Genomic DNA, 288,358 nt, shown 5'->3' on the forward strand with positions numbered 1-288,358 from the left:
GGGGATAAAAGAGGAATTTACAGAATTATTGAAGGTCTTAAGACAGCACACTGAGAGGCAGGTGGACAGTATGCATTGGGTAAAGTTTTAGGGAAGTATCTGGGGTTACCTTGGGCCAAACATGCCTAATGCCTCTCCCACAAATTATTTCCTTCACTGCTTTTTCTCCCTGCTATGTGCTCATGTTAAAGTAAAGACAGTTAGATGTTTTCTCAATTGCATCCTTTCCAGTGTGAAAAGAGGAAAATGCAGACCTGAGTGTGTGTATGTGAACGTATGTGCTTCTATGTGTAAAAGTTTTAAAATTTATTTCTAGTAAATCTTTTATTGGTATATCATAGTTGTAATATTTTTGTTGTACATGTGATATTTTGATACACGTATGCAATGTGGAATAATCAAATCAGGGTAACTGAGATATCCATCACCTCAAATATTCATCTTTTCTTTGTACTGGGGTCATTACAGTTCTTCTCTTCTAGCTATTTTGAAATCCACAATAAATTATTGTTAAGTATAATTTCCCTACTATACTATTAAATACTATATTTTATTACTTCTATCTAACTGTGTTTTTGTACCCATTAACCAACATCTGTTCATTTCCCTCCCTTTTCTTCCCATCCTCTAGTAATCACCACTCTACTCTCTGTCCACATGAGATCTACTCTTTTAGTTCCCACGTATGACTGAGAACACGCAATATTGTTCTTTCTGTGCTTGGCTTATTTCACTTAACATAATGACCTCCTATTCTATCCATGTTGCTGCGAATGAGAGTATTTTTTTCTTTTTTATGGCTGAGTGACATTCCATGGCATATAATGCCACTTTTTTTCCACCCATTCTGTTGCTGGGCACATAGGTTGGTCCCATACCTTGGCTATTGTGAATACTGCTGCAATAAATACGGGAGTAGAGATATCTCTTTGATATACCTATATTTTTAGGTATAAACCTACCAGTGGGATTGTTGGATCATATGGTAGTTCTCTTTTTAGATTTTTGCGGAACCTCCATACTGTTTTCCATAACTGCTGTACTAACTTATATTCCCACCAACAGTGTGCAAGCATTTCCGTTTCTCTGGATCCTTGTCCACATTTTTTACTTTTTTGTCTTTTTTATAATGGTCATTCTAATTGAGATGACGTGATATCTCATTGTGGTTTTGACTTGCATTTCCTAAGTGATTAGTGATGCTGAGCATTTTTTCATATACCTGTTGGTCATTTGTATGTCTTCTTTTAAGAATGTCTATTTGGATCTTTTGCTCATTTTTTAATAGAATTCTTTGGCTTTTTGCTATTGAGTTGTTTGATTTCATTATATATTCTAGTTATAAATCTCTTGTGGAAGGGATAGTTTGCACATATTTTCTCCTACTCTGTAAATTATCTCTTCACTTTTTAAATTGTTTCCTTTGCTGTGCAAAACCTTTTTAGTTTCATGTAATCCTGCTTGTCTATTTTTGCTTTGGTTGCCTGTGCTTTCTAGGTCTTACCAAAAAATCTTTACCCAGACCAATGTCGTCTAGTATTTCCTCAATGTTTTCTATTAATATTTTCATAGTTTCATGTCTTACATTTAAGTCCTTAATCAGTAGCATTTCTATACACAAACAGTGATCAATTTGAAAAAGAAATCAAGAAAGCAATCCCATTTACAATGGCTACAATAGATAAATAAATTAAATACCTAGGAATCAATTTAACCAAATAAAACTTGATATTTGTATATGGTGAAATATGAGGAAATAATTTCATTCTTCTGCATATAGATATCCAGTTTTCCCAGCATCATTCATTAGACTGTCCTTTCCCTAGTATATGTTCTTAACACCTTCATTTAAAATGAGTACATGAATGTATTTCTAGGTTCTATATTCTGTTCCATTGGTCTATGTTTTTGTTTTTATGCCAATATCACACAGTTTTGTTTACCATAGGTTTACACTGTATTTTGAAATTTGGTATGTGATGCCTCCAGCTTTTTTCTTCATTATCAGGATGGTTTAGCTTTGGGGCCTTTTGTGGTTCCATGTGAATCTTAGGATTGTTTTACTATTTCTGTAAAAAATGTCATGGTATTTTGATAGGCTTTGCATTGAACATGTAAATTACTTTGGGTAATATAGGCATTCTAACAATATTAATTTTTTCAATCCATGAGCATGGGATAGCCTTCCATTGTTTTGTGTCCTCTTCAATTTCTTTCATCAGAGGTTTATAATTCTCCTTGGAGAGACTTTTCATTTCTTTGGTTAAATTGAATCCTAGGTATTTTATGTATTTATTTCTGTAGCCATTGTAAATGGGATTGCTTCCTTGATTTCTTATTCAGATTGATTACTGTTAGTGTATAGAAATGCTACTAATTTTTTATGTTGATTTTGCATTCTGCAACTTTACTGAATTTATTTTTCAGTTCTAAGAGGTTTTTGGTGGGGTCTTCAGTTTTTTTCAAAGGTAATGTTGTCTGCAAAGAAGGATAATTTGACTTTTTCCTTTCCAATATGGATGCCCTTTATTTATTTCTCTTGCCCAATTGCTCTGCTCAGGACTTCCAGTATTATGCTGTATAAAGGCAGGGAAAGTGGCCCTCTTTGTGTTGTTTCAGATCTTAGTGGAAAAGATTTTAATTTTTCCACATTCAGTATGATATTAGCTATGGGTTTGTTACATATGGCCTTTACCATCTTGAGGTATGTAACTTCTATACCCAGTTTGTCATGTGTGTTTTTTTAATCATGAAGGAATGTTAAATTTTATTGCATATTTTTTCAGCATCTATTAAAATGATCATGTGGTTTTTGTCCTGTTTCTGTTGATGTGATGTATCACATTTATGGATATGCATATGTTGAAATCCTTGCATCCCTGGGATGAATCCCCACTTGTCCATGGTGAATGATCTTTTTAATGTGTTGTTGAATTCTGTTTACTAGAATTTTGTTGAGGATTTTTTGCAACATATCAGGGATATTGGCCTTTAGTTTCCTCCTGTTATGTGTCTTTGCCTGGTTTTTGTCACAGGGCTGTGCCAGCCTTGTAGAATGAGTTTGGAAGTATTTACCTTCATTCAATTTTTTGAAATAGTTTGAGTAGAATTGGTATTATTTGTTCATTAAATGTTTGGTAGAATTCAGCAGTGAATCCACCAGGTCCAGCACTATCCACCAGGTCCAGCACTTTTCTTTAACAACAGAGTTTTTATTACTGCTTGTTAGTCATTAATGGTCTGTTCAGGTTTTCTATTTCCTCATGGTTCATTCTTGGTAGGTTGTATGTGTCCTGAAAAGTATTCATTTCTTCTAGGTATTCCAACTTGATGGTGTATAGTTATTTGTAATAATCTGTAAGTATCCTTTGTATTTCTGTGGTGTGAGCCGTAATGTTTCCTTTTTTTTTTTTGAGATGGAGTCTCACTCTGTCACCCAGGCTGGAGTGCAGTAGCTCCATCTCGGCCCACTGCAACCTCTGCCTCCCGGGTTCAAGTGATTCTCCTGCCTCAACCTCCTGAATAGCGATGATTACAGGTGTATGCCTCCACACCCAGCTAATTTTTGTATTTTTTTAGTAGAGGCGGAGTTTCACCATGTTGGCCAGGCTGGTCTCAAACTCCTGACCACAAGTGGTCGGCTCTCCTCGGCCTCCCAAAGTGCTGGGATTACAGGCGTAAGCCACCGTGCCCGGTCAATGTTTTCTTTTTTTATATCTGATTTTATTTATTTAGGTCATCTCTTTTTTCCTTAGTTTGTCTAGTTAAAGGTTTGTCAATTTTGTTTATCATTTCAAAAAACCAAACATTTTGTTGATCTTTTGTGTTTTTTAGTCTCTTTTTTGTTTGATTCTACTCTGATCTTTATTATTTCTTTCCTTCTACTCATTTTGCATTTGATTTGTTCTCGCTTTTCTAGTTCCTTGAAGTGTGTTGTTAGGTTATTTGGAGTCTTTTTATTCTTTAATGTAGGCATTTGTTGCTATAAACATCTCTCTTAGTACCATTTTTGCTGTATCCCAGAGGTTTTGGTATGTTTTGTTGTCATTTTCATTTGTTTCAAGAAATTTTTTTTGTTCTGTTTTTAATTTCTTCATTAACAATTGGTCATTCAGGAAAATATTGTTTAATTATTATGTATTTGTAAAATTTCCAAATTTCCTCTTCTTGATTTCTAGTTTTATTCCCTTATGGACAGAAAAGATACTTGATAGAGCAGTGACATTTTTTAATTTGTTGAGACTTGTTTGTGATTAAGTGATTTTTCTCTAGCAGTATGTTTTAATTTGTTGCTGTTTCTTTTTAGTGTATCTATATCAGTTTTTGTTTTGGGTTACCATATGACTTTCAAAATCATCCTATAGTTATACCAAATATTTAAAACTGATACCAAGTTAGCTTTGATTGCCATAAAAGAAAAGAAATCAATAAAAAAATTAAAACCTCAATTCTGTATAAATTAACTCCCTTCTCCAACATTTTTATTTTTTGATGTCACAATTTACATTTTCATAAAATTAGTGTTCGATTATACTCACATAACCTATTATCTGGAATCTCTTTCTCAGTAATATGACTGACCTCTTAGATCAGCCAGTCATCCATGGCTCCCATTTCAAACCTGGGCCCTTACCCATCCCACTGGTATTACAAATTTGTAGCATATTGGAATCAACTGCTATGGAATCAACTGGAATGCTGCAAAAATTAATCAGTGTGTCCAAGTGTGGGAACCAGGCATCAGTATTTTAAAAGGTTTCCTGTTGTCTTCGGTTATGCAAACTTTCTTCCCTTACGTTGCTTCCTCTAGGTTTCCTTCTTCCCATGATGGCAACGAAGAGGACCCCATTCCCTATGGGTTCATTGTGTTCTCAGTTATGCTCTTCTGATCTCATAGCACTTATTCCCCTGTTACTTATCAGCTTCTTACACTAGACAGTGAGCTCCTGTGAGCTGACTGTGGGATAGCTGCTCAACACATGTTAATTAAAAGAAATTGCACTTGATCATGAGATATTTGCAGCTTCTGGGGCTGATGGGTAGGAAGATGGTGGAACCATAGAACCTGGCTACAGAGTGAAAAGTGTACTAAGTGCTCTTATTGGTAGAACTAAAAAAAGGCAAAGCCTGTATGATTAATAATTCTGTGATACATAGGGATGAGGTTAGGTATGCCACAGGAGGACCCATCCTAGGATGATTCACCTCTTTGAAGAGAGGAACTGAAGTAGTTGCTGTGGGTAAAAGAGGAAGTCACAGAGAATTGTGAGTTGGAGAAAAGGTGATCAAGAGGAAAGTGGAGGGTCTGTATTAGGCAAAAGTCCAGGGCAATAGGGCTTTAAAGTTGCTTGTGGTGTAACCTGAGGTAATCATTCCTATTTCTTTCTCACCACCAAATCACTTTTTAAGTTCTTTTTCATACTCTTTAGTTCCATTATTAAACCAAAGAAGGTAGCTATTCCAGTTCTTGCATGCTTTCTACCGAAGAGAAAAGGGGAAATATTCAGATCTGCCTGTATGTAAATATATGTAGGACTTCAAATGCCTTTTCCAGTAGTTTGTTAACCGTCTTCCCTGCATATCTTCCCTGCATTCACAATAAGACTGCTGTGTTTCCACATGATTTAGGAATGACACAGCTTGTACTTCTCCTGCTTGGAGAAAACTAACTTTATAGTAAAGTCCAATCACCTATACCCTGGAATCTCTTCCTTAAAATGACACCTGATCATTCTCAGATCAGCCAGTTTTTCCTGGCCCCCACTGCAACCTGCATCCTTACCCCAGCCCAGTGGTTCTCCAACATAGCGGCACATTGGAATCTCCTGGCGATCTCTAAGAACTCCACCTGCTATGCCGCACGCTGAGGCAATGAAGTCATTATGACTGGCGGTTGAACCAGCCCTCTGCATTTGTAAAGATTCCCAATGGCTTCTAGTGTGCTAAAAAAAAAATACAGGAAACATCACCTAGCTATTCCCCAAAGACCCTACAGGGAGATTTTTAGGAGTAATTCAATTGCATCTGTTGCTTATTTATCCCTGCATATTACATAATATTATAACTTTTTATACTGTATACTCCAATTGTTATGGTTTGGATCTATGTCCCCCACCAAATCTCAAGTCGAATTGTAACCCCCAGTGTTGGAGGTGGGGCCTGGTGGGAGGTGACTGGATCATGGGGGTGAATTTCTCATGAATGGTTTAGTACTATCCCCTCTTGGTACTGTCCTTGTGATAGTGAGTGAGTTTTCATGAGATCTGGTGTTTTAAATGTGTGTAGTCCCCCCTCCCTCTCTTTCTTGCTTCTTCTCTAGCCATGTGAAGTTCTGCTCCTGCTTCACCTTCTGCCATGAGTGGAAGTTTCTTGAGGACTTCCCAGAAGTTGAGCAGATGCCAGCATCATGCTTCCTGTACAGCCTGCAGAACCATGAGTCAATTAAAACTCTTTCCTTTATAAATTACCCAGTCTCAGATACTTCCTTATAGTAATGTGAGAATTGACTAATACACCAATCATAGTAACACAGGATGAAATATGAAAGAGGAGTAAAGGAGAACAAGAGCCAAGAGTCACCACTGGATTTGGGCACTGGGGACCATTGTGGCATCTGACAGGACCAGAGTGTCAGAGGGAAGCTTATCTACAGTGGGATCCACAGGTAATGAGATGTGGAGAACTTCAGAGAGATACTTTGAAGTGTGGTAGGAAAATGATTGGTGTTTGTTTATGAAAATAATATTGGAAAACCAGAGAAAAGGAAAGGCCGAAAAGGTTAGTGATTGGCATGTGTGTTAGTATAATTTCTTGAGTTATCCTAGCTTGGTCTCATTGTGTCTTACAATTCTGTCACATCTGCATTTGCCTAGCTCATTTTGAGCAGACTCTCTGGGTCTTGGTGGTTTTTGCCTGTCTAGTCCATCTTTGAAGGGCTGTACACAGGAGTTACTTAAAGCTGCACTTGGAATTGTTTGTAAATGCCTGATGACAAGCGAAAGGTTATGCAAGTGTCCCTGACAAGACCTGAGTCAAAGAGAAAGAAATAGAGGCAGGGAGAGACAGAAAATGAGACTGAAGGGAGAGAATATGATAATTTCTTTATACTTTGCTGAGGTAGAAAGCCTGGTTTTGCTGTGCAGTGTTCAGTACCCATGGCCTAAAGAGGCAAAGACGTTAGAATAAATGACAATGTTGTGCCCAAGGGAAGAGATATCTTTGTTGACATTCTTTCTGTCCCCAGAGATAGAAGCAGGCACAGAGCTGAGAGGACCATGCAGGATTGCATTGAGTGTTGCAGTGGTAGCAGCTGAGAGCAGTGCAGCCTGAGGAGCTTTGTGCTTTGGTGCTAAGATCCTGGGTTTAGTGCACGCTTTCGTGGGTATCTCCATTAGAACAATTTCTGATGCTGAATTCCGTAGCAAGTGACAGAAATTGGATTTCTATTGATTGGTTAAAGCAGAAGAAGTTGTTATTTTCTGCACACCAGAACCTGTGCTTGCAAATTCATACCTGTTACAGAAAAACAGTCTTTCAGGAATAAGAAACGCATGGGCCATAACATACCTGGGCAGGTAGAGGAGTGGCCTTCTGGTGGTAATTCTCATATAAAAAATAGGAAAAGATATGCTAAGAGTAGGGGTATGTACTGATGAAGATGGAGGTAACTGAGTCAGTGGATGGTAGTGACAGCCCTCAGTATTATCAGTTAAGTATGAGATGAAGACTAGAAGGAAGAGGGGGACCTTGGAGTGAATGGAATTCTGGAATTGCCAGTGAGCAATGTGTGGCAGATAACTAAGTCTAAATGCAAGAGTTTCAATCAGCAACAAAGATCCCTCAATGAAAGCATAACTCTTGAAACACATTGGATTTCTTCCTGAAGAGTTACATTCTGTTGATCTCTGCCCTCTCAATGGGAAGAAGCTGTGCAGGAGGACCGAGGGGTAGACACGATAAACCTCAGAGGCTTGGTTATGATTAACCATGTATGGAAATTCTGAGATATAGGAACTTTTGTGCTCATCTTCCATAATTATCTTCACAGACATTCATTCAATCAAAGAGATTAACTTGTAATTGTATTTTCTCTGTAAAGGCTGGCTAAAAACTATGTGTATAGAGGTTAAAGAAACTGACTAAATTTAAAGAAGATCTCATGAAGCTTTACCACTCTAAGAAATGCTCACATCATTTCATGATTTATTTTGCTTACATAAATGTTCTGTAAATTTTTAAATGGTAAACTTGAATACACTTCCTTACTCAACTAGTTCTTTCTAAGAGAAAAAAACTGAGTTATCCGTTCAGTTATCCATACAATCATATACTTATGTCATTTAAAAAATATTTATTGAATCTCTTAGAACCTTTAAAAGAAAGCCTTACTAGATAAACAATTCAGTTATTTGGGCACAAAAATCCCAATATATTTATCAATTCAGACAGTGTTCAAATAATATTTATCTGAGACCAAAAAAACTCTCATTTCCACTGAAGTAAAAAATTACAATGTTTGTGGTTTTGTGTTCATATAGTATATGTTGACAAGGTTAATTAAAGAAATTTATCACTGTTATATGTGCCTGGTGTCATTTGTGTATAAAACAAATTATTATTTTATTGGTTAAAGTGAAAATCTTTTATAATAATTATAAAGTTAATAAGATTCAAAGCAATTCATATAATTATGCCATCAATTAAAAAGAGAAAGAAACTTTTTTTTAGCAGGGAAAAATGGTTAATTTTTGAAAGAACATACCATTGTGGAGAGACTATGTTAATACAGAGCAAGTGAAACATGTAAGCACTAATAATGATCTCTCATGTTCTAATAATCAGTGGTGATTGAGTTGAACATCACTGAATTTGTGCTATCTCTAGTGGTCCCTCTGTGAACTCCTCTCGTGACTCTCTAAATGCTTGCACTGTGACACTTTTAACTTTTCTCTGACACTGTGTTTACTGATATTATAACTTCCGGTTGCATTATTCTCTGGGTAGCAGTAGGGAAATTTCTTTTATTATCATGATTTTTAACAATAGAAAGATTCAGATATTTAAATCTATGTCTACAGAAATCTGTACATCTCTATCTATAGGTGTATACCAAACATTAGCATTGATTATTCATGTGTACCTTCTTTTTTTCTTACTACATTTATCTGTATTTTTCAGTCTTTAAATGAGCACTTTACTTATTTACTAAGAAAGAGTGAAGTTTAAATACAAATTATAGTACAGTTGCTTAACCTTCGTTTGCATTAGAAAAGTGTTTTGACTCTGTTGTATTCCTCACTTATTTTTATAATAAAATAAAACAAACTCTGACCAACAATGTAGGAAAAGGAAATAACTTTGAAATCATTATGTACCATATAAAATGAAAGTTTGTTTATTGAGCACAATAACTGTAGATGGGGTCGTTCAGTGACTTAATGTAGGACGTGCATATGGCTTACAAGAAGCAGTTCTGGATTCACTTGCTTCCTATGTGAAACTTGTACCATTTATATCAAATGTAAAACAATAGTTGGGAATCCACCTTGGCTTTTCAGAATTTTATAGGACCCATTAAACTGAGTAGAATAACCTCTATCTTTTCACAGAGATTATTTTATTACAATTATTCCGTTTGAGCTTTATCTTGAATCCTGGGGTCTTAGCACCAAAGCATCAAAGCTCTCAGGGCCCATAGTGCTCAACGGTTCCTACTGCAACACACTGAGGGCTGGTCTGCACGGTCCTCTCATTTGCGGCTTGTCTCTCTTCCTGGTTGCAGGGGAATTTTGCCAAAAGTTGCCATCTATTCTCTAGGGTACTACACATCTCCTACCCTGGAGTCTTCAACTCTCAATGGCACCACCACTGAGCAGTATATAGCAGAAACCAAGACCTGAACTAGATATAGATAGATAGATGATAGATAGATAGATAGATAGATAGATAGATAGATAGATAGATATAGATGATATAGATAGAAAAATCTCGATATAGATAGAAAAATCTATCCCTTTATCTGTATCTCTCTCTTCTTCTCTTTATCTTATATCTTGTTAGAGATACTTGCATAACCTTTTGGCTGATCAAGTATTTGCAAATGATGGGAAGAGTAGCTTTAAGAAGATTCCCTCTGACTGCTCTCTGTTAGTTTGCCCATTTGTGCTAATGACTGGTGTATGTATAAAGGTTGTAACTTTATCAATTCTTGAGAGATGTATAGGCAACAAAAGCAGTTGAAATACTCTTAATATATTGCAACAGGGTCACTGGGATGTGGCTATGCATTGGTTTTTTGCCTTTCAGCGTACTGGAGACAACTGGGGATCTTTCAAAATAATGATGTCTGACTCTGACACCAGGACATAATGATGTGATTATTTCAGCATACAACAAAGGCATTGGGATTTCATTAAAAGCTTCCAGGGGAACCTAATGTGCTGTAACACTGGAGAATCCCCTGGGCAGGATTAGTGCTTAGTGTGGGAGGGTGGAAAACGGACCACTGAGGAAGAGTGTCCAGATACACAGGATGGCCTTTACTATTTTGTTTCTAATACATAATTGTGGATCAAAAATCCGGTGAGTCATTCAACAAACTGTGTTATATCCATATCATGGAATAGTAGTCAGTGATTTAAAAAAGTAACCAATTAATTAACCAACTAATACACACAACTTGGGAGAATCAACACAGAATTTGGCTGAGTGAAAAAAGCCAGTCCTCAAAGGTTACATATTTTATGATTGCTTTACAAACTAGTATTCAAATAAAACATTTTAGAATTAGAGAACAATTTTTCCAGGGTTAAGGCTAGAGGGTGGAGCATGGGAATGAAGTGAGTGTGACTATGAAGATTCTTGTGGTATTAGGATGGTTTTATATCTTGGTTGTATCAATGTCAATATCCCAGTTGTTATATTGTAGTAAGTTATCATTATCAAAAACCAAGTAAAGCATAGATATGATTATTTTGCATTATTTCAGACCTTCACATGTGTGATTCTACCTTATCTTAAAATTCAAAAATTAATTTCAAAACTTCCTCAAAGTCCTAAGAGGCATTGGGATTAGGTGTTGGTTAATTGTTGTTGGCAGCCACATAATATAGTAGGAATTCATAGGATATATGAGGTAGTTGGAGAGATATTAATTGTGACATAAAAAAGAGAAGCATATTCACTCTTTAGAATATATAATTCAAGTGCTACTAAACCATGCCTAAGACTGTCACAAGAAACTGATACATGTAAGCTTAATTTATTTCACATACAAAACCCCACAGTTACCATAACTCTCAATGATGAAGAACTGAAAGCTTATCCTCTCAGATCAGAAACAGGGCAAAAGTGTTCACTTTAACCACTTCTATTCACATAGTATTGGAAGTCTTAGCCAGACAAACTGATTAACCAATTAATCAGATAAGAAAAACATGGAGAAAATGCAAGAAAATTAGAGAGAAAAAGTAAAATATTGTCTGCCTTCAGATGATACAAACTTATATGTAAAAAGAACAAAGGCTTTGAAAACAAGTATTAGAACTAATAAATAATTTCTGTAAAGAAGCAAGATTAAAACTCAGCATGCAAAAATTGATTGCCAATGAACATCCAGAAACAAAATTAAGAAAACAATTTTATTTTTAATAGCATTAAAAACAATAAAATACTTAGGAATATACTTAAGGAGAACCTACAAGGTATTGCTGGAACATACTAAAGAAGACATAAATAGCAGAAAACACATATATTCACAGATTTTCTCGAATTAAATGACTTAATATTGTTAAGATGTCAATACTACCCAAAGCAATTTACAAAATCAATGTTATCCACATCAAAATCCCAGGGATGTTTTTCAGTAAAAATAGGAAAACCCTTCCTAATATTAATATGCAATCTCAAGAGACTCCTAAAGAATCAAAACCGTCTTGATAAAAAAAGAACAAAGTTGGAGTACTCACCCTTTCTGTTTTCAAAACTTTCTACAAAGATCCAGTAGTCAAAAGAATGAGCTATTGTCATGAGGACAATTATATAGACCAACAGAATAGAACAGAGAGAATAGAAATTAGTCACTGCTATTTAGTAAAATGATTTTTGAGAAGGATGTCAAGACCATTCCATGGGGAAAGAACAGTTTTTCAACAAGTGGTGCTGGGAAAACTGGATATATACACACAAAAGAAGGACTTGATCCTTACCTCACACCATATATAACGTTTAACTTAAACTGTATCAAAGACAAAATGTAAGAGCTAAAAATAAACTTCTTAGAAGAATCCATAAAGGAAAATCTTCTCCACATTGGATTTGTCAATGATTTCATGAATATGACACCAAAAGAGCAGGAAATAAAACATACATATTTGACAGTGTCAAAATTTAAAACTTTTGTGTCAAAGGATACTACCAAAGAGTAAAATGAATATTTAGAAAATGGTGGAAAATAATCATAAATTATTTCCTGGAGAAAGGTTGAATATCCTGAACATACAAAATAGAAAATAATTTTTAGAAAGGAATAATATGAGGAGACACCTAGAAATTCATTTTTATGTAATCAATTATGTTGTAGAACAGCATTGCACATAGAGTATTCTCCAAAGTTCATCAATCTGTATAAAGAAATGTGAAACACCAGTTTTGAGAAGCCTCTCCCAAGCACCTTGTCTTAGTGAAAACACAGCTAAAATCACTTATTCTGATCATTGTGTAGTCCTAGCAGGTATTGTTTGAAGAGTTATACAGTATCAGCATTTGATGCATGATGACTGGGACTTCCTCCAATATGAGGAACATAGATCATGTTTTTTATTGAGAAGAAAGAGGATTTATTAATTTATTTCCAAAATACCATAATGTCCATCAATCCCTCAGGCTTACTTGAATAGAACAGATCTGGTCTGACTAGGTTTTCTTTCCAAACAATGCATATAAACAAGTGGTACTATTTGCATTTAAGATTTACTAATACTTTGAGAGTTATCTAATAAGCCCATTGCCCCAAAACTGTGTTGACTTGTTTTTAAGTTTAAAAAATAAAATTTCTGTTCATGAATTACCACACACACAGTATGTAGTAAATCAATCATGAAGAGATAGATTTTTGTGCATGAAAATGTGTATCACTAATAATTAGAGTATCAAATTAAAATATTTAGATAACCAAAACAATTCACCAATCACCCAAGAGAGTTCAAAGAAATAAATTGGTAGAAACAGTCCAATTTTCCCCCACTTTAAGAAGACCTCCATAGGTGCTCTCCCAAGACTTAACAGTCAAGCGTCTATGATCTCTGTGTTTTCTCAGCCTTGACAGGATTTCTAGAGGACAGATAAAAGTATGGATCTTTGAAATTCCCTGTAAGTTGAAATCTTAAAGTTTATCCACAGTGAGATGCCATCTCAACCAGTCAAAATGATGATTATTAAAAAGTCAAAATACAACACATGCTGGTGAGGCTGCAGGGAAAAGGGAATGCTTATTCATTGTTGGTAGGAATGTTAATTAGTTCAGCCACTGTGAAAGCAGTTCAGAGATTTCTCAACAAAATTAAAACAGACCTACCATTCAACCCAGCAATCCCATTACTGGGTATATACCCAAAGGGAAAGAAATCCTTCTGCCAAAGAGACACATGCACTTTTATGCTCATTGCAGCATTATTTATAATAGCAAAGACATGGAATCAACCTAGATGCCCCTCTGTGATCAATTGGATAAAGAAACTGTGGCAAATATACACTACGGAATGCTATACAGCCACAAAAAAGAACAAAAATGTCCTTGGCAGCAACTTGGATGCAGCTGGAGGCCATTATCCAAAGTGAGTTAACGCAGGAACAGAAAACCAAATACCACACATTCTCACTTATAAGTGGGAGCTAAACATTAAGTATACATGGACATAACGATGGGAACAATAGCCTCTGGGGACTACAAGAGGAGGTAGAGAAGTAGGGAGGCATGGGCTGAAAAACTACCTTTTGGGTACTATGCTCACTACCTCAGTGATGGGATCATCCATACCCCAAACCTCAGCATCACACAATATGCCTGTGTAACAAACATGCACATGTACCCTCTGAATCCAAAATAAAAGTGGAAAAAAAAGATTTCAGGTTTATACAATTGTGAATGGGAAATTGCCTTGGAAACCTTAAATATTATTATATACAAGCTTAAAGTGATGTTATTGAAATTTTAATAATGTTCACAGGACTTGGTTTAAATATCATCAGTTTTCTTTCTTTTGTGAGCAATTGCTCCATCCACTCATCACAATACTGAGGATGAATAAACAAGGCACTATAGAAATCAATCTAATTATAATCTCTAACTACTTTGAAGAAGAAATAAAGACAAATGTGGGGGAAGTTAGGAAGAATAGTAAATGTTATACAGCAAGTGTTAATGGAGACGGTCTCTATCTGATGAGCTTACATTTCATTTTTATTTTGCCTGAATTTTCCATAATGACCAGGACATGCCTTTAAATAAGCAAATGACATTTAAAATTACAAATATTTTAGTAAACATAACAATACTCATGGAGGAGGCAAGAAAAAAGAAGTAGAAAATTTAAATTAAAATTGAGCAAAGAGTAGAACTTGGGAGCAGGGAGATGACAAGGGATATGAGGAGTGGAGGTAGGGTGGGTGAATAAGAGCTGAGGGAGAAAGTTCTTTGTGGGTAGGTGGAAAAGTGGTAGAACTTGGACCATTGACTCAAAAGGTGAGTAATAGCTCTAGGAAGACATATAGAAAGTAGTCTGAAGCCCAGGTTGGCACATAAGCACGAGCTGTTAGGCAACAGCAGTGACACTCCCTAAAGAAAGACTGAAATGCCCAGAACAGGACAGACCAGCTCCAGCATACTCAACTGTTCTGGTCCTGTCTGCCAGTATTCTGGCTACTGCAAAGTCAGCTTCAAAGAGAACCCCACGAAATGGGTGAGTGATGAAAAGGTGAAGTTAAGTGGCACTGAATTCCAAGAGACCACAATGTACAAGGATCTCCAGGACAGAATCTCCAGCATCCAGGAGGAGCTTCTGCAGGTATCTGGACCACTCACAGGCAAATGGCCCCCCAATCCCTGGCCATCCCACACTTCCTATTGGTTGCATTAGGGCAACCGATCAACTGGAACAGCAGCCTGCAAGGCCTGGCTCCACAGCTCTGTAGCTGCTCTTGCCCAGTCCTTAATCCACAGAGGTTGATACCTGAAGTTTGGGCTTTTCCTTTGTAATGTACTTTTATTGAAAGAGTCTCAGTGGGACAGCTGGGAGGAGGTAGAACCTGGGTGGGGGGTGTAGGAAGGTGCCGGGGGTGAGGAGGACAGGCACCTGGATAGCAAATTTCGAATTGAGAGAAAAGTGGGCAAACAGAGAGGTGGTGCACTGGTTATCAAGCTGCTTTACATGCCAGACAGGCACAGGGACTCTGAGACCTGTTAGGGTCCTCAAATGGGAGACAGGAAGGGCCTTAGATTTAATGACTCTTCTTTTGTCCAAAAGCTAGACTGTGGCCTAAGCAATTAAAAGCGTCCAATCTCTCTCTTTGTTTTAATGGTTTTAAATGCACTCCAAGAGAGCCTTGCCTCGCATATTTTTTAATTGGGTCTTATAGGGTGTTGAGGGACAAGAGTTGTAAGAGAAAGATGCCTGGATCATTAGAGGAGAAATTGGAGAAGACCAGAGACAAGGGAATCTACCCCTTCAGACCACTATAGCTGAAGATCTGATTAATGTTTTCAACATTTGAAGCTGCAATGGATTTTAAAAGTGAAATTTCAGAGTTGAGCATAGTTCAATACCAGAATGGTATTTAAACTTTACCAAGTCACAGGGTAGTCATAAAGATAAATTGCAAGTTAAGTTAGAATTAGCAAGGGCAGCTTTCAAAAGCTATAGAGGCCACTCTAGTCAGTCTAATAGGTCGCATTAAATTCTGAAAAGCCAAGGTAAATTACTAATTATTGTTTTACATTTGATGTAGAGGAAACAGGTTTTGAATAGGCAATGTGTGAATCCAAAATTACATCTTGTAAGTGCATTGGTGGTATCGTGGTGCACATGGCTGCCTTCCAAAATTACATCTTGTAGACTATATGCATAACCTATATTAAATCACTAAATGACCCCATTTAAAGTCATCATGTACAGCAAACACTTGCTTCCTTTTTATAGGATTCACAGCGTGATTTCAGAGTTATTTACTTTTCCTACATTGTTGGTCAGAGTTTGTTTATTTTATTATAAAATAGGGAAAAATAAAACTGAGTTTAGGAAAATTACTAATGCAAACCAAGGAAGAGTAGATTGTAGTATAATTTGTGTTTAATTTTCACTTTTTCTGAATAAATTAGTGAAAATGCTCATTAAAAATCTTTGAAAACTGTAGATGAATTTAACAAGAAAAATGGAAAGCACACAGAGAAAATCAATGTTAAATATCTGGCATTGGGGTGGATGTAGATATAGATGTACAGTTATATGTGAATAGAGACTTAAATATGTGAGTCTTTCTATTGGAAAATTTGTGATTATGAAAGAAATTTCCTTAGTGTTATCTAGTCCATAACGCAGTTGGAAGTTATCAGTCAAAATAGCGTTAGAGAAAGTCAAAAGTGCCATGACGCAAGCGTCTTGATTGTTACGGAAAGAGTCCACAGACAGGAGAGTGAAGTTAGCAGATCCTTAATAATACTGTAGTACTTCAAGGTGCCCAACTCTAAGTAAGCTAAATTGTTTAGATGTTAGGATACTTGCTGATTCTCTTTGGTGTTTAATTACATTGAGGCAATGGTTACAATGCGATCCAGGCAAAATTCTGTAATTTTTCTAATCCTCTTTGACATGAATGTTTTTCCTCACCTTTCACCCCTCCTTTTTGACTTCACAGAGATGATGTCATCCACCACTAATAAAGATGCAGGGACCTTAGATATGATGTTGGGATTCATTCCTAATTTGTCACAGGAGCTGAAGGCAATTCTGTCTGAGGGGTAGCTGTCACTGAGAAAGGTACTACTTTCCTGACAAAAGAGAAGTGAAGCTGATGATGCCAGTAAACTATGCTGTGAAGAATGTTGTGACAAAGGGACTTTTCTGAAAGTATGCACAAAGTAAAGTAATTGTGAACTTCTTACCTAACCTCCTATGTATTCTCCATGAAACATTCACTGATGTCCAATTCAGTGACCACTGATTGTTAGAATGTGAGAAATCATTATTAATGCTTACATGTTTCACTTGCTCTGTAACACTATAGTCTTTTCACTATTGTACTTCTATGAAATTGATCTTTTTTCTGCTGAAAAAGTCTCTTTTTCTTTTTTATTAATAGTATATGTAAATCAATTGCTTTTGAATCTCATTGACCACATAATGATTATAAAAGCTTTATTACTTTAACCAACATAATAACTTTTTATACACAACTGACACCAACCACATATAACAGTTATACATTTATTTAATCAATTTTGTCAACGTATACTACATGAACACAAAACCACAAACACTGCAATATTTTACTTCATTGGAAGTGGGAGGGTTTGGGGCTTAGTGAAATATTATTTGAAAACAATCTGAACTGACAATAAATATATTCAGATTTTTGTGCCCAAATGAACTCAACTGTTTCTCTAGTAAGGTTTTTTATGCTTTTAAATAAATATAGCATCATAGAGATAACTGAATAAATAACTCATTTTTTTGTCTTAGAAAGAACTAGCGAGGAAATGGATTCAAGTCTACCATTTTAGAATTTACAGAACATTTACGTAAGTAAAACAAACCATGAAATAATATGAGCATTTCTTAGAGTTGGTAAAGCATCATGGTATCATTTTTAAATTTAGTCAGTTTCTTCAACCTCTGTATCCATACATATTAGCTAGCCTTTACAGAGAAAATGCACTTTAGAAAAAATTTACTTTAGAAAAAGTAAATTGCTTCAATCAAATGTCTGTAAACAGAATTATAAGAGACTAACATAGAAGTTCCTATATTCCAAAGTTCCATACATGGTCAATCATAACCAAGGCTCAAAGGTTTATCATGTCCTCTCTTAGTCCCTCCTGGAGAGCTTCTTCTCATTGAGAGAGCAGAGAACGACAGAATGTAACTGTTTGGGGAGAAAGCCAACATGTTTTAAGAGTTGTGCTTTCATGGTGGAACCTTTGTTGCTCACTGTAACTCTTGCATTCAGACTTACTTATCTGCAGTACACAGCTCACTGTCCATTCCAGAACACATTTTCTCCAAGTTCATCCTTAACTGATAACACTGAGGGCTGTCACTATTATCTACTATCTACTGAAGTAGTTGCCTCAGTCTGCACCAGTACATACTCCTACTACTAGCCTATCTTTCTCTCCATTTTTCCCTCTACTTTCCCAGATGTGTCATGACCCCAACCTTTCTTATTCCCAAAGACTGTTTTTGTGCAACAGGTATCAATTTTAAGGCACAGTCTCTCACGTGCAGAAAATATCCACCTTTCTTCTTTACCAAATCAATAGCAATCCCAATTCTGTTACTTAGTAGAGAATTCAACATCAGACATTGTTCTAATGGGGACACCCATGAAGGTGTGCGCTGAACCCAGGGTGTTAGCGCCAAAGCACTAAGACCCTTGGGCTGCACTGTCCTCAATGGCTACCACTGCAACACTCAGTGCAATCCCACATGGGCCTCTCACCTGTGTACTTGTGTCCCTCACTGGGGACAGAAAGAATGCTGACAAGGATCGTATCTCTTCCCTTGGATAGGGAAGTTTCAACCTCAGGGTAGTTTAAGGAAATAATCATATTATCTCCCTTCTGTTTCTTTTTCTGTGTCTGTCTCTGTATTTCACTCTCTCTCTGGCTCAAGTCCTATCAGGGTTACTTGTAGAACTTTTTATATGTCTTTGGGCATTTATAAACAATTGGAAGTGCAGCTTTAGGCATCTCCTTTCTAGCATAGCCCTTCAAAAGTAAGCTAGACAGGCAAAAACCAAGGCCCAGGCAGCCTGCTTGAACTGGGGGGAATGGAAATGTGAGACGGAATAATACAGTATCATGCCAAGCCAGGATAACATCTCAAGAAATTATCCTAACACACACACTGATCACTAACCTTTTCAGCCTTTCCTTCTCCCTGGCATTAGTCCAGATGTGAGGGAAAAATGATAATAGATGAAGTTTCATAATTTTACTAGTATATGTAATTTAAAATCTCTTAACCAAGAAATGTTCAAAGCTTTGCTTCCTGGAGGACATTTGGAAGATATAAATTTCCCTTTATTCTTAGTTTTAATATTCTTTATAAATCAGTGTGACAACTGAAGTAAAAGGACAGACTCCTAGAATAGCTCTAAGGCCCTACTGTGAGATTCCCAGGGTGGATGTAACCAAGAACCTAAACTGGTTTAAAACAAAAGAATTTTTTTTTTCTCATGGTTCTGAATGCTGCAAGCTAAAATCCAGGTGTTGGCAGTGCCAATGTTGTTCTGAAAGCTTTGGGGAGCATCCTCTTTTCTTCTTCCTAACTTCACATGGATTGCTGCTGCTTTTTGGCATTCCTTGGTTGTAGCTGCAGCTCTTCAATGTTGTCCCTCTTGACACATGGTGCTCTCTGTTCCTTTGTCTTCACATTATCTTTGTGTAAGGATATCCATCCTGCTGAATATAGGGCCCAGCTCCAGAGGGACCTCATTCTAACTAACTACATCTGCAGCCACGCAAGGGTCTATAAAGGTCCCATTCTGAAATACAGGTATTTATGGTTTCAGTGGATCACTTCGGGGACACAATTCAATGCATAACAGAGCCTGGAGAAATCCAGACAGGACAGTCAGGGTGGTGAAGAATACGCTCATTTACCTCTCTTCCCTCCCTTGATACACAGAAATAAAAATAAACCACTCTTCTGAGAAGACACAGGGCAAAATTTTCTCCTGGGACTACAAAATGGTACAGCCACCCCAGAAAATGTTTTGGTGACTTTTTAAGAAAAACTAAACATGCAACCATGCAACCATCTTACAAACCAGAGATTATATTCTTGAACATTTTCCCAGAAATTTAAAATTAATATTTACGTAAATTCTGCAAATGAATGTTTATATAGGCTGATTTGTAATCGCCAAACACTGCAACTAAACAAAATGTTCTTTATGCATGTTAGTTACACAAACTGTGGTATATCCACACCATTGAATAAGATTCAACAATAAAAACAGCCAACTAGTGACAAGTGCATCAAGCCGCATGACTATCCAGAGATCAGGCTGAGTTTTTTCAGTAACTCCAGAAAGTTACACGCTTATGATTTCATTTCTAAAACATTCACAAAATGATAAAATTTAAAACTGGAAAATCTTTTTTTTCAAAATTTAAGGAGTGGGTTAGGGCGCAGGTTGGAAGTTGGTAGGACTTTGAGGAATCCTTATGGTGGTGGAACAGATTTATATCATGACTATTCAACTGTCAATATCCTCATTTTGATACGTGCTGTAGTTTCATAGCTGTTACCTTTTGGCAAAACTGGAAAGCGTCTAGTAATTATTTATTACATTGGCATGTGTGAATCTGTAATTATCACAAAATTTAAAATTTAATTTGTTAAAAACCAGAAACTTCAGTTTTAGAAGTTGTTAGGGATTGGATGTAAATTGTTTCCTGTTGTCAAGTCAGGCAAAACAGTGAGGAATTCACGGAAAATATGAAGTTGTTAGTAAGAAATTGGTCATGAAATTTAAAAAGTGGCAGATATGATCATAAATCAAAATGAGTTTCTCTAAGAACCTCTGACTGGATGAAGTGGAGACTGGAAGATGGTACAGATAGAAGGCTATGAGGAAGGGAATTCAGAAAAGAGCTTCAGAACCTCAGAGACCATCAGCTACCTGGGATAAAGCCAGCGAGAGTGCTGTCTGAAATACTGATCGCAATCCAAAAGGATGAGGACAATGCCCAGTAAAGTTAAGGCTAGAACAAGACAAACATGCTGCCCCAGAAGTAAAAGGCAGCTTCCCAGATCGAGCCTGTCCCTGGCCCATGTCCCTCATCCCTTCCTCTGCAAAGTTATAATTCAAGATGATATTTGGGTGGGGACACAGAGCCAAACCATATCAGCAGTAATAAGTAGGTACACCTTAAGTAGGTAGAAAAAGAACAAGCCAGAAGAAGGAAGAAAAAAAAAATGAAGATTACAATGGAACTAAATAAAACAGAAGATAGGCAAATTCCTTGAACCCAAGAGCAGCCAAGATGGCGGAACAGAAACAGCTTCACTCTGCAGCTCTTACCTAGAAGGATGAAAATGGAGAGTGAATTCTGCATTGTCAATTGAGGTACCAAAATTCTCTCACTGGGACTGGCTAGGTAGTTGGTGCGACCCACGGAGAGTGAGAAAAAGCAGGGTAGAGAGAGGGCCCACCTGGGAGCTGCATGGGGCAAAGGGAACTCCCTCCCCCAGCCATCTGGGGCAGTGATGGATTGTGCTACCCTACCCTGAAAACCACACATTTGCCATGGATCAATGCAACCTGCAGATCAGGAGGTCCCCTTGTGAGTCCATGCCACGAGGGACTTGGATCACAAGCACAAAGCTGTACAGACTCATGATGGTGGCTGGGGTGGGTGGCCACTAGAGCAGGCACTGAGACACAGGAATATTTGCATACTTCAGCTTTGGAAACTCCCGCGATGCAGGAGATCCATCCACTCCCATGGGAAGGGAGCTGAAGCCAGGGAGCCAAGAGGTCTTGCTCCCACGGAACCCCACAAGCTAAAACCTACTGGCTTAGAATCCTCTCTGGCCAGCACGGCAGGCTACAGACTGCCTAAAAAGACTGAGTTCGTGGGGGTGAGGGGGTGCTGCCATCACTATGGCTGCAGTCCACAGTTTTCCCATGCCACTGGTGCCAACGAGACTCAGCAGTCTGAATTGGGAGCAATTCCCCAGAGTGCAGCACAGCAGCTGGGTCAGTTTGTAGCCAGACTGCTTCTTTAAGCAGGATCCTGATCCCCTCCTCCTCACCAGGCAGGGGCCCCCGCTATGGGAATCTCAGCATCCCCAGCCAGGGGTTCATGGACGGAACTCTGATATCCCTGAGAGGAGCCCCTGGGAGGAGAAGTGGCTGTGGTATTGTGGATCAGCCATCTTAGTCTTTTCTGCCTGCTGGCTCTGAAGAGTAAGGGCAGCCCAGACAAGGGGGATTCCCACCAGTGCAGCACATCCACCCTGCCAAGGGGCAGCTAGATTGCTTATTTAAGTGGGTCCCTAATCCTGGTCATCTTTTGAAAGAACCAACTTTAGTTTTGTTAAACTTTTCTATTGTTTTGCTAGCCTCTATTTTTAAAATTTTTTGTTGGACTTTCGTTATTTCCTTCTTTCTGCTAAGCTTGGGCTTACTCTGTTCTTCTAGTTCCTTGAAATACAATGTTAAGTTGTTTATTTGAGATCTTTTTTGACATAGGTGCTTATTACTATAAACTTCTCTCTCAGCACTGTGTTTGCTGCATACCATAAATTTTGGTATGTTGTGTTTCCATTTTGGAGTTTTTGAGATGGAGTCTCACTCTGTCACACAGGCTGGAGTGCAGTGATGCCCTCTCAGCTCACTGCAACCTCCGCTTCCCAGGTTCAAGCCATTCTCCTGCCTCAGCCTCCTGAGCAGCAGGGATTACAGGTGCCTGCCACCACACCTGACTAATTTTTCGTATTTTTAGTAGAGACAGGGTTTCACCATGTTGGCCAGGCTGGTCTTGAGCTCTTGGCCTCAAGTGATCCACTCACCTCAGCCTCACAAAGTGCTGGGATTACAGGCATGAGCCACTGAGCCCAGCCTGTCTCAAGATATTTTTTAAATTCCCTTTACATTTCTTCTTTGATCCACTGGTAGTTAGGAACATGTTCTTTAATTTCCACATATTTGTGAGTTTTCAAAAGTTCCTCCTTTTATTGATTTCTACTTTCATTCCATTGTGGCCAGAAAAGATATTTGATATTATTTTATTCTTCTAAATTTATTAGGACTTGCTTTGTAGCATAACATATGATCTATTCTGGTGAATGTTCTCTGTGCATTTTAGAAGAATGCATATTCTGTTGCTGTTGGATGGAATGTCCCATAAATATCTGTTAGCTCCACTTGTTCCAAAGTATAGTTCAAGTCTTTGGATGAGTCGCTTGTGGGCAGTATATAGTTGAGTCTTTTTTTTTTTTTATCCATTCAGCCCTGTTTTTTGATCAAAGAACATAATCCATTTACATTCAAAGTAGTTATTGATGGGTTAGAATTTACTACTGCATTTTGTTAATTGTTTAGTGGTTATTTTGTAGATCCTTTGTTCTTTTCTTTTTCTCTTGTTCTCTTTGTCATTAGATGATATCCTGTAGTGGTATGCTTGATTTCTTCTTTTTTATCTTTTATATATCTACTATAGGTTTTGCCTTGTGGTTACCACAAGGCTTACATTCATCTCAGTATGATTAATATTTTCCGTTCTCAAAAACTTTACCTGATAAAGTTCTGACTAGGACTCATGGCCCACTATAGTTTGGACATGAGTTATTTTTTAAGGAAGGTGATTAAATTTTACTAATCTATATTATATCAACCATTTAAAAAATCCAATTGGCAGTTAATTTCACAGCATTCATGGATGCCACTGGGAAGCAGGGAAAAGATAGGGAAACGGAAAATTAAGAAAAAGACATAGAGTCAGAAGACAGAAAAGAAAGGGAGAAAAAAATAAAATTGTATAGGGAAATGGTGAGATCACTGATAAGCTTGCACCTGTGGCTTCAGCATCCGGAACCTTATTCCTGAGACAGCCACCGAATGCCCTCTTGTGGCCGAGAGTACATCCTTCCACGCCAACACACTAATAACACAGAACTTCATTTAAAATGATAAAGCTACCTATGCCGATTGCGCTTCGCTTCCCTGCCCCTTCCCTCCTAACTGAGCAAAATTATCTCACCTAAATGAGCATTTCATGCTGCATGCTGTTATTCTTACAAGGCAAATCCTCTAGGGGTCCCTGTCACAAGTTAATTTGGTAATAGACAATCCTCTACATTATCTAACCGGAAGAACCAGATTTCCATCCCAGGTACCTCAAGACAGCATCCCTACTTCTTTTTTCTGGAGATTGAGGCTAAGGCCCATGCCTCCCTGTGAACCAGTAGGATTTTTCTGAAGAAGCTTTGAACCTGACTAAACGCACATGGCCATATGCAACACTTAAACGTTTCACCACATATTTCATTGCCAGCTAAATGCCAGATCCCGGGGTACAATGGAAAGCAAGAACAGACGCAGGCCCTTGCCTTCATGAAGCGGGGGTCTCAGGAAAGAGGTTACACGCCCACAGATGGAAACAGGTCGATTAACACCGTGAAAGAGATGACAGGGGGTTTCTGTGAGGGAGACGAAGCTTCATTAACAACCTGGCAAACAAGAACGAGAAACGCATTCCAGGTGGAGGGAGCAACACTTTTTAACCTACGTCATCAGGTAACAGGGGTCCTATGTTCTCACGCTTGGTGAGGAATCTCCCATTGAGGAAGAAAAGAAAAATGAATCAAACTAGGGGGTGGCGGGGTAGTGAGGGGATTTTTGGCTTTCATTTTAGGAGCCAGGGCCTGCTACCTTCCACCACCTGAGACCCCTGAGCTGGCGGGAAAGCCTTGACGCAGCCGGCGCGCGCCTTCCCTTGAAGTTCTGGCGACGCCCCCACGCGCTCGGAATTCCATAGTGTTTGTGCGCGCCGCTCGGCCTGGCGCAGGCGCAGACAGGGAGCAGGGTCCGGCCGACCGCCATTGCACAACGCGGAGGACTAGCCTGGGGTCACAGGGATGCCGCGGCTCCTCCGCTTGTGCCTGCTGTGGCTTGGACTCCTGCTGGTTCGGTTTTCTCGTGAACTGAGCGACATCAGCAGTGCCAGGAAGCTGTGCGGCAGGTACTTGGTGAAAGAAATAGAAAAACTCTGCGGCCATGTCAACTGGAGCCAGTTCCGTTTCGAGGAGGAAACCCCTTTCTCACGGTTGATTGCACAGGCCTCGGAGAAGGTCGAAGCCTACAGCCCATACCAGTTCGAAAGCCCGCAAACCGCTTTCCCGGCCCGGGGAAGAGGCACAAACCCAGGTAAAAATCGAAACCGAAGGCGTGTTTGTTCACCTCTGTATATTTCTTATTCCTGCATTTGCTCTGCCAGAAGGTGAGCTTCCCCAGGAAGTGGAATTTGTGCCTAGTACACAGCTCTTTAAAAAATTGTAAAAGACAGTGTATTGAAAATATACAAAACTTCAATGAAGCGCTTTTTTTTTTTTAACTTGGAGGAAATAAATGTACACTTGTAAGTCTACATATTTATGTAAGAATGTTGTTCCTTTCTGGAGTGCCAGTCATCTGGCAAACTCCTTTTTGTCCTTCAAAGCCCAACTTAAGTATCATTTTCCCTGTGAAGTCATCATTGACCTTTTCGTAGCCAATGGCTCCATTGTCCTTTGTACCACAGTCTAGCACATAGTTGTATTTGACTGTCGTCATTGGCTACAGAATCAGCCCAACCTTGTAGAAGATAAAAATGCAGAGTACCTTGTTCAAAAAAGCAGGAAAGGGCCATGAAAATAAAGGTAGTAAAATATAAAACTGTTTTCCTTACTTGTCCATATCCCCTGGTCACGTACCAGGAGATAGGCCTGGTCCGTTCTCCTATCAGGCTTCATTTAAGAGTTTACGTACTTGTATTTCATTCACTTAAAGTTTCAGAGGTAAATTTATTCAGAACAACAAAGGAACATTTAAACCAAATGCAAGGCCTGTGTGACTACATAGGTTTCAGTCCCATAAAGTCAGCCCTATATACCATACTGTATTATAGGGACTATTTCATGCATATTTTTGTCCGAAACGCCTAGCAGATGGCCTAGCACATCGCATGTGTTTAATATGCGCTGAATTTATACTTGATGCTTTCAAGCAGTCTGCAGGAAGGATATTCTTGTTTCAGATTCATTGGTATATCTTACTATGTTTTTACATTTTGTGACTAAGACATTTTAGTTCCAGTATGATTTGTCATTTTAAAAGAAATTGCACTTTGTTTATAGTGTATCCATAGGAAGAAGATTACTGCCTTTTACAGTAATTCAGTTGATTTGATTTGGACAAATCTTGTAAAAGTGAAGATTTCTGAAATTAAGGAAATGAGTAAACTATCATGCCAAAAAGAGACCCTAATGTAGAGGACTGAAAAAAGTCAAACAATGCACATTGTAGGCACTCATTAGCTTTTTTGGAATGAATGAATAGAATTTATAAAGTCACTGTTGCTGAAAGAATAAAAACTTTTAAAGACAGAAACCATGAGACTGATTCATGATCATTTTCAAACCGACCCATCAAACTAACCCACATACAAACCTCACCTTGTCCTTCTGTTACAATGAAGGAAGTGTCTCTCCCCAGTCTTCTACTTCTACTTTAGTTCAGTGACTCTCACGCTTTAATGTGCATATGAATCATTTGGGAATCCTGTTAATTTACAGACTCTGAGTTAGTAGGCCTGGGGTGGGGCCTGAGATTTTTCGTTTTTAACTAGCTCCCAGGTGCTGCTAGTTGGTGGCCCACACTTTTGAGTAACAAGGTCCAGTTTACTGTCTGTCTCTCTCTTTTTTTTTTTTTTTAAAAACTCCTCTTTCTTATTCTTTTCTCCCAGGAGTGCAAGGAGAGCCTTCCCTTTCTGCTTTATGTTGGGTGGGCATTTCTCTCACATCAAATACTGTGCTTTCACTACCTATGCTATAATACTGTAGTCAAAATTTTATTTTTAGACCTCCAAGCTTGAGGCTGTTATTTAAAGAGAGGTTTGAATGCCTTTTCTCAACAAAGTGCTCTAAAGACAGTTTTCTTAATAAAAATGTTCAACCTTAAAACTCAGCTTGTTAATGATCCCTTTGTTTTAAGTATTATTTACACTCCCCTGGAAGAATAAATGTCATTAATAATGAGCAGGAAGCTGCAATGAAACAAGACTTGTAGAAAATAAAAATGCATTTGAAAATTGTTATACCCACAAAACCTGCTACTATGGAAACTATGTAAAAGACAGTTTGCTGAAGTGGAAATACTATGTAACAGTAAAACCACAGTTGTATTGAAATATGTAGAGGAAGGAAAAATGGGTTAGGTTATCAACATGAATTGTATTATAATTTTTAAAATTATTAATCTATAAGGGAAGATGACATTTATTCTGTCCTGTTAATTTCTAGGAAATAATTTAGAAGTTGCAGAGATGTATATGTTTCTAATATAGAATACATAATTATGACATCATTTTTATATATGAATATGGCTGGAAAGTTGATTACTTTTTATTTCACTTTTACCAGCAGGACAAGTTGTTGTGTTAGATCAAGTCAGTTGTCTGAAATTTTAATATCCTGATGATCTACTTGAGTCTGACACAGAAAAATATAATTTGCTACGCGGCTATTAAATGCTTTTTTTCAAAGCTACTTATACATATCTTGAATCTGTAATTGTGTGCTTCTTGTTAATGGACCCTGAAGGTGGAGGCAGTATCTCCAAGACCTACCCCGTAATGTGGCACCATGAAGTTGACATCATATTTCTAAATTACAACTGAGTATTGTGCTTCCGAGATATTAGTGCCAGGTGAAATCATTAATGTTTCAAAATCAGCTTTTCATAATCTGTAACCCCTATTCCAGTTAGATTAATCATATTCCCATATTCTTAGTCTTCATGTCACATATTCTTGTTTTTTTTGTTTCTTTATGTTTCAGATATCATCACAACTAGTCTGTAAAGGGCCCTTCTCTTTATATATTAGTTCAACAAAATTTGAGTACCTATCATGTGTTAGGCACTCTTCTTGGTGATTGGGATGTTAGAGTAAACGGTGAAGGCTCCTACCCTCATGAAACCTACAGAATAGTAAAGATAGACAATTAACATAAGTAAATTATAATTTACAGAAGGTGATTATCCTCACTTAGCCCCTTTCTCCACTCCCATTCTCCTCCTCTCCTTGGCAATTGTTGTAATGTGTTTATTATATATTTTTTGTTTTTATAAGTTTTTGCAAATTATGCATTCTTTCCTGTTCATATGTTTTTAAGATATATCTAAAAGGCATTTAAGATCTATATCTTATTGTTGCTATGTGAACATTTAGTCCATTGCTTCTAACGACTGCATAATACTCATGTGCATTCCTCACATTTTACTGATTTATTCAGTTTTGAACACCTAACCTATATAGCCTTGAACTCCCTACCACTACAGATAACACTGCCATGAACATCATTGTATGTGTCCCCTTATGAACCTAGAAGTGTTTCTGGGATACACATCTAGAGTGGAATTGCTGTGTCATGAAGTATGTGTATGTTTAATTTGCCTGAGGAGTATCAGATTGCTCTTCAGAATGACTACACCAATGTATAGTTGCACCACCAATCCTGTGTCCTCATATCTATGTCAACAATTAGCATTTTACAGTTATTAACTTTTACCAGTGTAATAGATGTAAAATGACACTATATTTCTATTTTAACTTGCTCTGGGTCTGAACATCTTTTCATATACATGTTAACCTTTTGGATTTTCTCTTAAAATTTCCTGTTTATATATTTTGCCCAATTCTTGTTGGAATTGTTATCATTTTCCAATTGGTTTATAGGAGTTAATCAAATCTAGATACAGTAACAACTAGTTGTTGGTTTTAGATGTCACAAATATGTTCTCCCATTTTGACATCTGTCTATTGCTGTTGCTTGACAGAAAGCCTTAACTTTTATATAATTAGGCAGTAAGTGTTTTGCCTTATGTATTAGAGGTCCTTTTCTGTCCTTCTGTTAACTTTTCAGTTTTACTTTTCACATTAAGTCCTTAATTATTAGGCTAATTTTTAGTTCTGGTCTCGGTAGGAATATTACCTCACTTTCTCAATAAGTCTTTTTTTCTCTACATAGGGAGCTGGTTTTCTGAACACTTTCTACTAATCAATTATTTTTCTCACTAACTTGTGGGATAACCATTACTGATAAGTTTGAGCTTTCTATTTTATTTAATTGGTCATTTATTTGGCCTTTTATCGTTACTATTTTTGATACTGTGACTCTATAGGATGTCATTTATCTGGCAGGACAAGTCTTCAATGTTTATTTTTTCCCTTAGGACTGACTAACGTAAATCTTCAACCTTTATTCTTTCATATATATTTAAAAGTATGCTTATTGAATTTCTTTTTTAAAAATCCACATGGAATTTTATTTGGGATGCGTGGAATATTATCAGGGGAACCCGCCCCCAATATTTCAATGTAGGTTCTATTTTCCATAAGTGTCCGCCAGCTGAGAAATAAAGAGTACAAAGAAAGGAATTTTACAGCTCGGCCGCCGGGGGTGACAGCACATATCGGTAGGACTCTAATGCCGGCCTGAGCCTCAAACCAGCAAGTTTTTTGTTAAGAGTTTCAAAAGGGGAGGGGGTGTAAGAACAGGGAGTAGATCACATGCTTCAAAGTGCAAAGAGCAGAACTGCTAATAAGGGTCTAACAAAGATGACATGCTTCTGAGGGAACAGGACAAATGGCAAAAGCAGAACTACTGATAAGGGTCCAATAAAGATCACAAGGGAAAGGGCAAAAGCAGAACTACTGATAAAGGTTTATGTTCAGTGGTGCATGTATTGTCTTGATAAACATCTTAAATAAAAGAAAACAGGGTTCGAGAGCAGAGAACCAGTCTGACCACAAATTTACCAGGGTGGAGTTTTTCCCCACCCTAGTAAGCCTGAGGGTACTGCAGGAGACCAGGGCGTATATCAGTCCTTATGTCAACGACATAAGACAGACATTCCCGAAGCGGCTGTTTATAGACCTCCCTCCAGTAGTACATTCATTTCCCAGGGTATTAGTACTAATATTCCTTGCTAGGAAAAAGAATTTAGTGATATATTCCCTACTTGCACATCCATTTATAGCCTCTCTGCAAGAAGAAAAGTATGGCTCTTTTTGCCCAACCCCGCAGGCAGTCAGACCTTATAGTTGTCTCCCCTTGTTCCCTAAAAATTGCTGTTATTCTGTTCTTTTTCAAGGTGCACTGATTTCATATTGTTCAAACACACGTTTTACAATCAATTTGTACAGTTAACACAATTATCACAGTGGTCCTGAGGTGACATACATCCTCAGCTTACGAAGATAACAGGATTAAGAGAGTAAAGACAGGCATAAGAAATTATAAAAGTATTATTTGGGAACTGATAAATGTCCATATTAAAATGAAGTCTTCACAATTTATGTTCCTCTGCCATGGCTCCAGCCAGTCCCTCCGTTCAGGGTCCCTGACTTCCCACAACAGAATATATACACTAATTTGAAGAGAATTGACTTCTTTTTTTTGCTTCACCTTTTAAGTTCAGGAGTACATGTGCAGGATGTGCATGTTTGTTACATAGGTAAATGTGTGTCATGGTGGTTTGCTGCACAGATCATCCTGTCATCTAGGTATTAAGCCCAGCATCCATTAGCTATTCCTCCTGATACTCTCCCTTCCCCCAGGGCCCCTGTCAGGCAGGCCCCAGTGTGTGTTTTCCCCTGCATGTGTCCATGTGTTCTCATCATCCAGTTCACACTTACAAGTGAGAACATGTGGTGTTTGGTTTCTGTTCCTGCATTAGTTTGCTGAGAATGATGGTTTCCAACTCCATCCATGTCCCTGCAAAGGACATTATCTCATTCTTTTTTATAGCTGCATAGTATTCCATGGTGTATGTGTACCAAGTTTTCTATATCCAGTTTATCATTGGTGGGCATTTAGGTTGATTCCATGTCTTTGCTATTGTGAATAGTGCTGCAATGAACATATGCTTGCATGTATCTTTATAAAAGAATGATTTACATTCCTTTGGGTATATACCCAGTAATGGATTGCTGGGTCAAATGGTATTTCTGCCTCTAGGTCTTTGAGAAATCACAACACTGTCTTCCACAATGGTTGAACCCTACCAACAGTGTAAAAGTGTTCCTTTTTCTCCACAACCTTGCCAGCATCTGTTGTTTTTTAACTTTAATAATAGCCATTCTGACTGGCATGAGATGGTATCTCATTGTAATCTTGATTTGCATTTCTCTAATGATCAGTGATGTTGAGCTATTTTTTGTTTGTTGGCCACATATATGTCTTCTTTTGAGAACTCTCTGTTCATGTCCTTTGCCCACTTTTTAATGGGGTTGTTTTTTTCTTGTAAATTTGTTTAAGTTACTTATAGATGCTGGATATTAGAGCTTTGTCAGATGGATAGATTGCAGAAATTTTCTCCCATTCTGTAGGTTGTCTGTTCACTCTCATGATTTTTTTTTTTTTTTTGCTGTGCAGAAGCCCTTTAGTTTAATTAAATCCCGTTTGTCAATTTTTGATTTTGTTGCAATTGCTTTTGGTGTTTTTGTTTTGAAATCTTTGCCTGTGCCTGTGTCTTGAATGCTATTGCCTAGATTTTCTTCTAAGGTTTTTATGGTTTTGGGTTTTACATAAGTCTTTAATCCATCTTGAGTTAATTTTTGTGTAGAGTGTAAGGAAGGGGTCCAGTTTCAATTTTGAGCCTACAGCTAGCCAATTCTTCCAGCACCATTTAATAAATAGAGAATTCTTCCCTCATTGCTTGTTTTTGTCAGGTTTGTCCAAGATCGTATGGTTGTAGGTGTGTGGTGTGTGGTTTTATTTGAGTTCTCTATTCTGTTCCATTGGTCTATGTATCTGTTCTTGTACCAGTACCAAGCTGTTGTGGTTACTGTAGCCTTGTAGTATAGTTTGAAGTTGGGTAGTGTGATGTAGAAAACCACAGAGATGGTGGCTGCCCCTCCCCACAGGAACTTTGTTCCAGAGTGAGATCAGAGCTCTGTCTGTATAACTCTGGCTGGAGTGGCTGAAGCCTCCACATGGAGGTCCTGCCCAGTGAAGAGTAATGGATCAGTGTCCTGCTTAAAGAAGCAGTCTGGCCACAATCTGCCAAAGCAGCTGTACTGCCTTCTGGGGAACCCTTTCTCATGCCAACCAGCAAGCTGGAACAGCTGAGTAAAGGGAACCGTGGAGATGGCGGCAGCCCCTCCTCCCCAGGAGCTCAGTCCTAGGGAGAGATCACAGCTCTGTCCCTGTAACCCTGGCTGGAGTGGCTGAAGCCCCTACAAGGAGGTCTCACCCAGGGAGGAGGAATGGATTGGGGTCCCACTTAAAGCAGCAGTCTGAGCGTGGTGGCTCATGCCTGGAATCCTGGCACTTTGGGAGGTCAAGGCGGGTGGATCACTTGACATCAGGAGTTCGAGACCAGCTTGGGCAACATGGCAAACCCTGTCTCTACTAAAAATACAAAAATTAGCTAGGCATGGTGGCATGTGCCTGTAATCCCAGCTACTCGGGAGGCTGAGGCAGGAGAATCGCTTGAACCTGGGAGGTGGAGGTTACAGTGAGCCAAGATCACGCCACTGTACTCCAGCCTGGGTGACAGAGCGAGACTCCATCTCAAAAAAGAAAAAGAAGAAAAAAAAAGAAGCAGTCTGGCCACAGTCTGGCATAGCAGCTGTGCTGTGTTGTGGGGTACCTTCCTCCTCCGGACTGTTGGGATTCTCCAAAGCTGGGAGGCTGGAACAGCTGAGTTGACCTTTCCCAGAGATGGCGGCTGCCCCTCCTCCCAGGAACTCTGTCCCATTTCAGGTGGACTCCAGCTTTTGCCTTGGCTGGCTGGAATTCCAAATCAGGTCTTAATTTGTGAGGTGCTGTGGAAGTGGGACGTGCAGAACAACTGCTTGGCTCCCTGGATTCAGCCCCCTTCCTTGGGATATGCACTGTCATATCTTCTGCCTTGCCAGGATCCCAGGGCCAGAGTCTGTAAAACTCCTGGGCCTCATTGTGTGCCTGAGCGTTTGCTCTGCTGAGACTCCACACAGCTCTGTGTATCGAACCCAAGGCCCTAGTGGCATGGGCTCACAGTGGGATCTCCTGATCTGCAAAGATCTGGGATCAAAGATGGGATTTCCTGATCTGGGTTTCAGAGATCTCTGGGAGAAACGTGATTTCCCGAGCGGGGTGGCACAATCACTCACCACTTTCCTTGGCTGAGGGTGAGTTTCCTTTGGCTCCCTGCTGTTGCTTGGTAGGCCATTCATTGCTCCACCCTGAATTTCTTCTTTCTCTCTGGATGAAGTTGTTTGCCTAGTCAGTCCCAATGTGAGAACCTGGATATTTCAGTTGAAGGTGCTGAATTCACTCTTTTATTCCTCTCCCTGAGCGCCGTGGATCACAGCGGCATCTAATTGGCCATCTTGTGCACCCAACTCCCCCCGACCCCATTGACCTCTTTATTACATAAAGTCATCCTAATCAAAGTCATGAAATTACTTATATTCTATTCTTATGATTTTAAAGTTTTCTTTATGGAAACTTTTACAGTATCATTGGTTAATTTCATGCTTAATACTTTTTTTTCTTTAGCTATTATAAATACCTGTGAATTATATTTACTAGTTAGTGACTTGGCTAGAGAAATGCAACTTACTTTTATAGGTTGATCTTTATCCAGCAACCATGCTGAACTATCTTCATAGTTCTAATAGTTTGTTGATTCTATAGGTTTTTTATCCCTTGAAAATGATAGTTATATCACTTTCTTGCTAAACTTATACCATTTTTTTTTTTTGCTTTGATTTCTTGTTTTGTTCCCAGGCTTAAAGGGCACGCATTTAAATATCTCCATTAGGTATGATGTTTGTAGGTTTATGCTATATAATCTTCATTAAGGTAAGGAAGCTTGCTAAGAGATTTTTTTTTAATCATCGTAAATAGGGCTGAACTTTATTAAGGTCTTCTTTTCGCATACTTTTGCTTAGTCTTATGATTTTTTCTTTTATTAAGCAAATACTCATTGGGTACCTACTAAGCATCCAGGCACAATTTTAGAATCTTGGGAATATGTCAGTGGACAAAACAGACAAAGATCAAAGGCTTTATGGAGCTTTATTAAGTAATAAATGTAATAAGTAAATATTAGAAAGTAGTAAGAGCTACAGAAAAATGAAAAATAAAACAGGATAAGGGAGATAAACAGAGCAAGGAGTTGAAAGATGGAGTATAGTATTAAACAGTGTGGTAAGGGTAGACCAATTATTGAAAAGGTGAGATTTAAAAAGAAGTGGTAAGGGAATTATCCAAGTGGATATCTGGAGAAAGGGCATTTATGCAGAGGAAATAGTGGAGCAGAGGCCCTTCTGCCTGATGTATACAGGGAATAGCAAAGAGGCCAAATGTGGTTGGAGCAGAGAAAATGAGGAAAGTAGTAGAAGATAAGGTAGGAGAGGTAATAGGCAGACATGATAAAATAGGGTATTTTAGGCCAGTAATCCCCAACCTTTTTGGTACCAGGGACCAGTTTCATGGAAGACAGTTTTTCCTTGGACCCGGGAGGGGAATGATTTTCAGATGATCCAAGCGCATTACATTTATTGTGAACTTTATTTCTATTACTATTACATGGTAATGTTTAATGAAATAATTATACAATTTACCATAATGTAGAATCAGTGGGAGCCCTGAGCTTGTTTTCCTGAAACCAGATGGTCCCATCTGGGGGTGATGGGAGACAGTGATAGATAATCAGGCATTAGATTCTCATAAGGAGCGTGCAACCTAGATCCCTGGCATGCGCAGTTCACAATAGGGTTCACACTCCTATAAGAATCTAATGCTGTCCCTGATCTGACAGGAGGTAGAGCTCAGGTGATAATGCGAGCAATGGGGAGCAGCTGTAAATATAGATGAAGCTTTGCTCGCTCGCCTGCCCACTGCTTACCTCCTGCCATGTGGCCTGGTTCCTAACAGGCCATAGACCAGTTAAGTCCCCAGTGGTTGGGGACCCCCTGTTTTAGATCATTTTGAAGACTTTGTTTTGGGGTGATGCAAGGAGTCATTAAGATTTTTGAGCAGAGAAGTGACATAATTGACATTTTAAATGGATCACTCTGGCTACTGTGTTGAGAATAGACTGTAGAAAGGCAAGAGTAGAAACAGAGAGACCTGTTAGGGAGGGTCTTAGATGAGGATGATAGAAGTGAAGATAGTGAAAACTGTTAAATTCTAGTTATACATGGGCCATATTTGATGTGAGATATGAGGAAGAGAAATCAAGAATGACTCCATGGCCAGACGCGGTGGCTCATGCCTGTAATCCCAGCACTTTGGGAGGCCGAGGCAGGTGGATCATGAGGTCAGGAGAGCGAGACCATCCTGGCTAACATGTTGAAACCCCATCTCTACTAAAAAATACAAAAAATTTGCTGGGCGTGGTGGTGGGCACCTGTAGTCCCAGCTACTTGGGAGGCTGAGGCAGGAGAATGGTGTGAACCCGGGAGGCAGAGCTTGCAGTGAGCCAAGATAACGCCACGGCACTCCAGCCTGGGCGACAGAGCGAGACTCTGTCTCAAAAAAAAAAAAAAAAGAATGACTCCAAAACTTTGTTAATTCTAAAGTTTTGTATGTGGAACACCTAGAAGGATGGGATTGTCATAAATGAGATAGGAAAGGCCTCAAAGTGGAACAGGTTTGGAAGACAGTATCAGTAGTTCAGTTTTGGACATGTTGAATTTTGTGGAGTTTTAAACAATGTTGAGTTTGAAACATTAATGTGGACTTGTTGAGTAGGAAGTAAGGTATATAAATCTGGAGTTTGAAAGAGTCATCTTGTTTGCAGATAGAAGTTCAGAAGTCGTAGGTAGATACATAATTTTTTGAGCTGTAAGACTAGAGGAGATCACCAGAAGAGTAAGTGTACATAGAAAATAGTACTAAGAACTGAGTCCTCAGAAACACCAACAATAATAAGTTGGGGAGTGAGAACTTGTAAAGGAAACAGAAAAGGGACAACTACTTAGGTTGGAAGAAAAGAGAGTGTGATATCGTGGAAACCAAATGATGAAAGTATGTCAGGAAGAGGTGTATTTCATAAATCAATTAAGATGTGAATGGCTGTTGAATTTAGCAATATGTTTGTGACCTTCATAAGAGAAGTTTCGGTAGAGTGATGAAATGAAAGTCTGATTAGAGTGGGTTTAAGACAGTAAGAGAAGAGGAACAAATTAGTAAATATAGAAAACTATCAAGGAGTTTTGTTACAGAAAAGAGAAAATAAATACGATGGTAGCTGGCATGGTAAGTGGGGCCAAGAGAAATGTGTTTGGGTTTGTGTGTGTGTTTTTATAAGTGGGAGAAATAAGTTTTCTGGTAAGAGTGATTCAATAGAAGTTAAAAACTGATGAAGAATGCGGAAAAGGATTGCTGGAGTAGTGTCCTAGGGTAGGCAAGAGGAGAGATGTAATACGTAAGTGCAGAAATTGGCTTTAGAGTGTATAGTTCATCTGTAGAAATAGGTAGAAAGGGAGAGTATATGGGTGTACCTGTTAAGAGATGAATTTAAAAATTTGGCAAGGAGTTGATGCAAGTTCTTTTTCAGATTGCGTCAATTTTCTCCTGAAGTAGAAAGCAAATCCAGCTGTGATTGAGGATGGGCGTCTATTAACATGGTAAACTACGTTGATAGGTTTTGTGATCTTGACCTGTCCTCGTGTTTCTGGGATGAACCCTTTCATTCTTTTTTTTTTTTTTTTTTTTTTTTTTTTTTTAAATTCAGCAGTACATGAGCGAGATGTGCAAGTTCATTACCTAGGTAAACGTGTGCCATGGTGGTTTGCTGTGCCTATCAACCCATCACCTAGGCATTAAGCCCAGCATGCATTAGCTATTTTTCCTGATGCTGGCCCTCCCCCAACCCCACCCTCTGACAGGCCCCATTGTGTGTTTTTCGCTTCCCCATGTTCACGTGATCTCATTGTTCAGCTCCCACTTATAAGGGAGAACTTGCTGTGTTTGGTTTTCTCTTCCAGCCTTAGTTTGCTGAGGATAATGGCTTCCAGCTCCATCCATTTCCCTGCAAAGGACATGATCTCATTCCTTTTTATGGCTACATAGTATTCCATGGTGTATATGTACCACATTTTCTATATCCAGTCTCTTATTGATGGGCATTTGGGTTGAATTCATGTCTTTGCTATTGTGAATAGTGCTGCAATGAACATATGCATCTTCGTAATAGAATGATTTATATTCCTTTGGGTACATACCCAATAATGGTATTGCTGGGTCAAATGGTATTTCTGGTTCTAGATCTTAGAGGAATCACCACACTGTCTTCCACAATGGTTGAACTAATTTACATTCCCACCAACAGTGGGAATTAGTTCCTATTTCTCTGCAGCCTCAAAAGCATCTGTTGTTTCTTGACTTTGTAATAATTGCTATTCTGACTGTCGTGAGATAGTATCTCATTGTAATTTTGATTTGCATTTCTCTAATGATCAGTGATGTTGAGCTTTTTTTTCAAATGTCTGTTGGCTACATGAATGCCTTCTTTTAAGAAATGTCTTTTCATGTCCTTTGCCCACTCTTTTTTTTTTTTTCTTTTGAGGTGGAGTCTTGCTTTGTCACCCAGGCTAGAGTACAATGGCATGATCTCGGCTCACTGCAGCCTCTGCCTCCTGGGTTCAAGCAATTCTCCTGCCTCAGCCTCTCGAGTACCTGGGACTACAGGCACACGCCACCACGCCCAGCTAATTTTTGTACTTTTAGAAGAGACAGGGTTTCACTACATTGGCCAGACTGGTCTCGAATTCCTGACCTCAGGTATCTGCCCACCTCGGCCTCCCAAAGTGCTGGGATTACAGGCGTGAGCCACTGCACCTGGCCTGGCCACTCTTTAAGCGGGTTGTTTGTTTTTTCTTGTAAATTTGTTTAAGTTCCTTGTAGATTCTGGATATTAGACGTTTGTTAAATGGATAGATTGCAAAAATTTTCTCCCACTCTGTAGGTTGTCTGTTCACTCTGATGGTAGTTTCTTTTGCTGTGCAGAAGTTCTTTAGTTTAATTAGATCTTATTTGTCAATTTGGGCTTTTGTTGCAATTGCTTTTGGTGATTTTGTCCTGAAATCTTTGCCCCTACCTATGTTGTGAATGGCATTGCCTAGATCTTCTTCTAGGGTTTTTATAGTTTTGGTTTTACAGTTAAGTCTTTAATTCAGCTTGAGTTAATTTTTCTATAAGATGTAGGGAAGTGGTCCAGTTCTCTCAACACCATTTATTAAATAGGGGATCCTTTGCCCATTGCTATTTTTTGTCACGTTTGTCCAAGATCAGATGGTCATAGATGTGCGGTCTTATTTCTGAGTTCTGGACAGAAATTCTATTGGTTTATGTGTCTGTTTTTGTAACAGTACCATGCTGTTTTGGTTACTGTACCCTTGTAGTATAGTTTGAAGTCCAGTAGCGTGATGCCTCCCTTCAGCTTTGTTCTTTTTGCTTAGGATTGTCTTGGCTATTTGAGCTCTTTTGGTTCCATACGACTTTTTAAATAGTTTCTTCTAGTTCTGTGAAGAGTGTCGATGGTAGTTTGATGGGAATAGCATTGAATCTATAAATTACTTTGGGCAGGATGGCCATTTTCACGATATTGATTCTTCCTATCCATGAACATGGAATTTTTTTTTGTTTGTGTTCTCTCTTATTTCCTTGAGCAGTGGTTTGTAGTTCTCCTTGAAGAGGTCCTTCATGTTCCTCGCTAACTGTATTCATAGGTATATTCTCTTTGTAGCAATTGGGAATAGGAGTTCATTCATAATTCAGCTCTCTGCTTCCTTGTTCTTGGTATACAGGATTGCGTGTGACCTTTGCACGTTGATTTTGTATCTTGAGACTTTGCTGAATTTGCTTATCAGCTTAAGAAGCTTTTGAGCAGAGATGATGGTGCGTTCTAGATGGGGTGTCTATGTTTGCATGTCATCTGCAAACAAAGACAGTTTGGCTTCCTCTCTTGCTATTTGAATACCTTTTATTTCTTTCTCTTGCCTGATTGCCTTGGCCAGGACTTCAGATACTATGTTGAAGAGGAGTGATGAGAGGGCATCCTTAACTTGGGCCAGTTTTCAAGGGAATACATCCAGCTTTACCCATTCAGTATGATATTTGGCCGTGGGTTTGTCATAAATGGCTATTATTTTGAGGTATGCTCCATCAACACCTGATTTATTGAGAGTTTTTAACATGAAGGGATGTTGAATTTTATGGAAGATCTTTTCTGCATCTATTGAAATAATCTTGTGGTTTTTGTCTTTAGATATGTTTATGTGATTAATTACATTTATTGATTTTGTGTATTTTGAACCACCCTTGCACCCTGGAGATGAAGCCAACTTGATCGTGGCAGATAAGCTTTTTGATGTGCTGCTGTATTTGGTTTGCCAGTATTTTATTGAGGATTTTTACATTGGTGTACTTCAGGAATATTGGCCTGAAGTTTTTTTGTTGTTGTATCTCTGTCAGGTTTTGGTATCAGGATGATGCTGGCCTCATAGAACGAGTTAGGGAGGAGTTCCTCCTTTTTGATTGTTTGGAATAGTTTCAGAAGAAAGAATATCAGCTCCTCTTTGTACTTTTGGTAGAATTCAGCTGTGAATCCATCTGGTCCTGGGCTTTTTTTGGTTGGTAGACTATTTATTACTGCCTCAATTTCAGAACTTGTTATTAGTCTATTCAGGGATTCAACTTCTTCCTGGTTTAGTCTTGCGGGGGTGTATGTGTTCAGGAATTTATCCATTGTGTCTAGATTTTCCGGTTTATTGGTATAGAGGTGTTTATAGTATTATCTGATGGTTGTTTGTATTTCTGTGGGGTCAGTGGTGATATCCCCTTTATCATTTTTATTGTGTCTATTTGATTCTTCTTTCATTTCTTTATTAGCCTACCTAGTGGTCTATTTTATTAGTTTTTCCAAAAAAAAAAAAAAGCCCCTGGATTCATTGATTGTTTGAAGGGTTTTTTGTGTCTCTGGTCTCCTTCAGTTCTGCTCTAAGCTTGGTTATTTCTTCTCTAGTTTTGGGGTTTGTTTGCTCTTGGTTCTCTAGTTCTTCTGGTTGTGACGTTAGGGTGTTGATTTGAGATCTACCTTTTTAATATGGGCATTTAGCGCTATAAAGTTTCCTGTTAAGACTGCTTTAGCTATGTCCCAGAGATTCTGATACGTTGTTTCTTTGTTCTCATTGATTTCAAAGAACTTCTTGATTTCTGCCTTAATTTTATCATTTACCCAGGAGTCACTCAGGAACAGGTTGTTGAATTTCCATGTACTTGTGTGGTTTTGAGTGAGTTTCTTAATCTTGAGTTCTAGTTTGATTGTGCTGTGGTCTTAGAGACTGTTTGTTATGATTTCAGTTCTTTTGCATTTGCTGAGGAGTGTTTTACTTCCAATTATGTGATGTGCCATGTGGCGCCAAGAAGAATCTGTATCTGTTGTTTGGGGTTGGAGAGTTCTGTAGATATCTATCAGGTCCATTTGATCCAGAGTTGAATTCAGGTCCTAAATATCTTTGTTAATTTTCTGTCTCAACTATCAGTCTCATGTTGACCGTGGAGTGTTAAAGTCTCCCACTATTATTGTGTGGGAGTCTTAAGTCTCTTCGTAGGTCTCTAAGAACTTGTTTTATGAATCTGGGTGCTCCTGTATTGGGTGCATATATATTTAGGATAGTTAGCTCTTCTTATTGAATTGACCTGTTTACCATTATGTAATGCTCTTGTCTTTTTTATCTTCATTGGTTTAAAGTCTGTTTTGTCAGAAACTGGGATTGCAACCCTTGCTGTTTTCTGTTTTCCATTTGCTTGGTAAATTTTCCTCCATACTTTATTTTGAGTCTATGTGTGTCTTTGCATGTGAGATGAGTCTCTTGAATTCAGCACACCAATGGATCATGACTGTTTATCCAGCTTGCCCTTTGTGTCTTTTAATTGGGGAAGTTAGCCCATTTACATTTAAGGTTAATATTGTTATGTGTGAATTTGATCCTGTCATCATGATGCTGGCTGGTTATTTTGCAGACTTGTTTATGTAGTTGCTTCATAGTGTCACTGGTCTGTGTACTTTGGTGTGTTTTTGTAGTGGCTGATAATGGTTTTTCCTTTCCATATTTACTGCTTCCTTCAGGAGCTCTTGCAAGGCAGGTCTGGTGGTGATGAATTCCCTCAGAATTTGCTTGTTTGGAAAATACTTTATTTCTTCTTTGCTTATAAAGCTTAGTTTGGCCAGATACAGTATTCTAGGTTAGAAATTATTTAAGAATATCTGCTGGGTGCAGTGGCTCATGCCTGTAATCCCAGCACTTTGGGAGGCCAAGGCAGGTGGATCACCTGAGGTCAGGAGTTTGAGATCAGCCTGGCCAACATGGCAAAACCCTGTCTTTACTAAAAATACAAAATTAGCCGGGCATGGTGGCGCATGCCTGTAATCCCAGGGACTTGGGAAGGGTGAGGAAGGAGAACCACTTGAACCCTGGAGGACGAGGTTGCAGTGAGCCGAGATGATGCCATTGTACTCCAGCCTGGGTGACAAGAGTGAAACTCCATCTCAAAAAAAAAAAAATCAAATAAATATTGGCCCCCCGTCTCTTCTGGCTTGTAGGGTTTCCACTGAGAGGCCTGCTGTTAGTGTGATGGGCTTCCCTTTATAGGTGACTCGACCTTTCTCTGGCTGCACTTAACATTTTTTCCTTCATTTTGACCTTGGAGAACTGATGATTATATGTCATTGGACTGATCTTCTCATGAAGTATCTTATTGGGGTTCTCTGGATTTCCTGAATTTGAATTTTGGCCTGTCTTGCTAGTTTGGGGAAATTCTCCTGGATGATATACGGTAGTGTGTTTTCCAGCTTGTTTCTGTTCTCCCCGTCTTGTTCAGGTGCCCCTATTAGTCATAGGTTCAGTCTTTTAAGATAATCCCATAGTTCTCGGAGGTTTTATTCATTCATTTTCATTCTTTTTTCTCTAATCTTGTCTGCCTGCCTTATTTCAGCAAGATAGTCTTCAAGCTCTGATATTTTTTCTTCCACTTGGTCTATTCAGCTACAAACTTCAAACTTGTGTTTGCATCGTGAAGTTCACGTGTTGTGTTTTTCAGCTCCATCAGGTTACTTGTCTTCCTCTCTAAACTGGTTATTCTTGTTAACAGCTCCTGTAATGTTTTATTATGGTTCTTAGCTTCTTTGCAACAAGTTCGAACATACTCCTTTAGCTCAGGGATGTTTGTTATTATCCATGTTTTGAAGCTTACTTCTGTCAGTTTATCTATCTCTGACTCAGCCCGGTTCTGTGCCCTTTATGGAGTCATGTTACGATCATTTGGAGAAGAGGCACTCTTGGTTTTTGAGTTCCCAACGTTTTTGCACTGATTATTTCTCATCTTCATGGGTTTATCAACCTTTGATCTTTGAGGCCAATGACCTTTGGATGGGGTTTTTGTGAGGTCTTTCTTGTTTATGTTGTTGTTGTTGCTCCCTGTTTGTTTTTATTTTAGCAGTAGGGCCACTCTTCCATAGGGTTGCTGCAGTTTGCTGGGAGTCCGTTCCAGACTTTATTCACCTTGGTTTCTTCCGCCCCAGGAGGTATCACTGTGGAGGCTGCAGACCAGCAAAGATGGCAGGCTCCTCCTTCCTCTGAGAACTTTGTCCCAGAGGGGCGCTAACCTGATGCCAGCAGAACACTCCTGTTGGGAGGTCTCACCCAGTTTGGAGGAATAGGATCAGGGACCCACTTAAATAAGCAGTCTGGCTGCCCCTTGGTAGAGCAGGTGTGTTGTGCTGGGAGAAATCTCCCTCTCCAGAGCCAGTAGGCAGGAAAGACTAAAATGGCTGATCCACGATAGCGCAGCCAACCCTCCTCCTAGAGCCTCTTCTCAGGGATATCAGAGTTCTATCCATAAACCCTCCACTGGGGATGTGAAAATTCCCACAGGGAGGCCCTGCTCCGTGAGGGGGAATGGATTGGAGTCCCACCTAAAGAAGCAGTCTGGCCACAAACTGTCCCAGCCGCTGTGCTGTGCTGTAGGGGAATTGCTCCCCATCCAAACTGCACTGGCATCATGGTAGGGGAAAACGGTGGACTGAAGACACAGTAATGGCAGCTGCCTCTTCCCCCCAGGAACTCGTGGTCTCAGTGCCTGCTCAAGTGCCACCCACCTCAGCAGCCACCATCAGTCTGCATAGCTTAATGCTTGGAACCCAAGGCCCTGGTGGCATGGGCTCATGAGGGGACCTCCTGATCCCCAGGTTGCAAGGATTCATGGTAAAAGCATGGTTTTCAGGGAGGGGTAGCACAATCCCTCACTGCCTCCCTTGGCTGGGGAAGGGAGCTCTCTTTGCCCTGTGTGGCTGGCTCCCAGGTGGGCCCTAGCTCCCCTATGCTTTTCCTTGCTCTCTCTCAGTCACGCCAACCTCCTAGTCAGTCCCAATGAGAGAACATTGGTAACTCAATTGAAGATGCAGAATCCACTTGCCATTTTTGTCCTTTTCGGTGGGAGCTGCAGAGCAAAGGTGTTTCTATTCAGCCATCTTGGCTGCTCCCCCGAACCGTTTCTTAATGTATTTGTAAAACATGTTTATGGATTCAGTTAACTAATATTTAGGAGTTTGAAATCAACATTTGAAAGTCAAATGAGTTTTTAAATATTTTAAAATCTCATATTGTTCTTACCTAGTTTTGGAATAAAGATTATGCCAGCTTCATAAAATGTGCTGGGCAGCTTTTGCTCGTTTTCTGGAACAACTTGTATATTATTAGAATTTACTGTTTTTTAAAAATAAGTGGAACCACCCATATCTGTGTTTTTTTGAAGGTGATAACTCTGACTACCCTTTTCATTTCTTTGAATATTGTTGGTACACTTAGGTTTTCTGTGTCATTGTGTACCAGTTAAGGCATCTTGTATTTTTCTAGGAATTCATCCATTTAATCTTTATTTTTAAATGTATAAGCATTCATAATATTTGTTTTAAAACTTGGCTGTATTTACTTATTTCTTTTTTTCTGCTGTATTTTGTTCATTTCCATCTTTTTTGTTCCTGATTAGTCTGGATAGAGTTCTATCTTATTCTTTTAAACAAGCAACTTTTTAATTAAATAAAAAGTTATTAAAGAGTGCTCTAATAGGCCTCTAACTGCAAAGGACATAGATTCACCTAAATAACCTCAAGATAAAAGGGGATAGTAGTTATTATAAAAACAAACAAGGTATAGAAGTGGACCTAGAAAGACTTCGTGAAGCCTAAGAAATCATATTACCTCTTAAAAAAACAAAACAAAAACAAAAACAAAAAACTTCTGCCTTCCTCTCTCTCTGTGAATCTTTTCCCTGTATTTATGTTCCTTTATGACTTTAGCTTGTCGTGACAAACCTCATAGAATCCTTTTAGCTTTGGTTCTCACTAACTCATCTTTTTCTTGTTACTTCTTAGTTCTAGTTTCAAACTGAGGAAATCTGATTGGGTCGATTCATGTTTTTCACATGATGTGGATTGCTAGCCATTGTGACAGATTGGTTTCTTTTGGGTCAGGTGCCAACTTCCAGTTTGTTCCACTGTGGCTAGAGGGTGGAGTCACATGGTTCAGAACATGGCCGCCTAAGAGCTGGCTCTACAGTAGAGACTATTGGCAAATATATCCTCCTAGAAGGTACTGTAGATGAGCAAGGGCCATAATGGAAGTACAATAAGTCTTCAAATAATTACCTTCTGGAGTTATTTTGGTTTCCAGTATCCAGTATTGCTAAGTGAATTAAGAGCAGCATAACAGTGACAATCAGTTCATTGTACCTAGAGCATATTACCACTTCTCTTTTTCTTTATATTTTAATAAAGAACAAAATGGTTTCTACTGCTCAGTTGTAAGATGTGCATAAGAAGACAAATTATCAAATTTGAAAATGGGCAAAGGATTTGAAGAGACATTTCTTAAAAGAGGATATATAATAAGCATATGAAAAGATGCTTAACATCATTAGCCATGAGGTAAATGCGAATCAAAAATATAGTGAGCTACCACTGTGCATCCATGGTGATAATGATAATCAAAAAATGGAAAATGTCAAGTTTTGATGGGGATGTGGAAAAATTGGAACTCTACTGTACCGATGCTGGGATTGAAAAATTGTACAGCCACTGTGGAAAAGTTTGGCAGTTCCTCAAAACATCAAACAAATTTATATCATGCCGTGTTCCATCCCTAGGTTACACCCCAAAGAATTCAAAACATATGTTCACACAAAAACTTGTGTGTGAATGCTCATAGCAGCACTATTCTTTTTTTTGTTTTTTGAGATGGAGTCTTGCTCTGTCACCTAGACCGGAGTGCAGTGGCGCTATCTCGGCTCACTGCAACTTCTTCCTCCTGTGTTCAAGTGATTCTCATGCCTCCGCATCCCAAGTAGCTGGTATTACAGGCGTGCACCACCATGCCTGGCTAATTTTTTGTGTGTTTTTAGTATAGACAGGGTTTCGCCATGTTGGCGAAGCTGGTATTGAACTCCTGACCTCAAGTGATCCGCCCGCCTTGGCCTCCCAGAGTGCTGGGATTACAGGCATGAGCCACTATGCTGGGCCATCAGCACTATTCATAATGACCAAAAAGTGGAAACCACTCAAATGTCCATCAATTGATAAATGGATAAACAAAATGTGGAATATCCACGCATTGGAAAACTATTCAGCCGTAAAAAGATACATGCTACAATGTAGGTGAACCTTGAAAACATCATGCTAAGTGAAAGAAACCAGACACAAAAGGTCATGTATTGTATGCTTTCATTTATATGAAATATACGGAATAGGCAAATCCATAGAAACAGAAAGTAGATTGGTGATTGCTAGGGGATAGTGGGAGAGGGAAATGGAAATGACTGCTAATGGGCATAGGTTTCTTTTTGGATACAGATGTTCTGGAGTTAGATTTATAGTTTCACAACCCTGCGAATATACTAAGACCCACTGAATTGTATTCTTTAAAATGACTAATTTTATAGCATGTGAATGATATCTCAATTTAAATCGTTAATACAAAAATGTACAAAGGCGTACAGCCTTTTAATAGGAAAACACTACACCTACTTTAGTTAAATATTGCTTTTGAATAACCATACTTTCCATTCTTTATTTAAAATGTGATTACTTGTTTTTTAATAATTAGCTGATTTTACTGTTCCAATATTAAATTTTCATCTAAAGGAAGATTTTAATAAAGGAGCATTTATTTTCTTCTCTCTCAACAGTGTCTACTTCTTGGGAAGAAGCAGTAAACAGTTGGGAAATGCAGTCACTACCTGAGTATAAGGATAAAAAGGGATATTCACCCCTTGATAAGACAAGAGAATTTTCTTCATCACATAATATCAATGTATATATTCATGAGAATGCAAAATTTCAGAAGAAACGTAGAAACAAAATTAAAACCTTAAGCAATTTGTTTTGGGGCAATCATCCCCAAAGAAAACGCAGAGGATATTCAGAAAAGTGTTGTCTTACAGGATGTACAAAAGAAGAACTTAGCATTGCATGTCTTCCATATATTGATTTTAAAAGGCTAAAGGAAAAAAGATCATCACTTGTAACTAAGATATACTAACCATCTTAGAATTTTTTCTAACCTAATAAAAGCTTAATACATTTATTTAACTCTTTTTATTTTTTTGTAATTGTGCATATAAGTGATATGCTGTGAAAAATGTCTGAATGTACTTGCAAGCACTTGACCATACCTTATAGTGGTAATAGGTATCTTAGTATTTTCTTTGGTGACCCTGTTGTTTTCCTTAGTTTTCATACGCTTTTTGAAGATCTGGAGATGGTTTGATCCATGCAGACATCTAGGAGTTACCTGTTCACTTGTCATTATGGTTGAAACTCTCTTAAGCTGTGTTTTAAGAAGGATTATGGAACCTTCTGCTTTCCATCTGTATGACACACAAACTGATGCCCATGACTGTTAGGCTTATACTTACTCCAAGATATCGACCCATCTGTCCCACCAACTTAAAAATAACGAATCAACTACCATTCCTGGCAGAAGCCCTTGTACTGTAATAGTAGTTACACTTCTAATTCCTTGAGTTTTATTATAGTAGTCAGTTTCTCTTCACAATTTCTACTGAGAACTTAAAAGAGAGTTTAGTGAATCTACACTAAAATCTCTCCAAGATACCCTGTCTTTGCTTTGAAGGTACTGATATAATCTGAATCAACATAAATCTCAATGTTTGAGAAATCTGTAGAAAAGATTCTTAAAGCGTGGTCCCTTACCAAATCGGCAGCATCAGCATCACGTGGGAACTTGTTAGAAATGCAGTTCTAAAGTCTCACCTCAAACCTACTGAATCAGAAACTCCAGGTATGGGGGTCAGCAATCTGTGTTTAATAAGGCTTCTAGGCTATTCTGAAGTAGGTTAAAGATCAAGAACCACTAGTAATGGAGTTAATGTATGACTATTGTTGAAGTCCTACTATTGAAGTGCTTGCATATCTCAACTCAATATAGATGTTACAATACTAAATTTTTGGTGTTTTTTTTCCTGTCCACACATGACATAATTTTAGTACTACAAATTAGAGCAAAACAGAACCCAGTGAACCCAAAATGGAATTCCTACTTCGTACCCATTAATTAGTTGATAAGCAACATTTGAGATTGTTCTCTAGTTTCTTTCTGAAATGTGTACTATAATGTTCTTAAATGTTTTATTTCTATTTGGCTTTGTTAATTCTTAGAACAAAGGTTCTTTTCCACTTATATCTGTGTCATACATACTTTGCATTAATAAATATTTTTGAATGTTTTCAATCAGTTTCAGGGTACAGTCTGCATTCAGTTATCTGTAGATATAGGGAGCTACCCATGTAGATACAAAATGACAGATTATATTACGGTTCAGTGGTAGAGTAGGTCTGCTAAGCATTAGATGAAAATGCTCCATGTTGTCTATGCTTTGGCTAAAATACAGCCATGTACACGATCCAGTTTGAAAGGGTATAGGTCTGTACTTGTAGTTGAAGAATAAAGTGCAGCTTGTTAGCTTACTTATATACACACAACAAAAGTCCCAATTAGAAAATTATGATATTAACCAAGTGTGTTATTTGCATAGCTATATACTTCCCTACACATTTTTTAATAATTTGTATGTTAGATTGTATTTAATTTGCTTTTTGGTTTAATGTCAGCCTTTTAATATTTAAAATTGCACTAATGATGTGGTACATTTTGATAGAATAGTCACATTTATAGACTCCTTAGAGCAATCCCAAATTGAAAAGAAAATCTGAGATACCTTGATATTAAGCAACATACTGAGGCTCCATGTTAAGTTACTTGTTAGTGGTAGAACTGGATCAAGATTTTAATCCTAACATCTTGCTCAGTACTACTGATGTCAATAAAATCTTAAGTAGAAATTATCCTTTTTTTTTTTTTTTTTTGAGGCAGGGTCTGTTGCCTAGGCTAGAATGCAGTAGTGTGATCACAGCTCACTACACCCTTAACCTCCTGGGCTCAAGTGATCCTCCCACCTCAGCCTCCTGAGTAGCTAGGACTACAGGTTCATACCACCTGGCTAATTTTTTATATTTTTTTTGTAGAGACAGAGTCTTGCTGTGTTGCCCAGGCTGGTCTCCGGGCTCCTGGCCTCAAGTGATCCTCCCAACTTGGCCTCCCAAAGTGCTGGGTTTACCTTCATAATTTCTTTTTCAGATTGTTTGCTCTTGGCACATAGAAATGCTACTGAATTTTGTTTATTGATTTTGTATCCTGCAACTTTACCGAATTTGTTTATGAATTCTAATCGTTTTTTGGTGGAGTCCTTAAATTTTTCCAAATATAAGATCATAGCACCTGTAAATAAGGATGGTTTTACTCATTTCTTTCCAATTTGGATGTCCTTTGTTTCTTTCTCTTGTCTGATTGCTCTAGCTTGGACCTCCAGTACTATGTTGAATAACAGTAGTGAAAGTGGACAACCTTGTCAGGTTCCAGATATTAAAGGAAAGTTTTCCAGTTTTTCCCTATTTCCTATTCCATATTCCCTGTGCAGTATGATACTAGCTGTGGGTCTATCATATATGGCTTTCATTATGTTGAGGTATGTTCCTTCTATACTCAATTTTTTGAGGGGTTTTAGCATGAGAGGTTTTTATTTGTATCAAATGCTTTTTGAGCATCAGTTTAAATGGTCATATGGTTTTTGTCCTTCATTCTCTTGATAGATCACAATGATTGACTTGCAAATGTTGAACCGTTCTTGCATTCCTGGAATAAATACTCCTTGGTCACGATGAATGATTTTTTAATGTGTTGTTGCGTTTGGTTTACTAGTATTTTGTTGAGGATTTTTGCATCAGTGTTCATCAAAGATAATGGCCTGTAGTTTTCCTTTTTTGATGTGCCTTTGTTTAGTTTTGGTGTCAGAGTAATATTGGTCTCATAGAATGAGTTTGGAAGTATTCCCTCCACGTCTGCTTTTTGGATTAGTTTGAGTAGAGTTGGTATTAGTTTTTCTTTAAATGTTAAAATCAGCAGTGAAACTATCGGTCCTGAGCTTTTCTTTGCTTGGAGAGTTTTTATTATAGCTTCAATCTTATTACATGTTACTGGTCTATTCACAGGTTTTGGATTTCTTCATGTTTTAATCTTGGTAAGTTGTATGTGTATAGGAATTTATCCTTTTCTTGTAGGTCTTCCAGTTTTTTGGCATATAGTTGCTCATTGTAGCCTCTAATGATCCTTTTAATTTCTGCGTATCAGTTGTAATTTCTCCTTTTTTATCTCTAATTTTATTTATTTGTGTCTTGTCACTTTTTATCTAAGTTAGTCTGGCTAACATTTTGTCAGTTTTGTTTGACTTCTAAAAACCAACTTTGTGTTTCGTTGATCTTTTGTATTCATTTCAATTCCATTTATTTATGCTATGATGTTTATTATTTATTTTCTTCTATTAACTTTGGGTTTGGCTTGCTCTTGCTTTTCTAGTTCTTTAAGGTGTATCATTAGGTTGTGTATTTAAAGTTTTGCCTTTTTGATGTAGGCACTTTACTTTTAGCTACATTCTTCTCTCTTAGTACTGCTTTCCCTATATCGCATAGGTTTTGGTATGTTGTGTTTCCGTTATTTTTGTTTCTGGAAATTTTAAAATTTTCTTCTTAATGTCTTCGTTGACCACTGGTCATTCAGGAGCATGTTGTTTAATTTCCATGTGTTTGTATAGTTTCCAAAATTCCTTTTGTTTTTGCTTTCTAGTTTTATTGTGGTCAGAAAAGATACATGATATTATTTCAATTTTTTGGAATCTTTTAAGATTTGTTTTGTGGCCTAACTTTTTTTTTTTTTTTTTTGAGACTGAGTTTTACATTTGTTGCCCAGGCTGGAGTGCTATGGCGCTATCTCAGCTCACTGCAACCTCCACCCCCCGGGTTCAAGTGATTCTCCTGCCTCAGCCTCCTGAGTCGCTGGAATTACAGGCACCCACAACCACACCTGGCTAATTTTTGTATTTTTTTATAGAGATGGGGTTTCACCATGTTGGCCAGGTTGTTCTCAAACTCCTGACCTCAGGTGATTCACCCGTCCTGGCCTCCCAACGTGCTGGGATTACAGGCGGCGTGAGCCACCACACCTGGCCACATGTGATCTATTCTTGAGGATTAGCCTCATGCTGAGGAGAGAAATGTATTCTGTAGCTGTTGGATGAAGTGTTCTGTAAATACCTATTAGGTCTGTTTGTTCTATAGTGCAGATTAAGTCCAATGTTTCTTTGTTGATTTTCTGTCTGGATGATCTGTCCAGTGCTGAAAGCAGGGTGTTGAAGTCTTGAGGTTTTAATGTATTGGGGTCTCTCTCATTAGCTCCAACAATGTTTGCTTTATACGTCTGGGTGCTCCAGCGTTGAATGCATATATATTTACAATTGTTACATCTTTTTACTGAATTGACCCCTTTAATATTATATAATGATCTTCTGTCTTTTTATAGTTTTTGTCTTGAAACCTAATTTGTCTAATATAAGTAGAGTCACTCCTGCTTGTTTTTGGTTTCCATTGGCATGGAAAGTCTTTTTCTATCCCTTTATTTTGAGTCTATGTATGTCTGTATACATGAAGTGTGTTTCTTGTAGGCAAGAGGTTGTTAGATCCTTTTTAAAAAAAAAAAATCCATTCTGACACTCTGTGTCTTTTAATTGGGGAGTTTAGTCCCCTCACATTCAATTTTGTTATTGACAAGTAAGGACTTATTCCTGCCATTTTGTTATATATTTTCTGGTTATTTTTTTCTTTCTTCCTGTCTTCCTTTTAGGGAAGGTGATTTTCTTGGTTGGTATATTTTTATTTCTTGCTTTTTGATTTTTTGTGTATCTGTTGTATGTTTTTAGATTTTAGGTTACCATGAGGCTTGCAAATAATATCTTATAATCCATTACTTTAAAGTAATGACAATGTAATACTGATGCATAAACAAACAAGCAAAAAGAAAACTAATAACAATTCTACACTTTAACTTTGTCTCCTCATTAACTTTTTGTTGTGTCTATTTATATCATTATACTGTCTGTCTTGAAAAGTTCTTGTAGTCATTATTTTGATGATTTTATCTTTCATCTTTCTACATATGAGTAGGTTGTACACCATAGTAACAGTTATAATATTTTATTTTTTTTCTGTGTACCTACTATTACCAGTTAGTGTTGTATGTTCAGATGATTTCTTCCTGGTCATTAACATCCTTTTCTTTTAGGTTGAAGAATTAACATTTTTTGTGGGACAGATCTGGTGTTGATGCACCTCTTCAGCATTTTTTCTTTTTTTCTTTCTTTCTTTTTTTTGGCTGGGAAAGTATTTCTCCTTCATGTTTCTAGAATATTTTTGCTGGATATACTCTTGTAGGGCAAAACATTTTTTTTCCTTTAACACTTTAAATATGTCATGCCACTCTCTCCTGGCCTGTAAGGTTTTCACTGAAAAGTCTGTTACCAGACATGTTGAAGTTCCATTATATTAATATCTTGTTTGTTTCTTTTCTCTTGCTGCTTTTAGGACCCTTTCTTTGTCCTTGACCTTTGGGAGTTTGATCATTAATTACCATGAGGCAGTCTTCTTTGGCTTAAATTCACTTGGGTGTTCTCCAACCTTCTTAAATTCACTTGGGTGTTCTCTAACCTTCTTGTACTTGAATACTGATACCTTTCTATAGGTTTGGGAAGTTCTCTGTTATTATCTCTTTGAAAAACCTTCTAGACCACTCCCCCCACCCTTTTAAGGCGAAGAACTTTTAGATTTGCCCTTTTTGGGCTATTTTCTAGAGGCTGTAGGCATGGTTTATTTTTTTAATTCATTTTTCTTTTGTCTTCTCTGACTCTGTATTTTCAAATAGCCTGTCTTCAGTCTCACTAATTGTTTCTTTTGCTCGATCAAGTCTGCTATTAACAGACTGATGCAATCTTCAGTATGTCAACTGCATTTTTCTGCTCCAGAATTTCTGCTTTATTCTTTTTATTTCAATTTCTTTGTTAAATTTATCTGTTAGAATTCTGAATTTCTTTTCTGTTTTATTTTTAATTTATTTGGGTTTCCTTAAAACAGCTCTTTTGAATTCTCTATCTGAAAGGTCACATAACTCTATCCCTGTGGGATTGGCCCCTGGTGCCTTATTTAGTTCCTTTGGTGAGCTCATGTGTTCCTGGGTAGTCTTGATGCTTGTGGATGTTCATTAGTATCTGAGCATTCAAGAGTGAGGTATTTATTGTAGTCTTCCCAGTCTGGGTTTATTTGTACCAGTCCGTCTTGGGAAGTCTTTCCAGTTACTTGAAGGAACTTGGGTGTTTCACTTAAATTTTAGCTTATTACAAATTTCTTAAGATTTTCTCCTACATTTTCTTCTGGAAGTTCTGTAATTTTAGCATTTATATTAGGTCTGTGATACATTTGAGTTCATTTTTCTGTGTGGTGAAAATGGAAGTCAGGGTCTTTTTTTTTCCTGCAAATTCCTAACCGGTACTTCCAGCAAATTTATTGTAATGGCTATGCCTTACAAAAATCAGTTGACTATATATATGAGTGGGTTTATTTCTGACAGTCTCTTTTTTTCCATTAATCTTTACGTTAATCATTATGCCAATACCATACTTTCTTGATTACTATAGATGTATATTACATCTTTAAATTAAATAGTGTAAGTTCTCCAACCATTTTGTTCTTTTCCAAAGTTGTATTGGCTATTGTTGGGCCTTTATATTTTCATATAAATTTTAGAAACAGTTTACTATTTTTTACAACACTTTTTGGGGATTTTGATAAGGATGGCACTGAATCTACAGATCAATTTGAGGAGAATTGAGCCTTGAGATCCATGAACATGGTATTATATATTTTCCATTTCTGCAGGTCTTCTTTAATTTCAGCAATATTTTGTAGTTTTAATGTACAGTTATAATACATATGTTGTTAAATGTACCTCTAAGCATTTTATTATTTTATTTTATTTTTTGAAACAGTCTTGTTCTGTCACCCAGGCTGGAGTGCAGTGTCGCAATCTCAGCTCACTGCAACCTCTGCCTCTCAGGTTCAAGAAATTCTCCTGCCTTTAAGTATTTTATTTTTTTTAATGCTACTGTAAATGGTATTTTAAAAATTTAATGTTTTCATTGTTGCTAGTATGTGTTTGTATCCTGTAACATTGTAAATTCACTTATTCTTGTAACTTGTTAATATTTCATTCGATTGCTTGGGATTTTCTTTATAAACAGTCCTGTTATCGTGGATAGAGACTTTTATTTTTTCTTTTCCAATATAATGTCTTTAATTTCTTTTTATTGACTCATTGCATTGCCTAGGACTTCCAGTGCAACATTAACTAAAGAATGCAATATTGACTAGGGAAAGTTTTAGGATTTTTGTAGATACATTTTATCTAGCTGAAAAAGTTTCCTTTTATATTCTGTTTGCTGAGAATTTTTTTTTAATCATGAGTAGGTGTTGAATGTTGTCCAATGCTTTTTCTGCATATATGGAAATCCCTATAGGGGGCTTTCTTCTTTATTCTGATCATTTGAGGAATCCAGATATGTTTGCTAATAGGAATGGGGTTTTGCATCAATAGCCATAGAGATATTCATTTACAGTTTTATGTCTTTATCTGGTTCTGATATCAGAGTAATGGGGGCCTGCTAAAGTGAGCTGTGAAGTGTTGCCTCCTTTATTTTCATAAAGAATCTGTTTAGGATTATATGATTTATTTCTTGCTTGCTGAAATTCACCAATAAAGTTATTTTGGCTTGCAGGTTTTAATTACAAATTCAATTTTTGAAAAGTTATAGATCTACTTAGATTTTCTGTATCTTAAGTTCATTTGGCCTTTTTTTCCTTTTAAGAAATTTGTCAATTGCATGAAAGTTCTTAGTCATATTTATTGGCATAAAGTTTTTCATCATATTCCCTGACCATCCTTTAAATGTCTATAGGATCTGTATAAATGCTAATCCTTTTTTTATTACTGATTTTGATAATGTGTGGTTTTTCTTTTTTACTCTTGATTATTCTAGCTGAGGTTTACAAATGTATTGGTCTTTTTTCTTCTTTTTTTAAATTATACTTTAAGTTCTAGGGTACATGTGCAGAACATGCAGGTTTGTTACATTGGTATACACGTGCCATGGTGGTTTGCTGCACCCATAAACCCATCATCTATATTAGGTATTTCTCCTAATGCAATCCCTCCCCTATCCCCCCACCCCCAAACAGGCCCCGGTGTGTGATGTTCCCCTCCCTGTGTCCATGTGTTCTCATTGTTCAACTCCCACTTATGAGTGAGAACATGTGGTGTTTGGTTTTCTGTTCTTGTGTTAGTTTGCTGAGAATGATGGTTTCCAGTGTCATTCATGTCCCTGCAAAGGACATGAACTCACCCATTTTTATGGCTGCATAGTATTCCATGGTGTATATCTGCCACATTTTCTTTCTTTTTTTTTTTTTTATTTAGTAGTTCTATGTATTTATTCTGCTAGGTACCTCCATGTTTTTTTTTTTAATTATACTTTTAGTTTTAGGGTACATGTGCATAACGTGCAGGTTTGTTACATATGTATACATGTGCCATGTTGGTGTGCTGCACCCATTAACTCATCATTTAACATTAGGTATATCTCCTAATGCTATCCCTCCCCCCTCCCCCAACCCTGCAACAGGCCCCAGTGTGTGATGTTCCCCTTCCAATGTCCATGTGTTCTCATTGTTCAATTCCCACCTATGAGTGAGAACATGCAGTGTTTGGTTTTTTGTCCTTGGGATACTTTGCTGAGAATGATGGTTTCCAGCTTCATCCATGTCCCTACAAAGGACATGAACTCATCATTTTTTATGGCTGCATAGTATTCCATGGTGTATATGTGCCACATTTTCTTAATCCAGTCTATCATTGTTGGACATTTGGCTTGGTTCCAAGTCTTTGCTATTGTGAATAGTGCCGCAATAAACATACGTGCGCATGTGTCTTTATAGCAGCATGATTTATAGTCCTTTGGGTATATACCCAGTAATGGGATGGCTGGGTCAAATGGTATTTCTAGTTCTGGATCCCTGAGGAATCGCCACACTGACTTCCACAATGGTTGAACTAGTTTACAGTCCCACCAACAGTGTAAAAGTGTTCCTGTTTCTCCACATCCTCTCCAGCACCTGTTGTTTCCTGACTTTTTAATGATTGCCATTCTAACTGGTGTGAGATGGTATCTCATTGTGGTTTTGATTTGCATTTCTCTGATGGCCAGTGATGATGAGCATTTTTTCATGTGTCTTTTGGCTGCATAAATGTCTTCTTTTGAGAAGTGTCTGTTCATATCCTTCGTCCAGTTGTTGACGGGGTTCTTTGCTTTTTTGCTTGTAAATTTGTTTGAGTTCATCGTAGATTCTGGATATTAGCCCTTTGTCAGATGAGTAGATTGCAAAAATTTTCTCCCATTCTATAGGTTGCCTGTTCATTCTGATGGTAGTTTCTTTTGCTGTGCAGAAGCTCTTTAGTTTAATGAGATCCCATTTGTCAATTTTGGCTTTTGTTGCCATTGCGTTTGGTGTTTTAGACATGAAGTCCTTGCCCATGCCTATGTCCTGAATGGTATTGCCTAGGTTTTCTTCTAGGGTTTTTATGGTTTTAGGTCTAACATTTAAGTCTTTCATCCATCTTGAATTAATTTTTGTGTAAGGTGTAAGGAAGGGATACAGCTTCAGCTTTCTGCAAATGACTAGCCAGTTTTCCCAACACCATTTATTAAATAAGGAATCCTTTCCCCATTTCTTGTTTTTGTCAGGTTTGTCAAAGATCAGATGGTTGTAGATGTGTGGTGTTATTTCTGAGGCTTCCGTTCTGTTCCATTGGTCTGTATCTCTGTTTTGGTACCACTACCATGCTGTTTCTGTTACTGTAGCCTTGTAGTATAGTTTGAAGTTAGGTAGTGTGATGCCTCCAGCTTTGTTCTTTGTGCATAGGATTGTCTTGGCTATGCAGGCTCTTTTTTGGTTCCACATGAGATTTAAAGTAGTTTTTTTCCAATTCTCTGAAGAAAGTCAAAGGTAGCTTGATGGTGATAGCATTGAATCTATAAATTACTTTGGGCAGTATGGCCATTTTGACGATATTGATTCTTTCTCTCCATGAGCATGGAATGTTTTTCCATTTGTTTGTGTCCTCTCTTATTTCCTTGAGCAGTGGTTTGTAGTTCTCCTTGAAGAGGTCCTCCACATCCCTCGTAAGTTGTATTCCTAGGTATTACATTCTCTTAGTAGCAGTTGTGAATGGGAGTTCACTCATGATTTGGCTCTCTGTCTGTTATTGGTGTATAAGAATGCTTGTGACTTTTGCACATTGATTTTGTATCCTGAGACTTTGCTGAAGTTGCTTACAGCTTAAGGAGATTTTGGGCTGAGACGATGGGGTTTTCTAAATATACAATCATGTCATCTGCAAACAGAGACAATTTGACTTCCTCTTTTCCTAATTGAATACCTTTTATTTCTTTCTCTTGCCTGAGGCAGTCTGGCCACAGTGGCCTTGCTGAGCTGGCGTGGGCTCCACCCTGTTCAAACTTCCCAGTGGCTTTGTTTACACCGTGAGGGTGAAACCACCTACTCAAGCCTCAGCAATGGTGGATGCTCCTCCCTGCACCAAGTTCAAGTGTCCCAAGTGGGGCTTAGACTGCTGTGCTGGCACGAGAATTTCAAGCCAGTGGATCTTAGCTTGTTGGGCTCCTTGGGGTGGGACCCACAGAGCCAGACTACTTGGCTCCCTGGCTTCAGCCCCCTTTTCAGGGGAGTGAACGGTTCTGTCTCGCTGACATTCCAGGCGCCACTGGGGTATGAAAAAAAAAAAAAAAACTGCAGTTAGCTCAGTGTCTGCCCAAACAGCTGCCCAATTTTGTGCTGGAAACCCTGGGCCCTGGTGGTGTTGGCACTGGAAGGAATCTCCTGGTCTGCGGATTGCGAGGACCATGGGAAAAGTGCAGTATCTGGGCTGGAGTGCACGGTACAGTCCCTAATGGCTTCGCTTGACTTGGAGAGGGAGTTCCCTGACCCCTTGTGCTTCCCGGGTGAGGCGACGCTCCACTCTGCTTCAGCTTGCCCTCCTTGGGCTGCACCCACTGTCCAACGAGTCCCAATGAGGTGAATGTGGTACCTTAGTTGGAAATGCAGAAATCACCCGCCTTCTGCGTCGATCTTGCTGGTAGCTGCCGACCAGAGCTGTTCCTGTTTGGCCATCTCACCAGCAACTCTTGGTCTTTTCAGATCATCACCGTTTGCCTTTACTGATATTCTCCATTTCCTTTTTCTCATTTGTTGTTTTATGCTTCTAGCTTTATCATTTCCTCCTGATTATCAAGTTAATAGTCTTATTAAGGCTGTTTTCTAGTTTCTTAAGTTACTGGTTTTAGATGCTTCTTTTTAAATAGAAGCATCTAAAGCTATAAATTTCACTGTACTCACAGCTTTAAGTTTACATGTCATTTTCATTTTCATTCATTAGAGAATATTTTCCATTTTTTCTTGTGATTTTTCTTGACCCATGGGTTATATAGGTTTGTTTTAAAATTGCTAATGTTTCAGTATTTACTAGATATCTTTCTTATATTAATTTCTAATTTAATATGTTGTTGACAGAGAATATTTTAAAATTTCTTGAGAATTGTTTTATGTTCCATAAATAATAATTTGTGGTAATTATTCCATGTGTACATGAAACAAATGTGTATTCTGCTATTTTTTGATGGAATATTCTGTAGATGTTAGGTAAAGTTAGTTGACAGTGTTATTCATTGTTCTATGTCTTTACTGATCTTGCTTTCTTGTTCTCTCAGTTAGTGAGATAAAAGTGTTGAAATCTCTGTAATAATGGATTTGCCTATTTGCCTTCTCAGGTCATTTATATTTTTTTCATGCATTCATTCTTAATGTATTTCAAAATTATTTTGCTAGCTGCATATCATTTTTTTGGTAAATTGATTCTTGTGTCATTATATTTCCTTTTATCACTGCTAATATTCCAGCTTTCTTATAATTAGTGTTTCCATCATATATCATTTTCCCACTCTTTTATTTTTAACCTATCTGTATCTTCGTGTTTAAAATTAGTTTCTTGTAAACAACGTGTCATTGGTTCTTGCTTTTTCATCAAGTTCACAGTGTATGCTTTTCATTTGGAGTGTTTGATATTTTATTGATGTAATTATCAATATGATTTGTGTTTAAATGTACAATCTTGCTTTTTTATGTGTTCCATCTGATCTGTTGCATTTTGTCCTTTTTTGCATTCTATTGGGTTGAATTTTTTTTATAATTACATTTTGTTTCTCCTATTGGTTATTTATTTATCTTTAAACTTTCGTTTTTAGTGATTGCTTCAGCGTTTACAATATACATCTTTATATCACGGACTACCTTCAAATAATGAGATATCACTTCACAGGCAGTTTAAGACCTTTACAATAGTATACTTCAATTTTCTTTCCATCCCCACCCCCTGTCCATTTTTTTCTGGTGTTTGTGCCATACATTTTACTGCTGCATGCATTATAAACCACACAAACATTTTTATTACTTTGTTTTAATCAATTGTCTTTTTATTTATATACTTTTAATGAGATTATTGCCATTACACGCATTATTTTCTTATTTTTCATTCTTCCAAAGGAAAATATTTATTCTAATATCGGATTTTTCCTGCAGTGTCTTTTTCATGCTTTTCTACTTATACAATCATTTTTGCTTTGAATGTTGAATCTATGTAATTGTTAATATTGATTTAGGGGGTACAAGTGCAGATTTGTTACATGGATATATTGCATAATGGTGAAGTCTGGGCCTTTGGTATCACCATCACATGAATAGTGTACACTGTACCCATTAGTTAATTTCTCATCATCCACCTCCACCCCCTACTCTTTCACAGTTCTGCATTTCCATTGTCTGTCATTCCACAACCATGTGTGTACATTATTTAGGTCCCACTTTTAGGTGAGAACAGGCAGCATCTAACTTTCTGTTTCTTAGTCATTTTATATAAGATAATAGCCTCCAGTTCCACCCCTGTTGCTGCAAAATACATTTTATTCTTTTTATGGCAGGGTAGTATTCCATGATATGTGTGTGTGTGTGTGTATGTGTGAGTCTCCTTTATCCAGTCATCTGTTGATGGATACTTAGGTTGTTTTCCTATCTTTGCCTTTGTGAAGAGTGGTCCTTTAAACATGCAAATACAGGTATCTTTTTGCTATAATGATTTCCTTTAGGTAGACATGCAGTAGTGAGTTTGCTGGATTAAATAGTAGTTGTATTTTTAGTTTTCTGGGAAGTCTTCATACTATTTTACATAGAGGTTGTACTAACTTACATTCCAAAATAATAAGTGTTCTCTTTTCTCCACATCCTCGTCAATATCTGTTATTCGTTGACGATTTAATAATGGCCATTCTGACTAGTGTAAGATGTCATCTTATTGTAGTTTCAACTTATTCTTTTCTGAACATCAGTGATGTTGAGCATTTTTTCATATGCTTATTGACCATTAAAAATGTTCATGTCCTTTGCGCACTTTTTAATGGGATTGTTTGTTTTATCCTTGTTGAATTGTTTGAGTTCCTTGTAGATTCTGGATATTAGTCTTCTATCAGATTCATAGCTTGCAAATATTTTTCCCATTCTGTAGGTTGTATGTTTGTTGATTATTTCTTTTGCTGTGCAGAGGCTTTCTAGTTTAACTATGTCTTATTTGTATTTTGTTGTTTCTGCTGCATTTGCTTTCAAGGACTTAGTCATGAATTCTTTGATTAAACCTATGTCCAGAAAAGTTTTTCTGAGATTTTCTTCTAGAATGTTTATAGTTTCAGTTCTGACATTTAAATTTTTAATCTATCTTGAGTTAATTTTTGTATTTGGTGAGAGAGATGAGTCCAGATTGATTCTTCTGCACAGGGCTATCCAATTTTCCTAGCACCATTTTTAAACTAGACTGATCTTTCCCCATTGTATGCTTTTGTCAACCTTGTTAGAGATCAGTTGGCTGTAGGTATGTGGCTTTATTTCAGGGTTCTCTATTATGTTCTACTGATCTATGTGTCTGTTTTTATATGAGTAGCCTGTTGCTTTGGTTATTATAGCCTTGTAATATAATTTGAAGTCACATAATGTGATACCTCCAGCTTTTAAATTTTTATTTTATTGTTTGCTTAAGATTGCTTTGGCCACATGGGCTCTTTTTGGTTCCTTGTGAATTTTAGGATTTTTTTTTCTAATTCTGTGAAAAATGACGTTGCTATTTTGATAGGAATTGTATTTAATCTGTATATTGCTTTGGGCAGTATGGTCATTTTAAAGATATTTCAGTCCATGAGCATTGGCCGTTTTTCCATTTGTTTGTGTCATCTATAATTTCTTTCATCACTGCATTGTAGATTTCCTTATGGAGATCTTTCATATCCTTAGTTAACTGTATTTGTAGGTATTTTTCTTTGTAGCTATTGCAAATAGGATTGCCTTCTTGATTTGGTTTTCAGCTTGATCATTATTGGTGTATAGAAATGCTGCTGAGATCATGGTGGGTAGGAAGGTAAGCAAAATGGCTGAGTAGATGCAGCTGTGAAAAGTCATTTACACAGAGACTACACCAACAAAATTTGAACAGATCTTCAGAAAGAAAACACTGAAGGTGAATAGAAAAAAGATACAGTTGCTGAGGCTGAAAAGGGAGGGAGCTGGGAATCCCGTTTGGGGTGCCTAAATGCTATGGCTGGTTCCTGGCCCCAAAAGGCACTCTCGCCATGTACCTCTAGGATCTTAGCTGCTACAGGGGACCCCACACTCCCACAGATGTGTGAGGTGGTAGGGGGATCTCCCCAGAGATTAGACAGAGATGGAGTTAAAGCAAGCTCAGAGCTAGGGACCTTTGACTTTGGGGCAGCTCTGGCAGAGACTGGCCATAAGTGCCTACTCCTCAAGGCTGCCTGTCTCCCTCTGAGAGACTCTGGCCCCAGCTAACTGCTGGGGAGAGAACAGGGCCTGCAGCATGTCTGTTTTGCAGGCCAGCTTGCCCACCAGTACCTCCCAGGGTCCCTGCCAGGCTGCCCTGTAGGAGTATGTAGTGTAATCAGTGAAGCCTCTGATGCACAGCCTGGTGCCTTGCTCTACCTGAGTACATTCTGACAGCCTGGGAAACCTTTGGATCTCCCACCACACCAGGAACCCAACCCCAAATGTCTGGAAAAGGGAGCCACGAGCAGGTCCTGGTGCCCCAGGGCTGCAGTCGCAGCTCAGGAGTGCCAAGCCAGGAACTGCTGGACACTTGAATTGGGAAGGAGCCCACACTCTCAGGAAACAGATGAGTTGCACAGGCTTGCAGGCTGGTATGGGGCCTAGGTGTACCTCCTTCCACAGGGCTGGTCCTGTAAGGGTATGGCCTATTTCCCTAACTGGCCTCTCCCCAAGGGAGCCCTGTGGCCCCGAAAGACCTAATAATATTGACAGCAAAATTGGGAGCACAGTGCCAGTGATCAGAGATGGCTCCCCCAAAGTCCATGAGCCGACCGGGTGAGGGGGGTCACCTCTCTCTCCCTCACATGGCAGAATACAGCTGCAAAAGCCAGGAACTTGGTGACTAAGAACCTACTACTCTCAAGCACCATCTCCTGGATCACAGCCGAAACTATAACACCAAAAATCATTAATTCTCCTCTCTACATAACCATGTGCAAAAATTCAACAAAGACCCTGTACTGACCCTTAGACCTGTGAAAACTTCCGGAAATGAAGTCAGTGGACAATACTCAGTTTATACCACAATTGAAGGAATACCAGCTCTCCCAGATGAGAAAGAATCAGCATAAAAACTCTGACAATTAAAAAAGAGTATCCCCTTAACCTCCAAAGGAGCCTGTTAGCTCACTAGCATTGAGTTCTTAACCAGTCTGAATTGTCTGAAATGGCAGATATGGAATTCAGAATCTGGATGGCAAGGAAGCTCATCAAGATTGAGAAAATTGAAAATCCAAGGAAGCCAAGCCATCCAGTAAAACAATTTAAGAGCTGAAAGGCAAAACACCCATTTTAAGAAAGACTCAAACTGAACTTATTGAGGAGAAAAGTTCACTACAGGAATTTCATAATACAATCAGAAGTATTAATGGAAGAACACACCAACGTGAGGAAAGAATCTCAGAGCTCAGAGACCGGTTTTTCAAGTCAACGCAGTCAAAAATAAAAGAATTAAAAATGAACAAAACATCCAAGAAATATGGGATTATGTAAAGAAACTAAATTTACAACTCATCAGCATTCCTGAGAGGGAAAGAGAGAATAAGAAACTTGGAAAATATATTTGAAGATAGTCTATTCAAATTTCCCCAGTCTCATTAGAGAGATTGACATATAAATCCAAGAAATACAGAGAACTCCAGCAAGAAACCCCATTCCGAAATCTCACCAGGCAGTCTTCCAGGCCTGGGCCTCTAGCTACTCCCTGCCAGAGCTATCAAGCCAGTAGCAACTTGGCAACTCCCTGGACAGAGCCTCCAGGGGCAACTGAAAGTTCTCTGCCATTGCCTCTGCAGCAGAACCTTCCTTGCTACCCTTGGAATAACAAAGGAGCAAAAACCCTAAGCACCTTATCCACACCTCCAGCAAGCTGCAGTCGACCCAAGGAGAGGAGTCCAGACTGTCTCCTGTGGGCCCCACATATCCCCCACTGCTTGTCATCAAACAGGGAACCCCTGGTTTAGTTCCACAGCACCGACCCTCCATCCTGGGCTGATTGCACTGAGAAATTGTTGACCCACATCACTCTGGGGTAGAGCCCCCAGGAGACAAGCAGAGTGGTAGAGCAGCAACTAACTGATGTGCTGCAGGAGCATCTGCAGCAGAATGTGGCCACAGATGACCACCCCTCTAGGCTTGGCTTGCTCCCATAAGAGACTTTAGTTCTAGGGAAACTGTTGGACCTGGTCTCTGAAGGGTAATCTTGCACATCAGATAGGGCTGGTCCTACCTGAACGCTCCTTGCTGTTGGCCTTTCCTGGGGCCCCATCCTGGTCATGCCTGCTAACAGGGAAGTCTCAGGTGCCCTGAGGCCCACACCATAGCTTTTGCACCAGTGGACCATGCCTGACTGGTGGAAAGCTCCAGTGAGGCAGCCCCTATGGCTGTGTACCAGCCCACACATTTCATCCCCATACTGAAGCTTCCCCCAAACCCACACAACTGCCTACATTGCTTTGCTGGCACATGTCTGCATAGGCAGGTTTTGCTTTACTTGCCCCACCAGCACACAGGAGTACAGTATTCCTCTCAACCCCTGTTGACTGCCATTGCAGATGGAGCCTTGGTGGGCACAGAGTCAGCAAGCCTCACCCCCACCAGTGCTCCACCCTTGTGTTAATGCTGCACAGAGAACAGGGTATCCTCCCACACCCTGAGTGATCACTCCTGCTTATGGGGCACAGAGAAGGCACCCACACCTGTGCTATCCAGCACCCCACCCCAAACCAACACTACTTCCAGTGCAGCAGTGCACACAGTCTCCAGGAGGGGCCCCCTGCTCCTCACCAATGCCTTGCTCCCACTGCTGTGGTGAATGCCTGCAGGGAGGCAGGCACCCCTGAATCCACTAGCACTCTGATGCAGCTGCCACACCTTGGTCTACCCAGCACAGTAGACTCCAAACATTGAGGAGCCAGAGAACAATGTTGGGGCCCAATTCAAGTCCCTCAGACTTAGAGCACACAGTCCAGGATTTGGGAGCTGAATACTGGCCCCCTAAAATCTTCCAGAAACAAGGCCAATTGGCTGAATTCACTTTATACCACAATCAAACACTCAAGGTCATCAAAAAGGATAAAAGAAAAAAAACCCCAAAGGTTAATAACCTCAAAGATTGAAAGCAGATAAGCCCACAAAGATGAGAAAGAATCAGCACAAGAATGCTGAACACTCAAAAAGCCAGAGTACCTTCTTTCCTCCAAATGACCACATCACTTCTCCAGCAAGAGTTAAGGACTTCAATGAGGCTGAGATGGCTGAAACGACAGAAGTAGAATTCAGAATATGGATAGGAATGAAGTTCACTGAGCCACAGGAGTACGTTGTAACCCAATGCAAGGAAGCTAAAAATCATAATAAAAAGAGCTGAAAGACAAAATACCCAGTCTAGAAAAGAATGTAACCGGCCTGATAGAGCTGAAAACTACACTACAATAATTTCATAATGCAATCCCAAGTATTAATAGACCAAACAGAGGAAAGAACCTCAGAGCCTGAAGACTGCCTTTCTTAAATAAGGCAGGTAGACAAGAATAGAGAAAAAAGAGTGAAAAGGAATAAACAAACCTTCCAAGAAATATGGGATTGTGTAAAGAGACCCAGCCTGCAACTGATTGGTATATCTGAAAGAGCTGGGAAGAGTGGAACCAACTTGGAAAACATATTTCAGGATATCATCCATGAGAACTTTCCCAACCTAGCAAGACAGGCAAACGTTCAAATTCAGGAAATGCAGACAACCCCAGTAAGATACTCCACAAGAAGATCAACCCCAAGATGCTTAATCGTCAGAATCTCCAAGGTCAAAATGAAGGAAAAATATTAAAGGCAGCTAGAGAGAAAGGCCAGGTCACCTATAAAGGGAAGTCTGTCTTACTATCAGTGGACCTCTCAGTGGAAACCCTCCAAGCCAGAAGAGATAGGGGGTCAATATTAAACATTCTTAAGAAATTCCAACCCAGAATTTCATATCTGGCCAAGCTAAGCTTCATAAGTGAACGAGAAATAAGACCCTTTTCAGACAAGTAAATGCTGAGGGAATTTGTTACCACTAGACCTTCCTTACAAAAGCTCTTGAAGGAGGGACTAAATATGGAAAGGAAAGACCAGTACCAACCACTACAAAAACACATTGAAGTATACAGACCAGTAATACTATGAAGCAATCACATAAACAAGTCTGCAAAATAACCAGCCAGCATTATAATGACAGGATCAAATCCACACACAACAATACTAACTTTAAATATAAATGGGCTAAATGCCCCCAAAGACACAGAGTGGCAAGCTGGATAAAGAACCAAGACCCATTGGTATGCTGTGTTCAAGAGACCCATCTCACATGCAAAGACACAAATAGGCTGAAAATAAAGGTATGGAGAAAAATCTACCAAGGAAATGGAAAACAAAAATTAGTGGTTGCAATCTTAGTTACTGACAAAACAGACTTTAAACCAACAAAGATTTAAAAAGACAGGTATTACATAAGGGTAAAGGGTTCAATTGAACAAGAAAATGGAACTATCCTAAATATGTTTGCACCCAACACAGGAACACCCTCATAAAGCAAATTCTTGGAGACTTTCAAAGAGACTTAGACCCCCACACAATAATAGGAGACTTTAACACCCCACTGACGATATTAGATCATCAAGACAGAAAATTAACAAAGATATACAGGACCTGAACTCAGCACTGGATCAAATGGATCCTGATAGATACCCCGAAACAACAGAATATACATTCATCTCATCACCACTTGGCATACTCTAAAAGCAATTATGTAATCAGAAGTAAAACACTCTTGAGCAAATACAAAAGAACTGAAATCATACAAATGGTCTCTCGGACCGCAGTGCCATAAAATTCAAAATCACTACTAAGAAATTCACTCAAAGCCATACAATTACATGGAAATTGAATAACCTGCTCCTGAATGACTTTTGGGTAAATAATGAAATGAAGGAGAAATCAAGACATTCTTTGCAACTAATGAGAAGAAAGATACAACATATCAGAATCTCTGGGACACAGCTAAGGCAGTATTAAAAGGGAAGTTTGTAGCACTAAATGCCCACATCAAAAAGTTAGAAAGATCTCAAGTTAACAACCTAACATCACAACTAAAATAACTGGAGAACCAAGAGCAAACAAATTCCAAAGCTAGCAGAAGACAAGAAATAACCAAAATCAGAGCTAAACTGAAGGAGATACAGACAGGAAAAATGATTCAAAAGATCAACCAATTGGCCAGTGCAGTGGCTTACGCCTGTAATCCCAGCACTTTGGGAGGCTGAGGTGGGTGTATTACCTGAGGTCAGGAGTTCGAGACCCGCATGGCCAACATGGTGAAACCCTGTCTCTACTAAAAATACAAAAATTAGCAGGGTGTGGGGGCGGGTGCCTATAATCCCAGCTACTTGGAAGGCTGAGGCAGGAGAATCGCTTGAACCCAGCAGGTGGAGGTTGTAGTGAGCTGAGATCATGCCACTGCACTCCAGCCTGGGCAACAGAGTGAGACTCCATCTGAAAAAAAAAAAAAAAAGATTAACAAATCCAGGATCCAGGAGCTGTTTATTTGAAAAAACTAATAAAATAGATAGACCAGTAGCTAGACTAAAAAAGAAGCAAAGAGAGAAAATTCAAATATGCACTATCAGAAATGACAAGGGGGTTATTACCACTGACCCCACAGAAATACAGACAACCATCAGATAATATTATGAACACCTCTATGGAAATCAACTGGAAAACATAGAAGAAATGGATACATTCCTGGATACATACCCCCTCCCTAGACTGAACAAGGAAGAAATTGAATCCTTGAATAGACCACTAACAAGCTCTGAAGTTGAAGCATTAAGAGCCTGCAACCAAAAAAGGCCCAGGACCAGACGGATTCACAGCTGAATTATATGAGATGTATAAAGAAGAGCTGGTACCATTTCTACTGAAACTATTAAAAAAAAATTGAGGAGAAGGAACTCCTCTGTAACTCATTCTATGAGGTCAGCATCATCCTGATACCAAAACCTGGCAGAAATACAAAAAAAGAAAACAAGCCTATATCCTTGATGAACATCAGTACAAAAATCCTCAAAATACTGGCAAACGGAATCCAGCAGCACATCAAAAAGCTAATCAATCACAATCGAGTAGGCTTTATCCCTGGGATGAAAGGTTGGTTCAAGCATATCAACAAATGTGATTGACCACATAAACAGAGCTAAAGATAAAAACCACATGATGATCTCAATAGATGCAGAAAAGGCTTTCAAGAAAATTTAACATCCATTCATGTTAAACTGTCAATAAACTAGGTATTGAAAGGAATATACCTCAAAATAACAAGAGCCGTATATGACAAGCCCACAGCCAATATCATACTGAATGGGTAAAAGTTTGAAGCATTCTCCTTGAAAACTGGCACAAAACAAGGATGCCCTCTCTTCCCACTCCTATTCAACATAGTACTGGAAGTTCTGGCCAGGGTGATCAGGCGAGAAAAAGAGTATTCACATAGGAAGAGAGGAAGTCAGATTATCTTTGTTTGTAGATGACACGATCCTATATCTAGAAAACCCCATAGTCTCAGCCCAAAAGCTTCTTAAGCTGATAAACAGCTTCAGCAAAGCCTTAGGATACAAGATCAATTTGCAGAACATCACTAGCATTTCAATACACTTAACAACACCTCAAGTTGAGAGCCAAATCGGGAACAAACTCTCATTCACAGTTAGAATAGCTAGAAATACAGTTAAGTAAGAAAATGAAAGATCTCTGTAAGGAGAACTACAAACAACTGCTCAAAGAAATCAGAGATGACATGAACAAATGGAAAAACATTCCAGGCTCATGGGTAGGAAGAATCAATATAGTTAAAATGGCCCTACTGCCCAAAGCAATTTACAGATTCAGTGTTATACCTGTTAAGCTACCATTGACATTTTTCACAGAATTAGCAAAAACTTTTACAATTCATATGGAACCAAAAAAGAGCCAAATAGCGAAGGCATTCCTCAGCAAAAAGAACAAAGCTGGAGGCATCATGCTACCCTATTTCAAACTGCACTAAAGGGCCATAGTAACCAAAATAATATGATACTGGTATAAATACAGACACATAAACCAATGGAACAGAATAGAGAACACAGAAATAAGATTTCACACCTACAACTATCTGATTTTTGACAAACCTGACAAAAACAAGCAATGGCTAAAGGATTACCTATTCAATAAATCCTCCTGGGATAACTTGCTAGCCATATGCAGATTAAAACTGGACCCCTTCCTTACACCATATACAAAAATTAACACAAAATGGATTAAATACTTAAATATAAATCCCAAAACTGTAAATACTCTGGGAGACAACCTAGCAATACCGTTCAAGACATAGGCATGGGCAAAGATTTAATGGTGAAGATGACAAAACCAATTGCAACAAAAGCAAAAATTGATAAATGGAATCTAATTAAACTAAAGAGCTTCTGCCCAGCAAAAGAAACTATCATCACAGTGAACAGACAACCTGCAGAATGGGGGAGAATTTCTGCAAACTATGCATCTGACAAAGGTCTAATATCCAGCATCTATAAGGAACTTAGAAACAAATTTAAAAGAAAAAACCCATTAAATTTACAAGGGAAAAAACATTAAAAAGTGAGCAAAGGACATGAGCAGACACTTTTCAAAGAAGACATACATGTGGCCAACAATCATATGAAAACAAGCTCAACATCACTGATCATTAGAGAAACGTAAATCATAACTACGATGAGATACCATCTCATGCCAATAAGAGTGGCTATGATTAAAAAGTCAAAACACATATGCTGGTGAGGTTGTGGAGAAAAAGGAACACTTTTACACTGCTGGTAGGAGTGTAAATTAGTTCAACCATTGTGGAAGTCAGGGTGGCTATTCCTCAAAGACCTAGAGGCAGAAATACCATTTGATCCAGCAATTCCATTACTGGGTATATACACAAAGAAATATAAATCATTCTATTATAAAGATGCATGCATATGTTCATTGCAACATATTCACAATAGCAAAGTCATGGAATCAACCTAAATGTCTATCAGTGATAGACTGGATTAAAAAAATGTGGTACATATACACCATGGAGTACTATGCAGCATAAAAAGGAATGAGATCATGTCCTTTGCAGGGACATGGATGGAGCTAGAGGCCATTATCCTTAGCAAACTAATGTAGAAACAGAAAACCAAATACCGCATGTTCTCAGTTATAAGTGGGAGCTAAATGATGAGAATACAGGGACACAAAGAGGGGAACAACACATACAGGGACCTATTAGAGGGTGGAGGGTGGGATGAGGGAGAAGACCAGGAAAAATAACTAGGCATAATACCTAGGTGACAAAATAATCTGTACAGCAAACCCCCATGGCACAAGTTTACCTGTGTAACAAACCTGCATATGTACCCTGAACTTAAAATTCAGGGGGAAAAAAAAAGTCAAGCCCCACCCCAGGTTTCCTTACTTTTGAAGTTAATATCTGGCTCTGCCACTGGTGACAGTCTGGGATGTTGGACTTTATCCTGTAGGAAATGGAGAAAGTTGGAAAGCTTTTGAGCAAAAGAATGACATGGTTATAATAGTGCTATGGGAAGAATGACCTAATAGTGATGTGCAAGACTAATGAGAGAAGGTAGGAAGACTAATTAGAAGGTTATCATAATAATCACAACACAAAATTATGGGGGAGTGTAAAAGAAGAGACTGATGAAGCATTGAAAGAGAATGGAAAGAAAGTGCAAGTAATAAAAATGAGTCAAAAGTTTTTACTTAGGGTTTCGGAGCTCTGATGACTAATATAAGTGTGGTGTCATTATTATGATTAGGTACATTAGGGATGGGGGCTGCTTTTTGGAGAAAATATGATGAGTTCTGCCTGAGAGTTCTGATCTGATAGCTGTGAATGTTCTTATATATGGCTTTAGTTGGTGTCATTCACTTTTATACAAAATGGTTTTGCAGTATTGATTCTAGGTTAATATTTCCCAGGTTATTGATTTGACTTAAATAGATTAAATATATTTCCTAAATGCATAACTGATGCTGCTTCAATTTTACCTGTCATTTTCTTCTGTAAATTCATCAGAATAAACTTCTTTTTAGAAATGTACTATTTAATGTTCTGGGTTTTTTCCCAGTTATTTGCAAGTCATCTTTGTAATGCTTTCTAAAGATACATTTCAGTCTATTTTCAACTAAAAATCCCGTGAAAAGACATCTGACACATTTTTGTTCACCAAAAGTATTTAGCAATACCATGTTCACTACAAGCTTTCAAAAAAGATTTGTTAAATGATTAAAGTTTGTGGTTTGTTTACAACCTAGGCTTATTTCTTTAAAAATAAAATAATTTAGCATGTTGTTGTATAACGAGCACTAATCAGAATCAGAAGAGCTGGGCTCTAGCCTGGCTGTGTTCCTGAGCAGATCTGTGATGTGAGCAAGTCAAGCTAACCTCTTTGGACTTAGCTTCTTCAGATAACTCATAAATGGTTTCAACTAAATCTCTGATTCTCTTCTACCACTCCAGTAGCACTCTTCTAGTTATATTTCATGTAGCAGATATGATACCTTTTAGAAAATATGGTTCCTTTCCTCAAGCAACCAGGGATGTGTCTAGACTTGAGAGTGTCTAATTTAAATAACACTTCTTTTTATTTTCACCTAATACTCTGAGGCAAAAGTCATCCAGTTCAAGCTTTTTAAAAATTCATTTACTTTCAACTTTCTTTGTCATCTAGCAAAAGGCAGTATTATCCCCTACATTGCTCCTTCTACAAAGACTGTCAGCATTTTATCAAGTTGTTGTGCAATTAATTTGTTTGATGGATAGGATGTAGTAATCCAACTATGAACAAATGGCCACTAAACTGCACGTGAAAAAATTGCTTATCATTAAAAAAATATACTTCAAAGCCACAATGCTATACTACTTCACACCCATTAGAATGCCTCCAATTCTTTTAAAAGGCAGCATTTTTAAGTCAGAAGAAGAGCACATTGTCTTCTGGGTAAATTTCATAGCAAAGATATGACCTTTATTTGGCATTATTAGTATCTTTCCTGTTTCTCAAAAATGTTCTGTTTGAGGAAATTTTATTTTTATTTTAATACACAGTAATATAACATATGGTTTTAATAGTGAAAGGTACTTTATTATGTCCTTGAACAACCAAGAAATGTTTTTTAACATGGTGCATATTGTTAAAATCTCCTGCTTTTCTTGAGAGGATTATTATATTTATTTTTTTTGTGACTATATAAAAACAACCCGACAGAAGAGTACTTGGGGATGTATTTCAATTGAAAAAAGAGGCACTTTTTGCATCTAGGAAGGAAATCTTTAAATTCTAGAGATTGTAATTAGGTAACTTTTTTTTAGATATTAAATCAGTGGGATTCAGTACTTTTATTATTTTTTTATTATAGTTTAAGTTCTGGGGTACATGTGCCGAACGTGCAGGTTTGTTAACATAGGTATACATGTGCCATAGTGGTTTGCTGCACCCATCAACCTGTCATCTACATTAGGCATTTCTCCTAATGCAATAGCTCCCTAGCCACCCACCGCCCAACAGGCCAGGTGTGTGATGTTCCCCTCCCTGTGCCCATATGTTCTTATTGTTCAACTCCCACTTATGAGTGAGAACATGTGGTGGTTGGTTTTCTGTTCTTGTGTTAGTTTGCTGAGAATGATGGTTTCTAGCTTCATCTGTGTCCCTGCAAAGGACATGAACTCATCCTTTTTTATGGCTGCACAGTATTCCATGGTGTATATGTGCCACATTTTCTTTATCCAGTCTATCACTGATGGGCATTTGGGTTGGTTCCAAGTCTTTGCTATTGTGAACAGTGCTGCAGTAAACATATGTGTGCATGTATCTTTATAGCAGCGTGATTTATAATCTTTTGGGTATATACCCAGTAACGGAATTGCTGGGTCAAATGGTATTTCTAACTCTAGATCCTTGAGGAATAGCCACACTGTCTTCCACAATGGTTGAACTAATTTACACTCCCACCAACAGTGTAAAAGCATTCCCATTTCTCCACATCCTCTCCAGCATCTGTTGTTTCCTGACTTTTTCATGATCACCATTCTAACTGGCATGAGATGATATCTCATTGTGGTTTTGATTTGCATTTCTCTAATGACCAGTGATGATGAGCTTTGTTTCATATGTTTTTTGGCCACATAAATGTCTTCTTTTGAGAAGTGTCTGTTCATATCCTTCACATACTTTTTTATGGGTTTTTTTTCTTGTAAATTTGTGTAAGTTCTTTGTAGATTCTGGATATTAGCCCTTTGTCAGATGGGTAGATTGCAAAAATTTTTTCCCATTATGTAGGTAACCTGTTCACTCTGATGATAGTTTCTTTTGCTGTACAGAAGCTCTTTAGTTTAATTACATCCCATTTGTCAATTTTGGCTTTTGTTGCCATTGCTTTTGGTGTTTTAGTCATGAAGTCTTTGCCATGCCTAAGTGCTGAATGGTATTGCCTAGGTTTTCTTCCAGGTTTTTTATGGATTTAGGTCTTATATTTAAGTCTTTAATCCATCTTGAGTTAATTTTTGTATAAGGTGTAAGGAAGGGATCCAGTTTCAGCTTTCTGCATATGGCTAGCCAATTTTCCCACCACCATATGTTAAATAGGGTTTGTCAAAGATCAGGTGGTTGTAGATGTGTGGTGTTATTTGTGAGGCCTCTGTTCTGTTCCATTGGTCTATACATCTGTTTTGATACCAATACCATGCTGTTTTGTTACTATAGTCTTGTAATGCAGTTTGAAGTCAGGTAGTGTGATGCCTCCAGCTTTGTTCTTTTTGCTTAGGATTGTCTTGGCTATGCAGGCTCTTTTTTTTGGTTCCATATGAAATTTAAAGTAGTTTTTTTCCAGTTCTGTGAAGAAAGTCAAAGGTAGCTTGATGGTGATAGCATTGAATCTATAAATTACTTTGGGCAGTATGGCCATTTTGATGATATTGATTCTTTCTCTCCATGAGCATGGAATGTTTTTCCATTTGTTTGTGTCCTCTCTTATTTCCTTGAGCAGTGGTTTGTAGTTCTCCTTGAAGAGGTCCTTCACATCCCTTGTAAGTTGGATTCCTGGGTATTTTATTCTCTTTGTAGCAATTGTGAATGGGAGTTCACTCATGATTTGGCTGTTTGTCTGTTATTGGTGTATAAGAATGCTTCTGATTTTTGCACATTGATTTTGTATCCTGAGACTTCGCTCAAGTTGCTTATCAGCTTAAGGAGATTTTGGGCTGAGACGATGGGGTTTTCTAAATATACGATCATGTCATCTGCAAACAGAGACAATTTGACTTCCTCTTTTCCTAATTGAATACCCTTTATTTCTTTCTCTTGCCTGATTGCCCTGGCCAGAACTTCCAATAGTATGTTGAATAGGACTGGTGAGAGAAGGCATCCTTGTCTTGTGCCAGTTTCCAAAGGGAATGCTTCCAGTTTTTGCCCATTCAGTATGATATTTGCTGTGAGTTTGTCATAAATAGCTCTTATGATTTTGAGATATGTTCCATCAGTACCTAGTTTATTGAGACTTTTTAGCATGAAGGGCTGTAGAATTTTGTCAAAGGCCTTTTGTGCATCTATTGAGATAATCATGTTGTTTTTCTCATTGGTTCTGTTTATGTGATGGATTACGTTTATTGATTTGAGTATGTTGAACTAGCTTTGCATCCTAGGAATGAAGCCAACTTGATCATGGTGCATAAGCTTTTTGATGTGCTGCTGGATTCAGTTTGCCAGTATTTTATTGAGGATTTTCGCATCAGTGTTTATCAGGGATATCGGCCTAAAATTCTCTTTTTTTGTTGTGTCTCGGCCAGGTTTTGGTATCAGGATGATGCTGGCCTCATAAAATGAGTTAGGGAGGATTCCCTCTTTTTCAATTGTTTGGAATACTTTCAGAAGGAATGGTACTGGTCCTCTGTGCATCTCTGGTAGAATTTGGCTGTGAATCCATCTGGTCCTGGACTTTTTTTAGCTGGTAGGCTATTAATTGATTAATTTCAGAAGTTGTTATTGGTCTATTCAGGGATTTGACTTCTTCCTGGTTTAGTCTTGGGAGGGTGTATGTGTCCAGGAATTTATCTATTTCTTCTAGATTTTCTAGTTTATTTGCATAGAGGTGTTTATAGTATTCCCGGTGGTAGTTTGTATTTCTGTGGGATTGATGGTGATATCCCCTTTATCATTTTTTATTAAGTCTATTTGATTCTTCTCTCTTTTCTTGTTTATTAATCTGGCTAGCCGTGTATCTATTTTGTTGATTTTTTTCAAAAAACCAGCTCCTGGATTCATTGATTTTTTTGAAGGGTTTTTGTGTCTCTGTCTTGTTCAGTTCTGCTCTGATCTTAGTTATTTCTCATCTTCTGCTAGCTTTTAAATTTGTTTGCTCTTGTTTCTCTAGTTCTTTTAATTATGATGTTAGGGTGTCAATGTTAGCTCTTTCCTGCTTTCTCTTGTGGGCACTTAGTGCTATAAATTTCCCTCTACACACTGCTTTAAATGTGTCCTAGAGATTCTGGTACGTTGTTTCTTTGTTCTTATTGGTTTCAAAGACATCTTTATATCTGCCTTCATTTTGTTATTTACCCCAGTAGTCATTCAGGAGCAGGTTGTTCAGTTTCCATGTAGTTGTGTGGTTTTGACTGAGTTTCTTAATCCTGAGTTCTAATTTGATTGCACTCCGATATGAGAGACTGTTATGATTTCTGTTCTTTTGCATTTACTGAGGAGTGTTTTACTTACAATTATGTGGTGCAGAGTTCTATAGATGTCTGTTAGGTCCGCTTGGTCCAGAGCTGAGTTCAAGTCCTGGATATCCTTGTTAATTTTCTGTCTCGTTGATCTGTTTAATATTGACAGTGGGGTGTTAAAGTCTCCCACTGTTATTATGTGGGAGTGTAAGTCTCTTTGTACGTCTCTAAGAACTTGTTTTATGGATCTGGGTGCTCCTGTATTGGGTGCATATATATATTTAGGATAGTTAGCTCTTCTTGTTGCATTGATTGCCTTTACCATTATATAATGCCCTTCTTTGTATCTTGATCTTCGTTGGTTTAAAGTCTGTTTTATCAGAGACTAGGATTGCAACCCCTGCGTTTTCTTGCTTTCCATTTGCTTGGTAAATGTTCCTCCGTTCCTTTATTTTGAGCCTATGTGTGTCTTTGCATGTGAGCTGGGTCTCCTGAACACAGCACACTGATGGGTCTTGACTCTATCCAATTTGCCAGTGTGTCTTTTAATTGAGGTGTTTAGCTCATTTACATTTAAGGTTAATATTGTTATGTGTGAATTTGATCCTGTCATTATGATGCTAGCTGATTATTTTGCCCTTTAGTTGATGCAGTATCTTCATAGTGTCGATGGTCTTTACAATTTGGCATGTTTTTGCAGTGGCTGGTACCGGTTGTTCCTTCCATGTTTAGTGCTTCCTTCAGGAGTTCTTGTTAGGCAGGCCTGATGGTGACAAAATCTCTCAGCATTTGCTTCTTCGTGAAGGATTTTATTTCTCCTTCACTTATGAAGCTTAGTTTAGCTGGATATGAGATTCTGGATTGAAAATTCTTTTAAGAATGTTGAATGTTGGCCCCCACTCTCTTCTGGCTTGTAGGGTTTCTGCAGAGAGATCCGCTGTTAGTCTGATGGGCTTCCCTTTGTGGGTAAACCGACCTTTCTCTCTGGATGCCCTTAACGTTTATTCCTTCATTTCAACCTTGGTGAATCTGATAATTATGTGTCTTGGGGTTGCTCTTCTCGAGGAGTATCTTTGTGGTGTTCTCTATATTTCCTGAATTTGAATGTTGACCTGCCTTGCTAGGTTGGGGAAGTTCTCCTGGATAATATCCTGAAGAGTGTTTTCCAACTTGGTTCCATTCTCCCTGTCAACTTTCAGGTACACCAAACGTAGATTTGGTCTTTTCACATAGTCCCATATTTCTTGGAGGCTTTGTTAGTTTCTTTTCACTCTTTTTTCTCTAATCTTGTCTTCTTGCTTTATTTCATTAAGTTGATCTGCAATCTCTGGTATCCTTTCTTCTGCCTGACTGATTTGGCTATTGATACTCGTGTATGCTTCATGAAGTTCTCGTGCTGTTTTTTAGCTCCATTATGTCATTTATGTTCTTCTCTAAACTGGTTATTGTAGTTAGCAATTTGTCTAACCTTTTTTCAGTGTTCTTAGCTTTCTTGCATTGGGTTAGAACATGTTCCTTTAGCTCAGAGGAGTTTGTAATTACCAACCTTCTGAAGCCTACTTCTGTCAATTCATCAACCTCATTCTCAGTCCAGTTTTGTTCCCTTGCTAGCGAGGAGTTGTGATCCTTAGGAGGAAAAGAGGCGTTCTGGCATTTGGAATTTTCAGCCTTTTCTTGCTGGTTTCTCCCCATCTTAGTGGATTTATCTACCTTTGGTCTTTATGTTGGTGACCTTTGGGTGGGGTCTCTGAGTGGACTTTTTGTTGATGTTGATACTGTTCCTTTCTGTTTGTTAGTTTTCCTTCTAACAGTCAGGCCCCTGTGCTGCAGGTCTGCTGGAGTTTGCTGGAGGCCCACTCCAGATGCTGTTTGCCTGGGTATCACCAGCAGAGGCTGCAGAACAGCAAAGATTGCTGCCTGTTCCTTCCTCTGGAAGCTTCATCCCAGAGGGGCACCCACTAGATGCCAGCCAGAGCTTTCCTGTATGAGTGACAAGGTAACTTTTTAAAAAGATTATGTGTAAACTATTTTTTTGGCTCAGTATTTATTTAAAGATCTAGTACTCTTAGCTTTTCTGACACTGTCGTATCTGCTTATCATATTGAGGTTATTTCTGAGGTAGTGCTGGTTTGACCTATGTCTATATGAGCACACTCTAAAGTAGTGTTTCTCAGCTTTTTTTTTGCATTATCCTCCCCCAGCTTTCCCACCAGGAACATTTTAGACATCTTTCCCTAATTTCCTCTACCATGACACTCTAATATCACTGCATATCTGTTTATGTACTGTATTTCTGTGCTTTATATGATTTTTTCATCCTCCAACATCAGTTTTCACACTCTTGGAGGCATAACACCTCTGCTGAAAAAATCATGCCCTAGAAAGAATATATGAAATTCCAACTCTCACTACCCCGGGTCCAACATACCCTTCCTCTGGGATCTTTATGGATGATGAGATTATTTGAGGCCACACCAAATTAGGCTCCCTGAAAACTATGATTAGGGCTCATATTCCCAGAGCGGTAGCAGAACTGAAAGTTGTAATCTTCTAATTTTGTCTGAATGTTTAACAGGGAATTCTAAATTGATACACCATCAGGATTCACCCTCAAGTAAGATTATCCAGGATTCCTTTGCTACATCCATAATTGGTTTATCTACTCTTCTTTATTCTTAATATGTTGAACAAGATTTAGGACTTTATCAACATACTTAGGAGATCAGTTTCACTACTACAACCATTAATATGAGTTATTTGATGCAACTTGAAGTTGTACGTAGCTTGCACTGTCAGTATTGATGGGTGAATGTCTATGTAGAAAAGTCTGAAGTGGTATGCAATATGGATAGTCTTTTTTTTTTAAGAAAAAGAAAAAATGTTTTACTAAGAATCTGATTGTTAAACAGCTAAGTTGTTGGAGCAACTGTGAGAGAATGGCCTAGGCAATTACTAGAACCAAGGTATTTTTGGCATTTGATTGTATTGTCCATACTCTCACCTTCCACATTTAGGACAGTAGTTTTAAAATAAGAGAAATTAAAGATGTTGGAAAAAATTCCCATTAAATGTGAATGATCTTAGATGATAGAAACTGAAATTCTTTTTTCCTAGCACCATGTTCATCATTCTTTAGATCTCAGATTTCCAAACTATGTTTTAGAAAAGGATTGTTCTGTACAGTAAAGTCTCAATTTTTAGAATTTTCTTCCTCTGAAATAATTTTAAAAATGAATGGTGCCTTCTTAAGGAATAATGGTATGCTCACTGTTCTAGGATTCAACTTCAACATTTTTCAAAGTCCTTCAATAAGAAGGTAAAACTCAGTTTCAAGTTTCTTTGTCAACAACAACCTTTACTCCTATTACCAAGAATTTCTATTCAACAAACTGCAAAGCAGTTATAAAAGTAATAAAGGTAAAAAAGTGGTACCATGAGATTCACACTGTCTTCAAAATTATTGATAGAAACAAGGATTTATAACAGCCTTTAAAAAAACAATTCTGGCAGAATTTGTGGGAAATACTATTATTTTAATTTTTAAATGCCTCTTAACTGTAGTCAGTAAGTGCTATCAATCAACAAAATCCAATTATTGTCATTTAGCTGTGGGCTCCCTACAGCCTGCACATGACGGCTTATATACCTCGGTTATGCAGATTAAAATTGTTAACTGGGCTGGGCGCAGTGGCTCATGCCTGTAATCCCAGCACTTTGGGAGGTTGAGGCGGTTGGATCACCTGAGGTCAGGAGTTCAAGACCAGACTGACCAACACGGTGAAACCCCGTCTCTACTAGTAAATACAAAAAATTAGCCGGGCGTGGTGGCGGGCACCTGTAATCCCAGCTACTCTGGAGACTGAGGCAGGAGAATCACTTGAACCCAGGAGGTGGAGGTTGCAGTGAGCCGAGATCACGCCATTGCACTCCAGCCTGGACGACAAGAGCAAAACTCTGTCTCAAAAAAAAAAAAAAATTGTTAACTGGTGGTGTTAAAGAATTCAGCTATTTGTTCTTAAAAATCAAGATGAAGTCTTTGATTCTGTAAACAACTTTTTTTCTTTAATAAAAAATTGAGGGGTCTTAAATGTTACTAAGGACATAATAATAAATTTTGTTCTAATATACTTAAAATTTAGGATAGCCAATAAAAGCTCATTGTAATAACAGCCTTCAACAAAATTATTAAGCAGAGGAAGAAAGTATGATATGTATACTTCAAGTAGTATTCCACTAAGTATTTTCATTATTGAGTGCCTTGTTAGGTTTATCTTTCCATTTGCTTTAGTATCTTTGATTTCTTTAACTTCATTGTTTTTCATTTCAGTAAATAAATTCCAACTCACAATCTTATACTACATGCTCTTAGAAAATTCATACTCTGAGATTCCATAATATATACCTCAAGTATTTGAAGGACCTTAAACTTTTTTATTATTAAATACCATATACTTAATTATCTGTGTATGAAAAGCACCTAAACATTTTCATCTATATATACAACTGTGTTTGAAAATAAATAACTGGTAACAGATTTTTCCATTTCACACTTTGTGTTTTTAGTGCTTATTGTGACAAGGTCTTATCATCTGCAACTGATAATTTGCCTTCTTAGCTGCCTGTTGTCTCTGTAATATGCCTGCTCTACCATTTTTCCATACCACCTTGATCTGTTATTTACCAATAGTTCAGATCTAAAAGCTATGCTTCTGTCTGTTCACACTGCTCAAAGATGATTTACTTTACCTCAATAAATAGCATGTATATGAGTGCTTCTACTGCCATATATCTTCCTACTGCTGCTATTAAAATTAAAACATTCACAGAAGCTTATAATACAAATAACTAGAACAGGGACTCTTAGAGCTCTTTTAAAGGTCTCGTTTTAAAAATCTGTTATATTCAAAATAAAATGTTAAGCAATTTGCTATGTAAATAAAGGCCTTATAATAGATAATGATCATTAACAACTTTTAAAACCGTAGTAGTAAGACTGGTGTTTCAGTTGGAGATAAGGCTTTTCCTTCTAAATGTGAAAGACTATAAAAAAGAATGAAACATATTGAGAGCTTGCACCAACTAAGCAATGCCATCTGGCATAAACACAACTGAAATTAATTTTTTAACCTAAGAAGAATTTTATTTATATTGAAATAAAAGGTAAGATTATAAAAGTAAATATTTTAATATTTAGGTATACAATCTGCATTTTACTAAGAATCTGATTAATGTAAAAAGTTAAAGGCTATATGATATACATACATGAATTTGACTGATGTAGTTTTTCAGTTCTCTCAGTGTCATTTTGAAATCTAATATCACTGTGAGAATTATGAAACGCTTAGCAGCTAGTTATCTTGATATTAAATCCAACCAACTAAAATCTGAGAGTAAACACACAGTATTTCTGATATTCATACTTTAATTGTTTTTTTCTTAAATCAAGCTTATCTCATAAAACCTAGGCTTTTGTTTGGATAATCCTGCTGACTTACTGTTACTATTTATTCTAATATACAGCAAACTGATTCTTAGTACATTATGCCCCCAAATTAGAGAAACTTTCATTAGAAATATTAGAGAAACTTTCATGAGAAATAATTTCAATACAAGAATTAGGATGGGATACAACAATGTTCATTAAAGACAATACAGTGGTTGACAGCAGTAGTAGGAAGCATTTCTTAAAAACTGGAAGGTAAGCTATCATAACATCCCTAAACCAAGGTGTGTGGCCCGTTTCCTTGGTTAGGTAAAAATGCAAAAGAAAATCACTTCTGAATATTTACTACATCACTATTTCAATTTAGGGGGAACATGCTAAAGAAATTAACATAGGCTCAATAAATTGAGCACATAATGCCACACCCACCATCAAGATTGGCTCTATAGATGTAGAACTGTAGGTATTTTCTAACTCTTTTGTAGCTGTTTAAATAAAATTTAAATACCAGAAGTTATAGTTGTGATGAAAATTACACTTGACTGTAAACTAGAAGTCTTAGGTTAAAAGAACACTCTTCCATAGCAAATTATAGTGTTACTGGCAGCATATATAAATAGCATGAAAAAGTGACTATTTTCCAAACAAGTACCCATGGAAAAAATCATTTATATAAAGATTGTATAACTTAATATACTGGAATAGTTACAGAATTACATAATTCTAAGAATACCTTTACCCTTGTTTCTGAAGAATATTAATGTGAAAAATATTTTGGCATTACCTGGTACAATAATTACTTACCTGTTTCTTGTACAGAACCAACTTAATAACTACAGGGTTAGCTTATTTTTATGTGTAGTCAGAATCAAAATGGAAAACTTTACGAAGCCTCAATGAAAAGAAGTCTCTTGGAAACTTGGAATTTTATAATAAGGTAGTCACCCCATTCTAAAAACAAGAATGTACATGTGGGATTCTTTATATAAAACTAAAAGATGAAGTATTTAAAAAAATGTTTAAGAAAAGTTAGTTCACATCTTGTTTTAAAAAGCAATGTTAGAGACCCTTGATAGGAACCTACTTTTAAGTATGTAGTTAAGTTTTAGTATGAAAATCTGAAATCAAGCATATTGTATGATAGGCTATTTTTCACTTCAAAGGTAGTAAAATGGAAGATCTCCATACTGTGTTGCATATACAAATCCTTGAGGAGTCTTTACAAATAAAAATTAAACTTTCAAAAAAATCTAAAATCTTTTTAAAACCGAATTCACTGTCATTTTAGATGATTTCTGCATCCAGAACTATTAAAATGCTTTAAGTATAATGAATGTAAAAAACATTTCTTCCTTTTCCTTCCCTTCAACCCAAAATCAGAAGTCTTCACTACAAGTTTCAAAAAAGTAGAACATACCACTAAAAATAAAGTAAGAAACTATTTTCTTTTTAATCAAAACAGCAAGTATTTTAAGTTTTGTATAAATAACACACACACACACACACAAAACCCACCATATTTTATTTTAGCTATGGTGTCTAAAGTGGAGTAGCACTATAACAAATAACAACGTACAACCCCTTATACTTAATTGAAAAGATGTAAGATGTATGCTCATTTTTCTTAAAGATACACGTTATGAATTTTCTACTGGCATTCTTGAATAAAATTAACAAGCATACTTTTTTACTTATTTACCTCATTTCCCCTCTAAAAAGGAAATAAATCTCTTCTATGACTGCAATGCAAAATTCTGAAACCCCTCAAATATACAGTCTTTAGGAAAAAATTCTTAACCTGCTGCACTTCTTAATGAGCTATCCATTTTTAAAAAACAATCTATTTTATGGCTTAAGCTTAAATTTAGTTCATGAGCATAAATCCCAGAGATTGAAGAATCTTATTGGCAGTCAGCAGCTCAAAGGATGACAATATTCCTGGAATTCTTAATCTCAAAATTTTAAAAGAAAACTGTTCATAGTAGTCTTAGAAAAATTTGGAGATAGTTCCATTTAAAAAACACATTCACCACAAATAGATACAAGGGAAACCATAAGAAAATAGATTATATCTTTGTAAGCTTGTTTCATTTCAAAATGTATTATTTAGGGTCAGGGAAATTTCCTATACAAATAAAACTAGACATTTGTTCCCTTTATGTGAAAAATATTTACAGTACATGGAACTACAAGCTAAAAGTATACACCTGCTTATAATGCTGGCCAGCGATATAAATGAACAAGGACACAAAGGTACTTATTCAATTATCTGAACATCTTAATTTGTTTGTATAGTGAAGTAATTAATTATAGATTAACTATGGAAAAATTAGAAAACAGTATTAATGAACACCAGCCCTCATGTGTGTAAAACATCACACAAGATGCCAAGTTATTATACATCCACTGTGGTAAAAACTATACACATACATATTCTGTGCATCTTTAACATTGCAAAATTTACATAATAATTTTTTCAGGTCTCAAAAAGCTGAGTTGAAAAAGTCTATTTTTTTTCTTTTGCCAGACAAGAGTGATGTTAACTGACAATGTTTAAGAAACTTCTTACAAAATCCTTGCTAAGGAATTCTCATTAATGTCTTTTACTGGTGGCCTCATGAAGAAAAACTTACTAAACTTTGAAAGTTTTGAGCAGATATTTTCACATCTTTGCTGGCTAGCATCATGATTTATATAATAATGATATATGTAATAATAGTCCACAGCAATGTGAAATATAAAACTTTGTTCTGTAAATCTACTTTGGTCTCAGAATGAAGGTCATTTCTTTCATCCAGCCATGTTATCCCTTATTTGATCCACTCGAAGAGCTAGATCCCTAAAGGAGGGGCGTTGATTTACATTATTGTTCCAGCATTCTGTCATGATCATATAGATCTGTAAAGGAGAAAATAAACCAAAATTAAATGAACACTAAGGGCCATCTTTTAATTGGTGGAAGACATTAATTTTCAATACAGGGCACATGTCATAACCATGCCTTGTTCCACAGTCATCTGATTATGCTGTTTATCTGGAAGCTCCGCAAATTAAATTTCAGGAAGTCAACTGAAGTCCTTGAGTAAAAAGTAAAAGAAAATGCATGATTACCCTGGATTAAAAAAAAAAATTGTTACCTCATCTGGGCATCCATCTGGTCTTGGTAATCTTCCATTATTCTTCAAAAGTTCTATCAAATGGAACACGATCATCTGTCCTTGTTTGTCGTTGCCAATCATACGCATAAATTCCTAAAACAAACCCACTTTCAATATTTTTTGTACATTTAATTTGTAGCAAAATTCTTTCTTAATTTCCTCCAGTCAATGGGAAAAAATTTAGTATATGTGTGCTTTTGTATGTCTTCAAACCTTTTCAAAACAGACTACTTTTAGGATCAAAAACATAAGGCTGTTAAATATGGAACTTCTATAATTTCCATTTCCATAGCTGTAATAAACTCAACACAAATCCCCTGAGGAGGGCTCAAGACACATGAACTAAAAACATATTTCCTTTGAGTTTTTTGTTGTTAAAAAACTCATATTTTTATCATATTACATTTCAATTGAAATAAAAAGTTGAATATAAAAGAGAATATAAGAAAAAATGAATGAATAAGCATAAATACAACAAAGAAAACTTTCATATGTCAAAGTTTATAAAATTAAAATCTGAATTATAAGCTAGGAAAATACTTAAACATCATTTACTTATTTTCAATATAGACAGCTCTTATAAATTGGGAAAAAAAATTACAAATATAAAGATAGGCAAAGCACAGAAGAGATAATTCACATATATACATACCCACCCTAAACACCCAACAAATATATAGTCAATCACATTAAGAAAAGAAATGCAATAGTCAATCACATTAATAAAAGAAATGGAAATTAAAATATATATAACTTCTCCCCTATCAACTTGGCAAAAGTACATAAAAATATAATAACCAATAGTGGCAAATGATGAAATGTACATCCCTATGCATTGCTGTTGAGATATAATTTGGCACAGCTTTTCTAGAAAGCATTTTGGAATTAAAAAAATCTTTAAAATAGTTCATAACTTATACTTTTATTCTAAGGTAATTATCAGAGATAAATATAAATATTTATGCATGAGGATGTTCACTATGTTCACTGAAGTGTTACTTAAAAGACTGAAGAATGGAAAATTATTGTTCAGACATATATAGCCTTATGATGGAATGCTAGTCAGCAATTAGAAAACATATTTGCAGTACATTTTTCTAATACAGTAAATTACCCATGCTGTAATACTTCATGAAACAGCAGGAGAGCAAACTGCACAGTATGACCTTAATTTTATAAAATAATATATATTTATATAAGTGAACTTTTATAAAAGTTATAAAAGTTTTATATACTTTTTTGCATATACTTTTATACACAAAATAAAAAGAAGCCTGAAAGGTAACATACCACAATATTGAGGTGGTCTTCTCTGAGTAATTGCATTAGAGATGATTTTTATTTTTTCATACTTTTCCATATTAAAAAAAATTCTATGATGACCAAGAGAAAAATTACTTTGGAAGGTTTATTTTAACTTATGCAATAATTCCTAGAATGAATTAGCTTACTGGATTTAATAAAAGTAATATTAAGAGACTGTACTAACTAGCTTCCCAATACCCCCTTTTTAAAAATTCAAGCTAGTTTAGGAATAGGTCTGGGGTTATTTTGTTTGATATTGCCTTAAAAATAAGCAATAAAAGCTCTAAAGTGTGTCCTAGGCTTACTATTCTTTGGATAAATCCTTTCTCGTGTTAAAAAAAAACTTGAATGTATGTTCTTGTTGATTTTGTCAAAGATCAGTTGGCTATAAATATGTGGCTTTATTTCTGGGTTTTCTATTCTGTTCCATTGATCTATGTGTTTGTTTTTTATATGAGTACCATGCTGCTTTGGTTACTGTAGCCTTATAATATAATTTGAGGTCAAGTAATGTGATGCTTCCAGCTTTGTTCTTTTTGCTTAGAATCGCTTTTGCTATTAGGGCTCTTTTTGGTTCCATATGAATTTTAGGATTGTTTTTTCTAATTCTGTGAACAAATGACATTGGTATTTTGATAGGAACTGCATTGAATCTGCAGATTGCTTTGGGCAGTATGGGAAAGGACACCCAATAAATGGTGCTGGTAAATTGGATTGCCATATGCAGAAGAATGAAACTGGACCCATATTTATCACCATATAGAAAAATTAACTCAAGATCGATTACAGACTTAAATGTAAGATCTGAAACTAGAAAAATACTAGAAAAAAAAACTAGAGAAAACTTTAATGGAAATGAGTGTAAACAAATAATTCATGGCAAAGACCTCAAAAGCATAGGCAACAAAACCAAAAATAGACAAATGAGACTTTATTAAGCTAAAAAATTTCAGCATAGCAAAATAAATAATCAACAGAATGAACCGAAAACCTGCATAATCGGAGAAAATATTTGCAAACTTTGTATCTGACAAGGAACTACCATCCAGAATTTGTAAGGAACTCAAGCAATTCAACCAAAACCCCCTAATAATCGTGTTAAAAAGTGGTCAAAGGAGATCAATAGACATTTTCAAAAGAAGACACCCAAACTGACAAGAGGCATATGAAAAAATGCTAGTCACTAATCACCAGAGAAATGCAAATTAAAATCACAATGAGATATGCCTTATTCCAGTCAGAATGACAAAAAAAAAGAGAGAAAAAATTACCGTAGTGAGATATGTCTGACTCCAGTCAGAATGGAAAAAAAAAATGAGAGAGAGAAAAAATAACAGATGTTGGCAAGGGTGTGGAGAAAAGGGAACTCTTATACACTGTTGGTGAGAATGTGCATTTATACAACCTCTATGGAAAACATTATAAAGATTTCTCAGAGACCTAAATATAGAACTACCATTCTATCCAGCATTCCCACTATGGGGTATCTACCTAAAGGAAAAGAAATCACTGTATCAAAAAGATACCTCCACCTGTATGTTTATTGCAGCATTCTTCACAAAAGCAAAGACATGGAATCAACCTAAGTGTCCATCAGTGGATGACTGGATAAAGAAAATGTGGTATACATACAAAATGGAATGCTATTCAGCCATAACAACGAATGAAATTATGTCTTTTGTAGCAACATGGATGGAGGTAATTATCTTAAGTGAAACAAATCAGCCATAGAAAGACAAATACCACGTTTTCACTTATAAGTGGGAGCTATATAATGTATACACATGAACATAGAATGTGGAATGATAGACAATAGAGACTTGGAAGGGTGAGCCATTGGTGGGGTAGGTGCTGAGAAATTATTTAAGGGATACAATGTATGTTATTAAGGTGGTGGATACCCTAAAAGCTCTGACTTCACCACTATGCAATGTATGCATGTAGCAAAATTGTACTTGTACCCCATAAATTTATAAAAATCAAACGAACAAACAAAAAACTGAAAGTAAATAAAAAGCACACTGACCGCTGGTGGACTTTTACTCTTCTCAATGTATGTGAAAAGTTCATACAGAACCACTCCAAAGCTCCAAACATCTGAGGCCACAGAAAACTTGCTCTCTGTCAGTGATTCTGGAGCATACCTGTAAATATATGAAGAACATTTAAAAGACAGTTACTTGATATGTGGACTCTTGATTTTACCTGCAAATCATTGTATAAATTAAAAAAAAAAACATGTAGAGAAAAGAGTTATCACAGCAGGCGTGAGGCTTCTATGATTAAAAGGGCCTTTTTGCCTGACACCTGTGAACTTAGATTTCACGAGGGATTCCACAATTCCCTAAATAAGAGTGACTCACTATGCCTAGATTGTTTGTACAAACAATACGGTTTATGCTAACATCTACTTTTCTTCTGGGAGTATGTAACTTTAGTATGTGCCAGGCGGAGAGTGCCTAATTTTGCTTTATGTTATTTCCCTATAATGAATCATAACCATGAATATGGATATATGCTGAGTCCTGTGAGTCTTCCTAGCAAATCGTCAACCTGGGGATGGTCTTGGGAATCTCTGACATAGAAAGATAACTAAAATCCAAAGAAATTTATTTTTGTCTCTGTAGACAGCACCAAGATTAACTGCAGAGTACCTTCTAAGAAGTGAAAATAAGCTGCTCTTTGCAAGTTAAGCTTTAAATGAATCCATATAAATATGCTGGAGAAAAAAATTGGTTCCAAGGCAAGACTTAAAGCTATAAAAGAAAGAACCTGTTAATCAGAAGAGGGGGTGACTATGAGAAGGAATACAGAAAGTAAAAAGTCACAGCAATGGTGTCATTGTTCACTCAAGCATTAACACTATCCAAGGGAACGTTTTGGCCCAGTGGACTGTGAGTATCATGGTTCCATTGCTAAGTTTATCTTTATTATAGAGACAGCTACAGAGATGTGTTTTAGATTGATATTAAAAATGTGAATTACATAGATTTAATCTCTCTTTCAGAATCCCATTTAAGTTTCCTAATCTCCACAAATCCTTCCCTGCCTACTCCAGGTGTTATTGCCCTCAGGCCACTGAATTCCTATAGTACTGGCTGTCCATACTACATAATTAAACATCCTAATGCTATATTCTTTTTACATTTAGTCTTTACAAATTTTACATATCTAGTTATGTTATTATCAAATGTATGTTAGTTTTATTCCACAAGGGGAATGCAAAGTTCTTGAAGACAGCACTATTCCCTCACTCCTTGCAAAATATGCTCTTCCTCTGGTTTTCATATAGCACTCATTGTAATTTCCTGCACATTTCCACAGCTGTTTTTTTCTGTCTGTTCTATCACTTATGTAAGGGTAAATACAAATTTAAAAAGAACAAAATTAATTCCCCCTGTTGAAAATAAGAAGAAAGACTCCTCCTTCTTTGTTCTTAGAGCATTCAGAAAACTTGTAAATTCTTTGTCTTTTTGAAATGTATGTAAATCTTTTAAAAATCTCTTGCTTCAAAGCCTCTTGCCAGTTTTATGACCCATGAATGTCTTTCTCAAGAACGTGTAACTATCTCTTGGGAATTCAGTCGTCAAGGAAGATAGCACCCTTACTCCCAGTTTCTGTGGGAGTAGAAACCTAACTGCAGCAGGAGCCTCCTTCCAAGCTGCAAAACTATCTCCTGTCATGAAGATATGAAAAGTGTATTTTTCCTTTGTATAAAGCCAATTAGCAAAGTCACTCCAATTACCAAGTGAATTTAGAATAAACTACGTATGTGGCAAATAGTGCTGTCAAGTCTTCTTACTTGAGGACTAGTTAGTGTTTATGCTACGAACTTGAATGAAAGGGGTTATATCAGGTTGGCTATATAAAAGGGTGAGATTTCCTTCTGTCTTTGCAAATCTCTTAGGGGACTGCTTGTGATACACATCACATCCTGCTCTAATGCTTACTCAATCATAAAATTGTTTTCCTTCTATCTTCGTGGAAAGGTTTTCTGGGTTGGGAGATTTTGTTTTCAATTATACTTTCCCAACACTACTACTACTTTTCTGCCTCTTCTAAATTGAAGGTTTCCCAGGGTCTCATCATCAGATTTATTCCTCTCTTGGTTAAAAACTTTCCCTTAGATAGTATCATCCACCTATATACTAAAGTCTCCCAAATTTATAACCATATCTTTGACCTTTGTTTAGTGCTCCAGACTTTTAGAACATTTCCACATTAAAGATCTATAGGCAAACAGAATTCCATCCTCTTTCCAAAACTTGCTGATCATTTTGTTTCTTATGCAATAAATAGCATCACAATCTATTTAACTGCTCAATTTGAAAATCTTAATTATTTTTGACGCATCTTTCACTCCAGTGTCTAATGACCCACTAAGTCCCTTTAGAGTATAGCTTAGAAATATCTCCAACCAGTCTCCTAACCCATTGTTAGAGTTTACATCACATCCTTATCTCATGACTAGCACAGAGGTCTTCAAACAAGGTGAAGAATAATGTACAAAGATCATCCAATGGGTACTTCTATAGTAAAAAGAGTAAAGGATCCTCCAGGAGTCCAAAATCCTGTTTCACCAATTTTTTACAACATTTAAGCAGAGGCACTTTTTTTCCCCAGTTATTACCATCAACCCCTAGGACATGCTATAACATATTGTTAGCTTAAAACAAAAGAGCCTTTTCGAACAAAAAAAAACAATATAGATAACAAAGTTTCTTTTAAATGAAATTGAGTTTTTAAAAAAATGATATCATGGGCAAAATCCTGTGAATAAAAATTGAGTTCTTTCAGACTTCAGATTTAGTGTTTGCTATGTGTCTCCTCCAAAATTCAGGTGTTGTCAATGTGATGGTATTAACAGGTGGGGCCTTTAAGAGATGATTACGCCATGAGGGCTTCTCCCTCATAAATAGGATTAAGGCCCTTATGAGAGGCTTCATGCAGCATTTGGCCCCTGTTGCCCTTCCACTTTTGTCCATGTGAGGACATGGTGTTCCTCCTCTCTGAAGGATGAAGCAGCAAGGCTCCATCTGGGAAAGAAGAGAGCAGCTCTCACCAGACGCCTGAACCTGCCAGCACTTTTTTCATGGACTCCTAACCTCTAGAAGTGTGAGAAATAAATTTCTGTTCTTTATAAATTATCCATTTTCAGGTATTCTGTTATAGCAGCATAAAGGGACTAAGACAGTGTTTATTATTCAATAAGTTAGCTAAAACTTATTTTATCAACTCATATTCTAAAATATTTACATAAAATTTAATGAACTTCATTTCATTGTATAAAATATTTATTTTCTACTTGCAAATATAAAAATAAAACTATATGCTAACTGCCTATCTGATTTGCTTTTAGCAGTATATATTTTTTGTTTTCATTAAATACATATGAAAATTTTGATCATGAGGAAAAATAAGTTATTTCTGATTTTCATACAAGTTGCTTCTAATTATTCCCCAAAGTCAGAATTCACTTCATACCTCCCCCTAACACATTTACTGAAGGAATAACCATGCCGTGTACCATATACCTTACTTCATAAGTTATAATCTTAGCCATATTTTACTCTGTATTATTTATTGAAAATTAAGTAATGAGAAATTATCTTATTTTCATAATATGAAATTAATTATGCCAGATATAGATATCATCTTAAGCTTATCCTGACTGCCCTCATGATTTTTTCACATGTATAGGCAGAGATACAGGTCCCAAAGCTTATATAATTTGAAGTCTTTTTTTTTAGGCTTTCATTATGACAAAGAATACAAAATTATACATGAAAGTGCATAATTTTCTATTTAAAATTAGAAAGGAACCTTGGAAGGAGGACCTCTGGATATGCGTCATTAGCTTCATAATAAACATACCTCCATGCATTTGTTCTGTCATTTGTTTCTCAGGTTTTAAAAAAATCACATATTATTAATATATTTAGTGACTTGAAAAATGAAGTCTGAGTTTTTCTGCCAGAAATTAAGTGATTTGTTTGATGCCTGGCATTACCAAATGGGTTGTATGAAGGACATTCTTCACAAAATCTACTCAACCTTTGAGGTAGCTGAGAGGTTTGCTGTGTTTAAATCATATATTTAAAACATGATAAAATGTTATTAATAATAATGTATTAATAGTCTGTTTTTTCAAACTTTTCTGAGTGTATTAGTTTAAACAAGGTACATCCACGTGAAAGTGTAACATATAGTTGGAATTAATTTTTAAAACTTTGGTATACTTTTCAGAAATTGAGAAAACAGATGAACCTGATGACTGGTTAGTAAACTCATTTTTGAAAGTCAAGTGGTTTTAATTCTTTGCTTTTAATAAAATTGAAAAGTAATGGATCTGATCAAATGAAACTGCCCAATAACAGATAATTTTTAATGGTATATTACTGTACTTTTTTCCTGCATATCTCAGAAGGAGTCATAGAAATGAATGATACTATTATAACAAAACTCCTTCCATTCCTGTCCACTCACTTACACAAACAAGTTTTCTCAGCGTTTACATCTGTAAAGTGCAAAATGAACACAGAATTTATGCTTAATCTTGTCCCATTATAGAAATAAATAATATTCATCCGAGGATATACAAACCAATTGGAGGGGAGGGATTGCTCCATTCACCAATAAAATTTTTAAAGCAATTATCCAAATTTGTTATTTACATTGCTTTGGAAAACTGTATCCTAGTAACTTCAATGATAACCCAGAAGAAAAATATGAATAGTTACAAGTTTGTTGGTCACAGGAAAATTTTTAATTAATTTCAACTTATATACATATTTTGGTTACAAAGAAAATAGGTGATCATAAGATTATCCAAATACAAAATGTAACATATCATGCAAAATTTGGAATGAGAAGGGAAGTGGGAATATTATTTTAAAGAGAAAAAGGAATGATACAAAATTTGTACAAAAAAATAAAAGTCTATTCATATAATCTTTTTAAGTGGGTGATAAGTGGGTATCAAATTGCTGCACTGTTTATTTGTTTGTTTGAGATGGAGTCTCGCTCTGTCGCCCAGGCTGGAGTGCAGTGGCGGGGTCTCCGCTCACTGCAAGCACTATTTAGATTCAGTTGGAAACATTTAAAGGATTGACATAGCTGTTATTTAAATGTCAATATTTACAGTACTTTAGAAAATACATTATAACTACTTACAAAGAAAAAAATTAGCTATCAATTTAAAAATGTGTAAGAGGATGTGGTTTTTCTACATTCTTTTAGTGAGTATATATACTTAAAAGGTTTGAAAATTAGTGGCCTAGATCCTCATAAAATCTGTCTAATTAGCTGCCTCTCTACTATTAGCCTCTCATTAATACAACGTCCCCTCTGTCAGTAGTTCTCAAAGCTTTTGATCTCAGGCTTCCTCGTATACTCTTAAAAATTACTGAGGTTGCCAAAAAACTTTTGTTTCTGTGAGTTATATCTACCAGTATTTACCATATTAAATATTAAAGCTAATAAAATATAAAAATATTTATTTATTTAAGATAAACCATTACGTGTTAACATAAATAATGTATTTTATGGAAAATAACTATTTCCAAAATAAACTTTGATAAGAGTCACATTGTTTTACACTTTTGCAAGTCTCTTCAATGTTTGGTTAAATAGAAAACATATTGCCTCTGGAAAACTATACTTATGAAAAAATGAGTGAAAAGAGCAAATGACATCCATTATTATGAAAATATTTTTTACTTCACAGACACCCTAAAGTCTCCACACTTTCAGAACTGCTGTTCTATAACAAAAGTAGAGCTATCTTTCTAAAATATGAATCTCACCATGTTATTCCCCTGGATAAAGCCTCTAATTTCCCACCTTACGCACTGTCTACTAAAGAAGGTCTGAACTCATTAACATGGTGTACTGGGCGTCCATGTGTGCTGCTATAACAGAGTACCTGACAATGGATAATTTATAAAGAACAGAAATTTATTTCTCATACTTCTGGAGGTTGGGAGTCCATGATAAAGGTGCTGGCAGGTTCAGGTGTGTGGTGAGGGCTGCTCTCTGCTTCCAAGGGGAGCCTTGTTGCCACATCTTTTAGAGGAGAGGAACGCCGTGTCCTCACATGGATGAAAGTGGAACGGCAAGAGGAGCCAAATGCTGCGTGAAGCCTCTTATAAGGGCCTTAATCCCATTCATGAGGGAGAGGTCAATTCAACCAATAGTTTGAAATGTCATCTTAGTTATCTTACATAAATCTTCAGCTGAATTATTTGTACTGTTATGTTTTCCCATTACCTTAATTATTGCACTTACACTTATTGCACTTAATTATTGAAAGTGCCATATTATACATTTGACTTTTCCTAATTATGAGCTCTTGAAGGGACTATGGGTAGTGGACCTGTCAGTTGAATTTGCCTATCACGTCAAACTTTTCCTTTTAGTTCAGCCTTTCTACTAAGGGACAGTCCTTTTCTGATGCTAAGCCTATCTTCATATCCCTACCTCCCTGTATAGTATTTGGAGCACAGTAGAGTCTTAATAAATATTTATTAGCTTGTATTCATTAAGTATACCCAAATCTCTGAATCTTCATATAACTAATATTTTTTGATTGCCAGCTAATTTTATTTAACCTCTTTAATTTTTCATTCTGAAAACAATAAAAACAATTAAATTCATGTATCACTGGGGATATGGCCAAAACAGATGATTATTTTTAGATGAGTCTTACTTTTTAGTTTCACTCATACCCTAAAAATAATTAGATGAAGGCAGTTCTAATGATTATCATGAGGACATTTCCTCAAAAAGTATTTTTAATATTTATTATGAAAAATTTCAAACCTACCCAAATTAGAGAACAATTAATGCCAGATTAAAGCATTATCATGGTTAGGAAGGCTTATAGGCATGAACTCTGGGATCAGACTTTTTGGGTTTAAATCCTGGTCCAGTGATTTACTAGTCATGCCACCTTGGGTAAGCGATTCAGTTCTCCATGCTTAAAATAGAGATAATAATCATACATGTTCTCCAAGGGTTGTTATGAGGATTAAATGAGATTATCCATAAAATGCATTTAGCCCAATGTAAGCCTACGATACATGTTCAGTTTCTTTTTTAATTTTATTATACTTTAAGTTTTGGGATACATGTGCAGAAGGTGCAGGTTTGTTAACATAGGTATACACGTGTCATGGTGGTTTGCTGCACCCATCAACCCATCAACTATATTAGGTATTTCTCTTAATGCTATCCCTCCCCTAGCCCTCCACCCAACAACAGGCCCTGGTGTGTGATGTTCCCCTCCCTGTGTCCATATGTTCTCATTGTTCAACTCCCACTTATCAGCGAGAACAAGTGGTGTATGGTTTTCTGTTCCTGTGTTAGTTTGCTGAGAATTATGGTTTCTAGCTTCATCTCTGTCCCTGCAAAGGACATGAACTCACCCTTGTTTATGGCTGCATAGTATTCCATGGTGTATATGTGTCACATTTTCTTTATCCAGTCTATCGTTGATGGGCATTTGGGTTGGTTCCAAGTCTTTGCTATTGTGAATAGTGCCACAATAAACATACATGTGCATGTGTCTTTATAGTAGAATGATTTATAATCCTTTGGGTATATACCCAGTAATGGAATTGCTGGGTGAAATGGTATTTCTAACTCTGGATCCTTGAGGAATTGGCACACTGTCTTCCACAATGGTTGAACTAATTTACACTCCCATCAACAATGTAAAAGCATTCCTGTTTTTCCATATCCTCTCCAGCATCTGTTGTTGCCTGACTTTTTAATGATTGCCATTCTAACTGGCATGAGATGGTACCTCATTGTGGTTTTGATTTGCATTTCTCTGATGACCAGTGATGATGAGCTTTTTTTCATATGTTTGTTGGCCACATAAATGTCTTCTTTTGAGAAGTGTCTGTTCATATCCTTTACCCACTTTTTGATGGGGTTGTTTTTTTCTTGTAAATTTGTTTAAGTTCTTTGTAGATTCTGGATATTAGCCTTTTGTCAGGTGGCTAGATTGCAAAAAATTTTTCCCATTCTGTAGGTAGCCTGTTCACTCTGATCATAGTTTCTTTTGCTATGCAGCTGTTTAGTTTAATTAGATCCCATCTGTCTATTTTGGCTTTTGTTGCCATTGCTTTTGGTGTTTTAGTCATGAAGTCCTTGCCCATGCCTATGTCCTGAATGGTATTGCCTAGGTTTTCCTCTAGGGTTTTTATGTTTGTTTGTTTGTTTGTTTGTTTGTTTTCTGAGCAGGCACTGTTTATTGGGGGTGGCTTCCTGGGGTCATTGCAACAGTGGACAGAAGGTCTGGCCAGCCCTTCCCACCACACAGCTGGACAGAGCCCTAGTGGGGAGGAAGGCAGGAGGACATTTAATGGGATTTACAGACAACAGTTACTTGACGGTCTGTGAGCCAGTTGCTGTCTCATGGACCACAGAGCAGATGAACTCGTTTTTCTGTTCCCATTAGCCCTGGTAACCTCCAGGCAGCTGAAGACTAAGAAGCCAGAGCCCTTGGTTTTGCGGGGCTGCGTCATGCTGTGCCAAGTGTCCGGGAGCTGCACCTCGTTGTACAGCCACTGCACCAAGATGTCCTTGGGCCAGAAGTTCTGGATCAGGCAGGTGAGGGTGCGCTTGTCCTGGTTCCTCGGCTCTTCTAGCGTTGCAAACACGTAGACCTGTGGGGGAGCACATGGGCTGCTGATCTTGGTCGTGGACTGCAGGTGGGTGTGGGTCACCCTGCACTGGTAGGTCTCCCCCTTGATCCAGTCTCTGGTGCCCACCAGCAGGGTGGACGTGATGGTGAACGTGCCATTGCACTGCTTCTCTTGCCTTAGGATGACCTGAGCCACAGACTTCCCAGTGACCTGGGACCAAGTCAGCTTCACGTTCTCCTTGCTGGGTGCCAGGTCCACCACCAGACAGGTGATTGTGGGCAACTTGCGGATGAACAGGTAGAAGGGGCTGGACCGGCTCAGGTAGGTGCTCACCCCTTGCGGGTTAGAATCTGCACACTTCTTGGCACTGTCCTCAAAGGTGTTACCTTGATAGGTGACCTGGCAGGTGTAGGTGTGGTCGGGCAGCCAGCGCTTCTGGGTGAGGGTGAGCTTGCTTTGTGTGGAGGCCAGCTCATCCTCCAGCATGGGAGAGGCGATGGACCAGTTCACATCCACGACCTGCCCATCCTCCAGCCAGGTGATGCTGATGGCACCTGGGTGTACCCGGAGATGAGGCACAGGAACTGGATGGTCAGGGGTAAGTGTCCGCTGCCATCACAGGAGGACTGTAAGATCTTCACGGTGGGGAGGGTGAAGTCCCTGGAGTAGACGCTGAAGGTACTGACCTGGTCTTCGGACCACAGAGTGTGTGCCACGCTGCAGGTGAGCGTTTGGCCCACGCACCCGAGGCAGTCAGCTGGCTGGTGATGGCGTAATGGCCAGAGGGCGTGAGGGTGGTGGCTGGGAAGGTCACAGCGCTCCTGTTGAGGGAGCCTGTGTCCTAGGTCACAGTCACTGACTTCAGGAAGTAGCCTGTGGCCAGGCAGCCCAGGTTCATGGAGGTGGCATCGGAGGCAATGTCTTTGCAGCAGGGGATCAAGGGGATGATGGATGGGCCCTGTGTGGAGGCGGGACAGTCAAGATCAGCTGAGACCAGCCCACCAGGGGAGTCACCCTCTGAAGTCTACTCTAGGCCAGTCTGATCCAGCCTGGCCAAGGTCAGTCCAGGTTTTTTGTTTTGTTTTTTTTTTTTAATAACTGATGTTCTTTTTATTTTCCTTTAAAAAAATTACGCTTAGGCACAATTTGCTGCTGGCTTTTGAAGAATAAGCCAAGTTTCCACAGCATCTCCCTCAAGTGATATGTTAGGATTTCTCCACATTTTATAGTTAAGGCATTTTTTTCTTTTCTGACAAAGTGTATGTTTTGTTGCTTGCATTCAGGCTTTGTTTACTGAAAAAAAAAAAAAAAAAGCTCCTGCCAGCCCAGAGAACAGGGCCAAGATGCAGTTTCAGGGTCCATGGGGCAGGTCACAGGGTGACACGGTGGCTGAGATTCGGGGGCGGGGGAGCGAGGCCAGTGAGGGGTGAGCCGGGGTCCCAGGGAGCTCCTGGACCCAGCGTCACCTTCCTCACCCCCATCACTCACCTTCCTTGCCCCCATCACTCTGAGCCTCATCAGGTCGGTGTTGGCTCAATGCTGACAACAGTTGTGTGAGGTGTGGATGTGGATGAAGCCCAGGGCCTCAAGTGGGCGTTCTGGGCCCAGCCCACGGGGCTGAGGGTGGGTGGCTCGTCCCACGGAGGCGTACCTTTCACATGTGCCCAGCGGGGTTGTGGGCTTCGCTCAGGCCCAGGTGGGCAGCTGAAAGCACCATCTGGGGGCCTCCGAACATGCGTGACACCTTCTCTTCTCGCCGTTTCAAACGGGCTGTTTTGGGATTCAGGTTCCGCTCTCGCACTTGCTGCTCCAAATTCAGGATGACCGAGACGGCCTGGTGCAGGATAAGGAGTTTGGTCTGGGGCTTCTCGCTGTTGAGGTGCAGTTGCCACATGCGCCCCAGCTCCTTAAGAGCTCTCTTAAGGGACCCGCAGGTGCTCCCTGGCGTTATTGGCCACCTCCTTCTCCCACTCGGCCTTCTGCTCTGGGGGAAAAAGGTCATCTTCCTCCTCGTCCTTGTCTGGGCTGGTCCGGTCCCGGGGGTCCTTCAGCTCCTTCTTCTCCTCTTGAGTGGTCAGCCGCCGACGTGTTCTCCTCATCCTTCTCCTCCCGCTTGATTTCCCCAGTGGCCTGCTCGCCCTAGCCCACTGCAGGAGTCGGAAGGCCAAGAGAGGTCGGGGAGGGCGCCTGGCTAGCTGGAGAGGGCAACATGGATGTGCATGAGGCTGGCGCTGCCCGCAGGGCCGTCCTCAGGGTGTTCGCCTCCAACCAGGCCTGCGTGCTGCCCCCACCAGCAGCATGGGGCTGGCGAAGCCCAAGGCCAGCGCCCGGTGGCCGGGCAGCAGCGTGTGCACGTTGCTAGCCATGCCCATGGCGTGGCTGCAGAGCACGTGGATGCCCTCGTTCAGGTAGGTGGTCTTCTATCTTACTCTCCAGGCCGTGGAGACCCCCGTCGTAGCTGGGTGATAAGGCACCAGGGACCCCTGCTCCAGGCTAGTGCGACGTCCCTCCCAGGCCCTGGGGGGAGCCCACGGCGGTGGAGGGGCTGGACCAGAAGTTATTGCTTGAGTGATCCGGAGAGTAGATTGAGGCCAGGCCTTCCCGAGGGCGTCCCCAGAGCTGCTGGCTGTGGTCCCTCGGAAGCCCAGGAGGTTGTCGGCCACGCTGACAGGCGTGTGGCTGGAGACGCCGCCGTACGTGGCTCCGGGGGCCAAGGAGAAGGTGGATGCAGCTGGAAGCCCACCGTTCACTTCTGCTCCGTGCAGCTGGTAGCCCACGCGCTCGTGCTGGTGCAGGCCGCCAAACGTGCTGCTGCCTCCGCCACTGCCCACAGGGCCGCTGCTGGGCGGGAGGGACGAGGGGGATGAGCCCCCGCCTAGCATGGGGCCAAAGCCCACCTCGCCCAGGGAACTCCAGAGCTCGGCTTAGGGGTGCAGGCTGCCCTCTGCCATGTAGAAGGGGGCGGGACAGGCGCTGCTGGGCGTCTTGGCAGATGGATAGGCGGCGGCATCCCTACCGTACTCCTCACCTGAGCTGGGCAGGTACGCCAAGGATGGAAGACCAGGCGGGACCTTCCCGACATTCGTGGGCTCCGTGTCCAGGCCGCTGTCCGCCTCTGTCCACCAGAGCTGCTGGCGTAGGAGGGGTAGTACTGGGAGGTCCCCTTCATGCCTGAGGGGGACAGGGGTCCGGGGCTGCTGAGGGCCAGCTTGCCCGGCAGGAAGCCAGGCTGAGTCAGGCTGCGCACGCCTGCGTCTCTACCAAAGGAGGAATAGGCCCCGCTAGCTGCTCTTGCCTCCGAGTCCCGGTCCCAGGAATGTGAACGAAGAGTGGCTGCTGTGCGACTCAGCAAGTTGAGCGCCTTCGCTGAACGTCCAGCTGGGGTCAAAGGAGGAGCTGTTGTGGTCGCCGCTGCCCCAGGAGCCTGAGCTGGGCCGTTCTCAAGACCTGAACCTCTGAATTGCGCCCCGGCCAGGGAGGCGGGCCGGCCCTTCCCGTTGGCAACGGGCAGTGGGAACATCATGCTGAAGTCCAGGAGGTTACTGAGCTCCTTGTCCGTGTCCACGGATGCCATCCTCTGCGGCTGGTTCATTCTCTTGGGGCCAGGGCGGGCATCTCAGACATGGAAACCCTGCTGGGCGCGGCGGCATGAAGCGTCCCCCTCACCTTCCCCGAACAAACGGGCGACGCAGCAGGGCCCCCAGGCATCGCGCGTGGCCCGGGCCATTACCACTCCTGCATGGCCAGTCCGCAGAGCAAAGAAAATAACACGGGTATTATAGCCAGCAGTTAAGGAGGTGGCAGTAAGAGTAATAGAAAGGGCTCAGGCGTTGGTATATGACAGTATTTGTGGTTTCCATAATAAGGTCTTTAGAGTAAAAGCCTGTGAAGAAAGGCATATCTGTAAGTGCAAGGCTACCAATAATAAGGGAAGAGGAAGTGAAGGGTAAAGTCTTGAATAGTCCTATTTTTCAAATATCTTGTTCATCATTGAGATTGTGGATGATGGAGCCTGAGCATATAAATAATATAGCTTTAAAAAAGGCGTGGCTGCAGATGTGAAGGAATGCTAGGTGTGGCTGATTCATGCCAATTGTGACTGTCGTAAGGCCCAGCTGACTTGAGGTGGAGAATGCTATGATTTTTTAAATATCACTTTGTGTTAGAGCGCAGATTGCTGTAAATAAGATGGTAATAGCCCCTGGAGATAATGTAAAGGTTTGGGTTCAGAGGTTATTTTCTATTAAAGGGTAGAAGCGGATGAGCAGGGAAACTCCTGCTACAACTACAGTGCTGGAGTGGAGCAGGGCTGAGGCTGGGGTTGGGCCTTTTATGGCGGATGGAAGTCAGGGATGGAGGCCGAATTTAGCTGACTTTCCTGCTGCTGCTAAGAGAAGGCGAATTAATGGAAGGGGATTAGAGGTAGGGTTTAGAATGAATGCTTGTTGAATCTCTCATGTGTTGGAGGAAAAGAGGAACCATGCTATAACTAAAATAAAACCAATATCGCCGATGCGATTGTGCAGGACTGCTTGGAGGGCTACTGTATTAGCATCTGCTCGGCCATATTGTCAGCCAGTTAGTAAGAAAGACATGATTCCTATACCTTCTCATCCGATAAAGAGTTGAAAGAGTTTGTTGGTGGAGTATTGGAAGAATACTGTGATGAGGAAAATACTTGAAAAATTGATTAATGTTAGGGTCTGAGTTTATATATCATATTGAGAATTCTACAGGTAACAAATAGTGCTACTAGAGTAAATATTATGGAGAAGTAGTCTAAAGCTTAGTGAGAGTTTAAGAGTTTGGATTGTCATTCAATGTCAGTTTGAGATAATGACTTCTTGGTCTGTATATATAAACGTTGGGATGAGGCTAATGGTGAAGGCGCATGTGATGGCTATTTTTATGTAATTTGGGTATGAATCTTTTTTTGCAGGGGTTGACTAACGTAATAATTGGTGTGATTAAGGCGATTAGGGCTATTATAGTAGTGGAAAAATACATATTTGTTACTTTTATTTGGAGTTGCACCTATGTTTTTGGTTCCTAAGACCAACGGATGACTCCTATCCTTTAAAAGTTGAGAAAGCCATATTGTTAGGCATGGGGGCATGAGTTAGCAGTTCTTGCATACTTTCTTGGTAGATAAGAAGTTGCAGGCTTCTATTATTAGATCCACAATTTAATGTTTTGGTTAAACTATAGCTACAGCATGTAAAGTCCATAATAATTTTAGGATTTAGGATAATAGAAGAATAGGTGTAACATGTATAAATATTAATGTATTTTCTTGTGTAAAGGAAGGTTTAACTGTTAATGTAATATGTAAGTGTCCCTCATTGTGTTGTGATTGGTATATGTAGGGAGTAGAGGGTTGTAATTAGTATATTAAGTCCTGTAAGCATAATAGCGATGTTTGATCAGGAGAATGAAGCCATGATCACAGAGAGTTCCCTTACTAGATTAATGGTAGGGGTAAGGCAAGATTAGTGAGATTTGCTAGAAGTCATCATGAGGCTATCAGTGGGAGGAGTATTTGAAGGCCTCAGGTAAGTAATATGATTCCGTTTTGGACTCACTCGTAGTTGGAATTTGCTAGGCAGAATAACAGGGATGAAGTGACTCCATGGGTAATTATAAGGCTGACGGCACCTGTAAAGCTTCAAGGGGTTTGGATTAGGAGAGCTATGATGACAAGTGGTATATGGCTTACAGAGGAGTAGGCAATGATTTTAGATCGGTTTCTTGTAGACAAATGGAGCTTGTCATAACTATCCCTCATAGGGATAGTATGAGGAAGGGGTAGGCTATATATTCTGTTAGGGGGCTGAGGATAAGGGTAAGCCGTATTATACCGCAGCCGCCTAGTTTTAGGAGTACCGCTGCAAGTACTGTTGAGCCGGCAATAGGGGCTTCTACGTGGGCTTTTGGGAGTCACAGGTGAAGTCCGAATAGAGTTATTTTTACTATAAAGGCCATAATACATGCTAGTCATATAAGATTATTGGATAAGGAGGCTAACAGTTCTTGGTCAGTAAATATCATTACTAGCATATTTAGTGAATCTGAAGTATTTAAAGTGTAGATAAGTGTAACAAGTAGAGGAAGGGACCCTACTAGTGTGTACAATAGGAAATATGAGCCTGCATTGAGGCGTTCTGGTTGGTTCCCTCAGCGGGTGATAATAATAATTAGGGTAGGAATTAGTGTGGCTTCAAAGAAAATATAAAATATAATTAGTTCTGTGGCTGTGAATGCTATAATTTTAAAAAATCTGCAGGGAAATCAATATAGAAATATAGAGCTTTTTTTGTGGGGGTGATTCATTGAACAGTTAATATTGGCTTGTTAGGATTATAAAAGGTAATAGGCTGTTAGAATTAGGAGGGGTGACATCAGCAGATCAGAAGAGAAAACTAGTGAGAAGTTGGATGAGTTATTGTTGAATTGGTTAAAAAACAATAGGGTGATGAGGCTGATGAGTAGGCTGTGGATGGTCATGTTAATTCAGATTATAGAATTTTTAGAGAATCATATTATTGGTAACAGCATAATTGTCAGAATAATTTTTAGCACTGAAGTAAATTTAGATTTTGTGTGTAATCTAGGCCGTATGTGTTGGAGATTGAAACTAATAAGGCAAGGCCCACTGCGGCTTCACAGGCAGCAAATACTAGGAGGACAATGGGTATTATAGATGCTAGAGTAAAATGTATATTTACAGTTATAAGGGTAATTATGATAAATATTGACAGTATTATGCCTTCTAGGCACATAGGGATGATATTAGGTGGGATTGATAGATTAATTTTACCAGTAGTGATATGGTATATGGTAATATAATGTTGATGTAAATAGAGGGCATTTGGTAAATATGGTTTATTATAATCTAATGAATCGAAATCATTTGTTTTGACTTAAACTATTTACCAATTCAATTCAATCTAACCCTTTTTGAGTTCTTTTGTAAATTAAGCCTAGGATTAAAATGATAACTAGTATAAGGGCTGTGGTGATTATTGTTGTTAGGTAATTTGTTTGAATAGCTCATGGCAGGGGTAGTATTAGAGCGATTTCTAAGTCGAAGAGGAGAAATGTGTTGGCTACCAGGAAGAATTTTATGGAAAAGGGGAGGCAGGTGGAGGTTATTGGGTCAAATCTGCCTTCATAGGGGCTGGATTTATCTATATAAATATTAATTTGTGGAAGTCAAAATGTAATTATTATTAGTAGTAGGGCCAGTAAGGTGTCGGTTACTAAGGCTAGTGTCAGGTTAATTAATATCTTTCAGATATTATCGAAACTAGTTGATTGGAAGTCAATGGTACTCTTTATACTAAAAGAGTAGGATCCTCATCAGTAGATAGAGACATATAAGAATAGTCATACTACATCTACAAAGTGTCAACATCAGGCAGTGGCTTCAAAGCCAAAGTGGTGGTTGGATGTAAAGTGATGTATATATATTTTTATTATACTTTAAGTTCTAGGGTACATGTGCACAATGTGCAGGTTTGTTACATAGATATACATGTGCCATGTTGATTTGCAGCACCCATTAACTCGTCATTTACATTAGGTATTTCTCCTAATGCTATCCCTCCCCCGGGCCCCTTTATGTGATGTTCCCTGCCATGTGTCCAAGTGTTCTCATTGTTCAACTCCCACCTATGAGTGAGGACATGCAGTGTTTGCTTTTCTGTCCTTGCGATAGTTTGCTGAGAATGATGGTTTCCAGCTTCATCCATGTCCCTGCAAAGGACATGAACTCATCCTTGTTTATGGCTGCATAGTATTCCTTGGGATATTTGTGCCATATTTTCTTATCCAGTCTATCATTGATGGGCATTTGGGTTGGTTCCAAGTCTTTGCTATTGTGAATAGTGCCACAATAAACATACGTGTGCATGTGTCTTTATAGCAGCATGATTTATAATCCTTTGGGTGTATACCCAGTAATGGGATGGCTGGGTCAAATGGTATTTCTAGTTCTAGATCCTTGAGGAGTCGCCACACTGTCTTCTGCAATGGTTGAACTAGTTTACACTACTCCCACCAACAGTGTGAAAGTGTTCCTATTTCGCCACATCTTCTCCAGCATCTGTTGTTTCCTGTCTTTTTAATGATCACCATTCTAACTGGCATGAGATGGTATCTCATTGTGGTTTTGATTTCCATTTATCTGATGACCAGTGATGATAAGCATTTTTTTATATGTCTGTTGGCTGCATAAATGCCTTCTTTTGAGAAGTGTCTGTTCATATCCTTTGCCCACTTTTTGATGGGGTTGTTTTTTTCTTGTAAATTTCTTTGTAGATTTTGGATATTAGCCCTTTGTCTGATGGGTAGATTGCAAAAATTTTCTCCCATTCTGTAGGCTGCCTGTTCACTCTGATGGTAGTTTGTTTTGCTGTGCAGCTGTTTAGTTTAATTAGATCCCATCTGTCTATTTTGGCTTTGGTTGCCTTTGTTTTTGGCGTTTTCATCATGAAGTCCTTGCCCACACCTATGTCCTGAATGGTATTGCCTAGGCTTTCTTCTAGGGCTTTTATGGTTTTAAGTCTAACATTTAAGTCTTTAATCCATCTTGAATTAATTTTTCTATAAGGTGTAAGGAAGGGATCCAGTTTCAGCTTTCTACATATGGCTAGCCAGTTTTCCCAGCACCATTTATTAAATAAGGAATCCTTTTCCCATTTCTTGTTTTTGTCAGGTTTGTCAAAGATCAGATGGTTGTAGATGTGTGGTGTTATTTCTGAGGCCTCTGTTCTGTTCCATTGGTCTATCTCTGTTTGGGTAGCAGTACCATGTTGTTTTGGTTACTGTAGCCTTGTAGTATAGTTTGAAGTTAGGTAGTGTGATGCCTCCAGCTTTGTTCTTTTGGCTTAGGATGGTCTTGGCAATGCGGGCTCTTTTTTGGTTCCATATGAACTTGAAAGTAGTTGTTTCCAGTTCTATGAAAAAAGTCATTGGTAGCTTGATGGGGATGGCATTGAATCTATAAATTACTTTGGGCAGTATGGCCATTTTCACGATATTGATTCTTCCTATCCATGAGCATGGAATGTTCTTCCATTTGTTTGTGTCCTCTTGTATTTCATTGAGCAGTGGTTTGTAGTTCTCCTTGAAGAGGTCCAGAGGTCCTTCACATCTCTTGTAAGTTGGATTCCCAGGTATTTTATTCTCTTTGTAGCAATTGTGAATAGGAGTTCACTCATGATTTGGCTGTCTGTTTGTCTGTTATTGTTGTATAGGAATGCTTGTGATTTTTGCACATTGATTTTGTATCCTGAGACTTTGCTGAAGTTGCTTACCAGCCTAAGGAGATTTGGGGCTGAGATGACCAAGTTTTCTAAATATACAGTCATGTCATCTGCAAACAGGGACAATTTGACTTCCTCTTTTCCTAATTGAATACCCTTTATTTCTTTCTCTTGCCTGATTGCCCTGGCCAGAACTTCCAACACAGTGTTGAATAGGAATGGTGACAGAGGGCATCCCTGTCTTTTGCCAGTTTTCAAAGGGAATGCTTCCAGTTTTTGCCCATTCAGTATGATATTGGCTGTGAGTTTGTCATAAATAGCTCTTATTATTTTGAGATACATTCCATCAATACCTAGTTTATTGAGAGTTTTTGGCATGAAGGGCTGTAGAATTTTGTCAAAGACCTTTTGTGCATCTATTGAAATAATCATGTGGTTTTTGTCATTGGTTCTGTTTATGTTATGGATTACGTTTATTGATTTGCAAATGTTGAACCAGCCTTGCATCCTAGGGATGAAGCCAACTTGATCGTGGTTGATAAGCTTTTGGATGTGCTGCTGGATTGGGTTTGCCAGTATTTTATCGAGGATTTTCACATTGATGTTCATCAGGGATATTGGTCTAAAATTATTTTTTTGTGGTGTCTCTGCTAGGCTTTGGTATCGGGATGATGCTGGCCTCATAAAATGAGTTAGGGAGGATTCCCTCTTTTTCCATTGATTGGAATAGTTTCAGAAGGAATGGTATCAGCTCCTCTTTGTACCTCTAGGAGAATTCGGCTGTGAGTCCATCTGGTTCTGGACTTTTTTTGGTTGGTAGGCTATTAATTATTGCCTCAATTTCAGAGCCTGTTATTGGTCTATTCAGAGATTCAACTTCTTCCTGGTTTAGTCTTGGGAGGGTGTATGTGTCCAGGAATTTATCCATTTCTTCTAGATTTTCTAGTTTATTTGTGTAGAGGTGTTAATAGTATTCTCTGATGGTAGTTTGTATTTCTGTGGGATCAGTGGTGATATCCCCTTTACCATTTTTTATTCCATCGATTTGATTCTTCTCTCTTTTCTTCTTTATTAGTCTTGCTAGCAGTGTATCTATTTTGTTGATCTTTTCAAAAAACCAGCTCCTGGATTCATTGATTTTTTGAAGAGTTGTGTCTCTATCTCCTTCGGTTCTGCTCTGATCTTAGTTATTTCTTGCCTTCTGCTAGCTTTTGAATTTGTTTGCTCTTGCTTCTGTAGTTCTTTTAATTGTGATGTTAAGGTGTCGATTTTAGCTCTTTCCTGCTTTCTCTTGTGGGCATTTAGTGCTATAAATTTCCCTCTACACACTGCTTTAAATATGTCCCAGAGATTCTGGTATGCTGTGTCTTTGTTCTCGTTGGTTTCAAAGAACATCTTTATATCTGTCTTCATTTCATTATTTACCCAGTAGTCATTCAGGAGCAGGTTGTTCAATTTCCATGAAGATGTGCGGTTTTGAGTGAGTTTCTTAGTCCTGAGTTCTAATTTGATTGCACTGTGCTCTGAGAGCCAGTTTGTTGTGATATCTGTTCTTTTACGTTTGGTGAGAAGTGCTTTACTTCTTTGTGGTCTATTTTGGAATAAGTGTGATGTCGTGCTGAGAAGAATGTATATTCTATTGATTTGGGGTGGAGGGTTCGTAGATGTCTATTAGTTTCACATGGTGCAGAGCTGAGTTCAAGTCCTGGATATCCTTGTTAACCTTCTGTCTCATTGATCTGTCTATTATTGACAGAGAGGTGTTAAAGTCTCCCATTATTATTGTGTGGGAGTCTAAGTCTCTTTATAGGTCTCTAAGGACTTGCTTTATGAATCTTGGTGCTGCTGTATTGGGTACCTATATATTTAGTATAGTTAGCTCTTCTTGCCCAGTTGATCCTTTTACCATTATGTAACGGCCTTCTTTGTCTCTTTTGATCTTTGTTGGCTTAAAGTCTTTTTTTTTTCAGAGACCGGGATTGCAACCCCTGCTTTTTTTTTTTTTTTTTTTGCTTTCCATTTGCTTGGTAGATCTTCCTCCATCCCTTTATTTTGAGCCCATGTGTTTCTCTGCACATGAGATTGGTCTCCTGAATACAGCACAGTGATGGGTCTTCAATCTTCATCCAATTTGCCAGTTCGTGTCTTTTAATTGGGGCATTCATCCCATTTACAGTTAAGGTTAATATTGTTATGTGTGAATTTGAACCTGTTATTATGATGTTAGCTGGTTATTTTGCCCGTTAGTTGATGCTGTTTCTTCCTATCATTGATGGTCTTTACAATTTGGTATGTTTTTGCAGTGGCTGCTACTGGTTGTTCCTTTCCATGTTTAGTGCTTCCTTCAGGAGATCTTGTAAGGCAGGCCTGGTAATGACAAAATCTCTCAGCATTTGCTTGTCCGTAAAGTATTTTATTTCTCCTTCACTTATGAAGCTTAGTATGGCTGGATATGAAATTCTGGGTTGAAAAGTCTTTTTCTCTAAGAATGTTGAATATTGGCCTCCACTCTCTTCTGGCTTGTAGAGTTTCTGCTGAGAGATCCGCTGTTAGTCTGATGGGCTTCCCTTTGTGGGCAACCCGACATTTCTCTCTGGCTGCCCTTAACATTTTTTTCCTTCATTTCAACCTTGGTGAATATGACAATTACATATCTTGGGGTTGCTCTTCTCGAGGAGTATCTTTGTGGTGTTCTCTGTATTTCCTGAATTTGAATGTTGGCCTGCCTTGGTAGGTCGGGGAAGTTCTCCTGGATAATATCCTGAAGAGTGTTTTCCAGCTTGGTTCCATTCTCCCCGTCACTTTCAGGTACACCAATCAAATGTAGATTTGGTCTTTTCACATAGTCCTGTATTTCTTGTAGGCTTTGTCTTGTTGCTTTTTACTCTTTTTTCTCTAAACTTCGCCTCTCGCTTTATTTCATTAATTTGATCTTCAATCACTGATACCCTTTCTTCCACTTGATCAAGTTGGCTAGTGAAGCTTGTGCATGCGTCATGTAGTTCTCATGCCATGGTTTTCAGCTCCATCAGGTCATTTAAGGTCTTCTCTACACTGTTTATTGTAGTTAGCCATTTGTCTAATCTTTTTTCAAGGTTTTTAGCTTCCTTGCGATGGGTTTGAACATCCTCCTTTAGCTTGGAGAAGTTTGTTATTACCAACCTTCTGAAGCCTACTTCTGTCAGCTCATCAAAGTCATTCTCCATCCAGCTGGCAAGGAGCTGCAATCCTTTGGAGGAGAAGAGGCCCTCTGGTTTTTAGAATTTTCAGCTTTTCTGCTCTGGTTTCTCCCCATCTTTGTGGTTTTATCTACTTTTGGTCTTTGGTGCTGGTAACCTACAGATGGGGTTTTGGTGTGGATGCCCTTTTTGTTGATGTTGTTGCTATTCCTTTCTGTTTGTTAGTTTTCTTTCTAACAGTCAGGTCCCTCAGCTGCAGGTCTCTTGGAGTTTGCTGGAGGTCCACTCCAGACTCTGTTTGCCTCGGTATCAGCAGTGGAGGCTGCAGAACAGCAAATATTGCAGAACAGCAAATATTGCAGAACAGCCAATGTTGCTGCCTGATCCTTCCTCTGGAGGCTTCGTCCCAGACAGGCACCCACCTGTATGAGGTGTCAGTTGGCCTCTACTGGGAGGTGTCTCCCACTTAGGCTACAGAAGCATCAGGGATCCACCTGAGGCAGTCTGTCCATTGTCAGAGCTCAAACACCATGCTGGTAGAAACACTGCTCTCTTCAGAGCTGTCAGACAGGGATGTTTAAGTCTGCAGAAGTTTCTGCTGCCTTTTCAGCTATGCCCTGCCCCCAGAGGTGTGGTCTACAAAGGCAGCAGGCCTTGCAGAGCTGTGGTGGGCTCCACCCAGTTCGAGCTTCCCTGGCCACTTTGTTTACCTACTCAAGCCTCAGCAATGGCGGACGCCCCTCCCCCTGCCAGGCTGCTGCCTCACGGGTGGATCTCAGGCTGCTGTGCTAGCAGTGAGCAAGGCTCCGTGGGTGTGGGACCTGCCAAGCCAGACATGGGATATAATCTCCTGGTGTGCCATTTGGTAAGACTGTTGGAAAAGCACAGTATTTGGGCAAAAGTGTCCTGATTTTCCAGTTACAGTCTGTCATGGCTTCCCTTGGCTAGGAAAGGGAAATCCCCCGACCCCTTGTGCTTCCTGGGTGAGGTGATGCCCCGCCCTGCTTCAACTTGCCCTCTGTGGGCTGCACCCCCTGTCCAACCAGTCCCGATGAGATGAACCAGGTACCTCAGTTGGAAATGTGGAAATCACCATCTTCTGCGTCGATCATGCTGGGAGCTGCAGACTGGAGCTCTTCCTATTCAGACATCTTGTAAAGTGATATTTTAATTGGCGGAGGAAGCAGATAGTGAGAAATGTTGATCCAATAATAACATGAAATCCATGAAAGCCTGTGGCTATAAAGAATGTTGAGCCATAGATCCCATCAGAGATAGTAAAAGGGGCCTCAAAGTACTGAGATTTGTAGGAGGGTGAAGTAAATACCTAAGGTAATCGTGATGGATAGTGCTAGAATTATTTGCTTTCGATTTCCTTCTATCAGGCTGTGATGAGCCAAAGTAACTGAAACTCCTGATGCAAATAATACAGATGTATTCAGGAAGGTACTTCTAAGCGTTTGAGGGGAAAAATGCCTGTTGGGGGGGTCAGTGTCCTCCTAATTCTGGCATTGGGGCTAGACTAGAGTGATAGAATGCCCAGAAGAAACCAGCAAAGAAGAATACTTCTGAGATAATAAATAGAATTATTCCATATTGGAGGCCTTTTTGGACAACTGTTGTATGGTGGCCTTGAAATTTACTTTCTCAGATAATATCACATCATCATTGGTATACAGTTAGTGTGTTGATTAATAGGCCTAGGGTTAAAAGAGTAGTAGAATTAAAGTGAAATCACATGGCCAGGCCAGATGTTATTAGTAGAGCTGAGAGAGCTTCTGTTAGTGGTCAGGGGCTGGGTTTGACTATATGGCAAGCATGTGTTTGGTGGGTCATTATGTGTTGTCATATAGATAAAGGCTTACTAGTAGTGTGAAGACATAAGCCTGAATAAGGTCTATGGCGAATTTGAGAATAGTCAGTAGGATTAGAATAATAAAAGCAACTGAAGCTGTGGGAAAACTAATAGCTAATAGTACTAGTGTGTCTCCTGCAATTAAATGTATTAGTAGATGACTGACTATAATGTTGGCTGTTAATTGCACAGCTAATGCTGTTGGTTGAATAAATAGGCTAATGGTTTCAATGATTACTAGTATAGGGATAAGTGGCATAGGTGTGCCTTGTGGTAAAAAGCCAGCCAAGGAGGTTTTTGTTTTAAAGCAGAAGACTGTAATTACTGTGCCTGCTCACAGGGGGATTGCTATACCCAGGTTTATTGATAATTGGATAGTTGGTGTAAATGAATGGGGTAGAAGCCCAAGGAGGTTCGTTGAGGCAGTGAAGATAATTAGGGATATTATTATAAGGGATCAGGTTTGTCCTTTAATGTTATGGGTAATTATTATCTGTTTTAGTGCAGGTTGGATTAATCATCGTTGAATAGAAAATAATTAGTTACTAATTTGATGACTAGAGGTTGGAAACAGTGGGAAACCGAATGATTACTACTACTGCTGGTAGGCCTAGAATTGTAGGGGTAGCAAAAGAGATGAATAGATTTCGTTCATTTTAATTCTCAGGAAGCCTTGTGTTTTTGTGTTTTGATTATTTTTGGTGTAGGGATAATATAAATGAAATTTAATAATTTTAACTGAATAATGGAGAATAAAGTTATGATTATTGACAGGATAATAATGGATCATGTGGAAGTATCTAGTTGAGGCATTCACTGCAGAGAGGTGTAGACTCCCTCAGTCTTTAACTTAAAAGGTAAATGCTGAATAGCTTTACAGTGATATTTTAGTGTAGATGTGGATCAGGTTTTGAAATATTTTAAGAGGATTAGTTCTAGGACAATAGGTATAAAACTGGTTAGATTCACAAATTTCTGAGCACTGTCCATAGTAAAGACCTGGTCGCGCAGTGGTTAAGGTAGTTTGATTTAAGCATCTGGGGATTGCATCTGTTTTGAGGCCTAATAAGGGGATAGTAGTTCATGAGTGCAGGATGTCTTCAGATGAGATTAATGTATGGATGGGTATTTCTGTTGGGAGAATTGTTCGGTTATCAACTTCAAGGAGTCGAAGTTCTTCTGGTTTTAAGTCTGGTGTTGGGGTTATATAAGAATTGAAGCTTAAGCCGGGCGCAGTGGCTCACATGCCTGTAATCCCAGCACTTTGGGAGGCTGAAGTGGGTGGAACACAAGGTCAGGAGATCAAGACCATCCTGGCTAACACGGTGAAACCCCGTCTCTACTAAAAATACAAAAAAATTACCCAGGCATGGTGGCGGTCGCCTGTAGTCCCAGCTACTCGGGAGGCTGAGGCAGGAGAATGGCGTGAACCTGGGAGGCAGAGCTTGCAGTGAGCTGAGATTGCACCACTGCACTGCAGCCTGGGCAACAGAGTGAGACTCTGTCTCAAAAAAAAAAAAGGAATTGAAGCTTAATTCTTCATAGTCTATATATTCATAGCTTCAATATCATTGATGACCAATTGTTTTGACGGTAAGGGAAGGATTATTAACTTCATCTGTTTTATACAGAATACGTAGGGATGAGAGGCCTTAAAATTAAGATAATAGCAGGTAAGATAGTTCAAACAGTCTCAATTTCTTGGGCATCTGTGGTGCTAATATGAGTTAATTTTGTTGTGAGTATTACGGAAATAATGTATAGAACCAGGAACTAATTAGGAAAACAATTATAAGAACGTGGTCATGGAAAGTGAGCCGTTCTTCTATGATAGGGGATGTAGCGTCTTGAAGGCCTAATTGAACTGGATGAGCCATTAAGACATATAGGATTTAGCCTGTAACTTAACTTTGACAAAGTTACGTAATGAATTTGCTAATATCTTATCGAGAAAGTCACAGAGGTTTTTGATTGGCTTGAAACCAGTTTCTGGAGGTTAATTCCTTTCTTTTTCATTTAAGGGTTTAATGTAGGTTGGCTCTTCGAATGTGTGGTAAGGTGGTGGACAGCCATAAAGTCACTCTAAATTACTAGATGGTTGTTCAATTGTTATAGTTTTTCTTTTTGAAACAAAGGCTTCTCAGATTATAAAAATTGTTAGCATAACTGCTGTTAATGAGATAAATGAGCCTAAGGATGAGATAATATTTCACGCGGTGTATGCATCAGGATAATCGGAATAACGTTGCGGCATACCGGATAGGCCAAGGAAGTGCTGTGGGAAAAAGGTTAAATTAACACCTATGAATATAATGGTGAAGTGAATTTTAGCGTAGGTCTGATTAAGCATATAACCTGAGAATGGGGGAACCAGTGGTAAAGCCTCCTATGATGGCGAACACCGCTCCTGTTGATAGGACGTAGTGGAAATGAGCTACAACATAGTATGTATCATGTAAAATAATATCTAGTGATGAATTAGCTAGTACAATGCCAATTAGACCTCCTACTGTGAAAAGGAAGATGAATCCTAGGGCTCAGAACATTGCGGGAGATCATTTGATGTTACCACCATGCAGTGTAGCTAATCAGCTAAAGACCTTGATGCCAGTAGGGATAGCAGTAATTATGGTAGCGGAGGGGAAGTATGCTCATGTGTCTGTGTCTATGTCTATTCCTACTGTAAATATATGGTGTGCTCATACAATAAACCCTAAGAAGCCAATAGATACTATGGCTCATACTATGCCCATATACCCAAATGGCTCCTTTTTTCCAGAGTAATACGTCACGATATGGGAGATCATCCCAAAGCCTGATAGAATAAGGATATAAACTTCAGGGTGACCAAAGAATCAGAATAAATGTTGATATAAGATAGGATCACCCCCACCAGCAGGGTAAAAAAGTAGTGTTGAGGTTAAGGTCAGTTAATAGTGTGGTAATGCCAGCTGAGAGAGAAAGGAGTAGGATTGCTGTAATGAGGAATGGTTGGACGAAAAGGGGTGTTTGATATTGGGATATGGCTGGGGGCTTTATGTTAATAATTGTAGTAATAAAGTTAATGGCTCCTAAAATAGAATACCTGCCAAGTGAAGTGAGAAGATGGTAAAACCCACAAAGGATCCTGCATGTGTTAGGTTTTCAGCTAAAGGGGAATAAACTGTTCAGCCAGTTCCAGCACCGGCTTCTATTGAGGATGCAAGTAGGAGTAGGAAAGAGTGGGGGAGAAGAGGAGTAGGAAAGAGTGGGGGAGAAGTAAAAAGCTCATTATTGTTTATCCGTGGAAATGCCATATCAGGGGCAGCAATTATCAGAGGGACTAGTTAGTTGCCGAAACCCCCAATTATAATTGATATGACCATAAAGAAGATTATGACAAATTCGTGGGCGGTAACAATAACATTATAGATCTGGCCATCTCCTAGCAGAGTTCCTGGTTGACCTAATTCTGCTCAAATTAGAAGGCTTACGGAGGTACCCACTATCCCCACTCATGAGCCGAATAGCAGGTATAGTGTTCCAATAGCTTTGTGATTGGTTGAGAACAATCAACAATTGATGAACATAAGTGGAAAAACGGGTAAAATGGCTGAGTAAGCATTGGACTGTAAATCTAAAGACAGAGGTCAAGACCTCTTTTTACCAGCCCTGAGGTAATTTTTTATGTTGAATTGCAAATTTAAAGGAGCAGCTTCAATCCTGCCGGGGCTTCTCCGGCCTACCACCCTCCCCCCACATGGAGGGAGAAGTAGATTGAAGCCAGTTGATTAGGGTATTTAGCTGTTAACTAAATTTTTGTGGGTTTGAATTCCACCAATCTAGCAAGGACTTAGCTTAATTAAAGTGGTTGATTTGCGTTCAACTGATGCAGAATAGATTTTGCAGTCCTTGGGTTTGTTACAGAAATTAAGTATAATTCATTTACTAAGGGTTTTGAAGGTCCCTGGTCTTATTTAACCTAAATTTCTAAGTTATAACTAGAATCAGTGGAGAGATGGGTAAGAGGAAGGTAGAAGAAATAAGTGGAGGGAGGAGTAATACGGGTTTTGTGTTTTTGAATTGTCATTTTATTTTCGTATTATTGGATGTGGGGAATATTGTCATTGAGATGGAGTAAATTAGGCATATATAAAACTACAGGTTGAGTAGTGTTATGATAGCTATAATGGTTGGGGTAATAAGACTATTGTTTTCTGGAAATTCTTGAATGATGACTCATTCAGGCAGAAATCCTGTTAATGGAGGTAAACCTCCTAGGGATAGTAGAATTAGTGAAACTATAGGTGTTAATCATGTTACTTTGTTTCAAGTGTGAGACAGTGACAGGGTTGTAGTGCTTATACTTAGGCTAAGTGCTAGAAATGTGGTAGTTGTTAAAATAAGGTAAATAATCAGATTTATAATGGTAACGTTTGGATTATAAGTTAGTACTGGGATCATTCAACCTATATGAGTAATTGAGGAGTAGGTTAAGATTTTGCAGAATTGTGTTTGATTAAGTCCCCTCAACCGCTTACGTTAATGGATAGGATTGTAATAGATAGGAGACTGGTCGTGTTTATTGATGGGAAAATTTGAAATATAATCGAGATAGGGGCTAGTTTTTGTCATGTGAGGAGAAGTATGCCAGACATTAGAGAAGTTCCTTGGGTTACTTCTGGGACTCGGAAGTGAAAGGGGGCTATTCCTAGTTTTATTACTAGGGCTGTTATTATTAAGGATGAAAATTGATTAGTAGTGTTTATTATTGTCCATTGCCCGGAGGACGGGTTGTTGAAAAGGATACCCATCATGAGAATTATAGATGCAGTTGCTTGTGTAAGAAAATATTTGGTGGCTGCTTCTGTAGAGTGGAGATTTATTTTTTTAATCAAGATGGGGGTAAGAACTACTATATTTATTCCTAGGCCTGTTCAGATAAGAAATCAGTGTGAGCCTAGCATTGTGATGAGGGTTCCTGTGAAAATAGTAAGAGAGATAATAAGTTGAGCTAATGGATTAATTAGTACGGGAAGGGTATAACCAACATTTTCAGGAGTATGGGCCCAAAAGCTTATTTAGCTGAACTTACTTTAGGATATGGTTTAATAGGTAGCATGGAGAATTTTGGAGTCTCAGGGATAGGTTCAATTCCTATAGTTCCAGAAATAAGAGGATTTTAACCTCTCTTGTTTACTCTATCAAAGTAATTCTTTTGTCAGACATATTTCCTATGTTTGGGGTGGAATGCTGGAAATTAGGAAAGGCATTGAGATATATGCAGAATGCTAATGTAAGTGGTAGGAAATTTTTTCATAAAAGGTATATGAGTTGGTTGTAGCGGAATTGGAGGTATGCTGTTCGGATTGACAAAAACAGGGTGGTTAAAAGGAGGGTCTTGGTAATGAAATGTATGGTACAGAGTTCTGGTGAATACATAGTGTGTAGTACTCCTAGAAAAATACTAGTCAGGGCATTTATACAATAATATTCATATATTCTGCTATAAAGAAGAGGGCAAATGAACTTGCAGCATATTCGACATTGAAGCCTGAAACTAGTTCTGATTCTCTTTCTGTTAAGTCAAAAGGGGCTCGGTTAGTTTTTGCTAGTGTGGAAATAAATCATAATATGGCTAAGGGTCATGATGGTCAGGAGCGGTCAGAGTAATTCTGGCATTGTGATGCATGCATATAAGTTGAGCCACTTAGTAGTAGTAGTGATAGCAGGATAATGGCTAGGGTGACTTCATTTGAAAGTGTCTGGGCCACAGCTCGTAGTGTGCCGATTAGTACATAATTTGAATTGGATGCTTATCCTGATCATAGAATGGAATAGACTGCTAGGCTTGATGTGGCTAGAATAAATAAGAGGCCTATACTAAAATTAATTAGGGGATGGGGTATAGGAAGGGGAGTCCAGAAGAGGAGGGTGATAGAAAGGGCCAGGGTTGGGGGCAATGATATAAAGGGTAACAGTAGACGTTGAGGGTCGTAAGGGTACTTTGGTGAAAAGTTCTATTGGGTCAGCAAATGGTTGAAGCAGTCCACAGGGGCCTACGGTATTAGGTCCTTTGCATAACTGTTAAGTGTAAGGAATGCTATAGCAATTAGAGTGGGAATAATAAGTAGGAAAAGGTTAATTATAGGCATATTGTTAAGAAGGGGAGTTGAACCTTTGATTGTAAAGTTTTACGTTTTATGCTATTGCCAGGCACTGCCATCTTAAGAAACCCTGTTCTTGGGTGTGTGGTGATTTCCTAGATTGAGATAGCATTTATGGGGGGAGGGCACTTTATGAAGTGGGCCGTATGTCTCTTGTCCTTTCGTACTAGGAGAAATGTTAAACAGATAGAAACCAACCTGGATTACTCCGGTCTGAAATCAGATCACATAGGACTTTAATCGTTGAATAAATGAACCCTTAATAGCGGCTACACCATTAGGATGTCCTGATCCAACATCGAGGTCGTAAACCCTATTATTGATATGATAGAATAGGATTGCACTGTTATCCCTAGGGTAACTTGTTCTGTTGATCAAATTATTGGGTCAATGTGTATTAACTAGCTTAGACTACTGTGGTCTTAGTTTAGGTTGTTCGGAGGTTGAATATGCTATGAGGTCACCCCAACCAAAATTTTTAATGCAGAGATAGTAGGTTAAGGCCTATAGGCTTTGTGAGTTTTTATTTGCATTAATGAATTAAAGTGCCATGGGGTCTTCTCATCTCATTTGCTTATAAGCTCCTCTTCACCAATAGGTCAGATTCTACTGATTAAAAGTAAGAGACAGCTGAACCCTCATGTGGCCATTCTTCTAAGTCCCTATTTAGGGAACAAGTGATTATGTTACCTTTGCAAGGTCAGGATATGGCGGTCGTTGAACAAATGTCACTGGGCAGGCAGTGCCTCTAATACTGGTAATGCTAGAGGTGATGTTTTTGGTAAACAGGTAGGGTAAGATTTGCCGAGTTCCTTTTACTTTTTGTAATATTTCCTTAGAGCATGCCTGTGTTGGATTAACAGTATAAATAATAGGATGCTTATTGTAAAATATCTGGCTGTTAACCGTCAGTCAGTGGGTTATTCCAGTCTTATGTAAGCTTATGCGGTGGAGAATATTTTCATGTTATTTATATTAACATTGCTTCTATTAAATAATAGATTAGACCAATGTAATGTTAGGAGTTCAGTAGAGTGATTAGAATTTAAGATACTTGGATGTTGAGCTTGAACACTTTCTTAATTGTTGGCTGCTTTTGGGCCAACTATGGCGATGTTATTTTGTACTCTCTGTAGGAAGGTTGGTTCCTAGGGTCCAAAGAGCTGTCCCTCTTTAGATTAACAGTTAAACTTACAGGGAGATTAAGTAATTCTGTGGGTAAGTTTAAAGCTGAACTAAGATTCTATCTTGGACAACCAGCTATCACCAGGCTTGATAGGCTTATCACCACTACTCATGAATCTTCCCACTATTTTGCCACGTAGGTGAGTACGCTCTTTCAGCCATTCTTGCATAGCTCGTTTGGTTTCGGGGGACTTGGCTATCTCTGTGTAAAGTTATTTCTACTTAATACATTATGCAGAAGGTATAAGGGCTTGTCTTTGCTCAGTTCTTTCATCTTTCCCTTACGGTACTGTATCTATTGTGCCAAGATAAGAATTTCTATTGCCTATTCTTTTGTCTAAGGTAAATGGTTTGATTACGATGGTTTAATAGTATTTTTAGTGAGGTTTGGGGCTAGGGTTGGCTCAGAGTGATCAGGTTGTGATGAAATCTTCCGGGTGTAAGCTGGATGCTTTGGGTTAAGCGACACTTTGTTTGTCCAAGAGCACTTTCTAGTACACTTACCATATTACGACACTTACCATATTACGACTTATCTCCTCTATTCATGTATAGAGAATTTAAATAATATTTCTAGAATGATATTTGAGGAGGGTGACAGGCAGTGTGTGCGTGCTTCGTGGCCTTATTCAACCTCAACCAAGCACTCTACTCTTGGTTTACTGCTAAATCCTCGAGCCCTTAGATTTCATAAAGGTTGTCGTGAGATTTTCTGGGGTAGAAAATGTGGCCCATTTCTTGCCACCTCATGAGCTACAACCTCATGAGCTACACGTTGACCTAACGTTTTTATGTATTTACTTGTGCTTACTTTATAACCTTAGGTGCTCTAATAGGACAACCTTGTTTTACAATTCTGATTGTTATTAATGATAATCCTCTCCTAATTAACTCAGTTCAGCACCTAGCAATCGGCAGTATCTTCGCCGGATTCCTCATCACTAACAGTATTATCCCTACTTCATCCCCCCAAACAACTATACCACTCCACCTAAAGCTCACAGCCCTAGGTGTAACCACCCCCCTAGGTGTAACCACCCTAGGTCTCTTACTAGCAATAGAGCTTAATTTCGTAACTAACAACCTTAAAGTACCCATTATAGACATTTAACTTCTCCAGTATACTAGGTTTTTATTCAGCTACAATTCACCATTCAGCCCCCCCCCCACTTAAGCCTATTCATAAGCCAAAATCTAGCTTCACTTCTACTAGACCCAGTTTGACTAGAAAAGTCTATACCAAAAACCATTTCACGAACCCAAACTTCAGCCTCCATTACTGTATCTGACCAAAAAGGCCTAAACTCTACTATTAATTATCTAATCTATTACCCTGAGTAATTTCAATTGGGACAAAAATACTAACAATGATCAACCAACACCCATAACTATACAAGGCAGCTGCACCTACAAAATCCTCAGGAATCAACCCCTCCCCCTCAAAAATTAATCAACTCCCTATGCTATTAAAATCAACCGTGATCACCACCCCATCATAACCAAACCAATATCAACTCTATTAATAATCCTAATAATAAGGCCCCTCAAATATCAGTACTTGGCCCTCATGTTTCAGGATATACTCCTCAATAGCTATCACTGGAGTATAACCAAAAATAACCATTATACCACCCAAGTAAATAAAAAAGACTATTAACCCCATGAAAGCCCCACCAAAATTCAACACCACAGCCCACAGCACCACTAATAATTACCCCTAAGCCTCAATAAATAGGAGACAGTTTTGAAGAAAAACCTACAATCCCTATAAATAAGAAAACACTTAATAGAAATAAAGCATATGCCATTTTCCCACGTGGACTATAACCATGACTATAAGACCTAAAAAAAAAAAAAAGTTAAATGTAAGACTTAAAAGACTTAAATGTTCACTGTTACTGTATATATAGAAATGGCAAACTATTAAATAACAACAATAAAGTTTGAAGTCTGTGCTCTAAAATGTCATTTATCATACTGAAATATACTCACCAGAATATGGGACTTTCACCAGGTTCTTTTACTTTATAGTATTCTTTGTCTTGTGGCAAGACTTTGGTTAACCCAAAATCTCCAATTTTAACTCTGTTCTCATTCTCCACCAATATATTTCTCGTTGCCAGATCCCTGTGGATATACCTTTTTGTACCAAGATACTCCATACCCTATGGATAAAACATTTTTCTTTCAGCTAGTTTTATAAATATAAACAATTTAAATGGTCTTAACCCTATATATTCCCTTTATTATCTATGAAAACGTCTAGATGATTTCCTAACGTCTACTTCAACACGGTTGCTTCTTCTACAGCAAATAATCAGGATATTAGTTACCTTGCATATCTGAGATGTGTACTGCAGAAGTTTTATGTGATCTATCCGTTCTTTATGTTTTTGAAGATAGTCTCGTAAACTTCCATATGGTAAATATTCCATAATTAATTTTAGATTACGCCGACCTTTTAACATAAAGGTGGAAATAATGTTTTACTCTGCCATATTATACTGATTAAATATTAGAAAACTATCATACATAAATGACTTAAACATATATAAAATCTAAGATGACAAAACTTTATTATACATTAAAGGTGATATAGTTGTTAAGAACATAGTCTTTTTGAATCAAAAACTTTTGAATAAATAAAAAGTTTTGAATAAAAGCTTTGAAACTATTTGCGTTTCAGTTTTCTATAACTCTTCAGGCAAACCAAAATAAACTGATGAGAAAACTTCCTTTCTCCTCATTTATATCGAACAAAAAACATTGAATTCAAAAATATTTTTATAGAAAATGTAAACAAAAACAATTCCTTTAAAAATGATACTTTCTTGGTAAGCTTAAGCAAGAGATGAAAAGAATGTTTAACCAACTAGCCAAATACTTCCTATAGTTACAGTCTATGATCACCAAACACAATCTCTAGTCATTATAGAATGCCTCTCCCTCTGGGCATTGGCATAAGTCCAGATCGTTAAGACATTGTACGTTTATATTACACAGGATGCCAAAGACATACCTTGAATTTAAAATAGGTTTCAATGGGCAGCTTACCAGCACTGTAGCACACTCCCTTGTACTTTACAATGTTGTCATGTTGTAGGGATTTCAGGATTTCAATTTCCCTTTCAAAGTCTCTTAGGTGCTCTTCAGTACTATGCTGAAGCTTTTTTACAGCGACCACCTCCCCAGTGTTGTCCTGTAGAGGGTCATACCGGCACATCTCCACACTCCCAAAATTACCCTAAATGACACATCACATTAGGATGGAAATACCAAGTTTTCAAGGCAAATTACAAATAAATTATAATTATATAGAAAATTCTAGTAGCTGGAATTAGCAGACTGTCTTTTTTTTTTTTTTTTTTTTTTTGAGACGAAGTCTCGCTCTGTTGCCCAGGTTGGAGTGCAGTGGCACGATCTCGGCTCACTGCAAGCTCCACCCCCTGGGTTCACACCATTCTCCTGCCTCAGCCTCCCTAGTAGCTGGGAATACAGGTGCCCGCCAATACGCCCAGCTAATTTTTTGTATATTTAGTAGAGACAGGGTTTCACTGTGTTAGCCAGGATTGTCTCGATCTCCTGACCTCGTGATCCACCCACCTCGGCCTCCCAAAGTGCTGGGATTATAGGCATGAGCCACCATGCCCAGCAGCAGACTATCTTTAAGCTTATATTAAGGAACTCTTAGAACAAGAAAAGGAAATACTATCTCAACAGGTGGGTAGTAAACCTGTAAATTTGGTTTCTTCAAAAGGAATTATAGGCTGAAATATAAATTACTTCAAAAAAGCATTTAAATAAATGATGAGCATTAATTATCAAGATAAGCCAAGGGACATGCTGAGGATTCCTAAACTTTTGTCACTAACTTCCAGGAAGAATTTTCCTTTTTTACAAAATACCTTTTGCTATCACTGTCAGTCAGTGATCTGGATGGAATGTGTCTGTTATGGGCTAAATGTCAGTGACCCCCTACCCAAAATTTATATAATGAAGCCTTAACCCCCAATATGACTGACTGTATTTGGAGATAGGGCCTTGTGAGGAGGTGATAAAAGTTAAATTAGGTTATAAGGGTGGAACTCTAATGTGACAAGGCTAGTGCCCGTATAAGAGGAAGAGACATTAGAGCAATCTCTCTCTCCCATGTGAGGACACAGCAAGAAGACGGCCATCTGCAAGCCAAGAAGAAACCTCACTAGAAACCAATCCCTGCCAGAACTTTGATCTCAGACTTTCCAGGCTCTGGAATTGAGAGAAATAAATGTCTGATGTTTAAGCTACCCAGTCTATGGTATTTTGTTATAGCAGCCAAAGCAAATTAAGAAGTAAGAAACTTTTAGCCTATGGAATGACTCTACATTTTTTTTTTTGAAGATGTCTTTAAAGAAATCCACTCTTTTTACCTAAAACTCATTAACTACATAGAATTGGTAAGTTGCTATAACATTTAAATAAGGTATAGGTTTTTGATATTAATCAAATTAGTGTATTTTGGATATTATTGCATTCTTACAGGATAAAACAATGTAGTTCTTGAGTTACAAGATTCTAAGTGACTATATTTTCAGTTATATACTTGAAGTCAGTTTTTTAAAAAACCTAGACCATGTAGGCTCAAAGTGAAATCTCTTAATTACACAGTTTAGAAGGCCACACAATAAGGTGGACAGACCCAGGAATCTCAAGACCCAGGACTCTCAAGTCAGATTGGAACTAGAATATTGTTCCACAACTTGCTCTCTCTCTGACCGTGGACAATTCAGAACTCCCTAAAATGAGGTTTTTCTTCCTTAAAGTGGAGAATAATAAAATGTCTATCTCATGAGGCTGTTGTGAGAAATTATTCCAAAACACATTTTAGAAAACAAAAGTAGGAAATAAGTTTTATCTTCTTCCCCTCTACTTAACAACGTGTTCATAAAATTTATTTTCTAGTGCCACTATATATTCCTTGAAATTAATGATTTTTAATTATTGTATATTGTCACACGAATGCACTAATTTTTAACATTGGAAACATAAATGTACACTAAGAAAAATTTTTAGATAGTCATGTCATTGCAATAATATTCTTATAAATAAATATTCGTGTACATCTCTATTAAGGATACTTAATTAGCTGTTCAAAAGATAAGAACATTTCAAAGGGCCTTGATACACACTGCATTAGAAGCTGTCTGGCAGTGGTTACCATTTGATGTTCCAATAAGCAGTGGGAAAATGCATATTTTATCACGTCCCTGCCAACAATGATCATTATACTTTTTCTAAATCCTTGTCACTTTGATAGGCAAAAATCAGTCTCACTTTTAATTCGGAATGCCTCTATTTTTCTTATGGAAGAAGGAGATGAAGAAAAATACAGCGAAAAGAAAGATTTAAGATAGAAAACCAGAAGGGTTTGACATAGGACCAGAAAAGAAATCAAGTAAAGGAGAGTAAAAGAACTACCAGTGATATGGTTTGGCAGTGTCCTCACCCAAATCTCATCTTGAATTGTAAACCCCGTAATCCCCACATGTCATTGGAAGGACCTGGTGGGAGGCAACTGAATCATGGGGGTGGTTTCCTCCATGCTGTTCTCGTGATAGTGAGTTCTCATGAGATCTGATGGTTTTGTAAGCATCTGGCATTTCCCCTGCTGGCACTCATTCTCTCTCCTGCTGCCCTGTGAAGAGGTGCCTTCTGCCATGACTGTAAGTTTCCTGAGGCCTCCCCAGCCATGGGTAACTGTCAGTCAGTTAAACCTCTTTCCTTTATAAATTACCCAGTCTCGGGTATGTCTTTATTAGCAGCGTGAGAACAGACTAATACAACCAGTAAGAGTCATAAGTGCCTAACCAATGTTGGAAACCAATTTTCAATGAAAACAATAAAGATTTATATCTGATTTTTTTCTTTTAGTGTTTGAGGGATGGAAGCACAATTTTAAAAATGCTAAGTTGTATTGTTCCCGTACTAGGAAATAATAGGGAAAGTGAAGCAGATAATCAAGGGAAGGGGGGGTTGATAATAATTGTGGATACCAGCGAAAGTAGTTTAAAAGATATGAACTTTTAAAGGCGCTTGATACAAACTGCCCTGTGAGAAGCTCTCTAGAAAGGGTCACCAATTTACGTTCCAATAAGAAGAAAATGTGAAACACACTAGCAATACCAAAGATATCAAAAAGAAGGCATTTATGTTGAAAAAAGCCAAAGGCTATAAAGTTAGTTATAGTCAGACAGGGAGATTTCAGGGTAGGAAATTTTCTAAGTAAGGTTATTACACGGGATTACAGAGTTCAAAGGAACTCATTTAACATAATCATAACTTTGGGGTAGAGAAGCCAAGGAATTTTTTTTTAAGTATTGGAAGGGCATCCAAAATAATGGCAGGAGGTAAGGTGACGAGAAAACAATGACTACTAAAAGCATTCAAGGAATGTGGACCAAGATGTTAGCTAATGATGGGAAGAGAGGAAAATAAAAATCATATTCAGAGAAGATTAAGAATGATGCTGATAATTTCAAAGTAGTCGCACTAAGATCCTGATCTCTGAATCCCATATCTGCACCATGGAGGAAAAAGGAATAAAGAGGATTTCAAAACAGCTAGGAGTGAAGCGAGAAGGTAAAGGATATAAAGAATATAAGAGGTTTCAGGCTCCAGGTCCTGGCAGGAGGATCGCGGGCCAGAGGCGGAGCCACCATCCTACCAGGACTTTCAGACTCCGACCGTGGCCTCGCGCTGGTGGCGGGGGCGGCGCGGCTGTTGCTGGAGACCGGCGGCGTGGAGACCGCTCCCCGAGCCTTGCGGGGCCGCCGGGGCCGCGCGCCGCTGCCGATGCCCGCGCAGGCTCATAGGCAGAAGGGACTTGACTTGTCTCAGATACCCTATTTTAATCTTGTGAAGCGTTTAACACCTGCCTGTCCAAATGTATATAGGATATCACAGTTTCATCACACAACCCCGTACAGCAAAACACACAGTGGTGAGAAATACACCGATCCTTTCAAACTCGGTTGGAGAGACTTGAAAGGTCTGTATGAGGGTATTAGAAAGGAACTGCTCATATCAACAACAGAACTTAAGGAAATGTCTGAGTACTACTTTGATGTAAAAGGAAAAGCCTTTCGACCAATTATTGTGGTACTAATGGCCCGAGCATGTAATATTCATCATAATAACTCCCGACATGTGCAAGCTAGCCAGCGCGCCACAGCCTTAATTGCAGAAGTGATCCACACGCTAGTCTTGTTCACGATGACGTTATTGATAATGCAAGTTCTCGAAAAGGAAAACACACAAGATCTGGGGTGAAAAGAAGGCTGTCCTTGCTGGAGATTTAATTCTTTCTGTAGTATCTATAGGTGGGGCACAAACTGGAAATACAGCTGTTATATCTATTTTAACCCGAGTTATTGAAGATTTGGTGTGTGGTGAATTTCTTCAGCTCGGGTCAAAAGAAAATCAGCATGAAAGATTTGCACAATACCTTGAAAAGACCTTCAAGAATACTGCGAGCCTGATAGCCAGCAGTTGTAAAGCAGTCTCTGTTCTAGGATGCCCCAACCCAGTGGTGCATGAGATCTCCTATCAGTACGGAAAAAATGTAGGAATAGCTTTTCAGCTAATAGATGATGTATTCGACTTCACCTCATGTTCTAACATAGGCAAACCAGCATCAGCTGATGTGAATCTCAGGTTAGCCACTGGTCCTGTTCTGTTTGCCTGTCAGCAGTTCCCAGAAATGAATGCTATGATCATGAGATGGTTCAGTTTGCCGGGAGATGTAGACAGAGTTCCACAGTATGTATTACAGAGTGATGGTGTGCAACAAACAACCTACCTTGCCCAGCAGTACTGCCATGAAGCAATAAGAGAGAGCAGTAAACTTCGACCATCCCCAGAAATAGACGCCCTCATTCAACTTTCAGAAATTGTACTCACAAGACATAAATGACAACTCTTTCTGTTATTTCTGGCAGCTGTCTCAGACTGTGCCTAAGAATTTTGTGGAATACACTTTGTTTGCTTCATGTGCAGATAACCAAAAATCATTTTAAAAGATATCAAACTTATTGATGGGCAATTTGTTTTATTGCAAAAGTTTATTCGGAAGGGAGGAGCCAAGATGGCCGAATAGGAACAGCTCCGGTCTACAGCTCCCAGCATGAGCGACGCAGAAGACGGGTGATTTCTGCATTTCCATCTGAGATACCGGGTTCATCTCACTAGGGAGTGCCAGACAGTGGGCGCAGGTCAGTGGGTGCACGCACCGTGCGCGAGCCGAAGCAGGGCGAGGCATTGCCTCACCTGGGAAGCACAAGGGGTCAGGGAGTTCCCTTTCCGAGTCAAAGAAAGGGGTGACGGACGCACCTGGAAAATCGGGTCACTCCCACCCGAATATTGCGCTTTTCAGACCGGCTTAAAAAACGGCGCACCACGAGACTATATCCCACACCTGGCTCAGAGGGTCCCACGCCCACGGAGTCTCGCTGGTTGCTAGCACAGCAGTCTCAGATCAAACTGCAAGGCGGCAGCGAGGCTGGGGGAGGGGCGTCCGCCATTGCCCAGGCTTGATTAGGTAAACAAAGCAGCCAGGAAGCTCGAACTGGGTGGAGCCCACCACAGCTCAAGGAGGCCTGCCTGCCTCTGTAGGCTCCACCTCTGGGGGCAGGGCACAGACAAACAAAAAGACAGCAGTAACCTCTGCAGACTTAAGTGTCCCTGTCTGACAGCTTTGAAGAGAGCAGTGGTTCTCCCAGCCCGCAGCTGGAGATCTGAGAACGGGCAGACTGCCTCCTCGAGTGGGTCCCTGACCCCTGACCCCCGAGCAGCCTAACTGGGAGGCACCCCCTAGCAGGGGCACACTGACACCTCACACAGCAGGGTATTCCAACAGACCTGCAGCTGAGGGTCCTGTCTGTTAGAAGGGAAACTAACAAACAGAAAGGACATCCACACCAAAAACCCATCTGTACATCACCATCATCAAAGACCAAAAGTAGATAAAACCACAAAGATGGGGAAAAAACAGAACAGAAAAACTGGAAACTCTAAAACGCAGAGCACCTCTCCTCCTCCAAAGGAACGCAGTTCCTCACCAGCAAGGGAACAAAGCTGGATGGAGAATGATTTTGACGAGCTGAGAGAAGAAGGTTTCAGACGATCAAATTACTCTGAGCTACGGGAGGACATTCAAACCAAAGGCAAAGAAGTTGAAAACTTTGAAAAAAATTTAGAAGGAATGTATAACTAAAATAACCAATACAGAGAAGTGCTTAAAGGAGCTGATGGAGCTGAAAACCAAGGCTCGAGAACTACGTGAAGAATGCAGAAGCCTCAGGAGCCGATGCGATCCACTGGAAGAAAGGGTATCAGCAATGGAAGATGAAATGAATGAAATGAAGCGAGAAGGGAAGTTTAGAGAAAAAAGGATAAAAAGAAATGAGCAAAGCCTCCAAGAAATACGGGACTATGTGAAAAGACCAAATCTACGTCTGATTGGTGTACCTGAAAGTGACGGGGAGAATGGAACCAAGTTGGAAAACACTCTGCAGGATATTATCCAGGAGAACTTCCCCAATCTAGCAAGGCAGGCCAACGTTCAGATTCAGGAAATACAGAGAACGCCACAAAGATACTCCTCGAGAAGAGCAACTCCAACACACATAATTGTCAGATTCACCAAAGTTGAAATGAAGGAAAAAATGTTAAGGGCAGCCAGAGAGAAAGGTCGGGTTACCCTCAAAGGGAAGCCCATCAGACTAACAGCGGATCTCTCGGCAGAAACCCTACAAGCCAGAAGAGAGTGGGGGCCAATATTCAACATTCTTAAAGAAAAGAATTTTCAACCCAGAATTTCATATCCAGCCAAACTAAGCTTCATAAGTGAAGGAGAAATAAAATACTTTATAGACAAGCAAATGCTGAGAGATTTTGTCACCACCAGGCCTGCCCTAAAAGAGCTCCTGAAGGAAGTGCTAAACATGGAAAGGAACAACCGGTACCAGCCGCTGCAAAATCATGCCAAAATGTAAAGACCATCGAGACTAGGAAGAAACTGCATCAACTAATGAGCAAAATCACCAGCTAACATCATAATGACAGGATCAAATTCACACATAACAATATTAACTTTAAATGTAAATGGACTAAATTCTCCAATTAAAAGACACAGACTGGCAAGTTGGATAAAGAGTCAAGACCCATCAGTGTGCTGTATTCAGGAAACCCATCTCACGTGCAGACACACACATAGGCTCAAAATAAAAGGATGGAGGAAGATCTACCAAGCAAATGGAAAACAAAAAAAGGCAGGGGTTGCAATCCTAGTCTCTGATAAAACAGACTTTAAACCAACAAAGATCAAAAGAGACAAAGAAGGCCATTACATAATGGTAAAGGGATCAATTCAACAAGAGGAGCTAACTCTCCTAAATATATATGCGCCCAATACAGGAGCACCCAGATTCATAAAGCAAGTCCTGAGTGACCTACAAAGAGACTTAGACTCCCACACATTAATAATGGGAGACTTTAACACCCCACTGTCAACATTAGACAGATCAACGAGACAGAAAGTCAACAAGGATACCCAGGAATTGAACTCAGCTCTGCACCAAGCAGACCTAATAGACATCTACAGAACTCTCCACCCCAAATCAACAGAATATACATTTTTTTCAGCACCACACCACACCTATTCCAGAATTGACCACATAGTTGGAAGTAAAGCTCTCCTCAGCACATGTAAAAGAACAGAAATTATAACAAACTATCTCTCAGACCACAGTGCAATCAAACTAGAACTCAGGATTAAGAATCTCACTCAAAGCCACTCAACTACATGGAAACTGAACAACCTGCTCCTGAATGACTACTGGATACATAACGAAATGAAGGCAGAAATAAAGATGTTCTTTGAAACCAACGAGAACAAAGACACAACATACCAGAATCTCTGGGACACATTCAAAGCAGTGTGTACAGGGAAATTTATAGCACTAAATGCCCACAAGAGAAAGCAGGAAAGATCCAAAATTGACACCCTAACATCACAATTAAATGAACTAGAAAAGCAAGAGCAAACACATTCAAAAGCTAGCAGAAGGCAAGAAATAACTAAAATGAGAGCAGAACTGAAGGAAATAGAGACACAAAAAACCCTTCAAAAAATCCATGAATCCAGGAGCTGGTTTCTTGAAAGGATCAACAAAATTGATAGACCACTAGCAAGACTAATAAAGAAAAAAAGAGAGAAGAATCAAATAGACGCAATAAAAAATGATAAAGGGGATATCACCACCGATCCCACAGAAATACAAACTACCATCAGAGAATACTACAAACACCTCTACGCAAATAAACTAGAAAATCTAAAAGAAATGGATACATTCCTCGACACATACACTCTCCCAAGACTAAACCCGGAAGAAGTTGAATCTCTGAATAGACCAATAACAGGCTCTGAAATTGTGGCAATAATCAATAGTTTACCAACCAAAAAGAGTCCAGGACCAGATGGATTCACAGCCGAATTCTACCAGAGGTACAAGGAGGAACTGGTACCATTCCTTCTGAAACTATTCCAATCAATAGAAACAGAGGGAATCCTCCCTAACTCATTTTATGAGGCCAGCATCATTCTGATACCAAAGCCAGGCAGAGACACAACCAAAAAAGAGAATTTTAGACCAATATCCTTGATGAACATTGATGCAAAAATCCTCAATAAAATACTGGCAAACTGAATCCAGCAGCACATCAAAAAGCTTATCCACCATGATCAAGTGGGCTTCATCCCTGGGATGCAAGGCTGGTTCAATATATGCAAATCAATAAATGTAATCCAGCATATAAACAGAGCCAAAGACAAAAACCACATGATTATCTCAATAGATGCAGAAAAGGCCTTTGACAAAATTCAACAACCCTTCGTGCTAAAAACTCTCAATAAATTAGGTATTGATGGGACGTATTTCAAAATAATAAGAGCTATCTATGACAGACCCACAGCCAATATCATACTGAATGGGCAAAAACTGGAAGCATTCCCTTTGAAAACTGGCACAAGACAGGGATGCCCTCTCTCACCGCTCCTATTCAACATAGTGTTGGAAGTTCTGGCCAGGGCAATCAGGCAGGAGAAGGAAATAAAGGGTATTCAATTAGGAAAAGAGGAAGTCAAATTGTCCCTGTTTGCAGACGACATGATTGTATATCTAGAAAACCCCATCGTCTCAGCCCAAAATCTCCTTAAGCTGATAAGCAACTTCAGCAAAGTCTCAGGATACAAAATCAATGTACAAAAATCACAAGCATTCTTATACACCAACAACAGACAAACAGAGAGCCAAATCATGAGTGAACTCCCATTCACAATTGCTTCAAAGAGAATAAAATACCTAGGAATCCAACTTACAAGGGATGTGAAGGACCTCTTCAAGGAGAACTACAAACCACTGCTCAAGGAAATAAAAGAGGATACAAACAAATGGAAGAACATTCCATGCTCATGGGTAGGAAGAATCAATATCGTGAAAATGGCCATACTGCCCAAGGTAATTTACAGATTCAATGCCATCCCCATCAAGCTACCAATGACTTTCTTCACAGAATTGGAAGAAACTACTTTAAAGCTCATATGGAACCAAAAAAGAGCCCACATTGCCAAGTCAATCCTGAGCCAAAAGAACAAAGCTGGAGGCATCACACTACCTGACTTCAAACTATACTACAAGGCTACAGTAACCAAAACAGCATGGTACTGGTACCAAAACAGAGATATAGATCAATGGTACAGAACAGAGCCCTCAGAAATAACGCCGCACACCTACAACTATCTGATCTTTGACAAACCTGAGAAAAACAAGCAATGGGGAAAGGATTCCCTATTTAATAAATGGTGCTGGGAAAACTGGCTAGCCATCTGTAGAAAGCTGAAACTGGATCCCTTCCTTACACCTTATACAAAAATCAATTCAAGATGGATTAAAGATTTAAACGTTAGACCTAAAACCATAAAAACCCTAGAAGAAAACCTAGGCATTACCATTCAGGACATAGGCGTGGGCAAGGACTTCATGTCCAAAACACCAAAAGCAATGGCAACAAAAGCCAAAATTGACAAATGGGGTCTAATTAAACTAAAGAGCTTCTGCACAGCAAAAGAAACTACCATCAGAGTGAACAGGCAACCTGCAAAATGGGGGAAATTTTTCACAACCTACTCATCTGACAAAGGACTAATATCAAGAATCTACAATGAACTCAAACAAATTTACAAGAAAAAAACAAACAACCCCATCAAAAAGTGGGCGAAGGACATGAACAGACACTTCTCAAAAGAAGACATTTATGCAGCCAAAAAAAACATGAAAAATTGCTCATCATCACTGGCCATCAGAGAAATGCAAATCAAAACCACTATGAGATATCATCTCACACCAGTTAGAATGGCAATCATTAAAAAGTCAGGAAACAACAGGTGCTGGAGAGGATGTGGAGAAATAGGAACACTTTTACACTGTTGGTGGGACTGTAAACTAGTTCAACCATTGTGGAAGTCAGTGTGGCGATTCCTCAGGGATCTAGAACTAGAAATACCATTTGACCCAGCCATCCCATTACTGGGTATATACCCAAAGGACTATAAATCATGCTGCTATCAAGACACATGCACACGTATGTTTATTGCGGCATTATTCACAATAGCAAAGACTTGGAACCAACCCAAATGTCCAACAATGATAGACTGGATTAAGAAAATGTGGCACATATACACCATGGAATACTATGCAGCCATAAAAAATGATGAGTTCATGTCCTTTGTAGGGACATGGATGAAATTGGAAACCATCATTCTCAGTAAACTATCGCAAGAACAAAAAACCAAACACCGCATATTCTCACTCATAGGTGGGAATTGAACAATGAGATCACATGGACACAGGAAGGGGAATATCACACTCTGGGGACTGTGGTGGGGTGGGGGGAGGGGGGAGGGATAGCATTGGGAGATATACCTAATGCTAGATGACGAGTTAGTGGGTGCAGCACACCAGCATGGCACATGTATACATATGTAACTAACCTGCACATTGTGCACATGTACCCTAAAACTTAAAGTATAATAATAAAAAAAAAAAGAGAAGTCAAAACAAGAAAAAAAAAAAAGTTTTTTCAGAAAACTTTTTAAATGTAATTAAACCATCTGAATCTGTCATTCTAGTCCTATAAATTCTAATTGAGGTGTCTTGATGGTTATATGTGGTACTGTTTACACTGTTAATATCCACATGTGAGGCTATTACACAAATAATCCATGTTAAAATTAATTAAAAAAAGAATATAAGTGTATGTGGGCATGAGGATAAAGGAAGAAAGCAAAAACACTCTAGATTTCAAGTAGCAAAAGAAAAGATTTCACAATAGTTTCTTGGCTCCTTTTACAACAGTATGAAAATATTTTTTAAAAAATAAAAAAATATACCATTATTTCTCTTGGCTTAAAACATATGAAAATAATTTTAAATATATATCCCTCTTTGGAATATTTTCACCATACCACTAATTGAAAAGGATAACAAAGGGATACAGTAGCTAATTTTTATAAAATGGAAAGGTGACATGCAATCATTTTTGTAGGAATGGCATTTTGATTGTTTCAATAAGGCAGTACAAATATCTAGACAAACCACTGAACACATCAATTACTTCAAACAAACAAAGTTGAAAGTAAAATTATGGTGTTAAATACAGACAGGAAATATCCACATTAAAATATCTATGACTGACTAATGATTACACCATTTTCCTTTCATTTCCTACAAACTAAATTACTAAGAAATATATTTCATTGTACATGTATTTTGAAAACGCCTTCCTTAGAGTCTCTTCAATTTACTTATGCTTAAAAGAATTTTAAGCTCACGGAACTATGGAAAACACTAAAAATGTTAAAAAGCAAAAGAAAATTAACTCAAAATTACAATAAAGGGGAATGTTGTAAATAAATTATGGTATATTCACTTAAAATTATGTCTCAAAAGAATATTAATGGGAAAATCTTGATATATGAAAAATAGCAAGATACAGAATTGTATATATAGAATGGTTTCACTATTGAAGTTGTGTAGTTGTGCAGAGACTACAACAAATGGAACGTATCTTCATTGTAATATTTTCCAATTTCTCTATAAGCAGTATATCACTTTCATAACTAGAAAAAATTACTTGAAAAGATAACTTTATAATTTAGTCTGCTGTTTCCCTTTTGTTAATCTAAATTAGTGATCTTTTGATGTATTCTTTGTTATGTCTACTTCTTAAATACCAGTATATATTCCATTGTTTTGACAATATATGACAAAATTGTGTGTGCCTAGTAATCTATTGGGATCTAAAGGAACTTTTTTTAAGTCAAGGAAAAAAAAGGCAAGCAAACAAAAACCAAGATCTAATAAACAACAGAAGACTGTGATTAAGTTGTATAAAAGAAACAATAAATGCTATAAGTTCCCAGAAAAGAGGAAAATCAATGACATCTGGAGATATTTCAGGAAAATATGAATTTAGGAATAGCTGATAATAACAGACAACACTAACATGGTACTTACTAGTGAGAACCTTATCCTAGCAAGCTTATGCGAGAAAGAGCTTACCACTATGGTTGGACCTACTAAGAACTGAGCATTCCCTGGTGTTACTTATAATATGTAGGTTATACATGACTGTGTGACGTTTTAATAGACAGAGTCTCTGCTAGTGAATATGGCACAGTCAAAATCCTAGACCTTAAGCAATAAGATTAATTCTCCCTGAGATAACTAAAGGCAGAAAGGCAGGTAGAAAAGCTTATGTATTCCTTTCTGTATTTCACTGAATCACTTAACAATGAACTCCTGCTACCAAGGAACAGTGTCTTGGTCAAGTCAATTTGAATAATACTGCCTAATTCATCTTCCTCTTGAAGATGTTCCATGCACATTACATGTTAAAGCCTCTGAAAAGTTCTTCAGTTATAGGGAAAAGAAAGAGAGATCAGTGGTTACTGTGTCTATGTAGAAAAGGAAGACATAAGAAATTCCATTTTGATCTGTACCCTGAACAATTGCTTTGCCCTGAGATGCTGTTAATCTGTAACTTTGCCCCAACCTGAAGCTCACAAAAATATGTGTTGTATGGAATCAAGGTTTAAGGCTAGGGCTGTGTAGGATGTGCCTTGTTAACAAAATGTGTACAGGCAGTATGCTTGGTAAAAGTCATCGCCATTCTCCAGTCTCAATAAACCAGGGGCACAATGCACTGCGGAAAGCCGCAGGGAACTCTGCCCTGGAAAGCCGGGTATTGTCCAAGGTTTCTCCCCATGTGATAGTCTGAAATATGGCCTCGTGGGATGGGAAAGACCTGACCGTCCCCCAGCCCAACATCCGTGAAGGGTCTGTGCTGGGGAGGATTAGTAAAAGAGGAAGGCCACTGTCTCCTGCCTGCCCCTGGGAACTGAATGTCTCGGTATAAAACCCAATTGTACATTTGTTCATTTCTGAGATAGGAGAAAAACTGCCCTGTGGCAGGAGGCGAGACATGTTGGCAGCAATGCTGCTTTATTATTCTTTACTCCACTGAGATGTTTGGGTGGAGAGAAGCATAAATCTGGCCTATGTGCACATCCAGGCATAGTACCTTCCCTTGAACTTATTTGTGACACAGATTCCTTTCCTCACATGTTTTCTTGCTGACCTTCTCCCCACTATCACCCTGCTCTCCTGCCGCATTCCTCTTGCTGAGATAGTGAAAACAGTAATAAATACTGAGGAAACTCAGAGACCAGTGCTGGTGCGGGTCCTCCATATGCTGAGCACTGGTCCCCTGGGCCCACTTTTCTTTCTCTATGCTTTTGTCTCTGTGTCTTATTTCTTTTCTCAGTCTCTGGTCCCACCTGACGAGAATTACCCACAGGTGTGGAGGGGCTGGCCCCCTTCATTCAGTTAAGATAGCTGTTTATTTAACACAGCATTTCTCCAACATCTGACAACCAAACCTTTTTTTTCTACAAGCACTCCTTAAAATGTTGTAGAAAGTGAACTTTAGAAACGCTCTTAAGTTTTTCCTAAATGAAATGATTATACTCTATTTGAAAAACTTCTGACAATTTACCTTGCCAAGTTGCTGCAGAAATTTCAAATGTCTCTCTTCAAACTGTGTAGGATCCCGGTCTTCAAAGGCACCAGAAAACCCTAGGGCACCTATCCTCATATTTGGTAACATGTCATTTTCTGTTAATAGTTCATAATCTGGAGAAATAAAGAATATTATCACCTTAAATTAGCAAATATCATTCTCTGAACTAAACTGATATACATTCAAGTTGACCAAAATAATCATGAGTTAAAAATACTAAATGATACAGGGAAACTCAAATAGTTTCGATTATATTAATGGGAGCCTTTAATCATTACCCATAATCTGACAGGCCTTCAAGAGAGACTTTGCAAAGGATAAAATTTTGTTTTCCAAAATAAGAAGTTTTAATATTCATAAAGTAAGGTAATATACTGATACTTATTGTGAGAAAGGTGAGTAGTACTGGGGTAGAAAGCACCTATAGGTCAAACACATGCATTTCAGCTCAGTATTTTGAAAAAGGAGAGAACAAACCAAAACAAATACAGCTCATGTTTAGAAAATCAATCAATTATAAAATATGAGAAATGTTAAAGAGAATTGTTTTTTAAAAGTCGATTTAAGCAAAAAAAAAAAATACTATAATTTACAACTCATTAAATGGAAAACTAAAATTAGGTTACTGAAAGAAAAGGTCTTTTTGGCCGGGAGCGGTGGCTCAAGCCTGTAATCCCAGCACTTTGGGAGGCCGAGGCAGGCGGATCACAAGATCAGGGGATCAAGACCATCCTGGCTAACACGGTGAAACCCCGTCTCTACTAAAAATACAAAAAATTAGCCGGGTGTGGTGGCGGGCGCCTGTAGTCCCAGCTACTCGGGAGGCTGAGGCAGGAGAATGGCGTGAACCTGGGAGGTGGGGCTTGCAGTGAGCCGAGATCGCGCCACTGCACTCCAGCCTGGGCGACAGAGTAAGACTCCGTCTCAAAAAAAAAAAAAAAGAAAAGGTCTTTTTATAAAAACGAAAATAATTCTCAGTCAAGGAGATTAGAATATGTATAAAGCATGAAAAGCCATATGAACATAAGAAATTAAGAGGGCCCAAATGACATCAAGAAAATGTTTTAAAGGAATTAGAAATTAGTAATGATTCATTAAATACAATAAAGATAGAAAGCTGGAAAATTAATATCATTCAAATACATACCTGGAGTAAACAAACTGTTAAGATCTCGTATGATGGCTCTGAAAGAAGGCCTGAAATCTGGTTCATAATCCATACAATTATTTATAAGGTTTGCTAATTCTGCCCACTTTGGTGCAGGAAGCTGATGCCTATCTTCATAAAATTGTAGCTTCTATAATTAAAGAACCACAAACTGAGAATAAATTGTGTAATGCCACACCAACCTTCTTTTTAAATTTAGATGGGCTAAAAAATACAAATCATGTGAAAGAAACATGAAAGTTCAGAGATGGAGTAATTCTAACTTGGTCCATATAAACTTACTCTTTGAGAATCCAGAGCACTTAGAGGTTTATCTCCTCCACTGCAGACTTCCCACAAAGTGGTGCCAAAACTCCACTTGTCTGTTGCCAAATTTAAATTTTTAGGATTTTCAATGCATTCAGGTGGTACCCATGGTATTCTCTCCTGAAGAACTTTGAAATGATACGAACAGAGTAGGGTTAAATAATTCACAAGTAAACCAATCTTTTATATGTAAATAGCTTTAAAGTTCAAATCATTTGAATAATCAGGCCTATTTTCTTTATTTTGGAGGGGGTGGATGTGCACATGCACATGACTGCATAAGCTTAAGAGCCAGAAGGGACCTTCAAGATCATCTAATTCAATATTTCATCTTTAACAATGACAACATGGAGACATATGATTGAGTAATCTGCCCAAAGCCACACAATTTGTTAGCAGCAGAGACAGAATGAGAATCCTGTACAGTGAGTTCTGAATCAACTAATCTTTCCATTAAACCATAGTGTCTCAACTGGCATATCATTTTCTCAACCTCTTTCCATTAGTTTTACCTTCAAAAAAAAAAATTTTTTTTTTTGAGACAGGGTGTCACTGTGTCACTCAGGCTAGAGTGCAATGGCACGATTGCAGCTCACTACGCTTTGACCTCTTGGGCTTAAGTGATCCACCCAAGCGCTTTAGGAAGCAATCAGCCTCCCAAAGCATTGGAATTACAGGCATGAGCCACTGCGCCTGGCCAAATCTTTTTTTTTATATAGTTTATCCTAAAATTGCCCCATGATACTTTTTGGTATTTCTTCATAATGCGTAAGTAGTAAAGGTAATGTTACATCATTCAGAGATGTTCTAATGATTTAATAGCCATGGCAATTCCCACTTGCAGATAAAAAAAAAACCCAAGGACCAACAAGCATTTATGGCAGATGGATGGCTAAATTGCACCAAAATATTCTAGGTATATGGAATTGATATAGGTGGTCTCTGCTCAAATCATGGAATTTCTCAAGTAAAGTTTCCGTGGTCTTTGATTCCACCAGAAGGACTGTATTCAAGAAAGGAAGAAGCAATATAACCCTACTTTCTGGTATTCTGACATAGACAGACAGACAAATTGATTGATTGACAAATACCTTCACCATATGAATACATTTTTTTCCATCTTCACTTCCCATTCCAAAGGATAAAATTTCCCAGAATACCAGATGTAAGACCCTGTAAGAATTTTCTGCCATACTCCATACTTGTGTACTACTGCCCAGTTATCACTGTCTTCACTGTCAGATAAGTCATTAAGTTTAAGTACTATTAGCTTAAATAGGACACATCAGTGCACAAAAATCGATCAATTTAGAATCTAAATTTAGAACATCCAATTAGAGAAATTATCTAAGATAACAAAATTCAGTTATAATTATCTAGACCCAAAAAACCCCTCTCAACTATCTGACTGAAATTTGTATTTTTAACCCACTGTGTTAAGTAGTAAAGATGAACAAACACAAATGAAAGTTTTTTTAAGGTTTTAAAAAGTCAGAATTAGCTGGATAATTAAACTAATTTCTTCACAGAGGATAGAAAAAAATCCTAAAATCTCAGGCTAAATTTTCATTTAGTGATGAGAAGAAAAGAATATTTAGAAAATTTACTTGTGGCTCAAGGAATATTACAAAACTTCATACTAAAAATGGATAAAATCCTATCCTTCATACATAATTAGAGATTAAAACTGTTTTTAAAAAATCACCTCACAGTCCATGGTTATATGCTTATAAGAAAGAAAAATAGAGACTAAGATTTAACTAACAATTTAAATTGCTAAAAGTGATAATTTTATTATTAATCAGGAACATACAAATTAAATGGAATTCAAGGAAAATTAACAACATGCCCTTTACACCACTGCCCAAGTAAAGCTTAGTAACATTATATATAATCCCTCTAGAACTTACTGTCCTTTGGCAAAACTGTAATACTAATGCCAGGATCACTAAGTTTGATGAAAGGAGGATTTCCTGTCTTCCTGTCTTCTTCTCTGATAAGCAGAATATTTTTGGCACATACATTCCCATGAATAAGGGTGTTTTCTTCCTATTAGAGTTAAACGCACATATATTCAAATATCAGTCCACAAGTACTGGAGCATTTAGTATGTTCAAGCCCCCAAAACAGATTTAAAGAAGAAAAATATATGACAGTATAATAATTTGGAGGCATGCATTGAGAAAAAAGGAAATTTATGACCCCTATGCTTCCTGTTTTACATTTTAAATAACACAATAATCTGTGCTTGTGATGAAATGAATAAATTAAAACTACCAATGCCATTTCACATGAGTTCTAAGGCTGAGATGGTTTGTGTTTCTGGATGGGAGCTGACATTAAGAAATACTACTTCAGTTCTGCAGCAGGACATAGGTGCACCCTGAGGGGTCTGATGACTGGCAGTCCCCCTGGTATTCTTCTCTGTCAACACTGCTTTCTCATGGACCATAATGTACAATGGCCCAAAAATACAGAAGCACATACTTCTGCATAATTTTTGGTTGAATTTTCTAAATCCAAAAGACACAACATACAGATTGTCTATTAGTAGTTCTAAGATATTGATGGGATGACAAAACTTTTTTTTCAAAAGTGATTTTACATACATAAACATATGCCTAAAGTAATCTCTTTTTATCACCTAACACAGACTATTTTACATGAATTGGCATCCAATTACAGATTTATTTTTTGTTTCCAGGTAAAGATAATTTGTATATTGTTTTATAAAATAAAATAGTATCTTTTGATAAAAAGGTTGTACTACTTACTAGAAAATGCATGGCCCATGCCAACTGTTTAGCAACTTCAAGTTTCCATAATATATTTATACAATTTTTATTCTTTTTCAGATATGTATCTAGTGATCCAAATTTTACAAACTCCTGAACCAGAATATCTGCATTAAAATATAAGCAATAATAATAAGGCTTAAGTATAAATATAATTAAATATATGTAATTTAAATCTTTATATTTTTACTTACATGTGACTATTATAGGTAAAGAAATTAAATTAGTAAAACTCACAACTTTAAAGAAAACTTAATGGATACACAGCATTATATTTTTGGTTTTTAGTTTACTTACAACAGCAAGAGTAGGAGTCTAAACAATTATATATTATTATATATAACATAAATGTATAATATATAATATACTAGCACACCTTTATATATTAGTACTGAATTATGGCTGGTTTTTAAAAATAAATGAAAATTTCTCACTTAATTTCTCTTCCACATAACTTTTTAGACATTCAAACCTTCCTGAAGTTCTTCTACACACAAAAATTACTAACAATGTCTATAGTATTATAGACATAAAGGAGAATTTAAGTTCTAGCTCCATTTAATCTTTTAATTCTGCAAAAAATACAGAAATGTTTTGCGCTGCTTTATCTTTAAAACTTTTTTAAAAAAAATAATATAAAACATATTTTGCCAGAAAAACAAGTGTTGGCTTCCAAAAACAATCCTGGATTCCTTCGTGGTCCACAGGAGCCTCTCAGATACCTCCATATAACAGGTTCCAAACCAGTGCTTTTGAAAAGACTATCAATTTTCAAAGATATGAAAAAAATGTCATACAAGTGTAGATGTGTATTTAATCTGCATTACTAGTGGAAAATAGGGAATTATATAAACAATTTTCTTGAATGGAAACTTTGTGAGGCACTAAAATAAAGGCATACCTCGAAGATACTACCAGTTTGGTTTTAGACTACCATAATAAAGCAAGTCATGAATTTCTTGGTATCCCAATGCATATAAAACTTGTATATACACTATAATGGAGTCTATTTAGTGTGCAACAGCGTTATATCTTTAAAAAAAACAAAGAATATATCTTTTTAAAAATACTTTATTGCCAAAAAAGGTGCTAATGATAATCTGAGCCTTCAGAAAGTTGTCATCTTTTTGCTTGATGTTAATCGCTGCTGACTGATCATGGTCGTGGCTGCTTAAAGTTCAGGTAGCTGTGGCAGTTTCTTAAAATAAGACAACAATGAAATTCACTGCAGACTCTTCCTTTCATGAAAGATTTCTCTGTAGCATGCAATGCTGTTTGATAGCCTTCTACCCACAGTAGAACTTTACAGGGTCAGTCCTCTCAAACCCTGCAACTGCTTGATCAATCAAGTTTATGTAAAATTCCAAACCCTTTGTTGTCATTTCACAATGTTCACAGCATCATCACTAGGAGTAGATTCCATCTTAAGAAACCACTTTCTCTGCTTATCCATAAGAAGCAACTCCTCCTTCTTTCAGGGCTTATCATGAGATTGTAGCAATTGAGTCACATCTTCAAGCTCCACTTCTTAGTTCTCTGTTTCCACCATCTCTGCAGTGACTTCCTTCATTAAAGTACCATATCCCTCAAAGTCATCCAGGAGGGTCAGAATGAACTTTTTCCAAATTCCTATTACTGCTGCCATTTTGATCTCCTTCCATGAACCATGAATGCTATTCCTGGCATCTAGAATGGTGAATCCTTTCCATAAGTTTTTCTACTTACTTTACCCAGATCCACCAGAGGAATCACTATCTATGGCAGCTTAGCCTTACAAAATGTATTTCTTAGATAATAAGACTTGAACGTTGAAATAACTCCTTGATCCATGGGCTACAGAATGGATGTTGTGTCACCAGGCCTGAAAATAACATGAATATCCTTGTACATCTCCATCAGAGCTCTTGGGTGACCAGGTGCATTGTCAATGATCAGTAATACTTTGAAAGCAATCTTTTTTTCTGAGCAGATCTCAACAATGGGCTTAAAATAGTCAATAAACCATGCTATAAACAGATATGCTGTCATCTAGGCTTTCTTGTTCCATGTATAGAGCACAGGCAGAGTAGACTTAGCATAATTCGCAGAGCCCTGGGATTTTTGGAATGGCAAATGAGCGCTGGTTTGAATTTCAAATCACCAATGGCATAGGCCCTTAGCAAGAGGGTCAGCCTGTCCTTCGAAGCTTTGAAGGCAAGCACTGACTTCTCCTCTCTAGCTGTGGAAGTCCTAGATGGCATATTCTTCCAACAGAAGGCTGTTTTGTTTACATTTGAAAATCTGTTTGTTAGTGTCACCATCTTCATCAATGGTCCTTGCTAGATCTTCTGGATAACTTGCTGTAGCTTCCACATCAGCATTTGCTGCTTCACCTTGCACTTATGCTGTGCACATGGCTTCTTTTCTTAAACCTCATGAACCAACCTCTGCTAGCTTCCAACTTTTCTTCTGCAGCTTCCTCACCTCTCTCAGCCTTCATAGAATTGAAGAGCATTAAGATCTTGCTCTAGATTGGGCTTTGGCTCAAGGGAATGTTGTGACTGGTTTGATCTTCTATCTAGAACTTTCTTTGTATCATCAATAAGACTGTTTCACTTTCTTGTAATTTATGTGCTCACAGGAGTAGCACTTTCAGTTTCCTTCAAGGACTTTTCCTTTGGATTCATAACTTGCCTTTTTAGTGCAAGAGGCCTAGCTTTCAGCTTGTCTTGGCTTTCAGCATGCCTTCCTCTCTAAGCCATCTTCATCAATGGTCTTTGCTAGATCTTCTGGATAACTGCTGCAGCTTCCACATCAACGTTTGCTGCTTCATTTCTAGCTTTCCATTTAAAGTGAGAGACGGGTGAATCTTCCTTTCACTTGAACATTTAAAGACCATTGTGTGATTATTAAATGGCCTAATTTTAATATTGTTGTCTCAGGGAATAGGGAGGCCCCAGGAGAGGGAGAGAGACAGAGGAATGGCTCATTGATGGAGCAGTCAGAGCACACACTGCATTTATCTATGAAGTTTGTCTTCTTATATTCTCTCTGTTTGGGACACCCCAGAATAATTACAATACTAGCATTAAAGATTACTGATCACAGATCACCATAAGATTTTTTTAAAGTTTGAAATGTTGCTAGAATTACCAAAATATGACACAGAGACATGAAATGAGCACATGCTGTTGGGAAAATGTTGCTGACAGAGTTGCTAGACACTGGGTTGCCATAAACCTTCAATATGTAAAAAATACAATATCTAAGAAGCACAATAAAGCAAGGTGCAATAAAATGAGGCATGCCTGTATAGTATTAAAGCATGGAGTACGATTTATACTTTTAGTAGTTTCTGTGAACACCTAAATTTAGCCAAAAAATATATCTAATATCATATCAACATAATCATTTCTGTCAGTTCCATTAAAAATTAAGTGTATCATTTATATGCTTTGTCTTCATAATTCCAGATAAGTTTGTACTGAAAAGGCCAGTTATTCCAATGTTATGTTGAACCTGCCATAATCTCTTTTGCTATCATGAACACAAAATGTTTTATAGACATTTGTTTACTATAATACTCTATTGTTTGGGCATTGTAACCTTCTACTTTTAACTTCATTGCTTTCCTTTTTCACAAGATATAACTGAACAGTCCTACAGTGTTTTCAGTTTCAAAAATACTTAACTCCTGTTAAATTATAGTTTACACTGACACCTAGCTGTGATCCTGAAACTGAATTTTCTATATAAACAAAAACAGATGCTCTGAGAAAGGCATTAGCAAGCCTGTAGTTTTACTTACTCTCGTCTCCACAGACACATACTCCATAATTTAAAACCAAATGCTTGTGAGAAAGCTTGCTCATCATACTTGCTGCTTCAAAGAAAGACTAAGGAAAAAAAAAAGTACAAAGAATTGTTGTTTGACTGTTGTCCATAAATACTCAGTTCAGAAAATTCTCTCTGCCATAATAAAGATGCACTTTCTCCTACTTTCAGCATGACTATAGATGAGGATACAATGTGCTTTGGTCCCTTTATATGGACCTGCAACTGCCGTCAACGTTCTGAGGAAACCTCTGTGTAAGCCTGGAATATGGAGATCAAAGTGAGAGAGAGCAAGAGTGGTAAAGGAATCATGAATAATGCCAGTCAAACAGGCTTGACCCATAACACCTGAAATAGAGGACAGAAGTACAACTAGAGGTAGATGTCAGAGATAGATATAGGAAACTGAGGTAGATGGATGTAGCCTTTAAATAACACTTGCTAAAGAATTAAGAATGTGCAGATAAAATATCACGACATCTGTGTCAGGATACTAGCATAGTTTTAACATCACTCTAATTCAACTAAACTTTGACTAGAACCCCTGGGTATGATTAGTGAATCACAATCACCAATACTGTGGTATTCTGGATTAGAACAACTCTTTGGCTTGAACTTTTCACATCATCTTCTAACACCCACTAACACCCTTTAAGATATTGTAAGTATCATATCTTGCTATGTTCAGAGCTCTGGCAACTGGCCACGGGGTCTGCCAGCTAGCACCTCTGGATGATGCCCAGAGGCATCTGGATTTCACTAAGCATGTTCCTTAGTACAGTGCCTTTGAAACTTGGTTTTTTGTTTTTTTTTTTTAAATAAATGTAGTTGTAGAGGAGCCTCTGTGTAACCCATAAAGCTCTGGGGAGCCAAGTTTGAAAAATCAAGGCCACAGTATATGCAGAAATGTAATAACACTCCTAACATAATGCTAAACATAATTAGTTTGGAATTATTTTTTTTAATCCGGTAATTTTCAAACCCTGTAATTCTATAGCCCCACAAGAATGTATCCTCAGAAAAGTCCTTGACACATTTAAAAATTACAATTTTGAAAAGCTGCACACATGAGTACGTTGTATGCATATGAGAGCACATCTTTAAACAGCATAAACTACATGAACAATATAAAGAACATACACACCTCTGAATAGTTTCTATGTGCTTTATCCAGAACTTTTAAAAGAACTTCTGTTTCATGCAGTTGACCGTAGTCTCCTACTTCTCTTCGTACGCCTTTAAAAATCTTTGTAAAAGTGCCTTGGCCAAGGCTTTCATTCTTCAAGGGAAAAAGGTAAAAGAAAAGAATGAGTAAAGATGGAGAACGAAGTAGGAACAAGAAAATACATTCGATGAGGAAGAATTTTTTTAATCCATAAGCAAGTATTTTCCTTAGAATCTAAATCCAGATTTAAGACTCCAAAGTAATGCTTTTATTCTGCTTCCTTAAATAGTAATAAGAGACAGAAAACAAGGATTAATGAGTTAAGTGTATTTTGGCTCTACTCGGTTTTGAAATCTCCTGAATGGGCTATAATTGTCACTTCTTAAAAATAGAGTCAGTGTTTACCTACATTTGCTAACATGAGAATCATTTTCTTTGCCTTTCCTACTAGCACACTAGAGAATGTGGTCTGCAGAGACAGAATATCTGACTTTCTCTTATTACCACTTGTATGACCTTGTACAGGCTATTTAATCTCTGTGCTGCAGCTGTCTTGGTTTCTTCATCTGAAAAATGAGAATAATAACTATTTTCCCATAGGATTGTTATGATCAATAAGTGAATAAATACGTAAAAGCACTTAGCACAGTCCATGACACATAGTAAATGTGCATTAAGTATCAGCTATTACTACTAATACTAGTATGTCTTGCATATCTTTACAAAGTAATTGTTGAAAGCCTGCAATCTGCAGTAAGGCTGCTTGTGTTCAAATCCAAGGTCTACTATTTATTAGATTTGTAATGTTAGTCAAGTTACCTGGCCACTCTGTTTCCTGTTACTCACGTGAAGATTCTTGTCTTTACCATTCTGGCTAATTCTATCTATTGTCTCCTTACAGAGCTCAGATATCAGTTGGGTCTTTCTCATTTTGCCTTCCATGCCACTTAATCCCTCTTTCATATAATCCATTTCTTTCTCCCTAACTGCTGCATTCTTAATTTCTTCATATCTGTCTTGAGGTTCACTACATCTCTCTTCAGCTATAAGTAATTTACTTTTCATCCTGTATATTCTATTTTAATGTCAATGAGGATATTTATCATTTCTATGCCTTTTTCCTGACATCTTTTTTGTTTGTTAAAACAACGTCTTGTTATTTCTCCGTGGTTTCAGTTCCTTTTCTATCTTTAAACATGTATATGTATTTTATAGTCTGTATCTGAAAATTCTGTGATAGGAAGTTCCTGGAGTTCTAATTTTGATGTTTGTTGGTCTACTGACTCTTAATTAATCCTGCATTATTTCCTTGTATGTTTCTAAATTTTCTATTAAAAGCTTATGTTTGGAATGCTTTTATCTGTGGGAATTATGGGTTGCCTAGGTTAAGAGTATGTGGTTCCGAAAAGATTTTTTTGTTTCTTCCAAGCACCACACAATATTAGGAGAGTACCACTTTTAATTTAGGATTTCTCAGTCTATGTAGGTAGTATAATGAAGCCCAAATTCAAAAGCTTATGACAAATTCTTAGGAGAGACTCCTTTTCCTCACTAGAAGCGCAGTTAAAAATGACAGTATTCCTTTTCTTCTCTGCTTGCTAGTGGGTGAATTTTTCACATTCTATATATTGTTTTACTGGGGATGTATTTACTTAAGTGTCCTGGTTTTATTCAGGGATAGTCTCACTTTTAACTCGTGGCCTTGCACAGGTCTGAGACCTGGCCCTTTTAAATTGCTCTTAAATCTTAACCCCCTTGATAAATGTGGCTGATCATCAACCCTCACCACCTGACTGCCAGATTATCAGATCTTATGTACTACAGTTGACCCTTGAACAGCATGGGTTGGACTGCACAGGTCCATTTATATGTGGGTTTTTTTCAATAAATCCAGTGGGCCCTCTGTACTGGCAGGGCGGGTTCTGCATCTGCAAGGAAACTCAGTTGGAAAATATAGTATTTCTGCATTCCAGCCTGGGTGACACAGCAAGTCCTGCTCTAATAAATACATAAATAATTTTAAAAAATAATTAGTTATTTAAAAAAAGAAATACAGTGTTCATAGGATGCAAAACCATGTATATAGAGGGCCAACTTTTCATATCCACAGGTTCCACTTAAGTATCCTCAGATTTTGGTATCCATGGGTAGTCCTGGAGCCAATCCCTCACGGACACTGAGAGATGGCTGGATTTTTTTCTCAGTTTCTTCTTTATTTTTAACCCCTTGAATTTCCCTTACTTTCTTGAGAACTTGAGAGTTGCGATATAGGTCTTTGTAGATTTTTAATTTTTAATTTGAGATTTGTGAAGAATCATTTTTAAATTTCCAAAAAGAAAATTAAGATTCCATTCTTAGGATAATTAAGATAATTAATTTTGCTAACATCTAACACAAGGTTGGTATATTTTTCATAAGAAAAATATTTAAATCACAACTAAATTTGTATATAACAAAATAATTCCAATGTCACATGAATGTAAATCAAGAAAACAGATGTTGTTTTAAAAGGACAAAAAAGTAATGAGTATCTAATGACTTACAAATATCAAATCTTCATTTCTGATTTTGTGAAACACCATTTGGTTCATATGAGTAGGCCTCTGTAATGTTGGTGAGGTTGGTACATCAGAAACACCATTCGTTCTGAAGACTAGAAGGTTTGATTTATCTGAAAAAATAAAATACATATATATCACTTCAAAATACACTGAAAGTATGAATTGCTCCAAAGAGGAGTAAAATGAAATGTGTTCTATGTATAAGAAATGCTTAATAACTCCTAATTGTTCTTTTTTTATAATAGAAAATTATTTTAGGGGTCAACTCATTGAACTTTGATATTTCTTCTTAGTTACTTCATACATTCAAAATTATAATCACTTCCTTAACTAATGTAATTTGGATTTTGATGTATTCCTGCCAGTTATTTCATTAATTCAAAATTATGGTAACTTCCTTAACTCATACAATTTTTCAGGAATTTTAATAATTTTTAATAGTAAGGCTCATTATTTCAAGGAATTTCCAACTTTACTGTCTTTATTTTTAAAATACAGAAATTAAAATCCTCGAAGTATATGAAAATTTTTACTTAAAACAACATAAGAATTTAGTAGTGAGATCTTCCAGTTCAATAAATGACATCATACCACACATTATGTTTAAAATCTCATTTTAGAATAATTGAACTTCAAGTCACTTCTAGACCACCAAAACCAAAGTAAACAATCTTATTTGATGATGCTTGTACAATAGAATAAGATAAAATTAACTTTTAGAGCTGCTTCTTTCATATATCCTTTGAAATCAATGTACTGAAGATACTTCACGCCACATAAACAATCCATGACCAGTAATTTAAAAATAACAAGAAAATTATCTTACCTTTTGGCTTTGGGGGACAGCATTTAGTAAACTGGAAAATTATATTGTCTGAGCGAACAGTTTCCATCTGGTAACAATTCAAAAGATCTTTAAGACTGCTGAAGTTCTTCTTTGTCCCACTGAGGTTGTACTCTTCGTTCTCATTTTTTGTAATCAAACAGTGTTTATATTCAATGACATTTTCTCGCTGTATAAGTTTAATTATAAAGAAAGGGAGTGATAGTCACAATGGACATCACAGTGATTATTCTGACAAAATGATATCACAAGAACAAGCAACAGAATAAACATTTGAACCATGAATCCGATGTAGTGCCAGTATAGTGATAGAAGTACTTAGTTCCTCAAAAGGGCAATTTACAATTTCTCAGCCTACAAAAGTGGTTTAAAAGTTGATTTTATGAAAAAGCATGTAAGAAGGCAATGATAATTAATAGCAACAATACCATCCTTAATAGTTTTCCATCATTTATAAGATAAAGCCTAAAACAAATGTAGCATATAGAGCCTTCCATGAGCTGGTTTCTGCCTCCATCTCCAATCTCAGCTCCTGCCACTGCCAACATACAACCTAAGTTCCAGCCATATTAAATGACTTAAATCATTTCAAGCGAATGCCATGCTGCTTCATGCCTTGATAACTCTTCATGCTATCTCTCTACCTAAGAATGTATACCCACTTCTTCTGAGCAATGAACCTTTATTCATTCATCAAAACTCAGTTCAAGTACCACTGTTTCTAAGAGGTCCTCTCTAATGCTCACCTCTTTGCACAAGCAAAGGTGAACATACAGCCATTCCACTGCACCACCATTGTATTTGTATAATTATCTTTAATATTACATTTTTAATATTTTGCAGTTTTTAAATATTTGTCTTATGCACTATATTATGAACTTGTTCACCTATTTTTAAGGTGCATTTTATAAACATATTCATTCTACTCAGAAACATTTATATAAAATCTACCAATACCTCAAGGTCAATCAGGTTCTTCCTATGCCAAATAACCTTTCTTGTTTTTTTTTTTTTTTTTTTTTTTTTGAGACGGTGTCTCGCTCTGTTGCCAGGCTGGAGTGCAGTGGCACAATCTTGGCTCACTGCAACCTCCACCTCCCGGGTTCAAGCGCTTCTCCTGCCTCAGCCTCCCAAGTAGCTGGGACTACAGGTGCGCACCACCATGCCCAGCTAATTTTTGTAATTTTGGTAGAGACAGGGTTTCACCATTTCACCACATTGGCCAGGATGGTCTCAATCTCTTGACCTCGTGATCCACCCGCCTTGGCCTCCCAAAGTGCTGGTATTACAGGCGTGAGCCACCACACCCGGCTGCCCTTTCTTAATAATTGTAAACCTGTCTGTTACTGTCTATATTTGCCTATGCTAGATAATTACAATGTTCGATTTAGAATTTTTTGTATATTTGAAAATTTTTGTTTGTCCAGTAGATAAGTTTCCTGAAGGTAGGGCTGTAGCATAAACTCTATAATACATAGCTCTCATATTAGGCTGGCACATACAGTGAACATAAAAAATATATATATATATATTTTTTGAATTGATACTTCAATATAATGTACTATTATCTGTTATAGTAACAGGATACTTTGAAATTAGGATAGATTACCAGTTTTACACAAAGGTAAAGTGATGGCATAACCTCCCTTCTGTAAGTAATCTACCCTCTACATATGCCAAATATAAGTTGCATTTTATAAAAATTAAAATAATTGAATAACAAAGTTCTTATTTTTCTCTGTTTTAAAAAAGCAAGATAAATTTGGAAGCTTCCATAGTTTCTTAGGATTTATACCATGAAATTGCCTCATAAGTGACAGTATATAATCATAGATGAGATCCAAAATGGTCTGTATTAACAGTGGGGTTTCATTGCAGTTTTACCTTTAAAACATGCATTGTAGACCACTATTCTTAAAAATATTAGAAAATCATCAGTTAAAAGTGCTTTAATGTTTCTATTTGTTTGTTATTGACCTAGTTTTCTCTAATTCTGTTTCCTCTAATTCTGCAACCACTGTTAATAAACAGAAAATTTGCTTCCGATTTATTTTGTTCTACATGATGTGGCAAAGATTTCCAGTTTTGCGAAACAAAGAAACATCAAGACACTTGATGAAATACCTTTTAACACACTGGTAACACCAAAACATCAGAAAATAAAATAAATGCAAAATAAAAAGATAGACATTATAAATTATTTTATATTTTTATATAAACCCTGGGAATTATATCTTGTTTATTTGTACAGAATCTCTGAGGAAATTAAGCATTATACTAGTTATCATATCCAAAGCTATAATTCTCAGTATTAAAAAGGAAATATGGTAAATAAATATGGAGAGGAAATTAAATGAACTAAATAAAGTGTTACCACTAATAGGTGTGACATACTAACCTCGACAGCAAAAGTCAAAAAATATTTATTAAAGTCCTTAGGACTGCATCGAAGTACATACAGTCCAGTCTGATTACCTGCTTTCTTCAGTTTACTAATGGCAAAATCCATCCTAAAGGTAAAGAAGAAGCAATTTGAATAATATATCAAGCACCATAATATTATGACCAAGTGTCATCTAAAACAATCAAAAGTCAAATCTAAAACTGTCAGAATTGTCTCCTCTACTTTATATGTTTAGCAATAATCTTTCAAAGGAAAAAATCAAAGTACCAAGCTATTTTGCAGTAAGTTCAGACCACTTCAAGGGACAATTATATAGCTTTAAAAACCAATAAAAGGTATTTATAAGACAAAATCACAAAGAACAATTTGTTCATTTGATTTTTCTGCCTGCTGATTACAAAGTTAATATTTTTTAAACCATACTCTCAGAAACCTTCATTTAACTATAAAGATAATATATCAGAAAATACTTATATCTCTACTACCATAGCAGTTACTGACATAAAAATCTGAATGCATGATTTTATTATTCAGTATGATAACAAAGTCAAAGAGAAGAACCATGGCAACTGACAAAGACTACTGATTTTTAAAATTTTCTATGTTTTCTGAAGCTGCACACCCTGAAAGAAAAGCAAAATATAATCTATACAAAAGAAAGAATCATTCTGTTTCACTTATCACCATATTTCTAATATACAAACCAATGCTTGCACATAGTAGTTACTCAGTAAATATAAATAAAAGAATGTTTGAATGAATTTATGGATACATGAATAAAGGCAAGGAGTTTTAAAAATATTAAACATGTAAATTACAGACATAAAGTTCAAGTAGTACAACTTTTTCATAGCAACAATATTCATTACTAAATAAATATTAAGCATAGACTAAATCAACTCTTTATATTACCCAAGATGTATTTTCTCAAATATTTAGGGGTAGGTTAAATGCAAAGAACATAATATGCTCATGATCCCAGATTTTCCCTTTGCTCGAGTTATTCAAATCTGTTGGCAACATAAACCACATCCTAGCTAAGAGATCATTAGGACTTAAGCTAAATAGATGTTATGCATGATAGCTAGCTTTACCCAGTATTAAAGTAAGGATCTACAACTGTGTGAGCCAATGTGATAGTTACTAGCCACATGTAGCTATTTAAATGTAAAGAAATTAAAATTAAATTAAAATTCAGTTCCTTGGTTGCATTAGCCACATCTCAAATGCTAAACAGCCACATGTAGTTAGTGGCTACTGTGTTACACAGCACAGATATAGAATATTTTCATCGCTGCAGGAAGTTCTACATAGCACTAGTCTAGAAATGTGGACATCATATATATCTCGTGTTTGAACCTTTCAGTAGAAGGAGATGGACTATCCAAACATAAAGAATTTTCAAATTTTGCACTGTGGCTTCCTTGCAGTATTTTAAAATTAATAAAACATAAATTGGAGATCTTTCTTTTTTAGTAACATGCAGGAGTGAATCACACATAGGCATGATTAACAAATGTTAAACTTGTACAACTTATAAATATTATAGATTGGGATACAGATGGTAAATTATACACTAAATAATTCTAATTATTATGTAATCTGATTGCAAATAGCCTTTTGTTTAAAAAAAACTTGTCAAATTATTTTTTTCTAAACATACATGTATCACTCTGTTAAATCTTCGTTGTAAATATAGCATTTACTTTTCTAAAAATTTACTTTTAAGTCTGTATTACTCACGAAATTGGGCCATGACAGTTGCTTTGTATATTTTCAAGCACGGTTGGAGGTGCTACTTCTTTACAGAGGTAATGATGTGCATCTGCAGTTAATCTATAATATCCATCAATTAATGACACGAAAGACAAAGCTTCCCTTAATGAGCTAAGTTCAATTTCCTAAGCAGAGAAAAGAAAAAGAAACAGCACCTTTTAGAAAGTCAACTCCATATTAAATATTGAAAATTTTCTTCATTCCATGTTTTTAGAGTAATTCGTGTAAATACAATTTTCTTCTAAATTGCTCATATCTTTTATGGCTCAGTACTCAATATGAATTACAAATTCTCATGTCTGATATTTAAGATCCTCCTAAATACAGATTATCATACCTTCCCAGTTATAGTTCACTCTATAGCCATCATTTTACTTTATTTTCCAATGTCCTTCTTAGACTAATATACCACCTATCTCAGCCAGAAATCTATTTAATATGATATAAAAGTTGACATTAGAAATCATGAGCATTTCTTTTTTTCTTTTTTTTTTTTTTGAGAGTCTTGCTCCATCGCCCAGGCTGAAGTGCACTGGCACAATCTTGGCTCACTGCAACCTCCACCTCCCAGGCTCAAGCGATCCACCCACCTCACCCTCATGAGTAGCTGGGATTACAGGCATATGCCACCATACCCAGCTAATTTTTGTATTTTTAGTAAAGACAGGTTCTCGCCATGTTGGCCAGGCTGGTCTCCAACTCCTGACCTCAAGTGATCCACCCACCTCAGTCTCCCAAAGTGTTGGGGTTACAGGCGTGAGCCACGGCATCAGCCCTACATACCAATTATATACTGCTAAAGTATTCATGCTGCAAACTAAAATGTTAGGATATGTAGCTATGCTATGATTTTTTTTTGTCCCCCGTGGCCCCCGCCCCCACCCCCACCCCAGTCAGAGTCTTGCTCTGTCGCCCAGGCTGGAGTGCAATGGCGCGATCTCGGCTCACTGCAACTTCTGCCTCCTGGGTTCAAGCAATTCTCCTGTCTCAGTCTCCCAGAAAGCTGGGATTACAGGCACACGCCAAGACACCCGGCTAATTTTTGTATTTTTAGTAGAGACAGAGTTTCAACATGTTGGCCAGGCTGGTCTCAAACTCTGACCTAATGATCCACCCGCCTTGGCCTCCCAAAGTGCTGGGATTACACGCGTGAGTCACCATGCCCGGCCTGATTGTATCTTAATACATATGTGAACATATAGTCAGCCAAAAATGCAGCATGTTACTTAAATGGGAAAATATATAGACGTATTATATTTTACATACAAAAAGTCAGTTATATAATGAAAAAAGCCCCATTTGTAACAAAGAGGATGCAATATCAATAATTAACAAAAACTTCAAAACACTCTTATACAACTTTTTATTTAAATATATAGAAGATTAACCATGGTAGGAAAATTCAATATCATAAAAATCCTCTCTAAATTAATTTTCTAATTTGTCTCAATCACATTAAAGATACCAACAAATACCAGAGGCTGTACCTAGAAAAACAGGGCAAACATGAGATTTAGAAAATCAGATCCAATATAAGAGAGATGAAAACATAGTTACCAGGATAAGAAAGGAATGACCAAAAATTACAGCTGACAAAATAATAGCTGTACCCAGAAAACTTCCAGTCCACACTACAAAGTAAGATGCTGTGATCGAAGAGGTGCTTCTCCAGAAAAGAAGTAAAAATGCTATCATATATGACAGGTTTGATTATGTGAAATTTTGTATTGAGAAGTCCACTACTTTACAGAGTTCTTGTAGAAAATGAAAATAAAGCTAGATACAAAGGAAAAATCATAAAGCAATAATTAACTCCTGGAAAAAGTTATATAAGAATGAAAATGTGATTACAGCATATTTCTTGGCCCAGCAATGAACAATATTTACATAATCATAAAGAGAACACAGAATAGAGTCCTAAACCAAAAATTATAATAAAGAGACAAGCATGTGACATGTTTGAACTATAAAAGGTATTTAGCTAACACAAATAGCCAAAAAAACAAGTACTATAAAAGGTATCCTAAACAAAATTAAAAGACTTGGAGATTACAAACATGTATAACAAAGGAATATACCTAACATACATTGTGGGAATAAAACCTATAAAACATTAAAAATAAAAAAAGAAAACTAGTCAAAGGACATGAAAAGGCAATCCACAGAAGTATAAATATTAAAGCTGACCTATAAACACATGAGGTATTGCTCAATCTCAGGTTCTAATTAAGGAAATGAAATATAACAGGACAGCATTATTTTGCCCATTGATTTGGCAGAAAAATTAAAAGATTGATAACATCCAGTGTTGGCAAAGGATACAAGAAAACAGGTGTACAGATACATTGGAAACACCTTTTGAGAAGTATTTTAATAATCTATCAAAGTTGTAAATATTCATACCCTTTGAACTAGCAATTCACTAACTAGTATCCCTCTTATTGATATACAGACACATTTTGTTTTACTGCACTTCCCTTTATTGCTCCTTGCAGATATGACCTTTTTTTTTTTTTTTTTTTTTTTTACAAATGGAAGGTTTCTGACAAACTTATGTGGAGCAAGTACAAGTCTATCACTGCAATTTTTCCAATAGCATATGCTTACTTCCTATGTGTCATGTTTTGGTAATTTTCACAAAATTTAAACTTTATTACTATTATACCTGTTACGGTGATTTGTGATCAATGACCTTTGATGTAACTATTGTACAGTTGTCCCTCAGAATACAAGGGGGATTAGTTACAGGACCCCTGCATATACCAAAATCTGAACATATTCAAGTTCTGAAATCAGCCCTGCAGAACCCATATATGCAAAATGTCAGCCCTATACATATGCAGGTTTTGCATCCTATGAATACTATATTTTCCATCCATGTTTGGCTGAAAAAAAATTGCATATAAGTGGACCCACACAATTCAAACCTGTGATGTCCAAGGGTCAACTGTAATTGTTTTGGGGCACCACACACTGGGCCTATATAAGATGGTGAACTTAAGTGATAAATTTGTATATGTTCTGACTGCTCCATCGAATAGCTATTTCCCTTTCTTTTTCCCTCTCCTCAGGCCTCCCTATTCCCTCAGACACAACAATAATGAAATTAGGCCAATTAATAATCCTACAGTGACCACTGAGTATTCAAGTGAAAGGAAGATTCACCCATCTCTCCCTTTAAATCAAAAGCTAGAAATGATTAAGCTTAGTGAGGAAGGCATGCTGAAAGCCAATACAGGCTGAAAGCTAGGCCTCTTGCACTAAAAAGGCAAGTTATGAATCCAAAGGAAAAGTCCTTGAAGGAAACTGAAAGTGCTACTCCTGTGAGCACATAAATTATAAGAAAGTGAACAGCCTTATTGATGATACAGAGAAAGTTCTAGATAGAAGATCAGACCAGCCATAACATTCCCTTAAGCCAAAGCCTAATCTAGAGCAAGACCCTAATGCTCTTCAATTCTATGAAGGCTGAGAGAGGTGAGGAAGCTGCAGAAGAAAAGCTGGAAGCTAGCAGAGGTTGGTTCATGACGTTTAAGAAAAGAAGCCATGTGCACAGCATAAGTGCAATGTGAAGCAGCAAATGCTGATGTGGAAGCTACAGCAAGTTATCCAGAAGATCTAGTAAGGACCATTGATGAAGATGGTGACACTAACAAACAGATTTTCAAATGTAAACAAAACAGCCTTCTGTTGGAAGAATATGCCATCTAGGACTTCCACAGCTAGAGAGGAGAAGTCAGTGCTTGCCTTCAAACTTCAAAGGATAGGCTGACCCTCTTGCTAAGGGCCTATGCCATTGGTGACTAGAAATTCAAACCAGTGCTCATTTACCATTCCAAAAATCCCAGGGCTCTGCGAATTATGCTAAGTCTACTCTGCCTGTGCTCTATAAATGGAACAACAAGGCTTGGATGACAGCACATCTATTGTTTATAGCATGGTTTACTGACTATTTTAAGCCCATTGTTAAGATCTGCTCAGAAAACAAGATTGCTTTCAAAGTATTACTGATCATTGACAACGCACCTGGTCACCCAAGCGCTCTGACAGAGATGTACAAGGATATTCATGCTATTTTCAGACCTGGTGACACAACATCCATTCTGTAGCCCATGGGTCAAGGAGTAATTTCAACTTTCAAGTCTTATTATCTAAGAAATACATTTTGTAAGGCTAAGCTGCCATAGATAGTGATTCATCTGATGGAGCTGGGTAAATAGAAAAACTTATGGAAAGGATTCACCATTCTTGATGCCAGGAAGAACATCAGTGATTCATGGAAGAAGGTCAAAGTGTTAACATTATCAGGAATTTGGAAGAAGTTGATTCCAACCCTCATGGATGACTTTGAGGGGTTCAAGACTTCAATGGAGGAAGTCACTAGGATGTGGTAGAAATAGCAAGAGAACTAGAATTAGAAGTAGAGCTGAAGATGTGACTGAATTGCTACAATCTCATGATATAATTTGGACAGATAAGTTGCTTCTTATGCATAAAAAAAATGGTTTCTTGAGATGGAATCTAGTCCTGGGTGAAGATGCTGTGAATGTTGTTGAAAAGACAGCAAAGGATTTAGAATAAAGTTTAGTACATAAAGCAGTGGCAGGGTTTGAGAGGACTGACTCATTTTGAAAGAAATTCTACTGTGGGTAAAATGTTACCAAACAATGTCACATGCTACAGAGACAACTTTAACGAAATGAAGAGTCTACTGATGCAGTAAATGTCATTGTTATCTTAAGAAATTGCTTTGGCCAACCCAACCTTAAGCAGCCGCCACACTGATCGGTCAGCAGCCATCAACATCAAAATAATACCCTCATAAGCAGAAAGATTATAACTCTCTGGAGGCTCAGATTATCATTAGGATTTTTTAGCAATAAAGTGTTTTAAATTAATTTTTAAGACATAATGCTGTTGCACACTTAGTAGACTTGATTATAGTGTAAACATAACTTTTATATGTACTGAGAAACCAAAAAATTTATGTGACTCACTTCATTGCAATATTTGCTTTATTGCAGTGGTCTGGAACTGAACTAGAAATATCTCTGACGTATGCCCATATACATTTTACAAACATCCTACGAAAGACTTAGAATCTATAGAGACTCTACAAATTGATCAGAAAGGGACAAGTCAATGAAAAATGTGCAAAAGTCTGTCACAGGCACTTCATAAGAAGGATATTCAGATGAACAATAAGTAAGTGAAAAAGTATTGAACATCATTACTCACCAGGGCAATGAAAATAAAAACTACAATAGCTACCAGTACACATCCACCAGACAAACTAAGACATTTTTAGACTGACAAAATTAAGAGTTGATGGGGATATGAGACAACTGTAATTTTCATGCATTACTGAAAGAAGAGTGAACTGATAGAACTACAAAAAATTGTTTGGCAGTATACTAAAGCTATCACTATGACTCAATAATCCCATCTCTAGGATATATATATACAAAAAAATGAGTGCATAAGTCCACCAAAAAATATGTATAAGAATGTTCATGGTAAATTTATCCCTAAAATCCCCAAACTGAAAGCAACCCAAATGTCCATCAACAGAATACATTTAAAATTTGAGATAGAGTCAAACAATTCAATACTACCCAGCAATAAAACGGAATGAACTGACACATGTAACAACATAAATGAATCTTCAAACATTATACTAACTAAAAGAATCTAGATTTTAAAAGAATACGTACAGTATCATTCCATTTATACAACCTTTATTAATAGATAAAACTAAGTGATGGTAGATGATAGGTATCTTAAGTTAGGGGTGGAGGTGAATAAGTGGGAAGATGCATGTGGAAACCTTCTAGGAGTAAGAGAACTATTCTGTTTTTTGAGGTGGGTGTGGCTACAAAGATGTACAAATATGTAAAAATTCATTGAGCTATACACGTAAGATTAGTGTGCTTTACTGGGTTCATGTTATATCTCAACAAAAAAGTAAAAAGAAAAATAGGCAACAAAAGTTGAACTAGCTAAAACTTTAAAACATCTACGCATCAAAGGACACAAGCAACATAGTGAAAAGCAATCTATGGAATGGGAGAAAATATATGCAAATCATATATTTGAAAAGGGATTAATATCCAGAATACATAAATAATTTCTATAATTCAGCAAAAAAAACCTGATTAAAAAATGAGGAGAGGACTTGAATATATATTTCTTCAAAGAAGATATACAAATGGCAATACATATATGAAAAGATGCTCAGCAACACTAATCATTAGGGAAATGTGAATCAAAATCACAATGAGATACTACTTCACACCCATCAGACGGCTACTATCAGAAAACAGAAAATAACAAGTTTTGATGAGCATGTGGAGAATGTACTCCCGGTAGGAATGTAAAATGGTGCCGCTGCTATGGAAAACAGCATGGTGGCTCCCTAAAAAATTACAAGTAGAATTACCATATGATCCAGCAATTCTACTTCTAGGTATGACATGGTTTGGCTCTGCATCCCCACCCAACTCTCATCTTTAATTGTAATCCCCATGTGTCGAGGGAGGGACATGGTGGGAGGTGACTGAATCATGGGGGTGGTTTCCCCCATGCTGTTCTCATGATAGTGAGGGAGTTCTCATGAGATCTGATGGTTTTAAAGTGGCACTTTCCCCTGGACACTCTCTCTCTTCTGCTGCCATGTAAGACATGGCTTCCTTGCCCTTCACCTTCTGCCATGATTTTAAGTTTCCTGGGCCAGCCATGCCGAACTGCGAGTCAATTAAACCCTCTTTTTAAATAAATTATCCAGTCCCAGGTAGTATCTTTATAGCAGTGTGAGAACGGACTAATAGAAGGTATATATCCAAAGGAATTGAAAGCAGAGTTTTCAAGAGACATTTGTACACCCATGTTCACAGCAGCATTACTCACAATTGTCAAAAAGTAAAAAAGCGACCTGAATATTCATTGATGGATGAAGGAACAAATGTGGTATATACATGACACAGAATACATACATATATTAAAAATGAAGGAAATTGATACATGCTGTAATACAAATGAACCTTGAGTATATTATACTAACTGAAATAAGCCTGTCACAAAAAGACAGTATTGTTTCAGCCTGCTTTTATGAGGTATCTAGAGTAGTCAAATTCATAGAATAAGAAAGTAGAGGGGCTGGGCGCAGTGGCTCACGCCTGTAATCGCAGCACTTTGGGAGGCTGAGGCAGGCAGATCATGAGGTCAGGACTTCAAGACCAACCTGGCCAACATGGTGAAACCCCGTCTCTACTAAAGATGCAAAAAATTAGCCAAGCATGGTGGCATGCACCTGTAATCCCAGCTACTCGGGAGGCTAAGGCAGGAGAATTGCTTGAACCCAGGAGGCACAGGTTGCAGTGAGCCAAGATCGTGCCATTGTGCTCCAGCCTGGACAACAGGGCAAGACTCCATCTCAAAAAAAAAAAAAAAAAAAAAAAAAAAAAAGAAAGTAGAATGGTGGTTGCAAGGATTGGGAAGAGGGGCAAATGGTGAGTTTTTATTTAATGGGTGTAGACTTCAATTTTGCAAGATAAAAGAGTTCTGGAAATTGGATGCAAAAGTGAATATACTTAACACTACTAAACTGTACACTTAAAAATGGTTAAGATGCTAAATTTTATCTTATATATATTTTACCAAAAATTATAAAGAGAAATAAATGCCAGAATGAAGAGGAAAATGACAGTAAAAACAAAATGTTACTAACACATAATACACTGGGAAAATGGAATAATAAGCAAAAATTACTTTCCTATATCCATAAATAATTTGGTAGGAAAATACACAGAGAAAAAGTATTACTTTTAATAAACAACAGAAAAAGCATAACATATCATGAATAAAATTCAGCAAGAAACATGATGTATCAATATGAATAAAATCAAGAATTACTGAAAAACATAAAATAATACTTGTATACAAGGAGAAATACAATGTATCCCTAAAATAGAAAATTTAATATGAGAAAGAAATGTCAACTCTTCCCAATTTGTTGCACAATTCCAACAAAATGTCAGTATAATATTTTTAAGGAGCTTTACGGATACTTAGCAAAGAAGTTAGTGTCACACTTAAGAGCTCAGGTTTTCAAATCATGCATTTGAGTTTAAATAGCCCTACCACTTAACTAACACTGTGCCCTTGGAAAGTTACTTAACTTCTCTGTATTGCAGACTTAAAATTAAGCCAAGTCCAAATACAGTCCCATAGAGAAGTTCTTTGGGTTACTACAGTTTGTTCACATTAAGATCAATAAACTCTCCCAGAAACATTTATTATATATCCACATTGAGGTTGATAATTGTTAATCATCCTTTTATGCATCCATAAAATATTTATCAAGCTGTTTCTAAACTAGGCCCTGAGTACTGTGCAAGGTGTAGGGGGTACAAACACACATAAAAATATGATCCTTACCTTCAAAAGGCTCACAGTCTACTAGGCAGTAGGTGTACTATCATATTTTTATCTAAGAACAGAAAACTATGCTGAATTAAGTGAGTTGCAAGTTAGTTACAATTTTGGTAATATAACCCTGGAACAGCCAGACAGGTAAGCCATATAAATACTTAAGATAAATGGACAAATAACATTAATAGAACTAGTTTAAGCCAGGAAGGGTCAAGAAGCATCTGAGTTAAAAAGAAGACAGAGAAGATAAATGAGAAACTTAAGAGCAAAGTATAAAATAATTCATTTCTCCTATTTACATTAAAATAAATTAGATTTCTGAAGCTATTTAAAAAAAGAGAAAGCGTTGATCTTTTAGAATCAACCATGTCCTACAGCTTGGGTGGGGCTGACCTGGGATTGATTTACATTTTGTTATATAAATTCCAGACATCATTGATTTATTTTTTCTCCTTTAATTAGGCAGTATAACTGGCACATATACATCCCTGTTGATAAAATATTTTAGTCAGGGGTGAGCGTTACATCAGAGAACTAGTATAATCTAGAGTAGGGATGGGGGAGAAAGTAACTGGTGCTTTGCTAATCATAAAAATGAGTAAAAAAAGTACAGTAATGTACAAGAAACTCTGTAGGAAGATGGTGTTGATAGTAATACAAAAAGCTAGATGTTATCAAAAAGTTTACTGAACTGATGTTTAGAGTTATATTTAAAACTACAATCAAAATTCCTACCAGAAAATAATTTTGGTACTAAGATTCTAAAATACATATTTCTGAGAACTATAAAATGAAACCATTATTCAATCATAAAGCAAACTTACCAGATTTTTACCATCTTGCTTATGGATAGTTACAACTCGGCTTTCATTTGAACCCTCTTGGTTTGCTTGCTTAATACTGACATCAATAATATTAGGAAAATCGCAATATAACTGTAAATCCTATAATTAAAAGCATGTAAAATTAAAAACGGGTAGAATTTACAGAGCCATTTTAAAACAAGACTTATGAAGAAGACAGCATTCTTTCCAAATTCTTCAAAATAAAAAAGGTATTGATAACAATAGATAAGCATTAAACGTGATTTACTCTATCAATCTAACCCTAAGACTATGCTGTATCTTGCTTGACTTAAAAATGAGGGCATTAAATGATGCCAGGAATCTAAAATGTGCTATGGCACTCTTCAATTCAATTAACATTAGTAGAAACCACTGCCAGAAAACTGGAAATGTGACTACCAAAGATGAAAAATTAAAAAATGATCCCTCTAAATCTCTAGTAACAATCTATGAACAACATGGACATTAACATTCAAAACTTGCAATGCAAACCTAAAATAAATTAATTATTTAGCAGGTATATATTATCATAAAATCAATTAATATCAATCTTTTCTAGTTAACAAGTTTTATTATTATGCCTTCTGTTATCACTAGTAGTGAAAGGCAAAACTCCTTTAAAATCACTTTTAGAATTTGACATCTTTCTGAAACTATAATATAGTCATTGGTAATTATTTTGTCATAAAAAATTAAATGAAAAAACCATTTAAGAATAGTAGGCAAAGAATTATATGACCTTGATAGGTTCACACTATTAAAAACTTCCACTTCTATCAAATGGGAGAAGTGCAATACCATGTTGCAAATGATTAAAATTACTTTGTTTTTATTTCCATTCTACTTAAAATAACAAAGAACAAGAACATATCATTAAGGATTACCTGTTCTGTCAGTGTCTCACTTTCTTTATGTTTCCCTCTTGACCACTGAATTCCACCGTTTCCAGTTATTATAATGGTTGCAAAAATCTCCTCACCTGAAGGACCACTTCCAGGTTCTTTTACTTCAAATTTCTCTGTGTAGAAGGCAGACTGCAGAGTTTCCAGATTTATAAGATACTTAAGTTTCAAGTTTCTGGCAGTGGCTTTGCATTGGCTGAATTGCTGAATAAATCTGCGAAATCTGTACCTTATTCGCTTCCTTGTCAAAATATGATAGTCTTGGATCTTTGCTCGAATACATTTTGGTAAGAATGTCTTGTAGCTAGGGATAAAAAAGCACATACAGAAAAACAAAACAAAACAAAAATTGGAAGATAAATCTAAAAATTGAAAAAGAAGTTACCACCTTTTTCCATGATTAAGTAGGCCTTACAACACAGTGGCCAAGTGATGTAAGTTGACATAACCCCCATCCATACAGTATAAAACTTTAAGATTTTGTTTGATGATATAAATATATCCACACACTCTAAGTTATCATCAATGTTTACAAAAGAAGATGTTAATCTTCTTCCCCTAATGAAATGAATCCTCAGTCTAGTTAATAAGAATCTCTAAAAATTCCTTTTCTCTATTTCATATACCAGAGTTAATGGTTTATAAGATAATATTTTGGCATATATTGAACTGTGCTACAAATATTTCCTATGATGCTGTGCTCCAAAATTTACCTGAATTTTGGAAATTGTTACATTTTGTTGGAAGCCATTTTCATTATGCAAACATACTTCTGTATATTATTTTCTTAGGCCAGCTTCAACTCGTAATAATTCCTTTGTGATCAAAACAATTCCATTTAGAAATATTCTGACTTTTCTGTACATTCATCTCTATGTACAATATTCTAAAGAAGGTAATTTATTTCTGTGCTTCTAAGGAACATTTTATTTCTGAAGTACCATTAAATAATTTTCCATGCCTTAATATATGCTAATCTTTCTTCCAATCATCCATCTCCTATCTAGTTACTCATTCTACAAGGCTCAGCTCAAGTACCATCTAATCCAGGAAACCTTTCTGGACCTCATTCTATGACATATTAGATGTGGAATCCAGACACAAAGGGCTTGCTAAACTAATGTCCTTCCCATATAAAATGTAAAATCTCTTAATCCCACATTTCCTTCTGGCCACAGCCTATCTGGCCTCTTTTTGAAAGCATGTACATAGCCATTTCCATTTTCTTGCCTTCCATTTATCCCTCAACTCATTCCAGTTTGGCTTCTGTTCCATTATTTCAAGAGAAACTGCTCTTGCTAAAACCAAGAAAGACATCCATGTTGCTAAAACCACATTTCCACATGGCACAAGACACAAAGAAAAATCGGGCAAATTAGACTACTTCAAAATTAAAACTTTTGTGCTACAAATGATACCTTCAGGAAAGTAAAACAACAATACACAGAATGGGAGGAAATAATGGCAAATCATAAATATGATTATATGTGGAGACTTGTATCCAGAATATAAAAAGAATTTTCTAAACTCAATAATTAAAAGACAAATAACCCAATTAAAAAATGAGCAATGAATTCAAATAGACACTTCTCTACAGAAGGCATACAAATGGCCAAAAAGTACATGAAAAGATGCCAAACATCAGTAGTCATTAGAGAAATGAACATCAAAACTAGAATGAGACAGCACTTCCACCCACTAGGATGAATAAAATACAGACAGAAACAAGTGCGGAAAGAGTTGGAACTCTTCATGTACTGCTAGTGTGAATGTAATGTGGCACGGCTGCTTTTGAAAAGTTAAGCAGTTCCTCAAAAAGTTAAACAGTTACCATATGTTCCAGGAATTCCACTCCTAAATATATGCACAAGAAAAAATGAAAAAAATACATCCACAAAATTACTCATATACAACTGTTCATAGCCACATTAGTCACAATAGCCAAAACATGGAAGCAGCCCACATTTTCATCAAGTGAAGAACAAATAAGCAAAATGTGGTATATCTATATAATGAAATGATTCAGCAATAAAAAGAAATGAAGTACTGATACATTCTACAACATGAATGAACCTTGGAAACATCATATTAAGTGAAAGAAGCCAGACAAAAAAAATGCCACACCACATTTTGCATGATTCTATTTATATGAAATGTTTGAGACAGGAAAATCCACGCAAACAAAAAGATAAGTGGTTTCCAGAGGCTGGGGGAAAGTGGGATGAGGACTGAATGCTAATGGGCATGGGGTTTCTTTCAGAAAGGATGAAAATGTTCTAAAATTAGATTGTGGTCATCTTTATACAACCCTGTGAATATAATACAAAATATTAAATTGTATATTTTAAATGGGTGAGATTTATGATTTGTAAATTATCTCAATAAACTCTTTAAAAATATCATGGAATCTTATATGAATGTTTAATATCTACACTATTTTTAAAGTAAAGCAGTAAAAAAAAAGATGCAGCATTTTGCATCTGTGTTTATATCCCAGCTAAGAGCATGAGTTAAAAGAATCAGATAAATACAGTTACTAAATAGTCATTAGGTTTAGGACACTAGACTAAATAATGTAGGGATAAGAGTAATAGATGACATGATTCTCGAACTGGAAGAAACTACAATCTACATAGAAAGATTGTGCCAAGACTTTGGATGACATCATGGTTTCAAAGCAGAAATATTCCACGATAGCTTAAGTCTAGAGATGGCTTCATATTTATAACATTCATCTTCAATGGGTCAAAGCTTCTGTTCTTCAACTGTGTTCCCCTGAATTCCTTCAGTTTCCATGTAACGACATCTAAGATACTCTTCCTCCAACTATGTTCTACTATAGCCTGGCATACAGCAAGTATTCAATAAGTAGCTGTTGAATGAATGAATGTGTTTTTTTTTTCCTTTGGGCTTTGGAATCTTCTAGATTTCTGAGTTCCTAAAATTATTCCCTATGGCCTACACCCTTAGGTTAAGACCTAACAGACATCTGAAAGTAAAACAAGAATATTTAAAACCAAAGAGAGAAATACAGAAATTGATACTCTGCAAATTGGGTATGTAACTGTTTTGATGACATAGCAAAGAAATGACTGAAGCCAGTTATTGGGAGAACAATTTCAAAAAAGGAAGCTTTAACCACACTCATGATGTACTCAAATTTTTAATCTGGGAAGTATGTAATATATAAAATACATATTTGCCTTCAAACTGAAACCATTCTTATATATACCTTTTTAAAAAGCAGTTTTATATTAGCCATGATTGTCAAGTTCAATATGCAGAAGAATAATTTGAAGAATGCAGAGTTTGGACCATTTGTATAAGAATACCCTAGAGCATCTGTAAAAATTCATATTTGTGGGCTTCAACTCGGATTTACTGAATCCAAATCTCTTGGATTAGGACCCAGAAATCTTTGATTTTAACAGGCTCCCCCACGTGATTCTAATGCAAATAAAATATACACCACCATTTGGGAAATACTTATTCAGGTCATTTATATAGCCAACTGGAGGATCTTCTATCAAAAAGTATGCCTCCAGGTGTTTCTTCTATTCCTCTGAACTTACCTAGCCTTCTCAGAATAAATGAAATCAAATAATAGATATTTAATACCTATGATATTTCCTGTAGTACAACTCTTTAAATAATTTCACCTTACAAAGTGTGTTTTACTCCCAAGATATAAAACTTACCCATATGATTTTTTTATTATAGGTTGACTATCCCTCTTGCAAATATCTGAAATATGAAATGTTCCAAAATCCAGAACTTTTTGAATGTCAACATGATGTTCAAAGGAAATGCTCATTAGAGCATTTTGGATTAGGGGTGCTCAACTGGTAAGTTCAACGCCAATATTCCAAAATCTGGAAATATCCAAAATCTGAAACATTTCTTGATTCCAAGCATTTTAGATAAGGGGTACTTAACTAGTATTACAAAATCAAAAGGCATGGGTAAACACAGAAAATATATATGAATTATACAGAATCTCTACTCACACTTATGTGTAAGGATTTGCAAAAGAAAATTACCTGATAGAGTTATAGATGGCCAGTGGGGTTTGATCGTTTTCTTTGGCTATTCTCATCATATCTAACACTGCCATCCCAAGACATTCTTCCTGTGTTTCATGAGTCACAGGTACTTTTATCCATCCATGCACAAAATCATGCCGCCACTAAAACCAAAAATTTAGAAGGAAATATCTCATCGTAAGTTTCATTATCATGTTTTAATCTATGATTATATTTTAATCATAATTTTCAGAACATAGGCACTTACAAGATACAAATTGGCCAGGCTCAGTGGCTCATGCCTGTAATCCCAGAACTTTGGGAGGTCAAGGCATGAAGATCACTTGAGCCCAGGAGTTTGAGACCAGCCTGGGCAACATGGCAAGCTCTCATCTCCACAAAAAATTTAAAAATTATCCAGGCATGGTGGCACACACCTGCAGTCCCAGCTACCTGGGGGGCTGAGGTAGGAGGATCTCTTGAGCTATGATCACACCACTGCACCCTAGTCTGGGTAACAGACCAAGACCCGGTCTCTAAAATAATTAATAAATAAATAAATGGCATAATTAAATTCCTCCTTTAATTTTCATTCATTTTGCAATACAATTTTAATAAAAGTTCATTTGCAAATGGAAACTGATTTACACTGGGTTCCCAATTACAGAGTACATACAACATCAACCTATTTCATTAAATATATCTTCAAATTATATCTTCTACATAAAAATTACCTAAATTAAAGTAGATATTACTGAGTTAAATAAATACTGAACTCCAATTATGTTGGAAGTATCATACTACTAGTGGTGTTGGATACAAAGAAATAGCCATGTGCCCTATAACAATGTTTTGGTCAATGGCAGACCACATATATAACGATGGTTCCATAAGATTGTAATACTGCACTTCTACTGTATCTTTTTTATGTTTAGATATGTTTAACTACACAAATACTTACCGTTGTGTTACAATTGCCTACAATATTCAGCACAGCAACATGCTATATAAGTTTGTAGCCTAGAGCAATAATAGGCTATACCATACAGACTAGGCATATACTAGGCTATAACATACAGGTTTGTATAAGTACAATACATGATATTCACAGAACAATAAAATTGCCTAACGACATATTTCTCAGAATATATCCCCATAAGTAAGTGACACATGACTGTGTAAGATGTGGTCTCAGTCATCAAGGGGACCAAAATTTAGCTTAGAAGCGAAACAGAAGCAAATAATTATAACACCAGAGATGATATAGGAAGCACCACACAGAAGCTCCTTCAGGAACTTGGAGAAAGTTAAGACTATATTCAGCTGGAGTAATCAAGGAGGGTTTCATGGAAGATTTGAAACTTCACAGGGTGTTTAAAAATAAAGAAATGTACGATGGACACAAAACAGGGTAAAGAAATAGAAGGAATGACACACACAAAAAAGCACAAGATACGTTCAGATGCATAAACTAATTTGATTAGGGCCTGAAGTTTATGTGAAGAAATAATGTGGATTAAAACTTAGAAAAGTAAGTTGCGGTCCGACTGCAGGTACCCTTGAATGACCTGATCCTAGAAACTATGGAGATCTGTTTTCATCATGTCTCTTCCATTGGCAGAGTAGTAGCAATGATAGAAGTGCTTGAAGAAAGTAAAGTGTATTTAGGGAGGCTCTTTAAGAGGCTGGTGTATGGCTCAGATACGAAATCATAAGGATCTGATCCAGGAAACAGAAGATACTAAAAGATTCTGAAAAAAGGCTGATAACTTTATTAACTACATATTGTATAAAGAATGAAGAAGAGAGAAACACAGAGGTTCTACGATTTTGACCTGGAGGATTTAGGAATACAGATAAATCTGACTGAACATGTAATGGGAGAAAGAAAAAGAAAGCAGAAGTACAAATATTCTAAACATAATACCAATTTTCTTTGTAGAAAAAAAGGTAAGAGCCATCTTACCTAAAATAACAATGCGAATCAAGGTTTTAAACCGGACAAGAGAAATATAGGGCCCTCTATACTCTACATCTGTATTTCTCTTCTTTTGATGTAATAACTTGTCTCATGAAATTAAAGCTTTACTGGAACCTTTTTAAACTAATTTTATTAAAAGAAACATATTTAAAAGTATATTTGCTTTTCTATTAATAAAATATAGAAGATATTTTCATATAAGAAAATAAACTATTAAGAACCACACCATCAAATAATCAGTATCACCCGAAACAAAGGCCTAAATGTTGCTAATACAAAATTAATTCAGGGTAGGAGACAGATTTTTGCTCAATTTTAAACACTTATTTCACCACACTTTTGAGAACAGGCAAGTAAGTTATACTGTTTAAGTAGAAGATGATCAATGACTTGGTAGATTCTTTTTAATAGCCTGCCTTGGTTCCATATAGAACTAGTAGATGGGCTGGGTGCGGTGGCTCACACCTGTAATCCCAGCACTTTAGAAGGCCAAGGCGGGCAGATGACAACGTCAGGAGTTCGAGACCAGCCTGGCCAACATAGTGAAACCCCATCTCTACTAAAAATACAAAAAATTAGCTGGGCGTAGTGGCAGGCACCTGTAATCCCAGCTCCTAGGGAGGCTGAGTCAGGAGAATCACTTGAACCTGGGAGGCAGAGGTTGCAGTGAGCCGAGATCATGCCATTGCACTCCAGCCCAGGCAACAGTGGGAGACTCCATCTCAAAAAAAAAGAAAGAAAAGAAAAGAACTGGTAGATAAGAAATTCTGCTCATGTGGAAATTCTATGGAAGTCATGATCAGAAGACAATAAATATATGAAAAATGAGTGATAGCAATACTAAAAACATAATAAACTATTCACTAGAGAAAAGTTACAAATGGAAGAGTCTCAAATGCCAAAACATAATAAATACTATTCCTTAAATATTATAGTATGTACCCTCAAAAATTTCATTTAATTAAAACTACTGAAAAATTTCAGGCCAGGTGTGGTGGCTCACACTCGTAATCCCAGCACTTTGGGAGGCTGAGGTAGGAGGATCATTTGAAGCCAGGTGTTTGAAACCAGCCTGGACAATAGAGCGAGACCCCATCTCCACAAAACCAAAACTAAAAAAATTAGCCAGGCATAGTGGCACACACCTGTACCTAGCTACTCAGGAGGCTGACAGGCTGAAGCAAGACAATCACTGGAGCCCAGGAGTTCAAGGCTGCAGTGAGCTATGATAGTGCCAGCCTGGTTATCAAAGACCCCCATCTCTATAAAAAAATAAAATAAGAAAGAAAACCTTTTCTTATTTGAGTAGCTGACAAAATTTGAACTTAAGAAATTTACATCTTCATTAGCCAGGTAAAAAACAGTCACAGTCACAAAATCAGAAATGATGCCAAGAACATGAGGTAAACATCCAATTGTTGTTGAATAGATATGAATTAATTAAAAGTTGTTCACATGTCAGCAGTTTATTTGCTTAGCAGCCATATTTGATGATATAAAGGCAATTAATTCCCAGAGGAAACTGAATTTAAAAGGGCCATCTTACTTTTGATTTTTATTTGCTTACCTTTTCCAAATCTGTCTTCCTACAGGTACTGTCTTAAGAACTTTAAAGACAGTTCAGTGGCTTATCTATTTTTTGGTTATTTAAAGATGTCAAGATATTTTTACACTCTGGTAATGCCACTGGTCACATTTGCTATATATAGTCTACAACATGCATATAATATAAAATGATAACAGTACAATCTTAGAGTAATCTAAATACTATCATATTTTCTGGGCACAAATTTAGAGAAGTAAAAACATTAAAAAATAGAAAATTGCTTGTGGTACTATCTAGACGTAATTTAGAATTATATGGTGGAATTACCTTGCCATGCTAGATAAGACAATCCTTCCTAGAAGGATAAAATTGAGTATTATGAAATCACCCAAAATTTTTCTAGATCAAAAATACTAGACATTGCAGTATTAATATTAGGCTAAAGTAGCTGAATGAATAGTTTGGGAAAACTTGGCTTATAAATGGGACTTAACTAGCCTGCCCCCAAAATATACTAGCTCTGCAGCACAGGTGAAATATACCCGTAAAAGCAACAGAAAGTTGTAACCTCATAATATCCTGTTTTCAAAAGGCTATTCTTAGAAGCCTCTCTCCATTCCCCTCTCTTTTTATAATGGCTATACAGATAAAGGAGCTGTATATAAAAGTAGGTTGGTGGTCAAATGATTTTCAACAAAGGTGCCAAGACCATTCAATGGAGAAAAGACAGTCTTTCAACAAATGGTGCTAGGAAAACTGGATATTCACAAGCAAAAGAAGTTGGGCCCTTACCTTCACGATAGACAAAAATTAACTCAAAATGCACCCAAGGCCTAAATGTAAGAGCTAAAATGATAAAACTCTTACAAGAAAACAGAAAGAAAGCTTCATAACATTGGATTTGGCAATGAATTCTTGGATATGACACCAAAAACATAGGAAACAAAAAATAGATAAATTAGAATACAGCCAAATTTAAAACTTTTGTCCATCAAAAGACAAGCAACAGAATGAAAAGGCAACCTAGAGAATGGGAAAAACTATCTACAAATCATGTATCTTATAAGGAGTTAAGATCCAGAATAATAATTTCTATAATATAACAACAAACAAACAACCTGATTTAAAAATGGGCAAAGGACTTGAGTAGACATCTCTGCAAAGAAGATAAACAAATAGCCAACAAGCAACATCTCTGCAAAGAAGATAAAACAGATGGCCAACAAGCATATGAAAAGATGCTCATGATCACTGGTTGTTAGAGAAGTATGCATCAAAATCACAATGATACCACCTCAAACCCATAGAGATGGCTATTATCAAACAAAGCAAAGCATTGTTGAGGATGTTGAGAAATTGGAACACTTGTGCACTGCTGGTAGGACTGAAAAATAGTGCAGCCACTACAGAAAACAATGTAGCAGTTCCTCAAAAAAAATTATAAATTTACCATATGATCCAGCAATTCCATTTCTGGGTATATATTGAAAAGAACTAAAAACAGGGACTCAAGGAAATATTTGTTTACCCATGTTCACAGCAGCAACCCAAGTATCCATCAACAGATGAATGAACAAATAAAATGCAGTATACATATGCAATGGAATATTATTCAGCCTTAAAAAGGAAAGAAATTCTGGCACATGCTACAACATGGATGAACCTGGCAGACATTATGCTAAGTGAAATAAGCCAGTCAAAAAAGGACAAATGCTGTATAATTCCATTTGTATGAGGTACATAGAAAAGGCAGATTTATATTCAGAAAGTAGAATGGTGATTGCAAAAGGCCATTGGGAGTGGGAAATACAGAGTTATTATTTAATGGGTATGAAGTTTCCATTTGGGAAGATGAAAAATGTTCTGGAGATGGATGGTGGTGATGGTTGTACAGCAATATATTTGTACTTAATACAATTGAACTGTACACTTAAAATGGTTAAAATGGTCATTTTTATTATATATCTCTTACCACAATAAAAATAAAGTTTGTTGGTCTCATACCCCAATAGAGAAATATTTTTCCTTTTGTTGTTCATAAACTGAACTAGCCTTACTAAACTTCCTCTCAGAAATGCGAGCCATGAGGATCTGTGGGCTTGTTTCCTACAATATTAGCAAATCTGATTTAGAACTCCTGATACCCTGGGGATACCAAGTGCCTATTTTTACCCAAGAGCACTAATATATTTTCTTCCTTTAATTTCTATTCCTACTAGTCTAGCAGCACATAAAAACAAGTTATTTAATGACAAAATATTTCAATTACTGTTTAAATCAAGGTAATAGAGAAGAAAGCATTATGAAATACCAACACAATACAAAAATTTGACATAACTGTATTAGTGAACAAATAACTTGAATATAGCTCTTAGACTAAGTATCAACATCCAGTCACCTTCCTATAAACAGCTAAACAAACTATCAGAGCTCATTTTTTATGTAACCTACTTTCTCTACAGTTCATTGTCCATTGTGTAAGCCTGAAATTGTCCAAAAAATTTTTTAAAAACCATAAAGAAATGTTACCAATATTTTAGCCACGTATGTCTACATGAATCATGTTGTAAACCTCAGTCTATACTTTGCGAAATCCTTAAAATGATCTAAAGTCCTAAAAAAGAAAGAAATTCAAAAGGATCAGTCTAAAAAAACTTTATAAAATAGATTCTATTATCCATAAACCATGGGATTAAAAACTAGTGCTAAAAGACTCAATTTTGTTACTTCTCTGCACCTGCTGTGCAAGACAGAACTGCAATTTTCCCATATGTAAAGTTTTTCCTGATTAAGTGACTTATTAAACAGCAAGATATTTATCATTTAACACATGTACAAGTAAGATAGTATAATCATACCTGAGCAAAGAGGTAAGACATGACAAAGTCATCAAGAAGAGGAGCTTCAGCACCTCGAGATATTCCATGCCGATAGGCTCTGTTGCTGCCACTGCAGTACCAACGAGGAAAGTAAAATCTACAAGATAATAAAAACATTTGGTCAGCTTCCAAATAGTTCAAATACAAACATACTATCTATATATAGTCACCTACAGCATACTGAAAGGCATTATCCCATACTTAGAAAACACAGCTAACAGTATTAAATATAAATTTGAGACAAAAGGATACGTGGATAACACTAATATAGGCAGAAAGTACAAGAAATGTAAGTGTAAAATCAATATACTACCTCCTTCAGTGCACAAAATGTAGAAGCAATAGTAGGAAACAAAAAATGTAGAAATTAACAAAAAGTTAAAAACATAATTTAATCCAGTAACATCAGTAGAGAATCTGAAAATTTGGTATAAAAACAAATAATTGCTTATTTGGAGAAATGGAAGTTAAAAACTTGTCCTTCAGAGAAACAAAGAACACTCTATATTGTCTTTTAGTAACACCTTTATTGAGATATAATTCACATACCATAAAGTCCACCCACTTAAAGTGTAAAATTCAATGTTTTTAGTTTATTCATAGCATTGTACAAATATCACAATCTAATTTTAGAACATGTGGCCTTTCTGTCTGCCTTCTTTCACTCAGCATAATGTTTTCAAGGTTCATCCACATTAGAGCATGTATCATTACTTCATTTCCTTTTATTGCCAAATTAATATTTCATTGTATGAATATACCACTTTTTCTGTATCCAATCATCGCCTGACAGACATTTGGGTTTGTTTCTATTATTTTTCTATTGTGAATAACGCTAGTATGAAGAGTCATGTACAAGTTTTTGTGGATATATGTTTTCATTTCTATTGCATATATATCTAGAAGTAGAATTGCTGGGTCATACGGTAACTCTATGTTTACCCTTTTAAGGAATGGCCAAACTGTTTTCCAAAGTAGCAGCACCACTTTACATTCCCAACAGCAATATATTGCATCCAAATTAGTCCAAATTCTCTAACACTTGTTATTGTTTGTCTTTCTGATTTTTGCCATCTTTGTAGACCTATTATTATCCCATCGTGGTTTTGATTTGTATTTCTCTAATGACCAATGATGTTGGGCATCTTTTTTTTGGAGGGTTTCATTTTTCCTTTTTTTTTTTTTTAAAGCCCCTAAGTTGTATGGCTTCAAAAGAGCATCAGAGAAACGTAAACGCCATTTCTGTACACTTGGTAAAGCAAAAACCAGACTCACGGCCACCGCCCTGGGCACTGCCTCAAGCTGACCCGCTGGGAGTCCGCCAGTCCAGGGCCGCCCACAGGCCCCCTGCACATACACCTGCGGGGCTGGGCCGGGGGCTTTAAGGCATTTTGTCTGCGGCTGCTTGCCAGGGGGCGGAGCACAGAGACAGGAAGCCACGTGCCCGCGCGCCCCCAAGCAGCAGGGCCCAGGGGCCGAGCCGGGCGACGCCAGCCGGCCCACCCCCCTCAGGTTCTGAGGGTCGGAGCACAGCCTCCGGGAACAGGTGCCTCGAGAAGCACCCTCCTAGCAGGGCCCACCTTCCCCTCGCCGGGGACAGGCTGTGAAAGGCTGCTGTGGCCGTGCCTGTGGCGACCGAGCTTTGGTGCAGCATTTTGGTTGCGGGGCTGGCTTCAGCCGCGGCCCCACTCCTCCGTTCCCCTTTAGTTTTGGGGAGGCCTGGGGCACAGCCTCACCCCTGGCAGCAATGCCTGTGTCCCTCCCAGGTGGGCCTGGGCAAGATGGCCCCACAGCACCCCTCCAGGCCAGGCCTGCCCTCCCACTGAGAAAACGGCCTTTGGATCGAGGGAGACAAGCTGGACTTTATGACGCTAACGGGGGCAGCTGGCTGGGCCGGGGCTGGGCCTCAGCCCTGGGGGCCTCCAGGATCACACTACTCACTTCAGCAAAGTAATGGAGGGGTGGGGGTGGAGGGGGCCTTTCTTTTTTTTCCTTTATTCCTTGTTTTAAATAGTTAATGCTCTTGGAGGGGAGGACTAGACACAGGTGTAGAAATTTTGGCCAGTCTTACGTGAAGAAAGTGACCCTTCGTCCCGGGGATGGGGCCGCCGGCCAAGACCCTGCAGTCTATCTCCTGGCTTCCAGCCAGCGTCTGGCCCTGGGCTGCTGTGGGTGGGCCCCAAGGCCCTCACACAAGCTCGCTCCCCAAGGGGCCGCACGGAGAAGATTCGGGGGGAAGAAACAGCAGCATTTCGTTTCATCGCCCACCTCCATCTCTGCAGGCGCCCTGATGGGCGCTGGAGTGGCCGGCCGTGGGGTCGTCCGCATTCAGCTCCCCATTGGTGGAGTTCAGCGCCTGGTTTTTGCTGTGCGGCTGATCTTTGTCCCGAAGCTGAGGCTGGGAGGGCAGGTCGGTGTGGACAGTGCTGATGGGGGTCGCCAAGGGCTTCCCGGGCCCCTCGTACTCAGAGTCGAACACGAAGCCGCTTCGGTCGAAGAGGTAGCTGGAGAGCTTCCGCAGGTAGTCGTGGTCGAGCTTCTCAAAGTCCAGGCGCCGCAGGTAGTGCAGGTACGTAGCCATCTCCTCTGGGAAGTTCTCGCAGAGCACTTCGATGGGCGTGGCGCGCTATGTGTCCCCGATCTTCTGTACCGCTCATGATCGTGTCAGCCTTGAGCCCCTGCCAGGGGAGGCTGCTGCACAGGAAGTACATGAACATGTGGCCCAGCACCTCCAGGTTGTTGCAGTGGCTCTGCTCCTTGCCCAGGTGCATGTTGATGCTCATGTAGCACGCCGTACCTGTCAAGCTCTTGTGCTGGCGGCACGGGATGTGCTTCTTGGTCCTGAGACCAATGTACCCCTTGGCCAGCCCGAAGTCGATGATGTGGATGGCGTGCTGCCGCTTGGTCCCCGGGCGCCCCACCAGGAAGTTCTCGGGCTTCACGTCCTGGTAAATGAGGTTCTTGGTGTGCACATAATCCATGCGCGTGATCAGCCGGATGGCGATCAGGAGCACCGTCTTGGGCGTGAAGGTCAAACAGGTCCTCCAGGCTGTAGTAGGTAGTAGACCTGAGGGACGCCCTCTATGGCGCTGAGCTGCTTGTAGAACCGGTACCCAGGTGCAGCTGCGGGGTCCGGAACTTGATCAGCTCCAATTTGATAGCCACATATTTGTATGTATAGAGATCCTTTCCTTGACTCCGCCATGGCCAGGCTGCCGGCAGCGTCTGGGTGGCCGGCCAGGCTTCAGCAGCGCGGCGCGGATCCGCGCTCCGGCCCCTCTCCTGCTCGCGCTGGGGCTCTGGCGCCCCACTCGGGCCCCGCTCCAGCTCCTGCACCGCCTGGGCCAGCCTCCGCATGTTAAGGGCGGAAAGCGCCTGGCACACCACGGTCCCGGACGCCCGCTCAGGGGCCCACCTCTTGGGCATCTTTTTACATGCTTTTTGGCCATTTGTATATCTTATTTGGAAAAATGTCTATCCAAGTCCCTTGCCTACTTTTTAAATTAAGTTGTCATTGTCTTGTTGAGCTGTAAGAATTCTTTTATATTCTGGAGATGAGACAATTATCAGATATATGATTCCCAAACATTTTCTTCCATTTTGTGGAACCCATTTGTGGGTGGTCTTTTCGCATTTTTGATAGTGTGCTTTGACACACAGATGTTTTTAACTTTGATAAAGCCTAACAACTATTTTTCTTTTGTCACTTGAGCTTTTGGTGTCATATTTAAGAAACCACTGCCTAATCTAAGTACACAAAGACTTCTGTGTTTCTTCTTGGAGTTTTAATAAGTTTAGCTCTCATATATAGGCCTATGATCCACTTTAAGCTATTTTTTTTTTGTATATAGTGTGAAGTAGATTGTCTTACTTCATTAGTTTACATGTGGATATCCAGTTGTCCCAGCACTGTTAGTTTAAAAGACTATTCTTTGCCCATGAATTGTCTTGGCACCCTGATCAAAAATCAATTACCATCACTGTGAGAAATTATATTGAGACTGTCAATTCCTTTCCATTAATCTGTATATTCATCCTTTAGTATCACATTGTCTTGATTACAGTCGTTTTGTAATAAATTTTGTAATTAGGAAGATAAGTCTTCAAACTTTGTATTGTTTCAAGATTGTTTTAGCTATGCTAAGTCCCTTTGCTTTTTATATAAATTTATGATTAACCTGTCAATTTCTGCAATAAAGACATTTAGGAATTCAGTAGGAATTGCATTGAACATACAGATCAATTAAGGAGTATTGCCATCTTAAAAATATGAAGTCCTCTATGAGATATCTTTCCATTTATTTAGGTGTTTCCTTAATTTCTTTCAATCATGTTTTATATTTCTCAGTGTATACATTTTACACTTCTTTCATTAAGTTTATTCCTAAAAATTTGTTATGCTATTATTAATGAAATTTTTTTAATTTCATTTTTGGATTGTTCTTTGTCTCTGTATAGAAATACAACTGATTTTTATAAATTGATCTTCTATTCTGCAACTGACCTGAGCTCATTTATTAGTTCTAATAGTTTTTTTATTAATTCTTTAGGATTTTTAATATGCAAGATCATGTAATCTGTGAATACACAATCATCCTTTGGTATCTATGCAGTACTAGTTCCAGAACCTCCCACACATACCAAAATCTGCAAATACTCATGTTCCTGATCTACAAAGGCATAGTATTTGCATAGAACCTGTGCACATCCTTCAGTATACTTTAAAATCTCTAGACTATTTATAATACCTAATACAATGTAAATGTTATGTAAATAGTTGTTATACTGTATTCTTTAGGGAGTAATGACAAGAAAAAGTCTCTACATGTTCAGTACAAGCACAACTTTTTTTCCAAGTATTTTCAATCTGCAGTTGGTTTAATCCATGGATGTGAAACCCATGGATACAGCAGGATGACTACAATTTTACTTCTTATTTTCCAATATAAATGCCTTTTATTTCTTTTTCTTGCCTAATTTCCCTACCCTGAATCTACAGTATAGTGTTAAATCAAAGTAGTAAAAGTAGCTATCCTCATCTCATTCCTGATCATAGGGAAAAGGCATTCAGTCTTTCACTAATAAGTATGACATTACTTTTGGATTTTTTATAGATGCCCTTTAACAAATTGAGGAAGTTCCTTGCCATTCCTATTGTGTTGAGTTTTTTTATAATGCTGGGATGCTGGATTTTATCAAATACTTTTTCTGTGTCTCTTGGGATGATCATGTGGTTTTGGTCATTTATTCTATTAATGTGGTGTATTACATTGATTGATTTTTTGAAGTTACACTAACCTTGTATTTCCTGGGATAAATCCCACCTGGTCATGGTATTTAATCTTTTTATAAACACACTGAGCATTCCTAACCTGAAAATCTGAAATCCGAAATGCTCCAAAATTCAAAACCTTTAGAGCACTAACCTGATGTGCAAAAGAAATATTCATCAGAGCATTTCAGACTTTAGATTTTTATATTAGGTATGTTCAACCAGCGTATACTCTGCAAATATTCTAAAATCCAAAAAAAAAAAAAATCTAAAATCCAAAACACTTCTGGTCCCAAGCATTTCAGATAAGACATATTCAAGCTGTATTGCTGGATATTGCTGGATTCGGTTTGCAAGTATTTTGTTGATTTTCTACCTACAACATTGGTCTGTAGTTTTCTTTTCTTCTAGACATCTTTGTCTGAATTTGTTATCAGGGTAATACTGAACTCACAGAAAGAGCTCGGAAATCCTCCTTCCTTTTCTATTTTTTGTGAATAACTAGTAATAATTTTTTTAATGTGTGATAGAATTCACAAGTGAAGCCACTTGGGCCTGGGCTTTTATAAAAATTGCTAATTTGATTTCTTCATTTGTCATAGACCTATTCAAACTTTCCGTTCTTTCTTTTAGCAGTTCCTATAACTTGTGTCTTTCTAGGAATTTGTCCATTTCATCTTGATCCTCTAATTTGTTGGCATTAAAAACTGTATCCATTAAACAATTATTTAATGTACATGAAGAAATATTTAACAAAAGAAGAACAAATCATTAATGGCCTTTTCAAAAAATTCTCAGCATCACTAGTTATAAGAATAATGAATAGTTGTAACAATGTGCTAAGGCAAGCAATCTCATATTCATTATTCTCATAACTAGTGACACTATATATTCATGTACATTAAGTAATTGTTAAATGGATACACTGTTTTAAATTTCATACTTATAAGAATACTAACCTTATGTTTATTTGATTTGTTGAAACTATCTTTACAATGTGCCTTTTCATTTTTTTCTATTATACTTTTTTAGGGTACATGTGCACAACATGCAGGTTAGTTACATATGTATGCATGTGCCAGGTTGGTGTGCTGCACCCATTAACTCGTCATTTAACATTAGGTATATTTCCTAATGCTATCCCTCCCCCATCCCCCCACCCCAGAACAGGCCCCAGTATGTGATGTTTTATTCCTGTGTCCATGTGTTCTCATTGTTCAATTCCCACCTATGAGTGAGAACATGCGGTGTTTGGTTTTTTGTCCTTGCGATAGTTTGCTGAGAATGATGGTTTCCAGCTTCATCCATGTCCCTACAAAGGACATGAACTCATCATTTCTTATGGCTGCATAGTATTCCATGGTGTATATGTGCCACATTTTCTTAATCCAGTCTATCATCGTTGGACATCGAGCTTGGTTCCAAGTCTTTGTTATTGTGAATAGTGCCGCAATAAACATATGTCTGCATGTGTCTTTATAGAAGCATGATTTATAATCCTTTGGGTATATACCCAGTAATGGGATGGCTGGGTCAAATGGTATTTCTAGTTCTAGATCCCTGAGGAATCGCCACACTGACTTCCACAATGGTTGAACTAGTTTACAGTCCCACCAACAGTGTAAAAATGTTCCTATTTCTCCACATCCTCTCCAGCACCTGTTGTTTCCTGACTTTTGAATGATTGCCATTCTAACTGGTGTGAGATAGTATCTCTTTGTGGTTTTGATTTGCATTTCTCTGATGGCCAGTGGTGATGAGCATTTTTTCATGTCTTTTGGCTGCATAAATGTCTTCTTTCGAGAAGTGTCTGTTCATATCCTTCGCCCACTTTTTGATGGGGTTGTTGTTTTCTTGTATATTTGTTTGAGTTCATTGTATATGCTGGATATTAGCCCTTTGTCAGATGAGTAGATTACAAAAATGTTCTCCCATTCTGTAGGTTGCCTGTTCACTCTGATGGTAGTTTCTTTTGCTGTGCAGAAGCTCTTTGGTTTAATGAGATCCCATTTGTCAATTTTGGCTTTTGTTGCCATTGCTTTTGGTGTTTTAGACATGAAGTCCTTGCCCATGCCGATGTCCTGAATGGTATTGCCTAGGTTTTCTTCTAGGGTTTTTATGGTTTTAGGTCTAACATTTAAGTCTTTAATCCATCTTGAATTAATTTTTGTATAAGGTGTAAGGAAGGGATCCAGTTTCAGCTTTCTACACATGGCTAGCCAGTTTTCCCAGCACCATTTATCAAATAAGGAATCCTTTCCCCATTTCTTGTTTTGTCAGGTTTGTCAAAGATCAGATGGTTGTAGATAGGTAGCATTATTTCTTTCCATTGGTCTATATCTCTGTTTTGATACCAGTACCATGCTGTTTTGGTTACTGTAGCCTTGTAGTATAGTTTGAAGTCAGGTAGCGTGATGCCTCCAGCTTTGTTCTTTTGGCTTAGGATTGACTTGGCAATGTGGGCTCTTTTTTGGTTCCATATGAACTTTAAAGTAGTTTTTTCCAATTCTGTGAAGAAAGGCATTGGTAGCTTGATGTGGATGGCATTGAATCCACAAAGGACTTTGGGCAGTATGGCCATTTTCACGATACTGATTCTTCCTACCCATGAGCATGGAATGTTCTTCCATTTGTTTGTATCCTCTTTTATTTCATTGAGCAGTGGTTTGTAGTTCTCCTTGAAGAGGTCCTTCACGTCCCTTGTAAGTTGGATTCCTAGGTATTCTCTTTGAAGCAATTGTGAATGGGAGTTCACTCATGATTTGGCTCTCTGTTTGTCTGTTATTGGTGGGTAAGAACGCTTGTGATTTTTGCACATTGATTTTGTATGCTGAGACTTTGCTGAAGTTGCTTATCAGCTTAAGGAGATTTTGGGCTGAGACAGTGGGGTTTTCTAGATATACAATCATGTCATCTGCAAACAGGGACAATTTGACTTCCTCTTTTCCTAATCGAATAACCTTTATTTCCTTCTCCAGCCTGACTGCCCTGGCCAGAACTTCCAACACTATGTTGAATAGGAGTGGTGAGAGAGGGCATCCCTGTCTTGTGCCAGTTTTCAAAGGGAATGCTATCAGTTTTTGCCCATTCAGTATGATACTGGCTGTGGGTATGTCATAGATAGCTCTTATTATTTTGAGATACGTCCCATCAATACCTAATTTATTGAGAGTTTTTAGCATGAAGGGTTGTTGAATTTTGCCAAAGGCCTTTTCTGCCTCTTTGAGATAATCATATGGTTTTTGCCGTTAGTTCTGTTTATATGCTGGATTACGTTTATTGATTTGCATATGTTGAACCAGCCTTGCATCCCAGGGATGAAGCCCACTTGATCATGGTGGATAAGCTTTTTGATGTGCTGCTGGATTCGGTTTGCCAGTATTTTGTTGAGGATTTTTGCATCAATGTTCATCAAGGATATTGGTCTAAAATTCTCCTTTTTGGTTGCGTCTCTGCCAGGCTTTGGTATCAGGATGATGCTGGCCTCATAAAATGAATTAGGGAGGATTCCCTCTTATTCTATTGATTGGAATAGTTTCAGAAGGAATGGTACCAGCTCCTCTTTGCACCTCTGGTAGAATTCGGCTGTGAATCCATCTGGTCCTGGACTTTTTTTGGTTGGTAAACTATTAATTATTGCCTCAATTTCAGAGCCTGTTATTGGTCTATGCAGAGATTCAACTTCTTTCTGGTTTAGTCTTGGGAGGGTGTATATGTCCAGGAATTTATCCATTTCTTCTAGATTTTCTAGTTTATTCACGTAGAGGTGTTTATAGTATTCTCTGATGGTAGTTTGTATTTCTGTGGGATCGGGTTGATATCCCCTTTATCATTTTTTATTGCATCTATTTGATTCTTCTCTCTTTTCTTCTTTATTAGTCTTGCTAGCAGTCTATCAATTTTGTTGATCTTTTCAAAACACAAGCTCCAGCATTCATTGATTTTTTTGAAGGGTTTTTTGTCTCTCTATGTCCTTCAGTTCTGCTCTGATCTCAGTTATTTCTTGCCTTCTGCTAGCTTTTGAATGTGTTTGCTCTTGGTTTTCTAGTTCTTTTAATTGTGATGTTAGGGTGTCAATTTTAGATCTTTCCTGCTTTCTCTTGTGGGCATTTAGTGCTATAAATTTCCCTCTACACACTGCTTTGAATGTGTCCCAGAGATTCTGGTATGTTGTGTCTTTGTTCTCGTTGGTTTCAAAGAACATCTTTATTTCTGCCTTCATTTCATTATGTACCCAGTAGTCATTCAGGAGCAGGTTGTTCAGTTTCCATGTAGTTGAGTGGTTTTGAGTTTCTTAATCCTGAGTTCTAGTTTGATTGCTCTGTGGTCTGACAGACAGTTTGTTATAATTTCTGTTCTTTTACATTTGCTGAGGAGTGCTTTACTTCCAACTATGTGGTCAATTTTGGAATAGGTGTTGTGTGGTGCTGAAAATATATATTCTGTTGATTTGGGGTGGAGAGATCTGTAGATGTCTATTAGGTCCGCTTGGTCCAGAGCTGAGTTCAATTCCTGGATATCCTTGTTAACTTTCTGTCTCGTTGATCTGTCTAATGTTGACAGTGGGGTGTTAAAGTCTCCCATTATTATTGTGTGGAAGTCTAAGTCTCTTTGTAGGTCTCTAAGGACTTGCTTTATGAATCCGGGTGCTCCTGTATTGGGTGCATATATATTTAGGACAGTTAGTTCTTTTTGTTGAGTTGATCCCTTTACCATTATGTAATGGCCTTCTTTGTCTCTTTTGATCTTTGTTGGTTTAAAGTCTGTTTTATCTGAGACTAGGATTGCAATCCCTGCCTTTTTTTGTTTTCCGTTTGCTTGGTAGATGTTCCTCCATCCCTTTATTTTGAGCCTATGTGTGTCTCTGCACATGAGATTGGTTTCCTGAATACAGCACACTGATGGGTCTTGACTCTTTATCCAGTTTACCAGTCTGTGTCTTTTAATTGGAGCATTTACCCCATTTACGTTTAAGGTTAATATTGTTATGTGTGAATTTGATCCGGTCTTTATGACGTTACCTGGTTATTTTGCTCATTAGTTGATGCAGTTTCTTCCTAGCCTCAATGGTCTTTACAATTTGGCATGTTTTTGCAGTGGCTGGTACCGGTTGTTCCTTTCCATGTTTAGTGCTTCCTTCAGGAGCTCTTTTAGGGCAGGCCTGGTGGTGACAAAATCTCTCAGCATTTGCTTGTCTGTAAAGGGTTTTATTTCTCCTTCACTTATGAAGCTTAGTTTGGCTGGGTATGAAATATTCTGGGTTGAAAATTCTTTTCTTTAAGAATGTTGAATATTGGCCCCCACTCTCTTCTAGCTTGTAGAGTTTCTGCCAAGAGATCTGCTGTTAGTCTGATGGGCTTCCCTTTGTGGGTTACCCAACCTTTCTCTCTGGCTGCCCTTAACATTTTTTCCTTCATTTCAACTTTGGTGAATCTGACAATTATGTGTCTTGGAGTTGCTCTTCTCAAGGAGTATCTCTGTGGCGTTCTCTGTATTTCCTGAATTTGAATGTTGGCCTGCCTCACTAGATTAGCGAAGTTCTCCTGGATAATATCCTGCAGAGTGTTTTCCAACTTGGTTCCATTCTCCCCATCAGGTACACCAATGACATGTAGATTTGGTCTTTTCACATAGTCCTGTATTTCTTGAAGGCTTTGTTTGTTTCCTTTTATTCCTTTTTCTCTAAACTTCTCTTCTCACTTCATTTCATTAATTTCATCTTCCATCTCTGATCCCCTTTCTTCCTATTGATTGAATCAGCTACTGAGGCTTGTGCATTCATCACGTAGTTCTCGTGCCTTGGTTTTCAGCTCCATCAGGTCCTTTAAGGACTTCTCTGCATTGGTTATTCTAGTTAGCCATTTGTCTAATTTTTTTTTCAAGGTTTTTAACTTCTTTGCCATGGGTTCGAACTTCCTCCTTTAGCTTGGAGTAGTTTGATCGTCTGAAGCCTTCTTCTCTCAACTCGTCAAAGTCATTCTCCGTCCGGCTTTGTTCCGTTGCTGGTAAGGAGCTGCGTTCCTTTGGAGGAGGAGAGGTGCTCTCATTTTTAGAGTTTCCAGTTTTTCTGCTCTGTTTTTTCCCCATCTTTGTGGTTTTATCTACCTTTTGTCTTTGATGATGGTGACATACAGATGGGGTTTTGGTGTGGATGTCATTTCTGTTTGTTAGTTTTCCTTCTGACAGTCAGGACCCTCTGCTGCAGGTCTGTTGGAGTTTGCTGGAGGTCCACTCCAGACCCTGTTTGCCTGGGTATCAGCAGCGGTGGTTGCAGAACAGTGGATATTGGTGAGCAGCAAATGTTGCTGCCTGACTGTTCCTCTGGAAGTTTTGTCTCAGAGGAGTACCTGGCCGTGTGAGGTGTCAGTCTGCCCCTACTTGGGGGTGCCTCCCAGTTAGGCTACTCGGGGTTCAGGGACCCACTTGATGAGGCAGTCTGTCCGTTCTGAGATCTCCAGCTGCATTCTGGGAGAACCACTACTCTTCAAAGCTGTCAGACAGGGACATTTAAGTCTGCAGAGGATTCTGCTGCCTTTTGTTTGGCTATGCCCTGCCCCCAGAGGTGGAGTCTACAGAGGCAGGCAGGCCTCCTTGAGCTGTGGTGGGCTCCACCCAGTTTGAGTTTCCTGGCTGCTTTGTTTACCTACTCAACCCTCGGCAATGGTGGGCGCCCCTCCCCCAGCCTCGCTGCCACCTTGCAGTTTGATCTCAGACTGCTGTGCTAGCAATGAGCGAGGCTCCGTGGGCGTAGAACCCTCTGAGCCAGGCGCGGGATATGTGCCATTTGCTAATACCGTTAGAATAGCGCAGTATTAGAGTGGGAGTGACCCGATTTTCCAGGTGCCGTCTGTCACCCCTGTCTTTGACTAGGAAAGGGAATTCCCTGACCCTTTGTGCTTCCCGGGTGTGGCGATGCCTCGCCCTGCTTCGGCTCATGCTCAGTGTGCTGCACCCACTGTCCTGCACTCACTTTCCTACACTCCCCAGTGAGACGAACCCAGTACACCTCAGTTGGATATGCAGAAATCACCCGTCTTCTGCGTCGCCCACGCTGGGAGCTGTAGACTGGACCTGTTCCTATTCAGTCATCTTGGCTCCACCCCCCTGCCTTTTCATTTTAAGAGAAAACCTTCAGACATTTGAAAATTTTTATAGTCGAAAATTGCAGTCATTCCCATATGATTTTTTCTATTGTTTTGCAACTTAAATGGTATTTTCCCAAGGACTTGAATTCAGTTCCAATTCAGACTTTTATAGTTTGATTTTCTTTATATTTCTATTTACATATCAATCTGATCTTTAATCAATCTATAATTTATCTGATACACATTATAAAGTAAGAAGCTAAAATTTTATTCAAACAGCTAATCAACTATTCTACCACCATTTGTTGACTAATCTCTCCCTTCCACGTTAATATGAAAAGATTTCTTCATATTATTATGTTTCTATATGTATGAAGGAGTACTTTCAAGATATACTGGCCCCATCATTCTCACTATTTAGTTTATGATTCTGAATTTAATTATGTGGCTTTAATAATAGATACCATTTTGTAGTTTCATATAATGTGAAAATATCTCCTGGGACAAAATATTTTATATTTGCCAGGTAAGTCTTCTTTCTCATGGCTATCTTATTTAATAATTCTTGATTTACATAGTAATGTGTCAAATTCCCTAAAATGCCCTTGTTAGGATTTTGATTGGCTTAGAGCTAAGGATATAGCGTAAGAGAAATTGATCTTTGTAATATTCCATCTCCCCATTCCAATATTATGTCCTAATTCTTCATATTCTTCAAATAACTTTCTAATTTTCCTATACTGTCTTCTGTTTTTTCTTATTAAGACCATTCCTGGTTAGTTAAGGGTTTTTGTAGCTATACTGCATAGGATCTTCTTTATCTATTATATAACTGGTTGCTTGCATATAAGAATGGCGTTGATTTTTGTACATCTATTATTTCTTTGAACATTTATTTTTTTCGCCAATTGTCTTTTCAATAATTATATCAAAAATATGTTTTTGAACTCAGTGCAAATTATACATTAGACATCAGTAAATGCAAACACATCCAACTGCGTATTTTTATATAGAATAGGGGAAGGGAAAGAAGCAAAACAATACTAAAATTTATTGAGAGAGCACCAAGTGATAGGCACAATAATAAATATTATATATACATTATCTCTTTAATGAAGTACACATGAGGTGATTAAGAGGCAAGCTTATGAAGCAAACCAGGCTTGGATTTGAACCTGACTCCCAATCCCTAACTGTGTGACCATGAATAAATTTGAGTAATATTACTTCTCAGTGCTCCAAATTCTTTATCTTTAATGTGGAAATCTTAACACCTCATGAAGTTATGATGAATTATATATATATGTATATAAATGCTTAGAAAAATCACAGGTATTTGTGAGACACAAATCAAACATATCTTTGTTTCATCCTTTTGAGCAAAAAAATACTTCTAGATTTCTCTAAACAGGCATTACACATTACCATAAATTATATAAATTAACTTACAATTTGAGGCTGCAAATACACACTGGGAAAAGTCTCTTTTCTTCATGTCAACTTTTTAAAAAGTTCTTTATAAACATAAGATGTGAAATTGCATTCTATTGCACAAAACACTGCACAAACCAGCAATATCCCAAACATTTAGGATTTTGTTAATAAAGGCCACTGTGATTTTGTTTACTTATTTAATTATAATCATAAGGAGTTAAGTGGCATCCCACCAAAACAGCTTTATTCTCAGAGTATTCTACTTACACAACATGTATAAACAGTTTCTCTGATGGAGAAACAGAATAGAATTTTAAATGAAATCTTAAATGAGTGCTAACTAATTGGTTCAGGTATCTGGTATTAAGTACCTTGCAATTAAAAAATATTTGATAATTTCTCCCATTTTGCCTTTTAGCATTAAGTGAGTTACTTTACTGAAGAAAGTACCTTATTCTGTAGAGTACATTATGCCTGGTTGACTCATCTATATGGAAGACATGGTTGGGTGCATACCAGATCCTTTCTGTTTCACTCATTAAAGCAAACATATTATGATACACAGGTGTGATACCTAGAAAAGAAGCAGAGAAAGGAATTATTAAAGGTACACAACAGAATATTTTTACATAGCACCTATAATTTGAAATGAAGCTAAAGTAACAACTCTTAAAATCGGAACAAAATGTAGTAGCAGTCGAAATCTTTTGATATACCACCCCCTACAAGTGAATTATTAATCACAATTTTTTTTATAAAAACATACTTCATTTTAGTGCACTCTGCGTTATTGTACTTTGCAGATATTGTGGGGTTTTTTTTCTTTACAAAATAAGGATTTAGAGCAACTGTGAATCTAGTAAGTCTGTCAGCACCATTTTTCCAACAGCACGTGCTCACTTTGTGTCTCTATGTCACATTTTGGTAATTCTTGCAATATTTCAAACTTTTTTATTATTATATCAGTTATGATGATCTGTGATCAGTGATCTTTGACATTACAATTGTAATCATTTGGGGCCGCTATGAACCACACCCATATAAGATGACAAACATAAGCAATAAATGCTGTGTGTGTTCTGACCACTCCAGCAACAGCCATTCCTGTCTCTCTCCCTCTCTTTAGGCCTCTCTATTCCCTGAGACACAACAATATGGAAATTAGGCCAATTAATAATCCTACAATGGCCTCTAGGCATTCAAGGGAAAGGAAGAGTTTCATATATTAAAGAGTTTCATATCTCTCACTTTAAATCAAAAGCTAGAAATAATTAAACTAAGTGAGGAAGGTATTGTCAAAAGCCAAGAGAGGCTAAAAGCCAGGCCTCCTGCACCAGTCAATCAAGTTCTGAATGCAAAGAAAAAGTTTTTGAATGAAATTTAAAATGCTACTGCAGTAAATACATAAATGATAAGAGAGCAAAACAGCCTTATTGATGATGTGACAAAAGTTTGAGTGGTCTAGATAGAAGATCAAACCAGCCACAATATTCCGTCAAGCCAAACCCTAAACCAGAGCAAGGCCCTAATTGTCTTCAAATCTATGAAGGCTGAGGGAGGTGAGGAAGCTGCAGAAGAAAAGCAAGAAGCTAGTAGAGGCTGGTTCATGAGGTTTAAGAAAAGAAACCATGTCCCTAACATAAAAGTACAAGGTGAAGCAGCAAGTGTTGATGGAGAGGATGCAGCAAGTTATCCAAAGATCTAACAAAGATCACTTATAAACAATAGATTTTCAGTGTAGACAAAACAGCCTTCTATTGGAAGAAGATACCATCTAGGAGTAGTTTCATAGCTAGAAAGAAGTCAGTGCTTGCCTTCAAAGTTTCAAAGAACTGAATGACTCTCTTCTGAGGAGCTAATGCAGCAAGTGACTTTTAGTTGAAGCCAATGCTTATTGACCATTCTGAAAATCTATGGCCATTAAGAACTATGCTCAATTACCCTGCCTGTGCTCTATAAATGGGACAGCAAAGCCTAGAAGATAGCACATCTGTATAAAGCGTGGTTTACTGAATATTTTAAGCCACCGTTGAGACCTAAAGCTCAGAAAAAAAGATTCCTGTCAAAGTATTATTACTCATTGACAATGCACCTGGTCACCCAAGAGCTCTGATGAAGATGTACATTGAATTTCATGTTGTTTTCATGCCTGCTAACACAACATCCATTCTGCAGCCCCTGGATAAGGAGCAATTTGACTTTCAAATCTTATTATTTGGGAAACACATTTAGTAAGGTTATGGCTGTCACAGTGTTTCCTCTCACAGATCTAAGCAAAGTAAATAAAAAAACTTATGGAAAGAGTTCACCATTCTAGATGTCATGAAAAACATTTGTAGTTCATGAGAGGAGGTCAAAATGTCAACATTAACAGGAGTTTGGAAGAAGCTGATTCTGGCTGTCATGGATATCTTTGAGGGATTTAATCTTCAGTGGAGGAAGTCACTGCAGATGTGGTAGAAGTAGCAAGAGAACTAAAATTAGAAGTGGAGCTTGAAGACGTGACTGAATTGCTGTAATCTCACGATAAAACTTGGACATATAAGGAATTGCTTTTTATGGATGAGCAAAGAAAGTGGTTTCTTGAGATGGAATCTATTCCTGGTGAAGATGCTGTGAATATTGTTGAAATGACAACAAAGGATTTATAATATTACATCAACTTAATCAAAGCAGTGGCAGGGTTTGAGTGAATCAACTTCCTATTTTCAAAGAAGTTCTACTGCGGGTAAAGTGCTATCAAATAGCATTGCATACTACAGAGACATCTTTCACGAAAGGAAGAGTCCATTGATGCAGCAACCTTCATTGTCTTATTTTAAGATATTGCCATAGCCACCCAACCTTCAGCAATCACCACCCTGGTCAGTCAGTAGCCATCAACATCAAGGCAAGACTCTCCACTAACAAAAAGATTATGACTCACTGAAGGCTCAGATGATTGTGAGTGCTTTTTGACAATAAAGTATTTTTAAATTAAGGTATGTACTTTTTTGGACATAATATTATTGCATACTTAACAGACTACAGAATAATTTAAACATAACTTTTATATGCACTGGGAAACCTAAAACTTCATGTGATTTGCTTTATTGCAATATTTGCTTCACTGCGATAGTCTGGAACCAAACCCACAGTATCTCCGAGGTATGTCAGTATTTTAAAATATAACTGCTGAGACTCTTTCAAGCAGATATTTTTAAAACATTTCATCTGGTTTCTTCAGTTGTTCCCTGAACTGGAGGTGTAATAAAAATCCATGCTTGCATGTGGTTGCAGAGAAGGAGTTGTTTTAATTAATAGGTATCAAATCACAAAAATATTTAGAAGTCATGAATACTCTTAAAAGAACAATGTGTCAAGTTTTACACAATACATTAATAATTATGTCCTTTGGGCTATTTTAATTTACAATGAAAAATTTTAAATATCAACTTAAGATGTGAGTGCATATGTAATTTCTTAAAAGATATTTTAGAAGGTACATCAACAAATGGTTGAAAGCCACTGAACTAAAAAACCAAGAGAATACCTAAACCACACAAGTAAATAATACAAGCTATTTTCAAGGATATAAAGAACATTCACACATACGCATACACGTACACACACAAGCACAAACACAACAATCACGTGAACTCAAAACAAGTCTTTAGAAGTTCCACAGAATAACCATTCATACCATGTTCTCTAACCACACTTCAATTAAATCAGAAATGAATATGTAAAATTTTTTTAATCCTATATATTTAAAACATAAGGCTCACAGAACACAAAAGTATTTTATTCTAGTTACGTTTTCACTATTTTCCACCGTAGATAGAAACGGCACAAATGACAAACTGACAACAAAAACTTAAATTCTTAATTTAAATTATTAACACGACCGTCTATTTACAGATGTGTAATAATTTCGGTAAGTTATTTATAATAACATTATTTAGCAGCAACTTTTAAACAGTATACTTGCATTCATTCTTTTATTTACAAATAACTTCCAAATAACTCAGAAGTCAAAGGAAAATACATTGGGAGGCATTTATAATGAATAATGATTACCAATATCATGTATTAAAAATTGTGGAATACAACTAAGGTGAAACTCAAGAGGAAAAATTGTAGCTTTATCTGCTTATATTAGAAAATAAGAGCAAATGATATAAGTATCTAACTCAATATAGTAGAAGACAATAGAGTAATCCCAAAGAAAGGTTAGAGATGGACATGATAAAAATCCAATAGGGAGAAGTAACAAAATAAAAGATGATTCTTTGCAAAATAGATCTTTGTCAAGGATAATAAGAAAAAAAGAGGCACAGATAAACACTAAGAACTTTTAAAAAGCATAATTATAAGTTATGAAGACAAAGAGTGCTAGAACAACATTATGCCAATAAACTTGAAAATATAGACAGATGGACAATTTTTGTAAAAATGTAACTTTAAAAAGATTCGTTAATTTAAAACTTCAACAGAACTATAACCATTAAAGAAATAGATTCTGGCTGGGCGCAGTGGCTCACACACTTTGAGAGGCCGAGGCAGGTGGATCACCTGAAGTCAGGAGTTTGAGACCAGCTTGGCCAACATGGCAAACCCCATCTCTACCAAAAATACAAAAATTAGCTGGGTGTGGTGGTGGGTGCCTGTAGTCCAGCTAGTCAGGAGGCTGAGGGAAATGAATCACTTGAACTTGGAAGGCAGAGGTTGCAGTGTGCCATAATCATGCCGCTGCACTCCAGCCTGGGCAACAGAGCAAGACTCAGTCTCAAACAAAAAAAAAGGAAACAGACTCTATCCACTTAAACAAAAGAAGAAGAAAAGAAAGAAGGAGCAGGCAAGAGACAGAAGAAGGGAAGGAAGAAGAATAACAAAATAACAATGAAGAAAGAAAAAACCACCATCAGGCCCAGACAAGATTTATATTTGAGTTCAACCAAACATGAAAGACAATTCCATCTTAAGTATACTATCACAGAGAATAGACCAAGAGCGAACACAGAAATTGACACATTTTGTGAATTTAGTTTGACTACGATACCAAGGGTAATCTCACCAATATAGATTGAAAAATCTTAAACTTTACTTCCATGATTATAAAAGTAAAAGAGTAACATCAGTGAAAATGGTGGAGTAGGTAGTTCCAAGGACCTATCCTTCTCCCAGAAACAGGAAAAAAAAATGAGTAAAAACTGTCAGAATGAACTTCATATAAACTACAGAAAATAGGCAAAGATATGCAGCAATCAGATAAATGCTGAATCAAGAAAACAGCCACTTAAAAATGGCAGGAAAGTTGTGCAGCATTTTTACTTTCCCTTAACCACCCACTACGCCCATGTCCTGCCCACCAGCCCCGGCTCCACTCCCCCTAGTTAAGCAAAGTCTTGAAGATGGCAATTGGTGTTCCCAGTGTGAAACTCTGGTCCCTGGCTCTGGAGTGAACAGAGCCAACCTTAATCTCAAAAAACTGTTTTTCTCTCTTTTGCCCTGACTGGGGACTGACTGAAGAAATGATGCAAAGAGCACACCTATGTTCCACTTAATTCAGGACTTTCTCAGGGCAGAAAAGCAGCTACACAGAAGACATTCATTGAAAACATGGCAAATGAACAAGCTGTTGCTATCTGGGGCAGAGGTCTAAAGGTGAGGCAAACAATAAACACACTGAAAACCAAAAGAGAGATGACAGAGGAGAGTTTATTTGGGAAATGACAGCACTGAAAAGCATTTCTGTGTATTGGAGAGTAGAAAAGCCATATGCATGCCCAAGGAACAGAACTTAGAAGAAAAGACCCTAAGCTTTCACCTCAAGCTGTTCTTTAGAGTCAGCACAAGCAGGAAGGGAAGGCTAAGGCAGAGTTGTAAATGGACTGGGTAAACACTGAATGAGAGCCCCAACACAGAGCCAATCTGCAAAGACTGAAAGAGTTTTTTGTTCTTTTCTATTATTTTCTTTTGGCCCTAGGAATTCAATAAAATCTGTCAAAAAAAATCTTACAAGCTAAAGCAAAATCTTACATGCTAAAAATGAATCTTACAAGCCAAAAAAAAATTTTTTTTTGAGATGGAGTCTCGCTCTGTCGCCCAGGCTGGAGTGCAGTGGTGCAATCTCGGCTCACTGCAAGCTCCGCCTCCTGGGTTCATGCCATTCTCCCGCCTCAGCCTCCCAAGTAGCTGGGACTACAGGTGCCCACCATCACGCCTGGCTAATTTTTTGTATTTTTAGCAGAGATGAGGTTTCACCATATTAGCCAGGATGGTCTCGATCTCCTGATCTTGTGATCTGCCTGCCTCAGCCTCCCAAAGTGCTGGGATTACAGGTATAAGCCACCGCGCCCGGCCCAAGCTAAAAATCTTACAAGCTAAAATCTTACTAGCTAAAAAATATCTTACAAGCTAAAAAATCTTAAAAGCTAAAAAAATCTTACAAGCTAAAATCTTACTATAAGCTAAAGGATCAGAGATTTCAGAGACTACACACAACAAAAAATACAGACTTTACAATATAGTCAAGATCACTGACCAGAGGTCTCTCATATCCACTTCCCCACTAAAAACTAAAACCATGAGTATATAATCACACTTTGAGTAGATTATCCAAGAGGAACACTGGTATTCAACAGAAAAGCAAGGAAGGAGATGGAACAAGACAGCCTGCCCAGCCGGGATTGGCAAGAAGCTAGGAGAGACTCCACATAGGGAAAGGTTAAGTGAGAGATGCCCAATGGTCCACATTCCTACTGTGAACCCCTGGAATTTCAGTCACAGGAGAGACCCTAGCCCCTTGCAGGACAAAAAATTAACATAGAGGGCTGCCCAGAGACAGCACAAAAGCATTTCCTATTCCAGTGAGGAAGTTCACACTGGGTCCCACGCTCCCCCTGAGTCCTAAGCAGCTACAGCAAGGTGATATTTTGAAGCCCAGCTCACAACAGAATGCGTACTCCCCTGGGGCCCAGTGGCATCGTAAAAAAGAATGTAATCATGTCATTCACAGCAACATGGATGGAACTGAAGGTCATTATGTCGAGTGAAATAAGCCAGGAACTGAAAGACAAATATCACAAGTTCTCATTCATATGTGGGAGCTAAAAAGTTGATCACATGAAGGTAGAGTGGATTGGTAGCAGAGACTGGCAAGGTTATATGGGTGGGAAGAGGGAAATGAAGAGATGTTGGTTAATGGGCACAAAAATACAGACAGAAGGAACAAGTTCAAATGTTTGATAGAAGAGTAGGGTGACTATCGTTAACAACAATGTATTGTATTTTTCAAAATAGCTAGAAGGAACTTGAAATGTACCTAGCTTCCTCCAACTTACAGTTAATGGTTATTCTGACCTATACTGATGTTAAATAAGAGAATAAATTGATGTAATTGTACATTCTTATAAATACTATATTAGACATTTAATTTACCTCTACAAATAAAATCATACGACTATTCTTCAAAATAGTGTCAACTAGTCTTTCTATTAAAAGAACATTTAAAAATGAGATACCATGATAATAGGCTCTATAGTAACCTCAGTGGTCTAGTAAAATGTGTTAGCTCTATAGAAAGAGTTCTCTGGTTCATAGTTTTGGTCTATAGATAATATAATCAGGTCTCAAGAGTAAAAATGATTTCAAGATACACCAAAGACATAAGAAATATATATGAGGAAAGATTGGCAGAGGTCTTCAGAAGCTAACTAGAAGAAAATGATGGTTTGTCAGCCATTTAATCAAGATTTTAAATCAAATACATATTTCAAAACATTAATTTTTTGCTTTCATGTTGCTCTCAGGATCTAGCTTTAATATTACCTTATGTCATGAGATAGCCCATGACAGGATTTTTTAACCACCTTATATGTAATTATAAAGAATAGTCAGCAAACATTTATGGGCATCAATTTGTTTTGATACCTAGCCCAAGGCAGATTCACCATAAATTGTACTCCAGTAACACTTTCATTTTCTATGCATGTGAAAACACACATGCCAGCCATACAAGCATTAAAAAAATAAAAATATATATTATGCATGTACCTAGTATTAGCATAGCATAATTAAAACAATAATCCATGCATAAAAAGGAAAATGCTGTTTTTTAATACTTACCACAAGCTTTAGAAGCAGCAATACAGATTTCTTCTGCAACATACTCCCCGGATGGAAAGGTCAGATAATCTGCCTCAGATTTCCCAAGGGAATGGTAAAGATACACCTGAAGAACTGGATCTATTTGCTTCATAGAATTGGCATTTCCAGAAATATCACCATTCTGATATATAGAAGAGGCGGATGTTCCCTCCATTTCTGGCATCGTAAGGCAGGCCATTCCCATGCAGAGTCTTTTTCAGAACATTTGCCTGTAAGAGAAAACAATAAAGTTACAAATGGGCTGGGCGCAGTGTCTCACACCTGTAATCCTAGCACTTTGCGGGGCCGAGGCGGGCAGATAGCTTGAGCCCAGAAGTTGGAGACAAGCCACAGCAACATGGTGAAACCTCATCTCTACAAAAAACATACAAAAGAAAAAAATTAGCTGGGCGTGGCAGCACGCACTTGTAGTCCTAGCTACTCTGGGAGTGGAGCGGAAGAACTGCTTGAACCTGGGAAGATGAGGCTGCAGCAAACCTCCACACTCCACCGCACTCCAGTCTGGGTGACCCAGCAAGACCCTGTCTCAAAAATGAATAAATAAATAAATAAAGTTACAAATGGAAATAATATTGATAAGGCACCCTTCATACACAGAGAAGGACTGCTCCTTGACAGCAATGGCTGTCAAATCCATTAACTGGATAAATATCGTGTACTACTACATACAAAGCACAATGCAAGAAATCATACATTTTAAACTTCCTGTGGACAAAGATTATAAAATTCCAGTTAACAACCTAATTGAGGACGATGATATAAATTCCTAACATGAACAAACAAGCATTAAACTCAGTTACAGACAACAGAAGAAGAGATCTCAAATTGGGGGAAGAGGGGTCCAGAAGGTTGACTAGAGTTATCTGGTACTCACCTCCTCCACAAAGAAGAACCAAAATAGCGAGTAGATAATCACACTTCGAATAGGTCATCTAAGAGAGAACACGGAAATTCAACAGAGAAGTGATAGAAAACACCTAAAGCAAGGAAGGAGAGGGAAGTGGGGCAGCCTGCTCAGCCAGGATCAGCCAGAAGCCTAGAGAGACTGCACAATGTGGGGAAAGAGTAAGTGAGAGACTCCCAGTGGCCCACATTTTCACTGCAAACTCCTGCAATCCCAGACACAAGAGAGCCCGTCAACTTTCATGGGCCCTGGGAGTAACATAGGGAGCTGCCTGGAGACTGCACGATGACATTGCTTTAGAGAGGGAGCTTATGCTGGTCCAACACACCCCTGAGTCCTAAGCAGCTACAGCACGGTGCCATTTTTAAAGCCCAACCCACACCAGAATGCGTCCTACCCTGGAGCCCAACAGCCCCTGCATATCCACACCCCTAGAGCCCGACATCCTCCACCGACAGTCACCTCCATTGCTGGCTGCTGCCTCTGGGACCAAAGCACAAGCCATTGGCAATAACCCCACTGCTCCCAGCAGAAGGGCTGCCATATATTGGTATGTGCCCTGAGGACAAGCTCTACCACCTACAGCTGCCACCATTGCAGGCTGCTGCCGCTAGGTGTCAAAATGCAAATTTGCATGCACCCTGAGTACAGCTTCATCACATCTACAGCTTCCACCTGCAGCTGCAGTGCACACTCCTCAGCCAACTCCCTACAACTGCTCCCACTGACAGCAACCGCACCCTCCCCAGCATCAGGGCACGGCACAGCCACTGCTGCCCCCACCTGAACATTCCACCAGGAAATTGGAAATCATCCTGCTCCTGCCCACCACAAACAGCACCAGCTAACACCACTGGAGGACCTGAGGATACTCTCACCCTGCCCAGCTCAGCACCCCACTCCCACGTACCCAAGCATGTTATCTGGGGGCCTTGGGATCGCACCAGTTTGTCCACGTCCAGTTTCAACTGAGCATTCCACCTGGGGGTCTGAGGATGTGGCCCACCCAACCTGCCACTACCACCACAGCTGGTTCCCACTCACACTTGCCACCTGCAGGTTTTAGGACTTGCCTACCCAGCCTATCGCCGTCACCGCCGACATAAGCACAGACAATTCGAGAGCCAGAAGTTCTCCTACCACTGCTACTGACATAACCCATGCCATGCTCACTGCCCAGGGGCCTGTGGACCCACTCAGCTGCCCAGCCCATCACTGCCACTCCTGGTACCCAAACAAGTCACCTGGAGACCCAAAAATTGGACTGCCTGGACCCACTAACACCATTACTAATGTAAGCCACCCTGGGGCTAATGTACAGGCATGGTTGTCCAACTGCTGCCACAACTGAGGACTGAGGATCAGTCCAGCTGGTGTCACCATCCCCAGCAAAAGTTCACCACAGCCTCCACAACCACACACTATGCCACTGAGGAAATCACAGACACCACTGATGCTGTTTACAAAGGAAAAAAAATCTTACAGAGACTACACTACTGCATGCACCCAGATTCAAACCCAAAGTGCCCTGGCCAACAAACACCCCAGTCAAATCTTCAGGAAAAAGTCCTACCCTATGAAAGCAAATTCAAAAAAAAAATGGAAGTGATGATTACACCAGACATGTAGATATCAAAGAAGTAAGGTCACAAGAAACATGGGAACATAGGGAAATATGACATCTCCAAAGGATCAAAATAATTTTCCACCAAAAGATTCCAATGCAAAAGAAATTCATGAAATGCCAGAAAAAGAATTAAAAATAATGATATTACAGAAGCTCAGGGAGATACAAACGCATACAGATAAACAATACAAAGAAACCAGAAAAACAACTCAGGATATCAATGAGAAATGTATCAAAGAGAGAGAGATCATTTAAAAAGAAAACAAGAAACCCTGAAACTGAAGAATTCATTTAATTAAATAAAAAATACATTCTAGAGCATCTAAGAAGAAAGAATTTCTGAACTCGAAGACAGGTCTTCTGAAATAACCCCATTAGACAAAAATAAAGAAAAAAGAATGAACAAAGCCTGCATGACATATGGGATACCATAAAGCAACCTAATATTAGAATTTTCAGTATTCTAGAAGACAATGAAAATACAAAAGGAATAGAAAACCTGGTTAATGAAATAATAGCTGAAAACTACCCAAGTATATCAAGAGATTTAGACATCCAGATACAGAAGCTCAGAGATCCCCAAAAAGACAAAATTCCAACAGGTTCTCCATAACACATTAGAGTCAAACTGTCAACAGTTTGTCAAAGACAGAGAGAACTGTTGTCAGAGACAAAAGCTTGTCAAAGACAAAGAGAGAATTCTAAAAACAGCAAGAAAAAAGAGTCTAGTCACTTCTAAGGGAAGCTCCATCAGACTAACAGCAGATTTCTCAGCAGAATCATTACAGGCCAGGAAGAGAATGGAACGATATATGAAAAGTGCTGAAAGAAAAAAACCTGCAAGTCAAGGATACTATACCCAGCAAAATTATCCTTCATTAAGCAAAGGAAAAATAGTTTTTCTGAGGCAAGCAAAAGCTGAGGAATTCAACACTACTAGACCAGACCTACAAGAAATGCTTGAGGGAGTTCTACATATGGAAGTCAAAGAACAATGTCAGGCCAGGCACAGTGGCTCAGGCCTGTAATCCTAGCACTTTGGGAGGCTGAGGCAGGCAGACTGCTTGAGCCCAGGAGTTCAAGAGCAGCCTGGACAACATGGCAAAACCCCATCTCTACGAAAAATACAAAATAATTAGCCAGGCATGGTGGCAGGTTTCTGTAGTCCCAGCTACCTGAGAGGCTGAGGCAGAAGGATCACCTGAGACCATGGAGGTCGAGGCTGCAGTGAGCCATGATCGCACCACTGCACTCCAGCCTGGAGGACAGAACAAGAGCAAAACCCTGTCTCAAAAAAGAAACAAACAAACAAACAAAAAGGACAATTACTACCATTATGAAAAACAGATGACGAAAGTATCAAACCCACTAGTAAAGCAAACACACACAGACAAGAAAGGATTCAAATGTTATCACTATAGAAAACCAACAAACCACAATGCTAAACAATATGAGAGAAAGAAAAGAACAAAGGACCTACAGAACAACCAGAAATCAATTAATAAAATGACAGGAATAAGCCTTCACATATCAAGAATAAACTTGAATGTAAATAGATTAAACGTTCCACTTAAAAGATAGAGAATGGCTAAATGGATTAAAAAACATGACCCAACTATATGCCACTTACAAAACCTCATCTCACCTTTAAAGATGCACATAGACTGAAAGTAAAGGGATAGAAAAAGATATTCCATGCAAAGGTATATCAGATACAATAGACTTTAACTCACAAACAGTAAAGAGACAAGGTAATCCTAGAATGATAAAGGGATTAATTCATCAAGACGATATAACAATTCTAGAACTTCTAATGTATCAAAACAACAACAACAAAACCTGGCAATTACTGTAACAGATATAAAACTGCAAGATTTTTGAAGTTCATCTGCAACTGGATATGCAACTTTAAAGAATTACTTTATTCAAAAATACATAATTCCTTGAAATCTATTACATCGTATCTTATTATAGTCAATATTAAATGCAGCAAAAGCAGTTATAAGAGGGAAGTTTATAGCAATAAATACCTACATCAAAAAGGAAGAAAGATGTCAAACAACATTACATTACACCTCAAGGAACTAGAAAAAGAAGAACAAAGCCCAAAGCTAACAGAAGGAAGGAAAAAATGAAGTTCACAGCAGAAATAAATGAGATAGAAACTATAAAAATGATGGAAAAGATTAACAAATCTAAGAGTTGGTTTTCTGAAAAGATAGAAAGTTAATTTAAACGAAGTTCTTAGCATTAAGGAGTAAATTTGCTAGAATTTTATCGGTTTGTGCTCACCACTGACTTTGGATTGTTTTGTGCTCATCATTGTTTTGGGTCTTCCTTCAGGACTCACTTTTTCCTGCTGAAATGTGTCTTTTAGTAGACCTTTCAGTGAGGCTCTGTGGGTTTTTAAGTTGTAGTCTTTGAAAAAAATATGTTGCCCTCACTCTCAAAATCCTATTTATAATTTTCTTCCCCCAGAACTTTAAAGATATTACTGCATTGTTTTGTGGTATCTATTAACATAAATATGAAGTCTGCTATCACTCCTACATGTCATGGCTTTCCCTCAAGTAGTTTAAAACTTGTTTGCATTAGCAGCAATGTTCTGCAATATTTTTGGAAAGGTTTTGATATAGATTCTTCTTTATCTTGATTAAAAATGACTATATACTTTTAATCTAAAGATTCATGTCTTTTTTCTATTCTAGGAAATTCTCAGCTACTGTGCCGTCAAATGCTACTTCTTTGTTATTCCCTCTAAATTATTTTAGCAGAACTGTTCACTGACCATGGAGGCCTCTCAAGCTCACTTCCATATCCCTCCATTTCTTTCTCATGGTGAAAAAAAGTTAGGATAATGGTTAGCTTGGCAGGGTTGGGATAGTGGGAGGGCATGGAGAATAACTGGCAGGAGGTACAGGGAGACCTCTGGGGTGCCTCCTGCCAGTAATTCAGGTGATACTCTATTTCTCGATCTAAGTAGTGGTTAACAAAGGTGTGTTCACTTTATGAAAATTTGTTAAGCTGTGCATTTATGAGTAGCATACTTTCCTGTTTGTGTGTTACACTTCAATTAGAGGTTTACTTACATTTTTAAATTTTATCAGGAAAAATTTCATTTTTCAATTTTTAATTTTGTTGACTATTTTTCTTAGCACTACGTTTCTTCATATATTTTGCAGTTTGGTTTGCAGGCTCATTGCACCATTCCTCACCTCACCTTGCCCTCAACACACACACATACACAGTCTGTGGTCTCCTCATCTAACAATCTGTGGCTGCCACAACTTAGCCTACCTGGGCTATCCATATATAGAACCAGGTCTTATAACAGCAGGTTAAAATTCCTGCCTTGAGGAGGTATCTGATACGATGCAGATCCAGTCAGTCACAAGGCAGGAGATACTTCACTTCATCCTGAAGTTCCTAAATCATGTCATCTCATCTTCCTAAGCTTGCAACTTATCCAACACTACAGCAGTAGGAAGCGTTTGGTGGGAGGTTCCCCTTCCAATAGTCTATTTGGAGGGAAGTGACGGCTGGCAGTAAAAGTAACATCCTGGACCTGCCTCTAGTCATCCATGTTGTACCACAAGAGCAAAACTGTCTCCAATGCCTACTTCTGTACAGGAAACCCAGCAAGCATAGCATAGGCTTTAACCACACTCAGTATTTTGCACTTATAATCTATATATATGTACAGCTTGATCTATTTTTATTCAGGATTTTTTTTCTCTTTTTATATTTTAATATGACACAGTCATGTGTTTAGAACAGAAAGGATGGTAACTGGAAATCACACTGCCTTAAACATACACTCATACCCCAGAATTCCATAGGCACTCAGTAAATGTTTCCCGAATTTAAATGAATTCAATCATTTAGAAAATGCATTGATGCTTTTCTATGAAAAAGAATCAAAAGAATAAGTGACTCGAATTGGCTTTTTTCTTTTCCTGGAAGTACATGACGAGAAAGAAAACAATAGGATCACTTGAGCCCAGGAGACCGAGGCCGCAGTGAGCAGTGATTGTGCTCAGGCCACTGCACTCCAACCTGAGTAACAAAGTGAGACCTTGTCTCAAAAAAAAAAAAAAAAAAAAGAATACAATGATCACAACTACAACCAGCATTACTGCTTTGATTTGTGCTAAGGTGCCAGCAGTTTAACTCACTATTACTTCTGTACCATTTGTGCATATGTCAACTCAATGAAAAAGACATATAACATCTTGGCATTATTATGAAAATCATTTTAATTTCATTAAACCCTTGAATAGGTTTTTAGGATACCCAGGCATCCTCTAGAGACCACGTTCTGAGAACTGCTACAATTCTATGTCTAGTTACAAACTTCATGCATATTTACACCAAGAGACACATTACAAGAATATTCATTGCGCCTCAGCTTCCAATGGCAAAAACTGCAAACAACCCAAACTATCAGGAAAATAGGTAAATACTTTTGTGCATTTATACTATAGAATCTGTTCCTCAGTTGTTAAAATAAATGAACTATAGCTTTATACAACATGGATAAATCTTAAAAATACAATGTTGCAAAAGCGGTAAATTATAGAAAACTGTAAGCTGTAAAATACCGTTTTTCTAAATTTCAAAAACAAGCAAAACTGAATAGTACATTGTTTAGGCATATACATGTGTTAAACAAATCTCCCCCCGCCCCCGCAAAAAAAAAAAAAATCAAGGAAATGTTAATCCCAAAATATAATACACAATGGTTACTTCTGCAAGATAGACAGGAGAATAGCTAGGGAGAAACACATATGTAGGTGCAAATTGCTGGCAACGTTCTAGTTCCTGGGGTGGGTGGTAGTTTCATGGGTGTTTAACATATTGTCGTTTATAACTCTCATATAAGTTACATCTATTCTAGTTTTACAGGATTTCCCCTCCTAAATACAATCAAATGCACAAATCTTAAGTATACCAGTCAATAAGTTTGGACAATGCATATACCTATGTAACCCAAAGCCCTAAGAAATTATCAGCATCCCAGAAAGTTCTTCCATGCTCCTTCTCCATCAGTCCCTGCTCCAACCACTCAAGTGGACACAGCTGTTCTGATATTTTCCCACCATAGATTAGATTATGATTTTGCTCATTGTCTTGTACCACTAGAATGAAAGTTTCTTGAAGGTAAGAACCTTAATGTATTATTTACTACTGCACTCAGTGCCTAGGATAGTCTCTGACACATGAAAGTTGTTGAATAAATGAAGAGTATATAAAAGCTGTAATTAAGTCTCCTCAACATGTGTTGATTAATAAATCTGTTGAATAAAGAGTAAATAAGAGGCTGGGTACAGTGGCTCACACCTGTAATCCCTGCACTCTGGGAAGCCAAGGTGAGAGGATCACTTTAGCTCAGGAGTTCAAGTCCAGCCTGGGCAACATAGTGAGAACCTGTCTCTACCAAAAAAAAAAAAAAAAAAAAAAAAAAAAAGAAAGAGTAAATAAAAGTTATAATAAATTTTAATCAACTGTACACATACACTCAAAAACCAGTACCTCAAATATCACATGTTAAAAGTTCATATTTTCAAACTTTACTCATATACTACATAATTCTAAGAGACACAACTTTTCAGATCAATAAATATACATGAAGAAGTAATGCAGTAGATTAGAAAAATTACTAACCTGGGAGCCAAGAGACCTAAAAATAAGTTTCATCCTTTCTTATTGCAAACTAGTTACATGACAAATGAATCTCAGCTTCCTCACTTGTATAATAAAATTACTTAATTAAATTTCCGCTGTTCCTCCCAATTCTTAAAAATCTATGATTTATAGTAAATTATACATCATCTAAGTACAAAATAAATTTTAAAAATTAAGTGCTACAAAATGACAAGAAGAAAATGATCATAATTACTTAAAACAAAGAAAGGTTTTAGAAGTTTTACACAACAATTAAAACATAGGCTGGACCTTAAAAGGAAAATAGAATTTTGACAAGTAATGAAAAACAGGGCATTATTGGCAGGGAGAAAAGCATGCGAAACATGGAAAGAGGAATGTACACAGCATGTTCCTGGAACAAAGGAGAGACAAGTTTGGCTGGATTGGAAGGTTCAGATAGGTCAGTGCTTCTCAACTTTTCCACGGAAATGTACCAAACGGCAATGGAGTGGTCTGAAGAAGAAGCCAAGAATATAAAATACATTTAAATGTTTACCTTTAATATCCACGTGATTTTGCATTCTATTGCAAGATATAACCATTTTGATTTACTTTCTTTATTATACCAAAATTTTATAGTCCAAGTAGATATACTATGTTTTTCCTACAATTATTCTTATACTACTTTGGTAAACCTAAATATGGTGAGGTGAAATGTAAAAGAATTTTGTATTGTACTCTAAAGACCACTCCTATTTTTTTTATCACAAAAGAAGATATAAATTATTAGAAAAAAAGTGCTTTGGGTTGTTTTCTTATTGAGCAAGAAAGAAAATACAAACAGAAAAGAGGTCTTAACAAGCTTTCATACTTTGAGATAATAAAGAATTTGGTCAACCTTTATTCTTCTCTTTCTTTCACCCCTATATCCAGTCCATCAATATGTACTGATAGTTTTACTTCCAAACTGTATTTCAAATCCATCCATTGGCTTTTTTTTCCACAACTACCATCATACACTAAACAGCTATTATTTCTCTCCTCAACTATTGCAATGTCCTCCTAACTATTTTCCCTAAGTCTGCTTTGCCTCCCAATAACCTAATCTCCCACAGGAGCCACCCTCATATTTTACGAATGTTTAGACTAAAATTCCATTATCTGTTTGCTGCCTACCTCTCCAACCTCATCATACAACTCTTGCTATGTGCTCTTCCCACTACTAAATTATAGGCTTCAATACCTTATAACTCAACAAAGAACCTCATCTGCCTTGTCAAACGATCTATTCTTAGCAGGTAGAAAAATCCTGAGATACAAATCTTACTAAATATTTAATTTATTAATGCTATGCTCATAAAAATAACAAAATAATTATTTTATTATACATACAGTATAATTTCGGGATCTCCAGACCAAGGCTGGGTTGCCTCCCTTAATGAGAAGTTCAGAAAAATCATGTGCATTCCCTTCTGCCCCAAACACCAAGGAAATGATAAATAACAACAATTTTAAGTAATTTTTAACATACAGATTTTTGATAATGAGAGAGTAGTTTATACTACACTAATGTTCCTGATTATGACAATTATAAACTTTTTAAAAATATATATTTATAAAAACACCATTTGAAGGCATTGTCAAAGAAACAAAAGCAGATACAAATCGGGGGGATATGACCCTTGAAAGAAAGGGAATACACTGAATGAGGCCCATACTTTTCTTCCATCCTGAGACAACTACATACACAGTCTGTTGTGTACAGGCAGGGGCCAGAGGAGGGGACAGAGCTCTTGTAAAAAGCTGCAGTCTTACTGGGTGAAAGTATCAGAGAATGAAGTTTGGAGCTGCTAGAAAAGCCAAAAATTGAGGGCAGAAATCTCAGGAAAATGGGAGTCAGTGGGGCCTGACTCCTGAATTCCCATCCATAGGATGAAAATCGAAGCCCAGGGACAGGCAATAGCTAGAAATCTGAAAGAACTGGGAAGAGATTTCAACAGCTATCTGGTCCTGGAGAGTCAGGATTTAGTGTTAGAGGGAACTGGTAAATATCTCAGGCTTTCCACTGAAACGCCAGAAAAGTCACACTTGAAGAATAAGAGCCACTTACCAGAACTAATGGCAAAACTGAAATAGACCTGTCCCAACAAAGCCTAAAACCAAGCCTCCGCAGGATCAAGTTGATCTGCTAGTAAATTTAACTGCCTGCTAGAACAAAACTCATTACTTCAGAGAAAGATTGAAATCCACACCATCCGGAGTTTCTACACTGTATCACCCAGAATGTACAATAGTCAGTTGAAACTTATTAAACATGAAAAGAAGAATATATATAATAGAAATGGACCCACAGCAGACCCAAATATTAGAATTTATTTTAAAGACTTTGTTTACTATGATACATATGTAATAGAATTTACAGTAAAAAATTAATATAATGCATGAAGATAAAGAAGCCATATGTAAACTCTACAATATCAAGAAATCTAGGCCAGGAGTCATGGCTCATGCCTTTAATCCCAACATTTTGGGAGGCCAAGGCAGGAGGATTGCTTGAGTCCAGGAGTTCAAGACTAGCCCTGGCAACATAGCAAGACCCCATCTCAACAACAAAAAAAATTTTTTTAATTAGCTGGGCATGGTGCTCTGTGCCCGTAGTCCCAGCTACTTGGGAGGCTGAGGTAGGAGGATTACTTGCGCTCAGGAGTTTGAGGCTGCAGAAAGCCGTGATCACACCACTGAACAACAACAAGAGTAACAAAGTCTGATACATATAAGTGGAACAGAGGAAATACTTGAAAAAATACTGGCTAAATGTTTTCCAAGTTTGTTTAAAAAAATCAAACCACCGATCCAAAAAGTTCATCTGAATCCAATCTATACAAATCCATACTTAAGTCACATTATAGCCAAACTGCTAAAAACCAAAGACAAAAAGATAATCTTAAAAGCAGTCACATACATACAGGAGAACCAAGACAAGAAATAGAACTGACATCCCTTCAGAAGTAATGGAGGCCAGAAGACAAAGTAATGGTAGGGAGAGGGGGAAAGCTGTCAACCTAGAATTCTACAATCCTGAAAAATAATTCTCATACTACTGGATCTGTTGTATTATAAAAAATCAGAATTTTCAAAATTCAAGGCAAAACAAATCTGTTTTCAGATAAATGGATGCTGAGAGAGTACATCACCAACAAACTCACACTCAAGAACTGATAAAGAAAATCATTCGGATTAAAGGAAATATTACATGTAAACTCAGGTTTACAGAAAGGAATGAAGAGCTCAAAAATAGTAAATATGTGATTAATTATAATATTATTCTTCTTCCGTTTATTAAATGTATTAAAAGACAATTGACAGCCAGGCATGGTGGCCCACGCCTGTAATCCCAGCATTTGGGAGGCCGAGGCGGGTGAATCACCTGAGGTCAGGAGTTCGAGACCAACCTGGCCAACATGGTGAAACCCTGTCTGTACTAAAAATATAAAAATTAGCCGGGCATGGTGGTACACGCCTGTAATCCCAGCTACACGGGAGGCTGAGGCAGGAGAATTGCTTGAACCCCGGAGGCAGAGGTTGCAACGGAGGTCATGCTACTGCACTCCAGCCTGGGCGACAGAGGGAGACTCCGTCTAAAAAAAAAAAGACAATTGACAATTGTTTAAAGCATGAATAATAACGGCGTATGGTAGGGCTTAAAACAGATATAAAAGTAAAACAGGTAACAACAGTAGCTAAAAGGAATAAAATTAAAAGTATATATAAACGAATTCATGGCGGCTCTGACAAATAAGAAAAGGTGCTATCAGCAAATCAGAAATTTAAAGTAATTCCAGGAAGATCAAAAGTAGATAGGACTAGAATGAGAGAGTAGAGGAAATAGACTCTATTTAAAACATACATAGGCTAGGTGCGATGGCTCATGCCTCCAATCCCAGCAATTTGGAAGTCCAAGGCGAGAGGATCGCTTGAGCCTGGAGTTCAAGACTAGCCCCGGCAACACTGCAAGACCCTGTCTCTACAAAAAAGAAATCTAAAAATTAGCCAGCGTGTAGTGTGCACCTGTAGTACTAGCTACTTGGGAGGCTGAAATGGGAGGACGGCTTAAGCTTATGAGTTTCAGCCTGCAGTGAGCTCGGATGACAGCACTTCACTCCAGCCTGGGCAACAGAGCAAGACTGTGACTGCAAAAAAAAAAAATTTTAACTGAAGAAAAAAAAATACACAGAGGAAGGCATCTATAAGCATAAAAACAGTTGTCTGCACACACATAAAAAGCATAAATATGCAATGATTATCAAGGATTATTATAGTTAGGATGGGGATGGGGCAGGGGTGGTAGGAATAAAAGAGTAAGACCAAAATGGACCAGAAAACAACTGACCCCAGAAGAAACAGATAATGCAGGGAAGATAACTTGGTTTAAAATCTTTCTCGGTATTCTCAGAGAGATTTAAGAATATTTTGAAAACATAAAGCATCACTAGATTATGAAAAAGGAGCAGAGAATAAATAAAGTTTACAAAATTAAAAAAAAAAAATCCTGACTAGTAATGAAGACAGCCTGGGCATTTCATAGTGTTCCTGTGCTGCTCTATCCTAGCTGTTTCCATTCTGTATCAGATGTAGCCACTATACACAATTTTGTGGATATTCTTCATGGCTTTATTCTTTATCATGAAGCAGTATTTTTATTAATTTTGCCTCTTTTGCATTTCCTATAGAAATAAATAAATGGATCGTTCTCTCCTTTCCCACAGGTGTTTAACACCTGCTGATGTCTGAGCCTCGGACCACCCAATTTGCTCATCCATTCCAGTTATTTTAAGATTTGTGTTGTTCCAACTTATGTGTTGCTGTTATAGAAAATGCTGCTCTAATCATACTTGTTAAAGTTTGCAAGTGGCTGTGCATAATAAATTCTCTATACATTAAAGAAAAAGAGATAGATGACAATTCAGTGAAAGAGTTGAATAATACGACTCAAAGGATCAAACTCATAATTTGGAAGACAGTCAAGACAAACTCCCAGTTCCTAGACTCAGAAAGAGAGACAGACAGAAAGAAAAAAATATGATGAGCATAAAAGTAAGAAATAAGAGGATCAATCCAGGGCATACAATTCTAAAGAGAAGCTCTAGACGGAGGACGAATGAGAACACAGGGAAGAAAAATAATAGAAGAAATTTTATTGGTGTTAAAGATGCTGGGTTCATGTTAAAAAGATCTGCTGAGAGGAGATAACATTTAATTTTTTAAAAACTGTACCGATACAAATCAAAGCAAAGGGTCCAAACACCAAAGATAACAAAGAAACTCTAAAAGAGTTCTATTTATCTCTGTCTACTCAGAGCTTTTACCCACACATATAAAAATCACTGATGAAAACACATGCATTCAGATTGGTCCCTCTTTAGATTCATACTCAAATGGGCCCTTAGTGCTGCTCAACTATCATTTTATATTTCTTTAGAACATTTACTCTCCCACTATCCAAGACAACTATCTCATACTTTCTCCTCCTCAATCACCAAAAGTGCCAGCCCTTTTCTTAATCTCCACTTCCTACATTTGACTGAGAAACACAAGCAATCAAAAGCAAACACCTAACAACTGAAGAATGCATATCCTTTTCAAATGAAGCTGGAATATTTTAGAAAGTAGACCACATGTTAGGCCATAAAATTCTCTACAAATTATTAATGAAATCATACAAAATATAATTTGTATTCAAAACATAAACAATGGAACAAGCAAACATTTTATATATTTGGGACCCATAATATTGACTTTTATGTATAGACTATAAAAAATTTATATAATTCTTAAAAGTACTGAACAAATAGCAACACTGAAGAATATCGCATAAAAATGTGAAACTCAGCTTCACCATTACCCACTCATTTTATTCTGTGTAAACAGTTTGATAAGAATTCTCATTATTAGGGCCAGGTGTGGTGGCTCATGCCTGTAATCCCAGGACATTGGGAGGCCGAGGCAGGGGGATCATTTGAGGTCAGGAATTCCAGGCCAGCCAGACCAATGTAGTGAGACCCTGTTCTCTAGTGAAAATACAAAAATTAGCCAGGCGTGGTGGCACGTGCCTGTAATCCCAGCTACTTGGGAGGCTGAGATAGGAGAATTGCTTGAACCTGGGAGGCAGAGATTGCAGTGAGCCAAGGCTCAGATATCACACCACTGCAGTTCAGCCTGGGTGACAGAGTGAGACTCCACTCCAAAAAAAAAAAAGACAATATAATAATAATAATAATTCTCATTATTAGACTGGTGCAAAAGTAATTGTGGTTTTTGCCATTAAAGTATGAGTAAAAACGCAATTACTTTAGCGTCAACCTAATAAAAAGTATATTAAGTTGCAAAATAGGACATATTTTGCATTCAATGATTACTTAATATTTTATAAATTTATGCTATTCTTAATACCTCAACAAAAAAACCTCACGTATGCATTGAAAAATGTGAAGTTCTGCATTTGAATTAATGGAAATTTGCCAATGGCACCTAAATTAAAAATCTCTTATGGAAAATATAACCACTGACAAAAGTACCACAGCATATACAGAAAAATAACTAGAAACCCGCATATATTTGTAAATTAATCAATATACTTTCATAGAACCCATGGTACAAAGAATAACTTTAAAAATACTTTGAATCAATAATGAAAATGAGTAAAACGCAGTAAAAGTGTATACTAAGATATTCATAATCTTAAATTCATACACAAGATGAGAAGAAAGGCTGAACAATGTTATTAAATAAATTTTCATTTCAAGAAGTTGTGAATGGAACAACAAATTAAGCCAAAAACCATAAAAATGAAAATACTTGAGCAGAAATCAGAGAAAAATAAAAAGAAAATAAAGAAAAGCAAAGTAAAAAGTTGGCTTTTTAAAAGCATTAAAATTGATAAAACACTAGAAAGACTGATCAAGAAAAAAAGAAGATAAAACATAAATTATCAATATCGGGAATTAAAAAGTAGACATTATGACCAGAGCTTACAATATTGAAACATATAAAAGACAACAGGAATATTCTCCAATTTAAAAACAAATGAAGTTCCTTTTAAAACAATTCACCCAAACTAGCACAAGAAGAAATATAAAATTTGAATAATTCTATATATAATTGATACGGTTTGGTTCTGTGTCCCCACCCAAATCTCATGTTGAATTATGATCTTCAGTGTTAGAGGAGTGGCCTGGTGAGAGGTGACTGGGTCATGGGGTGGATTTACGCTTTGCTAGTCTCATGATAGTGAGTGAGTTTGCATGAGATCTGGTTATTTAAATTTTTGCAGCATGTCTTCCTTTGCTGTCTCTTTCCTGTTGCTGTATGAAGATGTACTTTTTTCCCCTTCACCTTCTACCACGATTGTAAATTTCCTGAGGCCTTCCCAGCCATGCCTTGTGTACAGCCTATGGAACCATGAGTCAATTAAACAACTTTTCTTTAAAAACTACCCAGTCTCAGATAGCTCTTTATAGCAATATGAGAACAAACAAATACAGTAATTTAAAAATTGAATATACCATGATTGTATATCTAGAAAACCCCATTGTCTCAGCCCAAAATCTCCTTAAGCTGATAAGCAACTTCAGCAAAGTCTCAGGATACAAAATCAATGTACAAAAATCATAAGCATTCTTATACACCAATAACACACAGAGAGCCAAATCATGAGTGAACTCCCATTCACAATTGCTTCAAAGAGAATAAAATACCTAGGAATCCAACTTACAAGGGATGTGAAGGACTTCTTCAAGGAGAACTACAAACCACTGCTCAATGAAATAAAAGAGGATACAAACAAATGGAAGAACATTCCATGCTCATGGGTAGGAAGATTCAATATCGTGAAAATGGCCATACTGCCCAAGGTCATTTATAGATTCAATGCCATCCCCATCAAGCTACCAATGACTTTCTTCACAGAATTGGAAAAAACTACTTTAAAGTTCATATGGAACCAAAAAAGAGCCCGCATCACCAAGTCAATCCTAAGCCAAAAGAACAAAGCTGGAGGCATCACGCTACCTGACTTCAAACTATACTACAAGGCTACAGTAACCAAAACAGCATGGTACTGGTAGCAAAACAGAGATATAGATCAATGGAACAGAACAGAGCCCTCAGAATATACCATTTAAAACTTTTCCACATAGAAAATTTAATGCCCAGTGACTTTGCTGGTAAATTTTTCCAAATGTCTGAGGAAGCAACACTGAGCTTATACAAACTCTCTCAAGAAATAGAAAATAAAAGACACTTCCCCACATTCTTAAAAGGAGAGTATAAACATGATACCAAAATATGTAAGGACATGAAAAGGAAAAAAATTACACTGGAATCTCTCTCATAAACATATTTGGAAAAAAATGCTAAACAAAATACTAGCAAATTAAATCCAATAACACTTTAAAAGAATACGTCTTGACCAAATGAATTTACCCCCAGGAGTGCAAAGTTAACATTTAGAAATCAATCATTATACCAGATTTAAAAACTTGTACACAGCAAGGGAAACAATTAACAGAGTGAAGGGACAACCTATAAAACCGGAGAAAATATTTTCAAGCCATCCATATGATAAGCAGTTAATATCCAAAATAGATAAGAAATGCAAACAACTCAAAAGCAAGAAAACAAATAACCTGATTTAAAAATGGGCAAAGTACCAGAACAGATATTCCTCAAAGGACAATACAGGCTGGGTGCAGTGGCTCAACCCTGTAATCCCAAAACTTTGGGAGGCCAAGGTGGGAGGATTACTTGAGACCAGGAGTTCAAGACCAGCCTGGGCAACATAGTGAGACCCTGTACCTAAAAAAAAAAAAAAAAATTAGCCAGGCATGCTGGCACATGCCTGCAGTTCCAACTACTCAGGAGGCTGAAGGAGAAGGATCACTTGCACTTGGGAGGTCAAGGCTGCAGTGAGCTATGATCACACCACCGCACTTCAGCCTAGACAACAGAGCAAGACTCTGTCTCAAAAAAAAAAAAAAAGACAATATGTAAATGGCCAACATGTTCATGAAAAAACGTTCAACATCACTAAATGCAAATTAAAACCACAGTGAGATCTCACCTCATGCCTGTTACAATGAGCCTTATCAAAAAGATAGAAGGATAACAAGCATTGGTGAGTGTGTGGAGAAAAAGAAACTCTTGTATACTCTTGGTGGGAAAATGTAAATTTTTACAGTCACTACAGAAAATGAATGGAGGTTCCTCAAAAAATTAAAAATGGAACTACCTTATGATTTAGCAATCCCACTTCTGGGTATTGGAACTCAAAATAATATGTCAAAGCAATATCTACACTCCCATGCTCATTGCAGCATTATTCATAATAGCCAAGATAAAGAATCAAGCTAAGTGTCCATCAACAGATGAACTGATAAAGAAAATACAGCATATGTACACAATGGAATATAATTCAGCCTTAAAAAAAGAAGAAAATCCTGTCATTTACAACAACATGGATGAACCTGGAAGACATTATATTAAGTGAAATAAAGCTAGGCACAGAAAGACAAAACTGTATGATCTCACTGATCCATAGAATCTAAAAAAGTAGAAATCATAGAAGCAGAGAGTAAGTAGAATAGCAGTTACCAGAGGCTGAGGGTCCCATTAGGAGGAATGGGAGACGTTGGTCAAAGGATACGAAATTTCTGTTAGATAGGAGGAGTAAACTGAAGAGATCTATTGTACATCATGGTGATTACTACTAATAACAATATATCGTATACTTGAAAATTGCTAAGAGTAGATTTTAAGTGTTCTTACCACAAAAAATAAGTATGTGAGGTGATACATATGTTAATTAGACTGATTTTGCCATTCTGCAATGTATACATATAACAAAATGTCATGTTGTACACCATATATACAATTTTTATGTAATTTAGAAAAAAATTTTTTAAATACTCAATATATTTTACCACATTATTAGAACAATGAGAAAACACACCATATGATCATTTCAATAGATGCAGAAACTACTCCTAATAAAATTTAACCAATGTTCATGATTTTAAAATCTCAAACTAGGAATAAAAGCAAACTTCCTCACTCTGATAAAGGGTAACAGTAAAAAAACTTAATATACTTAATGGTAAAATATTGATCTTGTTCTTCTAGAGTTGAAAAACTTAACAAGCATGTCTAAAATCATGATTTCTATTCAATACCATAGTGGAAATTGTGGCTAGTGCAATAAGGCAAGAAAACTAAATAAAAGTTATGATGATTAGAAAGGATAAGTAAAATTGTCAGTATTCATAGAGGACATGTCTGTCTATGTAGGAAATTTAAAAGAATCTGCCAATCACTGAGTGAATTTAGCAAAGTCACAAGATGCAAGACCAATATATAAAAATCAACTGCATTTCTGTATGTCAGAAGCAAACAATTTTTTAAATGAACATTTAAAAATAGTATCATTTACAATAGTAACAAAAAATCAAATACCTAGGAATACATCTATGGAAATATCTGTAAAAACTGTGCAATAAAAACTGTAAAACATTTCTACAAAAAATAAATGCTAGCTAAATAAGAGAGGGATAGACCATGCTGATATAAGAATATAGAAAAACTCAGTATGGTTCAGATGTCGGTTCTTTTCCAAATTAATCTATAGATTCAACCCACTTCCAATTAAAATCCTAGCAGTTTTTGTGGAAATTTACAAGTTGATCCTAAAGTCTGTGAAAAACAAAGGATTTACAATAGCCAAAACAATCTTGAAGAGCAAACTAAAGATTTATATTATCAGACATCAAGATTTATCATAAAGATAGAACAAGCAGATTGGTATTAGTACAAAAATGAACAAATAGACAAATGGAACAGAATAGAGTCCAAAAAAACATACTCACATACAGTTACCTAATTTGGAACAGATGTGCCATTGCATTTCAGTGAAGAAATATTGGTCATTTCAAAACATGTGGCTTAGTCAATTGGTTATTCATATGGGGCAAAAAATAACCTTAACTTCTATCTACTTCATACCATACACAAATATTAATTTAAGATGGAAAACAGACCAATGTGACCTCTTGTAAGCAGGACATAAAAACACTAATCATAGAAGATTTATAAATTAGACTTCTTAAATATATATGCACACAATAATAGTTTCCAATTACATGAAGCAAAAATGTAAAGAGGGAAATAAAACAACTATTACACTAAAAATTTCAATACTCATTTCTCAGGAATTAACAAAAAAAATTTTTTTAATCAGTAAAAATAATGAAAACCTAAACATCAACCAAATAAATATAACTGACATTTACAGAACACAATGCTCAACAACTGCAGAACATACATCCTTTTCAAGTGCTCACAGAACATTCACTAAGTTATACCATAGGTTGGTCCATAAACCAATTCTCAAACATTTGAAAATACTGAATTAATATGAATTATATTCTTGGCCATAGCAAAATTGAATTAGAAATAAATATCAAAAAACTATCTAGAAAATCTCCCAGTATTGCAAAATTAACATAGTTCTAAATAATCCCAGGTTCGAAGAAGAAATTAAAAGGGAAATCAGAAATTATTTTCACCTGAATGATAATAAACAATAAAATTTGGGGGAATACAGCTAAAATAGTGGTTAGAGAGAATGTATAGCTATAAATGCTTATGTTGGAAAAGAAGAAAGATATGAAATTAATTATGTAAGCTTCCTAGGTAGCTAGAAAACAAAACCAGAGAATGAAGAAAGAATAAAGAACAAAAATTAATAATATATAAAACAATAAAGAAAATCAATCAAACCAAAACTTTGTTTTTAGAAAAGATTTAAAAAGTTGATAAACCTCTAAGATGATCAATTTACAAACAGAAAAGAACACATATTACCAATATGTGCCCCATATGATGTAAAAAAAGCAGGATATCACTACAGATTTTATAAACAGTAAGTGGATATAAAAAGATAGGAGCAACTTCATGCCAATGACTTTAACAAGTTAGATTTGATGAACAAATTCCTTGAAAGACAAAAATTACCAAAACTGACATAGGAAGAAACAGAAACCTTGAATAGTATCATATCTCTTCAATAAATGGAATTCTTCATTAAAAACATACCCACAAAGAAAACTCTTGGCCAAAGTGACTTCCCTGGGAAAGTCTATCAACTATTTAAGGAAAAAATAGTACCAATTCTGTGTAAACTCTTACAGAAAACAGAGGGGCAGAAATAATTTCCAAATCATTTTATGTGGCCACAATTATCCTAATACCAAAACCTGGCAAAAGCATATCACACACAAAAAAAATTACAGGCAAATGTTTCTCATGAACATAACAAAATAATAAAACATAGAACCAGGAGCATATAAAAACGTCAGAACACCATCACCAAGTGGGTTTTATTCCAGTAATACTGGTTGCTTTGACATTTGAAAATGAATCAATGTAATTTACACCTCATTAACAGAATAATGGAGCAAAACCATAAGATCGTCTCAATTGTTGCAGGAAAAGCATTTGACAAAAGTCAACACCAATTCATGATAAAATTTCTGGAAATAAATTAGAAAAAGAAGGGAATTTCCTCAATAAAATAAAGATCATCTACAAACAACCTTCTATTACTTAATGATTACATATTGAATGCTTTCTCCATAAAATCAGGAACAAGGAAAGGACGCTCACCACCACCATTTCTATTCAACACTGGAGGTTCTACCTAATGCAATTTGGTAAGAAAATGAAATAAAAGACATAGAGATTGAAAAGAAAGAAATAAAACATTTTATTTGCAGACATGATTGTATTTATCAAAAATGCTGAGGATTCTACCAAAAAATTACTAGAACTTATAAATGAATTTACCAGTATCACAGGATATATCACAAAATAAACAAAACCAATTGTATTTCTATATACTGTACTAAGCATGTCTTTTTATTCTGTATTTTTGATGCTTTGATATCTTGGGAATTTGCTGACCCTGGAAGGGGCAGTCCTTCCAGGGCTAGCCAATTCCTAGAAACAGGAAAGAACCTGACAGTGAGGGCAACTTTTCATATGCAAACCAACCAATACGTTATCAAGTTCTTACCTGATATTTATACATATCCCAACCACCTCCTTTATCCAGTTCTTACTTAATACATATACAAATATATCAAACAAGAAGATGGTATCTCCAATACACAAAGAGCTCCACAAACTAATTATTTTTAAGACACTGGAGAAATTAGACATATTAAAACCTTCCACTAAAAAAATGTTTTGAGCATATAGGGAAAATTTATAAAAATTGGCCATGGTGAAACATAAGCTCAAAAAGTTTAAAAAGAAAACTCCTAAAAGTTGGCATAACAAAGCCTAAAAATCATTTCAAAGTTGGTATAACTGTTATTAGAAAACCATCTACACAATGACTATATATATGCCTTTATTTCATTTTTATGTTACGCTTCTCTTTATATTTGAATCATTCCTTTAAACTACATAAACATTTTCAAGTGTTTGTAAATACCCTTTTAAAAATTACTGCTGTTAGCTGTTCTTCATGATTTTCTTACTGGTCCCCTTACACATTCGAAATTGGACATTTCCGACTATTTCTTTGGTATGTTTTATATCTAACTATGTCAGTTATTTCTATACCAAAAACTCTGTCACATTATATACCTCCTTTCTAAACCCAACATCTAAGTGAAAAATGATAGAGGAAATAAAAGATGGGTAAATTTGACTGCATATTATAAACACTATAATCAAAACTTTAAAAAAACAGAAAAAATATATACTACAAAGGTTTAATATATTTATACAAGTAACTCTTACAATTTAATATGAAAATGAACATAAATAGGCATTTCACAAAAGAAATGAAAACATGGTCAACATAATTAAGAATCAGAGAAAAGTACATAAAAATGAGATATTGTTTCTTCCTTAGCTTCCTTAGCTGACTGGTAAACAAGAAGAATGCCAATACCCAGTGTTGGCAAAGATATGAGAAAAACAAGAATATCTAATAATTGTCCTTTGAAAAAGGACAGGAGTAGTAGCATGCATATCTAATAATTCTATGAAACAAGTCTATAAGATTGGGAAAAAATTAATGACATTAAAGGGGTCTGATAAATTGTGGCAACTTAGCCAACAGAATACTATAAAGATATTAAAAATGATGTACACCAGGCACGGGGGCTCACGCCTGTAATCCTAGCACTTTGGGAGGCCAAGACGGGTGGATTACCTGAGGTCAGGAGTTTGAGACCAGCCTCGCCAACATGGTGAAATCCTGTCTCTACTAAAAATACAAAAATTAGCCAGGTGTGGTGGCGGCCGCCTATAATCCCAGCTACCTGGGAGGCTGAGGCAGAAGAATCACTTGAACCCAGGGAGGGGGTGAAGGTTGCAGTGAGCCGAGATCGCACCACTTCACTCCAGCCTGGGTGGAAGAGCGAAACTCCGTCTCAAAAAAAAAATCAAATAAATGTTTTTTAAAAATGATGTATGTTGGCTTACATTATATCCTTAGTACTATATTCTCTGCATAGCACAATATGGACCCTGAATATTTGTTGAAAAATTGATAATTAATAATTTATTTAATGAAATATTGATTAAAGACTGACTGATCTGTTGAGTAGGTGGGTGAGTGATTCACTGGGAGAGACAGTGACTGACTGATGGACCAACCAACCAAAAAGCTGAGTGAGCGAGTGACCAATTAAGAGAGGAACCAACCAAATGAGCTGTGACCCTCTGAGTCACAGAATGAATAACTGATCAAATGGTTGAGTGACTAACAAAATGAATGAGCTGATGAGTAATTATGTTGAGTCAGTGAGTGACCGATGACTGAGTGCTTGATGAATGAAAAAAAGGATTGAATGAATGAATCTTAATCAATGAATTGGAAAGATCTCCACAATACACTGTTGAGTTAAAATGGATCAATTTAGAATGAACAGGATGATGCTAGTCTTATAAAACTGTATCTCAATTTGTCACTATGCAGACATCCAGAATGATATTAAAACTTGTTAAGTGGCCAGGTGCAGTGGCTCACACCTGTAATCCCAACACTTTGGGAGGCCAAAGTGGGCAGATCGCTTGAACTCAGGAGTTCCAGATCAGCCTGGACAACATGGCGAAACCCCATCTCTACTAAAACTACAAAAATTAGCCAGGTGTGGTGGCATGTGCCTGTGGTCCTAGCTACTCAGAAGGCTGAGGGTTGAGCCCAGGAGGCAGAGATTGCAGTGAGCGGAGATTGTGCCACTGCACCCCAGCCTGGGTGACAGAGTGGGACCCTGTCTCAAAAAAAGAAAAACTTGTTAAGCGTGATGGAGTGTCAACTTGATTGGACTGAAGGATACAAAGTATTGATCCTGGGAGTGTCTGTGAGGGTGTTGCCAAAGGAGATTAACATTTGAGTCAGCCGGCTGGGAAAGGCAGACATTGGGTGGGCACAATCTAATCAGCTGCCAGCAAATATAAAGCAGGCAGAAAAAAACATGAAAAGGAGAGACTAGCCTAACCTCCTAGCCTACATCTTTCCCGCGTGCTGGACGCTTCCTGCTCTTGAACATCAGACTCCAAGTTCTTCAGTTTTGAGACTTGAACTGGCTCTCCTTGCTCCTCAAGCTTGCAGACAGCCTACTGTGGGACCTTGTGATCATTTAAGTTAATATTTAATAAACTCATATATATATCCTATTAGTTCTGTCCTTCTAGAGAACCCTAATACGTTAACCAAGTTCTGTCAATCACAATAAGCATTTGTAATCTTTTTTGCCCCTTTGACTAATGTCATTTTTAAATGACTGTTTTTATTCACTTGAATTTTTTATATGAAGAGACATTTGGTCAAAGCTTGTATACTACTATTGCCTATTAAAACAGTATATAAAATACATGCAAATAAGATATTTTAATACAATGTCATGATTCTTTCACTTAAGAAACAAGAAATCTAAGATGAATACTAATTCGACTTTTAGGCTTTAGAAAAGATTAAGAACAGCCATACATTTAAGGGCTACCGAAGTCAAATGTAATCATTTTACCTTGGGCCAGTGTCAGAAGTACACACATGACAGGCAAAAGCTTTAAAAGACCTCCTGAGCCTGGGTGCAGTGGCTCATGCCTGTAATCCCAGCACTTTGGGAGGCCGAGGCGGGCGGATCACAAGATCAGAAGATCGAGACCATCCTGGCTAACACGGTGAAACCCCGTCTCTACTGAAAATACAAAAAAAAAAATAGCCGGGCGTGGTGGCGGGCACCTGTAGTCCCAGCTACTCGGGAGGCTGAGGCAGGAGAATGGCGTGAACCCGGGAGGTGGAGCTTGCAGATCGTGCCACTGCACCACAGCCTGGGTGACAGAGGGAGACTCCTTCTCAAAAAAAGAACTCCTGAGAAAACTGATGCCATGAAGAGAAGAAAATATAAATTATTCTGCAAAATGTATCCCTTTTCTGGTTTTGGTTTTTTGTGGGTTTTTTTGTTTTTTGTGGTTTTTGGTCTTAGGAGATTTTGAGCTACTTCTTAGAATCATGCTTAATGATGACTACATAGGAAAAGCCAGATTTATAGGAAAAGCCAGATTTATAATTCACAACACACATACAGAAAAAGTGTGAACAAATATGGGACAAGTGCTTTAAATAGGCCTCTAAAAGTTGGAGTTTTTGGCCGGGCATGGTGGCTCATGCCTGTAATCCCAGCACTTTGGGAGGCCAAGGCGGGCGGATCACAAGGTCAGGAGTTCGAGATCAGCCTGACCAACATGGTGAAACCCCGTCTCTACTAAAAATACAAAAATTAGCTGGGCGTGGTGGTGCGCGCCTGTAATCCCAGTTACTCGGGAGGCTGAGGTAGGAGAATTGCTTGAATCTGGGAGGCAGAAGTTGCAGTGAGCTGAGATAATGCCACTGCACTCCAGCCTGGGTGACAGAGCAAGACTCCACCTCAACAACAACAACAACAAAAACCGTTGGAGTTTTTTTTCGCTTAAGATCTCATTTCAACACCATCATATTCCAAGCCTGTATTACCAAGACATTTTTAAAAGATTTTAAGAAGTGACGAGTTTGTCTATAAAAAATAAAATTGCACAGGAAATTTAATTAATTCTGCTCGTGAAATATTTAAAACTACCCTCTGCTATTGATATTCAAAAAAATCTAGAAGTTGTTTAAATCAGTATGAATTTAAGCTCATAATGATTTTTAAAATACTGCCATGCTAGAAGAACACTGAATATTTCAGATATTCCTCTGAAATAATTATTTAAAGATTATCATAATGCATTCAGATTTAAAAAAAAATTAAGCACCTATGGATAAACAAGGAAAGAGTAAGAAATACATAAATATGGAAATGAAACAATTCTGCAGACACTGAAGCATTATGTTTTGGAAGGATTTCCAGTTACTCATCAATCAGATAGACTTATACTATCATGCACTATTTTCTTCTCTGAGTCATTCCCCAAGTCCTAAAATCCACTCCTAATGAATCTTTCCGTATCAAACCTTTATAAAACCAATATATTCAATTGTTGCCTATAAAATGAGGCTGAGGGGTACAGCAAGGTTGATATAGTTTAGATGTTGTCCCCTTTAAATTTCATGTGTTGCACTGTAATCCCCAATGTTGGAGGTGAGGCCTGGTGGGAGGTGACTGGATCATGGGGGTGGATTTCTCATGAATGGTTTAGCAACATCCCCCTTGGTGCTGTCCTGAAGATACTGAGTTCTTGCAAGATTTGGCTGTTTAAAAGTGTGTGCACCTTCCCCACATTCTCTTTTGCTCCAGCTCTTGAAATGTGATATTCCTGCTCCCTCTTAGCTTTCGACCATGAGTAAAAGCTCCCGGAGGACTCCCCAGAAGCTGAGCAAATGTCAGCCCCATGCTTGTAAGCCTGCAGAACCATGAGCCAATTAAATCTCTTTTCTTTATAAAGTACTCAGCCTCAGGTATTTCTTTATAGCAATGCAAGAACAGACTAACAGGCCATGCGCGGTGGCTCCAGAACCATAATCCCAGCACTTTGGGAGGCTGATGCGGAAAGATTGCTGGAGCCCAGGAGTTCAAGACCAGACTGAGCGACACGGTGAAACCCCATCTCTACAAAAAAAATATAAAAATTAGCCAGGCCTAGTGGCACTCGCCTGCAGTGCCAGCTACTCAGGAGGCTGAGGTAGGAGGATCACTGGACCCCAGGGAAGGCAAGGCTGCGGTGAGCCGTGATCGAGCCACTGTCCTCCAGCCTGAGTGACAGTGAAACCATCTCAAAAAAAAAAAAAAAAAAAAAAAGAACAAACTAACAGAAGAGTAAAAGGAGAGAACTCCCACCATGAAGATTGTTCCTAATACAGTGTTACTTTTACTGACCACCATAACCAGAGGCACTGTGAATCAAACTTACTACAATGAAGGTATATTTCATTTTACTTCTAATAATTTAAAATTTTCATAATAGTAAATATAATCCAATTATCGCAGAATACTTACCTTTAAAAGTTTATGGCAGGGAGGGGTAGGGGTGAAGGCAAGGATAATTTTTTTTTTAACAAGACAAGGTCCTAAATGGTGGATTCCAGCAATATCGTTACAACTGAAGATCTGATGCAATGAAAACTATATTTCATATCACCCCCGCCCCTCCTCAAAACAAACCAAAAAATCTACAATACCTCATGTATTTAAAAAATAAATTATACATATAAATAAGAGAATCAGAATAGTATACTTCTATTTATTTATATTTATTTATTTATTTATTTTTCTTTTGAGACAGAGTTTCACTCTTGTTGCCCAGGCTAGAGTGCAATGGCATGATCTCAGCTCACTGAAACCTCTGCCTCCCAGGTACAAGCGATTCTCCTGTCTCAGCCTCCCAAGTAGCTCAGATTACAGGCATGCACCACCACACCTGGCTATTTTTTTGTATTTAGTAGAGACAGGGTTTCACCATGTTAGTCAGGCTGGTCGTGAACTCCTGACCTCAGGTGATCCATATACTTCTACTTAAAAAGCTTAAAAATATTATTCTAAATTTGACCCTCTAAAATAATAAGTTGTAAAATCCAGACTTCCCTGTAATTCTGTCTTCTCTAACCTGGCCAATTAACCACAGATCTAATAATTCAATGTTAAATGAACTTATCCTTAATAGTTCCAATCTCAAATGACTTGACCTATCCTATGGATTGCCATTATGAAATGACAAGCTTCCCTCAGTAGCAAATTTGATACAAATAAAACTATCCTGTGAATTTTTAACAATTTGAGGCCAAAAATAGACTAATAAGAGCAGACACATAAGTTAGCAAATGCCCATTCAGTAAGTACAAAAAATAACTTAATACTTCACAATAAAGTTTAAAAAAAAGGTAAAACTAAAATGGAAAACCAAGGTTAAATTCAAGTTTAAAATCAGAAATAGAGAAATTAAATAGAATAACTAAATTGAATAACTGGCAAAAAGATCTGCTTCTATTCCTAAATGCTTGATTTATTCATTTTATTTTCAAGTATTTGAATGCCTCCCATATGCTAATAAATATTATACAGGACTTGGAAACAAATAAATAGAAATGTTCACTACCCAAGAACTCACAATATGGTTTCAGAGGAGCCATTTTTAGAATGAAACAAAGTCCAGAAATAGATCCAACTACATACACAATTTAAAACACCAGCATTTCACAGCAGCAGAGAAAAGAAGGATTATCTGACAAATAGTATTGAAACTGGACAACCATCTAGGGGAAAAAAGTTGTGTTCCATCTTATATCTTGTGTCAGTATAAATTCCAGATGGAACAAGAAAACAAGGGAGAATCTCAAAATATAATTTCAGGGTTAGAAGGGACCTACCTAGATGCACAACAACAAAATCACACTATCTACAGAATGAAAAAGATAAAGAGACAACCTAGGGAAAACAACTCATTTCGCAAACTCAAAGCTATCTTCCTTAGTATAAGAGCTCCCACAAAGCAAAGTAAAAGGACCACAAATCCAACAGAAAGTGGGCCAAGATATGAGTGAAGAGTTCCCTAAAAAAGGAGAATAAAAAGCAAATTAAAATTATAATGAGATTCTATTCTTCATGTCTCAAGTTGGCAACAATCAAGTCATCTGAAAACACAATGTTAGTAAAGGTGTAGAAAAGCATAACTTGGTATTTCTATGTCAATTTGGCAATATTTGTTGAACTTAGTAACATATACCACTTTTGAATCAGCAATTCCTCTTCTACTTAATCTTTAGTTATAGTCACACACACACACGCCCTGACAAATGTACAAAGATATTTACTACTTTTTGAATTCTAAGACATTTAAATGTGTTCAAAAAATAGATAATTTTTTAAAGAAAGAATAAAAAGAGACAAGTACAGACAACTCTCAAAGAGTTTTGTTCCAAAGGGGAGTGAAAAATGGGGCCGTAGCTTGAAGAGATGTGGAGTCAAGTAATGATTTAAATTGGGAATTGGCAGAGCACAGTTCACACATACCAAATTTAGCCAGTTGCCTGTTATGTAAATAAAACTTTATGAGAACACAGCCATGAGCCACGTCTGTTCATTTATGTATTGTCTATAACTGCTTTTGCACCACAAAGGCGGAATTAAGTAGGTGCAAGAGAAACAATCTTGCCCACAAAGTCTAAAATATTTTATTTATGATCCTTAATAGAAAAATCTTGCCAATCCCTGGTTTAAATCAGTAATGCTCACAATCTAGGCCCCAGATCAACATTATCAGATCACCTGGGAACTCACAGATGCAAATCCTCAAGTCCCACTCCAGAGCTAATGAAACAAACTCTGGGGGTGGGGCCCAGCGGCAATTTGTGTTTCAATAAGTCCTTTAGGTAATTCTGATAAGAACCACTGGGTTAGGAAACAGTTCTAGTACAGTTAATCCTCACTGTCTTCAATAGGTTCTTGGAAACTGTGACTTTAAGTGAAACAATGTGTAACAAAATCCATTTTTCCATAGGCTAATTGAGATAAGGAAGTTCCTATGGCATATTTATGGCCACAAAAACATCATCAAACTTCTAAGTAAAGATTCCAAACACTCTGATTATTAAACACTGAAATAAATGTGAGCTATACAAACATTTAAGAAAGACTAATAAAAACAAGTAAGATAATTATTAACCCAATTCAGTTCAGTCACGAGTGGCTAGAGCCTATCCTAGCAACTCAAGGCACAAGGTGGGAACCAACCCTAGACAGGACATCACCCACTGCAAGGCACACTCATCCATACATGATCACTCAGACTGAGACCATTTAGACACACCGATCCACTAACATACGCATCTTTGGAATGTGGGAGGAAATTGGAGCACCCGGAAAAACCCACACAGACGTGGGGAGAATGTCCAAACTCCACACAAACAGTGGCCCCAGGCAGGAATCCATTTTTTTCTTATCAACGTTATGAAGAAATGACAGTTATTCAAGGACCTGCTATATAGCCAGGAACAGATAAGGACCCTTTGTGTTCACACATTTAAAGGGTCTTGAGGAAACTTCATGGGAGCCTAAGAGCCCTCAAGGAGACTGTCAGTGAGGACTTCAAGGAAAGTGAGAGAAATGATAGTGAAAGCTGAATAAGAGGAGACCCTTGTTACATACTAGGGCAAAGTTTAGCACAACTGTCACCTACATTAACATGGAAAATAAAATACATACCTGACCTAATGAATTAAGGAGATTCTCGGCAGGAAGTTAAAGCAATTTGGCTTCTTCTAGCTGCCCTTATAATTGAGAGAACAGAGAGATGAACTAAAGAATAAGCTATTCATTTTTTGAGTAGAATTTCAAGGAGATGTAATGGACTCAGAACAATCTTTTCAGCCAGCAAAGTGTCAAATAAAAAGGGCCTCAGAGCAAAGATCCAATCTAGAGTGTGATTATAAGATCCTTTCTTAAGATCTAAATCAGTACCTCATAGATCCTTTCAGACGAAATATTATCTAAGGATCTTAAGGGTGTTGTCCCACAGCAGACTCACACAGAGCTTAGGGGAGGAAAGAGTTCCTCTCAAAAGAGATTTGTGGGTATGGCAGTACAGATTATAAACTTACACACAGGAAGTCCACAAAGTTTTTAAAGGAGTTGTATTAGCTTGGAATGAAAGGGACAGTTGCTATATAAAAGGGGGCCTTTGGACTCTGGAGCACTACAGGCAGGAAGCAAGCTCAGAAAGCTACTCTTACAAATACAAAGCAATTTATATGGGTTGGGTGCAGGGGTGGGGGAGATAAATAATTCAGAAGGTAAACCCAAAAACAGAAGAAGCCTATGTCCTATTAAGAATGACTTCCAGGAAGCAGGACTGAGACCTAATCAAGGAACTGGCAACATCTGCCCAGTGAGGCTGCAGAATTGCTACAGACTGTGCCTACCTTGCGCGCTTCTTGAGGAGGAATGTCTACTGCAGATAACCTGTGCCTTTTCCATTTTGTAAAGTATGTAGGGGACATATAAACTGTCTCTTCATGGGTCCTCAGTTCAAGAAGAACCATATCCAATTAACCATACCCAAGAAAACTATTCTGTACCTGGACCTGATTTATATGATGAGATACTGGACTCTGAGTTACTGTCATGATGGGATGTGAATTAGGGACCTTTGAGGAGAAGCTCAGTGTATTTTGCGTGTATTTCAGATACAGGAGGGATGTGAAGTTTGGCAAAATGGCAAACTATGGCAATAGTATTAATAATTGTCCAAAGATGGCCATAACACTATTTCCCATCTCACATGTTTTTCTTCTGCAGTGTGAACTTGCCACTCCCCCATCAAATCTGGACAGGCTTCTGACCCTTACAACCAGTAGGACATGGCAGAAGTTATACTGTGCAGCTACCAAGGCTAAATCATAAAAGATTTATGCTGAGACACACTGACACACTCACTTTTAATTCTCTACTCACCACTAAGAAAGGTGACCACCCTGAAGCCACCATATTGTGAGGAAATCCAGGCCACATGTACATGCTCCAGTTAACAGCCCAGCTAACATCCCAGTCAAGAGCCAGCATCAACTACCCATCATGTGAGTGAAGACACCTCCAGATGATTCCAGTCCTTTGCCTTCAAGTCACCCCTGGCTGGCAATTCTTCCCAACTCATATCCTGGTAGCCATTGTGGAGCAAAAACAAAGTCATCCCTGGTGTGCCCTGTCTCAATTACTGACCCATGGTATCTGTGAGCCTAATAAAGTAGTTGTTTTAAATCACTAAGTTTTGGGTAGTTTCTGTTACACAGCAATAGCAATCAGAGTAATGCTGATGGAAATAATCCAGTAGAGGGAAGAATTGAGAAGGCAAGAAAAAGAGGAGAGAAATATAATGGTAAAGCCCTTGAAGGCAAAGGGGATGAGCTCTTCTACACAACTGAATGGAGAGGCTTTAGAGGGGATGCTAAACAATTCATTCATTATAAAGGTGAAAACGGCAAAGTACAGAGAACAGGTGGTTGCCTGGTGTACAGGAATTAGAGACTAGAAAAGGAGATGTGGGGTGGGGGGGTGGGAAAGAGTTTGCTGGTTTTTGTCATAAACATTGGTAAACCATTTCCTTTTTAAACTTTATACACATTTTACCATGTGATCCCACCTTTTTAAATTTTCTAGAAAAGATTTAGTCCATTCCCTCAATAGACAAGACTCACTGATTACGTGAGTTGCCTGAAATCATATACCATGCTGAGAGCAGGGTCAGTCCCTTATCCCCTGATTTCCAAAACAGTGCACTTACTCACATCACATGGCCCTTTATATTATAAAAATATTACCTAATAGCATTTTATTTCATAATCATAATTTATTAAACTAAAATCACTTAGTAAGAACTAATGAGTACTCTGTTTCCAATAACATACTAAAAAGATGAACAGAAGAATGTTCTTGGGAAGATCAAAATAAACATGCAAGCAAAGTAAACAGCCCATGGACCATTCTAACCTAGTTAACCCTTTGTAACTATACAGAAAAGCTTCAAAATAGATAATGCTTCTCTTTGTTCTTTCCAGTACCCCTAATTTCATCAATCATTCAACCCTCAGATTTATAAGTTATCGACCAAGAATTTCTCCTTCCTTTTAGAAACAAATATTTTATCACTTTATTCAAATTTTACCAGCACAAAAGCACCCAGAGATGGCTTGTCTAACCTTCTATCATTCAGAAAAAACACAGAACCAATGCACATAGGAAGAATAGTACCTGGACAGTGTGATATATAAGACGATACAGACGAATGACAATCTGTTGAAAAATACCTCCTAGGTTTTATTATGCCTAAAATTCTCATCCTTAGTCCTAGTGATGGAGAGCTTTGGAAAAGTCTCCACTGATCACCCAACTGTCAAATCCAAAGGTCTTTTGTTAAACCGGAGAGAACAAAATATTAACAGTGGTTATTTCTACGTAGGGAAAGTATAAGCAATTTTCTTCTGTTTTTATAGATTTCTTATTAGGAAAAACACTAATACATCTTTTTAAGACCTTTTTTTGGATCTGATTCTTCTCATTTCTTGCCAATGATCAACATGTTGATCATTCCGCCTTCTAACCTATCCACTAATTTGCCTCTCATACTGTTTTTTCTTTGTCTCCTTTACCCATTCCTCTCCTTTCACCCACCCGCTAATTATGGGCAATCCCACTCTTTTCTCTTAAGTACCACAGCACCAGCCTTAACTTCGCTAACAAATTCTAGTCATATGTCCCACTGTATGCTATCAATTTTCACTTGCCCATCCCACGGCCACCGCAAACTCAACATATCCACAATATATGCTCAACTGTCTACATCCCCTCTACCAGCTACTAACACTGCCATAACTATTTTTGTTAGTAACTGCCATTAATCAAACGGCAGTTTCTTTGTCATTAACTAGCTGAGTAACTTTGGACACATTTTTAAATCTCTCTGGTCTGAGTCCTAATATACAAAACATACAGACTTAGATGTTCTAAGATGTCTTGGAGAGTCAACACTCTTTGATTTCCTCCGTCACTGAAAAGCAAACCTTCAAGGTAAGGTAATCTTTAATCACTCTTCTCCCCTCCATTCTCCCTTCTTATCCAATCCATAATAATGTCTTGTGACATCTCTGCAATCTGACTTATTTCTAAGTCCTCATTACTTCAGGGCTCAATTATTTTCCTACCTCTTTCTACCATTCTCTTTCCAATTCATATGAGACCTAGCACTGGTGCTGCTTTGATTTTCCTAAAATACTTATTTCAGCAAACTCTTTCTCAATTCAAAACTTTTAAAGCTTCTCCATATCTACAGGTCAAAGTACATTCTTCTCATCCTAGCATTTAAAGACATCCATAATCAAATTCCAACTACATTTTTAACACAATTTCTTACTACTCTTTCACACAAATCTTCATTTCAGTCAAGTTATTTATGTACTGCTCTCTGAACATATCATACATATATACATATTTTGCCTTTGCTTACCCCCTCTACCAGTTCCTTCCTATTATGCAAAATCTCTGCTCAACTCTAAGTGGTCTCAAATATCTGTAACTTTTATTATTTAGCTTATCTGCCCAATTATACTGTAAGTCCTTAGGGAAAGGAGCCTATTTTATATTTCTTTATTTCTCTTTTGGATACAGCCAAGTACCTTTTACATTGCAAGTATTAATAAATATTTGTTTGGTGACTACAGTTCCTTATCACACAATCAACATGTATTTCTTGAATGCTGCCCATGTGCTCTCCACTGTGTGTTGTGGTTTTTTTAATCTAAGGTACTGCTCCTCAAAGAATACACAATCAACTTGAAAAGATATGGCTAACACTAGGGAAATAACTATCAAACAACTAAAGCATGGCATATAATTAAACCATGTGAAAATGTTCTAAGACTAAAGAGCTACAGAAATAGAGGGAAAAAAAGAGGGATGGAGAACATGGGCAAAAATTGAAGGATAGAAGAAGCATAGCTTATTATTAGAAAGTGTGGAAATCAGCTTACAAGCTTAAGGACTAGAGATCCTTAGACAAAAGACTAAATAAATAGGGCAGGGATGGATAATAGACTATCTTAAAAGTCAGGAAAATTTAATAAGTAGAAAATGGTAAGCCACTGAAGGTTTTGGGGCAAGGGAATGCTATAATAAAGAGTATTAGAGTGGAATCTCTATTGAGGATAAACAGAAGGAAGGGACACTGAATTCTCAGAAGTTCAAATGACTTTCAATATTCTAGGCTCAGGAAATGTGTCCTGGGATTCACACAGTAAAGGAGGGAAAGCAGAGATATGAGAAAGAAAGGAAATATGGACATTTTGAATGGGAATAAGAGGTAAATGAAAGAAGTAGTTTAAAGATGATGCCTAATTTAAAGCCTACATGATTAGAAGAAAATTAAGGGGTAGAAAATGGTAACTTTCACTTGGGGCATTCGGAGTTTAAGGAGATGAACAGAAATAGAAGCAGAAGACCAGTACAGGAAAAACCAGGAAGTGACTAGTACAACAAGTTAGCAATAGGATTAGTTTTAAAATCAAAGAACTGGGCAGAAGTTATAAACATATTACATAGGAGAGGAAATATATTAAGCCATGATCAGCTGGTACTAGCTTTATATCAATAATTTTTTCAGAAAAGCAAACTAAAAGCTAAGGCAGAGGTTTCCAAACCCATTCAGGGAGCTCTGAGTCTTAGCAAATTTTTCACGACACCCCCAGGCCAAAAGAAATAGGTTTGAACACCTTACTTAGTAGTTATGTCCTTACAACTTAGTGTAGAGCACTGTAGAACTTATCAAACCTTAGAATCAAATTGGACAATACCACACTGTCATTTCCTGTTCTACATTCATTTTCATGTAGTAGTTGCTTTTTATCAGAGCAACCTCTGAAAATACATCTTTACAAAGACATGACATTGTAGAAACGGGTGTAGGTATCTAATATTGAAACCATGAACTAACTCAAAACACAAGTTCAAGCCTGAGGTGCTCTGGGCACCTTGGCACACAGTTTGGGAAACTGGGAGCTAAGAGGAGGGGTCTATAAGGGAGTGGGGAAGGGTGGGAAATGTAACGGGAGAAGAGCAAAAGAAAGTTCTTAGCACAGTTAACCACAAGGGGGCAGCACAATAATTGGTGGGGGCAGCACAATAATTGGTAGGGGCAACACAATGGGGGTTTAAGCAGAGAGACAAAAGTCAAACCTTTCCATACAAAGGCTATAATACTCCCTCACCAGTTTAAGACCTTAAAGTCCTTTATCTCTTTATACTAGAAAGGAAGAAACACGAGTTACAGGCAGATCACCTTATGCAGTCATTCTGCCCTTCTCTGAATCTCCTTTGCCTCCCAGCCGTGATAGTAGCCAAGACTTTTATGACAGCCAGGCAGTTTACCACTTTGCATGTGTCTTACTCACTTCTCACAACAATCTTATAAGAAAGTGAAGCTAAAAGAGTAGTAAATAATACAACTCTTTTTTTCTTTCTTTTTTTTTTTTAGACAGAGTCTCGCTCTGTTGCCCAGGCTGGAGTGCAGTGGTGAGATCTCGGCTCACTGCAACCACCACCTCCCAGGTTCAAGCAATTCTCCTGCCTCACCCTCCCGAGTAACTGGGATTACAGGTGTGCACCACCACGCCCGGCTAATTTTTGTATTTTTAGTAGAGATGGGGTTTCACCATGTTGGCCAGGCTGGTCTCAAGCTCCTCACCTCAAGTGATCCTCCTTCCTCAGCCTCCCAAAGTGCTGGCATTACAGGCGTGAGCCACCATGCCCGGCCGTAAATAATGCAACTCTTAAGTGGCAAGAACACCAGGATTCAAATCCAGATCTCACTCCAAAGCCAATGCACTTTCCTATTCTGCCTCAAAAGCATCCCACCTTTCAGCAATAGCCAGGTGAAACAGAGAAACAATGTCATATTCCCTTCCCATATCTGAGACACCTGTCTCAAATCACCAAAGGCACACACACAAAAAATTCCCTAATGAGTCCCTAAAACTGCTATAAATTGCAAATACAGGATATTCAGTTAGAGCAAAAACAAGCATGGTGTGCTCTTCTGGCCAGCAAGTACTAAAGCTTTCCTATTCAGGTAAATACATGTACTATTAAGGCAAGTGCTGGATACATCCAGTCTGTACATACGTTACACACCAACAGACAAATGCATGTACAAGCAAATAATTCTCACGCTTAAAGTGGTATAAGGTGAGGCGGATGGGGGAAGGGAGGCCAAAAATTGATTATTCATCTTCAAATGTTCTGGGTGTTATATCAAAATACAAGCTGATCATCCCTTATCTGAAAAGCTACAAAATCTGAAACATTTTGAGCACCAACATGATGCTACAAGGGGAAAATTCCCCACGTAAGTACTTAATACAAACTTTGTTTCATGCACAGACGTATTAAAAATATTGCAAATGACTTAGTGGCTGTGTGAATAAGGTCTATATGAAACAAACGAATTTCGTATTTACACTTGGGTCCCATCCTCAAGATGTCTGATTTTGTATATGCAAACATTCCAAAATTTAAAAAAAAAATCCAAAACACTTTTGGTCCCAAGCATTCTGGAGAAGGGATACAAAATCTTTATTTGCAGTAGCCCAACAACTCACTGTACAAACTTATTATGAAACCAAAAGCAATCATTTCCCTTATTCCCACTTCCAGTTTCCTTCTCCATACTCAGCCGCTCCTACCCTTTCATTCAGAGAAATGGAGTTTCTCCTGACAGATTAGTAATTACTGGAAAACAAACTGGGTAAATTCAACCGACACAGCAAGCTTAGGCAGATAAAACCATCAGGAAGCATTCAGTGTGGTAGCAGAAACCCCAGCAAGAATAGCTAACGTGTTCTCCCAAAAGCTATCTCTTATTGCTTGGAAATACTCGTCTTTAAAGGATTAAGAATCTCTGGCTGCTTAAGAAGAAAGGGTAATGGACAACGTTTTACGTTTCTCTGCAAAGTCATGTTATGTGTAAAGCCAACAAAAAAATGTTTCTTAAAGGATCCAAGACGAACAACAAAACACCCCAAAATTACTCTCCCAGATCAACATTAAAAGTTTAGCACTGACATTTTCAGAAGAGTAAGCAACAATGAGCCCTGCCTCTCTTCACACGCTTCCAACCTGCCCTGCGCACGCACTCCCAGCTCCAGACACCTTCGCCTTTACTGCAGCGATAAAGGACAGCACACCCACCGTCGCGGGAGGAGGAGGAAGAGCCTCTTTTTCTGCAGAAGAGAAACAGTTCACATCTTGTTCCTGTTGCCTGCTTCTGAAACCTAAAAACAGAAGCAGCAGTTAACTACTACCACATAAATCCAGGGGAAACAAATGCTTTTTCTAGGCTGTTTAAGTGTCTAGAAAATTTTAAAAAGGAATAAGGAGGCGGGGGCGCGGGAATTATAAGACACAAATGGAAGCAAATATCACCAGCAAGACTCGTTCTAGGTGTCGTCTTAAAGAGGAAGATTTTTCTGGCTCAGAAGTTTGCTGCCACTAGCAGGGGGCAGGCGGGATCAAAAGGTAGGAAGGGGGTGGAGAGACAGCTGCTGCCCCCCACCCAGAAGCCAGGCAGAGATAACACCCACCGGCTACACAGATCGGGCGACCAGAGCGCGCCCTCGAGCCCGCAGGGGCGGCTCCTACCCGGCGGGCCAAGGTCTGCGAAGCCCCGAGGCGGGCACGGCTCTGAACGACCTCCAGGCTGGGCCCTCGGGGGCCCTCCAGTGTGGGCTCAGCTCCCACTCACATCCCTCGGCAGCGAGGACCAGGCCTCTCCCTGCGCCGCAGCAGCCCTCAGCCCCGACGCGCGCCGCAAGCCCGGGCCGAGGGGCCCGACCGGCCGAGAAGCCGAAGTGGCGACGCGAACACCCAAGCGAGCCGGGCGCCGGCCCAGCCTCTCAGCGCCGAGGGAGGCCGTTAGCGGCGTCCGCTGCTGCCCCCTTCTGCTCCTCTTCCTCTCTCCTTCCTGCAGCCCCACGCCACTCCCACTTCGGGCAGCCGGGAAGCCCGTCACAGTTGTCTCCACCCTCTCCGGGGCCACACCGTCTTCTCAACGCCGCGGGCGACACTGGCTTCGCCGCCCGGCTAGCTTCGAACTCAGCCTCCCGGTTGGCCCGCAGTCTCCCCGAATGGCAGGAGACTGGGCCGGATAGAGGCTGGGGGAGAGCCGGACGCGCGTCCTGCAGTGCGCGTGCGCCGCTCGGTGCTGGTCGCGGGACCTGCAGGCGCGGGCCACGCAGGGCAGCTGCCTCTCGGGAAGCCGGCGAGCGCGCGTGGAGATTCCTGGGACGGCCCCTGGGCGTGAGCGCGCAAGGAAGTTAAGGCGGCGGCGCCTCGCGAAACACTGGTGCCCGGCTGGAGCTAGGTGCCAGCGCTGGGCCCGGCCCTCACTAGATGGGCGGGTGTGGGTGTGGCCGCCGCCCTCCAGGGACGCGGCCGGGAGTGACTCAGCCTGGCTGGCTCCCCAGCGCGCAGCCTGCACAGGAGGAGGCCGGGCTGCCTCCGCGCGGAGACTCCCCTCCCGCACACTTCTCCGCTTTCTGCTTTTCCTTCCACTTCCCGGGTACAGCAGACCTGTCCTTCCCCAGCCCAGGCTGCTAGGCCGAGGGGAAGTGGCGCCGGGGGCCGGGGACGACGCGCTCACACACGCTGTTTCGTGGCAATGCGACCTCGAGAGCCTGACTCCGATCAGGCACCTTGGCTGGAAAGGGGTGAGGGTGGGATGAAGCGCCCAGCTGCCTGCGGGTTGGCAACAAGGCCTAGCGAATGTTTCTCCTGGAGGAGAAACAACTTGACCGGCGTGGCCTGGTGTAGCCCAGGAGAGGGTGGAGACGACGGCTGTGACGGGCTTCCCGGCTGCCAAAGGGCCTCATTCATTTATTCAAATATTTACTGAGTGTCTACTAGGTGCCGGGCTGTAGGTCCCCAGAGATACTAGGTGAACACGACCCCACACACTCCTTGCCCTACTGGATTGTATTCTGATGGAAGCGACAAAACAACAAACAACGCTTTAAATGCATAATGTGCGGGGTGTGTAATTGCCACTAAGAAAATGCATAATTTTCTGCTGCCATATACATAATAACAAAGAAAAGGAGTAGAAAGTGAGGAGGGGGTGTGCGATTTTACGGTGGCCAGGAACGATTTCCTAGAATAAGTGACATTTGAGCAGAGATCTGAAGGATGAGAATGAACCAGTCCCATGACTATCTGGGAAAAGAATTTCAGGCAGAGGGACTCCTGAAGGCAAAGACCTTGAGAAGGGAAAGTGTTTGGCAAGTTCAAGGATCAGGAAAGAGGTCACTGTGGCTGGAGGACACTGAAGGAGGGGGCAGTGGTAAGAGGTGAGGCCAAAGAAGTAGCCTGGCACCAGATCGTGTAGGGATTTTTTCAAGTATTAGCCCTCTTTCTGTCAACCTAAATCAAGTGACGCATTCATAGCTCCTGTTTCCCCATACACAACTGATGCTGCTCTTCAGGTCTGTCTTGTACTTAATGGTTTCTTTAAATAAACCTCACCAAAGCAACTCCTGCATTTCTTCTTACATAAGACCCATTGCAAAAGGTCTTTAAGCAAATGATAGCAGCATAGGAAATTACTTGAATTCACCCTGAATCTTTTAAAGTAAATAATGAACTAGAGCTGTATAAGAGGGAGGGATTTACAGGAAAATTGCATTCCTATGGCTACTGCTTCATAGGCAATACATGGGCAAAGTTAGTAAGAATTTCTAATTAGTAATTGTGACTCAATGGCTTAGAATATCAAGGCCGCAATTACAAACAGTGACTACCAAAAGAGTTCCTATTTTCCTGCAAACAAAAACTGCTACTGAGGTAAAAGCTAGAACACAGACCCACATAATGAAGAAGAGCTAAAGATGAGCTTAATGTCATGGTTAAATGAAAAGCATCACAACTGTGGAAATGGAAATGTGATTATTTTGTGAGGGGAAGAAAATGCTTGTTTTAGAACTCTGAAGCAGTATTACTTTCATTATAAGTGATGTTTCTATATTTTGCAGTGATATACTTATGTAACTAGGCATGGTATCTGTTACTGTCCACAGCCTGTTTGCAGGGAGAAGCCATTTGGACTTGGTGAATTGCAGGGAGAAGCCATTTGGAAGTGGTGAATATTGAGGATATTTTTGTGGGGGAGCAGGTTATTTTCTTAATATTAGAGATGTGGGTGTGGAAGACAAGGTGGACAAGGGGTATATTATTCATAAGCCTATAGAATTGAGAAATCTTCTGTCTCCCCACATAGAAAGATGAAGCAACTTTCCTCCTGTCATTCAGAAAGTGAAAGCCTCCCTCATCACTAATACATGATTTTAAGTCAATGCTAACCTGGAATGTTGAGCTTTTTTCACTCTGTATTAACAGAACTTTTGAGCTCTTTATGTGATTCCTGGTAGTGGCATCACTAGAAATTTGCTACTCAAGGCAAACATTTCAGGAAATTTCCCTTATTCTTTGATAATGATGAAAAGAATTCCAAGGAATTTGACCAAGTCTTTCAAGACATTCATACAATATGAAGAAACAAGAAATATGAGCTGTAAGGTAACACATTTAGATTCAAAACTTTGTGGCAAGATCTAATGGGAAAAATTAACAGCTAGTTGTTGACTGTGGGGTTGTGTGTAGTGTCTTGAGGTTTTGTCCTTCCAGTGTTGGCCAGCATGGCAGCAGTGATTCTTGACTGCTATGCCCAAACCCTCCCCCCACCCCAACAAGACTGCCTCAGTAAGTGTGAGATGGCGCATTGGCTTCTATAACTTTTTAACATTTTTAGGTGGTTTGACATAAAGCCACGGTTGAAAATCCGTGGCCAAGGGTTTAAGAACTTACGCCTTAGAGTCCAGACCACCCGGGTTTCTTTCAATCACAGCTTTTGCCAGGAAAGTTTATTTAGATTTTCTAAGCCTCTGTTTCCTCATCAGTATAATGAGGATAATAATCTCCCCTGTAGAGAGATTTTGAAGATTAGGTGAAAAAGTATTTTAAAACCCTTAGCACAGTTATCAAATGTCTATTATATCTGTGGCAGGTCCAATTTACAGATATAACCAAGCTGGGAGGTATAAGAAATTTGTTGAATTTTATTAGGAAGATTGAAGTATTTGTCACAGTTTATTGCACTACACAGGACTGTGTGGACTGGTAGGATAAGGGCTGAGTTGTAATAGAGATAAATGTGAAGATCTCCATTTGAATTTTAAAAAACAGAACTATATCATTAAATGATGAGACTGAAAACATCATTCTTAAGGGGGGACATAAATGTGAGCACAAAAAAAGATGCAGGAAAGTCCTTGGAAAGGGAAACAGGCTCAAACGAAGGGCTGGGGAGAAGCCCAGGAGTTAGTTTGTTTCTTTCCAAAACAGGGAAGATGTACTTTTCTGAAGGCAGAAAGGAATAAAATATGGAAAGAGGCTTATTTATTCCAAATGTAGGATTATAAACCAAAAGACAAAGGCAAGGGGTATTAATCAAGTAGACAGACAAGCCAGCAATGTTTTTTTACTACAAATCATCCAGATATTTTAGTACCATTTATTCCAAAATTTGGTTGGCTATGGCAAAGAAATTTTCCAATACCTCCTCTGTACTTCAGCATGTCCTTGTCTCTATATCAGTTCCCTTACCCTTACTTTCAATCACAAAAAGAAAAGGAAAACAAAAAAGATATTGCCAGTGAACAGATCCCTCATTCCCTTGAGATAACTGGATGTATTAAACTTTGGTGCTTGAAAACCAAAACAGTTTTCCCTTTGTAAGCCAAGAATTAATAACCTCTTTCAAGTGAGGATAATTATTTGGCAAAATATGTAAAATGACAATTATAACTATGTCCTACTTTTAAAAAATTTAACTTAAAACTGTTAGACATGTAGTTGCCTATTCACGAAAAACATTTTTTGTGTGTGTGAAAGGATTCATGCCAGCATTCACTCTTAAAAACAAAATTTCGGCCAGGCGCAGTGGCTCACACCTGTAATCCCAGCACTTTGGGAGGCCAGCGTGGGTGGATCACAGGGTCAGGAGATCAAGATCTCCTGGCTAACACGGTGAAACCCTGTCTCTACTAAAAATACCAAAAATTAGCCAGGCATGGTGGCATGTGCCTATAGTCCCAGCTACTCAGGAGGCTGCAGCAGGAGATTCACTTGAACCTGGGAGGTGGAGGTTGCAGTGAGCCGAGATCATGCTACTGCACTCCAGCCTGGGCAACAGAGCAAGACTCCCATCTCAAAAAATAAAATAAAATAAAATAAAAAATAAAAATAAACCCCTAGCATAATTGTTAGTTTACAGAGACTCAGAGACTTAATTCCTGAGTCCTAATTTAGATTAAGGATTCTGTCCTCTTTGCTGAGAACTGTCCTCTTCACCCAGAGTAGCCAGCCTCTGGCACCTACGTTCTAGTTTGTGACACCCTGCTTCCCACACCCCTTGATTGGACCAAGCTGAGCCATCAGAGTCTCACTCCTGGGGAATTTGGAGTTGGGATTCAAAAACAGCAAATCAGACTTTTCTGTTCACTTGAAATGAGGTTACCCATGCTCTAAAGTTAAGGCTGCCACTATGAGGTTACCATCTCCATTCTTGCACAGAAAGCTGATTTGCTATAGGAGAGAAGAATGCCACAGAAGAGAAGAGAGAGAGAATGTGCGCAGTATGTGTCCCCATAGCTTTTCAGTTCCCTCTTTCTTATAAGGTCCACCAAAACTTCATGCATTTGCTATCTTGAAAATACTTCCTTATGACAAATTTCTCCTTTTGACTTAAGCTAGATCTAGTAGTGTCAGCGTACTCACAACTGAAATAACCAGGAGTAAGAGAGACATCATAGTAAGCTGATGAGAGATAAAAATACTCTGTCAAATTACAACAGGGAAAATGTATATTTAAAAAAAATGTATGATTCACCCACAAAGTGTGGAAGTCTATCTTCAATCATAAAGCCAAGCAGAACTATACAAGTATTAGTCATAATCTGAGATATTACATATAACCCATAGGTTAGCAGAAGATAAGCCCTCTTTGATTATGATGGATGTTTACTACAGTGAAATTTTTCTCACCCACGCCTCCTTCTCCCAACCACCACACCCTTCACCCCTGTTCTGTTTTCTTTCCTCACTTGCTTCACTCTAATTTCTCTGTAACTTAATAATTTTGTGAATTTTCTGGGCTGTAGCTATAGGAATTGCTGTGGTCATTCCACTCTAGCTATGCTATTGACCAAAGGAAAATCTGATTTGATATTAAAGTATCATACTGATGTGGTGGAATACTGTGTATTTCCATTTCAACTACAAAATACACAACTGGACCAGAAAATGCTGCATGAAACAGTTCTCCATTTTAACTTCTACTCCTGCTTGGCCATATACCTCCAAATGTCCATAATTTGTCCTTAACTAGACTTTTCTCTTCTCCTTCCCCCTTTTTTTCCCTCAATGCCTTATCTTTCTGAGGTTTGAGGCTGTACCTCTTTATCTCTATGTCATGAGAGTTGGTCAGAGGGAAAGCAGGTGTTTTCCTTCTAGAAAAGGCAGCTGGTATTAAGGGAGCGCCCTTATTAGGGTGGTCTTACTTTATCCACATACTTAGGTTTCCCATCCACATCTAACAGTGTCTCCCACTGAACATGATATAACTGTCCATTTGGAGGGGAAAAACAGTTCTTTGCTTTCTCCTTTTGTGTAATGGTGCTTTGTTATGTTTACTGTCACCTCCACCTGTTATAGATCAAGCATAAAATGATGTCACAGTGCTAAGGCAAGCTCTTTTGGCTGAGCAGTCTAATCCTACAAGAATTTTAGTATCATGTGCTTTCCACTCAGATGCTAATTCAGCTCTTTTACTACTCACAGGAAATATTCTGGGACTCAATAGCATTACAAGTAATGAAATTTTAGTAACAATCATGACTTTGGAGGTTTTTGAAAACAAGTGCTTATTACCAGAATAGATATGTTTTAAGGCTCATGAAAACTTACTGTTGTACATATTAATGTCTATTATATTTATTAAAGGGCTTTTAAGTATATTTGTTGAGCAAACTACTTTTTTTCATTTTTAATTTCACAAGTAAACATAAATACATAGCAATTGTGGAAAATCCAAACAACATAGAAGAAAAAATGTACAAAGTGGAAATTTCTCTTGACCCTCTTCTCCCAGCCCTCTTCAATTTCCAGAGGCCACCATTAATAACTGTCTGAGATTTACTCTTTCAAACTTTTTCCAATGCATTTTCTTACATATCTCCTATAGATATAGTTTTGAGCTTAGTAAATAAATAAAATGGGTTATTCTACACATGTTTTTCTGTTAACATTTTTTTCACTTAGAATACCTTGGAGATACTTCATGTCAATATATATTGCTTTTCTCATTCATTTTAACTCTTATACTGTGTCAGTAAAACAGGTGCTAATAATTTATTAATTTATTTATGAACATTTAGGTTTCTAATTTCTCCAGTTACACAGTGTTAAATTTGAAGGCATTGAACATGCATTTCATGGGCAAAAATGTATTTCCTGGGATAGACACTTAGACTCTCTGTACCAAAGGAAATACAAATTTAAAATTTGTTGACTACTGTCAAATCAACTTCCAGAAGTTCCACAGTAGTATATCAATGCTCATTTCTCTATAATCTCACTAACTCAATATTATGAATCTTTAATTTTAGGTAATTTTAGTTCCAAAACACACTCATCCCAGTCGTTTGACCAGTATTTATTAAACGTCTGTTATGTAACGGTACTCTGTAAATGTTAGATACTCACTAGTGTGTTACACAACCACTCTTTTACCCATCGTTGCCTCCATTTTTGCCTTGATTACATTTTAAAGTAGACACAATAATATTGACTATAAAATTCATCAACCATACTGATCAAGTAATTATCCAATTATCTTCAAATATACTTTTGAATCGTACAGATTTCCTGAACCATTTTTCTTACAGGAGGAAATGATTCCTTTGGGAAAATGCTGGAAAAATACAAAGACCAGAGATTGTTACTAGCTGGGAGATTTTAATCTGTTACTCAATTTTTCTAAACTTCTGTTTTCTAGTCTCTACAATGAGAACAATAGGGGCACTTGCATTTAGGACTGATTTGAGGTTATAATGAGATAATATGTAGAAAACACTCAACAAATTCCTGATAACAATAATAGGTAACATCACAGTTCATACAACATATCAGGCATCTTCAAGAGTTTTATACGTATCAAATCATTTGAGCCTCACCACAAGGCTGTGAGGTGGTTACTTGCATTATCCTCATCTCAAAAGAAAGTGAGGAACAAAAGGTTAAATGTCTTTCAAGTGTCTCTCAGAAATCCTGCTGGGCTAAGACTGAACCCCAAAGGGCCTGGCTGCACAGCTAACTCCTCTAACAATCACACTCTACTATCTCCTGAATAGACAAGCAAGTAATAAATATTATTTCCTTTACTCTTCTTGCTTATAGCTGAGCCTATCCCAAGTATACACCCCAACCCACAGAATTTTAAACGTGGTGATGGAAGATGATTCATTAAATTCATAAGCTTCATATTAATATATAGGCAATCAGGTAACAATATTTATGTATAATATATAGCAAAGGCTTCTATCCATGGATAGATTTCTTATTTGCTGGAATGGCTCCCAGATGCTATACTGTAGAGGAGTGGCTCTCAAAATGTGGTCCATGGACAGGCAGCATCAGCAGTACCTAGGAACACGTTAGAAATGTACATTTTTGAGCCCCAACCCAGACTTTCTGTATCAGAAACTCTGGAAGTAGGGTCCAGCCATTTGTGTTTTAACAGGCCTTCCAGACAATTCTGAGGCACACTAAAGTTCAAGAACCACTGTTGTAGAGAATCCTTGTAATGGGTAAAGTAAAAGAAAATAAATAAGCCAAAGAACTTAGGTTGCCTTTCATGACAGGTGATATGGTGGGGAGGGGTTGGGGAATAAAATATAAGTGAGGCACAGATGCAGTACCTTGACTTGAAGAATGAACAAAAAGAAGAGATCTTTCTTTCAAGTTGCTTCAGTATGTAGATGGGAATAAGAAGTGGATGGCAATAGAGAATTTTAAAACATTTTGCTTTAACTTATAAAGTGGACCTACTTTCATTCCCTTTATATAAAACCTTAAATTTTTTCTTCAAGTATTCTTGATTATAACGCTTGTGTTTTTAAGGCATTTACTGTATATGCCAGATCACATGGGAGCCCCAGTTTTATCAGGGCTACACTAAGTTGCAGTGCAACAAATTTAAGTCAAATAGCACTGAGTACACTTATTACAAATCAATCAAATTCTAAAATCACAAATGTTGCTGCTGAAAGACCTTACAAATCATAGAGATAATTGATTAAATACAATCATCAGATATAAATACATGTACAACAAGTTATGGAGTGTGCAGAGATGAGGCAGCCCAAGAAATATACCTATTTGTTACCTGGCAGGGTAGGCAGAGGAAGAGAGTATTCTCTAAGAATCCAAAGAAACCCTTGTAGACCATGAGGGCAGAACTATATTTGTTTTATTCCCTATTGTATATCCAGTATCAATGCAAGTTTGACACATAGTATATGTTAAATAAGTGCCATTGTATAAATGAATTAATGAATAAGAACAATAGCAGGACAAAATGAGGATCAGTGGCCAAATCCTCCGTATTAATAATACCACTAAGCTATCAGGAAACAGGTTACCACTTAACTCCCTGGGCAGAGGTCTCGCTATAGAAAAAATTCACCTTAAGGGAAGAATTTGAGGTGCAGAAGCTTAGCCTGGATAAAATGACTGGGTATTAGGAGGTGTGATGACTGATAATTGGTATTTAATACCAGAGGTTATGTCAGTTTGGGTTTGAAATGAAATTCAGGCTATTTCTGTACTTTATTTTCTGTAAAATAGAGATAATAATACTTACCTAATAGGGTATAAAACCAAATAATAAATACCAACATAAGATGGTATTGCTCAAGATAGCCTTCCAGCCTAGCCATCCACCACCTTCCAGCAGCCAGAAGAGGAATGGGGAGAGAGGGCTATAATTAAGAGCGTACCAAATAAAATACAGATATATTCAGAAACTTTATAAGAAAATAAGAGCTCAAGACAGGGCTGTTTGTGGCTCAGTTATAGAATGCAAACAGGAAGGCACTCGACTGGGAGACCTTGGTCTGAAGTTGTAGAAGGCCAGAGTTGGTGTTTCAGGAAAGCCGACACACATAATTACAAGAGATATGGCAGTAATCACAGCTGCAGCCAGGAATCAGAACAGTGACTCTCCCTGGCCCCTCTCCCACGTTCTCACATCCCCGTGGCTCACTTCATCACCTCCTTAGGTGAGATGCAATTACAATTGAAATTTCAATGCCTCTCCATCCTCAACCTACACCAAACACTATTAGTTTATTTCCATTGCACTTATTACCACTTCACATACAATATATTTCATTTATTTATTTGTCTGCTTCTTTCAAGGAGAGGGTGAGTTCCAGGTCTATTTTATTCATTACCATATATACCTAATACCTAGGACAGTGCCTGGTACAATAAATATTGAAATGACTGAAATTTTTATTATTTGGTTTTATACCCTATTAGGTAAGTATTATTATCTCTATTTTACAGAAAATAAAGTACAGAAATTGCCTGAATTTCATTTCAAACCCAAACTGACATAACTTCCAGCATTAAAGTTGCTATTTGAATCTAGATCTGTCTCCCCACAAAGTATGTTCTCTTAAAGTAGGTGTCATTTGAGTTTGAAAAATGAATAGTGCCAGGCATGGTGGCTCACACCTGTAATCGTAGCACTTTGGGAGGCCAAGGTGGGAGGATCACTTGAGGCCAGGAGTTAGAGACCAGCCTGGCCAACATGGTGAAACCCTGTCTCTACTAAAATACAAAAAATTAGTCAGGTGTGGTGCGTGCTTGTAGTCCCAGCTACTTGGGAGGCTGAGGCAGGAGAATTCTGTGAACCCAGGAGGTGGAGATTGCAGTGAGCAGAGATCATGTGTCACCGCACTCCAGCCTGGGCAACAGAGTAAGACTCTGCCTCAAAAAAATATAAATAAATAAACAGAATAATATTGAGACTACTTTGGTAATTTACATCATTTCTAAAAACTTGCATTCTGTTCTGTAGCTATAATCTCCACATTTATTTTATTCTTAGTCCTACAATATAAGACATTCAACATTCACAAGTCATTTTGCTATAGTTTCTCTGTTCATCTCTCAGTTCATCTTTTATTAGTTTATTCAAGAAGAGTTCAGGAGAACTAATCTCTAATTGGTGCATGTTCAGAAATGTTTTCCTGTTTCCTTTCTACTTAAGTTTAGCTACATGTAAATTTCTTTTCTTTTTTTTTTTTTTTTTTTTTTTTTTTTGAGACGGAGTCTTGCTCTGTTGCCCAGGCTGGAGTGCAGTGGCGCAATCTCGGCTCACTGCAAGCATCGCCTCCTGGGTTCACGCCATTCTCCTGCCTCAGCCTCCCGAGTAGCTGGGACTACAGGCATCTGCCACCATGCCCCACTAATTTTTTCTATTTTTTAGTAGAGACAGGGTTTCACCATGTTAGCCAGGATGGTCTCGATCTCCTGACCTCGTGATCTGCCCACCTCGGCCTCCCAAAGTGCTGGGATTACAGGCGTGAGCCACCGTGCCTGGCTGTAAATTTCTTGATTGTGCTTCTTCTCCTTAAGAACTTTGAAGGTACAGTAGTCCCCACCTTATCCACAGGGCATATATTCCAAGAACCACAGTGGATACCTGAAACCTTGGATAGTACTGAATCCCATATATACTATGTTTTTTCCTATACATATGTACTTATGATAAAGTTTAATTTATAAATTAGGCACAGTAAGAGATTAGCAATAACTAAAAATAAAAGAGAACAATTATAACAATATGCCAGCATCACTACTCTTGAGCTTTGGGGCTAATACTAAGTAAAACAAAGGTTACTTGAACACACACACTGTGATATTGCAACGATTTGATAACCAAAACAGCTATTAAGAGACTTACAGGCAGTTAGCATGTACAGCATGGATATGCTGGACAAAGGGATAATTCACTTCCTGCACAGGTCAAGGCAGGACAGTAGAGATTTCATCATGCTACTCAGAACAGCACACAATCTAAAACTTAATAATTGTTTATTTCTGGAATTTTTCATTTAATATTTTCAGACCAAGGTAACTGAAATCATAGAAAGTGAAACTGCAGATAAGGGGGGACTACTGTATTTCTCTAATCTCTTCTATTATCAATAATAGTATTAAGCCTTCCTCAACCCATCATTCACCTTCATAGCTATCAACATTTTGCCAATCTTGTTTATTCTGCTTCCCCCAAAATTTTTGCAGACCCCAGATATCGTGATTTTTTCCTATGAATGCTTTAGTATGTATGTCTAACTATATGCATTTCTAACTAATAAGCACTTTTTAAAAATATAATTACCATAAATTATCACAGCCCCCAAAATTAACAATAATTTCTTAATATCTATAGGGACCAAGACTATAGGGACCAAGAGTAGCAACAAGACCAATACGGGGCCTGTTGCAATAGCTAGTTGGAAAATACTTTGGATTGGACCTGGGTGATGTCCTTGGATGCAGTGAGAAGTTACAGGATTCAGAATACATTCCAAAGATAGTCAGCAGGATTTGCTAATGGATTAGATCTAGGGTGTGAGAGAACTAAAATAGTCAAAGATGACTCGACTCTGAGGTTTTGACCCAAGCTACTGTAAAGATAAAGTTGTCTTTTACTGAGATAAAGAAGACTGGGTAAGAAGAAGTTTAAGAGCTCAGTTTGGACAAAATAAGTATGAGAAGCTTATTAGGTATGCAAGAGGAGAAATCAGATAAGCAGTCAAATATATGAGACTGGAGCTCAGGAGAGATGTCTGAGCTAGAGAAATAAAACTGGCAGTCATCAGCATAAAAATAGATATTTAAAACCATGGTATGGGGTGAAGTCACCAAGAGACTGAGTGTAGATATAGATAGAAAAGAGAAGAGATCCAATGACAAAAACCTGGGATAGTCCATCCAATGTTCAGAGTTTGGAGGCAGTAGAAGGAACCAGCAAATGAGACTGATGAGGAGCCAGTATGCTAGGGAAAAAAATCAATAATATTATCATCTGAAGGCCAAGTTTTTTATTTTATTTTGTTTTTAGCCAACTCGCAGAAGGTCAAATATTTTAAAGAGGAGGGGGAATTGACTGCATGAAATATTGCTATGTGAACTAAGATAAGAGCTTAGAATTGTCTATTGTGTTGAACCATTGACAAAAGCAATTATAAATTAGTGGGTCAAGATATTGAGTAAATCGAGAGTGTAGACAACTATTAGGGAGAAGTTTTTATTAAAGGAGAAGAGAGAAATGTGAAAAGTGCTGGAAAAAGAAGTGGAGCCAAGAGAAAAATTGTTCGATGAATTAAACAATTGATTCTGAGAAATAACATGTAAGTTATGTAATGGTCCACTGGAAAAGTAACAACTAATGATGAGGCAAGGAGAAGAGGAATTGCTGGAGCAATGTCCCTGAGTAGGAAAAGGTGACAGGATCTAGGCCTTAGATGGGAGCACAGAGTATTCACCAGGATGTGTAAGTGTGGGTGCTATGAGAAGCAGATGTCAGGATGGAATTACATGTGCAAGAGATTTTGGGAGAAACACCTGTGAAGAATAAATGGAAAAGAGAGCAGGTGTAGGTTGGGGAGATCCTTCAGACTATGATGCAGGTCTGAGACCTGTAAATGAAGAAAGGGAATGAAGAGGACTGGGGAGCACTTCCAAATGTTAAACACACAGTTGTCATATGAACCAACAATTCCACCCCTAGGTATACACCCAAAGAAATGAAAACAAACATCCACACAAAAACCGGTACACAAATGTTCACTGCAGTATTATTCATAATAGCCCCAAAGTAGAAACAATCCAAATGTCCATCAACTGACAAATGCATAAATAAAATGTGATAAAGCCATGCAATGGAATATTATTCATCAATAAAAGGAACAAAGTACAGATATAGGCTGCAACATGGATGAACCTTGAAAACATCATGCTAACTGAAAGAAGCCACTCACAAAAGACCACGTATTGTATGATTCCTTTATATGAATTATCCAGAAGGAACCAATTTATAAAGACATAAAGTAGATTAGTGGATGTCTGGGGCCATGAGGCTTTGGAGCACGGAGAGGCGGGTATTGGGTAGTGACCACTAAAGAGTATGGGTTTCTTTTTTGGGTGATAAAAATTTTCTGAGATTGATTGTGGCGATGGTTGCATAACTCTGATTACAGTAAAAACTAGTATTGTACACTGTAAATAGGTGAATTGTGTGATATGTGAATTAAATCTCAATAAGGCTTAAAGAATGAAAAGGGAGGAGAAAGATTGGGTAGGAGGAGACTTAGACCATAGTGCCACTATGAGAAAGTCTTTATCAGATCAATAAAAGATAGCAAAACAGAGGTTGCCTGTTAGGAGAATCACATGTGAGGCAAAAATGACCCAGCTCTAGTATCCTGCCTGGGAGGGGCCTGAGAGTCATATGGGAAGAGGAAGAAAGAGCTTTGACTATAAACCCTGAAAAGAGCTTTGAGTGTGAAACCACAAGTTCATCAGCGGGAGGCTGTCAGCCAACTACACACCTCATGGCAAATTCTCTTAAGCAGAGCACCTCCATGGCTGCCAAAGAGTAAGAGAAGGCAGGTCACGGGATACAAGACTGACAACTCATTCTTCCATTTGATGATATATTCTTTTTTTCTATATATAGGAAGCAAGTTCATCAACTGACAGTAAATTTTGGGGGGCTTGAGGACAATATGTAGAGTCATTGGAGTGCAAAGGTAGAAGTGAAAACATGAAGTCATTTAGAAGAGCAGGAGGGTGAAAGGACCAAGAACATGTACTCTGATTATCAAGCAGCAGTCAGAGCCCACCAGATGCCTCAGTGGCACGTTTGAGACACAGCAGCACGGTTGTGGGGTTTTCGCCACCCACATTCAGCTGCACAAGTCAAAGCTCAGAATCTAAGATAAAGCAGGGCTGGAATTTTCCCAGGTGAGTAAGAGGAAGTGAAAAAAGGGCAAGGAAATTAAGAATGTATGCAAATAACCGATAGAATAATTGATCAAGAAATATAAACTGGGTAAACAAGGAAGGTGATATGAGGTGGGTGAGGGCAACCAGATCAGAATGAATGGTTTGTTCCAGAAGGAGATTGTTTGAAGGATTCTTGGAGTTAGGGTACGTAAGAGAGTGACCTAGAAATAGTGGAGCTAAAAGTGCAGAAGGCAGTGAGATTGTAGGAAAGCTTCTGCTGCCAGCTTGCCCACCGTATTTCTATCATTCCAAACAGGTTGTTGCCTCTCAAATCAAGGTGTGCCTCCTACTTTGGAGAACTATCCTCTGCTGGCTTAATCTAGACTCCACAGCCACGAGAATTCTTCTCTCCCATAGTCCTTCCTTGTATTTTGTGGTTCATAATTATAGTTATCTCCTAGATTAATCAAAAATGGCATTTACTATTTTTTTTTTGAGACAGAGGTTTGCTCTGTCACCCAGGCTGGAGTGCAGTGGCAAAATCTTGGCTCACAAAAACCTCTGCTTCCCAGGTTCAAGCGATTCTCATGCCTCAGCCTCCCAAGTAGCTGTGATTACTGGCGTGCACCACTATACCCAGCTAATTTTTGTATTTTTTAGCAGAAACAGGGTTTCACCATGTTGGCCAGGCTGGTCTCGAATCCCTGGCCTCAAGTGATCCGCCTGCCTTGGCCTCCCAAGGTGCTGGTATTACAGGCATGAGCCGCCGAGCCAGCATTTGCATTTTTTGTTTCTCATTCTCCTTGTTGTGTTTGAATGATTATCAAGGACAAGGGTGAACTTTGGTCTTTCTTCCACCACTTTTTTTAAACGGAAGCTAGTATTTCAATACGTATTCTCTTTACACTGTAATATTCCTTTAAGATTTAAGAAAGCAACTTCTTGTATGGATGTTATTGTCTGGAATGTTTAGTCTTGTCTGAAGGATGTTGATGGGAGAGAGGCCAGGAAAGAAGAAGCCTAATTCATCCCCATTTTCTTGTGAGCTTTGACAACGCATGTACTAGAAGGAGTGGAGATGGTCAATTTAAGTGGATTGGAGGGAAAATCACTTTTGGTTATTAGTATGTGTGAAAAGAACGACAATAAAAAACCTCAAGAGAATAATGGAGGTGTGAGAAACAGTAAAACGAAGTTTTTCATTGTTCACCCAATCTCACACAGGTTATTCAAATTTATCACTCCAGACTGGCAGTGATGGCTCTGTGGAAGGGGTCCAAAAGGGACCATCTAGTTGGAAGGGCAGTGCCAGTCCCACAGGGGAATTTATACTGAAGCAACATTGTTTACCAAGCACTCTGTTTTTACTTGAACTAAGTATTTACTGAGGTACCTTTTACTTGAACTAAATATTTATTGGGATGTCTGATACAGTTTATTAGGAGGCTAAAGCCACCATCAGCACCTCTAAGCGACCATCTGGCAATGCACTAGGATCGGGCTAATCCAAACTTTGAGGTCCATGACATATGAATGAGTAAAAGCAGCAGGCTGCAGAGCAACACACATGATTTCATCTCACTTAAAAAAAGAGAAAAGAAAGAAGAAAAAATGAAAGAAAAAAATGCGTATGTATATGTGAAGAAAATCTAGAAGTATATTTCTATTAAAGGATGTTAACTGGTTATTTCTGAGGGATGACATTATAGGTAACTTAGTTTCTACATTGTGCTTTTATGTAATTTTCTGAATTTTTGCATAATTAGCATAAATTTCAATTTAGGGATAAAAAATTTATTTCTTCTATTAATTTTGAATAGATCTTCCCACTATTATTTTCATTTCCTATAACTATGACTGACTTATAATAAGCCAACAATGAAAGTTTCTTAATGAATTATGAATGACTACATTAACCTTTTGACCACAAGCCATATCATGTAAATGAAGATTTCATATTTAAGCTTAACATAAGCTTAATTGAATTCTCAGAATAGATTTCTTGTATTCTCCATACATTGAATCATAGGGTTGCAGCCCACTCTCTGAGGAACAAGAGGCTGTGTAGAAATAGTTCAGGGTTTCCAGAAACAGGGACGTATTTTCCCATCAAACAGATACTCATATATATATGTATACACACACACACACACACACACACACACACACACGTACATATGGGAAAACATGTCCCTGTTTGGTAAGTAAAATGGGATGGATTTTGTAATTAAATTTGTTTTAATAAAAAGAGGTCTGTTACTGCCAAAAATTTAAAAACACTACTCTAGTACATGGAACTACTCAATGCTTGAATCTTTTTAAAGTCTTCCTGACACATGGTCTATCTAAAACATTGCAGTATTATCTGGGACTACACAATCTCCTTAATTGTCTTATTAAGTTACCTAAATAAAATATGATCTCTTGGGCTGGGCGCGGTAGATCATGCCTGTAATCCCAGTATTTGGGGAGGCCAAGGCGGGTGGATCATTTCAGGTCAGGAATTTGAGACCAGCCTGGCCAACATGGTGAAACCCTGTCTCTATTAAAAATACAAAAAATTAGCCAGGTATGGTGGCGCTCACCTGTAATCCAGTTACTTGGGAAGCTGAGGGAAGAGAATAGCTTGAACCCAGGAGATGGAGGTTGCAGTGAGACGAGACTGCATCACTACAATCTTGTCTCAAAAAAATAAAAATAAAATAAAATAAGATCTCTTACCAGAAATCTAAGTGCAGGCTAATCAAATATAATTAACTATTTTTAAGTGTGGGCCTCTATATGAACTCCTATATTCCATTTTTTAAAAGTTATTAATTTAAAGGTTCATTCAGATGCCATTTTCAGTGGCAAAACTCATTGCTAATCAAAGTGTGGTCACTTAGCCAGCAACATCAGCATCACCTGGGAACTTGTTAGAAATGCAGACTCTCAGTGACGTCCCTCTTGAATCAGAATCTGCACTTAAACAAGATCCCAAGGTAATCCTATGAACATTTATGTTTGAGAAGCACTGACATAATTCACTCGTGGCCAGGGGCATATTTGTATTAGGTGTGAACTATTACATGGAGCGAAAGGATGCTCACCAATGGTTCTCAAACTTGTCCCCATATTGTGATTGTCTAGGGGGTGTTAAAAAATACTGATTTAGTTGAAAAAAATGCTCCGCCACAACAAAGAAAGAAAAAAAGCCTGATGTCTGAGCCTCAACCCCCATAGATTCTGATTCTTAATTGGTCTGGCGTACAGCCTGGGTATCAGGATATTTTTAAATTCCCAAGTGGGTCTAATGTGCAGCTGAGTTTGAGAACCACTGCTCTACATTAAAGGTTCCTAGTCTATGGTTGTGTATGAGAATCACTTAAGGAATTTTTAAAAATCTCAGCACTTTAGCCTTACCCCTAGGGACTGTGATTCAACTGATCTGGGGAGGAGCCAAAGGGTTGTTTTTGTTTTATAAAAAGTTTCCGAGTTGATTCCAGTGTGCAGATATATTTGAAACACACAAATCTACATGATGCTGACAAACCCACTATCAAATGAAGGAGAAATTCATAAGACTGGACTGGAATTGATAAACTATCTTCATCATCCCTGGCCCTGTAAGGTATAGGCATCCAGCAGGCATAAAAAGACACTCGTGAACACTCATATTTAATCTCTGGGGCCCTGCATAAACAGCAATGTCTGCTGTGATGGAGATCTGTAACTGTGGCATATATTTAGTGTGGAGACTGGTTCATTCACCAGTTTTTGAAAGATTTGAGATTCACACAGAGTCCACCTGATTTGTTTAAAAAGAGCCACACAGCTCAGAAACTTATTCACCAGAACCTACTCTGATGAAGACTCCCCCCTTTTCCTTAACCATTCTCAGCACCTTGCGTGCCTCACCACAAGAGTCCCCTGCACCCCTGACAGTGAAGGTCCAGGTCTACAAGGCAAAAATCAGGGGTTCTTGGAAGAGAAGTCAGAGTAAATAAAGGCAGGAAGAAGAAACTAAAACCTTCTGTAGAATGATTGATTGAATAAAAAAAATAGAGCAAAAACATGCTCACCATTTATCTTCCAAATATTAAGGATAAATTGTACTAAATGAAAGTTGAAGGCATCAATGCCTATACCAGCAAATTAAACTAATTTTAGGGTATGACTCTTAGTATTGACATGACTCTCGAAATTAGGCCTAGATGAAGTTATTTAGAATTCTTCACATATTTAAAAACTTAACACTGGGTAGGTGTGTGTTTGTACGTGTGTGTGAATTTTATGTTTATTAAAAAGGGCCATAATTAGCCGGGCAGTAGTGGCACATGCCTGTAATCACAGCTACTCAGGAGGCTGAGGCAGGAGAATCACTTGAACCCGGGGGGCAGAAGTTGCAGTGAGCAGAGATCACGCCATTGCACATTGCACTCCAGCCTGGGCGACAGAGTGAGACTCTGTCTCAAAAAAATAATAATAAAAAATAAAAAGAAGGGCCATAAGTTACAGGCTGAGAAACGTCACTGGAGAATCTGTCCTCACCATTTCAACATAGTGGTAAGTCACTTATAAAATATTGAACATCTGAAGATAGCTCTGAATGAACAATTTGACATTTGTTTGTGTAATCAGTAAAAATTGGCCTGAAAATGGTGGCATTCAATTTTTTTCACTTTGCAATCTCTAATGCTTCCTATAAGCCTCAACCTAAAACAACTTGCAGAACCCAAAAGGTGGACTGTCACAACTATCTGTGTGCCACATTTCCCTCTGAAAAAGATTATGTGGTAATTATTTCACAGTTAAAATAATTTGGAAACAACTGAATGGTAAGGACTTTTTATCTTATAGTTGTTGTAGTTATCAAAATGCCTAGAACAAAAAATGCTCTCTCAATAAATACTTACTGAATTGACTTGAGACATAGACCAAATGGTGTGTCCAGGTCTTCCACAGGGAAGGAGAGAGTTCTTTCATGCCACTCTTCTAGAATTCCTGTCATAGATAACAATAAAGGCAGTTCCTCTATTATGTTAATGATGATAATGTATAAATAAATTATAGTATCAAATGATATAAACTTAATTTTTATAGTATTTTATTCTTTATTTTCCAGGATACAAAATAGACGATGAAATTTGCTAGTACCTTGATTAAATATCACCCAAATATCAAGAAATTTGAATTTGCTTAGAATAACAATAATATTTGAAATTGGCCTAATGAAAAATAAAGGTATTGGTGAACATCTGTTTAACATAAAAAAGACATTTCTAGACATATTTGTATACTATGTAATATTTCTACAGAGAAATTCATGATACCAAAGACACTTATGCATTTGAATGAAAAAACTGAATATGTTGCCTGCCTAGATAAAAGATTATCATTAACACTAATTTTAATATCAAAGTTCAAGCCTCAATACACTTCTTAGAGAGAGGAACTCTCTACACTGGGTATTTCAGTCAAAACCCCAGGCAGTATGTCTAATTTTACTTTCTCTTTTAGCCTTCATTCATATCAATAACAAGCTTGTGTTCTTTTCTTGATCTTTGGTCTAATTTAGACAACTGTGGGAGATTACTTTATCTGGAAAAAATATTTTTAATGAGGTTTTTCAAACTTGCTTTCTTTTAAAACTCAGGAAGGGTTTTCCTACTTTTTTCTTTGCTGCAGTTTAAACCTCAAGCCTTGCCACTCACAGTGTAATCTACAGACCAGCAGTATCAGAACACCTTGGGAGCTTATTAGCAACATAGTGTTTCAGGCTCTACCCGAGATGCTCTGAATTGGGTTCTACTTTCCAACAAGATCCTGGGATAATTTTTATGCACATGGCAGTTTGAGAAGCACTTCTTTAAAACCTTAAAAGGAAGTTAAAATATGTATCACTTCTCACAGACTTTTGCCAGTGACAAAACTATTTCAGAAAAATTCTAAGTTTAAGGTTACTCGTGAGGTTGAAATAAAAATCAGTACAATCTTTTTGACAATTTGATCATAGTATCAGGAATCTTAAAATGGTCATATTCTCAGACCTAGTAACTATATTTCTGGGAATGCATCCTAAAGAATCTGGGAAATGGTAAAAGCTATATGTAGAAAGATTTTCATTGTAGCCTTATCTAAAAAAGCAAAAAATTATAAACAAACAAAATGTTCAACATTAGAGAAATGATAAATAAATTACGGTACATCTGCTAGTTAGAATGTTATTCAACAACCAAAATTATGTCCACTATAATGCATAACATGGGCTGAAAATGGCAAAGTAGAGAACTCCAGGGTTCTGTCTATCTGCAAAAGCAGCTAATGAACTGGCTAAAACTGTTTTGTCTGACTCACAGTGTTCCCAGGGCTGGAGCAGCTCCCAAGGAGGCTTTTGTTGAAAGCATTTAAAGACACATGTACTGGACACAGCAGCCTGGGACAAGGGACAATACTTTGAACAAGAAATAGACAGAGAAACCTGGAAAGAAAGACATTGGGAAAGAGATATGTGGGAGAATAGAAATTTTAAAATACAGAGAAATCAGAAGGCCATGACCATATCCAGGGCAAGAAACATGCTTTAAGAAGGCCTGGGAAGACCCTAAGCATTTACATGCAATTGGTCTGCAGACTCTGCACAGCAAAAGTGAAGGCTAAGACAGAGTTGTCAATGGCCTGACATGGCATTGAAGGAGTACCCAACACAGAACCAATCTACAAAGACTGGTAGAGGATTTTTGCCCTCCTTTTTGACTTTCTTGGCTCCAGGTACTTAAGGCAACTCTGTTAAAACACCACTAACAGACAGCTAACTGAACATAGACTTCAGTGGCCACACATTTAAAAAAAAAATACACACTGTTGAAGAATAGTTTAGAAAAGTCACTAAACAAGCAAACAACAACCTTATAACAAAGAACAACAAACCATAGAGAGGAGGCAGAATCATATTTTCAGAGTTGCTACATTATAATATTTAAATGTCTAACTTACATGAGGCATGCAAGAAACAAATAAGTATGGCCAATTCAAGAAAAAAAAAATTAACAGAAAATGTCCATCAGGAAACTCAGGCATTGGACTTACTAGACAAAGTAAGTAAATAAATAACAAAGTAAGTAAGTAAATAACAGTCATAACGTGTTCAAACAACTAAAGAAAACCAAAAGAATAATTTCTCACCAGAGACTATCAAGAAAAAAATAGAAACTATAAAAAGGAACTAAATAAAAATAAATATTCTAGAGCTGAAAACTAAAACAACTGAAATAAAAAATTCACGAAGGTGTCCAAGAGCATATTTGAGCTGGCAGAAGAATTATTAGTGAATTTAAATATAAATCAATTGAAATTATCCATTCTGAGGAGTAGAAAGTGAAGAGAATGAAGAAAAATGAACAGAGCCTAGGAGACTTCTTGGACATCATCAAACATACCAACATACACATAATATGAGTCCCAGAGGGAGAAGAGAAAAGGGGTCAGAAACAATATTTGAAAAAAATAATGGCCAAAAACATCCCAAATTGATTAAAGAAATGAATCTATACATCCAAGAAACTCAGTGACTCAAAGAAAGATAAAGTAAAAGACATCCACATGAAGACATATTATAGTCAAATTGTCAAAGGCCAAAAATAGAGAATCTTGAAAGTAGCAAGAAAGAAGCAACTCATCACATACAAGGGATCCAAAATAAGATTATAATCTGATATCCATCCACAAACAATGGAACCATAACATGGTAGGATGACATATGGAAAGTGCTGACAGAAAAACTGTGAACTAAAAATTTGATATCTGGCAAACTCATTCTTCAAAAAAAGGAAGAAAAACTTTCCATTCTGGAACATGAAGTTGTCACTTCATCCTAACCATAAGTTAAAAGCTGGGAAAACTGAAAAATTAATAATTCTACTTAGATGTATAAGAGAAGTGAGATTATAAGGCAAACCACTGCCCTAAAAATTAAAGAGAGAGAGAGAAAGAGACAGACAGAGGGAGAGAGAGAGGGAGAGAAAGGCAAATACAGAGAATAATGACTTCCTGGAGTGGAAACCCAAGAGCAGAAACCTCCACCAGAATCAGTGCTAGGGTAGGAAAATCTCAACTGTAACTGACAAATTAGTGGAGGCTCAATGTGAACAAAGCTAAGATATAAAAATGTCAAAGGGACTCAGTCATTATGTTGGGAGAAGTACACTTTTGTAAGTTTTGACTCTAGGAGCTCAACCAGGTTTCATAGTGAAAATTTGTGAGAAATCATTGAATGCTGCTGCCAGAGGAGAGGAAAAGTAATCATTTTGAAATATGCCAGAACATCCTGTTCTAAACAAGGCCTACCCTTGAGAGAAAATAGTCTACCATAACCTAAAATACTGAGGTTTTATCAGAGTGTAACCCACCTAAGAGAAAGGAAATACCCAACTCAAGCCACCTCTAGCCTTCTATGTAGGAGAAAAAAAATACCAGACTCCAGATACCTCTAGCCATTCTGTGTGACCTAAGAAAGGAGATGGGAGGAAAACTGAAAAATGTTTATGAAGTTGATAGTCCAGAGAAAAAACTCACTAAAAGATTGAGAACTAATTATAGGACTATAGAATGCTTCCCCTGCCCCAACACCTTACCACCTCAAAAACAGAGGTCTATTTTTGGAGGTTCTTTTACTCAGTATATCATATCTGGCTTTTAATTAAAAATCACAAGACATATTAAAAAGCAAAAAAAAAAAAAACCCAAACAAACAAACAAAAAATATAATTTGAAGAGACAGAGCAAGCATCAAAACCGAACTCAGATACGACAGGAATGTTGAAATTATCAGACCAGGAATGCAAAACAAGTATGATTAATATGCCAAGGGCTCTAATGGATAAAGTACACAATATGCCAGAACAAGTGGGCAATGTAAACAGAGAGATGGAAATTCTAAGAAATAATAAAAAATAAATGCTAGAGATCAAAAATTCTGTAACAGAAATGAAGAATGCTCATTACTAGACTGGACATGGCTGAAAAAAAGGCTTGCTTGAGGATATGCCGATAGAAATTTTCAAAATGGAAAAAGCAAAGAGAAAAAAGACTGAAAAAAACAGAACAGAATATCTATGACCTCTGGGACAACTACAAAAAGTAAAATACATATATAATGAAAATATCAAATAAAGAGAGAAATGAACAGAAGAAATATTTGAAGCAATAATGACTGATAATTTCCCCAAGTTAATGTCTAATATTAAACTACAGGTCCAAAAAACTCAGAGACACCAAGCAAAATGAACTTTAAAAAATGTATACCTAGACATATCATATTCAAACTGCAGAAAATAAAGGATAAAGAAAAAAAAAACTTTAAAGAAAAAAAAAACCTTCCAAGATGCCAGAGGAAAAAATATTTTACTTATACAGGAAGAAAAATGAGAATTGCATCTGACTTCTTGTCAGAAACCAAGCAAGCTAGAAAAGAAAAAAGTAAAATCTTTGGTGTTGGGAGAAAAAAAACCCCACAAACTTAGAATTCTGTACCCTACAAAATTATCCTTCAAAAGTGAAGGAGAAATAAAGACTTTCTCAGACAAACAAAAACTAAGGGGACTTGTTGCCAGTAGACCTGCCTTGAAGAAATTTTAAAAGTTCTTCAGAATAAAGAAATTACATAGGTCAGAAATTCAGATCTACATAAAGAAAGGAAGAGCATCAGAAAAGGAATAAGTCAAGGTAAAATTTTAAAATTTATTTTTCAGGCTGGGTGTGGTGGCTCACTCCTGTAATCCCAGCTTGACCTTTGGGAGGTCAAAATAGCAACAAAGTATTTAATTATGTATGTTTATATACATATAGATATATTCTATGTATACTCATATAAAAGTGAAATGAATGACCATAATAACACAAGGTATTGGAGGGAGAAATTAGAATGATTCTGTTGTTATACAGTACTGGTACTATCCATAAAGCAGTATAGCATTATTTGAGACTTGGATTAGCTATAAATGTATATTGCAAATGCTAGGGGAACTACCAAAAAAAAGCCTTTAAAAAAGTAGAATGGTATGCTAAGAAAGGAGAGAAAATGTAATCATATAAAATGTTCAATTAACACCACAAAAGGTAGAGAAAGAATGGCAGACAAAAATAGGAAAAAAACAAATGGAAAAATGGATAACAGTAACAAATATGGTAGAAATTGATCCAACTATATTAATAATCACTAATCAATGGTCTAAATACACCAACTAAAAGGATTACCAGAATGAATTAAAAGATCCTAGGCTGTGCACAGTGGCTCATGCCTATAATCCTAGTGTTTAGGAAGGCCAGGATGGGAGGATTGCTTTAGACCAGAAGTTCAAGACCAGACTAGGTAACATAGTGAGACCCCATCTCTACACAAAATTTAAAAATTAGCTGTGTGTGGTGGCACTTGCCTGTAGTCCTAGCTACTGGAGAAACTGAAGCAGGAGGGTTGCTTGAGCCCAGGAGTTGGAGGCTGCAGTGACCTACGATCATGCCCCTACACTCCAGTCTAGGCAACAGAGTGAGACCTTGTCCCCCACCAAAAAAGAAACAAAGAAAGAAAGAAAATAAGACCCAAATATATGTTGTCTACAAAATAAAAAAAGCACTTTAAATACAAAGACACATATAGATTCACTAGGAATTGCAAATTAAAACAACAAGATACTACTGCCTACCTATAAGAAAGACCAAACTCCAAAACACTCACTGCACCAAATGCTGGCAAGGATGTAGAGTAACAGGAACTCATTGATTGCTGGTAGGAATGCAAAATGGTCACTACTACTATTAAAAACAAAGCCTTTTTTTTGCCAGGGGTGGGGGTAGAGGATGGAGTCTCTCGTTCTCACCCTGTTGCCCAGGCTGGAGTGCAGTGGTGGAATCTTGGCTCACTGCAACCTGTGCCTCCCAGGTTCAAGGGATTCTTGTGCCTCAGCCACCGGAGTAGAAAACAAAGCCGATTTTTAATGGAGAAATAAAACATATTCATAATATAAAATAAAAATTGAGAGAGTTTGTCACTAGTAGACCTGCCCTACAATAAGTGTTAAAGGGACTCCTCCAGGGTGAAAGGGAGGGACACTAAGAACAAGGGTAAAGGTAGCTACATAAGAAAATATAAAGGACAATAGTATTGTATATATGGTTTATAACCCTTTTCTGTGTGATTTAAATGACAAATGAATAAAACAATTATTAAAATGCTATGTTAATGTGCATTCAATGTATAAAGATATAATTGTGACAATAACAACAGAAAGGGGAAAGGGATGGGGCTGGAAAGGAGTACAGTATTTACCTACTATTGAAAATAAGGTATTGGTATTAATTTAAACTTTATTGATGTAAAGTTAAGATATTAATTGTAATCTCCAGATAACCACTAAGGAAAAAACTTTAAAATATACAGAAAAAGAAATGAGAAGGAAATCAAAACAAGAAAGCTTGATCTAAGAGCAAGTTGTCAGAATAGTTCTTTGGCTCCAGTCTCCCTCACAGAAATCCAACTAGCAACTATCCATGGACAAGAATTCCTTTGTGAATACCTCAGAACTTGAAAGTGAGGCTGAGGCATCCTCTGGGACAGGAGAATGGAGACAAGCTGCATTCAAAGGATAAAAGGAATAGCTTCAATTTGACTGCAAAGTATACTTCCCCCAAGCCTGCACAGCACCACACAGAGAGGACTCCCCTAGGTCCACAGTTTCCACTGTGGGAAAAGAGAGTTGGAGGCAAACATTCAGCTTCCTCGCCAGTCTGGAGCCCTTTGAAGACAGATCACTCCTGTCTTGCCCCATGGGGAACATAGGGCAGGCAGAGGTGGTGGTGGTATAAACAGGGATAGGCCATCTGGGGCGGGGCTCATAGTGGCTAACATGCAAATTTTGGTAGTGGCTCTGCATTCCGGCCAACAGAAGCACTTCACCAGAGAAACTGGCCAACAGAATTGCTCCTAACACAAAGAAATAATAATTGCTTGAGGTGATGGATACCCCAATTACCCTGATCAAAACATTGTATGCCTATATAAAAACATCACATGTACCCTGTAAATATGTACAGCTATTATGTTTTCACTATTTTTGGGAAGAATGTCACTGGTATTTTGATAGGGATTGCATTGAATCTGTGGATCATTTTTGACAGTATGATTATTTTCACAATATTAATTCTTCCAATCCATGAACATGGCATGTCTTTTCATTTATTTATGTTTTCTTCAATTTTTTCATCAGTGTTTTATAGTTTTCCTTTTAGAGATCTTTCACCTCTTGGTTAAACTGATTCCTAGGGGTGTTTTTGTATCTAGTATAACTGCGATTGCATTCTTGATTTCTTTTTCCATTAGTACATTGTTGGTGTCTAGAAATGCTACTGATTTTTGCATGTTGGTTTTGCATCCTGAAACTTTGCTGAATTAATTCATTACTACTAACCTAGGCTGAAGAAGTTTGGGGCAGTGACAGCAGCAGTGTAAGTTGTTGATATCTTTAGTGGCAAGAGTTTTTAGGGTCTTCCTATTTTGGGATTCCCCACAACATGGAGACTTAGCCAAAGGGATCCCTCTTAGTGTCAGGTCTGACATGGCCTATAAGCAGTTGTAGAGGCTCTGAGTTCCAGGTGCAGGTGCTCAGGGTGGCTGAGGGGCCACACGGACCTAAGCTCAGGGTCTTGTGACCCCATTGTGGCACCTGGGTCTTAGGGTTCAGGTTTGTTCTCTGTGGCCAGGTTGGATGTATCGTGCCCACAGACTCAGGTTCTGTGACTCTCAGGCATCCTCTGGCAGCTCAGGCCCACGGAGCGTGTGATTCTACCCCTGGAGGGCAGGGCAAAGCACTGGCCTGGCTCAGGGGAAGACGGGGTACTCTGGAGGCTTGGGCCTACAGAGCAGGGTATGGCTGCAATTTGGGAATATGAGTCATAAGGCTCAGTAGCAAATCATATCCCAAAGGATGAAGCATCATACAGCGGGGACTCTAGACCCTGGGATAGTGGGACTCAGCAGTATCCTAGACTCTGTGAAACCAGGATCAATGGCAACAAGTACCCCAAAATGGCAGAGCACAGCTGTCCTTTGAGCCCTGTGGGGCATGGAACAATGACTCTACTTCTTGGATAGAGGGGCAGGGCTCTCCCCAGGGAGCAGAGTCTCTGTAGCTCAGACTCTAGAGCTAGTCCAGCTCCAGGAAAGCAGGGCAGTAGAGTTATTTGGCCTATAAGTGTTGTGTCTCAGCTCAGTCACTGCCCTACTTCCCTGGGACGCATGGTACTACATCATCTCATCTCTGGGATGCACAGTTGCTCAGATTGGCCAGGGCACCAATTCCCCAGAGGATGATGTGCCACTTCAGCTCAGGCCTTGGGGGGTGTGACTGTCCAAGATAAATTCACAATTACTAGTCCCACAAAGATATAATACAAAGAAAAAATCAATGGAGCCTGACCCCAAAATGATCTAGCTGTAAGAATAAAGACTAGAATTTTAAAGCAGCCATTATATTGTGCTCAAAAATGTGAGGGAAAAATACGCTTTTAATGAATGGATAGATAGGATACTCATTAAATAAATAAAAACTATAAACAGGAACAAAACACTTTTTCTAGAAGTAAAAATATACTATGTGAAAAAATTATATTGTATATTTGAATATATATTTGAAAACTGCTAAGAATGTAGATTTTAAATTATCTCACAACAAAAAAAAAATATGAGGTTATGGATATGTCAATCAGCTTGATTTAATCATTCTACAATGTATACATATATCAAAACATCACACTATACATTATAAATATACACGATTATTTATTAATATAAAATTTCTAAATTATATATAAATATATATTATATATATAATTTCTAAAAAGACATAACCTAATTTATTCAAAGAGTAATAGAAAACTGAAAGTGTATGCATGCAATAAGTATGGCATTGTTAAATTCATTAAAGGACTGCATACAAAAAAATGGGATTATGCAAATCCTCTTTAAAAAAAAGTTGTTTTTTTTTTTTTTGAGACAGAGTCTTGCTCTGTCACCACGGCTGGAGTGCAGTGGCATGATCTCGGCTCACTGTAACTTCCGCCTCCTGGGTTCAAGGGATTCTCCTGCATCAGCCTCCCGAGTAGCTGGGATTACAGGTGCATACCACGCCCAGCTAATTTTTGTATTGTTAGTAGAGACAGGGTTTCACCATGTTGGCCAGGCTGGTCTTGAACTGCTGACCTCAAGTGATCCACCTGCCTTGGCCTCCCAAAATGCTGGGATTACAGGTGTGAGCCACCGCACCTGGCCTAAATTCTCTTTTTAAAAAAATTAAAATTCTCTGGGTGAACTTAAAAGCATAAGATGAAAGATAAGTTGCTGAACTTAAAGATAGGTGGGTAGAAATTATCCAAGCTGAAGAAGAGAGAAAAACATTGGTGAAAAAAGAGAACAAAGCCTCAAGAATTAGAGTACAGTATCAAATATTCTAACATTTTTCTAATGAAGTCCCACAAGAAAAAAAGGAGAGAATAGAAAAAACATATGTATTTGATAAAATAATCACTGAAAATTTCCCACACTTAGTGAAAGCATAAATTTATAGATTCAAGAATATGAAAAACTTCCAAAGATGATAAATATGAAGAAAGTTGCATCTAAGAACATGAAAGTCCCATGGTTCTTAAAACATGAGTCATGGACCCCTAGGGATCAAAATAATATGAAGATAATATTTGCCTTTTTTTTTTTTTTTTTAACTGTGTTGACATTTACACCAATGGGGCAAAAACAATAGTGGACCAAACTGCTGGGGCCTTAGCATGAGTCAAGGCAGTGTCACCAAACTACACTTAACAATTACTGTCTTTTATACCACTAGAAACTCAGTTTAAAAAAAAAAAAAAAGAAGAAACCAGTTTTACTTAAGAATATTCTTGATGAATCAATAAAAATTATTAATTTAATTAACTCTTGGCACCTGAATGTACACCTTTTTTTCATTAACAGACTTAATTTATTAGAGCAATTTTAGGTTTTTCCAAAAATTTTGAAGATCTTACAGAGAGTTCCACATACCCTCTTTATCGCCCACTGACAGTTGCCCCTATTATTAGTATCTTACATTCATGTGGTATATTTGTTACAATCGTGAGCCAATATTGATACATTAAAATTAACTGAAGTCTATAGTTGACATTAGGTTTCACTCTTGGTGTTGTACAATTCCATGAGTTTTTTATACTGTCATGTTTCCACCATTACAGGATCATACAGAATAGTTTCACTGCCTAAAAATCCCATGCTTCAGCCGGGTGCAGTGGCTCATGCCTGTAATCCCAGCACTTTGGGAGGCCGAGGCAGGCGGATCACGAGGTCAGGAGATCAAGACCATCCTGGCTAACACGGTGAAACCCTGTCTCTACTAAAAAATACAAAAAAATTATCTGGGCGTGGTGGCGGGCGCCTGTAGTCCCAGCTACTCGGGAGGCTGAGGCAGGAGAATGGCAGGAACTCTGGAGGCGGAGCTTGCAGTGAGCCGAGATCACACCACTGCACTCTAGCCTGGGTGACAGAGCGAGACTCCATCTCAAAAAACAAACAAACAAAAAAATTCCATGCTACTCCTATTCATCCCTTCGCTTCTCCCACCAAGCCCCTGGCAACCATTGATATTTTTACTAAATCCATAGTTTTGCTTTTTCCAGAGCATCATATGTTGGAATCATACATTATATAGCCATTTCAGATTGGGTTCTTTCACTAAGTAATATGCACTTACGTTTCCTCCATGTTTCTTCATGGTTTGATAGCTCATTTGTTTTTTTATCTCTGAATGATACTCCATTGTCTGGATGTGTCACAGTTTATTTATCCGTTCTCCTACTGAAAGACTTCTTTACAGCTTCTAAGTTTTGGCAAATATGAATAAAGCTGCTATAAACATTCATGTGCAGGTTTTTGTGTGGATATGTTTTCAATCCATTTGAGTAAATACCAAGAAGCTGAATAACTAGATCATATGGTAAGAGTATGTTTAGTTTTACTAAAACTACTCTGTTTAATAGTTCACTAAGAAACTGCCCAACTGTCTTTCAAAGTCATTGTACCATTTTGCATTTCCACCAGCAACAAATGAGAGTTCCTGTTTCTCCAAATTCTTGGCAGCATTTCGTGTTGTCAGTGTTTTGGATTTTGGCCATTCTAATAGATACGTAGTGATATCTCATTGTTTCAAATCGCAATTCTCTAATGACATGATGTTGAGCATTTTTCATACGTTTATTTGCCACTTGTATATCTTCTTTGGTGAGGGGTCTGTTAAGGAATTTTACCTGCTTTTTAATTGAGTTATTAACTGTACATATTTTTAATATTCTATATGAAGAAATCAGAAGTACACAAAAAGCACTTCTGCTGTATACAGACATATGACAGTTTTCTTGAGGAAGAGCACTTGTGTGACTGTTTGAGTTGTGAGGTGAATTAGCCGAGTTTTTCACAGAGCACCATTTTTTACTTGAAAGAGTGACTGTTAAACTATGGCTATTCAGAATAGGATATTGACAAACATTTTATTTAAAAGGAAAAAAAACTAGCTTATTTCAACAGGAAAAACTTAAGTGATAAATATAAAATTCAAGCTTTCAAGCAAAAATTAGAATTTTTGTTTTATGTAAGCACAAGTTTTTCATGTATTTATTTATTTAGAGACAGGGTCTCACTGTGTCACCTAGGCTAGAGTACAGTGATGCGATCATGGCTCACTGCAGCCCGACCTCTCTGGCCCAAGCAACCCCTCTGCCTTGGCCTCCTAAAGTGCTGGGATTACAGGCATAAGCCATGGAACCTGACCAGAATTTTGGAACACATATCTGCCAGCACAAGCTTGACGGCCTTTCAATACATAAAAACTTTTCTGATGAGATTGGTGGTGCTATTAACAAATGTTATTATAGTCTGAGCCATGATGGCTGAATAGGAACAGCTCCAGTCTACAGCTCCCAGCGTGAGCGATGCAGAAGATGGGTGATTTCTGCATTTCCAACTGAGGTACCAGGTTCATCTCACTGGGGAGTGCCGGACAGTGGGTGCAGGAAAGTGGGTGCAGCACACCGTGCATGAGCCAAAGTAGGCCGAGGCATCACTTCACCCAGGAAGTGCAAGGGGTCAGGTAATTCCCTTTCCTAGTCAAGGAAAGGGGTGACAGATGGCACCTGGAGAATCGGGTCACTTCCACCCTAATACTGCACTTTTCCAACAGGCTTAACAAACGGCACACCAGGAGATTATATCCCGCACATGGCTCGGAGGGTCCTACACCCATGGAGCCTCGCTCAATGCTAGCACAGCAGTCTGAGATCAAACTGCAAGGTGGCAGTGAGGCTGGGGGAGGGGCGCCCACCATGGCCGAGGCTTCAGTAGGTAAACAAAGTGGCCCGGAAGCTCGAACTGGGTGGAGCCCACCACAGCTCAATGAGGCCTGCCTGCCTCTGTAGGCTCCACCTCTAGGGGTAGGGCACAGACAAACAAAAGGCAGCAGTAACCTCTGCAGACTTAAATGTCCCTGTCTGACAGCTTTGAAGAGAGCAGTGGTTCTTCCAGCATGCAGCTTGAGATCTGAGAATGGGAAGACTGCTTCCTCAAGTGGGTCCCTGACCCCGGAGTACCCTAAGTGGGAGGCACCCCCCAGTAGGGGCGGACTGACACCTCACATGGCCGGGTACTCCTCTGAGACAAAACTTCCAGAGGAACGATCAGGCAGTAGCATTTGCGGTTCACCAATATCCGCTGTTCTGCAGCCACCGCTGCTGATACCCAGGCAAACAGGGTCTGGAGTGGACCTCCAGCAAACTCTAACAGAACTGCAGCAGAGGGTCCTGACTGTTAGAGGGAAAACTAACAAACAGAAAGGACATCCACACCAAAAACCCATCCGTACGTCACCATTATCAAACACCAAAGGTAGATAAAACCACAAAGATGGGGAAAAAACAAAGCAGAAAAACCGGAAACTCTAAAAATCAGAGCACCTCTCCTCCTCCAAAGCAATGCGGCTCCTCACCAGCAACAGAACAAAGCTGGACAGAGAATGACTTTGATGAGTTGAGAGAAGGCTTCAGAAGATCAAACTACTCCGAGCTAAAGGAGGAAGTTCGAACCCATGGCAAAGAAGTTAAGAACTTTGAAAAAAAATTAGACTAATGGCTAACTAGAATAACCAATGCAGAGAAGTCCTTAAAGGACCTGATGGAGCTGAAAACCATGGCATTAGAACTACATGACGAATGCACAAGCCTCAGTAGCTGATGCGATCAACTGGAAGAAAGGGTATCAGCGATGGAAGACGAAATGAATGAAATGAAGCAAGAAGAGACGTTTAGAAAAAAAGAATAAAAAGAAACGAACAAAGCCTCCAAGAAATATGGGACTATGTGAATAGACCAAATCTACGTCTGATTGGTGTACCTGAAAGTGACAGGGAGAATGGAACCAAGCTGGAAAACACTCTGCAGGATATTATCCAGGAGAACTTCCCCAATCCAGCAAGGCAGGCCAACATTCAAATTCAGGAAATACACAGAATGCCACAAAGATAGTCCTTGAGAAGAGCAACTCCAAGACACATAATTGTCAGATTCACCAAAGTTGAAATAAAGGAAAAAAATGTTAAGGGCAGCCAGAGAGAAAGGTCAGGTACCCACAAAGGGAAGCCCATCAGACTAACAGCTGATCTCTCGGCAGAAACTCTACAAGCCAGAAGAGAGTGGGGGCCAATATTCAACATTCTTAAAGGAAAGAATTTTCAACCCAGAATTTCATATCCAGCCAAACTAAGCTTCATAAGTGAAGGAGAAATAAAATCCTTTACAGACAAGCAAATGCTGAGAGATTTTGTCACCACCAGGCCTGCCCTAAAAGAGCTCCTGAAGGAAGCACTAAACATGGAAAGGAACAACTGGTACCAGCCACTGCAAAAACGTGCTAAATTGTAAAGACCACCGAGGCTAGGAAGAAACTACATCAACTAATGAGCAAAATAACCAGCTAACATCATAATGACAGGATCAAATTCACACACAACAATATTAACCTTAAATGTAAATGGGCTAAATGCTCCAATTAAAAGACACAGACTGGCAAATTGGATAAAGAGTCAAGACCTATCAGTGTGCTGTATTCAGGAAACCCATCTCAGGTGCAGAGACACACATAGGCTCAAAACAAAGGGATGGAGGAACATCTACCAAGCAAATGGAAAACAAAAAAAGGCAGGGGTTGCAATCCTAGTCTCGGATAAAACAGACTTTAAACCAACAAAGATCAAAAGAGACAAAGAAGGCCATTACATAATGGTAAAGGGATCAATTCCACAAGAAGAGCTAACTGTCCTAAATATAAATGCACCCAATACAGGAGTACCCAGATTCATAAAGCAAGTACTGAGTGACCTAAAAAGAGACTTAGTCTCCCACACAATAATAATGGGAGATTTTAACACCCCACTGTCAACATTAGACAGATCAACAAGACAGAAAGTTAACAAGGATATCCATGAATTGAACTCAGCTCTGCACCACGCGGACCTAATAGACATCTACAAAACTCTCCACCCCAAATCAACAGAATATACATTCTTTTCAGCACCACACCACACCTATTCCAAAATTGACCACATAGTTGGAAGGAAAGCACTCCTCAGCAAATGTAAAAGAACAGAAATTATAACAAACTGTCTGTCAGACCACAGAGCAATCAAACTAGAACTCAGGATTAAGAAACTCACTCAAAACTGCTCAACTACATGGAAACTGAACAACCTGCTCCTGAATGACTACTGGGTACATAACAAAATGAAGGCAGAAATAAAGATGTTCTTTGAAACCAACAAGAACAAAGACACAACATACCAGAATCTCTGGGACACATTCAAAGCAGTGTGTAGAGGGAAATTTATAGCACTAAATGCCCAGAAGAGAAAGCAGGAAAGATCTAAAATTGACACCCTAACATCACAATTAAAAGAACTAGAGAAGCAAGAGCAAACACATTCAAAAGCTAGAAGGCAAGAAATAACTAAGATCAGAGCAGAACTGAAGGAAATAGAGACACAAAAAAACCCTTCAAAAAATCAATGAATCCAGGAGCTGTTTTTTTGAAAAGATCAACAAAATTAATAGACCGCTAGCAAGACTAATAAAGAAGAAAAGAGAGAAGAATCAAATAGATGCAATAAAAAATGACAAAGGGGATATGACCACCGATTCCACAGAAATACAAACTACTATCAGAGAATACTATAAACACCTCTATGCAAATAAACTAGAAAATCTAGAAGAAATGGATAAATTCCTCGACACATACACCCACCCAAGACTAAACCAGGAAGAAGTTGAATCTCTGAATAGACCAATAACAGGCTCTGAAATTGAGGCAATAATTAATAGCTTACCAACCAAAAAAAGTCCAGGACCAGATGGATTCACAGCTGAATTCTACCAGAGGTACAAGGAGGAGCTGGTACCATTCCTTCTGAAACTATTCCAATGAATAGAAAAAGAAGGAATCCTCCCTAACTCATTTTATGAAGCCAGCATCATCCTGATACCAAAGCCTGGCAGAGACACAACAAAAAAAGAGAATTTTAGACCAATATCCTTGATGAACATTGATGCAAAAATCATCAATAAAATACTGGCAAACCAAATCCAGCAGCACATCAAAAAGCTTATCCACCATGATCAAGTGGGCTTCATGCCTGGGATGCATGGCTGGTTCAACATACAAAAACCAGTAAACATAACCCACCATGTAAACAGAACCAAAGACAAAAACCACATGATTATCTCAATAGAGGCAGGAAAGGCCTTTGACAAAATTCAACAGCCCTTCATGCTAAAAACTCTCAATAAATTAGGTATTGATGGGACGTATCTCAAAATAATAAGAGCTATCTATGACAAACCCACAGCCAATATCATACTGAATGGACAAAAACTGGAAGCATTCCCTTTGAAAACTGGCACAAGACGGGGATGCCCTCTCTCACCACTCATATTCAACATAGTGTTGGAAGTTCTGGCCAGGGCAATCAGGCAGGAGAAGGAAATAAAGGGCATTCAATTAGGAAAAGAGGAAGTCAAATTGTCCCTGTTTGCAGATGACATGATTGTATATCTGGAAAACCCCATAGTCTCAGCCCAATATCTCCTTAAGCTGATAAGCAACTTCAGCAAAGTCTCAGGATACAAAAATCAATGTAGAAAAATCACAAGCATTCTTATACACCAATAACAGACAAACAGAGAGCCAAATCATGAGTGAACTCCCATTCACAATTGCTTCAAAGAGAATAAAATACCTAGGAATCCAACTTACAAGGGATGTGAAGGACCTCTTCAAGGAGAAGTATAAACCACTGCTTAATGAAATAAAAGAGGATACAAACAAATGGAAGAACATTCCATGCTCATGGGTAGGAAGAATCAATATCGTGAAAATGGCCATAATGCCCAAGGTCATTGATAGATTCAATGCCATCCCCATCAAGCTACCAATGACTTTCTTCACAGAATTGGAAAAAACTACTTTAAAGTTCATATGGAAACAAAAAAGAGCCCACATTGCCAAGTCAATCCTAAGCCAAAAGAACAAAGCTGGAGGCATCACGTTACCTGACTTCAAACTATACTACAAGGCTACAGTAACCAAAACAGCATGGTACTGGTACCAAAAGAGAGATATAGACCAATGGAACAGAACAGAACCCTCAGAAATAATGCCGCACATCTACAACTATCTGATCTTTCACAAACCTGACAAAAACAAGAAATGGGGAAAGGATTCCCTATTTAATAAATGGTGCTGGGAAAACTGGCTAGCCATATGTAGAAAGCTGAAACTGGATCCCTTCCTTACACCTTATACAAAAATTAATTCAAGATGGATTAAAGACTTACAGGTTAGACCTAAAACCATAAAAACCCTAGAAGAAAACCTAGACAATACCATTCAGGACATAGGCATGGGCAAGGACTTCATGTCTCAAACACCAAAAGCAATGGCAACAAAAGCCAAAATTGACAAATGGGATCTCATTAAACTAAAGAGCTTCTGCACAGCAAAAGAAACTACCATCAGAGTGAACAGGCAACCTACAGAATGGGAGAACATTTTTGCAACCTACTCATCGGACAAAGGGCTAATATCCAGAATCTACAATGAACTCAAACAAATTTGCAAGAAAAAAACAAACAACCCTATCAAAAAGTGGGTGAAGGATATGAACAGACACTTCTCAAAAGAAGACATTTATGCTCATCATCACTGGCCATCAGAGAAATGCAAATCAAAACCACAATGAGATACCATCTCACACCAGTTAGAATGGCGATCATTAAAAAGTCAGGAAACAACAGGTACTGGAGAGGATGTGGAGAAATAGGAACACTTTTACACTGCTGGTGGGACTGTAAACTAGTGCAACCATTATGGAATTCAGTGTGGCAATTCCTCAGGGATCTAGAACTAGAAATACCATTTGACCCAGCCATCACAATACTGGGTATATACCCAAAGGATTATAAATCATGCTGCTATAAAGACACATGCACATGTATGTTTATTGTGGCACTAGTCACAATAGCAAAGACTTGGAACCAAGCCAAATGTCCAACAATGATAGACTGGATTAAGAAAACGTGTCGCATATACACCATGGAATACTATGCAGCCATAAAAAATGATGAGTTCATGTCCTTTCTAGGGACATGGATGAAGCTGGAAACCATCATTCTCAGCAAACTATCACAAAGACAAAAAACCAAACACCGCATGTTCTCACTCATAGGTGGGAATTGAACAATGAGAACACATGGACACAGGAAAGGGAACATCACACACCGGGGCCTGTTGTGGGGTAGGGGGAGTGGAGAGGGATAGCATTAGGAGATATACCTAATGCTAAATGACGAGTTAATGGGTGCAGCACACCAACATGGCACACGTATACATATGTAACAAACCTGCACGTTGTGCATATGTACCCTAAAACCTAAAGAATAATAATAATAAAATTTTTTTAAATGTCATTTTAATTTTTTATAATGAAATGTGTCAATACTTGAAAGATTTGCATAACTGGATGAGCCAATATTCTGCACCAAAAGACAGTGCTAAGAAAGTGAATCGGTAAGCCACAGGCTGAGAAAAAGGTGCAAATATATATATTTGAGAAAGGACTATTATCCAAAATAAAAATACAGTTCAATAATAAAGAGACATCAGGGTGCAGTGGCTCACACCTGTAATCTCAGGAACTGGGAGGCTAGCGTGGGATGATAGCATGAGCCCAGGAGTTTGAGCTGCAGGGAGCTATGATGGCGCCACTGCACTCCAGCCTGGGTGACAAAATAATATCCCAACTCAAAAATAGAGAAAAGAAAATAAGACAACCCAGTTTAAAATGGGCAAAGGATTTAGACCAATATTTCACAAAGAAAGATATGAGAATGGTATGAATACACAAATAAATGCTCAAAATCATTAGTCAAAGATATATTACTATAAATATATCAGAATGTCTAAAATGAAAAGACTGGCAACACCAATGTCAGTGAGGTGATGGAACACTGAAACTCTTACACACTGTACTATATTAAGCCATGTTGAAAAATGTGAGAGTAGTGGTTGCCTTTTGAGGGATGGATATGTGGGGATTTTCTGGGAAGGAATGTGAGTGAACTTTCTGGGAAGATATAAATATTCTGTATCTTGATAGGAGTTTGGATTATATAAGTGTATGCATTTGTCAAAATTCACTGAATGGTATACTTAAGATCGTGCATCAAAGCTGGGCATGGTGGCTTATGCCAGTAATTTAAGCTACTTGGGAGGCTAAGGTGGGAGGATAACTTGAGGCCAGGAGTTTGAGATCAGCCTGGGCAAAATTGTGAGACCCTGTCTCTACAAAAAAATTTTAAGAATTAGCTAGGCCTAGTGGCATGCACCTAGAGACACAGCTACTCGGGAGGCTGAGGTGGGAAGATTACTTCAGCCTGGGAAGTTGAGGCTTCAGTGAGCCATGATAGCACCAGTGCACTCCAGCCTGGGTGACAGAGATCTGTCTCCAGAAATAAATAAATAAATAAAATACAGATTGTGCATCTACTATATGTAAAATCTTGCCAAGAAAAACTCATATACATGACTCTAAATGATATGCATGCTGAAGTATTGAATGAAGTATGTTGATATCTACAACTTACCTTGAAATGCCTCAAAAACAAAAAGATGGATTAATGGATGGGCAGAGGTATCAACAAATAGATGGTTGAATAACTGTAAAATAAAGCAAATTAATTGCTAATTGTAGAATCTAGATGGTAGTGGCTGAATGTGGTAGCTCACGCCTGTGATCCCAGCACTTTGAGAGGTCAAGGTGGGCAGATCACATGAGGCCAGGAGTTCAAGATCAGCCTGGCCAACATGGTGAAACCCCATCTCTACTAAAAATACAAAAATTAGCCGGAAGTGGTGGTGCACAGTGCACATAATCTCAGCTATGTGGGAGGCTAAAGCATGAGAATCGGTTGAACCCAAGAGACAGAGGTTGCAGTGAGCTGAGATCCCCCCATTCCCCATTGCTCTCCAGCCTGGGCAACAGAGGGAAACTCTATCTCAAAAAAAAAAAAAAAAAAAAAAAAAAAAAAAAAAAAAAGATGGTGGATATATGCAAATTTGTTGTTTCTGATTATTTCAATTATTCAGTATATTTGATAATGTTTATAATAAAATGGTGGGAAAACTATTTACCAAAACAAAACAAAACAGAACAAAAAAAACCTACCTGCCCATGAGGCCACCAAGGAAGCATGGTTAAAGTCTCTCTTCTCCCTGCCGGTCATGCCTAAGTCAGAGTCTCCTAGAGAGCCCAAACAGCTGAGGAAGCTCTTCATTGGAGGGTTGAGCTTTGAAACAACCAATAAGAGCCTGAGGAGCCATTTTGAGCAATGGGGAACGCTCACGGACTGTGTGGTAATGAGAGATCCAAACACCAAGTGCTCCAGGGCCTGTGGGTTTGTCATGTGTGCCACTGTGGAGGAGGTGGATGCAGCCATGAATGCAAGGCCACACAAGGTAGATGGAAGAGTTGTAGAACCTCACGCCTATAATCCCAGCACTTTGGGAGGCTAAGGCAGGCGGATCACGAGGTCAGGAGATCAAGACCATCCTGGCTAACACGGTGAAACCCTGTCTCTACTAAAAATACAAAAAATTAGCCAGGTGTGGTGGCGGGCGCCTGTAGTCCCAGCCACATAGGAGGCTGAGGCAGGAGAATGGCATGAACCCGAGAGGCAGAGCTTGCAGTGAGCCGAGATGGCGCCACTGCACTCCAGCCTGGGCGACAGAGCAAGACTCCGTCTCAAAAAAAAAAAAAAAAAAAAAAAAAATAGTTGTAGAAGCAAAGAGAGTTGTCTCAAGAGAAAATTCTCAAAGACCAGGTGCCCAGTTAACTGTGAAAAATATATTTGTTGGTGGCATTAAAGAAGACACTGAAGAACATCACCTAAGGGATCATTTTGAACAGTATGGAAAAAATTGAAGTGATTGAAATCATGACTGACTGAGGCATTGGCAAGAAAAGGGGCTTTGCCTTTGTAACGTTTGACAACCATGACTCCATGGATAAGACTGTCATTCAGAAATAGCATACTTGAATGGCTACAGCTGTGAAGCTAGGAAAACCCTGTCAAAGCAAGAGTGGTTCTGGAAACTTTGGTGGTGGTCATGGAGGTGGTTTCAGCGGGAATGACAGCTTAGGTCATGGAGGAAACTTCCATGGTCGTGGTGGCTTTGGTGGCAGCTGTGGTGCTGGTGAATATGGTGGCAGTGGGGATGACTACAATGGATTTGGTAATGATGGAAGCAATTTTGGAGGTGGTGGAAGCTACAGTGATTTTGACAATTACAACAATCAGTCTCCAAATTTTGGACCCCTGAAGGGAGGAAACTTTGGAGGCAGAAGCTCTGTCCCCTATGATGGTGGAGGCCAATACTTTGCCAAACCACAAAACCAAGGTGGCTATGGTGGTTCCAGTAGCAGCAGTAGCTATGGCAGTGGCAGAAGATTTTAATTAGGAAACAAAGCTTAGCAGGAGAGGAGAGCCAGAGAAGTGACAGGGAAGCTACAGGTTACAACAGATTTGTGAACTCAGCCAAGCACAGTGGTGGCAGGGCCCAGCTGCTACAAAGCAGACATGTTTTAGACAAATACTCATGTGTGTAGGCAAAAAACTCGAGGACTGTATTTGTGACTAATTGTGTAACAGGTTATTTTAGTTTCTGTTCTGTGGAAAGTGTAAACCATGCCAACAAAGGGTTTTAATGTAGATTTTTTTTTCACCTATGCTGTTGATTGCTAACTATAATAGCCTGATTGGGATGCTGAATAAATGTCTTTTTTTTTTTTAATGTGCTGTGTAAAGTTGTTCTACTCTGAAGCCATCTTGGTAAATTTCCCCAACAGTGTGAAGTTAGAGTTCCTTCAGGGTGATACCAGGTTCTGTTTGGAATTTATATACAACCTGCTTGGGTGGAGAAACCACTGTCTTCAGAAACCTTGGTGTGGTTGAACTGATAGTTACTGTTGTGACCTGAAGTTCACCATTAAAAGGGATTAGCAAAGCAAAATCATGGAATTATTGGTTATTAAAATGATTGTTGGCATATCCTATGCAATATATCTAAATTGAATAATGGTACCCAGTAAAATTATAGATGGGAATGAAGTTTGTGTACCATCCATTATCATGCGTAATCAATAAACGATTTAATTCTCTTGAAAAAAAAATACCTGAAAGGAAACACACAATTGACTTCAGGTGTTGACACTTTGGAAGATTTTTCAAGTAATTTATAGTGACAGATATTAATGTTATAAAGAAATAAATGCACTTTTTATTTTAAAAACTCTACCATTTCTCTGAAGAAGAAACAAACAAGATTTTAAAAAATCTTATACTAATCAGTAGAGTATAGCTTTCCAGCTAAGCGATGAAATCATTTTAAATGGTAAACTTTATATTAAAGATATGAAGAAATGAACATGATTGTCCCACAGTTAAATCATTTCACTGCAGATAAATTGCCTGAAGCACATTTTCTTTGAGCGTTCATAGGGATTTATATTTTTAAACAGGTTGAAGTTTAGATGTCCTCAAGAGTGTCACAGTCTAATTATATCATAGGTACGAAGTAGTTGTGTGACTGTATTTAGAAAGCATAACCTTTCTGTTAGCGATATCTCTAAAATGCCTGACACTTTACAGAATACTGTGAAATCAAATACAAACTCTGCTGAGATGGTATTGAAACATTTTGCTGTTAGTCCACGGTGAATACTGGCCTTTAGAAAAGCATGAATACTACTTTCTGCATCTACCAAAGAATTAATTAAATCTGTTGCAGTCTTTTTGATCGTAAAAAATGATTGCTACAACTTGCTTAATTATCCTAATTTTTTTTTCTAGTCAAGAAAAAAATCCTGTGGATATAGGAACCTTGCCTTGCTTGATTGCATGCAGACTGCCAGGTAGTGATACTACAGAAAACTTGTGCTTCCATTCCTTAATTAGAGATAATTGCTGGTTGAATGGGCAATTTTCTTTCTCTTTGGAGGAAGGATCTAGATTCTGTGCTTCAAACCAATTGTCCTGTTTCAAGTGGAAGTCCTCTAAGCTGGGACATGAAATGCCAAACTCTTATGCTTCAAATGTCTCCATTTATCCATTTAGGCAAAGCTCGATAAATTTTCTGAAATGGAAATTACCTCAGCATCTTTCTCTGATATTGACTAATTCCCACATCTCTTGTATCTATCCAAATTTTAACCTGAATCTTAAAAACAAACATTTTGGAGAAAGGCCCCTACTAATTTAAAAATTAAACAACAAAATTCCCTAACCAACTTTACTGGAACCCATTACTTGCTTTCTCTTCTGAGCTATCAGCACTTCTTTCCTAGAGTTTAAAGCTGTTGTTCCAATGTAAACAAATATATCTAGCTTGAACTCAGACTTAGTTATCCCTTGCTTTTGCTTTCTACACTAAAACAAAGAAATAAAAAATTTTGCTGAGAAGTGTTCTCGTTTTGAAAAATTTAAAGCAGTAACATTTAGCTAAAAGCTTTTGCCTTAAATCAGCTTATTAAAAAAAAAGAAGAAGAAGAAGGAGAAAGAAAGCATATTTTTGTAGGGTCCTGCAGCATAATAAAGTTTAAAACCACAAAGAACTTCTTTTCTTGAGTCACCTCTTCTTACCAAATAGTGGTTCCTATCAAGTGATTTCCTTTCAGAGTACATTTTACTCCCTACTTACAAACTCCTATAAACAAGTGTGTGTGTGTAACCCAAAGCCAGAAATCCACCTACAGGCCGGGAACAGTGGCTCATGCCTGTAATCCCAGCACTTTGAGAGGCCAAGGCAGGTGGATCACTTGAGGTCAAGAGTTCAAGACCAGCCTGGCCAACATGGTGAAACCCCATCTCTACTAAAAATACAAAAAATAAAAATAAAAATAAATAGTTAGGTGTAGTGGCACACACCTGTAGTCCCAGCTACTAGGGAGGCTGAGGCGCAAGAATTTCTTGAACCCCAGAGGCAGAAGTTGGAGTGAGCCAAGATCGCACCACTGCACTCCAGCCTGGGTGACCAAGCGAGACTCGGTCCCCAAGAATAAACAACAACAAAAAAATCCACTTACAACTGGACCAGTTTCTACTTGGCTAAACACCCAGGATAGTCAAAGCTGGACCAGTTTCTACTTGGCTAATCACCCAGGATGTTTAACTGTCCTTAAAATATATTGATATTGCACATTCTTTAAAAGAAATATATGGTAACAACTATTTTATTAAGTTTTCATTAGTCTAATTGAAAAATAGGATATTTTTCACACATGGAGATAATGCTACCTATTCTGCAAGTCAGTAGGTATTTCTTTTCAATTATTTAAATTAATCTGTTTGTACATTGTCCCTATGGTATATTAGATAATTGCTCTCAATTCTTTACCCCCTTCTTCTGTCAGATGAACTTCTAATGGGAGTTATTTCCCTCTCTCATTGATGTTGGGCATAATTACATATGTGATTTGGTTTGATCAATTAAATGATAGCACACATGAGCATAGGCCTTAAGTAGTTTGACTTGGCTTGTTTTTTTTTTTTTTTTTTTTTTTTAGACAGGGTCTTACTCTGTCACCCAGACTGGAGTGCAGTGGCACAATCTCAGCTCACTGCAGTCTCTGCCTCTTGGGTTCAAGCAATTCTCCTGACTTGGCCTCTTGCCTTTCATAATCCACCAGGAGAAGAATATGCCTCAGATAGCTAATGGGATTTGGGAACACGTGAAGCAGGCCTGATCCCAACTTGAGGCTTTGATATAAGCCCAGCTGTCCTGCAAAAGAAGCAGAGCATCCCAGATCATCCACAGGCTCATGAACAAGGAAAATAAAGGCTTATTTTTATGAGCCACTGAGTTTTGGAGCTGTTTATTACTCAGCATTGTAACAATAGCCGACTAATATACCCCATATTTCGTGTTCAGTGACATATATATCTGTGAAAATTGATTGATAGAATCATATCCTTATATTAACTCTCAGTCCTGCAATATGCAATGACGAGGAGCTTTGAAGACTCAAATAATCAAGTACAACCCAATGACCAGTGTTTTTTGCTAATATCAATGGGGACCCCAGACAAATAATAAACACTAGATAATATTCCATAATGAAGTTGGAGAAGAAGAAAATAGAGTACGAGAATCAACAAAAATGTAAGAAAATCCTAAAACCGTAAGAGCCTTATAAAAATAGGTGGAGTGGGCAAGAATGTGTGAGTTTAACCAAGCCATCTGCCTTCTGCTCCACTGGCAAACAATTCAGTTATACAGTACAGCTCTTGATTAAATATAAAAACACTTCTCCCACCCTTTTTCTGTCATAATAATAATTTTGGTGCATTTCTTTGTATACATTGTTTTTTATATACTGCAAGAATTTTTCATGTGGCTAAAAACTACTGAGTCTCAACATTTTTCTGATTTGCTACCATTGACTTACCTAATATATTTCCACTAGGACAATATAGATTACATATAATGTTTTTTTCATAATCATTATTTGAAATGGCTGTATAATCTTCCATTGAGTGGATGCACCATAATCTAGTTAAACCATTTCCTGTTGTTAGATTTTAGGCTGTGACTACTTTTTCACTATTATGAATAATTTTACTGTGAGAAGTGCAAACCGTAGGCATATTTTTTTAATCTCTGGATTATTTCCTTAGTACAAATACCCAGGAGATTCTACTAGGTGAAAGGATGTGAATATTTTAAAATCTCCTGATAGCCAGGTGCAGTGGCTTGCACCTGTCATTCTACTTACTTGGGAGACTGAAGCAAAAGGATCCCTTGAGCTCAGGAGTTCAAGAACAGCTTGGGCAACATAGCAAGACCCTGCCTCTAAAAATTACTAAATAAATAAAACTAAAAGATCTCAATACATGTAGCTAAATCAATTTCTAAAAGACGTTTCTAATTCTACTGGTAATGTACTATAGTACTAACAAACATTAAATATTATTATAAATGTTGCTATGCTTTGTAGCCAAATGAATGGAAGGGGTATCTTATCACTTTTAAAATTAAAAGTGAGGTGGAACATTTTTCCATGTTTGTTAACTAGATGATCTCTTCTTCTCAATATCTATTTACTTTATTATACCACGAAGGACTTGAAGAGCTTCAAGTAGTGTTTGTCAATAAGAAAACATACACTTTTTGTTTCTTTTTTATGTAGGTGTTTTGTGTGGGTCACTCCATGGATTCATATGTGAATCTATTCCCTCAAAATGAATCTATTGGGAACATTCTTTTAAAAAAACAAACAAAAGTAACAGAGCAATAGCAAAATCTTTCTGAAAAAGAAATTGCTGGCACATTTTACCAGCATTTACCTTGATCCAAAAGCATTGAGTTTAGAGAGAGATCTAGTCAATTTAGCAAATCAGCCAAAAGCAACAGTACATGACAGATCAAATTCCATTGGAACAAATACCACACAGACTGGGCAATTCCAGAGGGCAGATATAAGACAAATGAGGGGAAGTTGAAGGGAGATAAGATTGTTGGCTGATAGAAAGGAATTTCTAACAACTAACTCAAGCCCCAAATAGACAACAAAGGAGCAACAAAGATGCAAAGATGGTCAGGAGGAGTTTGGAGGATTCATGCAGGAGGGTGTGGGAGGCCTTGTGGTGAGTAGAGTGGATAGGACCCCTAAAGTCCCTTCCAACTCTATTTTCCTTAGAGTGGCCCTTGGACCTGAACTTCCTGGCCCTGGGAATAGGAGATTGCTTTGTACAGGACAGAAAAAGAGGAAGAACCTGTCCCTCTCTTCTTGAGGGTGGGGCTGACCATAGTCAGAATTTTGAAATAGAGTTTATCTTTGGCATCTTCTCACTTCCCTTTCTGTACTTTTGCTTACCAGCTGCCCAGTATTCCGATGGGGGTGTTAGCCTCTAAGCAGTGCCACTCCTGCGTTACTTCTTTCTCTTTAACAACTTCAAAACTCCCATTCTCTTAACACAGCTAACCTCAGCTAGCTGTTGAGAGGAAAGCAATCTGTTTGAACCATTTCACTCTAAAGCATGACCGACTGATAGTATCATGATCTTCCCAAACAGATACGAATTTTCAAAACAAGATGTTTCTAAAGCCAACGGCATCTTTAACAACATGTGGTAAATTAAACTCCACTTAATAACCCTTCTGAAGTTCAAGTTCCAGCTACATTAATTACTGTCCCTCAATATTGAGGAAATTACTAGGCCATCCTGTGTTTCAATATTCTTATCAGAAAATGAGGAAGAAATACAACTAAACCATATAATTTATATAAGCTGCCTGGCATAATGCTTGACACATGGGTCTTATTGTTAGTTATTATTGTCCTCTCTGCAGTCCTCCATGCAGAGGTGTAATCATGTATTTCTTACTCTCATAACGCATATTCCTCGGGCTTGGAGGTGAGTCTCCAAGTCAGAGTCTGGGCAGCTGACATCCTTGTTGTGTAAAAGGAGGATTTCCTCAAGTTCAGCAGCCTCTATTATCCTTTTCTATCACATTATTTCCTGCCATTACATTTTTTTCCACTCTCTTTACTTTGTGTTTTATGTATTTGTTTTTTTGTTTGTTTGTTTGATTGATGGTTGAATTAGGAAGTTAAATTTTGATTTGAAAGTTTGGTTAATTTATTCTCCATGTCTCTTCTTTTCTGATATGGACATTGAAAGCTATAGGTTTCCCTCTGAATAACATGTTGACTATACCCCACAGATTTTGTAGAGTAATGCTTCTGTGCCCATTCATATTTATGTGATTTATAATTTCCATTTCATTTTGTCCTTAGCCCAAGAGTTATTTTATTATTGATTTGTAATTCATAAACAGTCTTATTATCTCTATATTCTTATAATAAATAAATGTAGCACTTTAGGCATTAGAGGGCCAGCAAGCATTTGGTGGCTACACAGCCTCTTCTCTTCATCTTTATAAATGATGGATCTCAAAAATTTCCATTAAGTACAGGTATGCTTTAAATGAAAATATGCTTCATTAAACATATTTTCAAAATAATGCAGTATTGTGCTTTCAGTAAACCACAGCAATAGGTATCCATTTAAATGATATCCTTCAACAACAAACCAACTTTGTTCTGTTAACATGGTGAAAAATGATAAAACCTATAATTAAAATAAAAGTATGCTAAGCCAGAAAAATAAAAATTGTGTGTGTGTGTGTACGTGTGTGTGTAAGAGAGAGAGAGAATGGGTGAGAGAGATTTATCTTCAACAATAAGCTAAAATTTGGCAATGTCTTATTAGTGGTTTCAGCCAAGGAAATTTAATTATGTAACTGTTGTTATTTTTATAGCCACATTTGTGAGTTCTCTAATGATTTTAAGATTGCCTTATCTTAATGAGAAAGCAGAACTGACATCCTCCCAAACTGGGCTAGTTGTTTACTTATTTGAAGATTTATCTTTTCCCTACAAGTAGTAGAGTCCAAGTTATCAGCATGTTAATGTGACAGTTAAGAGGCCATACTCCACTGTGTATTTGGATTGTATGGGGTGACCAGTGCTCTGGTTTGCCCAGGACTGGGGGTTTCCCAAGATATGGAACTTTCCATGCTAACATGGGGACAGTCCCAGACAAACAGACACTGTTGTTCACTCTACTTATTTCCCAACAAGTCAGAGCATTGTCCAGGCCCATCTTAACAAGCAGGTACACCAAGCTAACTATCATTGACTTTGTATGATTCAAGGACTACCAGGAAGACCATTCTGTCCCCCAAATTACCCACAGACGCTAATAACACTATCTTCTTTTCTAACCGGAAACCTCTACCATTAGAGTCATTCCTTCAGTTTTCTTTTTATCTAAAATTACATATCAAAGACCTAGGCATTATCTTCAAAAGGCCTTTATTACAAAGCCCAAATCTGGAAAATAAGACAGTCTCGGACTCTGACATTTACTACATCCCAGGTACATTGGACTACTAAGATATAAGACGTTTTTCTACCCGTAGGACCATCTGATACAGGTGGGAGGGAGACGTGTGGTAAGTACTGTACAGAAGCAGACATAAAGTGCTATAGGAGTGGGAAGGGGGATCCCTGGGTGATGGTAGCAGAGGGGAAGTCAGGGGTTTCAGGAGAGATGTGGTGAATGCAGAACTTAGGCCCACAAGACTTCATGCTCCAAAAATAGGCTGAGGGAGAAAGCCATGTCCAAAAAGCAAAATGTCCCTACTTTACCAAACTCTACTTTAAAACTGAGTTTTGAACTCAGAAATATCTTCTTTGACCATTAAAAAATCCTAATGTGAATGTTGGAAGAAAGATATGTGTGTGTTTAAATATATATTACATATTAACTAAATATATATTGTATATTTAATTAAAATTAAAGTAAACTTAATAGTGTAAATCACTTATGAAATTCAAAGGGAACTGCAAACTCAATTAAAAACTATTTTTTTCTGGGGAGAGTAGCAATTCAAAGACCCAAATACAAGAAAAAATTGTAGCTTTTGTGGGTAATGGGCTTGGCTTTGTTGTTGCTGTTGCTGTTGTTCTTGTTACTTGTATTTCTTTCTGTTTCATTTCCCAGAAATAAAAACTGTTTCCATTTCATTATTTCCACTTTCCAAATTACATTACACACTAACTGAATCAGCTTTCATTCTCTGCTCACAATTAAAGCTTCCAACCCACATTTCCCTTCTCCTGATTTTTACATGTCAAAAACCTAACTGTACAATTGGTGCCAGCTTCCTAGTTTGCTCCTACTCTTTTTAACAGCACAGCTTGGCACTTTCTTCAGGAAGCACTATAACTGTTTAAGGAGATAATGGAGACTGATATATTTTACATTACCTACCTCCATGTTATGAGTGGGAAAACCAAGGCATATCAAAGTTCAGAAGTGAAATGGAATTCTTAGGTAACAAAAAGAATCATGCGAGGGAATTGTGGACCCCTCCACGAATCTCTTGGCCAGACACTCTCTTGATGTTTATTTAGAAGAGGTAACCCTAGGGACAAGAACAGGGACTGAATTGTGGAGAGGAATCACACATAGGGTAGAGGTTGTAGGTGATGTCTAAAGTCCCTTCCGAGTCTAAGATTCTGTAAAATTGCTTTTTTGGGGTTTCTTCGAACCTTGGCTTAATGAGCCTTTCCTTGTGCCAGGTATATTCTGAGCTGGGTGCCTTCCTCTAGCCGCTTTTCTGTAAGGAAACAACTGACTGACCCAACTCCTAAATCTGGACTTCCTGCTGCTGCTGCTCTCCCAAGTCAGAAATCAAACAAAAACTAACAAACATTAAACGATAAAAACAAAAACAAAAATTAACAAACACCGAGCGAGCATATTTTGTTTACTAGCTGCTAAACTAAGTCTGGGCAAAGTTTTAATAGTTGGCAACATGACAAGAAAAATGAAACTGTTAAAACACCATGAATTGTTTTTTTTTAAAAAAAAAAAAAAAAGGATAATTAAAGATGTCAGCAGGAAGTATTATACAGTGATGGGGGGTGAGTGTATTGGGATTCTGTGGCCTTGAACAAATTATTCAAGATCACTAATCCTTTACCACATCTGTAAAAGGGAACAATAATGGTGCATTCCTCACAGGACCGTCATGAAGTTCAAATGAGGTGACTATGTAAAATGCTTAATGGTGGTGGAAGCACAGAGTACATATTCAGACTTGATTCATCCATTGGCTTCTCCACATGCTCTCTGTCCTTCTCCAGGCTCCCTTGCCCTGGGAGGCTAGCCTATATGGCTTCTGCCTGGGTTTGCTTGCCTGAGAGGCCCAGTAGGAGCATGGGGGAAGGAAAGAAGGGGAAAGTGAGGCGTGTATTCTCCAGCTCCCTCCCTGGAGGGTTGCCATGGGGCTGTCAAGCTTTCTTGACAGTTGGACACAAGGCCTGCAAAGTGTCCCTTCCCACACAGCCTTCAAGCCTAGATGAGGTAATGGTACCTTGCTGTGGGTCATTGTGCTCTCCCTGGCGGTTCCTTACATGCTCGCTGAACCACTGTAAATTGTCCTTCTGTTAAACTCTGCTCAGATTACCCAACTGGAGTGCACTGTTTGATAGAGTAGCCAGTAACAGCCCTAGCAGAGCAGTAGCAGTTGCAGTTATTTCGAGTATGAGATTAAGCACCAAATGAATTGTAAGACATGCAAAATACATAATTAAGTGGGAATAAATTCCCCCACCTGCAGAAGGCAGCTGAAGTACCTCAGATACAGACCATCCCACATGTCTTAGACCTTTTTATAACATCCCTGAGGAACAGCTCTCTCTTTGAAAAATCTTCTCTTATTAGGGTTGCCACATTTAGAAAACAATGACAAAAACAAACAGGAAGCCCAGTTAAATTTGAATTTCCGATAAACAATAAATAGGTTTTCTTTTTTCTTTTTTTGAAATGGGGTCTCGCTCTTGTTGCTTAGGCTGGAGTGCAATGGCATGATCTCGGCTCACCGCAGCCTCCGCCTCCTGTGTTCAAGCAATTCTCCTGCCTCAGCCTCCCAAGTAGCTGGGACTACAGGCACGCACCACCATGCCTGGCTGATTTTTTGTATTTTTAGTAGAGACAGGGTTTCACTGTGTTAGCCAGGATGGTATCAATCTCCTGACCTCTTGATCTGCCCGCCTTGGCCTCCCAAAGTGCTGGGATTACAGGCATGAGCCACCACGCCCAGCAATAAATAGTCTTTTAAATGCATGTCACCAATATCAGTGCTGTTTATCTGAAGCGTGTTCATTGTTTATCTGAAGTTCAAGTTGAACTAGGTGTCCTGTGATTTATTTGGCAACCCTACCTGTCATAGGAAGATTTCAACCCTTTCATTAATGGTTTCTTCAATACATACTTAAGAACACACTTGCTTTACACTGGATGGGAAAGTCAGGCTTCATGATTGACCAGTATTTCCCCATGGAAAAACATGTTCCATATCAACCTGAGTCTGTAAGTGATGAGTGTGGAGAAGCCAACCTCTGGGTCACATTCTATTCAAGACACATTGGCCGGGAGTGGTGGCTCATGCCTATAATACCAGCACTTTGGACGGGCAAGGCAAGAGGAGTACTTGAGGCCAGGAATTCAAGACCAGCCTGGGCAACATAGCAAGACTCCATGTCTAAAAAAAAATTTTTTTAATTAGTTGGGTGTGGTGCCACATGCCTGTAGTTCTAGCTACTAGGAAGGCTGAAGCAGGAGGATTGCTTAAGCCCAAAAATTCAAAGCTATAGTGAGCCATGACGGAGTCATGGCACTCCAGCCTGGGCAACAGATCCAGACCCTGTCTCTATTTAAAAAAAAAAAAAAAAAGAGTCAGACGTGGTTGCTCTCACCTATAATCGCACTTTGGGAGGCCAAGGCAGGCAGATCGCTTGAGCCCAAGAGATCCAGACCATCATGGGCAACACTGTGAAATCCCATCTCTACAAAAAGTACTAAAATTATCTGGGTACTGTGGTATGCGCCTGTAGTCCCAGGTACTTGGGAAGCTGAGGTGGGAGGATGGCTTGAGCCTGGGAGGCAGACGTTGCAGTGAGTCAAGATCGTGCCACTGCACTCAAGCCTGGGCGATGGAAATGAAACCCTGTCTCAAAAAGAGGAAAAAGACATATCAGTTGTGTCTGCCCTTCCCTTCAGCCCTTCCAATTACAACTCTCCTACACATGGCCCCTGGCCAAGGAGACTACGCAGACCACAGTTGATTGGACCAGGTAGAAGGACTGACAGTGACCCACGTCATCTGGTATAGAAAGTAGAACTGGACCAACCAGATTTCTGGTATCTCTAAGGAATTTTGGCTAAAATAATGAGTCAGTTAGTTTTGGCAGCTGTAGGAGTTGGATGAGCCTTGTGCAAACTGAATTTGAAGCAGCAGAAGTTGAAACAGAGGAAAGAAAATAATCAAAGAGAGAAAGAATACATCTGCAAGACAGAAAAAGCAAACATGCAAACAGTACCTAGGATCCATTAATGATGGAAAACCAAAGAAAAGCTCCATTCACTCATGAGAGAGGTCTCCAGAGCCTCCCAGAAGACAGAACCACTGTCTGGCTCCTGTCTCCCCAAAGCTCAGTTGTTTTGCTTTTTCTCACATGGTTAGGGATATAACCTCCCTTGTATCCTTAAAATACCCTCCTCCTTACTTGCAGTAATTTAAATTAGTCTCCTTGCGAACAAAACTCCAAACAACTATCCTCTACCTGCACCATGGGCTGCTGGATGCCAACCAGGTGAGGCAGTTACTAACCTTGAAGAAATTCGCATGTAACCTCAGCCCTGTGGAAGTTCCGGATACCTAGGTATTAGGAAAGAGGGAAAGTGGCCTGGGGAAAAGAGAGTAATCCATTCATTTGGGACTCTAACTTCTAGGGGATCTCTAATTGGAACCCTTCAGTAAGAGAGACGCAGCACTGCTCTTCTTGTCTCTCCCCTATTCTCATTTCTCCCAATTCCTTGCATGGATGGTAGTGCTGCAGCTGGTGCTATGCCCTACCCAGAGCAGAAACTACTGCAGCAACATAACCTAGTTCTTCAGAGAATCTACCATCAATGTGTCACCATGGAAGTGTTTTATTAGTATGGCAATATATGCCCATGTAAAGAGAACCTTCATGCATTGCTGCTGGAAATGTAAAATGGTGCAGCCACCATGGAAAACAATTTGATGGTTCCTCAAAAAGTTAAACATAAAATTACCATCTGATTCCACAATTCCACTCCCGGGTACATGCCCAAAGGAACTGAAAGCAGAGAAGCAAACAGATAGTTGTACATCAATGTTCAATGCAGCATTATTCACAATAGCTAAAAGGTAAAAACAATCCAAATGTCCATCGACAGATGACAGATGAAAGGATAAACAAAATGTGTTATACCTATACAATGCAATATTCTTCAGTGATAAAAAGGAATGAAATTCTGAGGTATGCCACAATGTGGCTTAACCTTGACAACGTTATGCTAAGTGAAAGAAGCCAGACACAAATGTTCACATATTTTATTATTCCATTTATATGGAACATCCAGAATAGGTAAACACATAAAGACAGAAAGCAGACTAATGGTTGTCATAGATTGGGATTGGGGGGAATAGGTAGCAACTACTTAACGAGTGTGGAATTTCTTTTCGGAATGATAGAAAGAATTCTGGAAATAGTCGTGATATTTACACAACATTGTGAAGGTAACTAATGCCACTGAATGGTACATTTAAAAATGGTTATAATGGTAACTTTTATGTTATATTTGTTTCACCACAATTAAGATATAATTATGTGGCTGGGCGTGGTGGCTCACGCCTGTAATCCCAGTACTTTGGGAGGCCGAAGCAGGTGGATCACAAGGTCAGGAGATTGAGACCATCCTGGCTAACATGGTGAAACCCTGTCTCTACTAAAAATACAAAAAACTAGCCGGGGGAATGGTGGTGTGCACCTGTAGTCCCAGCTACTCGGGAGGCTGAGGCAGGAGAATGGCATGAACCTGGGAGGCAGAGCTTGCAGTGAGCCAAGATCGCGCCACTGTACTCCAGCCTGGGCAACAGAGTAAGACTCTGTCCCAAAAAAAAAAAAAAAAAAGAGAGATATAATTTTGTATGTGTATTTTACCACTATTGAAAATAATAATAATAATAATAATAAAACACGACTATCAGGATGTCTGAGCTCAGGGCTTCTGTAAGCCAAACCCTCCAGCCAGTTCTAAGGCAATGGAAAGTGCTGCACATTAGAATTATCTGAAGAGCTTCAAAAAATCCCAACATGAGGACCACATCTTGAACCAACTCAATCAGAATCTCTGGAGGTGGGCATCAATTTTTTTTTTTTTTTTTTTTTTTTTTGAGACGGAGTCTCACTCTATCACCTAGGCTGGAGTGCAATGGCATGGTCTTGGCTCACTGCAACCTCCACCTCCCAGATTCAAGCAATTCTCCTGCCTCAGCCTCCCAAGTAGCTGGGACTACAGGAACATGCCACCACACCTGGCTAATTTTTGTTATTTTTAGTAGAGACAGGGTTTCACCATGTTGGTCAGGCTGGTCTTGAACTTCCGACTTCGTGATCCACCCGCCTCGGCCTCCCAAAGTGCTGGGATTACAGGTGTGAAGCACCCCACCCGGCCAGGCATCAATATTTTAATGTTCCCCAGTTCATCTAATACGCAGTCAAGTTTGAGAACAGTACTCCAAGCCTGTTTGCTTCTCAAACTTTAGCATGCATACAAATAACTTGGGCATCTTGTTAAAACGCAGATTCTGATTGGTAGCTCTGTGGTGGTGTCCAGGCAGTTCTAACAAGCTCCCAGGTGACACTAATGTTGCTGATCTTTGGACTACACCTTGAGTAGTAAAGCCCTAAGCCACTGGCCAGCTATCTATTCTCTTAAAACAGAAAATTCCGTCAGCACTTAAGAAGTGATTCTAAGACTTAACAACCTTTTTTTATTAGGAAGGGCTTCTTAGCCAACTACATTTTTATTACCCACATTTCTTCAGCTTCATAAAACATTCATCACGGCCTTCTCCCAAAGTCCCAAAGTCCCAGATATTATCATCGGCTAGTTGAATTACTGAATATAATCTTACCATCACTTCTGCTTTTGTCTGATTTCACATAGTTCTATAGGTCCAAGTATAGATCCAGAAATATCCATTTTGTAAGCTAAAGTTATTTCCATGTCTTGATTTCAGTACATAAAATATAACTATGAACCTTTCAGTGAGACTTTGTGCCAGATAATTCAGGAATAAATCATCCAAGATCTTGACAACTTTGCCACTGATGTCAAAACCATTCTTTCCCCCAATATGAAACAGTAATAAAGTTGAGAAGTACAAGCATAAATTGAAAGTAGATGAGGATAGAGAGCTATGCTCCTCTCAAATCTATACACACACACATGCACAATCAAGCACCTTCTGAACTACAGAGCCATCAGTCCAAATACCATTTACAATTATTCCTTGACCTCTGGAAGATTCAGATTGTGCAAATATTTGATGACTCAATGAGTTACCCTTTCCTGGGAAATTTATAGAGCATCTCTGTGTAGACTATCAGATCTTGCACAGGCTTCGTCATGTATCTGTGGAATAGTAAGGACTAGTCCTGTGTGGATGTGACCTCTCAGTGTCCAGGGCAAGTCACAGGTGCACTCTGACTTAGATTTGGCATAAGGGAAGTGGAGTGATGGCCTGTTGGGTTCTGGCAAGTGTTTCCTCTTCAAGTTTTTCCTAGCACTTCCCTTAATACCTAGTGAACATACAGTTAAACAAACAGAGAAAGTGAGTCCTTTCAAGCTGAACTTCCAGAGAGACTCTTCAGATAATCACTTTTCAAATGGCAAGTGCCCTTTTTCTTCTTCCCCTAGAAGACAATTATCATCCATTTCAAGAGGCATAAAATATACCCCTCTTCCAAGGAACAGTGGCTCTTCAAGATACCTGGGTTGAGGGATGGAGTGGTGGGGGGCGGAATCTTCAAAGTAAGTCTGGACTCAGACTTAGAAATAAGAACTTCATTTTTCCAGAGATTAATCTTTCTCATCTAACTGTCTGCGATAGTGGCCTGACTTGATGTCCCCTATGGTTGTACTATGCAGTAGCCCTGGATGAATACTGTTGCTGTGATTGAGAATAAAATCTATTCTTCTTTGCAGAAGCCAATGTAAACAGGGAAGTTTGATTATAATTGTGGGTAGTTTTTTTTTGTTTGTTTGTTTTGCTTTGTTTGAGACAGATTCTCCTGCCTCAGCCTCCCAAGTAACTGCGATTACAGACACATATCATCATGCCTGGCTAGTTTTTTGTATTTTTAGTAGTGACGGAGTTTCGTCATTTTGGCCAAGCTGGTCTTGAACTCCTGACCTCCAGAGATCCGCCCGCCTTGGCCTCCCAAAGTGCTGGGATTACAGGCATGAGCCACAGCACACAGACAATCGTGTGTAGTTAACTGCAAGAAAGAACTATGAAAGTGTCTGAAAGGAGGCAGAGGTTTTCTTAGACAGAAGATACGCAGATATGGAGGGCCAGCTAAGGGACTTGAGCATCCTTGGATTTTGGTATCCTCACAGGGCTTCCCAGTGTATACTGAAGTATTACTATACTGAATTCTGAGAGAAAGTCCTTGTAGGTCACCCCATCCAGGCAAAGTAAGTGATTTATTGGAACATGAAAACAACAAAAGTTATTTTTGCAAGTAAAAAACTTGAATTAAATTGTTTTATCTTGAGATAGACCATTGATAAAACTACAAAACATAATATTAAAAGTTAGGCCAGGCACAATGGCTCATGCCTGTAATCCCAGTGTTTGGAAAGCCAAGATAGAAGGGTTGCTTGAGGCCAGGAGTTTGAGACCAGCCTGCACAACACAGCAAGATTCCATCTCCAACAACAACAACAACAACAACAAAATAGCCGGGCACAGTGGTACATGCTTGTAGTCCTAGCTGCTTGGGAGGCTGAAGTGGGAAGATTGGTTGAGCCCAGGAATTCGAGGTTGCAGT

The 288,358-nt window shown here is 38.1% G+C and overlaps 2 protein-coding genes and 4 pseudogenes across 9 annotated transcripts; 2 read left to right on the top strand and 4 right to left on the bottom strand.

The window, feature by feature from the left end:
- The first annotated feature begins 14,478 nt into the window (after positions 1-14,478).
- INSL6 (insulin like 6) lies at positions 14,479-96,906 on the top strand. Of its 3 annotated transcripts, XM_054658655.2 has the most exons (6): positions 14,479-17,030; positions 17,733-17,791; positions 24,281-24,522; positions 24,641-25,152; positions 95,424-95,575; positions 95,791-96,906. In XM_054658655.2, the coding sequence occupies exons 4-6, from the start codon at positions 24,864-24,866 to the stop codon at positions 96,277-96,279; spliced, it is 930 nt and encodes a 309-aa protein (XP_054514630.1). In that variant the 5' UTR covers positions 14,479-17,030; positions 17,733-17,791; positions 24,281-24,522; positions 24,641-24,863; the 3' UTR covers positions 96,280-96,906. The 3 variants fall into 3 exon arrangements, with proteins under 3 accessions (XP_054514630.1, XP_063644812.1, XP_063644813.1); XM_063788742.1 differs by lacking the exons at positions 14,479-17,030; positions 17,733-17,791; positions 24,281-24,522 and adding an exon at positions 76,883-77,048 and having other exon boundaries at positions 24,820-25,152; XM_063788743.1 differs by lacking the exons at positions 14,479-17,030; positions 17,733-17,791; positions 24,281-24,522; positions 24,641-25,152 and adding an exon at positions 86,543-87,852.
- Positions 82,001-232,863, bottom strand: JAK2 (Janus kinase 2). 6 transcript variants are annotated; one of them, XM_016960555.4, is made up of 25 exons: positions 231,696-232,863; positions 231,246-231,328; positions 193,754-194,004; positions 186,095-186,218; positions 171,833-171,950; positions 165,466-165,611; positions 161,408-161,729; positions 160,503-160,622; positions 151,216-151,373; positions 149,467-149,578; positions 147,051-147,237; positions 146,207-146,334; positions 143,643-143,777; positions 142,473-142,560; positions 138,665-138,792; positions 137,801-137,939; positions 135,867-136,018; positions 135,564-135,714; positions 134,393-134,529; positions 120,296-120,485; positions 119,575-119,699; positions 119,234-119,406; positions 86,985-87,102; positions 83,633-83,746; positions 82,001-83,393 (listed from the first exon to the last, which is right to left on the bottom strand). In XM_016960555.4, exons 3-25 carry the CDS (start codon positions 193,977-193,979, stop codon positions 83,286-83,288), a joined length of 3,399 nt encoding a protein of 1,132 aa, XP_016816044.2. In that variant the 5' UTR covers positions 193,980-194,004; positions 231,246-231,328; positions 231,696-232,863; the 3' UTR covers positions 82,001-83,285. The 6 variants fall into 6 exon arrangements, with proteins under 6 accessions (XP_016816044.2, XP_001139368.3, XP_063644810.1 ...); XM_001139368.7 differs by having other exon boundaries at positions 231,638-232,500; XM_063788740.1 differs by having other exon boundaries at positions 161,503-161,729; positions 231,638-232,394.
- On the bottom strand, positions 97,154-99,286 carry LOC104007811 (transcription factor E2-alpha-like; annotated as a pseudogene).
- On the bottom strand, positions 116,115-117,633 carry LOC100499436 (MTRNR2L pseudogene; annotated as a pseudogene).
- On the top strand, positions 124,073-125,192 carry LOC104007862 (all trans-polyprenyl-diphosphate synthase PDSS1-like; annotated as a pseudogene).
- On the bottom strand, positions 173,896-175,365 carry LOC134807754 (casein kinase I-like; annotated as a pseudogene).
- Positions 232,864-288,358: the final 55,495 nt, after the last annotated feature.

Source organism: Pan troglodytes, chromosome 11 (assembly GCF_028858775.2).
Source record: "Pan troglodytes isolate AG18354 chromosome 11, NHGRI_mPanTro3-v2.0_pri, whole genome shotgun sequence".
Taxonomy (NCBI): domain Eukaryota; kingdom Metazoa; phylum Chordata; class Mammalia; order Primates; family Hominidae; genus Pan; species Pan troglodytes.

Bases quoted from the DNA above. Each gene is read 5' to 3' on its own strand.
- INSL6 (XM_054658655.2), top strand. From the start codon at position 24,864: ATGCCGCGGCTCCTCCGCTTGTGCCTGCTGTGGCTTGGACTCCTGCTG. The intron at 25,153-95,423 runs GTAAAAATCGAA...TGTTCCCATTAG, and splicing joins GGGAAGAGGCACAAACCCAG to CCCTGGTAACCTCCAGGCAG. The intron at 95,576-95,790 runs GTGAGGGTGCGC...CTCTTGCCTTAG, and splicing joins AGAAGTTCTGGATCAGGCAG to GATGACCTGAGCCACAGACT.
- JAK2 (XM_016960555.4), bottom strand. From the start codon at position 193,979: ATGGGAATGGCCTGCCTTACGATGCCAGAAATGGAGGGAACATCCGCC. The intron at 165,612-171,832 runs GTATGATTATAC...TTTTGGTTTTAG, and splicing joins TGTCTTACCTCTTTGCTCAG to TGGCGGCATGATTTTGTGCA. The intron at 83,747-86,984 runs GTCAGTGTGCTT...GGTTTGTTTTAG, and splicing joins AGAGTAAAAGTCCACCAGCG to GAATTTATGCGTATGATTGG.